Source organism: Aquarana catesbeiana, linkage group LG02 (genome assembly GCF_042186555.1).
Source record: "Aquarana catesbeiana isolate 2022-GZ linkage group LG02, ASM4218655v1, whole genome shotgun sequence".
Classification (NCBI taxonomy): Eukaryota; Metazoa; Chordata; class Amphibia; order Anura; family Ranidae; genus Aquarana; species Aquarana catesbeiana.
Window position 1 is genome coordinate 168,228,725 of NC_133325.1, and position 288,358 is coordinate 168,517,082.

Consider the following 288,358-nt stretch of genomic DNA (forward strand, 5'->3'; position numbering starts at 1 on the left):
CCTGGTCTGTGAGTTTTGGTGTGCGGCCGTCTCTTGGCAGGTTTGCTGTTGTGCCATGTTCTTTCCATTTGGTTATGATAGATTTGATGGTGCTCCTAGGGATCATCAAAGATTTGGATATTTTTTTATAACCTAACCCTGACTTGTACTTCTCAACAACATTGTCCCTTACTTGTTCGGAGAGTTCCTTGGTCTTCATGGCAGTGTTTGGTTAGTGGTGCCTCTTGCTTAGGTGTTGCAGCCTCTGGGGCCTTTCAGAAAGATGTGTATATGTAATGACAGATCATGTGACACTGAGATTGCACACAGGGGGACATCATTTCACTAATTATGTGACTTCTGAAGGTAATTGGTTGCACCAGAGCTTTTTATGGGCTTCATAACAAAGGGGGTGAATACATATGCACATGTCAATTATCAGTTTTTTATTTCTGAAACATTTTTTATGTATATATTTTTCTAATTTTACTTCATCAACTTAGACTATTGTGTTCTGATCCATCACATATAATTCAGATTTTAAAAAATGTAACTAAAGGCTGTAATGTAACAAAATAGGTAAAAAGCCAAGGGGGGGGGGGGTGAATACTTTTGCAAGGCACTGTATATGCAGGTTTTCTATTTATTTTTTCCTGTTGGTTGAAATAGATGGACTTTTGTCTTTTTTTTAACCAATTTGATATCTCAATACTACTAAAGAGACTTGACCTACGTTGCAATTTAGCTGCAAATCTATTTTCCAAAACCAATACATGACTGACAGCTCTAGCAATGCCCTCAGTGGCCTAAAAAATAATTCATGTATTCTACTTCAGTCTTCAAACAAGAATATTGTCCACTTCACTAATTGAAAGCAGATACTCTTGAGGACAGAATCATCTAGAGTTCCTTCAGGTCAACAATAGAAACCTTTTCACTTCGAATGTAGTAACATAGTGCCATTCTCAATTTCCACCATCCCATCAAAATATTGTTTAAGGACTAGCTTGTGGACTTTACAAAATCCAAAAAGCCATTGTTGTAGAAATCCCTCTGTACTTTACCTGTGTAATTCTGTCCCAGAAGTTGGTATTTATCATTATCAGATGATATATCAGTGTTTTGTCCTCCAGCATCATATTTTATGGTGTCATGGTCATCCCTTAAACCAACAGCAATTAGTGTTTTGCACACATAGTCCAAACCTGATAGCTCCGGTTTTACAAAGTGCATTTATATTTAAATGAATGTTATAAAACAATTTACAGTTGAAGTATCTTTATTGTAAATTAACCTAATTATTGTATAATCAAAAATAAAACAATATTTGTGTTTTTTTCCAAAATTTTTCATACTCTGCTTAACAAGATGGTTAAACTGTGCCTGACATCACACTCTCCAGAAGGGGAAGGGTTCATCAATAAAATATTTAAATATTCTTATTTAGCATAGCAATGTGCAAAGAGACATAAACCACAGCAGCCATTAGGAATTCATCCTCATTTAAATCAGCCGATTTAAATCTAATTGGCTGCCACTGGTTATGGCACTTTGTATATCGTTATTGCTACTTGTATTGTTTGGTCAAACAAATCTGTAATTGGCATTTGCAATGTTCACAGAAAAGTCCTATTTTCACATAGTACAGGAATCTCTTACAGAATGTAATGCCGTGTACACACGATCGGAAATTCGGTCAGCAAAAGAACGATGAGAGCTTTTGGTTGGAAAATACGACCGTGTGTATGCTCCATCGGACTTTTGCTGGCCGAATTCCAGCCAGCAAAAGATTGAGAGCATGTTCTCAATTTTTCCGTCGGAAAAAGTTCCTATCCGAAAATGCGATCGTCTGTAGCAATTCCGACAAGCAAAATTCCTACGCATGCTCGGAAACAATTCGACGCATGCTCGGAAGCATTGAACTTAATTTTCTTGGCTCGTTGTAGTGTTGTACATCACCAGGTTCTTGGCGGTCGAAAGTTCAGCAAACTTTTGTGTGACCATGTGTATGCAAGGCAAGCTTGAGGGGAATTCCGTCGGAAAAACCATCCAAGATTTTTTGCTGGAAAATCCGCTCGTGTGTACGCGGCATTAGGGAATGGAAATCATGGCAAAACGAGTTCTACTGCTCCTCTATGATAGTTTTTACAATGTGCCTTATTTTTCATTGCTGAAATAAGACCTAGGTCATTGTACCATAGCAACTAACTGGATTCTCTTAGGTCATTTTCCAGGGCAGGTTTGAATTTGATTGGTTCAGTACAGGCCATTCTTGTCTCAAAAACTGATAAATAAGGCCCATATTCTTTTACACTTTTGGGTCTAGAAAATCGTCCTTGGCATTCTGAATCCCTATATGGAGCATGGAGCATTTAAAAAAAAAAACACAGCTCTAAAAGGTTGACTTTATCGATGTTACAGAAGCTTAGATCCACAGAGCCTGTTCACACTATGACATTGCAGGAACGAGTATGTTACCACACACTTTACTGCAACACTCAGCAATGTGCGTTACATGCGTTGAATTCACACCAACGCACCTGCTAATGTGCGTGCTTTGGAGTGCAATTGTGGTGCAGTGCAATGCTAAAAAAGTGCAACTTTTTTGGCAGCACACCACAACACACACAACATGCAAGGCAAGGTGTGTTAGGGTGCCATTCAGAATGAAGATCACTGCATTGCACCAACACATTTAATGTGCATCACCATACATTGCAGTAAAGCAAGCATTAATGTGCATGTTACCACAACACGTAATGCTGTTTTTCCCATACTGACGTAAAAATAAAAAGACAATTCTGTACCCAGCAACTGTCAGGCATTCATGACAACTGTGCACTCTAATACAGGCTGACATATCTGAACAGGAAGTAGGTGAGTTCATGTACTTTTAATCATAAACAAAAACATGTCCATTTTGAGTAAAACTTTACCTTCCCAAATATACATTTAAACTTGTATACACCAAAGCCTGAGCACTGAAGACAGCATTACACTATTTTCATTGGCTCCTTTTATTCCACTCCTTGAGCATACATTACTAACCCCATGTTAATGACACAGTGTGAGATTTGACAGATATACAATAAGTTAATCTAGAGGGTTGAGTTTTAAACACAAGTGGGTACATGAGTGCATTGCAAAATTGCAAAGATATAGAATAAACATTAGCAGCTGTTAGTATACAGTACGTTAACAGAGCACGGTAGAAAGACACGGAGCAAGACAGTCATACAGGAAGGATAATGTTTGGCAGCAGAGGCCACAGGAAGCTAACTTGCAGCATGCTGGGAATAAGCTTCAGTTCCTTTGGAAACTAGAAGTGGAAAAATAGAAGAAGAAAAAAGAATGATTAATATTAACATTTGTTAGGACAAACAAGAGCAGAGTTGTGTATGCTGTCTGTAGTGTGCACTGGGGTCATAAGTTTAGACCAGTGGTCTCCAAACCGCGGCCCATAGTTCAGATGCAGCCCTTTGCTTGTCTTTATCCAACCCTTTGAGTGCTATTTCTCCCACAGAAATGAGGCACTATTCTTCACGCTGACACCATCAATGGAGCATAATTTCTCTCACGTACACTAACAATGGCATACTCTTACTCCCACTGTCACCAATGATAGGATACTCTTCCTCCCAATGTCACCAATGATAGGACACTTCCTCCCAATGTCACCAATGAAAGGGCATGCCTCCTCTCAATGTTACCAATGATAGGGCACTCTTCCTCCCACTGTCATCAATGATGGAGCACTATTCCTCCCACTAATACTAGCAATGGGGCCTTATTCCTCCAACTGATACTAACAATGGGGCACTATTCCTCCCACTGATACCAACAATGGGGCACTATTCCTCCCACCATCCAAGGATTAGTATTTTTTTGCTTCCACTGACGTCAGAGCATTTTCTACTCCCACTGGCCACAGTCAAACTTCCTCTTAATCTGAAGAACAATCAACAGATTTATTTATGTTTTTACATTGGAGAGCCCAGGTTTAAACTATTCCTCGTGCTATATAAACTATCAATTTATTTTACTAATTTATATAGAGTAAAGCCTCTGGCATAATCAGTAAAATTATACAAGCAATATCGTAAATCCTTGTCCCCAGGGAGCTTATGCTTCTATGTCCCTATTGCAGTCATACACTTATAAAGAAGGATAAAGTGAAACATAATAATATTTCCCATGGTGATGATACAAAAGAACCATAAAATGCAACGGTAAAGATAAAAATACATTTAAAAAAAAAAAATACATTTTTTTTTTTTTTTATCTTTACCGTTGCAATTTCTGGTTCTTTTGTATCATCACCTTGGGAAATATTATTATGTTTCGCTTTTATACTTATATATATATTTTTATACTTACCTCCATTTTTTGCCCCCATTGTTACTCCCATTTTTACTATTGTTAATATTATTGTCTCCATGTTTTCTACCATGCACTTTTCCCCATTCATATATATATGTTTCCATGCCACTCACTATTATATAACCTCTTTTTTTCTCTGTGTATATTATGTTACCTTGTAGTTCCCCTCCCGCCCACAGTTGGCGCTGTGCTTTCTTTTGACAGTCGCTGGGACCTGTTGTCCCACAGCACTGCCATATAAAAGCACATTGCAGACACCTCCCTATTAGGCCTATTGAAGGAGCAGTGGCTCCGAGCGCAGAGCCTTCTCTGAACCTCCCTGCAAGCCTTCCTCCCTGGACGATCCCTCCCCTGGATCCCGAACTCGGAAGCAGATGGACGACCTGTGACGTCACACGCGCTCCACGTGCGTTCCACGCCGACCCCTAGTCTCTTCCTGATGGCCACAGAAGGAGCTCCCAGCTGGTAATCCACCTTCTGCAGCCCAGCATCCCTGCAGCGTCATCACCACAGGATCAGAGGGAACACCGAGGACCACATACCTATACAGATGAGCCTTTTATATGTTTTTATCCTGTAAGTGTGTTTTTACCTGGTGTTATTAAACATCATTTGTTAATACTACACTCAGGTGGCGCTTCCTTCTCTACCCCTCTCTCATCTATCACAGAGCCAGCTCTCTGAGGTCAGCAGCCGCCTAGCCTACCAGCCTACTTTAACCATTACATTACCGGTTACCACTTAACCCTTGAACTTCCAGCCTGTCCCCTATGGACTAAGTTGCTCAGCCCTTTATATCTCCTTTTATATATGGACTTGTGTGTTTGCGCGTACAGTTACCAATACCCTGTATGCCACTTCTCAGCCAGGATTTAAGGAACACAACTGAAAGGTGAGATACTGTTATCACCACCCTAGAGTGAGCTCTCTAAATACTGCTATAGATAGCGATATATATATATATATATATATAATAGCTTTTTTTTTTTTTTTTTAATTGCATATAAAAGGTGTTTTTTTTCTTCCTTTAGTGCTCAAGTTGATTAGTGCACTTGCAACAGTATAGTTGAGTACTCTCTGTGATACTTTTTTTATTTGCATCAACAGTACTCAGTACTGCTTGGATCTTAGGAGAGTTTACACTGAAAGCTTATCCTGAAGATGTAACTGTTATGCCGTATACACACGGGCGGACTTTTCGACCAGACTAGTCCGACGGAACGAATCCATCGGATAATCCGACCGTGTGTGGGCTTCATCGGACCTTCAGCAGACTTTTTCTGTCGAAAATCAGACGGACTTAAGATTTGGAACATGTTTCAAATCTTTCCGACGGACTCGAGTCCGGTCCAAAAATCCGTTCGTCTGTATGCTAGTCCAACAGACAAAAAAGGATGCTAGGGCAGCTATTGGCTACTGGCTATGAAGTTCCTTATTCTAGTTCTTCGTACGTCATCACATTCATACCAACGGACTTTCGAACGGACTTGAGTCCGTTCGTGTGTGGGCAAGTCCGGTCGTCCGAAAGTCCGTCGAAAAGACCGTCGGACGTTTGATGCTGAAAAGTCCGCCCGTGTGTACACGGCATAAGTGTAAATAAAAAAAGTGCCATGGGCAGTAATCAACTGTGTTTTTTTGTTTGAAAGAAAATGTGGACTCCTGATATACTGTAAACCTCTGTAAGCTACACTAGTTGGTTTTGCTATATTCCCTTCTCACCACTTTGCCCAATTCACTACTAGTAGGATTTCACAAATTTTAACATTAAATCTGTGAAATCTGTGGACAGACTGTATTACAAGTATTGTACTCATGCTACCATTTTAGGACAAACGTCTCTTAAATGTTGTATTCCACTATGTGTTTGTTTTCTGGTGTATACATCCTCTGCGTCCTTTAACCGCTTGGCGACCAGCCGTCATCATTATACTGCGGCAGGTTGGCACAGCTGCATTAATCGCCGTAGGTGTACATCGGCCGCTTTAAGAGCTCTAGAGCTCTGATGCGCGTGGCCAGTGGCCGCGATGTCCGCCAGCGACCCACAATAGCTCCTCAGAGAGCCAGAACAGGGCTCTGTCAATGTAAACAGACAGATCCCCATTCTGTCAGGGAAGTAGAGAGAGATCTGCTTTCCTAGTGATCAGAAACAGCGATCTCTCTCCTCCTCCAGTCACTACACTCCCCCCACAGTTAGAAACACCTCCCTAGGGAACACTTAACCCCTTGATTGCTCCCTAGTGTTAACCCCTTCCCTGGCAGTGACATATACAATGACTAATACAGTAATCAGTGGCTATTTTTTAGCTCTGATCACTGTATAAATGTCACTGGTCACAAAAAAGTGTAAAAAATGTCCGATCTGTCTGCCGCAATGTCGCAGTCCCGCTAAAAATCGCTGAATACCGCCATTACTAATAAAAAAAAAAAATAATAATAAAAATGCTATAAATCTATCCCCTAATTTGTAGACGCTATAACTTTTGCGCAAACCAATATACGTTTATTGCGTTTTTTTTTTCCCAAAAATATGTAGAAGAATACATATTGGCCTAAACTGATGAAGAAATGTATTTTATTTATTTATTTTGGATATTTATTATAGCAAAAAGTAAAAAATATAGTTTTTTTTTTCAAACTTGACGCTCTTCTTTTGTTATAACGCAAAAAAAAAAAAAAAAAACGCAAAGGTGATCAAATTCCTCCATTTGTGGGAAAAAAGGACATAAATTTTGTTTGTGTACAATGTCATATGACCGCGCAATTGTCAGTTAAAGCAACGCAGTGCTTTCAAGAATGCATCATAGAATGCATCATAGAGCAGCCCAGGTCCTCCTTTTCTTGCGTCCCTCTTCTGTGCTCCTGGCCCCTCCCTCCTGTTCAGTGCCCCCACAGCAAGCAGCTTGCTATGAGGGCACCCAAGCTGAGTCACAGCTCCCTGTGTCTATTCAGGCATGGAGCCCTAACCCGACCCAGCCTCCTCTCTCCCCTGATTGGCTAACTGACTTGGATTGACAGCAGCGGAAGCCAATGGCACCGCTGCTGTGTCTCAGCCAATCAGGAAGGAGAATCTGGATGGCTGAGACATGCGTGGACATCGCTGGAAAGACAGGGACCTCAGGTAAGTGTCAGGGGGCTAAGGGGGGGCTGCTGGACACAGAAGGCTTTTTATCTTAATGCATAGAATGCATTAAGATAATAAAAACCTACTGCCTTTACAACCCCTTTAAATAGGTAAGGGGTGGGGCCAATTGGTGATGTCACCTGGTGGCCCCACCCCCTTGTGACATCACAGACCCAGCATGCAGCGGTCGGTGATGTCACATGGGGCAGGCTACCAGGTAGTCCCACTCCTTACCTATTTAAGAACTGTCAAACATTGAGGACATTGTGGTTTTGTTTTTTATTGACACTTTTTTTGGTGAATGAGTAGGGGTACAGTGTACCCCTACTCATTCACATAGAGAATCTGGGGGCCCACTTGTTAAAGGAGGCTTCCAGATTCCGAAAAGCCTCCTGCCTGCAGACCCCTACAACCACCACCAACCAATCCATTCACAAAAAAAACACTCTGGATATTTTTCATAAAACATGGCGATTCTGGCACATGTCCATATACTCAGAGAAAGGGAAACGTCTGTTAGCAGGAGTTTATTGAGAATGGTTTTCCTATATCAACAACAAAATAGCTGTTATTACTTCTCCTTTTTTATCAATAGCAGCTAACTTCTATTCCACTGAAAGGCCTACTAACCCTAACAAGAAGCTTCTCTCTCTATTACTATAGTTCTTTATCCTTCCCATTAGCTTCACCCCATTTTTCTTTCCCACTTCCTTTATAAATGTAGAAATTACCAGATCTGAGATTTTCCCTAGTTGGTCCCCCTTAGTTTATATACTTACATTCCGATTTATTTCACCTATACTTGTTTTGATGTAAGTTATTGAAAATTAGTTTCAATGCGTAAGTCATAGCAATATACAACTCTCTGATCAAAGTATACTGGATATATTTGGAAGGCACAACTTATATCTGCTGTGTTCTGTGATGGTAACGCTGACCTACATAAATTTATGGAGATCTGATATGATAAATGACCTCTATTATCATGGTTATTGTATACTCATATGACATTAACTATGCTAATTTCTACTGCTGTATTTGTAACCTTGTTGACTCTTATAAATAAAGAATAAAAAAAAAAAATAAAACAACTTTATGTCATGATCTTCCGATCCTGTACTTGCAATTTGAGATCTAAAAATTGCAAGCTATTTAAAAAAAAAAAAAAAGATGTAAATAAGGTAATTCTGTTTTTCTAAATCAGCATTTTCATGAGGAAGAAAAATACAAATTGTCCCAAACAAGAAGTACATCGTCAATGTACCAACCCAGAGTTTGAGCATGCCAGCCCATTTGTCCCTCAAATAAAAGATGGCTTAATTTCTGTGCAGGGTTGGGTATTTTATGTACATAGTTTTGAATAGTTTAGAAGATATTTTACTTTAGATTTGTTGGTTCTAAGTGCAATGCTTATTCTCTGTAATTTGAATAAAAAATTAAGTTGACCTAAAAAGTGAAGTTTCAACATGCTATAGAGAACATTTAGAAATGTAAAATTTTCTAAGTAGTAGAAAAATTTACTTTTTGTCTTGAATTCCATCTGAAAAAAAGCAGTGCACTTCCTGGTATGTGAGAGTATTTAGGCACTCCTGTACCTACAGCCCTATAGCTATATATCTTACAATGTGAGATCTATGGTACTGCTGCCTCTGTTAACCTAGTACACATGAGGTGAATGTTGGGTGGTATCAGCTGGTTCAATTGAAACCGAAAAAGGTCTGCCGAACAGCTCCCGGTCAGCGCTCTCAGCCAATGGCTGGGAGCGCTGACTGGAGTGCTCTGGGAAGGTTAGCCGTCCCTCTGTCAGAACACAATAGAACAGCAGGAGAGATCTCTGTACTAACGTTGGATAGTTAGTACAGCGGTTCCTCCAGAGCTGTCAGGTTTTTTTTGTTCAGCCTTGAGATTTGCTGATGTTACTACTGTGTTGCTCACTGTTTTCCTTGCTGGAGGCTTTCACATGAGAAAGGAAACCCTGCCTCCACCAAAATGGATACCTCCACACCACAACACAGTGCAGAACAAGGCATGGTTAGTCAGTAATGGCAGAAAGATCTGCTGCACAGAGACCACAGCAATACTAGAGACTAGTCCTTTCCCCTCTGCCTGCCTTTTTGGGCACAGCTTCCAGAGTTTAGTTCCTCTTTAAACATTAATATACAAGCAGGGCCGTAGATATTTTTTTGTTCTGGGGGGGGTTCAGCAGCAGGTACTAAGTAAAAGTCTTTTTAAATAAAATAAATTGTGGCAAAATTATAAAGACTGGAAAAAGGAAAAACGATATGTGTTGCCCCTAGTAAGCAATCACATCCTAAATGTATTTTATCAGGTTCTTTAGAAAATCCAACCTGATTTCAGTTTTTCCTTCTTCCTGTTTTTATGAACGCTGTTGGCTATTGTCCAGTCTTATGCCCCGTACACACGGTCGGATTTTCCGATGGAAAATCTCCGATCGGAGCGTGTTGTCGGAAATTCCGACTGTGTGTGGGCTCCATCGGACATTTTCCATCGGATTTTCCGACACACAAAGTTTGAGAGCAGGCTATAAAATTTTCCGACAACAAAATCCGTTGACGGAAATTCCGATCGTGTGTACACAAATCCGACGGACAAAGTGCCACGCATGCTCAGAATAAATAAAGAGATGAAAGCTATTGGCCACTGCCCCGTTTATAGTCCCGACGTACGTGTTTTACGTCACCGCGTTTAGAACAATCGGATTTTCCGACAACTTTGTGTGACCGTGTGTATGCAAGACAAGTTTGAGCCAACATCCGTCGGAAAAAATCCTAGGATTTTGTTGTCGGAATGTCCGATCAATGTCCGACCGTGTGTACGGGGCATAAGTGTCCAAACTGAATAGATGCAAAGTGAGTGAGCTGCCTACTTACAAGAAGATGGTGCCCTTTGCACCTCCTCAGTAAGGTTGGTTGTGCACCATGTTGTGTCAGACAGAGCACTCCCTGACTTTTTTAACTTTTACAGATTAAAAAAAGGGGGAATGCAGTCCCTACCACAAGATGGTGCACTGTAATAGCCAATCTTACTGGGCAGGTAAAAAGGGCACCATCTTGTGGAGCACATTCATTGTGTTCACATTAGCTTAATTTTTAATTAACCACAGAATTAAAAAAAAACAAAAAAACAATCAACTGAAAAATTACCAGCCTTGAATACACTGACTTTTCTTTAGGCTAGGTTCACATCTAAGCGGGTGCGAGAAGGTGTGTAATTGCACACCTTTCTGCACTGGCAGAGGAAAAGCACACTACTGTTTAGGAAATATGCAGAGGTACACTACAATGCGGGAAACTCTCAATCCACGCACGTTTCATGCACCTTATTCAAATCACACCCCCCCTTGCAATCTGCAGTGGGTGTCAGTGCTATCCTAAAGTGGTTGTAAACCTCCCCGAAAACACAAAAAAACCCCTGCAAGACAAAGACATAATGAGCTAGTATGCATGGCATACTAGCTCATTATGAATTACTTAGCTTAGATCGAAGCCCCCGCAGCGGTCCTTATACACCACTTCGGCCTGCGTCATCGCTCCTGGAGTTATTTCCGGGTATCGCGGGCTCCGGCGCTGTGACGGGCCAGAGCCACAATGACGTCACTCCCGCGCATGCGTAAAGTAGCCGCCAGTAAGGGCACACTAGCTGAAGCCACGGCATGGATGTGCTATTGCTTCAGTCCGCATGTGCCGATGACTTTGGCACATGCTGACACAGGGGATATCTCCTAAACCGTGCAGGTTTAGGAGATATCCGGGGTAGCTACAAGTAAGCCTTATTATAGGCTTACCTGTAGCAAAAAGTGGTTATAAAGGGTTTACAACCACTTTAACGACACCCCAAGCTAAGTTTGCAAAACAGTGTGCTTGCACCAGATTGCATCCACAAAATTACCATGCAAACCGGTTCCAGTGCGGTTCCAAAATTGGTGCATGCATGATTTTGGTGCGATTTGAGCCCATTCAAAATGAATGGGCCTTGATTGCACCGCAATCAGCATGGTAAGCCTGGTTTCACACTATAGTTTGCATGTAAATCGCACAGGAACTGAACCGCATTCCTGTGTAATTCACATGCGATTCTGTGTGGTGTGATTTGAGCCCATTTTGAATGGGCTGAATCACACCACATCGTACCAAAGAAGTGCAGGCACCTTTTTTTTTTAAAACCATGCGATCTGGTTCAGACAAACACTGCGTTTGTGACCTTCTTTTGGGGAGTTGTTAACTTTGAATTGACACCTGCAGCAGATCAAAAACACAGTATGATTGCAATGCAGTGTGGAAACGCACAGGGAGCACAGCGTTTCCTGTACCACATATGTTTGAACTAGGGGTAAAACAGGGCCAAGGCATGCCACTGAGGGAAGCAGAAAGTCCAGACTGGCTCTGGCATTGGCAGACAACTGCTGAATCAGTAGGCCGGTGAGCACCACAACAATCTTGCCAGTGTCAAGCTGGACTGTCAGTAACACAAGCAATAGAAAATTCAGCTTAGAGTCAGTCAACTGTCAGTAACACAAGCAATGCAAAATCTAGCCCAGCCAGCCTCAATCACATACTTTGTCAGTTGCAACACAGAATCACAGACAGTCTCTCACTGACTCACGATTACCTAATATGAACAGTAGAATGCCAGCAGCAGCACAGCAGTCTGAGCAGTGGTAAGTCTGAGGACACTCTCTGAGACTAGGCCAGAGAGAAAGAGGGGCATACCTGGACGGGACAGCAGCAGTTCATCCATGTGGGGGGCCGGTGGCTACACAGCACTTTACAAGCACTTTGCTCTCCAGGGCCCAGGCAAAGCTCCTTGCCCAAGGTGGGAGTGGCACTGCAAGCCAACGGGAATACATGGTGTGCAGTGGGCAGGACTACATGCATCACCGGCTCCCACTGTGCTGCCTGGTGATAGATCTGTCAGCCTTCAGCCCGAGCCCAATAGACCGGCCTGGCGGTGTACCACAACATGCGTGCGGGCATGCCTAATGATCTATTACACTTGCCACAGCGGCAATATTACACATGTGTGCCACTGACTGCAGTGCTGCCTGTCGCTGGTGCCATGTGCAGCTGCAGAGCAGGGACTCCATACATTTCATTTTGGCCCTGGGGGTTTGAACACCCCTGACCCCCTTCTCCGCATCCGATTCGCATGACATGTGAAGCAAGCCGGCTTTCTGTGGAGCCGGTTCTCATATCTGTGGGTCAGCTGCAGTGCGTTTTTCAAAAGAGTCCTGTACAATTTTAGGTCCGGTTCAGGTGCAATTTCAAGTGTGATATACTTAATGAATTCACACCTGAATCAGTGAACGAAACCGCACCGGACTCCTTTGAAAAACCCCAATGAAACTATGCCCAGACATATGTAAACCGAGCTTAAGCTGATGTTTTATGTCTGTTTTTCATGATACTGTATGTATAAAATCTTTGTCTTACAAATAAATATTTACTAATTAACAGAGGATTCCTAAAGCACTACGAGTTGGCTAAAGAGACATGCAGCTGGCTTTGTGTGGCTGAAATTTCAGATTGAACTGAGAAGTCTGCTGGTGAGTTATTTAGTTCTGTCTGTAAACTGCTCCTTGAACCAGTTCTGAAAAAACAGGCAAATGACAAAAATCTGCTAAGAAGTCTTTGGAAAATCAGACTAAATCTACACTTACTGTGTAAAAAATAGAAAAAAAAAATTATATACTTGATAATTACTTGACAAGAACAAAAAACAAAATGGAAAGCTATTTTTTTATTCCTGACCATAATAAAGGAAAATAATATGTATAAACCTTACATTGCCTTTTATTAGAAATGTGTGTGTGTAATTCCCGTGACATGTCTCACTTACTATCCTATACAGTACCTGGAAGTGCAGGAGAGAGGACTTAGGTGATCGCTGTTATTAGCTAGCTGCTGTCTCCTGATGAAGAGGGAATAACTGGGACTGATCATCCGCTTCGCAGCCACATGGCAAGTCACTTCTGTAAGAGATGAGGTGTACAATATATGATAGTGATGTTTAATAAGACAACAAAATAGTATCTTCTCTATAAAAAGTAACATTTTAAAATGGCCACCACGAAGGTAACACTGGTGCAAGAATACAGCAGTAGGTCATGGCACAGAGATAAAGAAATTAAATTTTGTGCACTTGTTTTATTGGAAGAGGAGCCCCTTTGTCTCCAAACAAGAGAGAAAAAAAGAGACACACACTTTAGCTATGTATAGTGGTTAAGGGAACAAGCTCTAAAAGGTGAACTTTGACATCCTAATGCCGCGTACACACGGGCGGACTTTTTGACGGACTAGGTCTGGCGGACTTTTCGACTGACTTTCCGACAGACTTTCCGAATGAACAGACTTGCCTACACAGGATTAACCAAAGTCCGACGGATTCGTACGTGATGACGTATGACCGGACTAAAACAAGGAAGTTCATAGCCAGTAGCCAATAGCTGCCCTAGCATCAGTTTTTGTCCGTCGGACTAGCATACAGACGAGCGGACTTTTCGACCGGACTCGAGTCAGTCGAAAAGATTTGAAACATGTTTCAATTCTAGGTCCGTCGAACTTTTGGGAAAAAAAAGTCAGCTGGAGCCGACACACGATCGAATTATCCGATGGACTCCGGTCCGCCGGACCAAGTCTGCCGTAAAGTCCGCTCGTGTGTACGCGGCATAGGAGTAACATCTACAAATCCTGGGGAGATATGGATGAGACAGTTTGTGGAATACACATATACCCACAGTTCCAGACTCCAGTACCCCATTGCATCAACCTCTGTATCTACAGCAAACCATTAACACATGAGAGATTTCTTATAACCAGATTCCACTAGTCACCTAGCCATTTGATCAACCTGTAATATGATCATAAAGTGGTTTTCCTGAGACAGCATAAAAGGTTTTAGAAAATAATGTTTCCATCTCGAGCAGCATTAAGAATTGCTCTGTCTGCGGTATCAGCATAAGGAAACCTAACACTTTCAAGAACCTAAACCAAATGGCTGTCAACCAACCACAGAAATAAATGCGATCCCCATTGTGTCCCACTTAATGCTGACCTCACTGCTGAATAGTTACTAGGATCATCTGATGAAGTCTTTTAAGACGAAATGCGTCGGGAGACTCCACTGCCTGCCATAATTTTACTTGAAGCGCTTTTTTTTACTACGGAAATGTAAGTTGTTTACTTATTTTAATAAATCTGTTTTTCCAAACGGTATTATGCTATGTGGCCCCCCTTCTTTATTCTTATATGGACTATCCATCTGAGATGATCTATGAGAAGGTTTGTCATCCATTCTAAAGTTCCGTCATGAGTCTGGATATGTTCTGAAGTTTTGCCGCCATCCAATCGTGAGGTTCTTCCTTTTGATTGCCCGTTGGGGTTACAAGCTTGATTGACTCATTGAACGTACGTTCCTATGAGTTCAATCCTTCTGGTAAGCCTTCACTTTTACTCTATGTGGAGGGTCCATCACATCTTTGCATGCGTTATCCACGTGGTGAATAAGGAACTATATACCTTTTTGGACTAACATCAGTCTTTTTCAGTCTAAAAAACACCCGAAGAACATCAGAGACTTTATTTGTTTATTTGTTAACCACTTGAGCCCCGGACCATTATGCTGCCTAAGGACCAGAGGTCTTTTTCCAATTTGGCACTGCGTCGCTTTAACTGCTAATTGCGCGGTTATGCAATGCTGTACCCAAACGAAATTTGCGTCCTTTTCTTCCCACAAATAGAGCTTTCTTTTGATGGTATTTGATCACTTCTGCAGTTTTTATTTTTTGCGCTATAAACGGAAAAAGACCGAAAATTTTGAAAAAAAATGATATTTTCTACTTTTTGTTATAAAAAAAATCCAATAAACTCAATTTTAGTCATACATTTAGGCCAAAATGTATTCGGCCACATGTCTTTGGTAAAAAAAATGTCAATAAGCGTATATTTATTGGTTTGCGCAAAAGTTATAGCGTCTACAAACTAGGGTACATTTTCTGGAATTTACACAGCTTTTAGTTTATGACTGCCTATGTCATTTCTTGAGGTGCTAAAATGGCAGGGCAGTACAAAACCCCCCCAAATGACCCCATTTTGGAAAGTAGACACCCCAAGGAAATTGCTGATAGGCATGTTGAACCCATTGAATATTTATTTTTTTTGTCCCAAGTGATTGAATAATGACAAAAAAAAAAAAAAAAAAAAAATATTTACAAAAAGTTGTCACTAAATGATATATTGCTCACACAGGCCATGGGCCTATGTGGAATTGCACCCCAAAATATATTCAGCTACTTCTCCTGAGTACGGGGATACCACATGTGTGGGACTTTTTGGGAGCCTAGCCGCGTATGGGACCCCGAAAACCAATCACCGCCTTCAGGATTTCTAAGGGTGTAACTTTTTGATTTCACTCTTCACTGCCTATCACAGTTTCGGAGGCCATGGAATGCCCAGGTGGCACAACCTCCCCCCAAATGACCCCATTTTGGAAAGTAGACACCCCAAGCTATTTGCTGAGAGGCATATTGAGTCCATGGAATATTTTATATTTTGACACAAGTTGCGGGAAAGTGACACTTTTTTTTTTTTTTTTTTTTTTTTTGCACAAAGTTGTCACTAAATGATATATTGCTCACACAGGCCATGGGCCTATGTGGAATTGCACCCCAAAATACATTTAGCTGCTTCTCCTGAGTATGGGGATACCACATGTGTGGGACTTTTTGGGAGCCTAGCCGCGTACGGGGCCCCGAAAACCAATCACCGCCTTCAGCGTTTTTAAGGGCGTGAATTTTTGATTTTACTCTTCACTGCCTAACACCGTTTCGGAGGCCATGGAATGCCCAGGTGGCACAAACCCCCCCCAAATGACCCCATTTTGGAAAGTAGACACCCCAAGCTATTTGCTGAGAGGCATGGTGAGTATTTTGCAGCTCTCATTTGTTTTTGAAAATGAAGAAAGACAAGAAAAAACTTTTTTTTTTTTTCTTTTTTCAAATTTCAAAACTTTGTGACAAAAAGTGAGGTCTGCAAAATACTCACTATACCTCTCAGCAAATAGCTTGGGGTGTCTACTTTCCAAAATGGGGTCATTTGGGGGGGTTTTGTGCCACCTGGGCATTCCATGGCCTCCGAAACTGTGATAGGCAGTGAAGAGTGAAATCAAAAATTCACGCCCCTTAGAAAGCCTGAAGGCGGTGCTTGGTTTTCGGGGTCCCGTACACGGCTAGGCTCCCAAAAAGTCTCACACATATGGTATCCCCGTACTCAGGAGAAGCAGCAGAATGTATTTTGGGGTGTAATTTCACATATTCCCATGGCATGTTTGAGCAATATATCATTTAGTGACAACTTTGTGCAAAAAAAAAAAAAAAAAAAAAAAAATTTGTCTCTTTCCCGCAACTTGTGTCGCAATATAAAATATTCCATGGACTCGACATGCCTCTCAGCAAATAGCTTGGGGTGTCTACTTTCCAAAATGGGGTCATTTGGGGGGGTTTTGAACTGTCCTGGCATTTTATGCACAACATTTAGAAGCTTATGTCACACATCACCCACTCTTCTAACCACTTGAAGACAAAGCCCTTTCTGACACTTATTTTTTACATGAAAAAGTTTTTTTTTTTTTGCAAGAAAATTACTTTGAACCCCCAAACATTATATATTTTTTTAAAGCAAATGCCCTACAGATTAAAATGGTGGGTGTTTCATTTTTTTTTTTCACACAGTATTTGCGCAGCGATTTTTCAAACGCATTTTTTGGGGAAAAAACACACTTTTTTAAATTTTAATGCACTAAAACACACTATATTGCCCAAATGTTTGATGAAATAAAAAAGATGATCTTAGACCGAGTACATGGATACCAAACATGACATGCTTTACAATTGCGCACAAACGTGCAGTGGCAACAAAATAAATACATTTTTAAAAGCCTTTAAAAGCCTTTACAGGTTACCACTTTAGATCTACAGAGGAGGTCTACTGCAAAAATTACTGCCCTCGATCTGACCTTCGCGGCGATACCTCACATGCATGGTGCAATTGCTGTTTACGTTTGACGACAGACCGCCGCTTGCGTTCGCCTTAGCGCAAGAGCAGGGGGCGACAGGGGTGCTTTTTTTTTTTTTTTTTTTTTTTCTTTATTATTTTTTTGCTTTTTTATCTTATTTTTAAACTGTTCCTTTCATTTTTTTTTTTTTTAAATCATTTTTATTGTTATCTCGGGGAATGTAAATATCCCCTATGATAGCAATAGGTAGTGACAGGTACTCTTTTTTGAAAAAATTGGGGTCTATTAGACCCTAGATCTCTCCTCTGCCCTCAAAGCATCTGACCACACCAAGATCGGTGTGATAAAATGCTTCCCCAATTTCCCAATGGCGCTATTTACATCCGGCGAAATCTAAGTCATAAAATGCTCGTAGCTTCCGGTTTCTTAGGCCATAGAGATGTTTGGAGCCACTCTTGTCTCTGATCAGCTCTATGGTCAGCTGGCTGAATCACCGGCTGCATTCTCAGGTTCCCTGTTGAGACAGGAGAGCCAGAGAAAAACACGGAAGACGGTGGGGGGGGGGGCATTCCCTCCCACGGCTTGTAAAGGCAGTCTAGAGGCTAATTAGCCGCTAGGATTGCTTTTACATGAAAGCCGACCGCTGGCTGAAAAGAATGATACCAAGATGATACCTAAACCTGCAGGCATCATTCTGGTATAACCACTCAAAGTTGTGAATGGCGTACCTGAAGACAAAAAAATGGTTAACAATAAAGCACAGTAAACAATAAAGTATAAATAATTACATACCTGAAAAACAAACATGATAAAACATAATAACAATAACAATAACAATAAAACACTGCAGAATAGAATACAGTAAAAAAAGAGCAGAACAATAGAGAGAGAGAATAGAGAGAGAGAACAATAAAACGACAACTATTTTTTTTTATTTTATATATATTTTTTTTTTTTTTACACTTTTTTTGTAACTAACTTTTATAACTGTAACCGGTTCCAGGTTCGGGTCTCTCAAAATGCGATGGCATCTTGGGAGACCCTGTGAAAGTGTGCCTAGTCTGTGCAATGCTGTACCCTACGCTAATACTCAACTAGTGTATGGTAGCGTTCAAAACATTCACCAATGCAAAGACCAGGATTGTCAGGACAGGAGGGACAATAATAGCGGGTGTCACGCCTATATCCGCGTTTGCTGCAGACACAACATCTTTTTGGGGGGGGTTCGTTGGGTAGGGGTACTCGGGAGCACATAAAAATGCCTCTCATGCAGCCGACTGCATTTCGTTGGGGGATGTGAATGGGGGAAGTACGGGCGCTGCAGAAGTGGTGGGTTCCCAATTAGGATTGGCGAATGCAGCAGGAAGGGCACTATGGGCACGACGGCCCTGTGTTTGTCTTTTTGGTGGCAGCGGGACACTACTTGTGCTTGTCACCTCACCAGCTTGAACTGCACTTATGGGACTCGCCACGTCACCAAGTGTTACTGCAGTGCTGGTTTGACTACGACCGGGGTGTACTAGGCCGCTGGTGCTTGCCAGTTCAATAAAAAGCTTCCAAAAAAACTGTTAGCGATCGCAGGGATCAGGCCTGACTCTGCGAACGCTGCAGTTATGCGTTTAGTGTTTTGTAAGTGACAGTGATCGATCGATACTGCACTTGGGTGGGCTGGACTGGGCCGGGCGGAGGGGCAAAACGCAGGTGCTAGCAGGTATCTGGGCTGATCCCGCTAACACTGCGTTTTTGGGAACCCTAAACTGCTGGGGACGCTAGTATAGATCTGATCTGATCGGATCAGATATTGATCCGTTCAGATACTATACCACTAAAGGAGGCGTATGCTGCGTGCGTGGGTGTTAGTGGTACTGGCGCTAACCTGACGCTGCCTGGGGCCGGTGCTTGCTAGTTCACCAAAATGCTACCAAAAAAACTGTTAGCGATCGCAGGGATCAGGCCTGACTCTGCGAACGCTGCAGTTATGCGTTTAGTGCCTTGTAAGTGTCAGTGATCGATCGATACTGCAGTTGGGTGGGCTGGGCTGGGCCGGGCGGAGGGGCACAACGCAGGTGCTAGCAGGTATCTGGGCTGATCCCACTAACACTGCGTTTTTGGGAACCCTAAACTGCTGGGGACGCTAGTATAGATCTGATCGGATCAGATATTGATCCGATCAGATACTATACCACTAAGGGAGGTGTACGGTGCGTGCGTGGGTGTTAGCGGTACTGGCGCTAACCTGACGCTGCCTGGTGCTTGCTTGCCAGTTCACCAAAATGCTACCAAAAAAACTGTTAGCGATCGCAGGGATCAGGCCTGACTCTGTGAACGCTGCAGTTATGCGTTTAGTGTTTTGTAAGTGACAGTGATCGATCGATACTGCACTTGGGTGGGCTGGGCGGAGGGGCAAAACGCAGGTGCTAGCGGGTATCTGGGCTGATCCCGCTAACACTGTGTTTTTGGGAACCCTAAACTGCTGGGGACGCTAGTATAGATCTGATCAGATCAGATATTGATCCGTTCAGATACTATACCACTAAGGGAGGCGCATGCTGCGTGCGTGGGTGTTAGCGGTACTGGCGCTAATCTGACGCTGCCTGGGGCGACGCATATCACCGCCGGGCGATCAGGGGGCTAAACCTTTATTAGGTAATAAACGGCGGGTGCCCTGACACTATAAAAAATAAACGAACTAACCTGCGTCACCCGTAACGGTTATACGGTGATCAGTGGTGAAAGGGTTAACTAGGGGGCAATCAAGGGGTTAAAACATTTATTAGGTAGTATATGGGGGTCCCTGTCACTATAAAACGCTGACGGCGAACCTAAATATTTACCTCACTAACTAGCGTCACCAGCGACACTAATACAGCGATCAGAAAAATGATCGCTTAGCAACACTGGTGACAGGGGGTGATCAAGGGGTTAAAACTTTATTAGGGGGGGTTAGGGGGGTACCCTAGACCTAAAGGGGGGTAATACTCACTGTCCCAACACTGTAACTGTCACAAACTGACACTATGCAGTAATCAGAAAAAAAAAAAAAAAAAAAAAAAAAAAACCTGCTGGTGTCAGTTTGTGACAGGGGGGGGGGGGTGATTGGGGGGGGATCGGGGGGCGATCGGGGGGGGGATCGGGGTGTTTTGTATGCCTGGCATGTTCTACTGTGTTGTGTAGTGTGTTTTCACTCACATTGATGTCTTCTCCCCTCGGCGCTGGAACGGAAAATACCGAGCCGAGGGGAGATGACATCATTTCCTTTGCTGCTGTTTAGCATACAGCAGCAAAGGAGTGTTCCCATTGGCCGGCGGCGATCGCGAGGGGGGGGCCACGAACGGATGGCCTCCCCCTCATCTCGGATCGCCGGGGAACAGAACGGGACCGCTTCGGGCACCGGGGGGGGGTCCGATCGGACCCCCCACCCGCGAGAGGCAAATCACGTACATGTACGTGATTTTGCCTGCCCGTGCCGCCTTGCCGACGTAAATCGGCGTTAGGCGGTCCTTAAGTGGTTAAGCTGTCATACTTTGCATTCATTTGCTGTTCGACATAGACGTTTTCTTTATTCTTATATCTATATAAGCTTTTTAAACCTACAGCGCTACACTTGTCTATGCACTGAAATCTTGACAAAATCCTTATTTGTTGTGTGAGCTGCTTCCCCGTAGGGTAAGCGCAGGGTTAAACTTTTTTCTTTTCGGTCTATTGATTAGTTATAGCAATGAATAGTATAATGATACTTTTTTGGTGGCAAATGCATATGTAGCTTTAGACTCTGGCAGATTTAAGGCCTCATGCACACTTTTTGACATTTTTACAGCAGCTGTTTTGGGCTGTAGACGTTTTTTCTACAGTCATTAAACTCTCCATCATGTTATCCTATGTGTCCATGCACACATAGGCTGTTATCAGCAGTTTTGGGCAGTGGCGTTTTTGAGCAGTAAAAAAACCCACAAAACTAGTGGGTTCTGAGAGACGTTTTTCAGCTGTAAAAACGCTCAAAAACATCGCTCACCAGCGTTTTTTAATGTTTTTGATGCTTAAAAAAATTCTTAAAAAAGAAATGCTAAAAAATGCTAATAAACGCTAAAAAACGCTATTGCAAAAACACACATGGAGCCTAAAACGCTAAAAAACGCTATTGCAAAAACACACATGGAGCCTAAAAAACACCACTTATACAGGTGTTGAGTTTTTTTTTTTTTTAAGCCAGTAAAAGCACCTCTATGTAAGCCTATGGAGTAGATTTACTAAAACTGGTGCACTCAGAATCTGGTGCAGCTGTGCATGGTAGACAATCACCTTTTAAAATCAGCTTGTTTACATAAGCTTTGGAAATGAAACCTGGAAGCTGATCAGATTTTAGTAAATAACCCCCATAGTGTCCATGCACATATATGCATTTACAGTTTACAGGTGTATTAGAAGAGGAGCATTTACAGGCAGAAAAAAAACACACCAAAGGTGCGTTCTTGAGAGGAGCATTGCAGCAGAAAAAAATGCGCAAAAAGCGCATAAACACTAGAAGCTTATAGAATTTGAGTGTTAATGCATTCCAATGGCCAATAGATTAATATTCTGGCCAGTAGAATGCATTTACGCTCAAACATTTAAGTGCATTCTTCGTGCCACATTTTCCTGCCAGCTGTTCTGGTGTTCAGAGCTTGTTTAGACGCTCCATGTGTATGAGGTCTTAAAGGGTTATATTTTACAGACTTCTGGGAACTAGCAAGCCTGCTTTTGTAAGACACATTAAAAATAAAGCACACTAATAATTTCCTTATGATTCATTGATGTATTCTGGAAAATGTGACCTGTCCTTAGGACTGGTTTGGGAAACACCATATTCATAAAAAATAGTGGTAGCACATGATATGAATCAGTTTGATGTGTATGTGAAGGACAAGCCATTGCTTACACTGCGCTGTGTACCCGTGACTCACCTGTTATCATTGATGTCTGTAGCGTTGCCTGTGTGTGCAGCATGGCGTGGAAAGAAAGCTAATTAAACGTTGTTTGACAAATAATACCATCTTTAGATTACATTTTTGTTTGGCCTGTTTCAAAATCATTTCACTAGATTGCTTCAAGACATATGACTACGATGGCACAGAACAACATGGAATCACATTTGTAAGGGTACCCATACACATAATGAGGACTCACTTGTCTTGCTGAATATTGTCAAACCAACAAACTACATGTTGGCACCCTGACCTCTGCAGATATCTACTTTGTGAGAAGATTTAAATCGGTCAGGTTCGGCTTAGCTATACATACGCAGATTAAGTAAAGCTTTTATTCTACTTCTTAGGAAAATTAACTGCTGAAAGATTGCAGAGACATTCTTGGAAAATCTCTGAATAACATTAAAGTCTATGTCTGAGGATAATAAAGAAGCATATGCAAGCGTCTTTGCTATACATGCACATTTCACCACCTTTTGTGCCTTTAATGTATAACCAAAGGCACATTTTGTTTTGGATAGAGTGGAGAACATCTTTCAGTTTTGTATCACTAATAAAAACAGAATCTGTTGCGCTTAATATGGCATAGAATAAAAGCTGTTGGCACAAAAAATTGCTGGATACAATTAAAGAAATATTAAGAAGAAGCTGCAGCGCTAGAAATTATGTGATAGTGTCTCAATATAGAAATATATAAAACCAAAGTCCTCTCCATCACGGGGAAATAGCAACCCTCTACTGAACGAGATCCATTGTGGAAGCAAACTCAAAAAGGAGATATAGACACCATCACCATCACCCAAACAAACTGACCCTTACCATCAGTGTATGGGTTATACACGTGTTGAAAACAGATACCAAATATTAAAAGGGGTTTCCCTAAGCATAGTCTATCTAAGCACTATGCTTTAAAACATGATTGTAATCCAAAGGGCACCATATTTCTGGGAAGTTTTCAGGACATTGGAGGGGAAGCAACATGACTAGAGGGGTCTCTCAGCTAGAGACTAAGTGGATTTACCAAGCCAGGACCTATTTTCCATATGGGATGAATGTGGAATGGGATTTGAATGCCTTTATTAGTAATAGCTAGGTTTCCCTTTCAAGGTCATCTCATTTCTTTTTATTCCCCTTTTTTCTTTCTCTATTTATTCTACCGATTATGTTCTTTCTGTAATTTTTTAAAATATTTTTTATGGGTATCATGTAGTATGGTCGATTTCTCTTCTTCATTATATAGTATCTATTGGTACATATCCTGCATTTATTATTCATACGGTAGTTTGTACTCTAACCACAAGATGCCGCCACGTCCTACAACCACCACTGCTCCGTCTCTACATTTTGATTAATAATCACCCTATTTTAATTATTTCTTATTATGACCTTTGTCAATGAGATTTTTTATCTTTATATTTTTGTCACTCGCTATTGGTTTTATGCCATTATTATTTAGTACACAAATTCTTTTGAGATGTGTTGGTTCCGGTTCAGAAGCTCATACTTCCGGTCCTTGGAACGCATCTGATTTCCGCCTGTCTAGTTTCCTTGTTCCTATAAGTACACCTCCGTCTGCGTCATAGCCACGCCCCTGAAGACGCATGTTGATGACGAAACGTTGGGCGATGTCAGAGACTGGCGACGCAGGACGCGGTTGGACGGTGACACGGCGGCCATCTTTGTGGTTAGAAGCGCTGGACGCTTCCCACTGCTATATTCCATGTTACTTAATGTGAGTTTGTTTTACTTTTTATACAATAAAATTTCCTTGGTGATGGAGTTTGTGCAATGAGCGTTCTCTTTTGATTTCCCATATACTACGATTCTTGAGGTGCACACGCCCACTGGAACATACTTGGTCCTGCTGCAAAGAGGAGACCTTAAGCTATCTATCTAGGTGATTGAATAAGTTTGTGCCATTCCACTAGAGCAACTGTTGCAAAACTACAAGTCCCATGAGGCATTGCAAGGCTGACAGTGACAAGCATGACACCCAGAAGCAGAGGCATGATGGGACTTGTAGTTTCACAACAGCTGGAGGGCTGCCAGTTTGAGACCCCTGCACTAGAGGATCGTCTGTATACTCCAAGAAGATTGCCTTTGCTATCTGTTTTCAACACATGTGTATAACCCATACACTGATGGTAAGGGTTAGTTTGTTTCGGTGATGGTGATGTCTATATCTCCTTTTTGAGTTTGCTTCCACAATGGATCTCGTTCAATAGAGGGTTGCTATTTCCCCCTGATGGAGAGGACTTTGTTTGGTTTTATATATTTCTATATTGGGACACTATCACATAATTTCTAGCGTTGCACCTTCTTCTTAAAGTTTTGTATCACTGTCTGTGCCCCTGTTAGGGAGATTCACTCTCTCTACTTGTCCTGGTGACCATATTCACTATAAGTGAAAGAAAATCCTAGATTTTCAGTTATCGCCAGTCAGGGCCGTAAATATTTTTTTTTTCCGTGGGGGGGTTCTGGTCTTTCAAACTTAAAGGCATCATTTACACTTTAATTTTGGGGGAGGTACAGTAAAAACATGTGACAGCAGAGTGGGGCCATGAGGCTTTGCAATGCACAGCAAAAATTATCCCCATTCAACTGAACTGAACGCAATGCACACAGTTGTGGTGCGGTAGTGTACTCATTAGTACAGCGAGCTCCTCCTAAGCTCCCTAATTTTTTTTTCATTCAGCCCACTTTCCAGACCTCAGATTCAGCACCGCACAGAAGTAGGAAAACTTCTGCACCCCCAGTCTCCCTTCAGCTGTGTCATATGATACTTTGAGGAGGAGTCTAGGAGTTCCCTCAACTGTGCACTGTCAATTGCCGGCATCTGAGACTTCGCAGTAATTGCATGCTTTTCAGAGGGACCCCTTATTAAACTGAGGGGGTGGGGGACAATAGAAGGGGGGCTGGCTGCTGCACTCCGAAACTCTGATTGCTTCTACTCTGCTGATGCTGAGGCTAAACAGCAGGGACACTGTCTGTGCATTTTGCCAGGATGCTCTTGGGGGGTTTGAACACCCCTGACCCCCCCCCCCCCCCCCTTATCTACTCCCCTGTCACCAGTAAAGGATTAGAGGGGGAAATTTCCAATTTTCCAATGGGGACACCAGTTCTGGTGATAACCGGGGATTTCCTCTCACTCCCTGTTTAGGCTATAAGACAGGAAATGAAAGGAGATAAAAACAGATCTCAGCATTTACAGCATGTGCAATATGGTGAGTCAGTTGGGGTACCTTAATAAATAAATATCATCACAATGCACAACACAGTGCCATACATTCCATACATTGGGGCAACAAATGAATGACAGCACAATGCTCTACACAGTGCAGTACATTACCATGCATTGCAGTAACATGCAGTAAGACTTGTAATTTACTGCACATTACTAAAACACCTGTACCTCCCTCATGGATACTTAGAAAGGCTGCCCAAAACTGGCATTTAATTATTTGATTTGGTCTTTTAGGTAAACCCCTTACCATTATCCACATTCATCTTTGTGTAAGGAAGCAGGCTGCTAGAGGAAGAATTGCTCCTTGTAGCGGAACAGGGGTTGGAGAAACTAAAATAAGAAAAAATCAAAAGGTTAGTGATTAGTATGAGACTTATTTTGTAGTTTTTGACACAAGGCCTCCAGTAGCGGAAACAAGGTAAAAATAAATCTAATTCAAATTTTTATCTTAACCCCATAATTCCAACCCCAAAACTTGACCTATCATTTAAAGCAGTATTAAAACCCAAACCAAAAATTGATTATTTTGCAGCTTACCAATTGTTAGATGTGGTGGCTGCATTTTTTAAGCTTTTTTCCCTTTATTGTTTACTTGATGATCCAGCCAGTAAATCTCTTATTTTTAAACTTCCTTTAATAGACCAAACTGTCCAGCAAAGGAGCAGTTAGAGGGTTAGAGACAAACCATTTAACAGTGACAAGGGTGCTAACAATGGTCAGCTTTTATTCATTGTAAAACCATTTTCCCAAAAGGAAAAACATGTTTCCTGTAATTGCTTACAGGCATACCCCACTTTTAAGTACGCAATGGGGTTTATTTACTAAAGCTAGAACATGCAAAATCAGGGTCACTTCTGCATAAAAAACCACTGAGCTTCTAACCTTGGCTTGTTCAATTAAGCTTTGGTAATAAAACCTGAAAGCTCATTGGTTTATGCAGAAGTGACCCTGATTTTGCACTTTCCAGCTTTAGGCCCCTTTCACACATGCGGACCGTATGTCCGTATTTCATCCATCCGTTTTCGGATGAAATACGGACATACATGCATCCCTATGGGATAGCGGGTGTCAGCGGATGTACATCCGCTAACACCCAATGTCGTCCGCCTCCGCTCTCGTCCGATTCTGCGGACGGAAGAAAATCCTATTTTTCTATCCGTCTGCAGAGCGGATCGGAGAAACACGGACAGACGGTCCGTGTTCCTCCGATCCCCCATAGGGAGAGGGGAGATCTGACAGGGCGGTCCCTGCACAGTGTGCGGGTCCCGCCCTGTCATCTGCCTGCTCAGCTGGGGAAAGCGGAGCGATCCCCGCTGAGCAGCGGATAAACACGGGGCGGATCAACACGGATCCGTCCCGTGTGAAAGGGGCCTTAGTAAATAAACCCCATTGTGTACTTAAAAGTGGGGTATGCCTGTATAAAGATGGAGTTCAGCTTCAGTTTGTTAGTCAAGTCACCAGCCTGGAATGATGCTGTCCAAAAGCTTCTGCTTTACCACTTCATCTAGAATGCAGACATCCTAAGATAGGAGGTATGTTACTTACTGGCTGGATCACCAGGTGAAATAAAGGAAAATGCCTAGAAAAGAAAATAATGCAGCCACCACATCTAAGGATTGGTAAGCTACAGTATATTACACTTTTGTTTTTGGGTTGAATACCGCTTTAAGGCTTATGACGATGGGCTATTGAGTGCACCGGATGCATTCCCATACAAATCCATGAGGGTCCAAAGCCTGTTTGAAGCAAGTCAAGTGCAGGTAAGAGGGAGGTCAGCTGCAGGTCAAATGCACCTGTCAGTTAATTCTGAATGATCTCTGAAGCAGATCAAACTGATGCCCTTGACACAAACCCTAAATTCATTGACACGTGTCCCTTGACCCCTATCTGTAATCTGAACCCATAATCACTGACCCTAATGTAACCCCTAGTGGATCATGATTATTTTAATTTGCACATGAAATACCAGCACCAAACCTAACACTGTAGCATCCAGATGTCACAGTGATAAAATACTGGCACTGCAAACACCAATGTGTCTTTTTTGTGGATTACATCATAGGTGTGCGCAGGGGGTGGGGGCTGGGCACACCCTAATCACTCTGTGTGGTGCCAATTCCCCCTACTGCCCAGGCTTCCCCTCGTGTTGTGCCCCCCCCCCTGCAGTGCTGTTGGCTTCCCACCTTTCCTCTCCTCTCCCTGCGGGGGATGTTTCAGGATGGAGAGTAGGGAAAAGGGCTAATCAATATGTTATTTACCAGCCCCTTCCTTTTCTCAATGAAGACAGTGAACACAGTCACTGTATTCAGTCATCTCGGAGGCATAGTAAACTTTGTTTACTATGCTTCAGCTTGTGAATGAACAGGAAGCTGCTCAGCACAGAGCACTTCCCATTTATTCACTGTCCAGTGCAGCTGAGGATGCAGAAAAAGGCATGTGTGCACACACACCTTAATGCAATGCGCTGCACACACCTATGGATTACATATTATTAAAGTGAAAAAAATGTGAAAAATTTTCTATTGGAGCCAGTCCCTAGAAAATGGAAAACATAATGTAGTATCTTAAAAAGGGTGTATTTTGTAATTTAAAGAAAAACTATGCTAAGAGACATACATAGACTATTATTGTTGCTCTCCTTTCAAAATTGCTGCCACCATGCGCAGAATGAGAATGCAACAAATGGAGTCAGAACCCCTGAACTGCATTAGTGAAGCCAGAAAATGATTGTGATAGCCAGGCATCTAGCATTTTCAGAAGAAGGTCAGACTACATAGTTTTCTTAGTACAAGTTTTAAACTTTACTTTAGCAATGGCAAAAATGTCTGAATGCGTAAAAACACTGTAGCTGCTGACTTTAAATAAGTACTTACCTGTCCTGGGTGCCCGCGATGTCGGCCGCCCGAGGTACACCCGTCCCTCGGCTCTCGGGTCAAGGCACCGCCATCCTCGGTAAGGGAGACAGGCAGTGGAGCCTTGCGGCTTCACTACCAGTTTCCTACTGCGCATGCGCGAGCGGCGCGGCGCTCTGTGAATGGCCCCGTGGTTCCCAGAAGACAACGGGGCCGCTCACCGAGGAGCAGAACACGACGCGGAAAAGGAAGAGGCAGATTAGGAAGACTGCCTAGCAACAAGGGTTTAGGTAAGTTTAAAAAAAATTTTTTTTTTCAAATTTTTTTTTTATTTTTTTAGAATTTTTGGTGAATTTTTTTTTTCAGGGTGGCCCTCCACTTTAAATACGCCATTGTGAGACAGATTTTTCCATAGTGGCAGCTTACTAAGCATTACTATCAATAATCATGCAGTTTATCTAGAAGAACAAGATCTGCACACATCATCATTAAATGCATGCTTCAACAGAAAGAGCTGGACAGTAATTTTTATTAGCAAAACAAGAGACACATTCCCTTCCGTACCAATATGATACCTTACGTCTGCTCAACAGAAGCTCAGCGATGCCTAAGGCCCCTTTCACACGAGGTGGACTCCGCTTCCATGGAGTCCGCCTCAGTCCGCCGGCTCAGTGGGAGATCTCTCCGTTGATCTCCGCTGAGCCGGCGGATGACAGGTCCCTCTCTGCTCACTGAGCGGGACGGGGCTTGTCAGGCACCGCTGCCGCCTATGGAGGGATCGGATGAAAACGGACAGCATGTCCGTTTTCATCAGATCTCCCCTGATCCGATCCGCCAGCGACGGACCTGGATGTAGGGCCATCCGTCTGCTTTTAGCGGATCGGACCAGGTCGGATGTCAGCGGACATGTCTCCGCTGACATCCGTCGCTCCATAGGCTAACATGGAGCGCCCGTTCAGGTCCGCCGTCAAAACTGACAGGCGGACCTGAACGGTCCGATCGTGTGAAAGGGGCCTAAAACTGACTGTTTTGTTAGGCTGGCCATACATTATACAAGTTTCTTGTATAATGTTTCTTTAGATTTACCAAAACCATATAATATGAGGTCAAACCTAAACAATTTCAATTTCTATGCAATTAGGGAGGCCCTTGGACTACACGGTTGAGTATAAATCTAAAGCGAATTGAATAAGAAAATGGTATAATGTATGGCCAGCATTAGATATTGTTGTAACATTTAAAGTAAGAACAGTAGGGGGGATTTAGTAAAAGTGGAGCACTCAGATTCTGCTGCAGCTGTGCATGGTAGACAATCAGCTTCTAACTGCAGCTTGTTCTTTTACAAAAGGCTTTATTGTACTTAAAACATACAGTATGTATGCGTATATTGGAAAAGCAAACATAACACTGATGTGAATTCGAACAAAGAAACTTCAGCTTGTTCAATTAAGCCTTGACAGTAAAACCTGGGAGCTGATTGGTTTCTATGCAGAGCTGCACCAGACTTTTGCACCTTCCAGTTTTAGTAAATGCCCCCCCCCCCCCCCCCCCCAGTGTTATACAGTGATATGCTTTTTTCCTGAAAATACATATTTACAACTTATGGGTGAAGGTAAACGGATACATTGTATTACATGCCATTAATACTTACAATGTGTCATTGGAGGAATTGGATGAATGCATGTACATGTTTTGGTATTGCTGGAAGATGTTGTTAGTGTAACTAAGGGAATCTGAACTGCGAACTCCATAGGGATTGGTTGGGGAAGATGCAGGGTAGTGTCCAGGTCTGATTGGCTTGGCTAAAACAAAAAGGTAAAACATAAAAATTTAAATTAATGAATTAAAGTATACAAGTTATATTTGATGTGTGTATTTCATATGCTTTACATCTTCTGAGTAAAATACAAAAGGGAGGTGAAGAAAAATGCTTTGCTCTCTATTAGGGATTGTGCTTACTAGCCTCTGTAAATGACCCCAGCTGACTGCTCCTACATTTAGCTAAACCAGGTACATGGTTTGGTTGTGTTCACTGTAATGACAATTGCTGTATATAGCAGATGTGATCACCAATACTCCCTGACACGCTGACATTCAATAGATGTTCCTCGTAGCTATATGTATTATTTTACCTGCATTCAGCAGTAAGCAGAATATGAATATGTACTGACACTTACACCCACCAGACAAATACTGTCTATATAGCAGACACATTTCTATAATGTGCTTGGAAGCACTTGACATTACAATACAAGAGACAGGACACTTAACAAGCTTTGTATATGAGATGCGCATTAGCCATGGTTTCTATAAGTATTTTACTCCCATTTCTTTTTTTTATATATCTTTTTATTGAATATGAGCAGATTAGATTGTCAGAAAAGACAGATATTTACCCTGCAATAAAGAAAATGCATCACGGTGTCCTTTGTCCTATATCTTTTAATACTACAAAGTGTAATTTAGGAGTGTACTTCCCATTTTAAGTAGAATACTCAATTAAAGTGTTCCACTATGAGCTTTTTTTTTAACTTCCTCTGGATCTACTGTGGGTACTGTTTATGGAGGTTTTCTGTGTATTTTTTTTTATTAGTTGACTAACTTTGTTACTAAATTTCTTCCCATTGTTACTTGTTTTTTTACGCTTTAACTTATTGATATAAGATATTTACAAATAGGTATAAAAATAAAGGGAAAGTGCACTTGGCAGAACCACACTCTACCCAACACATTTTCTGTAATTTAAGCTAAGGTAACAGCTGGGGTATACAGCAGAGGGATATGCCCTTGTAATGGCCATGCTAGGTGGATGGAGCTAAAACTCAGATGCAGATATCTTGCCAAAGAAGTTTCCAATAAGCTTTGCCTTTTAATATAAATAAATGTACCCTATAAACAATTAAGTTAAATTAAAGAGGCATTGTCACTGTGCCCATTTAGAGCAAATGTCTCTACAAATTGTCCAACTAATACTCACCTTGTCAGTGCTTCCCTGTTGCTCCTTCCTCTATTGTAACCAGCAGTATTATCTGCAGTGTCAGCAGGTGTCGGAAGCTACGAGGAGCAGTGATATTTTTCCATCTGTTATGTAACAGTGCTTGGGTCTAGTAATTGGCAACTAGACCCCAGCACTATAAAAAGGGATGATTTAAAATGCTCAATCATACCAAGAATAATATATTGCCACCAGCTGTGATGAAGAAAGAAGTGGTGGGGGAGCGCTGCCAAGGTGAGTTTTTATGAGGTTGGGTGGGCCCCTTTGTAAAGACTTTGTCACTGTGCCATAAATGGGCCAGGTGATAGTATTAATGTACACGCCTATTTTGGCATAATTTAGTTTCTATACGTTGTTTCAATATATTCCTTCTAAACCTAGAAAACTGAAATCACAATAAAATACATAAAAAAATGCACAAAAAAATTACACAGAAAAACAAGTGGATTGAGCTATAGTTGTTGTTTGCATTCTCAAAAGCCCAACTTACATTAAGACATTGTTAGTGAATAGTAATTCACTACAGGAAAGCAGAAGGGCAACTGTCTGCAGGGCATATGAATGACCCCAGCTAGACTGCTACTTTATAAACTTGTATGTACTTGGTGACTTTTGTATTGACCAAGAAAGCATTTCTTGTATAGTTCAATGAACTTTCTCTTATTTGCTGCTAAAAAATTTCATTAAAGCTGTACTCCAGGCATACATCTAAATACAAAGATTTAATACATGTATTTGAGCTGTTTTATCTGCCACATAGATTTGAATTTCTGTCCTTCCATCCAGTTGTGAGATACTGCTCCACCACACAATACAGCCCTTTCCAGCAGGGCAGGTGATCTAGTTGTTCTCTGCTGCAGCTAATTCAAACTTAGAGGTCTTCTCTCCTGAGCTGGACATTAAAGGAGAAGCAGCAGAGTGATAAACTCATCTGATCTCTCAACCAATCAGCAAATCACATGTTAGCACATAAGCATTGTAACACAGCTGATTGGCAGCTTGTGCTGCTTCTCTATCTTCCTTAAGCCTTGCAAAAGGCTGATGTCAGATCAGATTCAGGTACTTACACTGTTTGTCTTAAAAAATACATTTAATTATTTATTAATGAATATATAGCCACGGGTAGGTAATATTATGGGGCTAACCATGATGCAAATACCTATGTCACAGATCACGCATCTCCCTTACCAATCTGTGCAGTGTGAGTGCGCCTCACTGTATTCTTGTAGCGTACAGCTTCCTTAATGCGGTCCACCTCCTGCTGATACCTTCTCTTATCCTTCATAGCACCCTCCTTGGCCTCTTTCAGTGCACCCTCCAGGGCCTTAACTCTCTCAGCCGTAGCCCGAAGACGTTTTTCCAGTTTAGGAAGCTCACAACGAAGATCTGCATTGTCACGAACCAGCTGGATGAGACCATAAAAGAAGAGCAGAAAAATGAACTAGGCACAGAAAGTTGACCAACCATGACCAGAAAGCTTGAAAAAATGATTTATGAGCCAGTAAAATTATTTCTTTAACCTTAAAATTATTTGCATAACACTGATTTTTTTTTATATGCAAACTACAGACAATTTCATAGAAAACAGCTAACAAAAATGTACGTTTTTCATTCAGGATGTTTTGAGGAAATTCCCGCCCCGCTGAGGAAGTTCAATCGAAAGTAATGCGTACTGGGGAGGAGCCACATTCGTTTGACGTCACCCGCTGCCATTCAGATGATACGTGCATTTTGTTATACGAAGAGCCTGTTTTATACTTGTTAAATGTGAGTAGCCTGATTTGGGGCTTTTAATAAAATTATACCTGATTATTACTGCACAGTGAGCACTTAGATCCTTCCCTTCTCTCTTATATATCCTTATTGATGTGAAAACTTTGGAGGATTCGTTTTTTTGCATTTAACCAGCCACCTGCCTATGTGTGTGAGATCTGTTTGCATTGACTGCCTGTTAGTTCAGGAGTCCATGCTTTGAGGTGAGCTTAGACATACTACAAGAGGTGGAGGGTCTGTCACTATTTGCCTACTGCTGTTTATTTTTGCACCGGTGGAATTCTCTTTCTGAATCTTCTGGGACTTGTGGTCCAAGGGCTATTATTAAGGACTTCTACTCGACTTTATTTTATTAATATTTATTATTTTGTGATCATATTGTCTTTTTTTGCGCTGCGCTACCTTACAATATACATGTCTATTTTGTTTTTTTTGTCGAAAAACTTTTAGTGTTCAGCTTGCATTTTTTAAGGGGGGGTTGTTAATTTTTGCGCTGATTGCATTTTACTATTTTATTATTTTGAGGAAATTGTCTGCTTTAATTTGGGAAGTACAGATCAAAGTGACCTATTTTATCCTAACATCTGTCACCCTCTTCAGCCTACAGCACATATGAATGCTTAATTTTATTAAAACATTTGTTCATAAAACAAAATAGTGTTCATTAAATGCACAATGAGCCTGTGTGCATATTGCAGTACTTTGATGAAATCATTAAAATGGTCATAAACTGCTTCAAAGATGAAGACCTTGGACCTGAGTCAATCCCAAATTCAATGCCGCCAGCAAAAACTGTACTTTTATGCCTATTCACCGCCAATGAATGTCTTGTAAAAAGGTCTGACAGCAGCACCAAGAGATATTATATTTAAAGGATTATAAAATGAATGTTATTATATAGGCACAGTTAATTGATCTATGACAATATCAATGGCTAATTAAAATAAATACGTGATGAGTGATATTTCTTTGAACTCACTGTAATGTGGAACACATTTCTAAGCCTTAAAAAAGCAATTACAATCATTAGGAAAAATATACCAAATTATAAACATTATAAAAAATGATATTATGTTTTAAAATTCATGGTTGCCTACCCTTGTGTGCATGGAGGTTAGCTTGGGTTACAGTCTTGGAGATGTGTGCTCAACTTTAGCAAATGTGTATACACCTAATCCCAAACCCAAACCTAATCCTAGATCAGGAATATACATTAACTGGTTGTGTTCTATTTATAAATTCATTTTCCCCTTGCCTAGCATTGCCTAGGTTCCCTGGAAAAATACAAATGCCATCTCTGGCTGCTGTACTTTCTGAGTTACTGAGCTGGAAAAAGCAAACAAGCTAAAGCTCTAAGTCGCAACTGCTGATCTTATTACTTGTTCCAGATCAGTGACTCAAAGGTATTGAAGCCATTGGAAATGCATGAAAAGCATTTAGTGATTTGAAGGAAACCTATGCCAAATAAAATATGGAGGCTGCCATTTATTGACTTCCTTCTGAAAACACCAATTGCCTTGCAGCCATGCCTGATCCATGACTTCAGTACTTTCACTGACTGACTTGTCACTTACCTTGAACATTCATGCAACTGGTAAAATCAGAGCAAACACAGAGCTCCTTATTTGCATACTTTGATGGAGGTCAATGAATCAGGGGGATAGAGTTACTAAATCAGGAGAGTGCAAAATCTGGTGAAACTCTGCATAAATAGCAATCAGCTTCTAGGTTTCTTTTTATTTTATTTTTTTGTCAAAGCTTAACTGAACAAGCTGAAGTTAAAAGCTGACTTGCTACCATGCCAATCGTCAACCTCGGAATCTATTAAAGCCATTAGATTGCAATGGCAGACAGGTGATTTTCAGAAGGAAAGGTATGCAGTGGCAGCCCCCCTATTCAGCTGCACAGATTTCCTTTAAATCTGCATAAAACTATGATTGCCAATTACTTGACAACCTCACAGTAAAGTTGATGCCAAAGTTCTATCCTCTCTTCAGCCTTGCTGTATAAGTGACAGATTCAAGCCCTAAGGGATGATTTACCAAAGTAGAGGCTATACATTTAAGTAAGTGCATGCTGGAAAATAAGATAACCTGTGCTCACTCTTAATACCCTATTGCGTGCAAGTTTTGTATTGGTGATTATATTCTCTAATTGTGCCAGATCCTCATAATCTAGACTAAAATAAATACCCCTTCGGTGGACTTTCAAGGCACTAATTACATAACATGTTGGTTACAATCAGAGGCGGCTCTAGGCTTTGTGAGGCCTTAGACAAAAACTAGACATGAGGCCCCACTCACGCCCATAATAGGAAAAATAATTCAATGCATTAAAAAAAATTAAATGTATAAATTAAATATATTAAGAGCTTTAAAGTGCTGGTGTCAGCGCTCTCTAGCTCAGTGCTGGTGTCAGCGCTCTCTAGCTCAGTGCTGGTATCAGCGCTCTCTAGCTCAGTGCTGGTATCAGCGCTCTCTAGCTCAGTGCTGGTGTCAGCGCTCTCTAGCTTAGTGCTGGTGTCAGCGCTCTTTAGCTCAGTGCTGGTGTCAGCGTTCTCATTCTCAGTGCTGGTGTCAGCGCTCTCTAGCTTAGTGCTGGTGTCAGCGCTCTTTAGCTCAGTGCTGGTGTCAGCGTTCTCATTCTCAGTGCTGGTGTCAGCGCTCTCTATCTCGGTGCTGGTGTGAGCGCTCTCTAGCTCAGTGCTGGTGCCAGCACTCTCTAGCTCAGTGCTGGTGTCAGCGCTCTCTAGCTCAGTGCTGGTGTCAGCTAGTTCCCCCCCCCCCGCACTGATTGACAGCCCCAGAGATTGGTGGCCCGGACACCTCTTCTCTCCTACCTTCCCTTCCATCGGCTCCATACAGCGCTCGTGAAGCCTCCTCCGCAGTACCTTCCTCTTCCTCCTTCCCTCCTCACCACTGCATGCCAGATGCCTCTTCCGGGTGTGCAAGGACCACTCCGCTGAGCACTCCAGTGGTGGGGGGTGACAGCTGGGAGTGGGGTACACAATCTGTGTCCACGGAGCAGAGGGAATTGTGCTCCGGCTGCCGGAATCTCCTCCCCCGGACAACACAGAGCTGGCCCCACCTCCTCCCCAAGACAGCCACGCTCAGTCCCCTCTCTCTACACTGCCTGCCCATGGTGGAGCTCACAGGAAAGGTTAACTCTCTGCTGGCAGGAGCTTAACACCACAGAGGCATTGTTCTCAGCAGAGACGGCTCTTCAATTAGGCGGTCGTGAGACCCCTGTAAGTGCGAGGTCTTAGGTGACCGCCTTATTTGCCTAATTAGAGAGCAGCCTCTGGTTACAGTAAAAAGTATTTATGGAACAAATATATATAAAAGAACATATTGAACATGGAACAACTTTGTGTAAAAGGCTGATACACAGACCAGGATTGTGCCGCTTGTTGGTGTGGAACGACCTGGGAAGCCCTGACTGGAGCACACTCCGGAGTCTGATTGAACAGGGGGACAAGCCTAATGGAGGAAGAGGTGGCTTAGCACAGCTACCAAAGTGGAGATCCATTCACAGTCACCCACTCTATGCCTACTACCCCTGCAGGGGTAACTACGTCTGGTGAGTGGGGGGACCCACTGGGGGAGCACTACAGTCACACTACTAGCTGACCGAAGTCACTTGATTTACGCAATATTGGACATTTTGGGACTACTTACATTTTTTGTTTGTTTTTTCTTTTTATATGCATTTTTATTTTTGATTAGGGGTTATCATATTGGACACTTATCATTTTAACATATACTCACCTTCCAGATTTTGCTTATATACTATATTTATTCTCTTATATATTTTCTAGTTATGGATTGATATATTCTTCACATACCCACTTTTTCATATCACACTCCTATGTGGGAGTACGTTCACTTTTAATTTGGTGTAAGGAGTCTAGTTAATACTCCACACTACTTCTTAGCAACCACTTAGCACTTTATAGGGTAGCACCAATTACCCCATATTTTATATCTATATGAATATATTTTAATAGTTTCAAAGACTCACTCGTATTTCAATGGTGTCATAAATAGACATTCCATGTTGATTATTAAAATCAAAGAACATTTATAAAAAGGATGTGTCTCAGAGATTCCTGCTGCAAAGGCTCATCATAGTACCAATCTTATGGCTGCCTGATGTAATTAACTTGCTACCATTCAATTTTTTAGGTAAGGGCCTCCCAGTAGTCACCCCCCCCCCCCCCCCCCCCCAAGGGATTATGGACAGTAGAGAACACTGAGGTCAAATGGTGGACAGGGACCTGCAAACACAAATATTAATGGTTTTATTATCCTTTTTATTTTATAGATATATGATCTAACCCTACAAATACCCATGAAGAAGGAGATGCTTTTGCTCTGAAAATCGTCGGGTGAAGGAGGATCATAACAATTTGCTTCTATGTGGTGTAATTTTTACACAAAGTTGTTGTTGTTCCATGTTCAATATGTTCTTATATATATATTTGTTCAATAAATACTTTTTACTGTAACCAACATGTTATGTAATTAGTGCCTTAAAAGTCCACCCAAGGGGTATTCATTTTAGTCTATTGTGTGCAAGGGACATCTTTGAATTAGGGTTTTTGTTAACTAATGATTCAGTATTCAAAGTAAACCCCTTATTTACTAACCTTCATTTTGATTGCTAAGTGAGCAAAGCCCACAATAGCAATGCTCAAATTACAGCTGATCCCTGCTGAATTTGCAAACTTTGAGCCGTGGATGCCCCTGTTGACACCACCCAGCTCGACAAAAGTCCATTGATCAATCGACTTTCGTCAAAGGAGAGTTCAAAATTCTCGCTCATTAACTAACTGCAATCACTGTTCTGGTATAACAGCAGAGGCAGATTTGTCCATCTGCACTGTTAAGCATAGAGGGGTATGTTAGAGATCTTTCGTTCAGCCCCCAGGATGAATGAAAGAAATCTATGAGTGCAAAGCCACCTTTACCTTTACTCATTAAGTAAATCAACCCCATTTTTAAAAATAATTTAAATAGTTAAATAAATGTGATAAACTGTAAAATATCTTATCAATGTTGATAAGGGTTAAAAAAACAAAACATTGTTATTGTTCAGTATATAATTTATAAGTATATGCAGCCACAATACCATGTTCAGGCACCCCTGGTCATATTACATATATTACATGTTGTGTCAATTTTCAATTATAAATTTGATTGTAATTTCAAAATACAATTAATTTAAAATTTCTGTCAGGTTAATTCTTTGTTGATATCTGAACAAAAGAAAATAACCATTGCCATGTGCAATTGTACTACTTAAGCATACGGACAAGAAATGTTCTGGTGTCACAACAGCCTTCATTTTCCTAGTTTTAACTCAAATAAAAGAGCAGCGATCATAAAGGTGATCTAGGCTGCAAATACTGCTACAAGGTCTAGGTAGGTATCTATAGCAGGATGTCAAAAATTCCTGAAAGAAATAAAAAATATTTTACAAATACATAATAAATGTAGTGTATTTTAATGGTAAAAACTGTTAGTAGAATGTACTGTTTTTTTTTTTTACACTTACAACATTTATCCTTTACATGCTGCAGGTCAAACTGAAATACACTTTCTCTTTACATGTGAAGTGATTGATAGTGCAACAGCTATGACATCGCAAGGGAAGCAGAAGATTTAGTAAGAACGGGATGGGGCTCCACATAGTGAGACTCAGGTATCTTAATAAGATCTTGTTGCACTATTGCAGCCTGACATAAAAAGAGGATGGGGACACTGCCAGCTGCAGCCACATGGACTGTAAATTTGGTTAGAAGACCTGAAACTTTCAAGATACTAAGCTGTCTCTGGCTTCCAAAATTAGGACAACTTTAAATGCTACCATAACCTACTCACAGTCCCCCTTTCCGCTATCAGGGAATACTATGTAGGCTCTGTCCTTGCAAACTTTAAACAGCTGGGCTGTATGAAATACAAAAAATGTTATCATAGATTAAAGTATACACTATTCAAGTATACCAACCAGGGATAAATTACCATCACTGCAACATGTATACACACAACTTCTAGTGCCCAAAGCAACTCCCCTGCTAGGATTATCATTTTACCCAGAACATTTTCGTGTTTTGCTGGTCCTAACCTGGTTTAGCATATTGTGACAGTTGGGCTAATTTACTAACGGAGTAGAGCATGTTCACTTACAAAGTGAATTGACACTTATCTTAGAGAATAATGTAAAAATTAGCTTTGCAAATAATATCCGATCTGATCGGATATTTCCTTGCACGTGATTTGATGATTGAGGTCAGCTCAATTTCATCTCTATCATGAAGATAAGTGAATTTTCACTTTGTTTTACCTTATTTACTAGGACAAATGAAAATTCACTTCTTTTTGTAAATAAGGGTAATTGTCAGGGCTGTGCTGCCCATGAGGCCAGTTGAAGAGGCTGAATGAAGCAGCACTCATGGAGACACAATGGGGTCAACCTAAAAAGTTCACACTGGACACTCCAACCTCAGTGCAGATTAGTAAATCGGAGGTGGCAAAAATGGCCACCTTGGGCAGCATCCACCACTGACATGACCATAGTCATTGTGTAAATCGCATTCAATGAGCTGACTGTTATGGACAATAATTATAACTACCTAGGCTTGTACCTAATTATAAGTCAGGCCCTGATAACAGTGTACAAATTACATAAGATATGTGGTTTAAACACATGCATTCATTATACAAGTGTTCTTATTGCATGCAAGCACTGCAAAGGCTAAATGCAAACAATGGATAATGCTGGTGTATCTTATGATCCCTAGTCAGTGAATGAGAAGCAATGTGATAACAGAAGCTAAGCATACCAATTCATGCAGACCAGAAAATACTGCAAATACTAACAGTAGTATGCATGAGAGCAGTAACACCAATGAAAAAGAATACATAGGCAATGCCTTCACTTACATAATAGAAATTATTGGCTCTGTGGGTTAGAGGGCTGGCTTTTTTACTATAGAATAGTGTGGTCCAAATGATTGGGGTCCAAGTTTAGTTCAACAGAAATAGAGAAACAAATATAAAGCTAACAGCCGTAATGATCCAGTTGCATTATTTACCTGCAATATCATCACATCTGTACAAATATTCTCTCCTGAAAAAACTTGCAAAATGTTGTTTATGTATGCCAGGTAAATAACCACATCTATATTCGTTTTATATAGAGCAATCATTCACTGCTACATGGCCTTAGAATGTTCAGCTCTAAATGAGGCCCTCTTGGGCTTACTGATCTGAAATCTAGTTGTCAAAAGGAGAGTGGATCAATAGGACTTTCTTTCCTTTTTGGTTTCAAATGTCCAAAAATTGAAATTGAAAAACACCAATAAAAAGACTGCTTATAGGATGACCACATGGGCTTTGCAAATGGGTAACATATTTTGCACAATACTGTTCATGGCAACATGTGATAAAACAAATGTATAATAGTTAAAAATTAAAAACACAGACAAGTTACCTGTAATTATCATGATCTGGCAGTAATTTAGTAAGTTTAACGCACATTTTTTTTTAAGGGTCAGTCTACCCAAAATGAATAATTTAGTTACAGAGGTATGATCTTTTATGACAGCCACTAGCACATTGTATATGAAGGGTTTTTTGAAAAACAGAGCTTTCTTTCCCCTGGTTTCAAGCTCTGTTGGCTTCTGTTTGTGGCCTTGCTCCTCTTGTTACCACAGAGGCTTTGGAACTACAACCCACTTTTGCTGCATTTTTATAACGTAAATTAAAAATCCAACTGGAAAAGTGGGAACCACATGAAACTGCCAGCAAATGTGCAGACATAGGCACTCATATCAAATCTTACTATTTTGCCCTGTACACACGATAGGATTTTCCGATGGAAAATGTGTGATAGGACCTTGTTGTCAGAAATTCCGACCGTGTGTGGGCTCAATCACACATTTTCCACAGGAATTTCCGACACACAAAGTTTGAGAGCTTGCTATAAAATTTTCAGACAACAAAATCCGTTGTGGGAAATTCCGATCGTGTGTATACAAATCCGACACACAAAGTGCCACGCATGCTCAGAATAAATCAAGAGACGAAAGCTATTGGCTACTGCCCCGTTTATAGTCCCGACGTACGTGTTTTACATCACCGCGTTCAGAACGATCGGATTTTCCGATAACTTTGTGTGACCGTGTGTATGCAAGACAAGTTTAAGCCAACATCTGTCGGAAAAAATCCATGGATTTTGTTGTCGGAATGTCCGATCAATGTCCAACCGTGTGTACAGGGCATTAGAGTTCCCAGAAGTAAAAAAAAAAAAAAACTTTCAATCCTACAATATTTTCTCCACCACTGGCTTGATCACATTAATGGAATGCAGTGTGCATTCCAATATTTTGGGTTCTTCCAAATCTTTGACAAGGTGTGGTAAAAGTGGTTAAATGTACCTGCAATTCCATAACAAGCAGTGTTTATATTGTATTATAGCATGACTTGAGTATTCTCCCAGTGTAAGCCACTATGTCATTACCCAGCCAATATAACTGGACATGTCACATACAGTATCTCACAAAAGTGAGTACACCCCTCACATTTTTGTAAATATTTTATTATATCTTTTCATGTGACAACACTGAAGAAATGACACTTTGCTACAATGTAAAGTATTGAGTGTACAGCTTGTATAACAGTGTAAATTTGCTGTCCCCTCAAAATAACTCAACACACAGCCATTAATGTCTAAACTGTTGGCAACAAAAGTGAGTACACCCCATAAGTGAAAATCTCCAAATTGGGCCCAAAGTGTCAATATTTTGTGTGGCCACCATTATTTTCCAGCACTGCCTTAACCCTCTTGGGCATGGAGTTCACTAGAGCTTCACAGTCCTCTTCCACTCCTCCACAACGACATCACGGAGCTGGTGGATTTTAGAGACCTTGTGCTCCTCCACCTTCCGTTTGACGATACCCCAGTCCATCACCTTTACCCTCAGCTTCTTTAGCAAGGCAGTGGTCATCTTGGAGGTGTGTTTGGGGTTGTAATCATGTTGCAATACTGCCCTGTGGCCCAGTCTCCAAAGGGAAGGGATCGTGCTCTGCTTAAGTATGTCACAGTACATGTTGGCATTCATGGTTTCCTCAATGAACTGTAGCTCCCCAGTGCCAGCAGCACTCATGCAGCCCCAGACCATGACACTCCCACCACCATGCTTGACTGTAGGCAAGACACACTTGTCTTTGTACTTCTCACCTGGTTGCCTCCACACATGCTTGACACTATCTGAAACAAATAAGTTTATCTTGGTCTCATCAGACCACAGGACATGGTTTCAGTAATCCATGTCCTTAGTCTGCTTGTCTTCAGCAAACTGTTTGTGGGCTTTCTTGTGCATCATGTTTAGAAGAGGCTTCCTTCTGGGATGACAGCCATGCAGACCAATTTGATGCAGTGTGCGGCATATGGTCTGAGCAATAACAAGCTGACCCTCCACCCCTTCAACCTCTGCAGCAATGCTGGCAACACTCATATGTCTATTTCCCAAAGACAACCTCTGGATATGATGCTGAGCATGTGCATTCAACTTCTTTGGTCGACCATGGAGAGGCCTGTTCTGAGTGGATCCTGTCCTGTTAAACTGCTGTATGGTCTTGGCTACCGTGCTGCAGCACAGTTTCAGGGTCTTGGCAAACTTCTTATAGCCTAGACCATCTTTATGTAGAGCAACAATTCTTTTTTTCACATCCTCAGAGAGTTCTTTGCCATGAGGTGCCATGTTGAACTTTCAGTGAGACAGTGAGAGTGATAACACCAAATTTAACACACCTGCTCCCCATTCACATCTGAGACCCTGTAACACTAATGTGTCACATGACACCGGGGAGGAAAAATGGCTAATTAGACCCAATTTGGACATTTTCCCTTAGGGGTGTACTGACTTTTGTTGCCAGCGGTTTAGACATTTATGGCTGTCTGTTGAGTTATTTTGAGGGGACAGCAAATTTACACTGTTATACAAGCTGTACACTCACTACTTTACATTGTAGCAAAGTGTCATTTCTTCAGTGTTGTCACATGAAAAGATATAATAAAATATTTACAACAACGTGAGGGGTGTACTCACTTTTGTGAGATACTGTATATTAATGGATCTTGTATTTTCTACAATAATTCGTTTTTTTCAACAATATAGCCATAGCTATGCAATGGAGGTGAAGTACAATCAGAACAGAATTGATGCATTTTATGGCTTGCAAATAATAATGCAGAAATATAAGGAGCAGGGTGAGACTAAGTTTTGTGTACCATTTTATAATCAAATAAAACTGGAGTATAAAGTTTGGATTGTCATACATCAGATAGAGAATGCAAACAGGATGTGAACTAAATTTACATACTGCTTTAGCAATCCTGTTATCCATAAACCTATAACAATTTGCAAACTTCTAAGGCTTTTTGGGGAGAAAACATGGCAGAGGTCTTACAGCTGGATCACCCACAGGCGTGGGGTCTGTGACAGACAAGTCCATTGCCAAATTAGGATCAACTAACTGCAAGCCAAGCACACAACTGGGTAAATAAAGAAAACGGCAAAGCTGTTCTTGAGTTGCTCAAAGGCAAGAAAGAGCATCGCTATTGCCCGTCCTGTAGCTGCACCCTGTTGCACTCAAAGGTATGAAATTTAATCCCCTGATCAGCTATGTTTAGGCTTCAGTTTTAAGACCAACTTGATGACCAATGAAGCCTTAAAGTTGAGCAATCTAGAAATAAGGATGAACAAAAACATAGTTCACATGGAAGATTTGATGCAGAACCATGTCTAAATTTCCACTCCTTTTTTTCCAGGTTGTCAAACAAAGATGGAACACTGCTGTCAAGTTATCAATTGGCAGATGTTGCAATCTTTACTGCAGGTGAAAGCAACAATACAAAAAAAATCTTTCTTTTCAAGTGATCCATGTATAAGAGAGGCGTGCAGAGCAGCATGCCAAGTCTGCAAACAACATACCTCATTCACTAATGCCACATGTAACACCTAATGTCAGAGCTGCCACCCTGACTCCATGTTGCTGCATGTATTTAAATTCTTTCTGTTTTTGCTGTGATCATATTTTTGTACATTATAATGGACTATGAAACTTAAAGAGGAACTCCAGTCAAAGAAGCAAAGCAATTGTTGCATAGAATACAGCTCCCCTTTATGTTTTGTACAACCAGTCCTTGGTACTATATATTGCCTCTTATGATATTGGGCTGCTTTAACGTTTAACGTTAACATCAGTTCTAGAAGTAGATGAAGAGTCAAGGCATTAGTCTATGAATTCTTTTTAAATCCAGCAGGAGAGGAACAGATATCTGGTCATTCCAACACTTTTATTCGTGCTTTTCAGCCATTGCAGGCACTTTTCTTGAAGGCTGATTTGTCATTTTAGCTTGGGTTTAGATATTTATGAATATATAGGTATGTATAACACAGTTTTAAAATACAGGAATATAACCTGTAAAACAAAGCAAATATATATTATGTCCATAAAGTGACAGATTATCACTAATGTATACACTAATATATAGAAAAAGGTCCCACACTTGTACAAAGAGATTTTGGACAAACAATATTACTGGACAGGAAGTCAACTAAGTGTATGATAATTGTTACCCATTAAACCACTGTTGCTAAATATTTGCCTGACGTTCCTCTTTAAATTTAAGAACGCTCTGCTCATGTGACTAATATCACAGGAACCTCTGACATATAAGAGAACCAGATTACTGCTAAGTGCAGAAGTGGAGAAGTGGACACACATAGTGCTGAGTAAACAGACGCCAGCAGACCTGGAGTTAGGCAAACATCTCTGCATTAATATCTTTCAGTACCTTGGATACCCAGTCATCCAGCTAAATGGAAGGCAGCAAGGAGGGAATGGGGATACAAATGGGAGTCATTGAAAAGAGATTGCTTTTCTGCACAAATGCAATGTGCAAACCAAAAAAAAAAAAAGAACATGGAATAAATAGAAAAAATGGACACAGGGTGAAATGGCACTTAAAAATAAAGATTCGGAGGATGCTTGGTAGATAGGAACAATATAAATTCAATTATCCATTGAATTTCTATTGAGGTGAAAGATGGAAAAGGTTCATAAAAGCTATTAAGGAAGCAAGTACAATGATATTCCTTGGACTGTATAAGACATTTGATAAGAAAAGCTGCGCAAGCATATAAAAGCCTTTGACTCAGTAAAGGTGGAGCTGACATACTCCAAGCAAACTGCTGAGGTGTAGGGAAAGATTTTGTCGCTTGTAGGTTTGAACTGAGAGCCCTATGATCAAACATCATGTAAAATGACCATCAATATATGCAAAATAGTATAAATAGTACTATATATAAAGATAAAACAAGTCTACTAAAAAAGGAACAACTCTATTAAGTAAAGAGTCCCCATTAGCCTATGTAATTTTAGAATATGTATATTTTAACTTTTCCTTCAACAGCCACTTTAAGGATATATTTGTATATCAATTTGTGGATGGAAAATGATTATTTTTATTTTATTGTTAAAAGCACCTAGAAAGCACGTGGGGAACCCTTTCAGTCATTTCACCCAATCTAAATTATACTTGGCAATTCTGAGAACTAGTAGAATTCCGCTATGTATACCATTACATTTTATTAATACATAGCCAGACTATATTAAGATAAACAATTTGCTCTCTAAAATGTGCTACAGTAGTATTTATTAAATTAACTTAAAAGAAAAACTTCAGAATAATATGTGTTTGCTTCTAAAATCTTTATGTAATTGAATGTTGGCAAACATTACCTTTCCATTTCAGTTTGTAACCAGATGTAATTTTCTAAAACTGCCAAAAATGTATTCCTAATACAGTATTCAATTAGCAGATATGACTTTTTAGAGTCTTTACTCCCTGCGCCTGTATTTGGCTCACTGGCTTTCCCGGAAATGTGCACAGAGCGTGTAAGGAATGTTTAGAGGTTATATGTAGTCTTACTTATGGTGCATACCATCTTGTGTGCATACCAACTTTAACATGTTCTTTGGTTTGGCACGCGTCTCAAACCAAGTGTTTGCACCATAGAGATGGCTAGATGGTAGCTGGGTCTTAGGCTTCCATGCATATAAAATTATGTGATGTGATGGTGTATTTGTCTGGTCTGCTTTGGTTTCTGGTAAATGCACATCAATCACAACACAATTGGCTTAATTTACTGAAGTGTAAAGCTAGGTGAAGAGGCCCAGTTTTCACTTTAAACATCATTTGTTGAAGGATTTAAAATAAACCTGCCCTAACAGATGTATGGAGCCTGTCAATTCCCTTCTCCTTCTGAAATTACTAGTTACCTGTCTGTTATGCTGACCATCCGATGTCAATGCTTTTCAAATCATTAGCATATTAGAACAAATTTGTACTGTATACCAGGAAAGTCACATTTTTTGTGTTAGTTACTAAAAGTAATGAATTGTGAGGGACAGTATGACAGTCAGGCAATTAGCAGAATATCTTCAACAGTCTCTAGAATTCTCTAAGAAAACATGACCTCTGACCATCAGCTTTGACCTTTGGGTTGGATGGGTAACACTGTTATTGACACCATGTTGTCCTCCTATAAATACCATAAATACAAACTTTGGGGAATATGTACTAAAACAGAATCAGAATCTGGTACAGCTGTGTGTGGTAGCCAACCAGCTTCTAGCCTCAGCTTTTTTAAATAAAGGTTTGGCAATAACATCTGGAAGCTTATTGTTTTCTATGCAGAAGTGAGCCTGAATTTGCACTCTCCAGCTTTAGCAAGTAACTCCCTCTGTCCCAGCTCTACTCCTACATAGTGCATTCTGATATTATTTATATCCATAGTGCAAAATATGAAACTTGGTTTGGAAAAGTATAGATAGATTGCTTATATATACACTATGAAAATAGTAAGGAATAGTCCCGGGTTATCACTGAGATGAAAAGCGATGTGTGAAAACCAAAAAAAACCCCCAAAAAACTGAACTTCTGCAGACACCAATAGGTGAATCCGTGACCAATGTAGTGTTTGTATAATGAATGGTGCTGCGCTGTTATAAGACTGTAGTCCCCTGACGTAGAGCCCCTGATGAAGTCATGTGACCCGTGACGATACGCGTCTGGATTGTCTGACATGCACACTGGAAGTGACGCGGGAGACAAGCTCAGCGCTCATGAATGATACACTGTGTCTCATCTTGCTTAATGTGAGTTTCATTCTGTGTTGGTTTTATCAATAAATTTTACACTACGTACTACACTATTCTTCATAGTTTGCACGGTTAAGATTGGAGCACCACTTTTCACTCCTCACACCAGCATCCCAGGATTATTTTAGAGACATTATTTATTTATGGAGATGTTGATGAGCACTACTTGATTTATCATTATTTGTTATACAAGATTTTTATTCACCCTGGATATCGTTTTTCACAGTTGCATTTTGAAGGTTGTTCAAAATTAGCTTTTTGCATGTTTGGTTTCTACTGCCATCTTGTGCACAGTTTTAGTATCACTTTCTACTTTATAACCTGTGGCACATAGGTCACACTACAGTCCTATAACAGCGCAGCACCATTCATTATACACACACTATGTATACACTATATTACGAAAAGTATTGGGACACATGCCTTTACACACACATGAACTTTAATGGCATCCCAGTCTTAGTCCCTAGGGTTCAATATTGAGTTGGCCCACCCTTTGCAGCTATAACAGTTTCAACTCTTCTGGGAAAGCTGTCCACAAGGTTTAGGAGTATGTCTATGGGAATGTTTGACCATTCTTCCAGAAGCACATTTGTGAGGTCAGGCACTGATGTTAGATGAGAAGGCCTGGCTCGCAGTCTCTACTCTAATTCATTCCAAAGGTGTTCTATCAGGTTAAGGTCAGAACTCTCTGCATTCCAGTCAAGTTCCTCCACCCCAAACTCGCTCATCCATGTCTTTATGGACCTTGCTTTGTGCACTGGTACAAAAAATTTGGTGATGGGGAATTATGGTGAGGGGTTGTCTTTCAGGGGTTAGGCTTGGCCCCTTAGTTCTAGTGAAGGGAACTTCAAAGGTGTCAGCATACCAAGACGTTTTGGACAATTTCATGCTCCTAACTTTGTGGGAACAGTTTGGGGATGGCCCTTTCTTGTTCCAACATGACTGTGCACCAGTGCACAAAGCAAGGTCTATAAAGACATAATAGTAATGGTAATATAGTGTATGTAAAAGCTTCCTCACAACCATGACAATACAAAACAATATATACAGAACATCCCTAAAAAAATTAATTATCCGAATGTGAGGTTGTCTCTCAACTTTTTGCAGAAGGTAAAGGTCTGGCATCCACTGACCTTGGATGGGAAACTTGGTGAGAATCTTTTCAAGGTACCGCACATCTAGAGGGACACCAAGGTGCAGTAAATGTCCTCACTATGACAGATTATGTGATTAGAGCAGAGCCCCCCTAAGTAACAGCAATGGCCTTTGTCAATTTCTAAAGAACACAAGAACTTAGGCATCTGCAAAGAAACTATTTTTTTTTTTTTGCAGTGTTAGTATACAGTATAAGTGGCTCGTAAGTAATTAGAATATTTTGAGTAGCAATGCTCCATTCACAGAAGTACACTTAATTTACAACCTACAAATCTGTTGGTGAATAAAGAAATATTCACTATAAAACTATGAATAAACAAGTGTGAGCTGGCGTGTTCACAAAACTCCAAAAATCCTTGCATGCTGCTATGAATTAGCAAAAATTGAACTGCAATAGCCACAAATTATAGTAAAACCTTTCTTGTTCTAAGTTACCGACTTAGCAGAGAATTTGCGGCTGACTAAAGTACATTAACAGTTTGTATTTTTTCCTATTACACCTGGGTGCGAGTCAAATCTCAGACCATATTATAGAATCTTTGAAACATTAACTAAACAATTATGCATGCACCACGTCAAGAGACAGAGTAAATACTGCCATAGCTGTGCAAACATCTGTCTGACTCAAGGAGTAATCTACAGTGACAGGTTTTCCTAGATAATACGAAAAGCTCCCATCTGCTTTAGCACTGTTTCCTTTAACATAGGAAATAAGGAACATGCAGCAGAAAGTAACTTCATATCCTACCTGATACCCACATAGACAGTTACTGTTTATTGACTAGCAAAAGGGGACCTGTAGGTGCACAGTTTATATATATTTATTATTATATATATATATATATATATATATATATATATATATATATATAAAATATATGTATATTCTCATGCACCAGTTTTGCTGTTATTTGACACTTTTGGCTATATCAAAACATTTAAAGAGCTAGTCCACCTAAAAGTGATATGCTAGCTATAGGCCTTAGCTTGTTATATATCTTGGGTACACCAACAGCAAGATTTCCCTGCCATACATCCTGTTTTGTCCACCTGGGAGTTGTGGGTGTGTGAGTCCCAGCTCCTCCTATAACATTCTCCATACTTTAAAGTGTTACTAACCCCAGGGCCCTGCATTCACTATATCTGGTCTTTCACAGTACACAGAACATAGAAATGCAATTATTTTAGTAACTATAACTGCTAAATACCCTTTCTCATCAGCAGTATATAGCAGTCTTGTGACTTCTATCAGTGTCTGGTTAAAGCTTGTAGGAGGAGTTTTCATTCTACTCTGACTGTCCTATGAGGCTGCATGGCCCCTGACCCTCTGTCTTGACAGTGCTGATTGGCCCTGTGCTTATCACATGCACCCTCCCAAGAAAAAAGAAACTCTCTAGCAATACACACCAAACTGAGAATGTGCAGAGTGACTCCAAAGGCTCTGTCTTATCGGGAGATGGATTGTGAACAGTGAAAGAAGGGGAGGATCGGAGAAGACAGGATTAGACAGCCTTTTTGCACAATGCAGAGAATTAACCCTTTAGGTTCCACAGCGAGTATAACAAGCATGCTTTACTGCATATAAAGACTGATTTTACTGTTATGGGTTTAGTAATACTTTAGTATAAATTAAAATAGGGAGAATGCGACACCCTTGTATAAAAGACAAAACGTGTATGCACACAAGAAATTAAACTTTCTAGGAGGTATGTTAAACTCAGGTGGTTTAAAGTGGTTGTAAAGGCAGAAGGTTTTTTATCTTAATGTATTCTATGCATTAAGATAAAAAGCCTTCTGTGTGCAGCAGCCCCCCTAATACTTACCTGAGCCCCCTCTCAATTCAGTGATTTTGCACGAGAGACTCGGCTGTTCAGGACTCTCCCTCCTCATTGGCTGAGACAGCAGCAAAGCGCCATTGGCTCCCACTGCTGTCAATCAAAGTCGGTGAGCCAATGAGGAGAGAGATGGGGCAGGGCCAGGCCGTGGCTCTGTGTCTGAATGGAAACAGGGAGCTGTGGCTCGGCTCAGGTGCCCCCATAATAAGCTGTTTGCTGTGGGGGCACTCAACAGGAGGGAGGGACCAGGAGCGTTGAAGAAGGACCCAGGAAGAAGAGAATGTGGGCTGCTTTGTGCAAAACCACTGCACAGGGCAGGTAAGTATAACATGTTTGTTATTTTTATAGAAAAAAAAGAGACTTTAGTATCACTTTAACGCTCTACAATCTACCAAAACTGGTAAGACAATTTTGGGTTGCATGACCCTTTAAAATAACCAGTCCTACTTATGGACAGAGAAGGTGAGTCTACCCAGAAAAGTACACTCTTCCGCAAAAAGTGTTGTTAGCATCTCTATGCTGGTAAAGGCGGCTCTTCTTTCTCTTTTTAAACACAGAATTCTTTAAAGCCCATGTTACACAAGGTTTTCTCTAACAACTTGCCAGTGGCAGTCACTACCTTGCTACCCAGACCAGTAAGATGTCATTCACTTATTAGTAAGATCTGTCATGGTTTCGGGCCAGCATAGGAGAGATTCCATTAAGGTAAGTAAAAGCCTCTCCTTGATAATTCTGCTGTCTGCAATGTTCTGCCAGCAACAGAATTGCCCATGTGGCATGGCCCTAACACTGCCTGCTACACTTGTTTATTGCTAGGTGGTCTATCACTTAGGAAGAAGACGGAGACAGTAGGAAAAGCTTCTGACAAAATGACGCCAGTGACTGGTGAGGTGTAGCGCAGAGCGCCACTGACAGAAAAGGACAAGCCCAGAGTAAATTGACCATAATATGCAAGTACTGTATGCTAGGGATTCTTGCACATTGTTGCAAGTATTTTCCTACCCCCACTCTTGTTTTCTGGAATATGGGGTTCAAAACAGGAAAACCCCTAATTACCTTTCAGAAATAATTAGCATTGACATGACCTCTATGACTCTCATTAAATGTCTTCCAAAAAAAAAAAAGGGTACTATTTATACATTTGTGCTGCTACAGGACAAGATCTTCCTAAAATAAAGTTTCCAACTCAATAGCAACTGCATTATATAGCAACTACAATGAAAATGCAAAGCTAGCCATTAGTACAGCAACAGAAATTATTATAATTTCAAAGCAATGTTGAAAATTTTACAAAATGTAAATGTTAATGCAATTGTTTGGTGAATAAAAATAGGCTACAAAGCCTAAATATAGTTTGCCTTCCATAAAATACTGACTCGCACTTAAGCAAATACACAAGCGATTCTTGTGAATACTCATGTCAGTTTGCCCTCCAATGCCTATTAGATATACTATGCATAACATACAATATGAACATTAATCTAGTAATTTTTTTACGCTATAACAAGAACATAAAGAACATTCGGTATATATTAGACATTGGTTTAAACATTCATTCCTGAAGTATAATTTTTGGGACAAGCACACTTGCGATCTAACGCTATCAGCCTAAATCTCTAAAGGAAACGTGTAGTGAGAAACTATGGAGACTGCCATTGCTGACCTTGCCTTATGAAAATACTAGTTCCCTAGATGTCGTACTGATTTGGTGGCTTAATTCATGTTCACTGATTCAGAAAAGATTGTTTTAGTTCTGACTCAGAACATGATGTCTATGTAGATCAGAAAAATGAAAAAAGCCCTCACCTGTATTTGTATCCTTATGCTGGGTGTGTAAACCAGACTATTAAAAAATTAGAGTTAGCATGACAGAAAGGCAACTAACATTTTAGGGAGGAAAGGTCAGCAATGAAAACCTCATGTTTTTTTCTTGGTAGGTTTTTTTTCTTCTTTTTTTTTTTATAAAAGGAAGGGTTCTGTTCTTACTCTGTATGTCATCAGAGACAGCCAGGAAACTAATATTTTTTTTAAGGCTTTCGGTACATATTTCCTTTATATATTTATATAACAGACAATAGGATATATGTATGTGGGCAGATAAAACTTATAACTATGTCTTTATTGAATGTTAGTAGGAACATGCCAAGATATATGATAGGGCAAGTATGGGTTAGTACGTAAAGTGTAAGTAAACCCCCCTATCCTTTTCAGCCAAGGAAGCTACCATCTGTGCCTCTGTTTAATCTACAACTGCCATGATGCTGCACATGTGATGACACCAGCCAATGGATGGTTTGATAGTTTGGTTGAGAGCACAACCAATGGGAGTGTTACATTTCTGGCACGTGCCGGAAATGACTCTGTTTTACGGATGGGTTTACTTCCGCTTTAAACAGGACTTCTATTTAAGGATCATCTAGGGTCTACAGCAGATAACGATTATACTACAACAACCAACTGAAAAAGTAGCTATAATGATTTAAGATGATCTACCAAATTGTGATATATAGAATAAAATGAAGGCCTCTACAAGTATAGAGAGATCCATTTTCCATCCCAGTTTACAGACATGCACAGAGGACTAATGGTGAAGAATGAATTCAGACAATGGCAGATCAAGCATTTTTAAGAACCATCAGCTCTCCATGCTACACAATGAATGAGACACGGGCTCCTTTATTCAATGGAGTAAACATTAATGTGCAGAAAAGGGTATCTCATTGCAAGTAATCAGACATTCACAGAACTGACTTAAAGCGTATCTAAACCCATAAACAAACAATTAAATCCCAAGTCAGGGCTGTAAGATAAAAAACCCACCCAGTGGAGCCCTTCACACTGCAAAGGTTAAATACGCATTACTTCTAGGGAGGAGAGAAAAAGGCTGCTTTCTGGGCATTACTTCTGTATCATCACAAACAAAGCAGGGCTTTTACCCTTGCATAGTACATGAAGGAGGCAGGAGTATGACTGTGGCCTGGATTGCCTTATAGAGGAGGCTTTGCTGGACTGGACGCACCACTGGAGGGACCCTACTGAAGCAAGGAATAAGGTAAGTATTATACCTTATTCCTCTACACGTAAGCAAAAACACACATTCAACCCCTGTAATGTGTGTGTGGGGGGGAGTGGAGCCACTGCAAGGATAGTTTTTTCTTGAGTTGTAGTTACTAGCCCTAGCTAGTTGGCTGCATTATTCTTCTTTTTTCATAATATTTTTCCTTTATTTTCACCGTGTAATCCTGAGAATAACACAATCCCTGTCCCTTCATGTCTGTTTTTTTCCCTCCGTTGTATTTATGGGACAACCATGGTTGTCACACAGGCTAGACTTCTGATATGTTTGCCTCTGTTCATCTCCATTACATGGCAGACTAATGAGATGAGTAGTTTACACAATAAAGATAAGGTTCTTCATAGGATGTGGCAATGACACTGCATTAAAGTAAACACCACATTTTGCAAAATATTACATTTAAGTTTTTGTGTTCAGATATGCTTACGGTCACCTGAGATACTGTCACCTCATAAAAAAAGAAAACAAACATTGTTTTGTCTAAGACATGTAATCCTTCCTTTATCTACTCCATTGCAGCTGATCTTTGTTTTCTAAAGCTGCTTGTAAGAATCCATAGCACTTGACACTTCTGGGTGTGTGGGATGCTTGCGCCTCCGTGTTGCACACTGTGACTTCCACCCCACAGCTCCTACATCCCTAGAAGGTCCTTACCCAGCTGCAGGGCTGTGGCGAGGGGGCCGTGGGTGATACATGCATCTGACACAACCAGAGGTGACAGATGCTGAAGATTCTTACCCGCAGCTCTAGTTTTGCAAGTCAGAAAAGTTTGACTTCAACTGAGTTTAAACATGCAATATTAAAGCAACATTGTTTCTTTTTTAGGGCTCATTAATGTGTATGCAGAGACCTGTAAAGCATGCAGAAGAGCTGTGTCTATGCACCCTGGATGCACAGGCCCTGGCCTGCAACCTGTTAAAGATAAACAGCAGGCTGACAGATGCAGCACCTTTACAGATCTTCCCACACACCCAAGCATTTACCTCTGTACAGGGATGGACGCATATCCTTGGATGCAGTCTGTCTTATCAGGCTGCTGTCGGAACACCTTTTACTACTCGGCACATAAAAACATGCAATTCTGCATGCTGTACAGGCCTGTGAATGAGCCCTTATGAGGCAACAGGGTCTCTTAAAATATACTAAAAATGTATTTGTTTCCATGAGTTACTAGACTTTACACCTCACTTCACTACTTTATTGAATAAGCCCCCAAAAAGGTAAAGAAAATATTTGATCTCTTCTCTTGAAGTGTTTTACAATAATGTTCTGTCTTGATAATGGATGAAGCAGTGTATAGTAAGCTAGACTGTCGCAGCACAGGCAAGCTTCTTATGAGCTCTTCTCTAGCATGGTCAGATGCATAGTCATGTCTTACAAACAGATCACACTTACCTGTTTGTGAACCTTTGTAAGTTGCTCCAGGTTGTTCTCAAGAAAGGAAATCTTCTGTTTCTGGGAATGAATCCCCCCACTGTCCTCGGGTTCCATCTCAGCACTCTAAAAAAAAAAAAAGAAAAGATTATTTAGCAAAACAGCCCATTCACAAATGTCTGCTTTACTGACAAAATCTATTGTCACATGCAACAATGTCCTTTGGTTCTTAAGCCAATTTACAAACCTAAAGCATGAAAATTTGTGGAGAAAATGCAGCATATAAACTTATCTTTCCTTATCTAGGGAAAAAAACAAGGAATTGAGTTACTGTAGGCAGCAGCTCCAAATACAGTAAAAATTTCAAATAAACCCTACTAGGCTGGAAATGTCCATGATGGATTTGATGTTTTTGCCACTGTACAATGGGTTCTGTGAAAGTAAGGCTTCAAAGGCATGCATTGGAAATCATAACTTTCTTTATATGTCTTGTTTTAATTTAAACGATCCTGTTCCCAGATCTTTCATTGAAAAAAAATCCCACCCTCCTAAGGCCTGTATCAACTGGCTTTTGGCCTATGTTGATGACATCAGCTTGACATCAGTTTGAGATGCTCCTGAAATCACATTGGCAGGTGCTGATCTTCTTCTGACCTGCATTTGACCTGCTTAAAGTGGATTTTGCATTCCTATACAGGTCTATAGGTATACAAAACCCATTTGATGGGAGAATGTCAGGACCACAAAAAAAATAAAATAGAGAAGTGGCCCCATGGTATTGTTACCCCTAACTCCCATTTGTTTTATAAATTAATGTTACTCTTAATTGAGGGCTTTGGTGATTGTTAATTACATGTCTCTGTTGGTTCTTTCTGTTTGGTGTTTCAGGTGGCAAGCTGCCTGCTGTTGCTAAGAAGATTTATCTCAGCTGCAGAGTCAGCATTTATCTCAGGTCTGTCAGCTGGACTCACCTCTGGTCTCTCCTCAGCCTTCCTTTTGGATCTTTTGACCTGCTCTCCCACCCTTCCTCTCCTTTGTTATTTCCCGTCATCACGGTCCCTCTTTCTTTGGGTAATGTCGCCGACTTTGTGGGTGGACAGTGGTTGGTACGCTATTACTTGGTTGGTATAAGCTATTGCTACTTGAGTCTTAGTGGCTAAGCATGTTGGTCTGGTATTAGTTAACAACAGTTCTGTTTGATATTGAAGGTCCATCTTTCTGGGTAATGTCGCCCACTTTGTGGGTGGACAGTGGTTGGTAAACTGTTATTTGGCTGGTATAAGATAATCCTGCTTGAGTCTTAAGCTGCATTCACACCTGAGCATATCAATTTTCAGGCGTTTTTTGGGTGTTTTGTTAAGCTTTTATTGCAGCTTTTTTACAAGCTTTTTTAAAAGCGTTTTAGAAGGGTATTACAAGCGCTTTACAGCTTCTGGCATTTTTGTTTAGCCAATTTAAAGCACTAGGGGGAGGAGAGAGAGAGAGGAAATTGGGGGTGGAGAGATGCTTTTTGAGCATTTTTACTGGCGTTATATGAGTGTTTTTGATCGTTTTTCTGCTCAAGTCCAGCATTTCTATTGAAGTCTGTGGGGCCAAAAATGCTTGTAATCTGCCCAAAAAGAGGATCATGTACTTTTTTGTGCTTCAGGTGTTTTGCTTCAGGCGACAAAACGCTCATATGTGAACAGGTGCCATAGAAATGAATGAGATTTTGCTTGTTGGGCGTTTTGGAACTTTTGAGATGTGCTTTTTACGAGTGTTTTACGAGCTGAAAATGCTCAGGTGTGAATGCAGCCTTATTGACTAAGCATGTTGGTCTGTTAATGGGTAACAGCGGTTCTGTTTGGTATTAAAGGTTAAAGTTCATTTTATAATAAAATTATTTTAAACCCTATAAAGGGGCCACGACCTAAACTTTTCCACAATCCTTGTTGTATGTTTATTTTATATTTTAGGTATGTTCTTATGGTAAGCCTCAAGGGAATTATAGTTCCTTTGATGCAGTGACGTAGCTTTAGTGAGCACGCTCCAAAACCGGAAGTTGAGGAGAGAATCAAGAAAGGGAACGAGGAAGTGGAGAAATAGCATAATTATTTAACAGGTAACTAAATATTTTAAGCAGAAATAACAACTATATTCACTATGTATATAGCACAGAGAACACATATTGGCTAAAAACTTTTTACCTTTACAACCCCTTTAAGTCCTTTAGACTGTAATTTGATATACTACAAATTTGCTGGGATGCTGGTACCATTATACCTACAGTAAGATATTAGTCCTTCTACTTTACATATTATAAACTCTGTAATACTACTTCTTAAAAACACACTGTATAGTAGCTCATGGATATCATCCAACCACACAGTAATTCATAGGACTTCTATTTGAAATTCAAAAACACAATAAGAATCCTTATAAATATATTAAAAAAAATCAAATTATCTTTTATAAATCACCAGTCCCGGAAGTGCTAAGAGGTAACTTACTTTCTTGACTCGAGATGTGACGTCTTGAACAAAAAGCTTCCGAAGATTGTGGAGGGTCTGAAGTTCACGTGCCTTAAAAAATATTACAACATGACAGTAAATCCATACAGAAAGGAGCAACAACATTACAATAGCATAAATAAAAGATACTTACAACAGTCTCCTCGAGCCCTTTAAGATCCTGCTTGGACTGCTCGTGTTTCTCGTACAGAAATCTATCAGACATAAAACAAATATAATATATTGGATAAATGTTCTCACCATACCAAAAGAGAACGAACACTCTGCAGGTTTTGAAAAAAAACAGCAATGGTATCTTAGTGCAACTTGTCTTTCCTGTTGCTTGCATCTGTTAGCAGTTTTGTTATGTTATAGCATACTAGTCATAGTATCGCCATGTTTAGAAGCGTAAACAAAATGTAGGGAAATTTTTAATACACTTTCTATTTCTCCATTGGCAACTTTTCTGCACCTCATTTCCTGACTCTGTCCATCTGTCACAACTGCTACAACAGATCTTACTTTAGGTTTATGCAGGTGTTACATTTTTAACGCTTTTAACACGCATTCCAACATATTGCACAGGCATTTCCAACGCCCGGTGAGATTTTTTTTACTTTTTTATTTTTTACAATGCTAAAATAGGAAATGATTGCTTTTGACAATCTGCAACCGTGTTGCGTTTAAAATGCATTTACAGTTCACTTGCGATGCTTTTTAATAGAAGTGTTTACAAACAGTCAACTTCTGCCGTACTCCATGGGCAGCATTTTTTTTGCTTTGTTTTGATACGAGGCAATGCCAACACTGCCAAGTGTACATCTCCATTCATTCCCTGTTTTAACAATTGTGAGTAGCATTGATAGGTGATAGAAAAACTGGTTAAAAACGCAACCCAACTGCCTATTTTCAGGGTCTTACTACTAAATGTATTTTACATTGCAGAGAAAGTAGCATCAAGTATAAGACACAAAAAAATCAGGAACTCCAGTGGGAAAATATTGCTGTGTAGAGATATACCATAAGTTTCTAAGTCACAGTATGGAGCTAAAAATGAAATTTCAGTTTTGAATGAGCTCGTCCCTAATTTTGATTCAATATGATTTGTTAATAATTTACCTCTAACTGGTAAAAAGAAGAAAGAAGGAAAGACTCTAGCACTTGAAGGCAATGGGTTTATGACTGGAAGTTGTGTGCCAAAAATAGCTATGAATGCTTCAGAGACTTGACATCTTTCCTTTTCTTGTCATTATCTTTTAACATTTTACTTTTCTGGGCTCTGCAAAGAGATAATAACTGTGGGCTCTGTGGCCTCCATAGGTCAATGCCATGGTTCTTTTTTTTTAAATCACCTTCATTTGTGCCCTACACTATAAAAAGAACAAACAGAAGGTCTACAAGGTTAGGCTATGCTTGAAGAGTCACATTTGGTCCCTGGACTGTTGGTTGGGCATCATAAATCTCTAGATCCATAGATCTTCATAAGTACAAGATAATAATACTAGTGAAGCCTGGAATGATACTTACGTCAGCTCCTGCAGCTTGTTGCTCTTCTCGTGTTCCTCACTTTTCAGCTTCTCGTAGTCAGCCCTGAGCTTCTCCAATTCCAGCTGCAGCTTCTGGTTCAAACTGAGAAGAAAAGAGGCACATAAATTACATTTACCAGATTTTCTATTCCTCCTTCGTTAAATCACAAAACATTTTCCTGGTAGCTGTTATTGTTTAGTGCAGTTGTGACCAAAAATCCAAGTGAAATATTTCCAACGCACACGTTCCTGGAATTAATTGTTAGTTGTCAGTGGGTGCTGCAGTTACTAATGGCTGCAAACCATAGACATTCAAAGCTGAAGATACTGTATATCACCAGCACACCAAGGATTCTCTAAATGGATCCAAAGCTTTATTCAGTGGTCACAGCATATTAACAAAGGCAACGTTTCAGAGCCATGCAGGACCCCTTTATCAGGCAAGTCACTTGCCTGCACGGCTCGGAAACTTTGCCTTTGTTATTATGCTGTGAGCATTAAATAAAGCTTTGGATGCGTTTGGAGAATCCTTGGTGTGCTGGTGACATATCTTCAGCTTAAAAACCCAAATGATCATAAATCTGAAGGCATATAGCCATGATGTAAATAAAACACTGTTAAAAAAACAGAGCAACCTGAATCAATACATAACCTGAGAATGGTGTGAGCGTTCAAGACCATATTTACTAATGCAGTAAAGTACTTTCTAAATCTATACAGCAACAAAGTAGTAGTAAAGAAAACCTGCTAACATGGAAACATGGAGGCTGCCATACCTGATTTTCCTTTCTACAAATGTTAGTCACCTGACTGTAATTATGACCCTCTTCCATTTGTTAAGTTATTATTATAAAGTAAATATGCATACAAGGCTTTCTGACGTATTTCTTTCACAATTTGCAAACTTGTGCTAGATCAGTGACTATAAAGTACTAAAGGCAAGGGATCAGCATTATAGCCATTAGATTTCCAGAAGAAGGTCAGCAATGGCAGGCCTTGTGTCTCATGATTTATTTTAAATAGGTCCTTTACTGTAGTATTTTGTTCTGTAATTGCAAAGCTGCTTACTATTGGTATAAACTGCGAGCTCTACTTGTATAAACCATGTATGAAAAAAATATGATTGCCGTGGACTGAGTTACATGTCATTGCAACATAATATACATAAAATTCCAAAACTTCAAATTAGATCTTACTCTTTAAGCTCATCAATGATCTTCTGTTTCTCATTTATCTCATCACGGAGACGTGCCAGTTGTTTATGGTGGGCCTCACGGTGGCTTTCCATCTGCATCTCCAGAACCTTCTGAAGCAAAGAAATGTAGCTAAATGTGAATCTACATTTTTTTTTTTTTTCGTTGAACAAAGATTTTTATTTGGATACAGATGATGTACATATTAATGTCATAACGTTTACTTACATAAAGCACGTTAAGGTCCGTACAATGAGTAGTATATACAATACATGCATAGCAATCATTTTGGAATGGAATATTAAGATGTATGTCTTCATATGTTATTTCACTTGATACAACAGTAATGAAAACTAATGTGTAGACATCTGAATTTTTAACATTACTAGCCAGAATCGTAATTAACTGCAAGTTTCTGGCTCCTGTAGCCATCGATCCCATATCTTATTGTATTTGGTCTCGCATCCTCTATTGGTATATACGTATTTTTTATATGGTAAGGTTGTGTTGACCTCTATCTTCCACTCCATGAAACTAGGGGGAGAGGATCTCATCCACATTCTTGCAATTATTTTCCTAACAGAAAATAAAGTTTCATGGAGAAATGTTTTGGTGAATTTGTCTAATGTGTCTGGGAATATCCCTAAAAGACATAGCTTTGGTTCTAGCGCTACTGGAGAGCCCATGGTGTCATGCAAAAAGGTTACCACTTGTTTCCAAAATTGTTGAATTTTGATGCAGGTCCACATTAAATGGTAGAACGTGCCGGTTTCTTGTCCACATAGTGGGCAAAAGATGGACTGATGACGTTTGTATCTGGCTACACGAATAGGGGTGAGGTATGCCCTATGTGTTATGTAAATCTGAGATCATTTATCTGAAAGTCTCGGGGATAAGTCTCTAGCGCCTCCTCCCATTCCTCCTTTTCCATAGGGCCTACCTCTCTTTCTCAACGAGGCTTCAAGTCAAATGCTATTTTAGAAGAAGGGAGAACCAAAAGCATATTATAAAATGCAGATATCAATTTGTGTGAATCCGTGCTCTTAACTATGGCCATAATCGGATGAAGTGTGGGCTGGGGATGGGCATGTGGAAATTGTGTTTGGGCCGCGTGTCTTATTTGCAAAAACCTAAAGAACATGCAATTTTGGAGAGAAAATTCCTCTTTAAGCATGTCATAAGTTTTGAGGGTTCCATTTGAGAACAAATGATGCAGATAGTATACACCCCTCGTTTCCCACAACTCGGGATCAGGGATGTGAAGAAATTCTGTCAGGTCTCTGTTATGCCATATTGGCGTGTAGTCATTGTGTTGGGGTATCCCTAATTTGGTGGAGGCGAGGTCCCAGATGCGCCTATAGTGATACACCAGGGACTTCGTATCTCCTCTTGACTCAGTTCCCCTGGATCCCGCCGATATTGTATACAGCGAATCCCCAGTGAGCTGTGCTCCTTTTGAGCAGAGTAGGACTCGAAAGCGTGTGTTGTCTGTCTTGTCTATATGAAACAATTGTGACAGCTGAGACGCAATGTAGTAAAGATTAAAATCTGGCAGAGCCATGCCTCCCATATCTGTTGGGTTTTTAGGTACTTGCCAGACCAGTTTATGCCTGCCGGTCCCCCAGATAAAAGGTTTAAGGGCTTCAAGTGTTTTAAAGTGTTTTAATGGAAGGTAAATTGGGCAGTGCCATAATGCGTAGAGTATTTTGGGGAGAAGGATCATTTTTATCAAGTTTATACGGCCCCACACCCCTAAGGGCAAGTGGGCCCATACCCGTATTTTGGCTCTGGTGAATCGACATTTTACTATGCACTCACACCTAAACCAAGTACTAAGAGTTGTCAAAATGTACTGAAATCTCCAATTTAACTCAGTGCCATGAAATCTTCATCTGAACTGTATTAATGCAGCAGCACACATATGTGTTGCCTTAAAGAAAATGTGGGGATGCAATTAACTCTTAATGGCACCCCCACGTAGTGAAAAGCGTGATGCGGTTTCCTGCACGTGGAGTTACATGGTGCCAAAGCACTATGGGGTTTGCATGCAGCCATGTTTTAAAAAAGGTGCAGGAACCTTTTTCCTCCTGGAAAATGCATGGGCTTTTATGCTCAAACAAACGCGGCACGCACATTAGGAGCTCCACCCAAAGGGGGAAGTTCCGCTTTAAGCATTCCTCCCCCCTCCTATGCCACATTTGGCATGTCATTTTTTTGGGGGGAGAAGGTACCTAGTTTTGACAGGTACCTGCTCCCACTTCCACTCATGAAGTGGGAGCAGGTACCTCCCAGGTGACCCGAGCGGAAGTTCTCCTCTCCCCCCTCCCTGCAATCTTATGGGATTCGTCACAGGTCCCAGAAGATTCCCCGACCATTGAGTGCGCAAGCTGTCAAAGCTGGGTGCCCACACTTGTAATGCCGGCATCGGGGAGAGGCGAAAGAGAGAAGCCAGGGTTCGGGCGGCCGCATCGCTGGATCCTGGGACACGTGAGTGTGTGTTTATTAAAAGTCAGCAGCTACACTTTTTGTAGCTGCTGACTTTTAACAAACACAAAAACTACTGGAACCCCGCTTTAATGTAAACCTAGTCTAAGATTTGATGGCAGCATTTTCTTTCTTTTTCAGGTTAAGAGCATTTTGAGCAAGTATAGAAAATACATGTTGATCTTGCCAGAAAGGCAGTGTCCTTGTCTCTTCCTGTCCACTTAACTGATCTATCAAACAATGTTACATCCAGGCTATCTTCAGTAAGTTAGCAGCTTCCCCTTTTTTTGCACCTGGTGATCCTACTAGTAATACATATTCTGTCCTAGGGTGAGAATTGTCTCTTACAGTGCTGTATTTATAGGGGAACACCCTAGAATAGGTAGTGTTAAGACTAGAAAACACCTCCTCATTTCTTCAAGTCCATTACATAGGGAGGAGATGTTCTGTAGTTTAAAAAAAAATAGCTGAGAACACTGATAACATCGTCCAGTTCAGTGCACAGGAAGTTACAAGGACACTGTTTTTCTGGCAGGATCAACTGGTATTTTTCTGTACTTTCAGGAAAACAAATGTGGCCATTATATCTAAGGAGTGGTAAGCTGTTTTTTTTTTTTTTTTACCTCTTGGACAAAATGTATACTTTAACCAAATATGGGAGCAAGATATAGTTTAAATATCATTGGTGAGGGAGCAGGCTATTGCAATTGTTTTTGTAACCAAATAAGCAGATAACCATTAAAAAAGTCCCCTGGACATCCTCAATGGAGCTGGGGGCATGGTAGGCTTGTCGACTTGCAACCACTCTGCTACTGTACAAGATAATGCATTTAACAAAATACCTTAACAAATGGATGCTATATTTAAAATATAAAAGCTGGCAGATCGAAACCAAGCAAGTGACGACATTGTTAATTATAAAATATCAAATGTGTTTTGCAGTATCACTTTATCAACTAAAGCACAGTCTGTCCAGCAGCACAACTAAAGCACTATGGGCAAAATAAAACACAACATACAGTATATGATTTTGCCTGTCAATATCAATAAAAAAAACAGTTTTTGTTTTAAACTCCCTGTATGATAACATAGTTTTTACTTAAAAAGTATAACTTCTTTTTTGAAAAGTTATTACAAGGAAACAGAAAACACATTAGAGTACAATACAAAATCATATGAATAGTGACACACAATAAAAATTTAGGGGATATTAGTTTGCAATTATACAGAACAGGGGTGTCTAACCTTCTGACCTTCCTGGGCCACATTGTAAGAAGAGGAATTGTCTTGGGCCACACATAAAATACACTAACAATAAGGATAGCTGATGAACAGAAAAAGTCAGGCAGATCACATCTTAACGATCATTGATATGGATAATGTACCTATTTGAGCAATAAAACTTAATTTTTTAAATTTTTTTTAAATTGCTTTTGTTATTATTAAAGTAAAAGAGGGCAACATAAAACTGGTGCAATATTTGACACTGTTTTTGATAAACTAACGCATCAATATCTGGTTTGATGGATGTAGTAGCAATTCCTAATGAATTCTTATGGTGCTTATCAGATATTTTGGTTCTAATTTTGCCCTTTGTGTGTTTCCTCCTTAATAGGTGCTACCAAAAACTGATGACATGAATAGGGCATGATTGTGAAGAGTGGGATATTTTTCTTTGGGAGAATAAAACTTATAAAAGTCCAGTAAAGAGACACTGTAAAATTTTTCTTCTGCCACGTGTTTGTTAAGTGTAAACGCATTTTTACAAAAAATTTCCCCCCCAAAAATCGAAATTTTTAAGTAAGTTTACGATATTTTGTTGGGCCTCATTCATAGCTGTCTTGGGCCACATGTGGCCGGTGGGCTGCAGGTTGGACATCCCTGATCTAGAGCCTCACCCTATTTGTAATTATCTAGACCATCTACATCTACTTCCCAGGAGGTTTTGGGAGAATAGTCAATTTTAGAGGCTAAAGGCTAAGGCTAAGTAATATATTGTAAAATGGTGAAGTCAGTTTTTTGAGGTCACTGCCATTTATAACCTCCATTATGGGAACAGGTGTAGGTATTGGATACATGTTGGGGAATTGGGCTCGTAGGGCATGACACAGCTGAAGATAATGGAATAGCATAAAGTTCGGCAGTGTAAATTCACCCTTCAGCACTTGAAAGGTCTTTATACCTCTGGTGTAAACCACAAAATGGATATAGTATAGCCCTAAGAGACACACAAATCTGAATCTGGTATTGTTAGAAGTTCAGGTAAATGTTTGTTATGCAGAGGGGAAGGGGGGACTGTAGACCATAGGGGTATTTCATTTGATTATAGCCAGGTCCCAAATACACTTATGGTGGTAAAGAAGACTATTTTGATTATGAGCTGCAAAGGATCCCTGGATCCCTCTTAGCACAACGCACAGAGGGTGTGGTATGGCAAACGTGGATGATTTGCAAACTAGGGATAAATCGAATCTATCTGCTTGATATAAAGTAGACAGTTGAGCACCAAAATAATATAGGTTAAAGTCTTGAAGTGCTACACCCCCTAAGGTTGTCAGGTTCTATCAATTGTAGTTTATGTCTGCTATCTCCCAAGACAAAGGACTGAAATAAGGTGTCGATAATCCTAACGAATTTAAAGGGTATATATACAGGGGAATTCCAGAGAATACACAGAATTTTGGGCAGTAATATCCTCTTAATTAAACTGATTCTACCCATAACGCTTAAAGGAAGAATGACCCATGTTTCAGTTTTGGCTTTTATTAAGGTGAATAGGGGTTCAATGTTCAGTGATATATAGTCTGATGGGGATCTGGTGACAACATAGTTTTATTATCTGTTGATTCTGCAGAACATACTGCTGCGGTTACGTTGCAGAGAATTTAATACAACAAAGTCACTTTTGGCAGGTAGTACTGGCAGACCATTCTGCAACTGCATTCACTGCATGCAATTGCAAAGTAGTACTGCAGGTCCCCTCCTTCACCCAAAAAAAAGATGTGTCCAGGGGGCAGCATATTACCTCTGAGCTGCATGTAAAACCGGCTCTTAAAAGCAATTCCCCATGGATCCCTTTTCAGGGCTATCAAAAAACCTCAATATGACAATATTACTGTGCAATTTTAAGACAAAACAGTTGTGACCCAGTTAAAAGAAGCATAAAAGTAATAGATCTATTGGCAGGATCCATAGATAATAAAATGATATTTCAGGAGGACTAAAAAAACTTCTCTGTTAATGCTAGTTACAGACTGCAGCACATATGCCATTTTTGGACTGGATACTTGTTACCATGAAGGAAGATCTGTCTGTATTAAACATAGCAAGCATACTGTTCAACAAACCCTACCCCTTTCACCGCTCACAGGCCAGCCTGTATCCACCTTGAGGATCAATCAATCAGCCGGATGCCAAGGCCCTGGAGACCGCTCTTGTTCCACTGTAGTCCACCATCCAACTAAAGGGTTGCACATGGAAGAGTTTCAACTCCAGCCAAGGTTTATTGCAACAACAGCATGGTGATCCCCATGATTAAGCCCAGCTGTGGGTGAAACATGTTGGGGGCATGGCTTTGGGTGGGTGTGAGTGATGTGCTGTCATTGTAATAATCCCTGGATGGAGTTGAATATCTTTGGTGTGCAGCCAATTCTTTGGATGATGAACCACAGCAAGCAATTACATTCCTCTGTTTGTGCTTTAATTCATGAAATAGAAAAACTGACTGGTTGCTATGGGCAGCACAGACCGTTCTAGTTTTTAACACTTTCTTAAACAAGACCCAGTGTGGTGTTATCAATTCTTTACCACAGATTGTTCTGAATGTGTTTATAAATGTGATGATCAGAGTAATAGAAAATGAGAAAGTGTATGTTCTTTTCAGATTAGAGCTCAGTTCTAGAATATATGTGTGATATGTCATCAATATACTTTACTATATTTATGACACATTGCTTTGACTAGTGACACTAGAATGCTGACCTTAACCTCGTGGGCTTCCACCACATCCTGCTCCTTTTCCTTTGTCGCTACTTCAGTCACATTTTCTGTCAAGTGAAAGTGACAGTGCTGATTACACATCATTTTCAGTGAATTACAACATCTCTGACATGTATTATTTATTGTGACAAGATGAAAACATCACATAGAATACCCTGTAATAAACAGACATGACAAGCCCAGCAACTGCCATTATCATTTATTATAAGAGGATTTTACAGATTGGAATGTACTTGCACACACCCCCTGGTCCATTTATAGTGTGTAGAAAAGGATTGCAGTTTTACCTCTGCCTATTTGAGGCAACTGTGAGATAGCAAACTGCTGTAAAATACAGAGAAGTATGGGAATCCATTTTTTCCCCCAATCATACTTACCTAGGTGGATGTAGCATCGGTCTGATACTGCATCTGTCCCCCGCCAGCTCTAACACTTAGAACCAAACGATCTAACACCGCAGATCGCTCGTTTTTCACAGCTCTCTGCTCTGACCCCCCTCACTGGAGCGCTGGGCTGTGGAGGGGGCGGGAGCAGCTGGCTCAGGCTCTCAGCGGTTTGCTGAGAGGCTGAGCCTGGTGCCAGTCCAGGCATGTGAAGAGATCCAAACTTCATTGTCACAATCTTGCCCGAGCCTGGACCGTCTCTGTGATGACAGCAGACAGCGTATTCAGCGGACTTGGCTGTACTTCTGCTTTAAAATATATGTGAATCCGTATACAACCTGTTCAGTTTAAAATAGAAATGAAAGGCAAAACATTTGTGTATACAGTATAGATATAAAAACTGGCTATGCTGGGATGTGTTCTCATGCCTAGTGTGGTTAGTTTAAAATAGGAATTTCATCATCAGGGATTTCACAAAAATGAAGCAATACAAAGAGAACAGGATACTTTTTAACAAAATTACATGGTGCAACAGACACATGTCAGGAATATGAAATGTTGGGGTAACATATTTTTTAAGTATGGTAACGATGCTTGCTTGTATATGGCATCTTAACAATGCAGGACACATCAATAGGCAAGTATCCGCTGAGACAATGCACATTTTACCAGACATTCCCACAATGCCTGGTAACCCACAACACTTTGCCTGGTACAGTGCTTTGCACTGCCATTCATTTAGAATGGAACCTCAATGCAAAACTGCAGTAGCTGAAAACACAACCTTGCTGGAGCTAAATAAAACCACAAAAAAGAAGAAAATGAGTGCAAAATAAAAGCTGTCACATTCTTGCCCCCCTGCAAGAATTTCACTTTCATTTTTCCATAATTTGCAAGATGACACCTTATTAATTGCTATTAACATCATTGTCAATGCTCTGCTTTCTTTTCTTGGTTTAATGAAATGATTCTTTGGAAGGAATTTATTAAAACTTAAAGTAGTTCTAAAGTCTGTTGAGCGTTATTGTCACTTTAAGACATAGACTTTATTTATACTTTATTGTTGTTTTAAGACTCCATGCACACTGGACGTTAAAATAACGTTATAAAAATGCCAGTAGCTTTGCAGTGAGTCTTTCAACGTTTTTAAAGTTTTTGCAATAGCGTTTATTAGCGTTTTCCATGTTAGCGTTTTTTAGCGTTTTTTTTTTTTAAATTTATTTATTTCTTTTTTTTAATGGATCAAAAACTTTAAAAAACGCTGTTGAGCCACGTTCTTGAGCGTTTATCGATGTTTATCAGCGTTTATGAGCATTTGGTGTTTTTTGTGGTCAGAAAAACGACTCCTGAACACGATTTTATGGCGTTCAGAAAACAGCCCATAAACTCCACTGCTGATAAACATTAAAAACGTCCACGTGTGCATGGACACATAGGGTAACATAGAGGGGAGTTTATGGGCTGTTAAAAAAACGCCCAAACTCCCAAAAACGGCCGTTTATGAGCTTTAGTGTGCATGGAGCCTAAGACTCAAGCTGGCCATAGATGTTTAAAAAATGTAACAAAAGATCATTTGAAAATAGAAATGATTGTTGATTCACCCAATACTGTATCAAAGATTTTCCACCTATCATCTGCATATTTTAGTTTGTTTTCAGCATTAAAGAGTATCTCTGCTTTTGTTGAGAAAAAAATATTCCCCTCTGGGTGGCATTGTCAATGTGTCCATGTGGGAAAGTGAATCTAATGGAAGTGGTTTCATAATGTCAATCAGCTACTGCACCTGCAGGGCACTAATGAGGTAAGCTGCTGGGCCTGCATCCCTTTAGACCAGTGGTCTCCAAACTGCTGCACGGGGGCCAGATGCAGCCCTTTGCTTTCTTTTATCTGGCCCTTGGGGTACTATTTTCATCCACTGATACCAATAGGGCATAATTCCCCCCCACTGACACCAATGAAGGGGCAGAATTCCTCCCAATAAGACCAATGATGGGGTACAAATCCTCCCAATGACTCCAACAATGGGGCCCAATGACACCAATAGTGGTGCACAATTCCTCCTAATGATGGGACACTATTCCTCCCAGTGATACCAACAACAGGGCACTATTCCTCCTGCTGAAACCAAAGGTGGGGCATTGTTTATTTCCATTGATGCCGGGACCTTTTCTAATCCCAAAGGCCACAGTCTGGCCCCCTCCTAAGTCTGAGGACAGTAAACTGGCCCTTTGTTTAGAAAGTTTGGACACCCTTGCTTTAGACGTGATTTCCTATTGGGAGTATCTCACCAAAAATGACATTTTTGTTCCAGGGGATGCCTGAAATCTGACTTGTATCTTAGTGCAGACTTCTGGGAAAATCAGTGAGACAATCACACAAGGAAATTATGTTTCTGGGGGGCATTCTGTGCATATTCTGTGTACAGAACACCCCCAGGTAGCCATATTGCATTGCATGTTACAGAAAATTACAGAGCTGCAGATTGAAAAGGAAAGGTAATTTTTAATAACATTCAATTACAAAATGACTTGTATCGCAATTGTATATGCTATATTATTTTTTCTTTATTTTCAATTTTTTTTCCCACAAGAGTGGAGTTACCCTTTAAAGTATCACTTTTAGTTCAATCTGGGTTAAACTCTTGACAGGCTCATGCACATTATGCTTTTAATGTTTTTTTTTTTATTTTATGTTTTATTTTTATATTATTTATTTTTATAAATTTTACTATTGTCTGGATCAGTCATATTTCTATTGTCATATCATAAAACTTATATAAAAACGTATCATTTTTCCTCCCCCACGTGCCTCTTCCCCTGACCTCTCGGTCAAAATTGATGGTACAACTATCAGCCCATTCCCACATGCCAAGGTACTAGGAAAAGTCCTGGACTCTGAACTCTCCTTTAAGCCCCATGTCCAATCTCTGTCCAAATCTTGCCGCCTCAACCTCCAGAACATCTCCAAAATATGCCCCTTTCTAACCAATGACACAACAAAGCTCTTAATCCACTCCCTGGTCATCTCTCGCCTCGATTACTGCAACTCCCTCCTCAATGGCTTACCTCTGCATACTCTATCCCCCCTTCAGCCCATCATGAATGCTGCTGCCAGACTCATCCACCTTACCAATCGCTCTGTCTCTGGTACTCCTCTCTGTCAATCTCTCCAGTGGCTTCCGCTCACCCAACGAATTAATTCAAAATACTGACAACTACCTACAAAGCAATCCACAACTCTGCCCCCAGCTACATCACTGACCTAGTCTCAAAATACCAACCTATTCGTTCTCTTCGTTCTTCTCAAGACCTCCTGCTCTCTAGCTCTCTCATCACCTCCTCCCATGCTCGTCTCCAGGACTTTTCCAGAGCCTCTCCAAGCCTATGGAACTCCTTACCCCAATCAACTCGTCTATCTCCTACTCTATTAGCTTTTAGACGATCCCTGAAAACCCTCCTCTTCAGAGAAGCCTACCCTACCCACACTTAACAACTGTATTTTCATTTTGTCCATCTGATCATCCCGCACAGCTACTCCCCTTTGTTCCACTTGATCCTCCCTTTTAGATTGTAAGCTCTAACGAGCAGGGCCCTCTGATCCCTCCTGTATTGTAATTGTACTGTCTTCCCCGGTGTAAAGTGCTGCGCAAACTGTTGGCGCTATATAAATCCTGTATAATAATAATAATAATAATTTATCTAGTTCAGGCTGAAAAATAAGTAATAAGTAAGCAAGGGGTTGGCTGCTGTGGGCAAGACTTCCACTTTTCTTTTATAGAAACATATTGATCTATTTTACAATTCTCTTATCTCCTATTTCATCTGTCACAGTGTACTTAACACAGTGACTGATATCTACAGAGTACCTTGAGCTTGCATCTTGGCTATTTCTTCACTCAGAGCATCATAGGATTCCTCCAGCTGGCGTTTCTTCACCTCTACGCTGTGCATGTACTCTGTCAGAGACCTGATCTTAGCCTCGTGCTGTGAAACAAAAGAGAAGGCCAAGTTACATTCTGTGTTATGAACTCAATGGTAGTCTAAATCTGATGTCACTTAAAGCACTATAATACAATGGTACTATAGTAGTGTATAGGACAGAGAGACAAAGATTGCGATCTGCAAAATGTATGGAAAATTTCGAGCCAACTGCACTCTTGGACATTTGTTTGGCACTCTCATTGAATTATATGAATGTGGAAGGATAAGGATGTCAGCCCTGTAATCCCAGGACGAAGTTGCAATGACAAAATGCATCGGAACGTGGCTGTACGGCAACCGGAAGTGACGTATACGCATCACTGGAAGTGATGCTCCGTGTGGTTTGCGCGTTGGTTGGGTGTATTCCCAAAAAGTGTCAAAAGTGTCCGTTCTGTCCGCCACAATGTCGCAGTCCTGCTAAAAAAACGCAGATCACCGCCATTACTAGTAAAAAAAAAAATAATAAAAATGGCATAAATCTATCCCCTATTTTGTAGACGCTATAACTTTTGCGCAAACCAATCAATATACGCTTATTGCGTAGTGGCAAAAGACAAAAAAAAAAAATACGCTTATTGCGATTTTTTTTTACCAAAAAGATGTAAAAGAATATATATCGGCCTAAACGGAAATTTCTTTATTTTTATAGCAAATATTTATTATAGCAAATATTGTTTTTTTTTTCAAAATTGTCGCTCCTTTTTCGTTTATTGCGCAAAAAAAACAAAACTCAGAGGTGATCAAATACCACCAAACTAAAGCTCTATTTGTGGGGAAAAAAGGACGTCAATTTTGTTTGGTTACAAAGTCGCATGACTGCGCTATTGTCAGTTAAAGCGACGCAGTGCCGTTTCCCAAAAAATGGCCTGTCATTAAGGGGGAAAATTTTCCGTACTGTAAGTGGTTCACCTATCTCCGCCGTGACTAGATATCTCTGGCATCTGCACACCATACCAATGCAAGTTTTATTTTGCCTTCTTGTAAGTGCATTACCATTAGGCTGTGTGATTTTAATAAATTCATTTTTTTGACGTTATTACACTATTTGGAGTTTAATTTTCCTCCACATATTATATATAACTTTGGGTCTCTGGATACTTGGAACGTTTTTGATGGGATATTCATAACCCCGAGGGGTCTATTGCTTGATATGCCAAATACGAGAGTGCGAGGCAACTAATGCTGGTGAGTTTACATCCAACTGGGGAAGTGGAGACACAGGGGGTTATTTACTAAAGGAAAATCCACTTTGCACTGAAAGTGCACTTGGAAGTAAAGTCGCTGTAGATCCGAGGGAGACATGCAAGGAAAATAAAAAACAGCATTTTAGCTTGCACATGATTGGATGATAAAATCAGCAGAGCTTCCACTAATTTCAGATCTGCCCCTTAAATTTAGAGTGACTGCACTTCCAAGTGCACTTGCAGTGCAAAGTGGATTTGCCTTTTCGTAAATGACCCCCACAGTGTTGATCACGTGGTGCGGTGTCGGATCAGTCTATCAACTGAATATTTATCACGGAGATACCACACGGTATTATTATTATCATAGCATATGGACTATTTCTTTCTAGTGTTTGCATAGTACCACTCACTGGGTGTGTAATATTTATGTTTGTGTTATTGCATTACTTAGCACCACTATTTACCTTTTACTTATATTTTAGTAGACTTTGTTTTATTATACTTTTTGTTCTTAAAGTGGCTGCTCTATTCATATTGGGTTTCTCTTTGGCGCAGTGTTAAGATCTTAGGTAGCGGCTCATTGTAAGATCTGATTGTGTATTATACAGCCCTGGAACATGCTTGTTCAAAATCAGCAATGGTAGCTCATATATCACTGTACTACTGGTTCACAATTATGAATAACATTATTCATTTCATAATACAATAATAAAACTAATCATACTAATACTAAGGCATTATTTATACAAAGATTTGCATAGCTGTTTGTCCATTGAAACTGCAGGTAAATTTGTTCTGAGGGAGTGAGATAAATTCTCAGGCTATACAATATGCAGATCGAATGTGTTAATGGGAAAAATACCACACTGACCACTAGATGGAGCTGTTGAGCATATTTATTTTCTATGATAGCACCATCTGATGGCCATAATGCAGTATTTTCCTCATTCACACATTCAATCTGCAGCAAATATAGTCTGAGAACATTCTATTTTCCCCTCATTTGCACAGTACACATTTATTTTCAGTTTTAATAGACAAACTGCTATGCAAATTTTTTATGAATACACTCCTAAGTTTTGTTTTTCTTTTTTCATTCTACAATAGTGTTTTTCAGTTATCATGAACAGATCATGTTTTAAGGTTTCATTATATAAACTCACACTTGAGAAGAAAAATGTTGAAAACATTACCTCTTGGAGATACTTAAACGTTGTTCACCTAAACTTCAACTGGTCCCCAGCATCTCATAATCTTATTATTCTGTTATAATAGATCATCATGAGTTCTTAGAGCACAGCATAAAAATGCAATGCTAATTTTTTTAACTATTATAAAGAAGGGTTTATACAGAAATTCCCTAATAGGATGAAAAGGGAGTGTGTACAATCCAGTTAATTATAAGGGAGGTCGGCCATACCTGTGATATAAGCAGTTGGCACGAGGACAGTTCCCGTCCAGTAACTTCCATCTTGCGGTGACATTCAACTTGAAGATTTTCTAGCTGGCGACACCGTTTCACCACAGATTTCACTTCAGATTTAATCTTACTGATGTATAGACGAGCCACGGTAAACTCCTCCTCTATGGCGCCGCTGATTTCCACAGGCTACAATGTCAAAGAGTCATTTTTACAAAAAGGGATATATTTTACAAGCCTAAACCAACCATATAATACGCCTAAAGTCTAAAAGTGCCTACAGACCTCAGAGAACTTTCACCCAGCTGTGAAAGCTCAGAAAATGTTCATATCTTAGTAGGCTTCTCCAATGACCATGGCAGAATTCCCTTGGTCACTCCTACCTAGGTAAAAGTTGATCAGCTGGTGAGGATTATCCTTGCCAAATCTCTCTCCTCAATAGGCACAACTATGCAAGCTCACCACATGTAAACTTTCACATTTAGGGAAAGATCTTTTGGTAGAAGCATCATTGGTGTTGCCTGTGCTTTGTCCAAGCAGGGCAAAACAACACATTCATCTGAAATGCCACCCCACCACCAGCAAATACTCAGCTTGCATTCAATCCCTGATCATGCCATTAAAACGGAACTAAACCCTCCTATCCTTTTCAGCCAAGGAAGCCGCCATCTTAGCTTCCGTATGACCTGCAACTGTCATGGGACTGCACATGTGATCAGTTAGGACACCACACGTTTGATGGTTTGAAAGTTTGGTTGAGAGCCCCAACCAATGTGACAGTTACACTCCCAGCATTTGTCGAGAATGCAACTGTTTTTTGAAACTGGTAAATTGATGGGTTTAGTTCTGCTTTAAAGTGGAGTTCCACCCACTTTTACACCTCTTCAGCATCCCTCACTAAACTGTGCACTGTTAAGAATTGGATATTTTTTTTTTTTTCTCAGCACCTACTGTATATCTGCTGTATTCATTTTTCACTTCCTCCTCCCTGGCCGTGGTCCATCGCATCATTTCCTGCGTGCAATGCCTTCTGGGAAGGGGCGGCAACGTCCTCTGACACTGCCGCTGCTATGGAAACCTGACCTGAAACCTATTACACTGCTTGTGCTGCACTGAGCATGTGTGAGATCTGCAAGGATGAGATCCAGGAAGAAATACAGTCTGGCTTCAGATGCCCACACTTAAGATGGCCACGGCCTGCTGTAAGTTTATAAAATAACAAACTACTGCTATAAACTAACAAAACAGACCTTTTTGTACAAACTAACTTTACTAGAATACATTAAGCTTGTGTATTATAGGGGTATTTTTATTTAAAAAGTTTAATTTCGGCCTTTTTTTCAACTTGATTGAAATGTCATATGGTGGCATTTTATTCATTTCACAGCTCGGCCATAGTGCATAGAAATGCAGAGAGAAATGGAGCTGCAGGTGAGATGTGATGTCGCAGATTTCTGCACTGCACCACAGCTCACCTGAAGGTTGCATTCCAGTGTGAATGGGGCACATAGAAAACAATAATTTTCTGTGTAACCTTGAGGTGACCTACGGTTTGTAGTGCAGAAAATCACAGGTCTCCACACAAGTGTGAACAAGCTTGTTGGGTAAAAAGTGCAACACATTTGCTGGTTCACCTTGATTAAAAGAGAAGTTGGACTTTTTTTTTTCAAAAATCATACTTACCTAGATGGATGCAGCATCTGTCTCCAGCTGGCTTTAAGACTGAGAACCAAGTGATGAAAGACCACTGATCGCTCGGTTCTCAGAGCCCGGCTATCTGATGTGGAGGGGGGGGAGTGACTGGCTTAGGTCTCAGTGACTCGCTCAGAGGCTGAGCCGGGTGTCGGTCCGGGTATATGGGCGGATCCGGACTTTATTGTTGTGCTCTTACCTGAGCCTGAACCAGCTCTGTGATGTCAGCCGAAGGCAGGCTTCAGCCCGCTATCTGTAGAAAATGGGTCACAGGAGTGCAGAACAAACTGCACTCCTCTGATCCACAGGAGAAGTACAGCCAAGCAGCCTAGACTTCTCCTTCAAGGAGGAGTATAAAAATTGTTACACAGAAAAATGTCTTAAAGCAGAACTAAACCCTCCTATCCTTTACAGTCAAGGAGGCTGCCATCTATGTCTGATCTGCAGTTACCCTGGTGCTGCACATGTGGCCAATTATGACACCAGACAATTGATGGCGTGACAGTTCGGTTGAGAGCACAAGCAGCTGTGACAGTTATCATTCACTGCATGCTTTGTAAATAACTGCTTTGGGAAACAGTTAAGGCAATGGGTTCAGTTCCGCTTTAACACACTGTATGACCAAATAATTAAAATGAGATGGGTAGCTATATTATTCTGGATTTTAAACATTTCTTTTGCACATTAAAAAGCCAGGAGAATATTAATGTGGATGGTAGTTCAAGCTACCATGTATAAATAGTGGAATGTTATGGTGAACCAGGGACAAGTCTTCAGAACAAAGTGCTAATTTTGAAATCAGTGACACATTATGTTACAGTAACTTACCAGTTTAAATTCTCCATTGCCCACAATGACGCTGAACTCACTTAGGTCTTTCATGAGGCCATTGAGAACTTCAGCAATTCTCTTGCGTTGATGAGTGCTGAATTCCTGCAGGCGATGCAGGTCACTTTCCAGAGACAAAAGACTGGCCTGAAATGGAGCAAAATCTTTGTGTAATCACTTAAAATAATAATAAGCAGCTACTTCAAATATTATTAAATCTTGTGATATAATGGCAGCAAGCATTGTCCTGCTAATGCTTAAAGTGGGCCTCATAAATCATACCAGTATAAGTCGTTATCTCTTTTCTGGGGTAAAATTTTACAAATAAAAGCTAAAGTGGGTGCCGACTGATATAAACAGTAGGTTATACTTGTTTTTTTATCTCTGACTACAGAACATATGTTATGGCCCTGAACACATGTCCCCTGCAGATATAAAGCACTACGGAAGGCAAGGCAGTAGCTCTGCCCTCGAATCTCACATGGCCTCTATTCTGTGTGAGACTCATCATCTGCATGGTCAGCATGGTATTGCAGGAGTTGTATTGTGAACTCCTCTGAGGTCTGTAGCAAGGGAAGCATGTCTTTGTGTTTTATTTTGAAATCATGCTTCTGATCACATCTGGACCTAGCAATAGGTCCACTAGAGAAAAAAATCACTGCATTCATGTTACACTAGCAGCATACTACCACCATCTTGTGGTCAGAATATGAATTACAATAGTGTACTTACAACTTTCTGAGACAGCTCATCAGCGAGGATTTTGTTCTGTATAGTTTTCTCGTCAACTTCCTGAGACTTCTGATCATAGTTCACTGCAAGTTCTTCCAGGGCCTGTAGAACCTCCTTCACTTCTTCCTTGGCACAATCATTTTCTGACTGCAAGCGGCTCAGTTCCATCTGCACCTTGTCATTATCTCCCCGAGTGGATACTAATAGCTGTTTGCACAGAAGATGGTGTCAGATTTAAGTAATTTGTCTAGACATCCTTATTATGCTAGCAGCTGAGTAGTATGAAGGTACATAAGTAAACTCTAACTTATACAAAAAAAAACTATTTATCACAAAAGACCTCTATGCAGGCCCTTTGGCGGCCATTTTTTACATATACCAGTCTTTGGTAATGCCTTGTATGCATTTATTCCATTCTGAGTATCTTTCAATAAGCAATATGTAAGTTTCCACTTGAAGAATGAACAATTCAGGGAGTGGACAGGGATTAGGATTACAGTACAAAATTAGCAGTAACCCATAATGTGTGTTAAATATAGTATAGTATGTAAAATCATGATGCTGTAGCATCACAGTGACTTTCATGTGGGGAAAAATATGATACAGCTAGAGTTTTTGAAAAAAAATCTAAACAAACATTTTTGGTAAGGTATAGACACAATGTGGTGCCTGCAAAGACCTTGGATCTCAATCTCAGGATATATAAAGGGCCTTGACTTATTTCCAAATTAAAGACCATCTCCGCAATATTTCTTTTTAACCACAAGATGTCTTTAGTACTCCAGGTTGAATTATGTCCAGAGTCCCTAAATACTGAGGAGATACTGTGAGCTGGGGCATTGCCACTGCACCCTCCATTCACAGTATAAATATGCATCATCCAGGACCACCCATAGACAGTAGAATATTGGAAGAAAAAGGGGTCCTTGTGCATCACATAACTTTCCTGAAGACTTCAGAAAAAAGTTAGTATTAAAAAGAAAAAAAAAACTAAAAAAAAACCAATGGGCCTTCTGGGGGGAAAGGCACTAGGGGGCTAAGACCAGAGTAGGATTTTAAGTGGTACCAGAGCCTCTACTGGTACAAAGGGTCTATTATTATTATACAGTATTTATATAGCGCCAACAGTTTATGTAGCGCTTTACAACTTGAGGGTAGACAGTACAAATACAATACACTTTAATACAGTAGGAATCAGAAGGCCCTGATCCTTAGAGCTTACAATCTAATACCATTTGGCAGTTGAATGAAAAGGGCTGAAGAGTAGCAACAGAAGTATGTGAATTTACTATATATTGACTTTGAAATTGACTTTGAAAGAAGTCAAGTTCCTGAACTCAGCGTTGGTCTTGGGCCTAAGAGACTTTCCAGGCACAAACAAACTGATATGAAGAATATTGCTGGAACTAGCAGGCACCTCAAAGTTCTCATACCTGACAAAATATTTTAGTTTATACACTTTGCTAGACATGGCAGAATAACTTGAAGTGGCAAAATGGTTCTATAGATATCCAACAGCTAGAAGCTGCTTATTGCAGGCTTTAAAACCCAGCTGTTACTTGGAATATCAGCGTGACTGGACTTTAGAATATAACAAATGTTTGTTAAGTATGTTATTCTTCAGCAAACCTCTCACCCTCTGTATCGTATGTAATACTGTAAGCCATATCAAAATAGGTTCTCTGGTGTATTTTTATTTTCTATTCTAAAATAATACCACTGATCTCACTAAATTGAATTATTTAGAGTGCAAGGTCTGAGATCTCTTCATTAACTTGCTTTTACTACTAACAACCATGGCATAAAACTGTTATCAAATTTCTCATTGAAAAAGGTCTATGCAGATTTACACAAAACAACAGAAATCCAGAATTGTATCTTTTTGCCAGCTGCGTCCAATCTTTGAGCTACATCTCTTGTAATGCCTACAAACAAAAGCTGCTCTATTTCCTATTGAGGAAGTTATCCTACATGACAGCCCAGTACAGACACCCCAATGATATCTTATGGGCTGTTGTTTCCTGCTATTGGACTGAGAACTTTAAACTAAATTCACGAGTAGTATTTAAATACCTGCAGCATTTTTTTTATAAGTACATTGTGTGTTGAAAATATTACCTCTTCTTGATCCAACATCTGCTGTTTCAACTTTTCTACTAATTGACTGTGCTGGTTGATTTCATCATCCTGCAAAATAATAAATAGAAATTACTTTAAATGCATTTTTTTCCAAAGGGGATGGTTTTCTCAACTTCATAACAACCTACCTTGTCATCCATCTGTTTGTACATCTTACGGATCTCCTCCTCATACTTCCTTCTCTCCTCCTCTGAGATTCGGATCACAATGGAAGAGTTATTATCATTAACTGGGGTCTCATCACAAGTTTCCGGAATAATCTGTTCATTGTCACTCAGCTGCTCCGTTTCAGGTACATTCTCTCCTAAAGGAAAAAAAAAATGTTTTACAAAATATTTTTCTGAGTATAGATAGTGTGTATAACTGCCAGTAGTTAGCGATCTGCTAAGAACACTATTCCTAACACACCCAAACCTATTTTGCCTCCTTCAAAATCCCTACTTTAGGGCTGGTTCACACCAGATGATTTCCATTGCATTTTTAATCCTCACCCAGAATGCATGCACAGTGTTTGCCATGTATTGCAAAGGTCCAAGTTTACACTAGTGCAGTCGGGTCCAGTGCTTTCAACAAAAGTACAACAAAAGTACAACCTGTGCTTTCAACAAAAGTACAATCAAAACATGTGTAAACACATTGGAATGCACTGGAATGAACAGCTGATGAAAATAAAGATTTTTCAAGTGTCAAAATAAAAAACAAAGAGGAAAAAAAAAAGGACTGGAACATGTAAATATGGATCCAAAAATGCAGGTAACGCTATAATTGTGGTGTGGACAAGCCCTTAATGCAAGGAGAAAAAACCATGTTAGGACCGCCACTCGAGAACTAGCATGGGAAAGCTGTGAAAAAGGGATAGCCCCAGTTCAGATGGGCTTAACCCTCAATAAAACACTTCAGGTTCAACTATCAAAATACTTTCTAGCAGCTGACAATTCCATAATCCCTGAGACCCCAATACAGTCTCTGATTTACTATGCATCCACATTAAGATAATGTCAAAAGAGGGCAAAGACCCTAGCCTTTGCTCCAGCCACAGGCCCATTTCCTTATTAACCACTTCAATACCGGGCACTTTCCACCCTTCCTGCCCAGGCCAACTTTCAGCTTTCAGCGCTGTCACTTTTTAAATGACAACTGCGCAGTCATGCTACATTGATGGGCACTCATAGGGGCACTGGATTCTGATAGGTGACACTGATGGGCACTGAAAGGCTGCACTGATGGGTACTGTACTTATGGGTGGCACTGATAGGCGGCACTGATAGGTGGCACTGATGGACACTGATAGATGGCACTTATAGGCAGCCACTTGTGCCCATCATATGCAGCCACTTGTGCCAATCAAATGCAGCCACTTGTGCCCGTAATATGCAGCAACTTGTGCCCATCATATGCAATCATTTGTGCCCATCAAATGCAGCCACTTGTACCCGTCAAATGCAGCCATTTGTGCCCATCATATGCAGCCACTTGTGCCCAGTATATGCAGTCACTTGTGCCAATCAAATGCAGCCACTTGTGCCTATAGAATGCAGCCACTTCTGCCCATCAAATGCAGCCACTTGTGCCCAGTATATGCAGTCACTTGTGCCAATCAAATGCAGCCACTTGTGCCTATAGAATGCAGCCACTTCTGCCCATCAAATGCAGCCACTTGTGCCTATCAAATGAAGCCACCTGTGCCAATCAAATGCAGCCACTTGTGCCCATCATATGCAGCCATTTGTGGCCGTCAAATGCAGCCACTTGTGCCCATCAAATGCAGCCACTTACCCTGGCAATAAAAACATTTGAGAGAAAAAGCACTAAATGTCTTGCACAACCCCCCGCTCGGGGCTCGCAGCTGCTGGCACTTGCAAACCCCCCCTCTGGGCTCGCAGTTGGCACTTGCAACCCCCACGCGTCGCTCGCAACTCTAGACCCCCCCACCCCCGCAGGAGGTCCGCCACTTACCCGAAGAGCATCCTCTGTGTCTCCACTCTCCTCCTCTCCTCCACACTCGGGCAGCAGCAGCGGCGGAAGTGTCCGCTCCTCTCATGCTTTCTCCGCTTGCCAAAGTGCCACTAGGCATCCAACAGGTTTGCCTGGAGCTTTGGCCAATCAGGAAACAGGTCTCACTGACCTGCCCCCTGATTGGCGGGGAGGCACTCTAGTGTGAAGATAGCGAGAATTCATTCACTATGGTCACACAATTGGGTGGGATCAGGGCACGCTCTCTGCGCCCGAGCCCACCCTTTTTAGAAGCCGATTAGAGCCTCTGGCTCTAATCACGTGCTTAAAAAAAAAACAAACACCCCTCCCACCCCCGCCATAGGAATCCATGTGTCCAGTGTCCTGAAAGGGGACAGGAGCATGGATAGGGAAGGGGGGGCGGTGCCCATGCACCCTCAATGCACAGGCGGCCACTGCTTGGGACCTTTTTGCACCCCTTAACATTCTTTGATAAAGTATGCACAGAAACCAGTCCTTTCGGTACAATATACCTTGCCAACATCCCCATGATCATCAGACTTGGTCCCATATTTTTAGAAATGGGAAAAGGACCTAACGGTTACATCCATACATCCAAGTACAGACATACAAAACTATACACTTTGCCCATAGATTCTCTATCAGGTTATAAACTTCTTACATGATAGTAGAGGGTCCTCACCATCCTTTATGTCCTCCACTTCTATTCTAAATGATATTGGCCCATTGCTTCACTATTACTACTACCCCAAACTTTGAGGCTTTGAGACAGCAATCATCCAAAGGTCAACTGCCTCATGACACGTTTATTTTCCTACTTGACCACAATACCATGTCACGGAAAACCTATCTATGCTCATTAATAATTTACTTCATCATCATACTAGAGCCTGTGTCTCCTCTTGTTTCTAGAAATAGCTATAATAGCTTCCAAATGTCCACCCCCCTACCCTTTATCGTCCTATAAGTGTTGCAAAATCAAGTGCACTGGAGAAGGTGCAAGGTATGTATGGAATGACAGCACATATGGACGAACAGATTGCCATTGCTTTATTGTTGTACAGGATCACAAAAAAATGCATACATAGTGATATACTGTAATTTGTACTTTCCATGCAATCTTTTAATAATAATTTAAAAAAAAATTAAAATAAAGAGGCTATTCCTTACCATTCCTCCAGCGACTGAGTTCAGCCTCTAGCCGTTGAATGGTCTCTTTCATGGTCTTGTTCTTCTCCTTCTCCTTCTCAAACTTCTTCTTCCACTGCTCAGCTGTCAGCTCCAGGTTGACTGATGCAGTGTTCTTGATGGTCTTGGCTCTATGGAGAGTGTTATAATAAACATTTAAAAACAAATTATTATTTCAAACAAAAGGACACAATGGTATCAGAAGGCTTAGATTGAAAACACAAAATACCAAAACCAAACAATGATTACTAATTTGAACAGATTTAGCCCAAAGAAATAGACCACCATCTTACACCTCTATAGGTACAGGCAGTAATTTAAAGTGTATCTAAAGAAAGACCACAACGAATGAGCTCAGGACACCACTGTCGGAAGAATAAATACACTGACCAGGTTGGAAATTTCCAGCTCATAGCATTATTCTCTTGTGTCACTGAAGAGATACAAGTGAGGGAAAAAAGTATTTGATCCCCTCTGGATTTTGTACGTTTGCCCACTGACAAAGAAATGATCAGTCTATTATTTTTTATGGTAGGTTTATTTTAACAGTGAGAGACAAAATAACAACAAAAAATCCAGAATAACGCATTTCAAAAAAGTTATAAATTGATTTGCAATTTAGCGAGTGAAATAAGTATTTCACCACTTCACAAAACATGACTTAGTACTCGGTGGCAAAACCCTGGTTGGCAAGCACAGAGGTCAGACATTTCTTGTAGTTGGCCACCAGGTTCGCACACATCTCAGGAGGGATTTTCTCCCACTCCTCTTTGCAGATCCTCTCCAAGTCATTAAGGTTTCGAGGCTGACGTTTGGTAACTCGAACCTTCAGCTCCCCCCACATATTTTCTATGGGATTAAAGTCTGGAATCTGGCTAGGCCACTCCAGGACATTAATGTGCTTCTTCTTGAGCCACTCCTTTGTTGCCTTGGTCCTGTGTTTTTGGTCATTGTCATGCTAGAATACTCATTCATGACCCATTTTCAATGCCCCAGGCTGATGGAAGAAGGTTCTCACCCAAGATCTGACGGTAAATGGCCCCGTCCATCGTCCTTTTGATGTGGTGAAGTTGTCCTGTCCGCTTAGCAGAAAAACACCCCCAAAGCATAATGTTTCCACCTCCATGTTTGACGGTAGGGATGGTGTTCTTGGGGTTATAGGCAGCGTTCCTCCTCATCCAAACACGGCAAGTTGAGTTGATGCCAAAGAGCTCCATTTTGGTTTCATCTGACCACAACACTTTCACCCAGTTCTCCTCTGAATCATGTTCGTTAGCAAACTTCAGACTGGCCTGTACATGTGCTTTCTTGAGCAGGGGGACCTTGCCGGTGCTGCAGGATTTCAGTCCTTCACGGCGTAGTGTGTTATCAATTGTTTTCTCTGTGACTATGGTCCCAGCTGCCTTGAGATCATTGACAAGATTCTCCCATGTAGTTCTGGGCTGATTCCTTACCGTTTTCATGATCACTGAAACTCCACGAGGTGAGCCCCAGACTGAGGGAGATTGACAGTTATTTTGTGTTTCTTCCATTTGTGAATAATCGCACCAACTGTTGTCACCCTCTCACCAAGCTGCTTGACGATGGTCTTGTAGCCCATTCCAGGCTTGTGTAGGTCTACAATCTTGTCCCTGACATCCTTGGACAGCTCTTTGGTCTTGGCCATGGTGCAGAGATTGGAATCTGATTGATTGATTGCTTCTGTGGACAGGTTTCTTTTATACAGGTAGAGAGTGCTTCTAATCTCAGCTCGTTACCTGTATATAAAACACCTGGGATCCAGAAATTTTGCTGATTGATAAGGGATCAAATATTTATTTCACTCAATAAAATGCAAATCAATTTATAACTTTTTTTAAATGCTTTTTATTTATTTATGTTTTTTTTATCTTTGTGGTTATTCTGTCTCTCACTGTTAAAATAAACCTACCATTAAAATTATAGACTGATCATTTATGTTGTCAGTGGGCAAATGTAAAAAATCAGCAGGGGATCAAATACTTTTTTCCTCACTGTAGGTAAAACATAAGGAATGGATTAAAAAGTGGGAAAATCTAGAAGAAAAATGTGTGCATAATTTTGCTTTCAACAATAAGTATTAGCTATCATTTTGGGCTGCAATACTCCCTTGCAAATTGTACTGATAATATTGACGTAGATGACAGTGCAAGATTTAGCATAGTGGATATCTTAAACAGTTAGGCCCCTTTCACACTGGGGCGGTGGGGGCGTCGGCGGTACAACAGCACTATTTTTAGCGCTGCTATACCGTCGTTCTTGCAGTGGTATTCAGCCGCTAGCGGTGCGGTTTTAACCCCCGATGGCGGCCGAAAAAGGGTTAAAATCCCTCATACAACGCGGCTATAGCCGTGGTATTGCCGCGGTATAGCCGCGCTGTCCCACTGATTTCAATGGGCAGGAGCGGTTTAGGAGCGGTGAATACACTGCTCCTTCACCGCTCCAAAGAAGCGGTTTGCAGGACTTTTTTCACCGTCCTGCCAGCGCACCGCTTCAGTGTGAAAGCACAAACAGCGGAGGCTGTTAAGGGGCGGTTTGCAGGCGGTATTTTTAGCGCAATACCGCCTGCAAACCGCCTCAGTGTGAAAGGGGCCTTAATGATTCGTCCTTTGAAAACTGCAGATGCTTCAGAATTATTAGTGGTAGTAGATAAATACTGGTCATATTGTAAATGAAATACATTTATCACTGTTTGTATCTGGTGGCAAAAGAAAAGAAGGTGAGGTTAAAGTATAACTAAAGGTATACTTTTCACTCTTCACTATTCATTGAAAACCAAAACATCACTGGCTGCTGTTTGGCTTTAATGAATGTAGTCAGACAGATAGCCCTGATATCACACAACACAGTTTATTTTGGCATTCCGTTACCTTTGACCAAACATAAGTGTTGACTTTGTTTCTGCATCATTGTAGCTGGATGGAGAACAGCAGATAAACATGGTTGTCCTGCAATTTCCGCCCAAGGAGTCTTGGAGGATTCGGGTCATCTTACTATCTCTGTAGGGAACATATCCTTTCTAAAACACAATAAGAAGAGAAATGTTTTAAATTTGATGTTCATATTACATTGTACCGCTTTCAATATGTAATAGATACTGATAGGAATTTTTCACCCCGTCAAATATAATTTTCACACCCTGTCCTTTGTCTCCCATATTGTCACATAAGTACAACGTATGCTGTGCACATCCACATGTGTATCAGGCAATTTGCAGGTAAACCTGAAGATTGCATAAGGCAAACCACTGACACAGTTGGCCAGTTTGTATATTTATTGCACCATAGGCGAACAAAGAATCCTTGTTTTATGCAAAGTTTGCCACGGTATATTAGTGTATAGATGATTAATGGAGAATATGAATTATCTCCAATCCTGATCATATTCATACTGGAACTCCAGGTTGACAAACTATTTAACAATGAAAATATATCTAATTATATTATTATTTATGTAGAATTTTAATTTCTTTATATACAGATGCCACTCTAGCCATATATATTAAATATTTTTATAGCAATAACTTCCAGGTGTAACAGGTTTTATACTCTTCTAACAGGGAAGCATTAGCCACTTTCCACACTTCTCACATAAATGTAAATATCATCTTTTTTTTCTAGAAAATTACTTAGAACCCCCAAACATTATAAGATTATAAGATCTAAGAGACTAGAGCTAGAGAATAAAATTGTGGGTATTGCAATTTTTTATGACACACGGTATTTGCACAGCAGTTTTTCAAATGCTCTTTTTTGGGGGAAAAAAATACACCATCATAAATTTTATTGCACAAAAACACAATATTATGATACAAAATTATTTGGCAAAATATAAAAGAGTGCAGTGACGGGTCCTCTTTATGGAGAGATCTGGGGTCTATTAGACCCCAAATCTCTTCTCTGCCCTTCAAAGCATCAGATCAAACCCAGATTACAGTAGGACAGGAGAGCCCTGGGAGGCGTCAGAAGGAGGTGGGGGGGTGTCCCTTATCTGCCGCCTGTAAAAATAATATAGCGACTAATTAGCTGCTCAGATTACTTTTAATTTATTCAGCATCGCTGGCTGAAAACAGAGATACTGGGGTCATGGCTGCAACTGCCCTGGTTTAACCACTCAAACCCAAGGACATACAGGGACATCCTTCTTATAATATTAGATTTCTGGCTGCTTGCTTACTTTCTCTCTCGCTCTCTTATACACTTTCTCAATGCCTGTTAACAAGTATGTAGACCAAGAAAATCACTAAAAATTCTTTTTCTATATTGTTGTGGGTCAATAACTCAAAGAATTGCAGAATTGCAGGAAGAGGTTCAACAAGACAACCATGCAAGTAGCCTCCATGTTTCTCTTGTGACAGATTTACTTAAAGTGGATGTAAACCCTCACATATACCCAGGGAAGTGAGCAGCCTCAGATGATACACAGAGATGAAACAAATCCTCCTACATAAGTTTTACATGTATATCTTCTCTCTTCATCTTTATATACTGTTTAGAAAGTGCAGATGGTGTTAGAATTTTCATTTCCCCATTCTGCACTGTGAGAGAAGTCTTGGATTACACTGGGAGACAGCTGATTGGAGGAAAGGCACACACCCCCCTCCAGATAGGCAGAAACTATCAGAGCTGTCCTGTGAATAAAGCAGCTTTCTGCTAATCTAGTTATAGCACCCTCCCTGACACAAAAATCAGGCTGGTTTTATCATATGTGTCGGAGAATTTGTCAGAAGTTATCAGGCTGATAACAGAAGAATGGGAGCGGGAGAAAGCCACGGGACTTAGTGCTTTGAAGAGAAACAAGAAAACACTGTAGATATATGTGCACAGCTCAAATTCCATAAATTAGGTTTACATCCACTTTAACTATAAGAAACTATAGCATTGACTATTTGAAGAATAACTGCTTTTGGAGAATTGTATATTTTCCTGAATTGGATAGTTGTGGTTTGCAGTGATTTTTAGAGGCTAAAATCTTCTTGGATTTGGCAATGCCTGCACAGTCCAACTCTACAGACTTTTATGGGTCCATCTCCCAACAGGAGATATTCAGCAGATGGCCCCAGAGATTTCTAAGGGGATAAACTGTGCATATGTGGAAAGCATATAGTTGAGGTATGCAGCCATCCAATTCAGTTAAATATACAAGTGCAGGACAAGAAAGCATTCCTTAAGCTCAGGAGGGTAGGTGCCGCACACCAGTTGTTATGATCAGAAACATTTCTGATCATGGACAGACTGCTCAAACTCTTTTAAACCCTAAACCTATGAGTATCAGTTTCTGACTTCCCCAGACTCACACGAGTATTCTGACTCTGGCAGCTGGCTTGTCCCTCTTTCACTAGAAAATACTGAGATGAAAACCTACAACAATATATTCCCCTGATGATCTCTGGTAAAGATGGATTCAACTTCTGTTTCTACATAGGCTATATTATACCCTACTTAGACATGTAATAGATGTCGTTCAGATTTAGGCTCCTTTATTGTATGGACTTGTCCCTGTATATAAATCTTCTGGATGGATGTAGTAGACATCATAAACATGGTTATTGACTTCATAATTGGTAAAGTCCCTCTGTTCTCCTTTTGGGCATGCTAGATGATGTAATATCCACAACCACATAACAATTAGTTTCTTATGCAGAATACTTACTGCACCAAGAGGGAAATATCCCTTTACCATAGGTAGCTGGAAATCAGTTATAATCAAACTCTGCCTTTATATCAGCTAACATAGGTATATGGAATGAACTCTCTGTGATGTCTTGTGTTATTTCATATAAATGTTAATATCCAGTTATATTTTGTGCGTTTTGAAATACATTCAGCTCCTTTTTAAACAATCTACTGGGGTGACCAGAACTAGTTCTTGAGGGAGTCTATTCCACATTTTTACATCTCTTACTGTGAAGAAGCCTTATTGTATATGGAGGCTAAATATTTGTTCTAGGCGTAAAGAGTGCCCCCTTGTCCTTTATAAGGACTTAAAGGTGAATAACTTTACACCGAGTTCACTTGTTGTACAGGGTGAAAATATACTCCCTTAATCGCCTTTTCTCATGAGAGAATAAATTCATTTGAGCTAATCTTTCCTCATAGCTGAGCTCTTCCATGCCTCTTATCGGTTTGGTTTCCCTTCTCTGCATCTTCTTCGGTTCACAGATATCATTTATGTGAATTGGTGCCCAAAACTGAACTGCACATTCCAGGTGAGATCTTACTAATGATTTGTACAGAGGTAAAATTATGTCCCTCTCTCTGTGTCCATACCTATTTTAATAAAGCAGCTTGGCATTACAAAACTCTTCTGTGTGCGTGTTTTTTTTTTTTAATATCAAACTTTCAAATTTCTTTCTCACTAGCCAGTCATTAAAGAGTCTCTGAAAATTAGAAACTATAGCTTTGAAATAGCAGAACTCAACTCTTTGAGGACACATGGGTGTATGTCATCTGGTTCAGGTGTTTCATTTACCTAAATGTTTTTGGACCATATCAGTTTTTAGCCATTGTGATTATTCTGGGGATATGTCAATACTACCCCCATTATGAACGCCCCATTTTCCTTTGTATACGCAGAGCTTAAAAAAGGTATTTAATAGTTTGCCTTCTTATTGTCCCCAGACACCAACTGTGAATTATCTTGTAAAGGGCAAGCATGCAAATTTTTTCTTCTTTACTAATAATACATTTGAATAATTTTTTGGTGTTTGTAGCTTTCTCTTTTGCAACCTGACAATGGTTTTGATTTTTTGCGGCCTTGATTTCCGTTTTATATATTTTGTTACATTCTGTGAAACTCTCAAATGACAATAGTGTTTTTCATTTTACTATTTTTTAAATGCCTTTTTCCTATTCATAAGTTTTTTACTTTTAGTCTTTTAGGCTGGGTTCACATCTGAGCGGGTGGCAATTTCAGAGAAAACATGCTGCTGCTTAGAAGATGCATGGGAGGTACCATTAATACTAATGGCATCTCCACGCACTGGAAACCGCATCATGGTTTCCTGTACTGGGAACCTCACAGCACTATGTGGTTTCCCTGCATCCAGGTTTTGGGAAATTGTGCATGGACCTTTTCCCAGAGTTTTTTTAGGGGGCACAGCAGCCTGTTCAAATGAATGGGCTGCTGTTCCTGAGCAAACCCAGCCACCGGAAAACAAATAGATGTGAACCAGGGGTTAAAATTATTGCCCATGAGAATCTTTTATATTTTTAGTTGATACTGCTATACATAGAAAAATGAGAGGTGTACTTATGAACTTATGAACCTCCTTTGAATTGTAAGCATAATTATTCCCTTTTCTTTCCTGTTTTTTTTTTTCTCTGTATTGTTGTTGTACAATGCCATTCTTTTCAATAAAAATATATTAAACAGAATTGTTTACACCAGACACAGCTATGTCTAAGCACTTACTGTCAAATACTACTCAATGTATTATTTGGTTGCATACATATGTAATTATGTTCTTTTTATAAACTTTCAAAAATCGTAGCTGGTAAAAAATATGTTTCCATATTATGCAGTGATAGCCTCTTTCACTGGTTATGCTGTTTATGCAGTGTATTTGACACTTACCGATCCTTCTGCCAAGGATGAAATGACATTTCCCAGAGCAGATAAAGACTTGTTGATGTTCTTGGCCTCATCCAAAACAGCACCTTCAGCTCCAGTTTTGCTAACCTAATCAAGCAAAGTAAATTTCCATAAATAAATGACACATACGTATGTTATTAACACTGTATTTTAAGGAAAAAGTTATAAGTTATTTGAATACAACTGCAAGGGAACTGAGGAGTGTATACCAGGCCAGACCATGTTAAACAGGTGATTGTTTTTGTATTTTTAATCATTACAACAAAACGTTCATGGAATACACAACTAAGGTTCTATGGGCTGGTGACAAAATTCCTGCCAAATTTATGATTTTATGTATATATAAAGTTGACCTTTCAGTGTCTTTACAAGCATGCATGGATTAATTCCCAACATGCCAAAACATACAGCAGTAGTAATGTTTGTCCAAAAAAAGTTCTACCTTTTATCATTCGTATACACCAGACTCACCCTTACCCTCTACTCACCCTCCCTTGTTTCCCTCCCCTTGCCTTTCAACTTGTCAATGGTATCCTTATTCCCCATGTTTGTGCATGTCCCCATCTCCCCATCCCATAATAGCGATCTTCTACAATGATAGGTTCTCCATGCTTTGTCATGTGGGCATTCTGTAACAGCTCAAGGTACCATCCTGGGTATTGACTATTCTATGTGACATTCTACAGAATTTTTGCCTCTCTTATTCAGTTGCATTTTTCATTGGTGTCTGTTGTGGTCACTATGGGGCTGATTTACTAAAACTCGGTGGTGGGTCACCCGCACCCCCCCCACCCCTGGTTGTTTGGACGGTTATGAGCCTGGCACTTACCCCATCTATGGTGCAGGCAGCGATTGCCTCCAGGCGACGGCTTCCCCTGCATCTCTCCCTCTGCATCACGACGGGTTCCGCCGTGCGTCTCCTCCCTCCTCCTCCTAGGCCAATTGGAACACTTTTCCTTTCGGCAAATCGGGAAACTGGTCTCAGACCAGCTTCCTGATTGGACGGGAGGAAAATCACTGTGACAATAGTGTGACATTCGCTATTGTCATACACCTGGGTGGGCTCAGGGTGCAGTGCTTTGCGCCCCGAGCCTGCCCTTTTTTTAAGCCCATTAGAGCCTCTGGCTCTAATCATGTGCTTCAAAAAAAACAAAACACGTTTGGAATCCGTGCGTTGGGTGCCCCGCATGTAGATTAGGGGACTGGATGCATAGATGGGGGGGCGGCGCCTGTGTGCCCTGCATCACAGGCCGCCACTGCTAAAACTGTACAGTGCAAAATCTGGTGCAGCTCTGCATAGAAACCAATCAGCTTCCAGTTTTTTGTCAAAGCTTAATCGGACAAGCTGAAGTTAGAAGCTGATTAGCTACCCTGCACAGCTGCACCAGATTTGGCACTCTCTGGTTTTAATAAATCACCCCCTGTGTTCTTTGTACCCGCATATTGCCTTACATAGATATTGTATATATTAATAATACTAAAAACTTTAAATCCAAGTGACTTTGCCTTGGCTGGTCTTTAGTATTCTGCATGCAAGAGGAATCATTTTCTCAGTCTCCTCTCCACCAGTGACCAGACAGAAACACTGTAACTTTTTAGTAAATCAGAAGGTGGAAGGCTGGATTAGGGGTGGATCTTGCTTAGACATTTGTGAACAAGAACTACGCAGGCACTAGGATTTGCATGATTGTATCATCTCTGATGCAGCATCTCATTTCAGAAATTAAAAGCTGTCCCTGATCCCCCGCACCTTTCACTGGTTCTTCCTGCTGACTTCCATGTCACTATGGGACTCAGTAGTGAAGTGGAGGTCAGCAGGAGGAACTAGTGGGAATACTTCCAGCACTCTTGGTTTCCCATCTAACTTTGGGGGAGCATATCTCAGGAGTGGACTGGTGTGCGGCAGCATTGGTAGCAGAGCAGGAACGGTAAGTATTTACACAATTTTTTTTTTTTTTTTTACAGCTATGCCTTTCTTGGGAAACATTTGTATAGAGACAGTATATCTTTAAAGCGGAATTCCACTCACTTTTGAGAGGTGGTATTAAATGAAAGAACACCTCTCCACTCCTTGTTTTTGGATATTTAAGACTTTTTTTTCTTCTTCTATAGTACCTTTTTTGTAAGTACTGAGTGTACTTCCAATCCAGCCGGGCCCCGGCCGAGGACGTCACGTCCTCTTCTGCGGCGAGCCCCCCCCCCATTGTCTTCTGGGACCTGTGTATGTCCCAGAAGACAAGCTGGCCATTCACAAAGTGCCTGCAAAGTCGGAAACCGGCAGTGAAGCCGCAAGGCTGGAACACCACTTTAAGTTTACAGAATCCACAATTTAAAAAGAGCCTTATGAGTATGTGCTGTAGCGAAAACAAGGCCTCTTTTGCTGCTGTAAATTGTTGCTGAACAAAGAAAACAAGTTCTTTGATCTTTTGATCTGGAAACGCTGTAACCAACGTGCATTCCACCGCAACCAGAAGTGACGTTGTTTGGACTCCGGATCGGAAATTATTGTCAACCTCAAGATCAAAACTTGTTTTCTACATGCCTGTCTTTTACTGATGTCCTGAAGTACACTGAAGTACAATTTTTATGTGCGATAAACCTTCCAGTGTTTGCAATACTTCACTATTGGTCCCCTTTCTTGTTCTGTTTTTGGTAAACATCTTGAGTCCTGTTGAAAAAAAATTAAGGGGAGATCCCTACCAGACTGTGTCATCTATTGCCCACCACCAGATTAAAGCCTATTTGACCCCTAGACTGAAAAGCTGGGAGTCCTTGATCTCTGGTGAGTAGGGACGCAAGAGGGGTGTGTGCCACATCACAGAGTGAAGTTTTTGAGCACTTCAGCACTTTAATGAAGATTGGAGCACAAGAGCACTTTATTTGGGACTTCATTTGTGATTTCATTATTAGTATTTCACAATTTTGCATCACCTTATTTGTTCAATTTCTTGCAAGCGCTGTAATTATATTTTACTGTTTTTTGGGTGATTAGCACTTTGTATAGCAGCTGAAATTCACATTTCTTTTGTCATTATATTACATATCCTAGCAAGTTATTTATCTTTGTTCAATATATAAAAACTTTATCCCAAATGTAAAAAAAATGTTTGCTGTAACTCTCAATCTTTATCAGTGCACACATGAAATCCAAAGGGATCCACACAGCAGCTGGAAATATGCAGTGAGTATAAAATATATGAATCAAGACCAGCACTTTAAATGTCTTTAAACAGTATCCCAGTATTTGCAAGCTATTCTTATGTCTTCAAGATGGTTAAACTCTCACCATATGTGATGACCCTCAATAAATATGGGTCAAATAAAGCTCAATTTCATAAACCATTAGTGGGTCTTCTCTTCATTCCATCACATTCAACTCTTCCTCCATATCGTTATATCACCACACAAACAAAAACAAGAAACAAAAAGACAAAACAAAATATGGTGTAGTATGTTCAAATATCTAAAATTCTGTAAAAACAATTATTGTGTTTACGTCTATAAATGGGTATGTGTTATGCAACACCCAGTGATTTTTGCGCTCTCCATTCCCGATGCCTCATCTACTCTTACCAAATACAACTGTTCAACTTTAATATATCATGAGTTCCCATTTTCCACCATCCGCAGACATTTTCATCTTTGAAATCCTCCAAAGTTTTTTTGTTGTAGCAAAAAGCAAAAACAGAAACAAAACAACAAAGTTTTATATAAATCCCAAGTACTCCACAATAATTGTGCTCACACTCATTTGTGACTTTAAGTGTGAAAACCTTAAACCCCCCTGTGGTCACACTCCATAATTCCCCAAATGCCAGTGTACCTCACCAAAAGAAATGCCCACATGTCACCGGGCTAAATACACTTTTAGTTAATTCCTCTCTATACACTGCCCTTCCAAGTTCTGTACTTTTAGCAATTATAACAGATGGTTTCCATACAAAAATAAGAAAAAAAGACCATAGCGAAGAATCCACTTTTAAAATCATTTTTTCACTACTAAATGTGCTTACATATGCCGAGAGATCACATAAACCAGATTCCAAGGTAGCCAACCGGACACTTCCAGTTCCGGCATAATCTGACATCATTCTCTGATGTGTTTCATTGGTTAACTTTTTCAAAGGCTAGATGTGAGCACAATAATTGATTGTTAATACAGAATTTTAGATATTTTAACATACTACGCCATTTTTGTTTGTTTCTTGTTTTTCTTTGTGTGGTGATATAACAATTTGGAGGAAGAGTTGAATAACATGAAGAGAAGACGCACTAAAGGTTTTTGAAATCAAGCTTTATTTGACACATATCCATTGAAGGTCCTCTCATTTTGTGAGAGTTTAAACATCTTGAAGATATAAGAATAGCTTGCAAATATTGGGATAAAGTTTAAAGACATTTAGGCTGGGTTCACACTAGTGCGAATTGGATGCGGATTTCTCTCTATGGAGCCAGTTTGCACATCTCCACAGCGGCTCCAGTGCGAAATGCACAGGAATCCTGTGCGTCTTTTGATCTGTTTCAGGTCCAAATTTAGCCCAAAACTTGTGCTGAAATTGGACCTGAAACTGTGAATGGAAATGCACCGGACTCCAACTGTGAGCCAGAACGTGCTACGGTATGAACCCAACCTCAAAGTGCTGGTCTTGATTCATATATGTTTGCTGTAACTGTTAGCTGAAGTTTAACTTTAATTTGTTAGTCAAGTCCATCTAAATTTGCCAAGTCTAACACTAGCCTTCCACAGACTGACAATGCTGCCATCCGAAGCCGTCTGTTTTACTACTTTATCCAGAATGCACACACCCTAAGACAGGAAGTATGTTGCTGGCAGGATCACCAGGTGAAATAAAAGGAAAAAAAAAGCCTAAGGCTGGGTTTACACCTATGCGATGGCAGACACTTCATGTGATTTGCACCGCATTGCTGTGCAGATCACATGCAATGTCTGTGTGATGCGAATTCAGCCATACAGTTTGTGGTGCAGGACCCTTTTTTTGGTCTGCACTGGAATCGGATCACATGAGTGTTCACACCTATGCGATCCGATTCTTGTCCAATTTCACAGTTCGGACTGTGATTTGCGAACTGATTTGGGGGTGTTATTAACTTTCTATTGACACCCGCAGCAGTTCGCAGAGTGCAGTGTGAACTGCCTGCTAGTTAGATGCGATGCGGGGAACCCACACAGGAATGGTGCTGGTTCCCGCATCGCATATGTGTGAACCCAGCCTTATAAGGAAGACGAATGCAGCCACCACATCTAAAGATGGGTAAGCTGTAATATATTACATTTTCAGTTTTGGGGGCTAATACTGCTTTAAGTGTCCATGCATTTCCCTTGATGCATTAGCATTGTAGAACAGTGACTGAGTAACTAGTGAAACAAAAATGAGGCTTGCAGTTCAAGAAGCATTAAAATAAGTCAGCAACATCAACTGTCAAAGTTCTATACTGACCACTTCTTTTTAATTAAAGTGTTTGTTAACCCAAAAAAAAAATAATTCCGATTCTGGTCCCTTAAAGCAGATTACACAGCACAGCGCTTGTGCTGTGTAATCTGCTCCCCTCTAAACTGTAAAGAAGAACTCCCTGAATCTACCACTTCCTGTATGCCCTCTCTATACTGACCACGATAACCAGGGCTACTCAGCCCTGACCACAGTGATCAAAGTACATCCCTCCATCAGACGTAGCTGTCCTCTCTGCTCTCCTCTCTACCCCCTCACCCCCTCCTTCCTGCATGTCAGTGTCCTCTCTGTGTCTCTGTCTCAGCCTCGCCCTCCCCCCCGCCACTACTATTTAAAATAAAAACTCTAAAATTGTCACTGCCAGCCCCTCTATTAGAGGCTGGCTTACCACACTATCCAAGTGCTTTGTAAAAACGAGTGCTCTAGATACCTCTTTAGACCTGTCCTCAGGTCGGTCACGTGACTCGTGGCCGCTTTACAGCTCCGAGACATTGCTTCTGCGGGAGGTCACGTGATCTCCACGGCCCCTCCCGCAGAAGCAATGTCTCGGAGCTGTAAAGCGACCACGAGTCACGTGACCGGCCTGAGGACAGGTCTAAAGAGGTATCTAGAGCACCCGTTTTTACAAAGGACTTGGATAGTGTGGTATGCCAGCCTCTAATAGAGGGGCTGGCAGTGCATAATATTTTAGAGTTAACAAACGCTTTAACATGAGACACAAAAAAAACAGATAGAGGAATATTTGCCACTAGCATAGTCATATGAGGAAAGTATTTGGAGAGTGGCTTAATTTCGTTAATTTAAGTTCTTTTCTGTACCACTGAAGCAAAATAATACAATCATTTGGCAGCAATCTATTTCAGAAATGTGTCCATTGTTCATTTCCCTTTTTGCAGAATTCTGCAGTCTGAGACAATACAGACAGTCTATGAAATGAGTACAGAGCAGAAATCAATATGTCTTGTTCAGCCTGAGCTCACATCGATTTCACAGTATTCCATGCAACTATATTTCATAGCTTCTATCCTGATGATTGTGCATAATTATCAGTAATGTATTTCTTTATGCGGCATCTATTATATGTACCATGACTCCTGAGTACTAAATGCTCCTTGTGAAATGAACAGTCAACAAAATCAGAAATGTAGGAAAGAAAAACAGAAAATAGCAAGTTTTAGCAGCTCATCTTGTAGAGCTATAAGGAAGAATCAGCTTCCAGTTTTTTGTCAAAGCTTAATTGAACAACCTAAAGTTAGAAGCTGATTGGCTACCATGCACAGCGGCACCAGAATTTGCACTCTCCAGGTTAACCACTTAAGGACCGCCTCACACCGATTTACGTCGGCAGAATGGCACGGGCAGGCAGAATCACGTACATTTACGTGATCTGCCTCCCGCGGGCGGGGGGGCGATCGGACCCCCCCCCCCCCCCGGTGCCCGAGGCGGTGCGCTTCTGACCAGCGGCGATCAGAGATGAGGGGGAGACCATCCGTTCGTGGCCCCCCCTTGCGATCGCTGCCGGCCAATCAAATCATTCCTTTGCTGCTGTATGCTAAACAGCAGCAAAGGAAATGATGTCATCTCTCCTCGGCTCGGTATTTTCCGTTCCGGCGCAGAGGAGAGAAGACTTCAATGTGAGTGCACAACACATACAGTAGAACATGCCAGGCACACAAAACACCCCCCTTTACCCCCCGATCCCCCCCCCCGATCACCCCCTAATCACCCCTCCCCCCCCCTGTCACACTGACACCAAGCAGTTTTTTTTTTTTTTCTGATTGCTGCATGGTGTCAGTTTGTGACAGTTACTGTGTTAGGGCAGTTACTGTTATCCCCTTTAGGTCTAGGATACCCCCCTAACCCCTCCTAATAAAGTTTTAACCCCTTGATCACCCCCCGTCACCAGTGTCGCTAAGCGATCATTTTTCTGATCGCTGTATTAGTGTCACTGGTGACGCTAGTTAGGGACGTAAATATTTAGGTTCGCCGTCAGCGTTTTATAGCGACAGGGACCCCCATATACTACCTAATAAATGTTTTAACCCCTTGATTGCCCCCTAGTTAACCCTTTCACCATTGATCACCGTATAACCGTTACAGGTGACGCTGGTTAGTTCGTTTATTTTTTATAGTGTCAGGGCACCCGCCGTTTATTACCGAATAAAGGTTTAGCCCCTTGACCACCCGGCGGTGATATGCGTCGCCCCAGGCAGCGTCAGATTAGCGCCAGTACCGCTAACACCCACGCACGCAGCATACGCCTCCCTTAGTGGTATAGTATCTGAACGGATCAATATCTGATTTGATCAGATCTATACTAGCGTCCCCAGCAGTTTAGGGTTCCCAAAAACGTAGTGTTAGCGGGATCAGCCCAGATACCTGCTAGCACCTGCGTTTTGCCCCTCCGCCCGGCCCAGCCCAGCCCACTCAAGTGCAGTATTGATCGATCACTGTCACTTACAAAATACTAAATGCATAACTGCAGCGTTCGCAGAGTCAGGCCTGATCCCTGCGATCGCTAACAGTTTTTTTTGGTAGCATTTTGGTGAACTGACAAGCACCAGCCCCAGGCAGCGTCAGGTTAGCGCCAGTACCGCTAACACCCACGCATGCACCGTACACCTCCCTTAGTGGTATAGTATCTGATCGGATCAATATCTGATCCGATCAGATCTATACTAACATCCCCAGCAGTTTAGGATTCCCAAAAACGCAGTGTTAGTGGGATCAGCCCAGATACCTGCTAGCACCTGCGTTTTGCCCCTCCGCCCAGCCCACCCAAGTGCAGTATCGATCGATCACTGTCACTTACAAAACACTAAACGCATAACTGCAGCGTTCACAGAGTGAGGCCTGATCCCTGCGATCGCTAACAGTTTTTTTGGTAGCATTTTGGTGAACTGGCAAGCACCAGTGGCCTAGTACACCCCGGTCGTAGTCAAACCAGCACTGCAGTAACACTTGGTGACGTGGCGAGTCCCATAAGTGCAGTTCAAGCTGGTGAGGTTGCAAGCACAAGTAGTGTCCCGCTGCCACCAAGAAGACGAACACAGGCCCGTCGTGCCCATAATGCCCTTCCTGCTGCATTCGCCAATCCTAATTGGGAACCCAACACTTCTGCAGCGCCCGTACTTCCCCCATTCACATCCCCAACCAAATGCAGTCGGCTGCATGAGAGGCATTTTCTTTATGTCCTCCCGAGTACCCATACCCAACGAACCCCCCAAAAAAGATGTCGTGTCTGCAGCAAGCGCAGATATAGGCGTGACACCCGCTATTATTGTCCCTCCTGTCCTGACAATCCTGGACTTTGCATTGGTGAATGTTTTGAACGCTACCATTCACTAGTTGAGTATTAGTGTAGGGTACAGCACTGCACAGACTAGGCACACTTTCACAGGGTCTCCCAAGATGCCATCGCATTTTGAGAGACCCGAACCTGGAACCGGTTACAGTTATAAAAGTTAGTTACAAAAAAAAAGTGTAAAAAAAATATATATATATATATATATATATATAAAATAAAAAAAAAATAGTTGTCGTTTTATTGTTCTCTCTCTCTCTATTCTCTCTCTATTGTTCTGCTCTTTTTTACTGTATTCTATTCTGCAATGTTTTATTATTATTATGTTTTATCAAGTTTGCTTTTCAGGTATGCAATTTTTTATACTTTACCGTTCACTGTGTTTTATTGTTAACCATTTTTTTGTCTTCAGGTACACCATTCACGACTTTGAGTGGTTATACCAGAATGATGCCTGCAGGTTTAGGTATCATCTTGGTATCATTCTTTTCAGCCAGCAGTCGGCTTTCATGTAAAAGCAATCCTAGCGGCTAATTAGCCTCTAGACTGCTTTTACAAGCCGTGGGAGGGAATGCCCCCCCCCCCCCACCATCTTCCGTGTTTTTCTCTGGCTCTCCTGTCTCAACAGGGAACCTGAGAATGCAGCCGGTGATTCAGCCAGCTGACCATAGAGCTGATCAGAGACCAGAGTGGCTCCAAACATCTCTATGGCCTAAGAAACCGGAAGCTACGAGCATTTCATGACTTAGATTTCGACGGATGTAAACAGCGCCATTGGGAAATTGGGAAAGCATTTTATCACACCAATCTTGGTGTGGTCAGATGCTTTGAGGGCAGAGGAGAGATCTAGGGTCTAATAGACCCCATTTTTTTTTAAAAAAGAGTACCTGTCACTGCCTATTGCTATCATAGGGGATATTTACATTCCCTGAGATAATAATAAAAATGATTAAAAAAAAAAAATGAAAGGAACAGTTTAAAAATAAGATAAAAAAGCAAAAAAATAATAAAGAAAAAAAAAAGCACCCCTGTCGCCCCCTGCTCTTGCGCTAAGGCGAACGCAAGCGGCGGTCTGTCGCCAAACGTAAACAGCAATTGCACCATGCATGTGAGGTATCACCGCGAAGGTCAGATCGAGGGCAGTAATTTTAGCAGTAGACCTCCTCTGTAAATGCCCAGGTGGCACAAAACCCCCTCAAATGACCCCATTTTGGAAAGTAGACACCCCAAGCTATTTGCTGAGAGGTATAGTGAGTATTTTGCAGACCTCACTTTTTGTCACAAAGTTTTGAAAATTGAAAAAAGAAAAAAAAAAGTTTTTTCTTGTCTTTCTTCATTTTCAAAAACAAATGAGAGCTGCAAAATACTCACCATGCCTCTCAGCAAATAGCTTGTCTGCTTTCCAAAATTGGGTCATTTGTGGGGGTTTTGTGCCACCTGGGCATTCCATGGCCTCTGAAACTGTGATAGGCAGTGAAGAGTGAAATCAAAAATTTACACCCTTAGAAATCCTGAAGGCGGTGATTGGTTTTCGGCGCCCCGTAGGCAGCTAGGCTCCCAAAAAGTCCCACACATGTGGTATCCCAATACTCAGGAGAAGCAGCTAAATGTGGGACAAAAAAAAATAAATATTCAATGGGTTCAACATGCCTCTCAGCAATTTCCTTGGGGTGTCTACTTTCCAAAATGGGGTCATTTGGGGGGGGGGGGGTTGTACTGCCCTGCCATTTTAGCACCTCAAGAAATGACATAGGCAGTCATAAACTAAAAGCTGTGTAAATTCCAGAAAATGTACCCTAGTTTGTAGACGCTATAACTTTTGCGCAAACCAATAAATAAATGCTTATTGACATTTTTTGTACCAAAGACATGTGGCCGAATACATTTTGGCCTAAATGTATGACTAAAATTGAGTTTATTGGATTTTTTTTATAACAAAAAGTAGAAAATATCATTTTTTTTCCAAATTTTCGGTCTTTTTCCGTTTATAGCGCAAAAAATAAAAACGGCAGAGGTGATCAAATACCATCAAAAGAGAGCTCTATTTGTGGGAAGAAAAGGACCGTGCAATTAGCAGTTAAAGCGACGCAGTGCCAAATTGGAAAAAGTCCTCTGGTCCTTATGCAGCATAATGCTCCGGGGCTAAAGTGGTTAAGTAAATCTCCCCCATTGTGTGTTCCTCTTCTCCTCAACAAAATCAGCACATTACACCAGGCATACCAAAGGGAATTCCTGCAAGCATGCTGGTCACGAGTAATAATACCAGCTAGTGTGGCCTTTAGCATGCCACAAATGGTTCAGGAGGGAGGCCTAAAAAAAGATGGGGCTAAAGGGGGGTGGGGTGGTGGAAGTGAGCAGGTAGGAAGGCAAATCTCTGGCCATTTTTAACATTAATAGGCAAGCTACTTTCAAAAAAGGGCATAAGAAGCTAGGCACTGCCACGAGGGACATTTAACAAAGCAATCATTTTGTGTTTAGCAACAAAATGTAGGCACTGTTTAGCAGTGTTTTGGGAGGTTTTTTTTGCTTTATTTATTTTTTATTTTCTGTTAGGTTAAAAAAATGATTTAGTGTTGGGCTTTAGTGTTTCAGGGTTTATTTGAGGGCTGTATACGTTGTTTATTTTTTGTTGGTGCACAGTGTACACTTTAAGGCTGGGTTCACACCTATGCAAATTGGATTTGGATTTTTCCCGCTTCCAATTCGCATGGTAGGAGTTTGTGGCCGGCACTCTATGGAGCCGGTTCACATATCTCCGCTGCGGCTCCGGTACGAATTTGCACAGGGGTCCTGTGTGTCTTTTGGTTCGTTTAAGGTCTGAATTCATCCCAAAAATTCAGGCTGAAATTGGACCTGAAATGGTGAACGGGGACGCACTGGATCCATGCTGTGAGCTGCATGCGGCAACAGTGTGAACCCAGCCTGACACAAGCAAAGCTGCCCTGTTTGTAGCATGTCACCACATACTTATGCAGAAAGGTAGCGTGCACCGAAACACCACATATTTATCCTCTTTATTTCCCAATTGTTCCATTAAAGTGTTACTAAACCCAGCACCCTTCATTTACTATATCTGGTCTCCCACAGTACACAGAACAGGTAAATGCAATTATTTTAGTAAAAGTAAACTGCTAAACACCTTTTCTCATAGGCAGTATATAGCAGTCTTGTGACTTCTATCAGTGTCCAGACAAGCACTGGTTAAAGCTTTAGGAGGAGTTTTCATTCTCCTCTGACTGTCCTATGAGGCTGCATGACCCCTGACGCTCTGTCTGGACATTGCTGATTGGCTCTGTGCCGATCACATGCACCCTCCCAAAAATGAAATAAAAAACTCTCTAGCAATACACACCAAACTGAGAATGTGCAGAGTGCCCCCAAGGCCCTGTACTATTAGGGGATGGATTGGGGACTGTGGAAGAAGGAGAGGATCAGAGAAGTCAAGATCAAGCAGCCTTTTTACACAATGTGCTGCATTAATCCCTTAGGTTCCACAGCGAGTATAACAAGCATGCTTTACTGCATATACAGACTGATTTTACTGTTATGGGTTTAGTAACACTTTAAATTTAAACAGTAACATTTAATAAAAGAAAAGTATCAGGAAGAACTAAGGTGAGATGCAGGGGTTTTGGTTTGGGCCACACCATCTAAAGGCAGGACACGTTTGTCTTTTCTATCTCAGAGTAGTAGACAGCCACCGTATGTGCGGGAGGTAGTGAAGTGGCTGACAAAACCTTTCTCTTTTTCCTCCTCCCAGGTGCAGAGCAACCAGTTGGCAGTAAGTGCTGCTAATGTACCCTTTCCCCCCCTCTCCTCTGCCACTCCGACCATAGCCCTGCACACGGGGGAATTGCTGGAGGTCGGGGGAATTTCATATATTGAGCATTAAGAAAATTGTGCCATGACCATAGAGGGAATGGAGGGTTCAGCAACACAGGACATGGCTGGGGGTTGCAGTGAATCTGAGGTGAGGGTATGTGTTGCTTTGGGTCCAAAACGTTCTTACATTTTTTCCAGAAGATGCAGTGAGGTGCTACAAAAAAACAGCTCTTAGATGGGCTGTCAAGAACAAGTGCCCAATGCGTTCTAAACACCTAAAGGCATATTCCAGTGTTGTTACCATGATGGCATGTGAAAAAACACATGCAGCATACCGGCTGACCTAAGTTCATAGGAAAGGCGGTCCAAAATGGTTACAAAGAATTAAGTCTGGGAAATTCCTGCAATTTTTTACAATGACCACAAACCTCAAACAATTAGTAAGAAAGTAAGCAAATGCACACTCAAATCACCACATCAGGGTTAATTACATAAATAAGGTGCTGAAACCAGATTAGGTTTCCTCAAGAAAGACACAGAAATAATATATTCTAAATAAATAATAGGCACCACACCACTAATTTTTCACTTTTAATATATCTATGAAAGGAAGCATCATATAAAGACTTAACAGTAAACTGTAGTACATGCCCAAGATCTCCCCACGGTTCCTCTGTCTAGACAAAGGCAAACTCTAAGCTACAAGCATCATAAACTTTTTTCATTAGAACAGGGAGGAGATCAGGGTTAAGGCCGGGTTCACACTGGAGCAACACGACAGCCGTCCTACTTTGGATCCGACTTTGCCCTGCGACTAGAAGCCGACATATGTCTGACTTTCAATGAACGGGGATCCGACTTGGATCCCCGCCAATATCAGGCACTGTGTTTGGTATGAATCTTGAGGGGGAACGCCGCACCAAATTTTAAATGAAAAACCGGCATGGGTTCCCCCTCCAAGAGCATACCAGGCCCTTGGGTCTGGTATGGATTTTAAGGGGAACCCCCTACGCCGGAAAAACGGCACGGGGTCCCCCCCAAATCAATACCAGACCCTTCTTGGAGCACACAGCATGGCCGGGCAGGAATGGGGGTGGGGACGAGCGAGCGCCCCCCCTCCTGAACCGTACCAGGCCGCTTGCCCTCAACATGGGTGGGTGGGTGCTTTGGGGCAGAGGGGCGCCCTGCGCCCCCCACCCCAAAGCACCTTGTCCCCATGTTGATGAGGACAAGGGCCTCTTCCCGACAACCCTGGCCGTTGGTTGTCGGGGTCTGGGGGCCCCCTTTAATAAGGGGGCCCCCAGATCCCAGCCCCCCACCCCATGTGAATGAGTATGGGGTACATCGTACCCCTACCCATTCACCTAGGGAAAAAAAAAGTGTCAATAAAAAAACACGACAGGTTTAAAGTAATGTATTAGGCAGCCGCTGGGGGTCTTCTTCCGACTTCGGTGGTCTCTTCGTTCTTCTCCGCGTTCTCTTCCTTCTTCTCCGCGCTCTCCGGTATCTTCTGCCGGGCTCCTCCGATATCTTCTGTTTTTTTTCCAGCTCTTTTGCTAGCGGTGGCCCGGTCTTTGCCGTCTTCTTCCCTCTTCTCTTCTTCCGATGGTGACACGACGCTCTCTCCCACTGTAATGCCGTATGCGCGGTTCGCAATGACTTATATAGGGATTGGGCATGCTCACAGGGTGATGTCACCCGGTGACCCCGCCCCTTATTACGTCACAGTCCCATCATGCCCCAGGACTGTGATGTAATAAGGGGGCGGGGTCACGGGTAACATCACCCCGTGACCACACCCCATCCCTATATAAGTCGCTGCAGACCGCGCACACGGCATTACAGTGGGAGAGAGCATCGTGTCAACATCGGAAGAAGTGAAGAGGGTTGAAGAGGGCGGAGAAGACCGGGCCACCGCTAGCAAAAGAGCCGGCAACAGAGCAGAAGATAGCGGAGGAGCTCGGCAGAAGATACCGGAGAGCAGGAGAGGAACCGGAGAGCGCGGAGAAGAAGCCGGAGACCGCGGGGGAGAAGGAAGAGACCGCAGAGAAGAAGGAAGAGACCCCAGGAGCCTGAAGAAGACCCCCGGAGCTGCCTAATAAATTACTTTAAAAACCTGTCTAGTGTGTTTTTTTTTTTGACACTTTTTTCCTAGGTGAATGGGTAGGGGTACGATGTACCCCATACTCATTCACATAGGGTGGGGGGCCAGGATCTGGGGGCCCCCTTATTAAAGGGGGCTCCCGGATTCCGATAAGCCCTCCGCCCGCAGACCCCAACAACCAACGGCCAGGGTTGTCGGAAAGAGGCCCTTGTCCTCATCAACATGGGGACAAGGTGCTTTGGGGTGGGGGGGCCGCAGGGCGCCCCCCTGCCCCAAAGCACCCACCCCCCATGTTGAGGGCATGTGGCCTGGTACCGTTCAGGGGGGGGCGCTCGCTCATCCCCACCCCCTTTCCTGACCGGCCTGGCTGCGTGCTCGGATAAGGGTCTGGTATGGATTTGGGGGGACCCCCACGCCATTTTTTCGGCGTAGAGGGGTTCCCCTTAAAATCCATACCATACCCAAGGGCCTGGTATGCTCTTGGAGGGGGAACCCATGACCTTGGCTTTAAGCCGGAAACGGCTTTGTTCCAGTCTTCTTTCTGTAAATGCGGAAGCGATGTCACAACGTCACTTCCTGTTTACTCGGCTGCCAATGACGCTGTTTAAAAAAAAAATGACAAAGAATACTTTGAAGTGCCAAGGAGGGATTTGGGGTCTTTTAGACCCCCGATCCCTCCATAAAAAGTACCTGTCACCACCTATTAATGTCAGAAGGTATGTTTACATTCCTTGTGACAGCAATAAAAGTGATACTTTTTTTTTTTAAGTAACAATGTAAAAAAAATAATAAATAAATAAATAAATAAATATATATATATTTTTTTTTAAAGCGCCCTCAACCCCATGAGCTCGTGCAGCAAAGAAAACGCACACATAAGTCGCGCCCGCATATGTAAACGGTGTTCAAATCCTCTGTAACTCTAACATGGTAACCGTTATTTTTTTTAAAGCGTCGCCTATGGAGATTTTTAGGTACCGTAGTTTGCCGCCATTCCAAATCTCTATGGAGATTTTTAGGTACCGTAGTTTGCCGCCATTCCACAAAGCATGACATGTTGGGTATCTATTTACTCTGCGTAACATTATCTTTCACATTATACAAAAAATGGGGTTAACTTTACTGTTTTCTTTTTTTATAATTCATGAAAGTGTCTTTTTTTTTTTTTTTAAATAGCATTTGAAAGACCGCTGCGCAAATACAGCGTGACATAAAATATTGCAACGATCGCCATTTTCTTCTCTAGAGTCTCTGCTAAAAAATATATATATATAATGTTTGGGGGTTCTATGTAATTTTCTAGCAAAATATACGGATTTTAACTTGCAAGCAACAAATCTCAGAAATAGGCTTAGTCATGAAAGGGTTAAGCTTGGTACACACTAGTAGTTTTTCTTCATTCAACCCAGCAGGGCTGAATGAAAAAGAAACTGACAGCTCAAGAGGAGCCGCTGTACTAACTTTCCGATGTTTGTACAGCAATCTCCTCTGCTGTGCTATTGTGTTCTGACAGGGGGACGACCCCCCCCGCCAGAACACTCTGGTCAGCTCTCTCAGCCATTAGCTGAGAGCGCTGGTTGGGAGCCGTTCGGCAGAATTTTTTCGGTCACGCCCCATCGGCTGCAGTACACACAGGCCGAATGTCGCCAGTTCAATGCCGCCCAACATTCGGCCCGTGTGTATTAGGCTTAAGCCTGGAGCTCCTCACCATTGTAATGAAAATGTATATGATGCTTGCAGCTGAGAGTTTGCCTTTGTCTAGATATAGGAACTGTGGGGAAATCTTGCATGTACTACAGTTTGCAGTTATGTCTTTATACGATGCTTCCTTTCAAAAAATATATGAAACTTGGAAAGCTATCTATTTGGAGTGCTGCCTATTATTTATTTAGACCATGAACGTCAAACCAATGGTGGCAGCGAACCCATACCTCGTCCTCACCGATGTTTATTTTTCCTCACTAACCTCTTGAAACACCTGCAAAGAGCATATGGGTTGGTACTGACACAGCAGGGGGCCTGCATGCTCATCTACTGTTGGAATACAAGCCTGTATCTACCATGTTAGTATACTTTGAAGGGGGGCTATGCATTTTGTTTTTAACTTCTCAATAAATTACACAGAAACACAAAAAAAGAGGGGGGAGTGCAATCATAACCACTTCATTCCTTCAGTCATGTAATACATTATGGTTTTCCAGTTGAAAGTCAGTGCTGATCTACTTTGAAGAAAAGTGTTACAAACCAAGAGCAATTAAACAAAGCATTTAATTTAGAAATGCATAAGCACAGGCTATATTCATTGTAAACCACATGTGAAAAATATGTAGATCCAGAGACATAGGCAGTGAAAGACATATGTGAACCTTAACTTTTTCTGTAAGTCAAATGTCCTATTTCTTCTAATGCTTAGTTTGAATTCCCTGGGTTGGTGCATACTTATATTACATCAGCATTTCCTTCCATAGAAGTCTATTTTCCACAGGAAAGTGGTATGGTTTCTCGTGCCACTCAAACCTAAGTCTCACAAAGCTTTACCACATTTTCAAGTCATCGATGAATCGTGACTAGAGAAACCATGATAGGAGCTCTCCAGCACCCCAAGAACATCAAGAAAAAAATTTGCTTGCAATAAGTGTAAATCCTGCCAACAACTAGAAATTTCTGTGTACTATTATTTCACATAAATGATCTCTAGTGTGTTCCTTTTCATGACGTTACATTTTGACTTTATATACTATATGTTTGTGCCAACTTGGAGCTCATTTAATAAGGCCTTCAAAGAGTATTGATATTTAGAGTAGCCTTCAGAAATCCATCAATATCTCAGTTTATAAACAGAATAAGATCAAAAGAGGCTAAAAGAGGGTAGCTTTTAACCTCTTTTATTCTAATTACTAATGCTTTGACGACTGCCATTACAACACTTTGTTCTTTATTTGAACATTGCTGGAAATATTCAGCCAGTGCAATCATTGATGAAACAAGGCTCAGTATACATACCTTTTCACTACCAGCCAGGTCAACCAGATATAACTTTCCACTTAGTTTCTGTTCAGTCTCCACATTCTCCTGTTTGATATTAATAAGGAAGATGCTGTGACTTCGGGAGCTGTGTTCATTCATGTCTGGAAAAAACAACAGCGCGTTAAGAGTAATGGACGGAGGCATAGAAAGAAACGGATAAGCAATGATAAGCGCCAGTGAATGGCAAACAGAATAAGTTGAAAAAATTTAATAAAACATCACACAACCAAACTTGTTTATCATTTGTCTACAGCAGAGGTCTGTCCTGGTGTCAGTGGGATTAAACAATGCCACATCTTTAGTGGGTTGAATAGTGCCCCATTGTTGGTATTAGTGGGAGGAATAGTGCCCCATCGTGGTGTCAGTTGGAGGACTAGTGCCCCATTGTTGTGTCAGTGGGAAAAACAGTGCCCCATCATTGTTGTCAGTGGGAGAGATAGTACCCCATCATTGGTGTCAGTGGGTGGAAGGGTGCCCATCATTATTATCAATGGAAGGAATAGTCCTCCATTGTTGGTGTCAGTGGAAAGAATTATGCTCCTGTTGCTGGTGTCAATAGGAGGAATAGTGCTCCAAGGGCCGGATAAAGGCAAGAAAAGGGCCGCATCCGGCCTTTCGGGTCACAGAATGGAGACCACTGGTCTTGAGCAATAAGTGTTCAGTACTGCCATCAGTTAGACTCACACCTTCACCAGACAATGACGACTGAAATAAGAAAAGGTTAGAACCTCTGTCAGTTATTTGTAAACCTTCAGTAAAAATTCAGTGAGAAATTTGCTAGAAATGGGCAAGCAAAATGTTCATGCAGGAACACAATTGAAGTGTACACTACAACGTTCCCCCATGAACGTTTTGCTTACCCATTTCTAGCAAAGTTCTCACTGAATTAAGTTTTCAATTACAAGGTATTAGCAAGTCCAGTTTCTGTACTCATTACATGATAACCAATGCTTAAGCGTAGCAAAACCAAAAAACAAAAATGTAATATATTGCAGCTTGCAACTGGTCCTTAAAGTGACACTAAAGGTAATTTTTATTTATTTTTTAAATAACAAACATGTTATACTTACCTCCACTGTGCAGCTTGTTTTGCACACAGTGGCCCCGATCCTGCTCTTCTGGGGTCCCTCTGCGGCTGTCTCGGCTCCTCCCCGCATCCGATAACCCCCTGGGAGAAGCGCTCTCCCGGGGGGTTACCTTTGCGGGCGCGCTCCCGAGTCCAGCATTCAGCGTCCATAGACGCCAAATGTAGGACTCAGCCCCGCCCCGGCGGCGTCATTGGATTTGATTGACAGCAACGGGAGCCAATGGCTGCGCTGCTATCAATCTATCCAATCAACAGCCGAGAACCCCCTAGCAGAGAGAAGGCTCGTCCCCGTGTGACAAGTTCGAAAGTTCAGGTAAGTAAAAGGGGGGGGGGGGCTGGGGGGCCGGTCACTGACAGGTGTTTTTTCACCTTAATGCATAGGAAGCATTAAGGTGGAAAAACACTTACCTTTACAACCCCTTTAAGTATGGTTGCTGCATTCATTTCTTTTTTAGGCTTTTTTTTACCTGGTAATCCTATGAATAACACAATGGGGTTGATTTACTAAAACTAGAGAGTGAAAAATCTGCTGCAGATCTGCATAGAAACCAACCAGCTTCCAGGCTCTATTGTCAAAGCTTTTGCATTCTCCAGTTTCAGTAAATCAACCCCACTATCTGTCCCTGGATGCCTATGCTCACCAGGGATGAGCAAATTTGCCTGAGTTCAATTTACAAGGGGTTCATTGAATCTTGCTTGAAGTTCACAGAATCCCATTGATGCCTGTGGGGTGTGAATATAAATATACATTTTAGGTTAAGCATTGTCCAAAAAAGACATGGGAAGATGGGCACCACCACAAGAGATATTTAACTAAGAAATTAGGGCAGGTTGATTGGATAGATTGATAGCAGCGCAGACATTGGCTCCCGCTGCTGTCAATCAAATCCAATGACGAGGCCGCCGGGGGCAGGGCCAAGTCCTGCATTCGGCGTCTATGGACACCGAATGCTGGACTCGGGAGCGCATCTGTAAGGTAACCCTCCGGGAGAGCGCTTCTCCCAGGGGGTTATCTGATGCAGGGAGGAGCCGAGAGAGCCGCCGAGGGACCCCAGAAGAGCAGGATCAGGGCCACTGTGTGCAAAACGAGCTGCACAGTGGGGGTAAGTATGACATGTTTGTTATTTGACCTTTAGTGTCACTTCAACATTGCACTAACATTTCTGCCAGGAGTAGAAAACCCCAAGTCCTTGGTGTCACTGAGAACAACACTGTCTACCAATCTCACCCTACCCACTTACAACTACTGTAGTTTAAGAGGGGTGGCATGTCCACCTTGATGCCTGTTCCATTTCCCCCTCCTCCTCACAGCCAGCACCCAAAACCCCTCTTCCACCTAATTTTCTTTCCCTGCCTCCTGCAGAATCTGCACCAGAACAGTGGTGATGGTAGGCAAATAATCCTGTTATCCCTGAGACAGCAGCAAGTTCTTCTCTTCTTCCTGCTGCTATGCCTTCAGTGCCTGGTCTATCGGGCCATGGACTGTGTGCTTCAGGTGGAACAGGAGAGGGATTGTGTCTGTAAACCCTGTCCAATGATCTGCTCACAATTTTGGTTGCCCCTTAAAATGGTACCAAAATGCTGCATGCATCCTAAATGTACTGATGCAATGAAAATAACCCGTTTCCCAGAACCTGTCCTCATCCCATCTGAACCAAATATAGAAAAAGTACAGGATTTTCCTTGTGCCATCCATAACCAGCAACACAAAATATAAAAAAAAAAAATTATTACAGATATTGTTAAAATGTTGTATCATTATAGTGTACACCAACATAGTTACATCAAAAAGGAATGACCCATAGCATATCGTAGAAGCCTCTGATGATTTGTACTTCTAAATTCTTAATTTGTCATGTCATACATAATTTGCTTCTCAACTCAACTTTTTCATACAAGCTTGAATATGGCCCAATGGAAGAAGTGAACAGAAGGAATGGACTTTATAGGCATATTTAAAAGCTTGCGGATTACAATCTTTCTTATACCCAAAATTTAGATGAAAAAAATACATACAAATATAAAAAGGTATATACCACAATGGTGAACCTTAAAAGGTATTGTTCAATAACTATTTTCATTGAACTAAATAAAAACCAAACTATAAAGAGCTAAGGCACCCCTAAGGTAAGTAGGTTACCCCAATGTAAGAATCAATGTACTACATAACCCAAAAAGAGGAGGTACTGTCCTGATGGTTGTACAAGGGGGTCCAGCGGGCACATTTGGGGTGGATCAGCTTGGTTCAGCATTGGTTTGGTATGTGCTCAACTAGTTTTGCGCCATGTCCCGCTTCTTCAGGAGATATTCATATCTATATATATCTTATTCGAATTCAATTCAATTCTTGTTCTTAAGCTTACATATCTTTATGAAAAGAAAAATAGGGCATCTCACTTGTGACAGCCACGTGGCGATTGGATTTTCCCTCATCGATGACATCCAGGATCTCTTCTGGGCTGGATACAAAACGCTCGGTACAGCCCTGAAAACATATACAACATATCAAAGGATTCAGCTATACAGGGCAAATGTGAGTTAAAGTCAAGTGATAATGTGCGCTGTACACTGACTTTTTTTTTTTAATTAAAGTTTTTTGTTTATCAATATGTCTTAATACACTAATGGAACTGTGGTAGAAATTAAAAGGCATGCCATAATAGAAAAGTAATACAGAACATTGCATGTTATACCAGATGGAGTTTTCAGAATAACAAGTACATTTCATGTCAATGTGCCACTGGAAAGAATTGCATATCCGGAGAGATATCATACATAGGAATGTAAAAAGATATAGTGATATTCCAATAGTGTGGCACAAAAAATGTAAGTTTTTTGTCTGTAACTTGAACAGCATCCAGATATCAGCTGTGATCATCAGGATCTTGGCTCTTCTCTGTTTGATAAACATACAACTCTGTTTTTCAAACTTGTGTTTCCCACCAGAACGTGGTTGTCTGGGAAAGCAGTGTTCCATGCATGTTTCCTGCACTGAATTCAAAATGCACTGCCTTTGCGATCTGCCAACGGCACCTCAAATGCCCCCTAAATTCAGCTCACAAACACTGATTTGCTAAAACTGGAGAGTGCAAAATCTGGTACAACTCTGCATAGAAACCAATCAGCTTCCGCCTGGGTTCACACTGTGGCGATGCGGGAAGCAGCGCGATTCCCTCGCCAGTTCCTGCATCGCATCTCCCTCGCAGGCAGTTTACACTGCCCTCTGCGAACCGCTGTCAATACAATGTTAATGACACCCCCAGATAGGTTCACAGATTGCAGTGCGAACTGTGGATTTGGACAGGAATCAGATCGAATGGGTGAGAACACCCATACGATCCGATTCCAGTGCAGGAAAAAAAAAGTTCCTGCACCTCTTTTGTGCGAATCCATACAGTTGTATGGCTCAACTCGCATTGCACAGACAACGCATGCGATCATCACAGCAGTGCGGGTGCGAATCACATGCGATGTCTGTGTTCGCTATAGTGTGAACCTGGGCTCCAGGTTTTATTTTCAAAGCTTAATTGAACAAGCTGGGAGCACAGCTGCACCAGATTTTGCACTTCAGATTTAGTAAATACCCCCCAGTGTGTTTGCGGGGACCAGATGACACGGTATTACTATACCATGTAATTTGGTGCTGCGTGTTTTTCAAAAGTAGTGTATACATTCATTTTTGTGCATTCTGGAAACATTTACAGCCGAGTCCAATGAATAGGCTATAAAATTGCACTGCAGAGCAAAGCGCAGGAATCACAAAGGAACATGGACTACCTTGCTGTGCTGCAATTCTGGTGCCCTCAGTTATAATCACCTCACTCGTTTTAAGTTGTAAAAACTTCTGAATGACACCCACGCTCAATTCCTGAAAGTATGGGAGCCATGGACCACACATAACGCTGGTGTGCACCTGGACCACTATTTACTCCCTTGACCTGATGATGCTTACGTAGATCTCAGCTGTTGCTATGTGGGGGTTTCCCATGACCCCCCCCCACACACACACACACACACACACACTCCCTCCCTTCCTCTTCTAATCCCTCTCTTTCTCCCCCTCTCTCTCCTTCTCTTTATTCTCTGCACTTTTAGTTTTGGGCCTTTATGGTCTTTTTGCCCATAAGCTCCCTCAAACTGTGGGTACCGCGTCCTCCCTTGGGTTGTAGGTTGCCCCTATCAATCACGAGGTGCAGACCCCACAAGGTCCAACGCTCCTATACACAACTGTGCACCTGTATCTTAATTGCTTTGATTTCATTGATTGTTGCTGTACCAACATCTATCTCATTTTACACTGCCTTCTTTGTCATTGGCCTATGTTATTTTCTCATTATAATCCAATTTGTTATCTTTTGTGTTGTCACCTCGCGCTGTATGTAAGTAAACTTGTGTTGCATTGTGCCTAGGCACTTTGTAGCTGCAAAAAACTGAATAACATACCGTACTTATTCACAAAAGCATTAAAATTTTACAGTTGTATTCATTTAGGGATAACTGGAAACTATATTCATTGACACGGATCATCATTATTAAAATAATATTAAATTCTTAAGCACAGTATAACCTTTGATTGAAACTGATTGCAAAACGGTTACTTAAATCAGAAGAGCCAACTGAAAACTCAGCTGCCTTTCACCACTCATTGTCAAGGGCACAATATGAGCTATAAAAACAGCTTGAATATCATTCAGTTCCTGAGAACACAGAGACGTGATGAAATGATACCATGTATTTTATATTGTGATTTGGTTTAAGCAAAGCAGCATGAGATCGATATTTTGTAATCCTGACTTCCAAGCAAAATCTCACAAACCTATGTTCTGTACCTGCCCACCTAAAACTGTCAAAGAAAAGGCTATTGTTTTTGTAATGGCCTTTAGGATCATAGTGATTTCTGGTAACATGGAACAACTGCTTCTTTATGATGGTGCAGCCTATACTGATGTGTGACTTCTGTGTATTAAATGCAGAAAATATATTTGTGACAACTTATAGATCCACAGTTAATAAGGAATTGGAACGACTCATGCCAGTGGATAGAGTGGGACAAAACCTTCTACCGCAGTATAGTGGTACAAGGCTGGGCTTGACATCTAAGGCCCCGTTTACACCGGTGCAATTTTTTCTGCCCATTTCTGTGCTCCTTCTCCTTTCACTGTCCAGTCGCGGAATGGGGTTGGTCTAGGAAAACCTGGGCTCAAACGAAGGGAGATAAATGATGCTGGCTGAGGACATCTAGTGGCACAAAAAAGTACTGCAGGGGAAATCTGTATTGTATTGAATTCTATTGAAGGTGAATATGTCAGCTAAAACCGGTTGTGTAAATTGTATCCTTTAATGAGCTATTTATTTTCACCTAGTTGTTTTAGCTGGAGTTCTGCTTCAAGTTTTTAAATCAAATGAAAGAACATTTCCAGCTAACCCTGCCTTGTTTTTTTTCTCCACACACAGGATGTTCTTAGCACAAAGATTAAACTTTAATATACTTAGTGTGATTGCATTTTTGGCCAGAAAACAAAACCACTGAGATGTCCTCTCTCACCTTGACAAATGGAACGCGGTTCTTGTCTTCATGTACCGAAAGGTTTGTTTTAGAGACTGCAAAAGCAAGGAAGAGAATTGATTTGTAAGCATTTAAATATTAGTAAACACTAACAATGCATCCAAATTATTTTTCATGAAATTTATAAATTAATTAATTGTGTTTTGTGTAGGACAGTAATTAGTAATATATTAGCAACATTAGCAAGTTAAACAGAACCTGTGAGCTGCAGTACAATTAATATGCAAACTGCCTTCTATACCATGTGATTAGGTAAAAACCTGGAAGTTCTTTAACATTCCCCCTGCTACAATGGGAATGCATCCTATCTGTGCTGGATGAAGTAAGCACACAGTAGAAACGGCTATAAATTCTAGGACCTTGTGACTTTGTGTTGGATTGGATTAGTCTAGCATTAAGCAAGATCTTTGGTTTAAGTCTTAGAATTAAGGGGTTAAGTGTTAAGGATTTCAGGGTATGGTTTTTATGTAGGATATGGTGTTTAGATAGGGGAGGGTTAAAGTGTATGTAAAGGCAAAACCATTTTATTTCGTTTTGGATAGAATACGGAAGTGTTAGAACCCTTGTTAAATTTTAATTGCTGTCTTTGTTCCCACTGGGGAGATTCACCCGTACTATAGGTCCTGGTGACCGTGGCCAAGTATTAGGGTTAAGGTTATAGTTACGTATTAAGGGCTGCCTTTACAGGTTTATTGTTGTTGGTGGTTAAGGGTTCAGGTAAGGGAGGGGTTCTTCATTGCAAGGGATAAAACACTGTCCAGATATACTATTTGCAGTGGTCCCTAAGCACCATGTACCCTACACCTAAAACTGCTGCAGGCTTCTAATCTTAAATAATTATTAAACCCCAAATCAAAAATGTAATATATTGCAGTTTAACAATGATTAGATGTGGAGGCTGCATTTGTTTTCTCGTTTTAGCCCTTTTCCCTCTCTGTTTTCACCCAGTGATCTGGCCAGTAACACCTTTCCTGTATTAGAGTGCCCTCACTATGGATGACGGAGCAACAGAGACACCTTTGGAGAGCAGCATTGTCGGTCTGGGGGAAGGATAGTATTAGATGTACTAGCAGATTTAGATACACTAAACAAATCAAGCCAAACTCCAGCTCACACCTTTTAAGGAGTTACACTGGTACAGCAAACCGTTTTTTTTCCTTTTGGGATAAATGCTTTACATAAATAAATAAAAGCTGATCATTGTAAACACCCCTACCAGTGTTAAATGGTTAGTCCCAACCTTCTAACTGCTATATCTGCAGGACAGCTTGTTGAAAAAAAAGGTTAGATCACCAGGTGAAAACTAACGTAGTCATCCCATCTAAGGACTGATAATCTGCAATATAATTAATGTTTGCTTTTGGGTTTTATACTGCATTAAGAGCAAAATGTATTGTTTAGAGCAGCCACACTATATAACATATTAACTTGTATCAGAACACCTAATACAATCAGCTTTCCTGCATATTATGCCTTCACTTTAAACTGAGCATATGAAATATTTATTTCAGCTCTGCATTAGAGTCTCCACACCCACGAACATTATTTCTAAGATCCCTTTTGAATTGAAGGATCATTAGGAAGCCACAATATTTTGCCTGTTTACACAGAACACTAAGCTTCATATATACAGCTACTGTTGTTGAGTCCTTTAAAGGAAAAACCTTTACAGCGCACATTGGAGTTGGATGCACTGACATTAGCAAGAATGCATTTGCCCTCTGGGAGAGGAAGCAGCTTCTGGTATCCCATGATTCTCAGTGATCGCTTTACTTTCTGCTGAACCACAAAAAAATGGTTCCTTCTTTGTCTAATTCATAATTCATTAACCTCCCTGGCGGTATGATTATTTCGGATTTTAGGTGCTGAAAGCAGTACAATTATTTTGCATGGAAATTTGGCGTTTTATATTGTAGGTCTGTAAATCTTAACAATAACACACTTAAATCTGTCCAAACCAGAGTCTAGTAGATATCCCGGGTATGATAAAGTTTGAAACACAAAAACATAAATTATAATATAATAAATAAAAATAAATAATTAAAAAAAATTTTAAAAAATAGTAATAAAATAAATTTCCCCACAATTCACTATCGCTCAATTCTGCAAGTGTTCTAATTTACTATCGCTGTTTTCTAGCTGGTCTAAGGCCACTTTTGACGTAAAGGGACACTTTTTGGTTGCTATGGACAATCTCCAGTTTCCAGGCAGAAAGAACAGTATATATCATATAAAACTGCATGCAGGGCATGGGCCAGAGCACTGGGGACAAAAGGGATGTGAAATCATTTCATACAGTACTGTAATCAGTACTGTGACAGTTTTTTGAATTTGCCGCCAGGCTCCGCCCCCGTGCGTCGCACCGCTCGCAGGGAACGGAGCCTGGCACGGAGAGGCTTCGGAGGAGGACGGAGCCCTCGGACACTGCGGGGGACATCGCAGGATCCCGGGGACAAGGTAAGTAACGCCGCCCCAGGATCCTGCAATGCGACCCCGAGTGTGGCTCGGGGTTACCGCTAATGGTACTGAATTTTAACCCCGAGCCACACTCGGGAAAACCGCCAGGGAGGCTACATCATAGAAAATAGCATCCATCCATTTTTTTCTGCTAAATATGTTCAGCGCTGTGTAAGTAGGCAATAAAACATTACCCCAAAGCTAGATTTTTTGTAAGGATTACGCAATTAAAATGGAACTATACTTGTTCATGTTAAAGAGGAACTTCACTGCATCTGAGCATCAAAATCCAAAAACACTATTTAATTCATTTTTAATACTTAAGCAAACTCCCTGATCCATCCATGTCTCTATGCTTTATTTTGTTGGGAAATCACTTTGAAAAAACACCCTCCAGCAATTCTGGCCATGGCCATCTTGAGTAAGGGCAGATGATTCTTTCTGGAATCCATCTGTCCTTAGCTCAGACATGCAGACAGGAGGGTGTGCTTATCTTAGGACACCCCCCCCCCCCAACCCTCCTCCTGAAGACTCCTGGGATGTATGACATCATTTGTCTAGGTCTGGAAACCAGGCAGTAACTGAAGAAATGTAAAAAAGAAAGTTTAAAACAAGTAAATATGATATACTTTAAAATAGTCAATGTTGACTGAGAGAGTGAAGTTCCTTATTAACATGAAGCTGTTAAACAGTCCTGCTGGGATGGATAAATAAAGGTTAACAGAAAAGGGTGGATTTACTAAAGGTAAATAGACTATGCACTTTGCAGGTGCAGTTGTTCCAGAGCTTAGTAAATGAGGTGAAGCTTCACTTTGCAAAGAATACCCAATCACACGCTAGGGAAATATACAAACTTGCACATGATTGGATGATGGAAGTCAGCAGAGCTCCTCATTTACTAAGCTCTGGAGCAACTGCACTTACCAAGGGTGGCTTGGGCTGCCTCCAGGCTCACCTGCCCCACATCTATCGATTCCATGCATGTGCTTCCACTGTGGAGACACTTATAAATATGTAGTGTTAGGACTGCAAGCATACACAGGGTGCCGTGACAAGGCCTTGCAGCTTTCACATGCGTTTGCAAATGTGTGCTAACTAAACCCCTGCTTTTAACAGACGGTTAGACAGGTTAATTTGGTTGGTCAGTAGACTGGTTGGTGAGTTGAGCTATGGAATTGTTCTTGTCTTACACTTACAAAGTGCACAGTCTGTTTGCTTTTAGTAAATCCACCCGAAGGCCAAAATATTTAGCAAAGATCACATGACCAAATGCCAAGCCTTCTGGGCTACTAAGGACTTCTAAATTAGGTCTAAGTAATGTGAACCCACTGATTTAGGAGTAGCAAACTCTGTAAGTTTATTCAATACCCACTTTATGGCCTGCAACAGCACACATAGAGGGAGATTTACTAAAACAGATGTAACACAGAATCTGGTACAGCCGTGCATAGTAGCCGATCAGCTTCTAACTTCAGCTTCTTTAATTAAGCTTTGGCAATAAGCCCAAGTTAACACTGAACGCGGGTTTGAAATCGCGCAAGTTCAGCTGAACACGCACAATTTCAAACCCACATTGCAGTGCAACTTCAGGGCGATTTGAAAGACATCTGTGCAGGTTCATGCACAGATGTCTATTGAAATCGCCCCCCGAAGTCGCCAAAAGTAGTGCAGGAACTACTTTTGAAAACCTGTGCAAATTCGCCACCGCATCGATTGGGACAGTGCCATTGCCGACAATAGGCTGCAAATTGCATGTCAAATCACGCCGATGTGAACGGGGGCTAAAACTTAGAAGCTGATTTGTTATTATGGCAGCTGCACCAGATTCTGTGTGCACCAGCCTTAGTAAATCTCCCCCTTATTGTCCTAGTGTTTATAGTTATTCCTCCCAACAACCACTTTGCAGAATTTTTAAAATGTTGTTTATTCTTACAATGGCTTTTCAATTTATTCATCTGCAACCAACACCAACAGGTTTATGAAGAACATGTTATATAATGTATTTCTAAGTTGCTAGCTGTCTTGCAATATGTATTTATTCAAACCACTGGCGATGATCATTTATACTTTTCAGTCACTGTACCTCATTTAATATATTGTAACAGAGACCAGTTAAAATGATCTTCTGCTGGCTCACAGATTCATGGTGGGGCTTCACAGCTAAATGCGACATACAGAGGCCCATTTATAAGAAAGCGAAGTTTCTACTCCACTCAGACCCAGCAGAACATCACTGGAAATAATTTATACTGCTCCTCTAATGTACATTATATTTATTACATTCAGGAAATTATTTGCAAAGAATACCTGTGGATAGGAGGAGAGCACTGACGCATGCCTTGAACAGGTCATGTGAAAGATTTTCTCCTCCTTCTGGCACAATTGTTTCCCCTATTCACTGAAATAAAATTGGTCTTTGCTTGCTTCAGAATCTCAAAGCAAATGAACCACAGACCTCCTTTATGAAGCAGACAGCTTTATAAATGTGCTAGAGGAGCTCAATATAGAATAGCAGCAGCGGGGCCGCTATCCTAGACCAATACCATATAACCTATTTGCAAATACTATTTATGTATATATTTAAAAAAAAAATACAGAATCCCTTTAACAGCAAATCTTAACAGCTTTAAGCAGGTGACACATTATTATCTGTAATAAAAGCTCTAATTTCATCAGTGTAACGGTTCAGAGATTAGCAGATTTCAGTGAATGTATAATAAGCTAATTGATCATTTACATAGACTTTACCATGTCGCATAATACATATCAGCACCATGATTATGCAGTTAGGTCATTTGCTAGCAGCTGTCTTTTTGTGTACCAGCCTACACACATAATTATATTTTGACTAATACTCAGGGCAGGAGAATAGATCCAGACATCCAACAACCTGCGTCAATAAGATCAAACGTTTGTAAAGTGTTACTAAACCCAGGACCCTATATTCACTATATCTGGTCTCCCACAGTACACACAACATGGAAATGCAATTATTTTAGTAAATATAAACTGCTAAATACATTTTCTCATCAGCAGTATACAGCAGTCTTGTGATTTCTATCAGTTCCTGGAGAAGCTTGTAGGAGGAGTTTTCATTCTGCACTGAGCTGTCCTGTGAGGCTGCATGGCTCCTGACCCTTGTTGTGGACAGTGCTGATTGGCCCTGTGCTGATCACATGCACTCTCCCAATAAGAAAAAAAACCTCTCTAGCAATACACACCAAACTGAGCATGTGCAGCCTGACTCCAAGAGCTCTGTCTTTTGGACTTGTCCAGTGGGGCAATGCAGGGAGGGGAGGATCTGTGCATACAAGATCAAGCAGCCTTTTTACACAATGCAGAGGATTAACCCCTTAGGTTTCACAATGAGTATAACAAGCATGCTTTACTGCATATACAGACTGATTTTACTGTTGTGGGTTTAGTAACACTTTAACAGCAGTCATATGTGGGTGCAGGTGACCTCCAAAGGCTACAGAATACAACGCCATTGCATACCTAAAACATGTTAATCGAGTATAACTTGTAGGAATAAAATCAAATCAAACGTGCATAGTTTTATTAAAGGAATTTACAAAAAACATATTTATAAAGGACCTCAGTGAACCATACAGACAGGAGTTTTACACTGCTCATGTGCACAAAGGAGGTCCAAGATTTTATATGCTGGTATTTGCAATGATAAATACGAAATACCTGTACATTTGCTGCCTTTTTTCCTATGACAGCATAGTGTACAAGGTTTATTTTTACATGTAGATTTGGATGTCATTGCTTAGTAAGCCAGTCATTGTAATGTTGTTTTTGTTAGAAAAATGTTGACAGGTAAAGTGTACCTTATCAGAACAGAAGGCACATAAGCAGCATTATTTGGATGTTTGACAAGCACAGAAAACTAGGAAAGACAATTTACATTAATTATCAGTGTACATCCGATCATTTATATAGGTTTGTGGATTACTATGGCTATTTGCACAGATACAGGGGCGCACAATGCAAGAACACCACAATAATTCATATCTGCTCTTGTTCATTTGCTTTAGTAAATCACCACCAGTATGTTTCTCTTCTTTACATTTCGGCTAATATAAAATCCAGTCTTGCACAGAGAACTCAAATCAAAAGTTCTTGATAATGTTGTCCTATTCTGCACTATTCCTGTGTCCCATCTATTTCCCGTTTAATTGTCAGAAATTTGAAAGCAGACAGACAGATCAAAAGATGTCTATGTGTGCTCATAGCCTTTAGCTGACAAGAGACAAAAAGGGAGATGTGTTTCATAAAAGCACTGATATCATCTGCAATCCTCACCCAATGCTGATCGTGATGCATGTGCTGTACTTCTTGTTCAGAGAAGTAAGACCAAAGCTCTCTTGGCCATACTTCTCCTGTGAGTCACAGGACTGCACTTAGTTCTGCACTCCTGTGACCCAGATTCAACCAACAGAGGGCTAAAGCATTCTGATGGCTGACAGCTGACGTCACAGATGTCTGACTGCACCACTGAGAGCCTTAGCCAGCCACTACCGCCCCCTCCCCAGCCCAGCAATCCAGTGAGCAGGGGCACAGCAGAGAGACAGTGACTGACAATCATCGCCTCTCTACTCACTTAAGACTGAGAACTGAGCGATCAGAGGTCTTTGATCATTCAATTCTCTGTGTAGAGGTGACGGGGGACAGATGCAGCATCAGATCGATGCTGCATCTACATAGGTAAGTATGAATGTTTTTTTTGTGAGAATCCCGCACTTCTTCCTCTTTTAACTCTTCTTCACAGAAGAATAAGAAATATTAGAGCTCCTTTACAAGGAAATCTTCCAAAAGGTTGTAAAAAATCTCCCTAAGCAATAATGAAATCCTCTGACTTCCAAAGGCTCCCATTATTACCAATTCTATTATATTACTGCTTGCTTTTTTTAAGTCATTTATATCTAGATGGGTGCTCTAATTATGGATAGTACATCCTGTAAAATGAAGCCTCAGATTTAATGACATATTTATTCTTAATCATTTAAATAATATTAACAAATTCGATTTAAAATCCACAGATAATATTAGCACAAAAAAACCTTTAACAATTTATCAACATTCCAGTAATGTGTTTTCCCTTTTTTTCTTCTGTGCAAAATACGTTTGTGTTATTTTATACTGTATATATTTTCACACATGATTCTCACAGCTTTCGCCCAGAATTTAAACGTTTTTCAATCAAATCTAATTAGAAAAATGTGTGAATGTAGGGTGAGAGCTGCGTGGATCTTTAGTGCAAACAATTATAAATAGACCCCTAAGTTTAAAGGCCAATTCCAAGAACAAGCCCCCAAAATGACCCATATAAACACCATGCCCCTTACCCATAAAGCTAGTCTTATATTTTATTGTACCATATCCTCTTATTGATCAGGGCCATCATTTTAGCGACTCTTATGCCACGTACAGACGACCGGACATTCCGACAACAAGATCCTGGATTTTTTCAGACGGATGTTGGCTCAAACTTGTCTTGCATACACATGGTTACACAATGTTGTTGGAAATGCCGAACGTCAAGAATGTGGTGACGTACAACATGTACGATGAGCCGAGAAAAATTAAGTTCAATAGCCAGTGCGGCTCTTCTGCTTGATTCTGAGCATGCGTGGAATTTTGTGCTTCGGAATTCTGTACACACGATCGGAATTTACTACAACAGATTTTGTTGTCGGAAAATTTGAGAACCAGCTCTAAAATTGTGTTTGATGGAAATTCCGACAAAAAATATCCAATGGAGCCTACACACGGTCGGAATTTCCGACAACAAGCTCACATCGAATATTTGTTGTCGGAAATTCTAACCGTGTGTACGCGGCATTACTGTACTGCCAGCGAGCCAGTCACCTAACGGCTTTTTATTTCTGCTTGCAAACTTTCCAGGTATGAACTACTTACCATCTAGCAAATCTCTAATTTTATCCAGGTAGATCTCAAAATAAGAAACCTGGAAAAACAAGACAATAAAAAAAAAAAGGAAATTACTTGGTCTGATGGTCCCATAAACTGCCTATTTAAAACCTTTAAATCATATAACCTTAAAGACCTAGATTACTCAAAAATTACATAAATCAAGTCAATCAGTTAAATAAAGGAAGTAATCAATGAAGTGCTAATGCTAAACAGAAAATGCAACAGTTTATCAAGACTCTACTACCTTGAAAAAGTGTGCCATCATGCCATGAAGTATAAAATCTGTGAGTTTGTTATACTTACACCAATAAAAGGACCAGCATAGTGAGCATGAGTTCACATAGTGAACACTGCAATTGTGCGAAAATCAGAACGTTCGTCTAATTCACCTTCTGATTTATTTGTAATCCATCAAACTGTGTAGTGTGTAGGTTTACAGGAGGATCTGGTTTTCTAAGTTCCCCTTACGAAGAGGAGAGCTCAGAAAGGCAAAGACATGAGCAAGCACTTTGAAAGCAATTGGGATTCCAGAACATGTAACCATTAAAGTTTATCTGTATTTTTCTTCTTTTTTTATTGATTATCATTAAAATTAATAACATTAAAAAACATCTACAAACACATGTAACATTTCTACATCACCAACTACATAGAACATATAACATTCCTAGAGTAGACATACCACAAAGATTTTTAAAATGTCCCTTAAAGCGTTGTTCCACACGCAATATTTTTTTTTTTCTTTTTAAGTCAGCAGCTACAAACACTGTAGCTGCTGTCTTTTAATAAGGACACTTACCTGTCCAGGGAGCTTGCGATGTCGGCCCCCCCGAGGCCGATCTGTCCATTGGATCGGGTGCAGGCGCCGCCATTCTAACTAAGGGAAACCATTAGTGGAGCCTTGCGGCTTCACTGCTCGTTTCCTACTGCGCATGCGTGAGTCGTACAACGCTTTGTGAATGGCCAGCTGTCTTCTGGGACACACACAGGTCCCAGAAGGCAGCGGGGCGGGGGGGTCGCCGCACAAGAGGATATGACGTCCTGCGTGGCGGACCGGATGGATCGGAAGTACAGGCTGTAGTTCAAAAAAAGCTACTATAGAATAATAAAAAAAATAATAATATCCAAGAATGAGGGGTGGAGAGGTGGTCTTTCATTTAAGACCACCTCTCAAAAGTGGGTGGAACTCCGCTTTAATATATAATTATTCCTTAATCTAATCTATTAAAAAACAATTTTTCTCCTTTTTTTCTCCTTTTTTCTTCCCTCGTTTTCCCCCTTATTAAGCCCCCTTTTCTATCTTCCCTTTCCTTTCTTCCCCACCCTCCCCCTTCCTTCCTCAAATCTTTCTTCCCATATATATATATATATATATATATATATATATATATATATATATATATATATATATATATATATAAAAATCATTTTAATTTGATTACATACAAAGTGACAACTAAGGTAACTACCAATAAATCTGTATTTTTCTTAATGTAAACTAACAGGCTGTTACCCACAGTACAATCTGAGTGTACAATACAGACATGGGTGGGCTGATATATGATCCAATGTATTAATTAAAATTTGTTAACCTACCTTCAGATTAGTAGAAGTTTATTCTACTTTTGGTTTAAAATCCATCACAAAATTATATCTATTCACACTGTGGAGAGAAAATCTAGCCATAGAAATTAGCCAAGCTCAGCAGGGTCTGAATTTCGATCAGTGTGTAGCAGTCCCCGCTCAACAGACAGCAATCATTTGATCCACTTCTGTTGAAGGAACAGGTTGGAGAACATTGCTCGATTAGTGACTGCAGCTACTGATGAGTGCATTCTGACAGCAGTGGGTCCCGCTGTCAGAATACAATGTGTCAGTGGGGACATTCCTCTAGGAGAAAAAGAACTAACAGTGTATGGCCAGCTACTGTAATAAAATAATACTTTTTCTTACATGTTGATTTAAGGTATTAGTATTTTTGTGCTGATCAATATAAGCTTGGTGTACTGTACAACAAGAATGTAACATGTATAGCCAGATTTACTCTCAGTGTTTGCAATAAACAAGTCCTGCTTGCTTTGTGAAAGGACTCCTCAGTAGGGACACAAACAGCAATAAGAACCTGACAGAGGTGCTAACAATTATGAATTTTTCCAAAACTAACAAAAAAGGTTAAAGTGCAAGGCGGGCATTGCATTTTAATGTCAAATTTTCCAGTTGTATTGGAATTCAATGCATGTTTATGTACCTTTGTGTACTAACATTGAAACAATTTTTACCTCTTCCTAAAGATCAATCCAGTAATGTACTGTTTTGTTTGGATATATGTAGACACAAGTCAGCACAATGCCTGCTAATAAATGCTAACACACAAACTTCAGTTACATGTATTGGATCACCTCTTATAAAAAAAATGTTTTATTTTCCTTACTTGAATAGAATTTTTTGACAATATGTATGTGGGGGCCCTCTCTTTAACTGGAGTGCCCCTAACTAAATTTAGTGTTTGCAGTCTGAGCTTTGTTTATGATTTCTATGTTTGTTGGGTTTCTAATAAGCTCAGGACAGTGATTATGCCTGCTGATATGTTGAGTTGTCTCCAGTAGTTAGTGTAAGAAGCAATATTGTATTGAATTATGTGTTTTTGCCTTTCTTGGTAAATCACTAAAGGTCTTATTCCAGTGATGTGGGCTAAGAGAAATATTTGGAGAAACCTATTAGAAGGGTAAGTGTGAAGAAGGGTTCTCTTTTCTTGGGGACCTAAAGAATCTAAAGTGGCCTGTGCCAGAAGTCTAAAGAGCCAAAGAGAGATGTCCTGTGGCATAGGGCTAAAGAATTTAAATGAACTAAACTGATCCTTGGCAGAGACTTAGGAAACAGGAAGAAAGCTGCCCATCTGAAGCATCTTCAGGAGAGTCTGCTGTGCAGAGGTATGTCCACAACAACTTGGAGGAAGCTGCTGTTGGTTGGATATTGCATGAAGATCTCAATAATCAACTATTTAGGATACCTTTGACCACCATCATAGGGATAGAAGAATAATTCCTATTGGGAGACACTATTGCAGAACCTAGGGTCACTAAAAGACTGCTACTAGATGAACAAGAACCACAATCAACTTTGCTGTTTACAGAAGACTGCCCTTAAAGGGCTAATATAAGTGGAAGGCTTAGGATAATTTTATGTATTTGGTTATCCTGTACCCCTATCCTCTCTCCACATGTAAATCGAGCAATTAAAGAAAAAGAAGCCTGCTTGTTGTCCCTTATGAGAGCCTGTTAAATTTCAACAGCCCCTTTGGGGTGAGTACTAAATTTAAATAGGCTGATATGAGATTAATATATTTCTATTGATGCTGAAGAAAATGTGTGATCAAACTATACTGCAAAAATCTGTCTCTTTGTCTCTGCTGGCCCTAGGTGGAATAAAGTGCATGAAAAAATAATATGCAATAACACGATGCAAACTGGCAACTTACCTTGATATGAAATTCCAGGTTTTCGTCCATGGAGTATATGTGATTGAAGATATCTCTGGCAATTCTTGGTATTATTCCCATCATCTGGGGATCATGAAGCTTACCCTGAGGAAAAGTTACTTCAGGTTTAAAAGAGAACTTAATGTCTTTTTCGTTTCCAATCATTTTATTGGAAAAATGTAAAGGTTACAGCCATTACAGTTCTAAACAGGTAAAAAAAGCCATGATCAAACATAAGCAGCTATCATGAACATTCGAAGATGTTAAAGGCACATAGAAAAGTATTAATACCACCCCTCCAGGGAATAACAGTCCCTGATTGGTCAGATTCCAAATCAGCAATTTGGGGGTTACAAAACAGCACTTTCAGAAGAGATAGAAAATGAAAGAAATGAAGAAAAGGATTGTATAGTGTAGTCTCCAGGGCTCCCAAATCTTTTCAGATTATCCATTATCCAGGAAAGTTTGGTCTTAATCATGTCAAATAATCATAAGGATAATGGGAGACTTCCACGACCTAGCTATTGCAATATGAGCTGCCAATAGCACAAAATAGATCAGCCTTCTCACATACCGTGGAGCAGATGGGTCAGCCCAAGGGAGCCTGATGCAGATTCTTTTTAAGATTAGCACCTGTCAAAGAGTACATGAAAATACATACACAAATCCAGAATCTGCACACTTTTGGGCATTCCCACCAGGTATGTAGAAACGAGTCCTCCTGCCCACATGCTCTAAAACAGTGTGGTGTAAAAGGCCAGCCTCGTTGGGACACTTACTGTCTTTTTCAAACAGCACATATTAAAGTAATGTAAAATATATGGAGCTATGTCACAAAGCCTTACTTACCCTGGAAAATAGGCAACAAGTTTCTTCATGCTGACTCTGATTCAGTATAGAGCACCTGTGCACCTCAAACCCAGGCTGCTCAATAATGCACAGCTTCCATGGTAGTTACACAAGTCCCCTCACATGTGCTACTACTAGCCCATCACTGTAAGGGAAAGGATGTCGTGGGAACAGAGCTAGATACCATGAATACAGGCAAAGCATAAACAAATGGCCCAGGTTTGGGATGCCCAGGAACTCTACAGAGGAATGGAGTCTGCAGGCAGTTGAAAGTGCTTACTATACAAGGTGGATAAAGATTTTTAACTTTTTTACCCTATTTGTTGACTTTAAAGTAATTTTTGATTTAGCATTTACATTTCTATATGCACGTTACTGTATTACTATATTATATATTCAGAACTGCAGATTCTTCAGTTTTTTACTATTTGTATTCCACTAAAATCTTCCGTGATTTACAACAACATTAGGGAGCCCACTAAGGATGTGTGCACTAATATCGTATTTTACATATTCATTAAAAAAATGGTCTAAACTAGCAGTGTCTTGCTCTTTGCCTAATATATCACTCTACATTGCTTATTGTCATATGGTCATATAGTCAATCTGGCTCCCTTTGCCTCAGACTTGGAACCCTGCTGTACAAAGCGATGGTCAAACATCTATTTAGCCTTCTAATGCACTTTGTGGCCTCAATTTATGGCCATTCTGCTAATGACCATCCCCTTCTCCAATGAGACTGCTCTATATGGCAACTGAGGAACATTGGACAATTGAATGCCAGTTGAGAAGGCTTAGCCATGAAATCTTGGAAAGTCATGCCCCAATTACAAAGTGATAATTAATCAGAGGGGAGCAAAGAAAGGGCTTTTCTGGCTAATAAAGACAATTGCATCTTGTGCTACTACATTTAGACAAGACAGTTTAAAGTTTAAAATGGACTACAGGTCACTTTTAACAAGTCAGTGTACCACAGAGTGAGAATTTGGCATAGAAGTCCGTCAGGGTAAAATTCCACCTGACAAGTTCACTTTAACTGGGGTTGAGGACTGAATATCAAAGGTGTCCGCAGTACTACCTGCAGGTGAAGTGTGATATTTTTTGTATTGTTTTCTGACCATTTACATAGAAGATAATATAAAGACAATTTTTAGTTTAACCTTAAAACCCTTTTCAATAAACTCTGAAATGTTATATTTCCTCTTACTGCTTTGTATACATCCTATGCTTACCTCCATGGTGTGGGTCTTCCCAGAGGCAGTCTGCCCATAGGCAAAGATGGTCCCATTATAACCAGCCAGCACATCTGCAAGGAAGGAGAAGGCAGATCGCTGAAGTATATCACTATCATAAGCAGAAATAGTGACATGTTTTACATGAGCAATTTATATGCAGACAGAACTTTAAGACTTTACAAAAATAGAATTAAAAAGCATTTGCATCTTTATAGAAGCAATAAATGAATATCATCTGTACAATAATATATAGATAACATTTTCAATTTTTTATTCATATTTTGTAGAGTAATTAGCCCCAGATCTGCATTATTTTGTTCACCTTCAAGCATAATACTGGACGCACATGATATTTGGATATTTATGTAATAAAAAGATATACAATTGTGTAAAACGTGGCATGTGTGTGAGCAACAGAAAGGCAGCATGAAATTTCAATTGGATCAGGTGATTGTCACATTGTGACACCATTAGGTATACATCGTCACATTTGGCCAACAAATTCTGGGGAAAATAATGCTCTGACAGGTTAACAAATGTTCATTCATGACAATTCCCAACCCCTCCCCCCCAATAAGCCTGAGCTACTGGTAAATCTATGTGCTGCTACCTACCCTTCCTATTGATATAAACCTGAGTGCTCAACAAAGGAAAGTGTTCATGTTTATAGAAAAACCTGGCTGTACTGTACAAGCCTAACTCAATGAGCTTTGTGTCTTAAATGCTAACAGTGACTTCCACTAGTTTAGACGTTAAAGGTATCATCTAAGAACTACTTTCATTTTTTATACATGCAAAAGTACCACATTCATGCTTTCTTCCTTTAAAGAGCCATAAAATTAAGGCTTAGCTTAAAGCACAACTTTAATCCCTTCCCACCTGCCCCTGCATCCCTTTAAATAGTTTGGAACACCTGGAGGGGTGGGATAGATCAACGATCATGTGACCACTGTCACAGTAGTCACATGATTGGAACCGGTCCCGCCTGGAGCCTGAACTAAGACATATCTGCAACAGCTCAGTCTATGTACTGAAAATACACAGTGAGCAAGTTCTCAGCACATAAACAATAACTGCCCAATTATGCATATGTTACACATAGTTAATCTGACTGAAAAAAGACACAAGTCCACCTAGTTCAACCAACAGGAAAAAAAAAAACACACACACACATAAACACAAATAGAAAACCTCTATATACACAATCCTAGAAAAAGCCAGAAAAAGGCACCCCCCCCCCCCCATAAAGGTATGATTTAATTTGCTTCAGCGGAGCGAAAAAGTTCCTTCAACTACCCCTTGTGTTAACACCTATAAATATGGGTATCCAGCTATATTTTTTGCATTTAGGACATAATCCAGGCCTTTTTTAAACAATCTACTGAGCTGGCCATAACTAGTTCTTGAGGGAGTCTGTTTCACATTTTCACAACTCTTACTATGAAGAAGCCTTTCTGTACGTTAAGGTTAAATCTCTTTAAAAAACCTTGTCCTTTGTGATGGCCTTAAAGTAAATATCTCTACAACAAGTTCACTATATGAACCACCTACATATTTGTACATGGTGATCATATTACCTCATAATTGCCTCTTCTCCAGAGAGAATAAATTCAGCTCAGCTAAACCTTCCTCATAGCTGAGCTCCTCCATGCCTCTTATCAGTATCGTTGCTCTTCTCTGCACTTTCTCCAGTTCCCTGATATCCTTTTTTAGAACTGGTGCCCAAAACTGAACTGCATATTCCAGATGAGGTCTTACTGATAATTTGTACAGAGGCAAAACTACGTCTCTCTCTCTCTTTAGAGTCTATACCTTTTTTAATACAAGAAACTATTTTGCTTGCTTTAGAAACTGCAGCTTGGCTTGAATGCTATTATATATCCAAGATTACAGCGTAAAAGCAGAGGAAGGAAGAAAATCTTTGGGCTGAAAAGAGGACAACGCTGGACTCCATAGACTAGTAGATATATTTTTTTTCTTTTTATTTACATACAGGAACAATTCAAGGGACAGAAATGAAGTTTTAGGTAGCTCGGGTGAAGTTCGTCTTTAATTTCGCCTTATAAATAATGACATAAATTACTTAATGATAAGAGGTTGAAACAATTACCTTTAACAATTTGCATGGCGCAGGCATGGTAGACTTGCTCCTGAGTCGTATTTGGAGGAAACACTCGGTCAAAAACATATGGTTTTCCCTAAGACAGATAAAACAAACACAAAAATAAGTAAGCAATGCTGTTTTGAAGGCAAAGGGTGGTGACACCAAATAATGATTTGATTTGGATCTCCCTTCTGTTCATTAACTTTTCATTTTGTTCATTGATAAACTATTAATTTTTTCACACTTGTCTTAAACTTTTGAACTTTTGCACAGTAGCGTCTATATATAAATATATATAAATATATATATATATATATATAAAAAATTTAGTAAACCTTTAAAGCCAAACTACACTGAAGGGTTACTGCCCTTGTCATGTCATCATGTTGTGACTGCGGATTGAGCCTTCTTGTACTGGTGAAACCCATTTCCTTTTTTTTTTCTGATGTCAAAGACATAAAAAGGGACTGTTTCTCCAGTGGAGTCACAGACGGTAATAAAAACTGATAGGAGTTCAAGCCTTCCTCTACTAATTCAAAACTAAAATGGAAAATTTTAAACTGGGGGTGAGCTAACCAACCGTCCCAGCCAATTCAATCTACAGAGCCAACGCAGGCTGTCAACAAACAGTTATAATATATTGTTGTATGTATTAGCTCTCCTTTTTAAAAACTCCTCACATTTGCACTGATATACATTAACATGCATTTTGAAATAAAGTTGATGTGTATTTGTAACGTGCATTAAAACTACTATATTCTGTCACCACGTAAAGTGACTCTCCAAAGATACAATAGCAGTATTTTAAGTGCAAAAACCCGTGCAACATGCTTTATAAACTGACATTTACAGACTAAGTCCCTAAAAGTGTAATAACATAATTAATGTGCAGTAAACGATCAAGTTACAGTATATTTAAAACCTGTTGCCCAAGGTTCAGTAAAAGTTCTCTACGCAGAAAGCCCTCAAAATTGGTTGAACTCATTTGCTGGTGTAGTATCTGGTGTTTAGAACCGCAATATGGAGATGTTAATGCTAATGCAGTATCTTTGGTGGTCTTTTATAAAGATTTGCCTCCTCCCTTGGCCTGATAGCTTTTGTGCAGTGTGGGCCCACAGGGGCTATTTGGGCCTTTCTCTTGCTGATCCTTTCCTTTGTCCCCACTCTTGTCTCCTGGCCTGGCATGTGTGAGGTGGACTGGTGAGAAATTAGAAGGATTGCTATACATATTTTGAGACCAGAGGAAGGGGATATTACCCATGAAACACATAGACCTTGGATCTCTTTTTATAGGAACATTGTATTATTCTTGCGGTCTTATATATGCACATTATAATGATGAATATTTGACATGATGTTTTTTATCTCCACCTAGGGGTGTTTTTTATCACCAATTTTAAATAAAAAAAATATTTTATGTATCCTTATGTGATATTATATTTGTGAGTTACCATCGGAGGTATATCCAAAGTCCTCTTTATTTTTGGCTGGAGTAGTGCATGCATGGTACTAATTAGTACTAATGCTAATGCTAGTACTAACTAATACCTATACCAACATTCTACCTCGATTTTTGGTTTTGGCACTGACCAAGGCTTCACCCTGCCCCCTATAAAAAAATAGCTTTAACCCCAAAACAATTATTTGAATTCACACTGTATCAATATGCTTTATTTACAGAAATCCTTTTTTATAAGCAGAATAAGGAATGGCTTGTTTTATAAGATTGGCTGAAATGAATGCCTTGTGCTGCATGATGTACTAATGGCAAAATCAATTACATTATTAAGTGTTCTTGCATAGCAAGACCACTTACTGTTATCTCACATATATATTATTCTTATTATTATAGCCAAATTTACCACCCTAACTCCTCCAACAGTTTTTACACTACATAGACAAGTAATATACCGAAACGTGCGGATTGTTCCCGAATGGTGTGCTATTACTTTGTGGAACGTTTCGCCGAATGGTTCACGAAATATCGTCGTTTTTGCGGCGAAATTGGTCCCATAGGAATGAATGGGGAAACTAGAGTGGGAGATGACAAAAGCTGGAAAATCAGAACATGATTTCTAAACTGCCGCCACTCCCTCATTTTCAAGCCCACCTACACAAATCTTATATCAAAACGTTCAGCTATCCCTGCTGCCACTAAACATGTCCACGGCTAAGCCATAGTCCTGATAGTTTTCACAATATGACCATTTGTTTGCAACTCATGCCGTCCATTGACATTCATTGAAACTACACTCTAGCCCCCTCCAAATTTGAAGGGCAATTTCTAAACTGCGACCGTGCCTTCATTTTTAATATTTCAGAGACATACTATACATCAAAATCTAGGTCTGGGTCTTGTGATTCTCACAATATAAAGATCTTCGCTGTAGGATGTATAGTTTTTAAAATACGGCCATTTGTTTAGAGGTCATTTCAGGAAATTTTAGCCATTAATCAGAGTGTACTGTTAGTGTTTGTTTTGTTGCCATGGTTACCAAAGCTTCTGTTATACACAGGGGGGAAGGTGGCTGGAGCATCTCAGCTGATTACAGAGCCCGGGGGAGGGGACAGACACACCATGTACTGATTTATAATAGAGGAATATGATGGGGCAGTTTTGATGGGGTAATTCTGATGGGGCAGTTTTGATGAAGCAGTATTTGGGAAGCATAAACAGGGCATGAGCGTTGCTAGGAAACAGTGGTTGTAAACACAAGATGCTGAGACACCCCAAATGCATGTGACTTCATCTGCTAGACTTGATAATGCTTGTAGACTCCTCCCACAGTTTTTACACTACAGAGACAAGTAATATACCGAAACGAGCGGATTGTTCCCGATTGGTGTGTTATTACTTTGTGGAATGTTTTGCTGAATGGTCCACGAAATGACGTTTTTGCGGCGAAATTGGTCCCATAGGAATGAATGGCGAAATGTTCAAAACTAGAGTGGGAAGTGACAAAAGCTGACAACCCCATGATCAGCCAAAACATTATGACCGCCCCATGTAAAAAAAAAAATATTTTTGAAAAAAAAAAATAATTTTTGAAAAAAGTAAAAAAATAATTTTTGAAAAAAAAAAAATATATATTTTTGAAAAAAAAAAATATTTTTGAAAAAAAAATTACTTTTAAAAAAAAAATATATTTGAAAAAAAAATATTTTTGAAAAAAAAAATTATTTTTGAAAAAAAAAATTATTTTTGAAAAAAAAATTACTTTAAAAAAATAATAATTTCGAAAAAAAAATTATTTTTGAAATAAAAAAATTCATTTTTGAAAAAAAAAATTACCTTTGAAAAAAAAAATTACTTTTGAAAAAAAAAATCATTTTTGAAGAAAAAAAAATCATTTTTGATTAAAAAAAATTCATTTTTGAAAAAAAAAATTACTTTTTGAAAAAAATGTTCAGCTCTTTCAGCGAATGATGGAACTTTTTTACTACTATTTATACTTTTTAAAATATTAAGCTTTTTAACACTTTTCACAGTTACTCAAGCCACTCCACCCCACCCAGTTACTCCGCCCACTCCAGTTGTAGAGGCAAGAACACTTTCACAATTTCCCCAGAAATTGTACCTTTTCTAGTTTTAAAATGCTTTCCCTTACAGCTAAAGGTAGCCACCACAATGACTACTGAAGAATGGTAATGGAATGTTCTGATCCATGGAATTAATCTGACTGCCAATTTATGGGATCAAGAAGGGCTTTTTTCACCTATAAGGTAACACTTCAATTTTATTGGGGAGAGGCTATTATGTTCTGAACCAAGGATGCATTATCTATTTAATATTCTATTTATATATTTGTTCTTGTCTGAAGGACAAATTCAAGGTTACCATATTGTGTGAGATGTGTGTCTATTAATTACAAGTTTGAACGATTACTCAGAGGATGTGACTAGAGGATCTCCAATGATTCAAAAATCTAAGAAATAGTAAATTACTCGTTTTGAAGTTCCTAAATATTATGCAAATTAATTTGTTTTGGTTGTCACAGTTCTCTGTGTGCCAAACACACTGGTCTCAGTCCTAGCTACATGCATCAAACCATAATGGTTTTGGGCTACGTTTTTTTTTTTAACTTTTTAAAGTAATACATTTTTAAACTGATGTTTTCCATAACTTTTCATTATACTGTATATACAAAATGATTATGGATGTATCGCCCCTCCTTTGTTAGGTTAAATTTCGTTTTTTGATTGCACTGTAGTCAGTGGAGTAAAGATCTGTTTTTTTGGTCAGGTCAGGTTTTCCTAGGCTTAGTGATTAATTGCTCTTGACTGTTTCTCAAGGGAGCTTCCAGACGATAAAGCAGGGAAGGTCAATCACTCAGTCGTGAATAATTATCAGACCTCATCCAATCCCTGGGAGGGGGCCCCCAAAAGGTGGCTGAGAGAGGTGATAAATATTTAGGAGTCCACTCCAGAGTGTTATTTCCTCAACAAGGAGGGGTCCAGTTCTCCTGGGGTTACTACCCCTAGGAGGTAGCTAGTGTGAGACAAGAGTTGCAGTTTGGGACCTCTCAGACTGTCCCACCTAATTGAAACTCAAAGGTACTCAAAGAGGTAAAAAAAATAGGGAGGTAGAGGAATAGGTTGCTTATTTATTCCACTATGAGTGCAATCCGAACATCAGCTTTTATGTTCTGTAAATACCTGGCTTTTTCAGCAAAGCAATTAGGGTATACATGGCAAAAGAAGCCTAGAGCTCGACTTGCTGACTGGAAATAGTAAACATAAAAAATTCTCATAATATATTTCATATTTACCTGGTTAAATAAAAAAACTACTGTAATTTGTAGCTTTGAAGATAATAAAGAAAATATATGCAAACAAATTAAATATTCCTTTATTGATTCACAAGGACACTACCCACATATCGATATCAAATCAGACAGCTTGATAACAATTAAGGTTCTTTAACAGAAGAACATACATTCCACATTAATATTTATGCTACCAAAATTAGTGTGTGCTGTAAATTGCCTCCAGCATTGCTCCTGTTTCTTTGGTGGAGGCGGCCATTTTGGTGAAGCCCGGAGAAGTCACTTCCTTATTGGAAACTCTCTCCCTCTCTTTGGTCTCAAAAACTATATGTCACTTTCTTCAATTAAAATATGTACATTTCCAGCCTTGACTGTATGTCTTGGCTCCAATAAAGAGGAACTCTGACAGAAGTTTTAAAGTCCTGAAGTTCACAGATCTGCAGATGAGGGAGAAAGGACAGAAGATCAAATAAATAAGATACTATCCTTGTAAGTTTAACTCTTTTTTTGTCTCCTGGGCAGCAGCGTTTGTCCTTTCACCTCTCTTGCTTTTTTTTCTTCTCTCTCCTTAATCTGTGTTCTCTCAGCACAGTCTGTGTCATTCCTTTTGCTTTCTTCCCCCTTCAGCAACAGTAAATCTTAAAGCTGTTAGCAGATCAGCCTCTACTGGCTCTGATTTTAAGCACAGTGCGGAGAATAGAGAGCAACTGAGCACATGCAGAGCAGGATGAGACAGTGCCTCATTGTATTGTAAACAGTATAGGCACTTATTTTTAATGTTTTACATTTTTACATAGCTATACATGCAAAAGGGGCCAGCCTGAAGTGATCTACCAGGCCTTAATTTTCTGACTAAAGTTCCACTTTAAGGTGATTGTAGTTGTATTAGTGGAAATGCACAGATGAGTACTGTCTGCATACGTTTTTGTCCTGAAAAAGTAACTAAGTGCAAATACAAAAGTATCACGGACAGTACTCAGTTCAGACTTTGGAATACTACAAAAGTGTAAAATAGTAGAACTGTTGTCCATAGCAAACAATGTTAGCAAAAAAAAATAACAGTTGAGTCTGATTGGTTGAATAGGTTTTTATTCGCATATATTCCTCTAATATTAGGGTGTTTTCTTTTTATAGGATCAGTTCATTCAAACTACAGAGAGAATGATATTGCCAAAGGAGCAAACTTGAATGTGATATAAAAACACTTAAAATGTGCAAAACATACCTATTACTAAAGGGTTTATTAACACCATTATGAAGTAGGATCTAAAGTGTGGGAAATTAGTCTGTATGGTCATAGGTCTGCAAAAAAGATAGAATCGTATTCAAATCAGAGGATCATAATATAGATTATCTCTAGCTAAGTCCATATACTTTACCAAAAGCTAAAAAGACATTACTCCAACAGCTAATATTCACTAAATTATTCATCTATCCTTCTGGCTTAACACACAATTACAGCCAACAGTTCAGTCTTGGATGCTCCAGGCCATTATGAATCAAGGTGCCACAAAGAAACACTTTCCATAATTGGCTAACTTGAGATCATCTGCGGAACTCTGACTTTGCTCCAGAGTTTAGTATAATGCTAGGTCTGTTTAAATTGAATTGCAGTCATGTAGAAAATGTTATATAATAGAGTTGTACTAACATTTTTGTCTGAAAATGCAATTCCCATATTAACCACTTTCTCTCTTGAGGATTTTTATTTTGTCACACATCTGCATTTTTGGCTATAAAATTACTTTAATCCCCTACATCAGTGGTCTACAAACTGTGGCCCTGGGGCCACATGAGGCTCTTTGCTTGCCTTTATCTGGCCCTTGGAGCACTATTCCTCTTGCTGATACGAGACACTATTCTGACAACTGACACCAACGATGGGGCACCAGTTCTCCCACTGACATCAATAATGAGGCACTATTCCTTCTAATGATGCCAACGATGGGGTAATATTCCTGCACCTAATACCTAATGGGGTAATGTGATGTTTACTTCCACTGATGCCAGGAAAATTTCCACTGCTGCTGGCCAAACTCTGGCTCCCCTAAAGTCTGAAGGACCACAAACTGGCCCCTTGTTTAACAAGTTTGGACACCCCTGCCCTAGACCATAATATATTTTCTGAAAGCAGTGGCCTTGTAAAATAAAAAGATTTTTGCAATTTTTTATGTTATACAATATTTGCTCAACTGTTTTATCAAATGCATATTTTCAGGAAAAAATAAACTAATGAATTTTAGTGCAAAGAAACACAATAAAATACTCATGTTTTTTAAAAATCTAAAAGAAAGGTTGTATCGAGCAAACAGATACAAAACATGCCAAGTCAAGAAAAATTGCATGCCCCTTGATATCAAGAAAAACAATGGTACCTAAAATTCTCCTTAGGCAACGCTTTTAAACCTTTACAGCACATCAGTTTAGAGTTGACCATAAATTATGGTCCTAAAATTATTGTGATACCTCACATGTGTGTACAATCACAGTCTATATACAAATGCACACCCTGAGTATTTGCATTTGTGGGTACAGTGCCTTTAAAGAGTATTCATACCCCTTAAAAATTTTCACATTTTGTCATGTTACAACCAAAAATGTAAATGTATTTTATTTGGATTTTATGTGATAGACCAACACAAAGTGGAACATAATTGTGACGTGGAAGGAAAATCATAAATGGTTTTAACATTTTTTACAAATAAATATCTGAAAAGTGTGCCGTGCCTTTGTATTCAGTCCCCCTGAGTCAATATTTTGTAGAACCACCTTTTGCTGCAATTACAGCTGCAAGTCTTTTTGGGTATGTCTCTACCAGATTTGCACATCTAGAGAGTGACATGTTTGCCCATTCTTCTTTGCAAAATAGCTCAAGCTCTGTCAGATTGGATGGAGAGTGTCTGTGAACAGCAATTTTCAAGTTTTGCCACAGATTCTCAATTGGATTTAGGTCTGGACTTTGACTGGGCCATTCTAACACATGACATGAATATGCTTTGATCTAAACCATTCCATTGTAGCTCTAACAAAACGTCCAAGGGCTTCACAGAACAGCTGTATTTATACTGAGATTAAATTACACACAGATGGACTCTATTTACTAATTAGGTGACTTCTGAAGGCAATTGGTTCCACTAGATTTTAGTTAGGGGTATCAGAGTAAAGGGAGCTGAATACAAATGCACGCCACACTTTTCAGATATTTGTAAAAAAATTTGTAAATGTTATAATTTTCCTTCCACTTCACAATTATGTGCCACTTTTTGTTGTAACATGACAAAATGTGGAAAATTTCAAGGGTTATGAATACTTTTCCAAGGCACTGTATGTGCAGGGTGACAGGGTCATGTTTAATTTTTTAAACATTTTTTCTTTCTAATTTTTTTTTTTCATTTTACTTTATTGCTTTCACAAGGTAGCTGTGATAGCATTGGGCAAACAGGAACGCAGGAGATGCTTCTTGTGATGTTGACCAAGGCGAAGGCAGAGACCCTCTGGACTGGACGGCTTAAGTAGGCAGGACTGACGAGCAGGATATGAACAACAGCTGAGTAACTGTGGAGAGAGATGGAGCTGGCAATTATCCGACAGCTGAGCGGCCAGCTCAGAGAAGGAAGGACTGTGCCCAGTCCTGACAGATGTACAGTACTCTGAGCTCATAGGGAACCCCAGGTATGTCTCAAGGAGAAAGAGATCCAATTCACACAGGGGTTCACCCAGTAATTCCCAACATGTTTCGGAAATACATAATAGATTCCCTCATCAGGGTTGGATGGAGACAAAGTACAATCGTAATGTATGGTTGCTTAGCAAAACAAAATGGCAATATGTCCCGTAAGGAATGCACCCTCTCACAGCGGCGGCCGACCATGGACTACCCAAGACAACAAGTGGGAAATGGTGGTGTGGTTCCCAAGGGTCGGTGAAAAGGATAAGATGGCTGCCTGATAGGCACTATCCAGGCCATGAAGGCAGTCGCTCACAAGGATTGCATGTAGGCAGAATCGCCTGTTGTATACAGCTCTATGTACATACCAGCATCTGAAGTCCCGTGAGTGCAGCTTGCCCTTCTATTGTAGAATCCTTTGTTAGGATCTTACACACACTGTAAATCATATTTTGTAGACTTTTTTTACTAATGAATACAAGGAAAGGTTCCCTCTATTGTTTTCTCTGTTCCATATGGCAGGCTTTTTTTCTGTCTCATACAGATTTCCAAGGGACTAATTTAGCTGAAGGTCTTGCTTGGTTTCTCAGTGCAGTGTGAAATAAACACAGCTGCCATTCCGCTTGGCATCATAAACTATGGCCAATCATAGTGCCACTCACTGCCTTTTCTGCTGTTCCCAGCCTGCACTGGTATTCTATGTTTTGTAGTAGGTAGCTTTTACCTGCCTGAGGGCCCATCTGCCTTTCTGATCTCCAGGGCTAAAATGAAAATTAAATTTTGTTTCACAAATGTTAAAACACAGTTTATATATAAGGAGAACTCTCAGCTGCACTAAGTGACAGAGGAAACTGCTGTATATTGCACAGAAGAACACAGTGGTCTGCTTGGGGAGTGTCATTTGCATATCGCTGATTACACATCCTCAGGGTGAGGTTGCTATATTTCTTTGCCTTGCTTACATCAATGGAGCTGATGAAATTCTCTATTCCTGAAGGCTGTAGCTGGCTGTGCTGGAAATCAGCACCCGGAGCTGTCCAAGTCCTGAAATCTCTTTTCACTTTCCGCAGGGACTCAACTACCCTGACACTCTATTAGGGTCAACAATAACCAGCTGGCTGGGAGCACACTTGCTGCAATTTATGTACAAAGTGAAAACGGGAAGGCTAAAATTAGCATATACACAGGAGAGAGCATTTTATAGTTGACTAAAGTCAATATAAAAGTCACGCTTGAGGCAACAATGCTTTTTATCTGTCTTGTGTACATACAGTTATCTGTCTTCTCTGTCAGTAACTATTTTCTAACTCAAATTAATTTAACAAGCTTTGTTCTCAGTGACCCAGTATATATATAAAAAAAATCTAACTAAATATCTTTGTAATAACAAGATTAGCAAGATAATGAACGTGTATGAAATCAATATGAAGGCCTCCAGTACATCTTCATATTTTAGCAAGATCTGTGCTTATTATATATTTTTTGATTTACAGGGGTACCAGTTCTGCATGTTACAAATGACTGCCGTTGTATTGTCTGCAAATAAAGTGAGTGTATGTTTGGAGCTGGGGTGGTGGTAATAGAGTGGAAAGGTCACGTTTGCATATAACTGCATTAAGTACAATGGCTGGTGTCCAGAACCCAAAGAAGCAGGACGGTATGTGAAACAGATCCAATTTCCTGCAACAGCCCAAAAGTGACAAAATTATTTATATCTTTCAAATGATACAACCAAAAAAAACATGTCCAGCCAGAACAAATCAGTGCAAAACCATTTTAGTTGGTTGCATATTTTTATTAAGTGTTCTTGCATAGCAAGACCACTTACTGTTATCTCACATATATATTATTCTTATTATTATAGCCAAATTTACCACCCTAACTCCTCCCACAGTTTTTACACTACATAGACAAGTAATATACCGAAACGTGCGGATTGTTCCCGAATGGTGTGCTATTACTTTGTGGAACGTTTCGCCGAATGGTTCACGAAATATCGTCGTTTTTGCGGCGAAATTGGTCCCATAGGAATGAATGGGGAAACTAGAGTGGGAGATGACAAAAGCTGGAAAATCAGAACATGATTTCTAAACTGCCGCCGCTCCCTCATTTTCAAGCCCACCTACACAAATCTTATATCAAAACGTTCAGCTATCCCTGCTGCCACTAAACATGTCCACGGCTAAGCCATAGTCCTGATAGTTTTCACAATATGACCATTTGTTTGCAACTCACGCCGTCCATTGACATTCATTGAAACTACACTCTAGCCCCCTCCAAATTTGAAGGGCAATTTCTAAACTGCGACTGTGCCTTCATTTTTAATATTTCAGAGACATACTATACATCAAAATCTAGGTCTGGGTCTTGTGATTCTCACAATATAAAGATCTTCGCTGTAGGATGTATAGTTTTTAAAATACGGCCATTTGTTTAGAGGTCATTTCAGGAAATTTTAGCCATTAATCAGAGTGTACTGTTAGTGTTTGTTTTGTTGCCATGGTTACCAAAGCTTCTGTTATACACAGGGGGGAAGGTGGCTGGAGCATCTCAGCTCTGATTACAGAGCCCGGGGGAGGGGACAGACACACCATGTACTGATTTATAATAGAGGAATATGATGGGGCAGTTTTGATGGGGTAATTCTGATGGGGCAGTTTTGATGAAGCAGTATTTGGGAAGCATAAACAGGGCATGAGCGTTGCTAGGAAACAGTGGTTGTAAACACAAGATGCTGAGACACTCCAAATGCATGTGACTTCATCTGCTAGACTTGATAATGCTTGTAGACTCCTCCCACAGTTTTCACACTACAGAGACAAATAATATACCGAAACGAGCGGATTGTTCCCGATTGGTGTGTTATTACTTTGTGGAATGTTTTGCCGAATGGTCCACGAAATGACGTTTTTGCGGCAAAATTGGTCCCATAGGAATGAATGGCGAAATGTTCAAAACTAGAGTGGGAAGTGACAAAAGCTGACAACCCCATGATCAGCCAAAACATTATGACCACCCCATGATCAGCCAAAACATTATGACCGCCCCATGTAAAAAAAAAAATATTTTTGAAAAAAAAAAAAAAATTTTGAAAAAAGTAAAAAAATAATTTTTGAAAAAAAAAATCATTTTTGAAAAAAAAATATATTTGAAAAAAAAAATATTTTTGAAAAAAAAAAATTATTTTTGAAAAAAAAATTACTTTAAAAAAAAATTATAATTTCGAAAAAAAAATTATTTTTGAAATAAAAAAATTCATTTTTGAAAAAAAAAATTACCTTTGAAAAAAAAAATTACTTTTGAAAAAAAAAATCATTTTTGATTAAAAAAAATTCATTTTTGAAAAGAAAAAATTACTTTTGAAAAAAATGTTCAGCTCTTTCAGCGAATGATGGAACTTTTTTACTACTATTTATACTTTTTAAAATATTAAGCTTTTTAACACTTTTCACAGTTACTCAAGCCACTCCACCCCACCCAGTTACTCCGCCCACTCCAGTTGTAGAGGCAAGAACACTTTCACAATTTCCCCAGAAATTGTAGCTTTTCTAGTTGCTATTATTATTATTTTTAATATGCATACAAACAGATATATATACAGCGGGTAAAATAAGTATTGAACACGTCACCATTTTTATAGGTAAGTAAGTTTCTAAAGATGCTATCGATATGAAATTTTTACCACATGTTGGTAACGACCCATGCAATCCAAACATACAAAGAAACCAAAACCAATAAGTTTAGAAATTAAGTTATGTGTAATATAATGGAATGACACAGGGAAAAAAGTATTGAACCCGCCAACTAAAATGTATGTAATTCTTCATACAAAACCCTTTGTTGGTAATGACAGCTTCAAGACGCCTGCTGTATGGAGAAATCAGTCGCATGCATTGCTCAGGTGTGATTTTGGCCCATTCTTCCACACAAAGAGCCTTAAAATCTTCAAGGTTCCATGGGCCTCTTCTATAAACTCTGATCTTTAGTTCTTTCCATAGATTTTCTATTGGATTTAAATCAGGTGATTGGCTGGGCCCAGTGGGGGCCCATTCTTTAGGAGCGCATGGGCACCAACCCCCCATCCAGGCATCCAGCCCCCTAATGTACATGCAGGGTGCCGTATTCATGGATTCCAATGGGGGTTTTTTTTTTTTTTTTAAGCTCGTGATTAGAGCCGGAGGCTCTAATAGGCTTTAAAAAAAAGGGTGGGTTAGGGACGCAGAGCACTGCGCTCCGAGTCCACCCAGTTGTGTGACAATAGCAAATGAGAAGGGGTGCCTCTGACTGACTGGGGGCCCCCCAAAAGAAAAACCCCACCAGCCGCCACTGGCTGGGTCATTCTAGCAGCTTTATTTTATTTCTTTGAAACCAATTGAGAGTTTCCTTGGACTTTCCTTGGGATCATAGTCTTGCTGAAATGTCCACCCTCATTTCATCTTCATCATCCTGGTAGATGCAGCAGATTTTCATCAAGAATGTCTTGGTACATTTTTCCATTCATCCTTCCTTCAATGACAGAAGTTTGCCAGTACTGTATGCTGAAAAACAGCCCCACATCATGATGTTCTCACCTCGAAACTTCACTGTTGGTATGGTGTTTTTGGGATGATGTGCAGTGCCATTTGACCTCCAAACATCGTGTGTATTATGGCATCCAAAGACTGACCAGACTATATTCTCCCAGTATTTCACAGGCTTGTCTAAATGTTGTGCAGCAAACTTTAAACGAGCTTCAAAAAGCTTTTTCTTCAGCAATGAAGTTTTGCGTGGTGAGCATGCATACAGGCTATGGCGGTTGAGTACATTACTTATTGTTTTTTTTTTAATCAATTGTACCTGCTAATTCCAGTTCTTTCTGAAGCCCTCCACAAGTGGTCCTTGGCTCTTGGACAACTCTTCTGATAATTATTTTCATTCCTCTGTTGGAAATCTTGCGAGGAGCACCTGGTCGTGGCCGGTGTATGGTGAAATGATGTTCTATCCTCTTTCAGGTTATGGCCCCAACAGTGCTCACTGGAATATTCAGAAGTTTAAAAATCCTTCTGTATCTAATGCCATCAGTATGTTCTGCAGCAAAAAGGTTGCAAAGGTCTTGTGAGAGCTCTTTGCTTCTACCCATCATGAGATGTTTCTTGTGTAACACCTTGGTAATGAGACACCTTTTTATAAGCCATCAGTTGAGACCAAACCAGCTGATATTCATTTGCACTGACAAGGGGCAGGATTGCCTTTTTGTACCTCCCTTTCTTCATGTGTTCAATACTTTTTCCCAGTGTCATTCCATTTTATAACACATAACTTCATTTCTGAAATTATTTATTTTGGTTTCTTTGTATGTCTGGATTGCATGGGTTGTTACTGACATGTAGTGAAAATTTCATGTCAATAGCACCTTTAGAAATCTTTTTACCTATAAAAATAGTGATGTGTTCAATACTTATTTTACCTGCTGTATGCATATATCAAATGGTGGGCCACGTGCATTACAGTTGTATCCAATGGGCTCCCAAACACTGCTACTCATATAAATTAAAAATGAGAAAGAATGGAGCACATATCTGGTTGCTTTTTTCTTTATTTAATCTTTCATATCACAAGCAACATAGAACAACCATTTCGGGTGTTCCTTGTGAACTTAAAAAAGTGTGGAGATGACCAAAATAGTTATTTTAAGCCAGGGATGTCCAACCTTTTGACCTTCCTGGGCCACATTGGAAGAAGAGGAATTGTCTTGGGCCACATATAAAATACACTAAAAATAAGGAGAGCTGGTGAGCAGAAAAAGTCGGGAAGATACAATTTAACAATCACTGATATAGAAAATGTACCTTTCTGAATAATAAAATTTGATATTTATTATAAAAGTAAAAGTGGGTAACATAAAAGTAGTGCAATATTTGTTTTTGATAAATTAACACATCAATATCTGGTTCGATGGATGTAGTAGCAATTCTCAATGAATTCTCAAGCTGCTCATTAGATATTTTGATACTAATTTTGCCCTTCATGTGCTTTATCCTTGAAAATAGTTGCATAAATATAAGTGCTGCTGAAAACTGATAATATGAATTATGTGTGATTGCGAAGAGTGAGATATTTTTCTTTGGGTTCGCTCAGTGTAAACGCATTTTTCCAACCCCCCCCCCCCTAAATTTTTAACCCTTTCATGACTAAGCCTATTTTTGAAATTTGGTGTTTACAAGTTAAATTTTTTTTTTTTTTTGCTAGAAAATTACTTAGAACCCCCAAACATTATATATATATATTTTTTAGCAGAGAATCTAGAGAATAAAATGGCGATTGATGCAATATTTTATATCACACGGTATTTTTGCAGCAATGTTTCAAACGCAATTTTTTGGGAAAAAGGACACTTTCATGAATTTTAAAAAATCCAAACAGTAAAGTTACCCCAATTTTTTTGTATAATGTGAAAGATGATGTTACGCTGAGTAAATAGATACCAAACATGTCACGCTTTATAATTGCACGCACTCGTGGAATGGCGACAAACTACAGTACCTAAGAATTTCCATAGGCGACACTTTACATTTTTTTTACGGTTACCAGGTTAGAGTTACAGAGGTCTAGTGCTAGAATTATTGCTCTCGCTCTGACAATCGCGGCGATACTCACATGTGTGATTTGAACACCGTTTACATATGGGGGCGTGACTTCCGTATGCGTTTTCTTTGCTGCGCGAGCTCGAAGGGATGGGGGCGCTTTAAAACATTTTTTTTCTTATTTATTTTTATAAATTGTGTTTTAAAAAAAAAAAATTTTTGATCACTTTTATTGCTGTCACAAGGAATGTAAACATCCCTTGTGACAGTAATAGGTGATGACAAGTACTCTTTATGGAGGGATCGGGGATCTAAAAGACCCGATTGGTCACCGGGCCTCCCGATGGCATGGGAGGCCCGGTAAGAGCGGCGGGAGGCAGCGGGGGGGACGTTCCCTCCCGCTGCTCCGATATAACAGCCGAGCTGCGGGGATCATCCCGGTTAACCCCAGAAAGCCGAGTACGCACATCTGCGTACGCTTGGTGGGAAGGGGTTAAGTGAGTTTATGACTATGTGTTGGGCTTCCTTCATAGCCATCTTGGGCTGCAGGTTGGATACCCCGGTTTTAAGCTCTAATGAAAGAATAAAGTACATATCTAGAAGATCTGAAGATATGCACTGTATGTTTTCCAATTATGGTTTTATACATATATAAATATATATAATATATATATAATATATGTGTGTGTGTGTTTGTGTATATATGCCAAATTACCAAGAATAGTGTAAAATCTTGTAAAATGTAATAAGAGCAAGTGCTTAATTAATACACATGATGCATAATTGGTCATTATTAGGTTTCACTTACTTCACATATTTTGAATTCACATTTATTTCTGATTTCTGTGTTTCCATCAAAATCTTTCTTCAAAGGGAAATCATATTTTTTATGTATTTTATTTTTACATTTTTTTTAAAGTTTTCTTACTTATATGCTAATGTCTTCATTTTATAGTAAGCAATTATTGTGGGTTGGAGCCAAGAAGCTAACTTTGCATACCATGCTGGGCTCTCTAGTAAAAAAGCAAAGCATTGTTTTAATGCTTGGAATCATCCTGCATATAGGTGACTAAGCCAAATGGTTCCATTTCAACTAGAAGATACTAATGTCGTCCCCAAGACAACATCAGATTGTGACAAAACACGCGTAGGGAGGTTGACGTGCTGACATCATCGCGCTATACTCAGTGGACGGGTGTTCGCTAGCTCACCGGCTGTGTTTTATGATTGTTTTTATCTTCATTTCTGTAAGTGCAAATTTTTAAACCTATTAAATTCTTTTGGTACACTATGAAGCATTTTTTTACATTTCTGGGCAACGCCTGACCTCTTCCCTTGGTGGTCGGTGCTGGAGTCTCCCTGGCTGTCTGGTGCTTAGTCCAAGTTCCTTACCCATCATTATCTGTGGATAATCAACACCTCTATGGATAAAGGCTCTGGCTGGGTTTTTTAGCCGCAGGCTCTTAAGAGTTTGCCCTCTGGTAAGCACGCATTTTATGTGGTGGAGGTGCACTGTTTTCACGAGGTGTCATATCACAAGAATCTACATTTATGTGCAATTTATGGACTGTTCATTTATTGTTATCACTCGTGTTATTTGTGTGTTTTAGTTTGCACACATTCACTGTTTTGGACTATTCAGTTTTAACTTTATGTTTTTTATAGTGCTGCTACATTTTATTGTGTCAGCTAGAAGATAGGGAGGGGTTCTGTCCTTCCTGTGTGACTCATTCTGCAGTGCGTGTAACCTGATCTCACTTCTATTTTGATCCATTTTACAAAACATATATAGAATAAGCTGGGCACAGATGTTCTTTGGAGCTCATTAGGGGCTGGCTGCAACTTGAAAACATGATATATTTGTAGTAGTATAGTGTAGTATTTCATCTTTACTAATTAAAAAGTACTGAGTAGAAGGTACTCAATAAAACACACTGTATAACTCTTTAAATTCCCCTATTAAAGCAGGATAAAAGCCGTGCAAGACTTTGGGTCAACTCCGAATACACCATTACATTGCATGAAATTCTTTTTTTTATTTCTCTTTTTTTTTTTTTAACAAAAAATTTTATTAAACAAATCAGCATTACATTACAGAATGATTTAGAACATTCAAAGTATAAAGGAGAATGACAGTATAATCAACCTTCAACCTGTAGTCTTTGTTTATCAGATATTCCAGTTGTGCAGATATCAGAAATATCACTTAACAGTACACCTTATTGCATTATAGTGTCATATCATCGTAGATAAATTTACATAAGTATCCATTTTCAATCCAGCCTGATAAGGAGGGGGAAAGGGGGTGAAGGGGGAGGAGGGGGGGGGGGGGAAGAGGAGGGAGGAGGGGGAAGGGGAGCGAAGGAAAGGTAAGGGGGGGGCAAGAAGGAACGGGCCCAGGGAGAATAGTCAAAGAGACATAGGAGGTCCTCCAATGAGTTTCATAACATAATACTTATGGAGTAGGGGGTTCCGGGACCCCAGAGGCGTCTACCCAAGAGGACCAGATCTTATCGAATTTACCTGGACATTGCCTACTTTCATATGTCAATCTATACAGGGGAAGTACCATGTTCACCAACCTTTTCCATGACACCAAAGTAGGAGGCTCTGCCTTTTTCCATACCATTAAGATTTCACACCTAGCATAATATAATGCAAAGGTAAGACATAGTTTACTATATCTGTCTCCCTCAAGATCCTCCAAATGGCTAAGCAATATCTGAGGATCGACCGGTACATTTAAACCTGTGACATTGCTCAGTGTGGAGGCTACTGCTGACCAAAAGGGTTTAAGTTTGGGACAGGACCAGACCATGTGCCAAAAGGTGCCCACCTCCTGCCTGCATCTCTGACAATTGGGGTCTCTTTGATCGTAAATGCGCGCCAGTCTCTGTGGGGTGAAGTACGCTCTGTGTAGGAACTTAAATTGTATGAACCTATCTTTCGCCGCGATCATGGAAGGGATGTAAGAGAGTAAGCACTCCTTCCATTCCTCTTCATCTAGGGAAGGGATATCAGCCCTCCATTTTTCCCATGTCTTAGTTAGTTTGGTGTCATACTCTACTGTGAGGTATAGATATAATGTTGAACGTGGCTTCCCCATCACACTAGAAATCAGGAGTCGTTCAATGGAATCTGGTTCCAAAATAAGGGGGGCAGGGAACTAAGCTTCAAAAGCGTGCTTTAGCTGCCAGTATCTAAATTGGAAGGATGATGGGATAGCAAATGATTGCCTCAGGACCTGGAAAGTCTTAAGCCTACCGTCCTGAACTATATGTTTTAGTGTGAGAATACCCTTTTTTGCCCAGATAGAGGGGTCTGGTATACTGTGAAGGTGAGGGAGCATGGGGTTGCCCCATAGGGGCATATGAGGTGAGATATGATTAGGTTTCCCATATATCTTCCTAGCCTCCTGCCAGACCCTTACGGTGGTTCGCATCGGAGTTGTCATGGACGGACTAGCCCGAAGTCCACGGAACGGAAGGTTGCTCAGGGCTGCAAAAGAACCCAAAATGGCTGCTTCGAGAATGCTCATTTTTTTTTTTTACTATTTATTTCTTCACTTACATTTTTGTTTTTCATGCAGACCTACTGTCCCGTCACTGCAATGGGGGCACTTGATGTAAGGGGGCACTGTGAGAGGGACACACGATGTAGGGGGGCACTCTGATGGGGACATCTGATGTAAGGGGGCACTTTGATGCGAACACCTGATGTAAGGGGGCACTGTCATGGGAACACCTGATGCAAGGGACACTCTAATGGGGACATCTGATGTAAGGAGGCACTCTGATGGAAACACTTGATGAGGGGGCACGAAAATTGAAAATTGATAATAAATGTTATTGAAATGCTGTTTAAATTGTACATTGCTTATGCTATGATAGACATAAAATGACTACATACATACTAGGATCTCAATTATAGCACAATTTGGGACCTCTGCTTTCCTTGTATTTTAATTCAACGGCGTGGTATAAACTAACATCACTCGGAAAGCACAGGAACCTGGGCAGAACTCTGGATCCTAGGACAACCTCTACCTCTCTTCAAGAAAAGTTTAAGCCCAACCTTTCTAAGTGCTAAGCATATATGAAGCTGTCAATCGTCAGGGCCTGTATTTGTCCCAGAGGCTCTTTAATATTTTAGCTAAATGACTGTAGGTGAAGCTTAGCACTCTTTAGGGGAGAGGGGTATTCATCCTGACTTGGAGAAATGCAGAGGCCCTGTATGCAGACCCCAGGATCTAGGGTCTTGGCCTGTGAAGCAATAGGTGGAACCACAAGGTGCCTGTCTTTTGCCAGTAATGTTAAGGTGTTTACTTTGGGAAGTAGGACAGGTTCAATTCATGCTTTATTTTTAAAACTCTGGCCTTAATTTTTTGTGTAAAACATCTGGATCACAGAGGCAAATATACAACATTTGCAACTACGTCATAAATACTGTTCCTGAATACATGTATTACAGAAAGCTCTTTGCATCTAAATGGATCTGTAATCAATACAGAAGCCTCAAGCCTCAATTCAACATGGAATGAAAAACAATTGTTAAAAGCACTTCTGATCAATACTTAAGCAAATTACAACACACGGAATGCATAGCTGCCATCTGATTTAAGTGGATTTCCATGACATGTTAGCATGCCTCAGCTCCCAGTCTTCTCTTCTAACAATTGCACAGCACCCATGAAACATTTCATGATTCTCCCAGAACTCATAAAGTACATTTGTGGTTGGCACAGATTTAGAGTGACCTTAAAAGTGTGTTTTTTCTTTTATTTTAACGTAAATGGAAAAGCTTCATGTAACAAATTGGCCAATGGAATCCCTAGCATTACTTTATCAATCTCTTGAGTTAATATATAGAAAATTCGTCCATCTTCTCCAGGTGGTTGGTGTAGACTTTTGCTGCTGAGTTAATAGCAGGAAGAGACCTACTATAAAAACAGCAGTGGAAGCACCGACCTGCCATGTCATAATCTATTAATTAAGGACAGTAGCACAGCGGGGGGCCAAAAGATACAGGTGGCCAGGAATTTTAATGGTTGGCAGACAGTGCTGTCAGTCCCCAACCGAAAATCTAAAGTACTAAAAACCGCTAGGGTTAAAAAGTAATTACAAAGGGACATAAAACATTACATAATAGCTTTCCATTTAGATAAGGTTGGCAACCAGGTGAGGGTGAATAAAATTTCTCTTTATTTTGTGCAAGGAGTACACATGTTCCAAACAGAGCTGACACATGGTTGCCGACTTTATCTACATGGAAAGACTCTTGTGATGCAGGGTGGAGACCGCAAGTCAGGCACGGTGAGTTTAAACAGAGCTCTTGCCCTGATTGCACGATTGGGTTGCAGTGCCATTATCTTGCATGTATGATTGCATAATATTTGCCTTTATTAGAGGTTATATGCTATGCACATACAAATTTTTGTTTGGGTTTGAAAAACACTTTAAACAAAGTTGAAGGAGGTAGTTTAGCTTGTACATATAAAGGAAACAAGGCATGTAAAATAGTAACATTTCTATAGAAAGAAATGTGGCAATATAATCAAACCAAAGGCTACCATTCAGTTTGTTGCCATACACCTAGGAATACATGGAGTTTTAGCAACTGAAAACCTGAACATAAAGAGGATAGCATAAAAGAGAGAGGGTTGTTAGCCTGTGGAATGTGTACTGTGAGCCCATGGAGGGTACACTGTGTTCCTGTAGGAGATTCTGTGGGATCAATAATATGTGACTCTGGAAGGGGTCATTTTGAGCCATTGAGAGCTGCAGTGTGTACCTCTGGAATGGGCCACTGTGTGTCTGCAGAGGGTGCATTGTGTTCAAGTGGGAGGACTGCTGTGTGCCTGTGGAGGAGGCATTGGGGTTGATTTACTAAAGACAAATAGACTGTACAACAGTTGCACTTTTTTATAGTAAATGTAAATGTGGTGAACCTTCACTTGGTAAAGAATACCCAATCAGGGACAAGAAAATTAGTGCAATTGCAAATTGCACTGACTATTTGCCTTTAGTAAATAAACCCTGTGTGATCTTGTGGAAGGGCATCTGTGTGCCTGTAGAGGGCATATAGTGTGCTTGCAGAATGTGAACTGTGTACCTATGGTCAGTACATTGTCTGCCTCTGGGTATGGCACTGGGAGACAATGAGATCCATACTGTCTGCTTGTGGCCAATGCCAGTGATGAAAGCCATACCGAATGCCTGTGGAAGGTGCAATAGAAATTATTCACTAAAGGCAAATAGGATGTTCACTTTGCAAGGGAATTCCTTTAGCTTAGTAAATGAGGTGGAAATTCACATTGCAAAGAATACCCATTCACGTGCAAGAAAAATAAAAAAAAGACAGTATTTTTTCTTGCGTAATTGAATGACAGAAGTCAACAGAGCTTCACCTCATTCACTAAGCTAATTCCCTTGCAAAATGATCAGCCTGTTTGTCTTTAGTAAATCAAGCACACCGTGTTCCCAGAATAAGTTGAATTGTGACATTTATTTTAGTACTTTTTTATTCATAGTACAAAGTCCCTTTTAAGTTAAAGGGGCTCGTTTGTTAAAACAGGAACGGAAAGTTGGGAATTAGCTACCTTCTAGCGTAGACTATGTAAAAAGCGCTGGAATCTGTCTGGTACTTATAATTAACACAGACATTTTTCCATCAATTTTCTATAATCCTGTCTCAGTGGAGCTGACACATTATTCAGAAAAGGAGATTAGCAGGAGAACCCCATAGCATCAGCATTTCACAGGAAGACCCTCTTTTAAATAAATTCAGGAGCACCACATTACTCATTAACACTAAAAATGTTTTACTGTTTCATATTTCTGCCCTTGAGCACTGAAGCCAAGTCTTTGATGCCAATTCGTTTGGCGGTTTCATACTTTCCCTTCGTTTTTCGTGTGCTTCCCCAGAGTGCTGAAAATGACTCCCATAGATGAGACAAAACAAGGGGGTTTATCCAATCTTCAGCAAAATTGTTCCATGTGCGTCTTTGATAAGGAAAGGAGAATGCAAGTCACTGGGGCAAGAAAAGACTGCATGACTAACCAGTGGGACAATAATATCAACTATGTCATGCAATCCCTTCAGAATTAGAAAGCTTTACGCTTGCTGCTTCTTTATGAATGCTTCAAAAATGACTGATCAAAATGTTGCAGCTGATAATTTTTTTTTGAAAAAAATCTGCCTATGCTGCATATTAAAACTAATGCCATGTTAAGCAGTATATTATGTTTAATACTGTAAGGTTACTTTTGGAACATGTTTGCTGTGCAGAGGGGCAGGTAGATTCAACTGACTCTTCTCCTGTAAATATATAACTCATTAGTTGCTAGTTCATGACCATCATTTGTCGTCATGGAAACGGCATCCCAACGGAGAAGGTTATTAGGCTAATGCAACCAGAGTCTGAAACTGACGGCTTACCAGTCTCCGTCCTATCAGCTCTGTTCAAGATGGAATTTTATATAATACTCATCTGCTTTGTCTAACAGATTTGTTGCTCTACAAGATTTGAGAGTTACATCCAACATTATAAATAGATTTCTTGGCATTATGCTGACATCTTAATGGAATCCGGCATAAAACAGTTATATGGATAGGGTTTTTTGCTAGAACTGTATTGTAAATCAAGAGACAAAAGAAATTCTGAAATTCATAAGAAAACACAAATTTTGGTTGTAATTGGTTACCTCTCTTAACCATTATTCCAAGCTATTATGAAGTGGAACTGTGTTTTAACAAAGTCACTTATCGATATAATTGTCCCTACTGAGAACTGCTCACATGCCAGTGGACAGAAAATCATGGCCAAGAAAAAGGATAAAATTGTCTGCCAAATAATAATTGATCCACACAGCAGGATATTAATGTTAGCTAAAATTCCTGACTTCTCAATTATGTTAGCCTTATACTTATGAAATGAACTTTCCACTTTATTTCACTGCTGATGTGTTCATCATCTGGGATGATCTAAAGATTCTGCAGTGCTGACTTAAAAAAAAAAAAACTGAAGGCGAAGTTGTGTTTAAGATTACGACAAGACAAAGCAATAAAATATTTTCAACTGCTAATCATCATCTGTCCCGTTTTATTAAGGCTACACCCGAGAACAAGCAGGCAGCTTGTTAGATTTTAGGGGAATAGTTGATAGGTTATGTTGTGCCATATGGTCATGCTTGTTTATTCTCCTATCTGTTCTGAAAAGGGTTATTTAGTAGCAGCTAAATCACATCTAGACATCTTTTGTCTTGGTTGATTTCATCTAATTCAGAAGGACAAAAAAATCCCCAAATCCAGCTCACAATCTAGTTGTTGGTGTTCTTTATTGATAAGCCATTATTCAATGCAACTCATACTTGATTAACTGAAAGGGTCAGTCAACCCAAAAGTAATATATTAGTTGTAGTTGGGCTAGGTCAGCTGCTGCATTTTATGGGGTTGATTTACTAAAGTCAAATAGACTATGCGCTTTGTAAAGTGCAGTTGCACGCTGTAAATGCTGTTGCTCCAGAGCTCAGTAAATGAGATAAGGATTCACTTTGCAAAGAATACCCAATTACGTGCAAAGGAAAATGAAAAAAAAAACAGCATTTTTGCTTGTACATGACTGGATGATAGATGTCAGAAGTGCTCTACTTCATTTACTAAGCTCTAGAGCAACTGCACTTTGAAAAGTGCACAATCTATTTGCCTTTAGTAAATCAACCCCTATATGTCTTGGATACATCAGCTCTCCTTGTCTTATGGGTTTAGTCCACCTTTTCACAAAACATGAAAAGGTGAACTAATGTACAACACCCTCCCTACACCCCTGGCATCCACTGCACCTACATCTTTGTATGACTATATTATTATACTATACGATACTGCCCACGCTAGCTGATTTAGAGGACGGGCATTGGAAAAGTGAGCTTCTCTGCACCCTTCTTTCTTCCAGGACAGTTCAGAGCAATTCTCATTGGTCAGAGCATCATGTGCCAGTGCTTACTAATGCCCACTCACCACCAAGATGCAATACAGCCTCCGGGCTGTGTACTGCATTCTTTGAATGCTTGGACTGCTACACTGACTGCGTGGGCAGCAGAAGATAATCAAGGAGATAAGTGCAGCGGGGACCAGTGGTATAGGGAGGGTATAGTGAGTTAGTTTGGCTTTTTATTTTTTGTGAAAAGGTGAATTTACCCTTTAATTTCGGTCCACCTGGGAGTTTTTGGTGTTCCTGACCATCTCTACATATCATAAAATAAATAAAGCAATGGGGACAACACTTTACAATGACCACATCAGGAGTGCAGACTCAGGAACTTAGGTACAGTATAGAGATCTAACATATAGAATCTTCAAGAGATGTTAGAAATAGGTCATACAAATGTCAAGCATCTCCCAAAAACTGGTGTATTTGTTTGGTGGTTCGATACTTTAGGCTGATGAATAAAAAAGGTACAAATAAATGGTGGAGGTATTTCCTGCAGCAATTACTTAAAATAAAGATGTGATGCAGAAAAAAATAACAGCAGGCAATAATTCTGCCTTTACTTTTCTCCACTTCTGTCCTGAGATCCAAGTTACTGTATGGATGTTTTATGCTGCATATGAAAGGGATGATCATTATCAGATCTTTTCTTCTCTTGGCTCAAAACAAGACTAACTGAAGCTGAAAAAAAAGAGGACACAGCAGACAGTACTGACAGCTTAGGGCACAAGTGACTTAAATAATTACCTGCAAGCAGCCAGATCCAAGCTCATTTTTAAGAGAACGATATCAATTTTTTGACAAGTTGGACTACTAAAATGAATTATAATATTTATAGGAGTTAAATTATACTGTAATTTGTTTTAATCACCTAAGCACCAGGATATCATAGCGTGATATCTCTGTGATTAGTGAAGATGTATCTCAGTCTTTATCTCCACATTCTGCAGCAGAATAAGAGGGACAGAGTACATCTGTAGAGAAAAGCCGACATTTGTACTAAAGGGACCATGGTAACTCAGAAAACTGCCATATACTTCAATATTTCCATTCTCTCTGCAATGGATTTCCCTTGGTGTTCAATTAGAAAACTAGCTCTCCTCTCTAGGCTATGTTACTGATATGAAGAAGATCTATTTTTTTGTAAAACATATTTAAGCTAAAGAGGAAAAAGTGAAAGCAATGGAAAAAGTTAAATAAATAATACCCATAGTAATGATGAATCTACTGCGCTTAGCAACCTAGATACTCACATTTTCAAGTAGTTCACCTGATAACGGTCTAATCTCATCAGTAAAGGCTGTAAAATTACTTTATTTTCTGTGGTTTGAATTTAGGATTTAAAGAGACTGTTAAGAAGCAAAACATCTGTGTAATAAGGCACTGATTGGGGGGTTATTTATTAAAACTGCATGTTGCAGCTCTGCATAGAAGCTTAAAGCTTAATTGAACACGCTGACGTTAGAAGCTGATTGGCTACCACGCACAGCTGCACAAGATTCTGAGTGGAGGTGGGAGCCAACAAAGCCATCCATGTCCTATATTTTAGATGGTTCCTCATTTTCATATTGTATGGCCAGCTTAAAGTGTCACTAAACCCACATCACAAAAAAACTATCAATAAATGGTGTTTTACATGCTGTTCATACTCACTCCGTCACTAAGGGATTCATTTTCTGTATTCTGCAAAAAAACCTGATTGATTATGTTATTCTCTATCCCCCCCTTCTGTCCATCTGTAGTTGGGGATTTTTCAGAACAGTGTTGGCAGCTATTGCACATGCTATGTTTTCACCGTATTTCCTACCCTGGGCAATTTCTCCCACATCTGAGCAGCCCATGTGACTATAGAGCCACACATGTAGGTGTATACACAGTGGTAAATGACAGCTCACTCCCTCCATCCTCTATGCCCACTAACCAGCTAAACACAATGGGGGCAGAATATAACATGTAGATTAATAGAGGCTTCACCTCCCTTGTATTCTAAAACACAGGCTGGAGGTGCGTGACATCAACTGTGACTGGCAGAAATCCACCCACACCATCATTTTTAATATATATTTGTATGACAATATAAAACAGTTTATTAATATTGATTATATTATATTCTTTTATTTTTACTTTTGTATCCCAAAGGACATGTTTGAACATGTGACCAGCTCCTCTTGCCACTGTTTCCATGCGGACAGGCTGAGAGATAGCTGGTTAATTAAAATAATTACAGTGCCATGATCCATATACAGAAAGAGAAATGATAATGTAAATTACACAGTGTGTGTTTAGTAGAACTTTAAGTCACTACTGAAGTCAGAGAGAGCCAGGCAACTAGTATTTTCATAGAAAGGTCTGCAATGGCAGCCCACAACTTCTCTATATACAGGATTTGTTTAAAGAACACATTTTGTGAAAAAAAAAACCTTAAAAACAAATTATTGCAAATAGGTATTATGCTGTACTTACCTGTCCTGTCACCCATGATTCTGATCTTCTTGCTTCTTCTGATCTTGCTTCCTTAAGCGTTTGCCGACCAGCTGCCACAGTTGTACTGTGGCAGGTTGGCTCGGCTGTGCATATTGCCGTCATTGTACGTCGGGCGCATACACGGCGATCTGTGGGCACACGTGCGTGCCCATTTTTCCAGGAGCCAACCAGTGGGTCCGGCAGACTCTAGTTCTTTGTGAAGGGACTCCCATTCAATTCCCTCAACCCTATTCCGGTTACTCCAAAAATAAAAACAACAAAAAGTACACCCCTAGACAAATGGGCAAAGAGTGACTGTAGTCATGTGCCTGGCTGTGGGGAAATTTACTGGGAAAAGAACCTGGGCAATTCCCAGTGGCTCCTTTGGGGGTAGTGCTACATAAGCATGTTTTTATTTTTTCTTCTTGCCCTGTAACACTTTACAAGATTTTTCATGCATAAAAATGCTCACTATAAATAAAATGTACCGAAAAACATTATTTTTACTACATTATAGCTTTTACTTTACTAAATACCCCAGATGACCCAGAGGGTAGGGTCTGTTGAGCATAAACACAGTCCACCCTATGCTCCAGCAGTGTGACTTCTCACAGTAATATAGAGGTGAGAGGGGCTTTCCGGGGAGGCCTACAACTGCTATGTGCGGGCATCATTAACAGTACTGCACATCATGCAGCCATTCCCTATGCTACTGCCAACATCAAAACCAACCCAATGTGCAGATTTACTGAATACTGAATGCAAAGCATCAGCAGTAGTGCTCAGTTTCCTGGATCCTGTCAGACAGCCTGTGGGACATGGACACTGCGGGACAGAGTTTAGTACATCAACCCCAATGAATCAACATAGAAGCCAGGCAACTGACACTTTCAGAAGAAAAAGTCAGTCACTGCCAGAACTGCTAATCTGCATACTTGTTCTAGATCAGTGACTCAAGTAGTGAAGCTGTGAAGTGTTTGCGGTATAGACTGTTGCCATTGAGATTTTACTTTCTGTCCTTGTCATGGATTTTTCTTCACTCCCTATCTGGTAAAACCGTTGGCAGAAATTGAGGAAAATATCTCCTTATGGAGCTCCAGATACTAATAAAAAAACAGGTTCTAATCCTTCCCCACTCTTGGCCTACACTTCAAGATAGCTGATACATTGGTAGATACCAAATGATTAACCATTTTAACTCAGCTAACGCTCTAATAATGGCTATAAACCTAACCCTATTTATATACCTAGAATCTGATTAAATAAAACCCATTTATAGCAGGAACAATGTTATTTATTAATTGACACACACTGAGAAGACTGCGTGCAATTGGTTTATAAATGTTATACATATACCTGATGCACATTGAAAGACTATAGTTCTTCTTTAATAGAAAGATTGTGCACTGAATGTTAATATTTTTTTAAGTTATAGCACAAGAAGAGATGTGTTCAGTAATATCAGAAACCCAGAAACAATTCTGTGTTACGAACCCAAAAGCCATCAACATAATCTGTTTTATGTGCATCAGATACAACAAATAATTCTTTTACTTTTCTACAAATCGGGTTTGCAGCTTTGAGGACATTCACAGAGAGCAAAGTTATGAAATATTTATGCAGACAATGAAATTCGGAATTTCCAAGCACTGCCTCTCATCATGTCATAAAATTCACCCTGTGAAGTTCTGTTACCAAAGCCAGTGCTCGGAATTAGCAGCCCTCATGATGTACACTTGCTGCAGGTCTGCCTAAGGACCATGTCACGCTACCCACTTGGTAGCAGAAAATTAAAGCAGCTACAGAAATGCTTTGTTTAGCATTTTTTGTTGTTGCTAGGAACAGATATACTGCAGGCAATGAAAGGTCTGTGTCACAGAAATTCACAGCTATTTTTGCAGTGTTTGGATCTAGTTAAATAAGTACCAGCTTCAGACCGTGGTACACTGGAAAAATATGGGTGCCTAAATAAGCATTATAGCCAGCTACAGCAGCAAATCTGTAGTTAAAGTGATTGTAAAGGCACGTTTTTTGTTTTTTTTTTTTAAATAAAAAACATGTTATAGTTAGCTCCTCTGTGCAGTTGGTTTTGCACAGAGAAGGAGCCTGGATCCTCCTCTTCTTTGGTCCCTCTTTGCTGCTCCTAGCCCCTCCCTCCTTTGAGTGCACTTCAGCCAGCAGCTTGTTACAGGGGCACCCAAGCCAAAGCTCTGTGTATCTATTCAGACACGGAGCCCCGACCTGGCCCTGCCCCCTCTCTCCCCTGATTGGCTGACTGACTTTGACAGCCGTGGGAGCCAATGGCGCCGCTGCTCTGTCTCAGCCAATCAGGAGGAGTGTACTGGATGGCTGAGGGGATCGTGGACATCGCTGGAGAGAGAAGCAGCTCAAGTAGGTAATTAGGGGCTGCTGGGGGGAGCTGATACACAAAGAAGGTTTTTTATCGTAAAGCATAGAATGCAATAAGATAAAAAAACCTTCTGCCTTTACAACTCCTTTAACAAAAATTGCCCAAAAAATATGCAGAGATATTTGCAACTGCTAAAAACCACTGCTACAAAGTTGTAACCATGATATGGCCCAGAAATACCTGTGATGAACAAACAGAGCAGTGGATCTTGAGTTTAAGTCCTATTAGCAGCATGATCCAAAAATTAAACCAAAAATTGAGTAGATAGACCATTCATTCAAATTTCAGTCAACAGTCGATTACTGGTTCAAGAATGAAAATGAAAGAACAAACTTGTTAATGTGTTTTTTTTTCAAACAATTTCTTAATCATTTGTAGGTCAGTTGTTAAAAAAATAAACATTTAAGTGAAATACTCATAGCAGTAGGAAAAGTGGTAAAAAACAATTGGAAAAAAAAATGTAATGTTGAGAATGATTGGAAAAATTTTGAAATTTGCTGGAAAATTTCCGATACAATGATTGGGCATCAAAAGGTTACATCAAAAGAAAATTTTGATTTTCGTTCGAATTTTCATTTGTTTTTCTACTTATCGTTGGGACGCTTAAGCCTATTTTCACACATTCACATGGTAGTCAGTGTATGCTCGGAGGCCGCTGCAAGATCATTAGATTCGCACACTTCTCACTAATCCTGAGTTTAGGGAAAGGCAGTCATTCAGATCCTCTTCCTCTAAGGGCTCATTTAGGGCTAGTTTACACTTGCTTCAAAACATGGCTTCGGACAGGCTTTGTTAATGCTCTCTGAACACCAGTCAAAGCTCCTGTCACTAAATAAAATGGTTAGCTTACAGTTCTGTTTACACCTTGCTTTTGCTTTGCTTCGACTTCACTTGAAAAATTATACCCCATGTAGCTTCAGTTGTGCTTCAAAGCGTCTTCAAAACCTCCATAGAAGTCTATGGCAAAGCTTGCTTGAAGCCCCACTGAAGCCTCACCGAAGCAGCACCGAAGCCTGACCGAAGCCTCATCGAAGCACCAAGCAAAAGCAAGTGTAAACAGGACTGTAAGGTAACCATTTTATTTAGTGACAAGAGCTTTGACTGGCATTCAGAGAGCTTTAACAAAGCGTGTCGGAAGTCTTGTTTTGAAGCAAGTGTAAACTAGCCCTAACAGATGTGATCCATTGTTGTGGCAAATAGTGGGACTTTGTGGGACTTCATTTTAGAAAAGATAAAGGTGTCTGGGGAACTTGAGTACCAATGATCCTAAAGTAAATTTTAGATTTTAGAACTGATTTAATAAAATAATTGTATTTATTTGTTTTGAACATTTAAGAGACCCAATATTCCCCTATTTTCACTTAGTTCTGAATAGGTGCTCCCCATAGAGAAAGAATTTTCAGTGATTTGCTTCGTTTCCCAGAATCTAACAGGTCTCGCCATTGTGTAACTGACAAAATAGTAAAATGTGTTATGCTTGCTTGTTAAAGCAATCCTTCTAATGATGACACTTTATTGTATTTAGTATTTTATCTGAATAACAAGACAATGCCCCATGAGTCTTCAGGAGGGGAGGGTGAGTTTTCTCACCTAAGCACAGCCTCCTGCCTTAATGCCTGAGCTAATGGCTGATGATTTTCAGGAACTAAATGCTACATGAATCATCTGCCCTTACTCAACATGGCTATGGCCAGAAATGCTGAGCATGGAGACATGGATGGATAGTGTAGTTCCTCTTGGAGGACATGTATTGAACCATATTTAGGTTTTGTAATAGAAAGATGCTAAAATGGATGAGAACCAAAAGATAGATAGATAGATAGATAGATAGATAGATAGATAGATAGATAGATAGATAGATAGATAGATAGATAGATAGATAGATAGATAGAACGATAGATAGAACGATAGATAGAACGATAGATAGATAGATAGATAGATAGATAGATAGATAGATAGATAGATAGATAGATAGATAGATAGATAGATAGATAGATAGATAGATAGATAGATAGATAGATTTAGTTTTTCATACATGGCGAGTGACTTTGTATTAGATGAACATTCTGGAGTTGATTTACTATAGGCGAAAAGTCTGTTTACTTTGCAAGGGAAGTTGAACTTTACAAGGGAATTTGCCCCAGTGCTTAGTAGTCACTTTGCAAATAATAACCAATCACATACAAGGAAAACAAACAAAACAGCATTTTTGCTTGCACATGATTGGATGATGGAAGTCAGCAAAGCTGCACCTCATTCACTAAGCTCTGGGGCAATTCCCATGAAAAATGAACAGGCCTATTTATTTTTAGTAACTCAACCCCACTGGGTTTGCCTGAGATGCAAAGCAATGAATCTCTAAGTAATGGCATTTTCAAGGGCAAACTGACAGGAGCAAGATGTCGCTATATAAATGTAAAGAGATTGTTTTATTGCTATAAAATGCTGTCACACTGTGCAAACTTGCCAGCCTAGATGAGAACACATAAGAAACCCCAGGGAAGAAAGAGAAACACTTTATACAATCCTAAGTTAAATCAATCTTTTTTTTTTTTGCATGTGGGACAACTACAAAGCATAAAGGACTTGAAATAACCAGGTCTGTATCTTCCGCTGAGGATACTGTGACCAAATAAGTTCTATCTAAGGGTGACCGGGGTAATCACACTGAAATCTAGTGAATAAAGTAAAAACAAAATATGGTGTCAGATGTCTTTATTTACAACCTTGTATACACCGGAGTTGCTTTGATAAAAGCAAACAGACTGTGCACCTTGCACGTGCAGTTGCTCCAGAGCTTAGTAAATGAGGAGAAACTTCACTTTGCAATGAATACCCAATCACATGCAAGGAAAAAAAATACCACCAAAAGCTCTGTCTGTCACAAAAAAATGATAAAAATTTCATATGTCATTCAAAGTGTGACAGCGCTGAAAGCTGAAAAATGGCCTTGGAAAGCAGGGGGTAAAAGTGCCCAGTATTAAAGTAGGCTTATACTTCCTGCCTAGTATCCTGACCTAAAATAACCCACTTTTCCCCCACCCCAGATGCTTGCTTACCTAAATCCAAAAGTTGTGGCCTTCCACAAAGTTGACCTCCTACAGTTAAAATCTTCCTGCTGCTGACTGCAATCTCCGTATGGTTCTAGGGCAGTGGTCATCAACCCTGACCTCAGGGCCCACTAACAGGCCAGGTTTGCAAGATAACTGAAATACATCACAGGTGATATAATTTGCTGCTCAGTGATTGCAGTATTCTAGTCTGCATCTCCCCAAGGTAATACATAAAACCTGGCCTGTTAGTGGGCCCTGAGGACAGGGTTGATGACCACTGCTCTAGGGGACAGTCAGCTGAGGCTGATGACACCCTGGAAACGTTCCCTTTAAACGACAAATAATGAAATAAAGAGTATTCCACAAGACACTTCTGAACTTGCATTTGAATGCGGACCATTTGGGGTCTCCTTCTTTGTAACCCCCACTAATCAGGTATTTATAAAAGCAGCTGTGAAGCAAAACAAATATCTGGAGTTTAGTCCTTTTTAGCCAAAAGCAGCTCTAATTGGAAACCCATTTCTATTTTACAATCTCCTCATTATTACCAGAAACAAACAGAAAATGTAATGAAAAATTCCCACTGACCTATTTACTTGTGATTTAGAAGCCAATTTCCTAATTCAACCATTTGGTCACCATTCAAGGATAGTTTAGAACAGATGCCTGCAGCATGTCACAATATACTATATGTCTACTTAAAGCTACTGTTATATTTAAAAAAAATTATTGAATGTTGGAGTTGGGCATTAATTAATAAACTTAAGAAATGCGGACTTTGTGTATATTTGTTATAACAATATGTTCTAGTTTCTATCTTTCTCTAATGTATTGCAATGTCAACTGCTCAGGCAAATATTGCATTAGCAGATAAGATACTGTGCAAGAATGCAGATTTTAATTAATTCAGACCATGCATTATGTATCTGCCATCTAATTCTAAAGATAACATTTTATCTTCATAATCCTTCTCTGACATCCCAGAACACACAAAGTGCTAGTAGCAAGAAAGATGAGGGAAATGGAACAAACAACATAAACACAGCTCTGCAGTTTACTGCAGTACAGAGCATACCACTGTGTATTAAGCCTGTAAAAAAGAATAACTATTACTACGGTATAAATGCAAAGTATACGAAGGAAACTGCAGTGATTTCTCTATTCTAGAAAATTTCAGCTGCTTATTCAAAAGAAATGATTTCACTTCTGACTAATTAGTTTATTGTGCGTAATATTTTGTAGCATGAAGTGGGTTTATGATAGCAGTTTGGGATATATATATATAGATATATGTTGTAATATTTTTGAGAGTTCACCAACCAGGCACATTGGTAAGAGCAAAGTCTTTATTTTCCAAAAGGTAAAATTCAACTGTTTGACTTGAGCGTAAAATAAACAAAATAGTCCACACTTCTCTTACACAAATTTGGAGTTTGGCTCACCGCCAACATCAGCTTGACCCACCACAGGGTTGTTAGGTTGCTTTCACACTGAGGCGCTTTACAGGCGCTACAGTGCTAAAAATAGTGCCTGCATAGCGCCTGTAAAGAGCCTCTCCTTTCACTTCAGTGTGAAAGCCCGAGTGCTTTCACACTGGGGTGGTGCGCTTGCAGGACAGTAAAAAAAGTCCTGCAAGCAGCATCTTTGCAGCGCTGTAGGAGCTCCTAAAGCGCCCCTGCCCATTGAAATCAATGGGCAGCACCATCGAAAAGCCGAAAAACGGTAAAATTAGCAACGCTTTACCGTCGACACCCCCTACACTACAGTGTGAAAGCACACTTAAAGTTCCTATTTGTTTCAGGTGTACAGGAAATGGCACAACAGCTCAGGAGCAGAGTCCCAGTCCACAGCAACACACAACTGTATCCTGATCTATTCAACACATCACAGACACCTGTTGACTACACTCTGCCCATTTTAACCTTCTCTTGCAGGTGGTTAACTCTTTCAGGACCAAAGTACCTATAATCAGGGTTGAAGGCTCTTTCCAAGCCAACATCTCTCCAAGCCTCCAAATTCCAGGTCTCATATAAGGACTTAACAATCCTGGGACAACTACAAGTCAATTTTCCCCCTTTCTGGATCACCCTGGAACCTCTCACCCTGAATAGGCAAGAATCCCTAACTATTCCCAAACTTACTTATGTCATCCCCCCAAAGGGCCCTGAATTTAAACAGCAGTGGTATATACTTGTTTTCCAGGACCTATTCCCGCTGTCCTGCAAATTACGGTATATATATATATATGCTGAAGTAGATATACATATAGATACTGTATATATATATATATATATATATATACACAGTGTATATATATTAGGGCTGTTACTGATTAAAATTTTCGTGTTCGATTAATCGATTTTTTTCAATCGATGAATCGACTATGTTCGGTTAATTATAACGCACATACAGATCCAACTACTTTTAGCTGATCTCCTTGCATTGAAACGCTGCATTAGTCAGTGGTAAATGTGGTATACACTATTCACAATCACCCGACACTAGTTCGTTTTTTTGGGTAGTTGTGTTTTATTGAACTTCAATCAACTTCAATACAGTTCTGCTACTGTAACTGGAATCTAAGTGTTTACTGACGCTGCACTGCCCCACAAGTATTGAACCCAGTTTTCATGTTAATGATGCCATGCTATTTTTTCCATCCATCACTGATAAACCTAAAAAAGTTTCTTTCTCCTTTTTTAAAAGTATTTAGCCATCTTTTTCTTTGTTGATTTCCCCACCAGGAGGATCCAACTATTTGGCCTTTAGATACACTTTAAGATGACCATGGGATTATTGAAGGGTCAAATTTTCAAATTTTGCTGCATTAGGATAAATGTAGATGGATAAGATCCCTGAATCATTTTCAGCACCGTACAATGTTAGACCTTGCTCACCTCTCCTCCACCTCCTGGACTTGGACCTTCACCCCCTTGTCCACACTCCACCGGAGCTCTAGATCGCTCTCCCTGCAGAATGTAGAGCCACGGCTCGTGACTTCGACTGTTTCTCCAGGTAGGACACCTGCCTCAGGTCCTGAAAAACCAGCTCTGGTTTGTCAGGCCTTCGTTAGCAGACAGAGGCACTCGGGGAAGGGGGGAGGAGTCCGGTGATGTTGATGTCTGTGACGTCACCGGATCTCCGACGGAACTCCCTGAAGACCCGGAAGCTGGCGGAGAGGTGAGTACTGATCAAAAGAATTTTGGTCGATCAAAAAAATTAACGATTAATCAAGGAATTATTCGGTAATTTCTGCAGCCCTAATATATATATATATATATATATATATATATATATATATATATATATATATATATATATATATATATATATATATATATATATATATATATATATATATATATATATATATATATATATATATATATATATATATATACACACACCCCTAGGACCTGGAAAGTAAGAGTTAAGAAGGGCCCATAAAACCAAAAAAAGCATCAGAGGGATCTCATTGTTAAAATGTATCAGTCAGGAGAAGGGTACAAAATCATTTCCAAGGCATTAGATATGCCATGGAATACAGTGAAGACAGTCATCATCAAGTGGAGAAAATATGGCACAGCAGTGACATTACCAAGAACTGGACATCCCTCCAAAATTGATTAAAAGACAAGAAGAAAACTGGTCAGGGAGCCTGCCAAGAGGCCTACAGCAACATTAAAGGAGCTGCAGGAATATCTGGTAAGTACTGGCTGTGTGGCACATGTGGCAACAATCTCCCATATTCTTCATATGTCTGGGCTATGAGGTAGAATGGCAAGATGTAAGCCTTTTCTTACAAAGAAAAACAACCAAGCCTGGCTAAATTTTGTAAAAACACATCTGAAGTCTCCCAAAAGCATGTGGGAAAATGTGTTATGGTCTGATGAAACCAAGGTTGAACTTTTTGGCTATAATTTCAAAAGATATGTTTGGCGCAAAAAAACAACACTGCACATCAACAAAAGACCACCATACCCACATGGAAGCATGGTGGTGGCAGCATCATGCTTTGGGGCTGTTTTTCTTCAGTTGGAACAGGGGTCTTAGTAAAGGTAGAGGGAGTTATGAACAGTTCCAAATAGCAGTCAATTTTGGCACAAAACCTTCAAGCTTCTGCTAGAAAGCTGAACATTACGAGGAACTTCATCTTTTAGCATGACAACAACCCAAAGCATACATTCAAATCAACAAAGGAATGGCTACACCAGAAGAAGATTAAAGTTTTTGAATGGCCCAGCCAGAGCCCAATCCTGAATCCAATTGAAAATCTGTGGGGTGATCTGAAGAGGGCCGTGCACAGGAGATGCCCTAGAAATCTGACAGATTTGGAGTGTTTTTGCAAAGAAGAATGGGCAAATATTGGCAAGTCAAGATGTGCCATGCTGACTCATACCCCAAAAGACTGAGTGTTGTAATAAAATCAAAAGGTGCTTCAACAAAGTATTAGTTTAAGGGAGTGCACACTTAGGCCACCATATTATTTTATTTTTTTTATTTTTACTTCCCTCCACCTAAAAGATTTCAGTTTATTATTCAACTGAGTTGTTCAGTTTATAGGTCAAATTAAATGTGGACAAAGTTCTGAAATGATTTATCTTTGTCTCATTTTTTTACATCACAGAAACCTGACATTTTAACAGGAGTGTGCAGACTTTTTATATCCACTGCATATACATTTTTTGCCAATAAAACTAAAGATATGCAGTTCCAAGGTATAGACATAGCAATATGCCTTATAAAATCAAGTTGAAAAAACAATAGAAAAAAGCAAACAGTGTGAAGCATTATTAACAGTGCATCTGCACAGCTCCCTTCACAATTCACACCAACTGATGCAGTAGGTCTACAGTTTTTTTCTTTACAAAGCAGCCACAACCTGAATAGACAAAGGCTGTCAACTGAAAGCATCCTAAATGAAGCTGTGGCCTCTCTGCCACGATAGTCAAAATTGTGAAAATATGAAATTGTGAAAATTTGAAATTGTGAAAATATGTTTAATTAGCCTATTCTTACAGGAGATAAGTTTATCCATGTATGTGTCTTCAAGATGACCAGTCATCTGACACTGACTCGATTTCTGGAGTCTTTAGTGTTATTCACTCTTATTGGAAGTCAAGTCTTTTTACAGAGCAGTCTACATAATTAGCAGTGGAGGGGGCCACTTGGCCGCAATGTAAGTTCCTCTGCAACCCACTGATAAATTTCTTGGCACATTGGAATTTTCTCCCTATTGTTTTATTGATTTTTAAAAATGTTATCCTATTTGCAAGCAATTAAAAGATGCGATTAACTTAAAACCATGAATGTTGTACAAAACAGTTAAAACATCTGATTCAGGAAGTCAAGAAGAAATATATTTTTTGCACAGCCAAAGAGAAAATGACTGTAACCTTATATTAACTCTGTTCTGACACCTTTCTCCTTTTTCCCCTTTTATTTTTTTGAAATTGAAGATAAATAATTCATCAGCCCTGTCTCTTCCCATTAGTCAAAAAAATGAAGGCCATGAATGTGGCATGATTTTTTTTATGCAGACAGAAACACCAGGCTGTAAATGAGACGTTTGTTAAAAATGTCGAAATAATCCTTTTTTACTTTACGGATATAAAATAATTCTGTGACAAACTTGGGCAATACAGTCTGAGCATATGATGAACAAAATCCATAAGCAGAAGTGTTGCCTTCATTTAAAACCACATATCAAAACAGCCATGAAATCCATAGATTCAGACAGGTGAAGATATGTACGTGTAAAATGATAGTCCGAGGACCCAGCTAAACCCAAACCTACCTAGAGCTGCTATGCTAGTGAGACAATCCTCAGCTAATTAATATATAATAAAACATGTGTAAGCAAGGGGTAGGCGGTGGGTGGCAGACCTTCCTCCATGTTCCCCATTACCTCATTGCGCGCCAAGTGTGGGTCACATGAGATGACAACCCCAGAGAAGGGTTCTTTGGGCTACGCCAGGCGATTAACAGGGTCATTCATCCCTTGGCCTCTTTCCTTTATATAACACAGGAGGGAGGCTGGAACCAGGTGGAAAACCCGTAAACACACAAGAAAAGGCAACACAAGCTTAAACCCTTTTCCCTCCCAAGCTGGGCAGCTGGGTACTAACTAAATACACACAATAGGCAACCTGCCTACAAGCACACTGCGCTCACGAATAAATATATAAAATTGTACTCCTGATGAAGGTATTTGTGAAAAAACGCATTGAATGGGCTGAGACACTCTGACGTTATCACACAACCCAGAAGTCCCGCAGCTAGGGAGGCCAGGCAATGAATGGGGTTGCAGGAGCATTTACTTAGCACTCTGAAAGCACTTTATATTGTGAGTTTAATCTATATGCTTTTAATAATGAAACGTATACAGTTTTATGCTATTAGAGTTATGTTTTATCTGCGTTATTGCCAAAACTGAGTAGGAGAAACACTGTCAATTGATATTACTGAGTGTATGTGACCATTAGCATTATTAGTCCACTCCATTTGATGAGTTTATTTCAGAAGGCGCACTTTGTTGATCTTCACTGTGACAGTGTGTTGAAGCACTTTTTAAGAGACCAAGCATATTGCACTTTATTTAGGACTGTGCACAAAGAACACTATTGGAATTAACATTTTTGACTATTTACACATTTTAATATATTGATTGCATTATATTCTTTATTGCTTTATTGAGTCTATACTATATATTTTAATGAAGATATACTGCATACACATTTTGGCTTATCCTGTTTAAAGCGAAGTATTGGGTATTGGTGCCAGCTGTGATGGAAGAAGAAGCAGCGAAGGAACACTGGAAAGCAGAGTATAATTCCAGGGACAAATGGACAGCACGATGGCATAGGTTAATCCAGTCCTATGCAGGAGCTCTCCTGATGAAGTCAGAATGACAGAACATGTAGGGTTGGATTAACCCCTGTAGCTCCAGTCCACAGCTCTACTCTGCTTTGCAGCATAGACCATGCTACTACTGCCACTGCCACCCCCACACGTCCTATAAATCCGCAAATGAACCCAGGTCAGCTGTGTGAAGGAAAAAGCAAGAGGACACAGATGCTGGAGGGATACATGCAGCCAGAGGAAAGCCCTGCCCACCACCCGGGAAAACAAAGGAAGCAGTAATGGTCTTGCTGTGCAGCATAGAAAAGGACAAAGCTTGCTTTGAGGAGCAAGGACTTGTGAAAGATGTCTCATGCAGTGACACTGCCAGGTCTGTGGAAACAGCATTGCCGAGTATGGTGTTACTTCCAGGTCTGTCAACAGAGTTGTGTTAGAGCTGATGTTGCTAAGCCCAGACGGAGAGAGGGAGAAGGCAAGTCATCAACTTAAGTGGTGGTGAAAGGCCACTAGCCACAACCTTCTGCCCATTATTTAAGGGAACAGTATTACCTGGTTGGGACAAAGTTTTGGTACCTACACCCAGGTTTGTAGAGTATGAGTAAGCACCAGTAGTTACGGTGTGAAACATGTTAGCTGTTGATTCCATCTCTTGCCACGTGGTTTTTAACCAATAAAAAATATTATTGTCGGAGTGCGGCCATCCGGTTTGAATTTCTCCCTACACCCAGGTTTGTAGGATTTCAACACTGGATTTGGCCCCCATCATACACCAATGCACTGGCCAGTGGAAGGGGGTAGGATAAAGACTAAGGACTGATTCTTGCATTAGGACCCCCCTTAGTAAAGGGTTTAGTGGCAAAAATATTGGACCAGTATTATTTTCAGAGTTACACATTATTTTGCAACTGTTTTTGTATACTTGTTAGTGTATCTACTGTTGCTTTTCTGTTTTTTTTTTATTGTTTTACTATTTGTTGCAACAATAATTATTCACCTTCAGCCGTGGTGTGTCAGGGAGTGTGGTGTTGCCTAGATAGTCTCCTTTGGGGGCTAAGCATTACACCTTCATCATCATGCTGTTTATCTCTGGAGCCAAGGCAATCTGATACCTAGACATGTGCAGAACGAAAAAATGGGTTTTGTTTCGTTTCGTTATTTACATAAATTTGTTTAGTTACATTTGTTTAAGCTGTTTAATTCATTTTCGGAAATTTATTTAATTTATTTGTATTCAGATCGATTCGAATTTTCCAAATTTGAATAGTTTTAGAATTCGAAACGTTTTCAAATTCAAATAGTTTTCGAATTGGAATAGTTTTCTATTTGTTTTCCAATTTCCAAAGAGAATAAAATAGAAAATAAAATAAAAAAAAATAACAGAAAATAAAAGACTAGAATATAATAGAAGTAAAAGTGAAATGCAGCGCTAAAAATGATAACCAATGGTAAAATGCACATCAGCCATGGTGACCATTACCAATATATACATAGCTGAAGCACATGAAGCATAATACCAAAAATTGAATATTAGACGGGATATAGTAAAGTCCCAATGTATGGCTATGAATCTGATACAAGAGAGTCCCAAACATAGGCTAAATATGAATGTTGGACTGATGTAGAAATCTTCTCTTGTATATCATGAGTTGTACGATCATGGGAAGTGAATAGATGGAATACGCTTACCAGCAGGAGTGGATTCGGATGCCGGTGACACCGAATCAAACAGGCTCTGAGATCCTTAATGGACGATGGTTGGACGATGGTTGGTCCTGGAAATCCCGGATCTCAAGGGGGATCTATCCTCTATGGTCCACGTCACGACTGTCCGTACAGAAGCCCGAGAGGGAATTCTCCGCCACAAACAAGTCTCCAGAGCATGGATGGTTCCCAAAAAGATAGATAGGACGCCAATAGTGCAGATCAAATGACGTATTTTATTGGATATAACCAATAATCAACAAACGATATAAAAACGTGATCACGTGTAAAACAATAAAATCAAGTGTAGGAAAGAGTAAGGCTCACCCTGGGTCCGGGATTTCCAGGACCAACCATCGTCCAACCATCGTCCATTAAGGATCTCAGAGCCTGTTTGATTCGGTGTCACCGGCATCCGAATCCACTCCTGCTGGTAAGCGTATTCCATCTATTCACTTCCCATGATCGTACAACTCATGATATACAAGAGAAGATTTCTACATCAGTGTGGTATATGAGTATACAGTATGTCTCAATTTGCTTGATGTTAGTGCTGCACGTACACACTTATGCCCCGTACACACGGTCGGACTTTGTTCGGACATTCCGACAACAAAATCCTAGGATTTTTTCCGACGGATGTTGGCTCAAACTTGTCTTGCATACACACGGTCACACAAAGTTGTCGGAAAATCCGATCGTTCTAAACGCGGTGACGTAAAACACGTACGTCGGGACTATAAACGGGGCAGTGGCCAATAGCGTTCATCTCTTTATTTATTCTGAGCATGCGTGGCACTTTGTCCGTCGGATTTGTGTACACACAATCGGAATTTCCGACAACGGATTTTGTTGTCGGAAAATTTTATCTCCTGCTCTCCAACTTTGTGTGTCGGAAAATCCGATGGAAAATGTCCGATGGAGCCCACACACGGTCGGAATTTCTGAAAACACGCTCCGATCGGACATTTTCCATCGGAAAATCCGACCGTGTGTACGGGGCATTAGAATGTGAGTGTTTTATGGATCACTGTTTTTAAACTTTTACATTTAAAAAATGTAATTACGCTACAAAGCGCTTTTTTTTATGACCTTTGAGGATGTATGATCTCTAGTGAATTGCCCTTTAAGCCATGTTATATTGGAAGATGTAATAAATCTGATGTGAGATGACCTACCCATAATCTGAAGGTCAATTTATTCTGGTGAATGCTTTTCCCACAAGTGGAGGGTTTCATCACTGTGCAGAGTGCATAGTTTGGATAAAGTTGATACAGGGAAGATTTGGAAGATGTCATCAAAGTGGTAGGTTTATGGACATCTGTTTTGAAATATCGCAATTGTAGTTAAGTGCGGCCTTTTGTCAGTTCACATTATTTAATCATTTTTAAGTTAAGCTCTATAAATGCTCTATAGACACTTGGTTGTTGGTGTTGCAGATGGGTGAGTTGCACAGTGTTTGGGTTATTATTATGTAGTTTCCATTGGAGATATCCTCTGCTAATGTATTTTTTCATCATATGTTCAATATATATCACTCAGGTTTGTGATAGACTCATTTTTATTATAACCAATTTAGATTATTTAAGAGATTATAAGAATATAACTATAAGGAATATAGGAGCTGCGGACCAGTGCGGACCCAGGGATGGGCGGCAGGCAGGCGAGTGGCGATGAGCAGTAGATAAGAGCATGGGGAGCAGCCATCATTCTGGTTCGTGGTGGCCTCTCCATCTCACTGCCAGAGCCCTACAGCCATCCAGTCACACAGCGACACCCCCTGTTTGCCTTAGACACTTAACTTGCTTCAAGTTCCGCTCACAAGAAGTGACGATACCATGTTCCTGACATAATCAAAATTTTTTTCTGTACTTGCAGTACATGTTTTTAACTTGAAAACTAGTGTGGCCACAAAATCTAAGGACTTGTTAGCTGTAATTACATTTTTTTTTTTTGGGGGGGGGTTAGTTATTCTTTAGGAAGGCTCTAATGTGATTTGCACTAGTACAGTGGAGGGCAAAGCTGTAAGCAATTTGGACTAACTGGCTCTATAATATAAGGCTCGGTTCACACTAATGCATGTTTTTTTTTATGCTTTTTGCATTTTGCAGAAATGCAGGGAATTTTTTTAACATGGTTTCCTATGGAACACGTTCACATCAATGCATTTTTGTGGCTCTATGTTTTTGGAAAGGGTTGGGGACTTTATTTTGCATGAAATAGACTTCAATGGACCCGCATCCAAAACACAAGTACTATATTTTTACCGCGATTTTGACGCAATTTGCGATTTGAGTTTTTTTTCTACAATCGCTGTATAAAGCTGGTTGCTAAGGAGCGGGCCGGGAAGCCAGCTGCCTCTGCCTTAAAAAACGATGAGTCATCAGCTGAATGTAAAAAAAAATTTGCCAGCTAAATAAAAAATTCACAAAAAAATGGCGTGGAGCACCCCCCCAAAGACCATACCAGACCCTTCGTGTTGATGGGGACAGTGAAACGGCACCGACAGCACCCTCACCGGGTTGCACGGCATTGAAAGTACAAATCCCCCAGCGGCGCGGCACTGACAGCATGGCCCCCCTCCGCGGGCGGTCCGGCACTTGAACAGAACTATTGCCTATTTATACTTCAGCACTGCAGCAATGCTTGTGATTTTGATCATGTTGTGGTGTTGCTGCAAAGTCCTGGCTGTGCTATCTGGCAGGGATGCATTGGTCACAAGCCTGTCTGTACAAGATTTTAGCAGGTAAGGCAGTTCCTGTATATTTCAAATATTTCCGAATGTTCAGCTTTAACCACTTAAGCCCCGGACCATTTGGCTGTCCAAAGACCAGAGTACTTTTTGCGATTCGGCACTGCGTCACTTTAACTGACAATTGCGCGGTTGTGCGACGTGGCTCCCAAACAAAATTGATGTCCTTCTTTCCCCACAAATAGAGCTTTCTTTTGGTGGTATTTGATCACCTCTGCGGTTTTTATTCTTTGCGCTATAAACAAAAAAATAGCAACAATTTTGAAAAAAACGCATTATATTTTATTTTTTGCTATAATAAATATCCCCAAAAAATATATAAACAAAACATTTTTTTTCCTGATTAGGCCGATATGTATTCTTCTACATATTTTTGGTAAAAAAAAAATCGCAATCAGCGTATATTGATTGGTTTGCGCAAAAGTTATAGTGTCTACAAAATAGGGGATAGTTTTATGGCATTTTTATTAATAATTTTTTTTTTTACTAGTAATGGCGGCAATCAGTGATTTTTATCATGACTGTGACATTATTGTGGACAGATCGGACACTTTTGGCGTGATTTTGGGACCATTCACATTTATACAGCGATCAGTGCAATTAAAAATACATTGATTACTGTGTAAATGTGACTGGCAGTGAAGGGGTTAACCACTAGGGGGCAGTGAAGGGGTTAAGCATGTCCTAGGGCATAATTCTAACTGTGGGGGGGGGGGGGGCGTGGCTATGATCACTGCTCCCGATCACAGGGAGCTGTGATCAGTGTCCTGTCACTAGGTAGAATAGGAAAATGCTTGTTTACATCAGCATTTCCCCGTTCTTCCTCTCCGTGAGATGATTGCGGGTATCCCCGTGGACATCGAGTCCGCGGGACCCGCGATCACACTCACGGAGGCCGCACGCGCCCGCAAACTGCTTCTTAAAGGGCAACGTACAGGTACGTTAATCTGCCTGCATGTGCCCTTCTGCCAACGTATATCGGCGTGAGCCAGTTGGCAAGGAGTTAAAAAAGACTTGTTCGTAATTATACATATATATTTTTGTAAAAAAAAAAAATTATTTATATCACAGCTACTGTTCAATTCTACTCCTCTATACTCTATAGCAGTGATGGCGAACCTTGGCACCCCAGATGTTTTGCAACTCCTTTCCCATGGTGCTCATGCACTCTTCAGTGTAGTCGAACATCATGGGAAATGTAATTCAAAAACATCTGGGGTGCCAAGGTTCACCATCACTGCTCTATAGGTTTTTGCAGTGCACTTAAGCCCTTAAGCACAAATTAAACATCAGATGAAAATTTCACATGCATTAAAAAAAAAAATCATCAAAGATATGGAGCACTACGCATGTAAAAAGTGAAAGCCAGATCTAATTCAGGTAAGTGCTGAAAAATTAGCAATCACAAAATAACCATATTTCTCTTTTTATATCTAATCTGCCTTTAAAGGAAACCAGCTATCAGAGAAACACAGGGGCTATCAACGCTAACCATTCCTTCTGAAATTGCCAGCTTCAACGCTTTCTGAGTCACTGACCTAGAACAATTATAGAGATAAGGAATTCTGACACTTTTCCAGCACTCATTTAAAGAATGAATGTTCCAGATCTGTCACTCACCACTAAGGACACAGACAGACAGACTCAAAACATTTTTTAGGAGGCCAACAATGGCCAACCCTATACTGGGGTGCTGGGGTTTGAATTCCATCTAGGCCTCTATCTGCGTGGGTTGTGCATTTTCTTCTACCCTCTAAGATGTACTGGTAGGTGAATTATTTCCTGTCTAAATTGGCCCTAGTATGTAGGGACCTTAGGCCAGCCATTGACAATTCAAATCTTGGCCGGTTTCGAACCGTGTGTGGGCAGGCTGAATGTACCAAGTTGATTAATCAATCTCCTTGAGTACAACCAGCCTGCCAGATTCAGGTGTGATTATTGCTAGAGGCTGCTATAGCTGCTAGCAATAATCACATTCTTCTCTCAGTGGGGGCGACTTCCCCTGTCCGCCACCCACTTGGAGCAGACAATTGCTTGGCAGGAGATATTCCCTGTCAGCACTGTTTGTTTTGATGGGGGAATCGTGCAAATTTCTTTCCTGCAACCACATTTGCACTGTGTGCCTTAGACTGTAAGCTCCTTGAGGGTAGGGACTGATGTGAATGAATGGTAGGTAAAGCTGTGTGTAAATTGTTGGCGCTATATAGATGCCTTAAATATGTGGTTTTATGGCTTGCTGATAAAGAGGACCGTATGCAGTATAAGAGTTCCTGAGATATCACCTTCTAATATCTCAGTTGTTAGCATCCTCATAGAACTACTGTGACCAAGAAGGCTCTCAATTGCCTTCTGTTTGATGTTCTGATTCTCTACCAAGAAACTTGGGGTGCTGCAACCTGAGCTACATCCACCCATCTAAGTGTGAAAAGTCTGCCCTGAACTCTTCATGTGTTTATATGACAGTGGCTTTTACTATGTTTCCCTTGCATCTGGTCCAAGAAACCACAATTATCAATAACAAATTCTAGCAAGTTTCAAATTTGCACTTCATCACCTGCACAGATTTACATTATTTATTTATTATTTATTTATTTCAGGTACTTATATAGCGCCGTAAATTTACGCAGCGCTTTACATATATACTGCAACTGTACTAAACGCAAAGTCATGTTATACCATTACGGTCAGCAAGCCTTATTAATACTTCTAGGTGCCACTGCAATTTCTTGTCACATGATTCTTTATTGTGCATCCTCCCTCTTTAAAACTAGAGGGCAGTGCTTGGATCTTCCTGAAACCACCAGTATTAAGGTTAGGTTCACATGAGCCCATTCTTTGAAAAACGATCTACACTATATTACTGAAAGTATTGGGACACCTGACTTTACACGCACATGAACTTTAATGGCATCCCAGTCTTAGTCCGTAGGGTTCAATGATGAGTTGGCCCACCCTTTACAGTTATAGTAGATTTAACTCTACTGGGAAGGCTGTCCACAAGGTTTAGGAGCGTGTCTATGGGAATGTTTAACCATTCTTCCAGAAGTGCATTTGTGAGGTCAGGCACTGATGTGGACGAGAAGGTCTGGCTTGCAGTCTCCACTCTAATTTATCCTAAAGGTGTTTAATCGGGTTGGGGTCAGTCTTAGTCCGTAGGGTTCAATAATGAGTTGGCCCACACTTTGCAGTTATATTAGCTTCAACTTTTCTGGGAAGGCTGTCCACAAGGTTTAGGAGTGTGTCTATGGGAATGTTTGACCATTCTTCCAGAAGAGCATTTGTGAGGTCAGGCACTGATGTGGACGAGAAGGTCTGGCTCGCAGTCTCTGCTCTAATTCATCCTAAAGGTGTTTTATCGGGTTGAGGTCAAATCTCTGTGCAGGTCAGTCAAGTTCCTCCACCCCAAACTTGCTTATCCATGTCTTTATGGACCTTGCTGTCAAACTTGGCCATTCAAGTTAGGCAATCAGAAGGCAACAGGATTGCCTCCTGGATGCCTGACAGCGGCTGCTTAGCCGCACTCTTAAAGATAGATTGCTTTTCAGAAAATGGCCAAGAGTAAACCTAGCCTTTGACATGTGCACCTGTCAACTTGACAGGGAGCATTAAAGGTCTCAAGGTTTTTCTATGCATTAAGGTGAAAAACCTTCTGTGTTGCAGCTGCCCCCCAGAGCCCCCCTTTTTCATACCTGAATCTGATCGTTCAAGCAGCTCCAGCCACTGTCTCGGGTCCTCATTGGACAGATTGAAAGCAGCGGAAGCCATTGGCTCCCGCAGCTTTCAATCAAATCCAGTGACACAGGAGCCAGGGGCGGGGCCGAGTCCTGCTGTCTGTGTCAATGGACACAGCAGCAGGACTCGGGAGCACGCCTGCATGAGTCCCCCCATGGAATGCAGCTCTCTGTGGGGGAACTCGATGGGAAGGAGGAACCAGGAGTGCCCCTGGGGGACCCCAGAAAAGGAGGATCGGGGTCACTCTGTGCAAAACCCTTGCACAGAGCAGGAAAGTATGACATGTTTGTTATTTTTTAATTTTTTAAATGAACCTTTGCAATCACTTCTATGCATGTAAATAGCCCCCTCTCACTGCATTGTGGACTTTAGGTGGGCAATGAGCGATAACTAGCTGCACCAGATGAATGGTAGTAGGAATGTTACAGAAACTCAGCATTCTGTGTTCCATGAGTGAATTTAAATAAAAAATTTTCATGTTTGCTCAAAGTGTTCTCACAGCCACACAAATGGAATGAAGTTACACAAATAATAGCGATAACAGTTTAGTGAGTCGCATTTTACTGAAAATGTTTAGTCTCATTATGTGCATGCATATTTGTCTGATCCTTAAAGTGGGGTTCCACCCAAAAAAACAAAAATACATTAAAAATCCTAAAAAGAAAAACAAAAAAACATTTGGATATTTTTTTTTTTTTTAACTTACCTCTAAATGCCTGTTGCTAGGGGGTCCCTCGTAGTCTGCCCCTTCCAGTGCCTGGGCTGGTGACATCACTTCCCCCTCGGCACAGGAAGGGCTCCGCTCTGCTCCCTCGCCGCTGTCAATCATCTGGGACCCATTACAGGTCCCAGGTGACTGAGCGGCCAATCACGGCTTCGATCCCCCGCATCGCTGGACCCAGGGACAGGTAAGTGTCCAATTAAAAGTCAGCAGCTACAGTATTTGTAGCTGCTGACTTTTAATTTTTTTTTTTTTACCCGACCCACTGGGTGGAACTCCTCTTTAAGGCTGGGTTCACACCATTGCCCGCATCCAATTCGCACAGCAGGAGATTTTAACTAGCTCTCTATGGAGCCGGTTCACATATCTCTGCTGCGGCTCCTGTGCGAATTTGCACAGGAGCCCTGTGCATTTTTTGGTCTGTTTCAGGTCCTAATTAAGCCAAAAATTCGGGCTGAAATCGGACCTGAAAGGGTGAACGGGGACGCACCGGACCCCTGCAGGGAGCCACATCAGTATTAGATGTGAACACAGTCTAAAGAAATATGCAATTCATGAAATCAGGCCATTAGGATTTGAAAATGACACAATCAGCTAGATTTTTTCATATTCGAATAAACATCAAATTTTGTGATTCCCATAGAAACCAGATTCACTCTACTAGCCAGATCCTAAAATGATTTTGCTCATCTATTAATAATAAAGCACAAAGACAGAGAAGCAGCCTAGCAACACAAAGGGGAAAAGTCTTCATACAATAATGCTGTATTCAGCAGCTGTTACTCGTGTATCGCTGAGATATCCAGCAGGAGGCCCATAATGTGTTCTCTTCATGTGTATTTATTAGCAGAAAGATGGAGTAAAAATAGGAATAATTAAATAAAAGATTAATTAGATTGAAAACTGCAAATGTGCACTTGTAAGTAAGATGACTCAAATCCCAAGACTGAATTATTCACAGATTAATGTGCTGAATGAGATATATTTTTTAAGCAGACACATGTACTATACTGTAATGGGAAAAAAATACATATACCGTATATACTCTATATGTTGTAAAGTACTGCATAAACTGTTGGCGCTATACAAATCCTGTATAATAATACCATATACAGTATATACTATATATACAGTAAATATATATAGATATATCTATCTATCTATCTATCTATCTATCTATCTATCTATCTATCTATCTATCTATAGAGAGAGAGAAATGTAAAGAAAAATGCTGTGGACATTTTTTAAAAGAGAATTATTATTATTGTTTCATAATTCTTCTCTTGTAGGTCACTCACAGACGTACACTTACTTGCTCCCCTTTGACGCAGAATCAGTCAACAGCGGGCTAAAGCCCATTCTCAGGTGACATCACAGAGCTGCTCCAGGCTCTGGAGGGATCCTGAACATATTGTCAGGATCCACCCAGCTGGTGATTGACAGCTGACACCAGCTCTAAGTGTGCAGCTGAGAGCCATCTGCGCCCGCTCCTTCTCTAGACCTGTTGCTGGAATGGCAGATAGAAACCAGTGACTGATAGTCACCACTCTCCACTCCAAGAAGGCCGAGAGTTGAGCGGTCAGAGGTCACGTGATTGCTCAGCTCTCGGTCTTACAGCCGACATGGGATAGCTGTAGCATCACACTGATACTGAAGCACTGAGTATGTATGTTTGTTTGTTTTTTTATTAACCCCATACATCTCCTTTAATTCTATGAAGAATAATTAATAGAACTCTGTATATTGTTAAAACTGGACTCCAGTCTGGTATAAAAGACACAAAACAGCTCTGTATTTATTAATACATCATTAATATAGTTTTTAAATGCAAGTTGTGTTAATACCTGAATTTGACCTGGTAACAGCCTCTTACAGTTCCTGTACAGCAGAGCTCAGAGTGGAGGGGGAAAGCAGCACAAGGGGGCAATCAGGTGTGTTGCAATGCAAGCCACATGCTAACAGGAGGAGAGAGTATAGTGATAGGTGGATAAGCATATCACTGTTCTGCTTCTACCTTCCCTGTCCTTATATGTAAGTGAAAGTGGAACTGCAGCAGAGAAAGATCAGGTCTCGCCCTGTTAGGCAGCACTGTGCTATGTGGCAGAGTGATCTAAATATCCCAACTAGATGGACAGAAATCCATTTGGAAGGTAAAACAGCACCCTTATAATTATTTTATTAATGTATTTAGCTGTTTGCCTTGAATTCAGCTTTGAGTCAACTTTTAAGCCAAGTACATACAGGTGTCTTAAAGTGATTGTAAACCTCAGACATGAAATATGAACAAAGCATATTCCTCTAAACTGTGTACTTGTCACAATTAAGAGCAATGTCATTTCTGTCTGCTGCCTACCTCCTCTGCTATCAGCATAAATCACTTCTGACAATTTTTCCTGACACCAAGAGAAAAAAAGTGACAGGGGAGGGACCTCCATCTGATTGACAGCCTTGGCTCTGTTCCTGTGTGCTGTGTGAAAGAGTGTGTGTTCCATAGGCCCCTTTCACACTGGGGTGGGGGCGGCATCGGCGGTAAAGCACAGCTATTGTTAGATGCTGCTAGCAGGACTTTTTTCCCCGCAGAAGATAATGGAGGAGCTCAGCAGAAGACACCAGAGAGCGGGAGAAGAGGCCAGAGAGAGCGGAGAAGTCGGAAGGGACCCCCCAAGTCTGAAGAAGACCCCCGGAGCTGCCTAATAAATTACTTTAAAAACTGGTCTAGTGTGTTTTTTTATTGACACTTTTTTTCCCCCAGGTGAATGGGTAGGGGTACGATGTACCCCATACTCATTCACATAGGGTGGGGGGCCGGGATCTGGGGGCCCCCTTATTAAAGGGGGCTCCCGGATTCCGATAAGTCCTCCGCCCGCAGACCCCGACAACCAACGGCCAGGGTTGTCAGGAAGAGGCCCTTGTCCTCATCAACATGGGGACAAGGTGCTTTGGGGTGGGGGGGCCGCAGGGCGCCGCCCTGCCCCAAAACACCCACCCCCCCATGTTGAGGGCATGCGGCCTGGCATGGTTCAGGAGGGGGGGTGCCCGCTTGTCCCCACCCCTTTTCCTGACCGGCCGGGCTGCATGCTCGTATAAGGGTCTGGTATGGATTTTGGGGGGACCCCCACGCCGTTTTTTCGGCACAGGGGGTTCCCCTTAAAATCCATACCAGACCGAAGGGCCTGGTATGCTCTTAGAGGGGGGACCCATGCCGGTTTTTATTTCAAATTTGGCGTGGAGTTCCCCCTCAAGATCATCAGAGCACAAGTCGCATGCCGACGTCAGATCATGCAAGACGGCGATCCGACTTTGATCTGACTTCAATGATATTCAATGGGCTGAAGTAGGATCAAAGTCGGACCAAAGTAGTACAGGGAGCATTTTCAAAGTCGGACCGACTTGTGTTGGACCAGTTAGGACGGCTCCCATAGGGAAACATTGATTTTTACACGTCATGCGACATGAGCTCCTGATGTCGGAGCGTTTGTCGCACCAGTGTGAACTTGGCCTCAAGAATCAATAGCTGCTATAGCCACAGGTTCCTAAAGTGGTGGTAATTAGCATTTGCTGAATTTGGTGCACGTTTTGGTCACCGAAAATGGTACAAATGCACGCCTGAGTTAGGTGCAGACATTTCCAAAGGAAATTACCACCAGAAAATAGTTGTAGATGCTTTACAGAATTCCCTTCAATGTGTTTAACACAGTCGAATGTTATTTTATTAATTTTATTTCACGTTGCCTGGTTAAATTTAAGATTGACTCATCTGATACGATAAGAGCCATTGTTGATGAGTCAATCACTTGTGTTTGTAAATTTCAGTTTGAGCTATTAAAGCAATAATAGAACCAAAACCAAAAATGTAATATATTGCACCCTATTAGTCATTAGATGTGATGGCTGCATCAGTTTTCTTTTTTACTTTTTTCCCCCCTGTTTTCACCTGGTGATCTGGCCATTAAGACACCTCCTGTGTTAGTGAGACACAACTCTGGATGAATGAGAACAGGAGGCACAGCAAGCAGCAGCATCATCAGTCTTCGAGGAGGGTAGTGTGAAATGTATTAGCAAATTTAAATACACTAACAAACTGAAGCCAAACTCAATCTTACACTTTATAATCAGTTACAGCAAATGTTTTATTTTTCCTTTTGGCATAAAGGTTTTTTCATGAATAAAGAAAAAAGTTTCATGATAATCACCCCTGCCAGTGTTAAATGGTTTGTCTCGTCCATGCAAACTGATACATTTTGCTGGAGAGCTTGTATTTTTCAAAAACTACAGACTTGCTGGCTGGATCACCAGATGAAAATAGAAGAAAGAAGGCCTAAAAAAGAAAATAAATGCACCCAGTAGGGGGCCCCATCAGGGTTGCCAACCTCAGTAAATTCAGGGACAGCTATAGCAGATTTTTACCTCCATCTCTGAAAAGTCAGTTACTGTCATCCATTGTCTGTAACAATCCTGAGGCTATAGCTGCTCCGCCTCTGCACTGCCTCTTCAGCCAATGGGAACACAGTGTACCCACCCCCTTCCCTAACACAGCTTATTTGACTTTAGAAGAGGAGATGCCGATTGTTGGAGGACAGGAGAGGGAGGAGTGTACAGCCTGCAGTGTGGGAGGGAGTGCAACCTGCTAGGTGAGCTGAGCTAAATGTAATTTTGTCAGAGGCTTACCTTTGTAAACAGGGGGGAGGGGGAGGCTGTGTTTCATCTAGCAGGGCTTCTCTTGTCTTTGAGGATCGAATTCTCTATGTGAGAAGAACTGCACTGCATTGTCTACCCCAATATCTGCTACACCTCCCTACTCATTACCTGCTCACCAGTACACAGGCACAGTCTCTTCCTCCTCTCCTGCATTATCACTTCACGATTATGTGAGATGTTGGGGCACTACAAGTCCCAGCATGCCAGGAGATGGGGCAGCAGCGGTGATCAGGCTAATTTTTAGATGAAAGGTGCTGGTGTGTGTATATGTATACTGTGTGTGTATCTCTGTGTATGTGTGCATTTGTATGTCTGTGTGTATGTGTGCATGTGTATGTGCGTGTGTATGTGTGTGTGTGTATGTGTGTGTGTGTGTCTGTGCGTTAGTGTGCATGTGTGTGTATGCCTGTGTGCGTGTGTGTGTGTATATCTCTGTATGTATGTGCGTGAGTGTGTGTGTGTGTATGTATGTGTGTGCATGTCTGTGTATGTGTGTGTGCATGTGTGTGTATGTTTGTGTATGTGTGCATGTGTACGTCTGTGTGTATGTGTGTGCATGTGTATGTGTGCATGTGCATGTATGTGTATGTCTGTGTGTATGTGTGTGTGCATGTGTATGTGTGCGTGTGTATGTTTGTGTGTATGTCTGTGTGTAAGTGTGCATGTGTGTGTATGCGTGTGTATGTGTGCGTGTGTATATGTGCATGTGTGTGTGTATGTTCTGTTGCACAGACATATTGGAAAAAAGCTGCTCAATCAGCTGCTGTGTTGCCAACCATCCACAGAGAGGAGAAAAATGCCTGTAAAAATCCAATTGTTACCTTTCGGAGCCAACTGACTGGTTAATTGCCAAGTTCGGCCTCAGATCAGGCAGCAGGACAGGTCTGGGTGTGTGCTGTGCAGTGACATCAAAGAACAAATCAAACACAACTTTTATTCACATACCCCACTGTAAGATGGCACTCTGGGGGCTCTGCTGTAAGGTGGCACTCTGGGGGCTTTGCTGTAAGGTTGGACTCTGGGGGCTCTGCTGTAAGGTGGAACTCTGGGGACTCTGCTGTAAGGTGGCACTCTGGGGGCTCTGCTGTAAGGTGGCACTCTGGGGGCTCTGCTGTAAGGTGGCACTCTGGGGGCTCTGCTGTAAGGTGGCACTCTGGGGGCTCTGCTGTAAGGTGGCACTCTGGGGGCTCTGCTGTAAGGTGGCACTCTGGGGGCTCTGCTGTAAGGTGGCACTCTGGGGGCTCTGATGTAAGGTGGCACTCTGGGGGCTCTGATGTAAGGTGGCACTCTGGGGGCTCTGATGTAAGGTGGCACTCTGGGGGCTCTGATGTAAGGTGGCACTCTGGTGGCTCTGCTGTAAGGTGGCACTCTGGGGGCTCTGCTGTAAGGTGGCACTCTGGGGGCTCTGCTGTAAGGTGGCACTCTGGGGGCTCTGCTGTAAGGTGGCACTCTGGGGGCTCTGCTGTAAGGTGGCACTCTGGGGGCTCTGCTGTAAGGTGGAACTCTGGGGGCTCTGCTGTAAGGTGGAACTCTGGGGGCTCTGATGTAAGGTGGAACTCTGGGGGCTCTGATGTAAGGTGGAACTCTGGGGGCTCTGATGTAAGGTGGAACTCTGGGGGCTCTGCTGTAAGGTGGAACTCTGGGGGCTCTGCTGTAAGGTGGAACTCTGGGGGCTCTGATGTAAGGTGGCACTCTGGGGGCTCTGATGTAAGGTGGCACTCTGGGGGCTCTGATGTAAGGTGGCACTCTGGGGGCTCTGATGTAAGGTGGCACTCTGGGGGCTCTGATGTAAGGTGGCACTCTGGGGGCTCTGATGTAAGGTGGCACTCTGGGGACTCTGCTGTAAGGTGGCACTCTGGGGGCTCTGCTGTAAGGTGGCACTCTGGGGGCTCTGCTGTAAGGTGGCACTCTGGGGGCTCTGCTGTAAGGTGGCACTCTGGGGGCTCTGCTGTAAGGTGGCACTCTGGGGGCTCTGCTGTAAGGTGGCACTCTGGGGGCTCTGCTATAAGGTGGAACTCTGGGGGCTCTGCTGTAAGGTGGAACTCTGGGGGCTTTGCTGTAAGGTGGAACTCTGGGGGCTCTGCTGTAAGGTGGAACTCTGGGGACTCTGCTGTAAGGTGGAACTCTGGGGACTCTGTCTCTAGCAACTTTCCACATGTAGACTTTGCAATATTTACCCACTCTTCTTTGCAGAACTGCTCAAGTTGGGGTTTAAAGCGGTAGTAAACCGCTGGGTGTTTTTTTTTGCCATCGGATATTAGCACATTATGTTAAACTTACCTGAAAACAAAACATTCCAGTCACCGCTGCAGGTGCTCACATCTTCATGGCCGGGTGACCGTTCCTTCAGAGCGCATGCGCCAGTGATGTCACCGGCTGCATGTACAGTAAATATCTCCTAAATGGTGCATGTTTAGGAGGTATTTACTGTACCTATAGGTAAAAGTCAGAGATGGGAGTTTACTCCTACTTTAAGTCTGGGCTCTGACCATAACACTTTTTTCCATGTGGCCTCAGAATCTTCAGGGTGCATTTAAGGTGGTCAGATACTAAACTACACTAAAAATGAATTATTTGGCCTCAACACCAAATGATATGTCTAGCGGAAATCCAACACAGCTCACCATCCAAATACCACTATTCCTACAGTAAAACATGGAGGTGGTAATATCCTTTTATGTGGCTGTTTCTCTGCAGCAAGGACTGGAGCACTTGTCAGGATTGAAGAATAATGGATGGGGCAAAATACCATCAAATTCTTGAGAAAAATCTGCTGCCCTCTGCCAGAAAGTTGTCAATGAGAAGAAGGTTTACCTTCCAACATAAAAATGACCCAAAGCACATGGCAAAAATAATCACACAGTGGTTGAAGGAATAAAATGTGAATGCCCTTGCATGGCCTAGTCAGAGTCCAGACTTAAACCCCATTGAAAATCTGTGAAATGACTTAAAGACTGCAGTCCACAACGGTCACCATCAAATTTAAAGGCTGGAATTAAAGCAAAAGGTGGTTCAACAAAATACTGACATAAAGGGGTGATCCTTTTTCCAACTCAGTGATTGTGTTTTTTGATTTTTTTTAATTTTTTTTTTTCTAACATGTTGGTGTTATATCTTTCCCTTCAATGTTATGAGTTGCACTAGTAAATACAGCTAGATAAAACAAAAACAGTGTCTGCCTTCATTTCAGGCTGCAAAGCAAAAAAATTTGATCATTTTAAAGGGGGATGATTCTTTTTCATACCCACTGTATACTGTACATAGGCCTGACCAAGGTGTTCATTGTTTCAGCAGTTGCTGGTTTTAATTAAGTTTTTCTGCAAATTCAATAAGAAAAAAATATCCTTTTTTTTTTTGCATAAAAACATATGTAATGGAAACATTTCTTTTAAAAACAAATGATCTATTGTGATGTAAATGATTTATTTGTGTCTGTGAGACTGAAATGAGAGAAATTAGAGTTTTAGGCCTCATGCAAACTGGACTTTTTTGGACGGTTTTACAGCAGCTGTTTTTGGCTTCAGAAGTTTTTTTTTTCTACAGTCATTAAACTCCCCACAATATTATCCTATGTGTCCATGCACACATAGGTTGTTATCAGCAGTTTTTGGCTGGGGCGTTTTTTGCCTTTAAAAAAACAAAACAAAACTAGTGGCTTCTGAGGAGTTTTTCAGCTGTTTTCAGCTGTAAAAACGCTCTAATGTCAAAAAACGCTGATAAACGCTGATAAATGCTCAAAAAACGCCACTCACCAGTGTTTTTTTAACATTTTTGATCCATTGGAAAAAAAATACTAAAAAACGCTAATGCGGAAAAACGCTAAAAAGCGCTATTGCAAAAACGTTAAACGTTGAAAAAATCAGTGCAAAGCTACTGGCATTTTTATAATGTTATTTTAATGTTCAGTGTGCATGAGGCCTTATGGGTACAAGGCCTGTGGTATATCTTTGCATAGTATACAGCAAATGCAGATTCGGTTCAATCCGCCTTTAAGACTTGCCCACTGGCCATGCCCATTCTTCACCATGGTGCGCTATGTGCAGTGCAGGTCACCATCTCCCTGATAGGGACCCAGTGCATTATTTTGCCCAGGGGCCCATGATTATTATTATACAGGATTTATATAGTGCCAACAGTTTGAGCAGCGCTTTACAGCGTTAGAGCAGACCGTACAGTTACAATACAATTCAATACAGGAGGAATCAGAGGGCCCTGCTCTTTAAATGCTGTTAGGTGGCACTGCCCATGAGAGGCTCCTGGCGCCTTTACAGGGTCACCTGCCACTCTGCATGTTGCCAAGCTCGTTGCCCCTCCACTTGGGCCTGCCCACATTAATGTTGCGTCATAAAGATGGCTGCCACGTGACGGCCACCATCTCTAAGCCTGGGGGCCCCATAAGCTTCTATTGCCCGGGGGACCCATGAATTGTCAGTCCGCCCCTGCCCATTAAATCTAAGAATTGCTAAGTTGCAATATAATAAATGTTTGCTTTTGGGTTTAATACTGTTGGGTAAACAGTTGTCTTTACAGCTAAATGAGAGACTGGAAAACATGAAAAGAAGTGTGCAGATCGAACTACTGGCTCAAAAGAATGCAAAATATAAATATGCAATGTTTCATATTTACAGGACTGCAATTTTTTAAATTGCTTATTTTAATTTCTAAATATCTACCAAAAAAAAAAAAAATATATAAAACTACACATTCTCTTTGACAAGAGTTCTGACTGTAGGGGCCATGTCACGATGAGGATTGTGTATGAAATACTGAATTTTTCTCTCTTCTGCATTTTTATGGCAAGGAAAAAAAATTATTGCCTTCAATGAAAGGTCCCAGATTACTAAACCACGGAGCAACTGACTTTGTGCAGCATTTAGCACTAGTAATAGAATCACCTGCATTAGAAGCTAATTATGTTATCCAGTGCAAGTGTTGATGGTCGTGGCACTCCAGTGATTTGTAGATGCATAGACCAGCATTGCAGCCACCTACAGCTCAATAACTAGCTACAACTAGACAGAGAAAAGGAAGAGAGATTTGCAGCTTCTATATATTTCTGCTATAACAATGCTAGCGTAATGTGGTCCTAAATTTAACAAGCATTTAACAGACTTCAGCTGGCAGTTACACACACAATGAGGTGCTCAATGTCTTGCTTATAAAAAATAATCTTCAGAAGAAAAATGACAACTGGTGTTGCTGACCTTTACTCCTAATAAATGTTAGTTGACTATCTCTCATGCTGACCCTCTTGTTTCAGTACTTTAAAGCAGGGGCATTGCTAGATCTACAAAAGATCTGGAGCTAGAGCCCATAGCAGCGAAGTAAAGAAAGTCATACACTTGGGCGGGCATACACATGTATATAATATGTGTGTGTGTATGTATCAGGGCCTCGGAGAGCCCCTACTTACATCAGGGTTCCCAGAGAGCCCCTTCCTTACATCAGGGTTTCCAGAGAGCCCCTTCCATACATCGGGGTCCCCAGAGAGCCTCCCTTATATCAGGGTCCCCAGAGAGCTTCCCCCTTACATCAGGGTCCCCAGAGAGTCCCCCCCCTTACATCCGGGTTCCTAGAGAGCCTTCCCCTTACATCGGGGTCCCCAGAGAGCCTTCCCCTTACATCGGGGTCCCCAGAGAGCCTTCCCCTTACATCGGGGTCCCCAGAGAGCCTCCCTTACATCAGGGTCCCCAGAGAGCTTCCCCCTTACATCAGGGTCCCCAGAGAGAGCCCCCTTACATCAGGGTTCCTAGAGAGCCCCTTCCATACATCAGGGTCCCCAGAGAGCCCCCCCTTACATCAGAGTTCCCAGAGAGCCTTCCCCTTACATCAAGTTCCTCAGAGAGCCCCCCCTTACATCAGGGTCCTCAAAGAGCCCCCCTTTACACCAGGGTCCACAGAGAGCCCCTATTACATCAGGGTCCCAAGAGAGAGGATGGGCAGCAGAGAGATGATGTAATCTCTCTCATGCTGCCGCTCGCTCTCCCGTTCTCCCATGTGTCCTGCCGGCTGGCTTTTTCATGCTGACGCCTGCTCTCCGCTCCCCTGTGCTCTGTCAAGCAGCCCGGTGATTGGGGACCCCCCAGCTTTGGGGCTATAGCCCCAGAAGCCACCACCTAGCGACGCCACTGCTTTAAAGTATATCTATATCTAGAGCAGGGATCTCCAAACTACGGCCCTCCAGCTGTTGTGGAACTACACATCCCATGAGGCATTGTAAAACTCTGACATTCACAGACATGACTAGGGATGATGGGAATTGTAGTTCCTGAACAACTGGAGGACCATTGTTTGGAGATCCCTGATCTAGAGCATTAACTTGGTTTTACTCATTTTGGGTAGAGTAGGGAATAGTAAATCACCTGTCAGTTTTCCTTTTTTTTTTCTATTCGTATCCCATATGGTAGAATTCACCTCCTGTCCTGTATACAAAACAGGAAGCAAGAAGAAATCTCTTCAAAGTTTGGGACATCAATGCAACAGGGGCAGTTGTCACCAAAACAAATGTCCTAATTGAAAGAATTCTACTCTGTGGTTCCCTGACTGCTACTTCTGTCCCGTGGTAATTTGCTTTGACTCTTTCCCTTATTCTCTGGCTGTCACTTTCTTCCTTCTCCTCCCAACCTTTCCTCAATCTCTCCTCTTCTCACATCCTCACCTGCCATTTCCATTCTCCTTTTCTGGACCTACTTTTTCAACCATTGTCCACTTATCCGCAACTACTGCCTCTGAAAGAGCCATTATTTTTATGTAGGTCCTGAATGTTTACCAATGTAAGTGTTTGTTCATCTTTACCCTGACTGACTGTTATTCCTTTTAGATGTTTTAGTCCCTGTGTGGGGGTTACTGCTGTTATTCCCCCTTAATACCCCTAAAATGATTGTAATAGAAAGTGTTCTCCTCCATTCCTGTTCCAATGACCCAACATTTTAGATTTTCCTCAGCAACAGTGGTCACCAGGACAAATAAGGAGTATATTTCCTAATGTGTCCAAACGCAAAATTCCCCCCCCCCCGCACACATTTCTGAAAATGGCTATTCGGTATTGCTGGGTGCTGTAATGACCATAGGCTGGAAACCTTAGACAATCCAAGTGAAGAAATGTCAGCAGCACACCAAGTATTCCTCAAAATGAGTCCAAAGTTCTATTTACGTGGTCACATGGTAAACACAAGGCAACATTATTTTTTGCCTGACGAAGGTTCCATGGGTGGCTTTGAAACGTTGCTTTGTGTTTACGATGTGACCATGAGAATAAAGCTTTTGACCCATTTTGAGAAATCCTTGATGTGCTGGTGACATTTATTCACTTGTATTTCCTAATGTGGACAGCAATAAAATCCTGCCAGGGGTTATAACCCCTCGCCAGTCCATCCCCCCAAAAAAATGGCTTTAGGTAAACACTGATTCACATAACAGGATTTCCGATTATCCTGCTCTGCATACTTGTCCCAGGACAGTGCCCGACAAAGTATTGAAAACAGACACAGGAAGGTTGGTAATCCACTAGTATTTTCAGAAGCAGCAACCACTCTATTTATCATTTATTTTCAGATTTTCTTGCCCTTTTTTTAATAAAATCATAGTGCTCAGTCAGTGATCTACAATCTGTAGTCTCTAGGTACCAAAACATGAAAGCTGCCATTACTTGTGTGAGATCTTATCTTAAAATAAAAATATTTCCGAACACCTTGAATATTATATATAAATATACTGTAAATATGCAATTGCTTGTCATAGCTCAGCGATTCCGCGAATAGTAGTAAAGAAACAAAAGGATTACAGCCCTCCCAAGCAGTGGTAGCCACTCCTTATGGGACGCAGGGGCACTGCCCCCCCTAATCCGTGCACCCAGCCCCTAATCTACATGCAGTGTGCCAGACGCTTGGATTCCAATAGTTTTTTTTTTTTTAAGCACGTGATTAGAGCCTGAGGCTCTAGTCGGCTTTAAAAAAAGGGTGGGCTCTCTGCGCCCCTCCCGGAGCGATCTCTCTGCTCTGCATCACCGCCCAACCACGTGAGAACCACCCACTGGGAGGGTTGGGTTGTCTATTTGCCGCCCGAGGGGGATTAGGGGGGTCGGGTGGTTTGTTTGCGCCTCCCCCCTGGCTGGAGCACCAGCTGCCACTCCTCCCAAAACCTCTTGCTCTCCAGTTCCCTTGTCATCTTCTCCAATGCTCACCTCCAGGACTTCTCCTCTCCCATCCTTTGGAATTCCCTACCCCAATCTGTCTGACTATCTTATACTCTATCCACTTTAAGGGGATCCCTGAAAACTTTTCTCTTTAGAGAAGCATATCCTGCCTCTATATGACAACTGTACTTTTTTTTCTCCATCAGCTCATCCCCCACAGTTATTACCTTTTGTATCACTTGACCCTCCCTTTTAGATTGTAAGCTTTAATGACCAGTGCCCTCTAAATCTTCCTGTATTGAATTGTATTGTACTGTGCCTTGAAAAAGTATTCGCCCCCCTTGGCTTTTTACCTATTTTGTTACATTACAGCCTTTAGTTCAATGTTTTTTTTAATCTGAATTATATGTGATGGATCAGAACACAATAGTCTAAGTTGGTGAAGTTGGTGAAGTAATTAGAAAAATATATACATAAAACTATTTTTCAGAAATGATAAACTGATAATTGGCATGTGCATATGTATTCACCCCCTTTGTTATGAAGCCCATCAAAAGCTCTGGTGCAGCCAATTACCTTCATAAGTCACATAATTAGTGAAATGATGTCCACCTGTGTGCAATATAAGTGTCACATGATCTGTCATTACATATACACATCTTTTTGAAAGGCCCCAGAGGTTGCAACACCTAAGCAAGAGACGCCACTAACCAAAGACTGCCATGAAGACCAAGGAACTCTCCAAACAAGTAAGGGACAATGTTGTTGAGAAGTATAAGTCGGGGTTAGGTTACAAAAAATATCCAAATCTTTGATGATCCCTAGGAGCACCATCAAATCTATCATAACCAAATGGAAAGAACATGGCACAACAGCAAACCTGTCAAGAGACGGCCGCACACCAAAACTCACGGACCGGGCAAGGAGGGCATTAATCAGAGAGGCAGGATGGAGACCTAAGGTAACACTGGAGGAGCTGCAGAGTTCCACAGCAGAGACTGGAGTATCTGTACAGAGGACGTCAATAAGCTGTACGCTCCATAGAATTGGGCTTTATGACAAAGTGGCCAGAAGAAAGCCATTACTTTCAGCAAAAAACAAAATGGCACGTTTTGAGTTTGCGAAAAGGCATGTGGGAGACTTCCAAAATGCATGGAGGAAGATACTCTGGTCTGATGAGACTAAAATTTAACTTTTTGGCGATCAAAGAAAACGCTATGTCTGGTGCAAAGCCAACACATCACATCACCCAAAGAACACCATCCCCACAGTGAAACATGGTGGTGGCAGCATCATGCTGTGGGGATGTTTTTCAGCAGTCGGGATTGGGATACTGGTCAGAGTTGAGGGAAAGATGGCTGCTGCTAAATACAGGGATATTCTTGAGCAAAACCTGTACCACTCTGTGTGTGATTTGAGGCTAGGACAGAGGTTCACCTTCCAGCAGGACAATGACCCCAAACACACTGCTAAAGCAACACTTGAGTGGTTTAAGGGGAAACATGTAAATGTGTTGGAATGGCCTAGTCAAAGCCCAGACCTCAATACAATAGAAAATCTGTGGTCATGCCAAGGGGGGTGAATACTTTTGCAAGGCACTGTAACTGTACTGCCTGACCTAACTGTTGGAGCTATATAAATCCTGTATAATAATAATAATAACTACTTGGAAAAGCTAGACAAAATTTTCACAATTTTGAAAGGGGTTTTGTTGGTATAGCTACATTTAGCAAGATTCAGTAGTCATTCAGAATGCTTTAGGGGACAACTTGGTTGGTTATATATGTGTACATTACACGTCAGGTATAAGTTGCCTATAAAATGATAATTATGTATGCATTTTCTGTCAGTGTAAATACAGAATTATGGCAAATATAATACCCAAAATAAATTTTACATGGTTTTTGCTATTGTTTTTCTATATTTCGCAGTCCAGTAGATACCAATGCTAAATAATTGCTTCCCGACAATCAATTACAGGCTAAACCATCTGAAGAGTGTAGTGTCTTCAATGTATGTTGTACAGGCTTAGCTTAAAAGGCTTTGCTTAAGCCAGTCAGAGATAGATCGAAATTCGGCCGGTTTAGCAGGACTGGCCAAATTTTGATACATCTATGGGTAGGCTGGATGTACAGAATTCCATCTCTTGAAACAAATTTTGCTCGATCAGTGCCGTTGGCTATAGCTTGGTAGTGCTGAAGTCTCCTCACTGTCAGAATACAAAACCTTCATGGGAGGGATTCCCCCATCCACATTGAATGTACTGTATGGGTGGGGTAATCAATTCATTTTTTAAATAAAATTAATCCTACATAGCCCGCCTTAGTGATTTTCAACGACAATTGTAATCCACTGACTAAACTGTCTATTGAATTGCACATAGGTGGAAGGATTAACTCAAAATCATTTGCTATCCTACTGGAAATGAAACACTTCTGTAAAAAGCAAACTTAACTGCTCTTTCCAAAGTATTAATGAACATTGTAAAAGGAAACTCACCTACCTAATGCCAGAAACTTAAACAAGCATCTAGATATACACAATTGAAATACTCATATTAAATCTGTTTACCCGCTAAAGAATTTCTAACTCTGTGCAGCCAGTTTTTCATCCAGGCACTTTTGCTAAACAGTGCAGCCGCATCGTACACATGAACTAAAGCTTTAATATAGCCTAGTCAAGAACTCAACGACAGCTATGGAAATCCCTCTATTCACTGCCCTTCTCTGTTGTCAGCATGAGGCTGGTATTAATACAAATTTCACTAGTACACTAAGTATAAAAATACATTTGAATTAATGAGTGTTTCTTTCTCTCTACCTTGAGGTAACTTTTTGAAAACCTTTCATGCCAATATAATTTGTGACACTGAATTTTTTTGGGACCTACAAATTAAACCTCAGGAGTGATTCTAAATCAATGCTTATACTGTGAACAATAAAATACTCTGGGCTCAAACAGACATGTCATTTGTATGTTTGACAGTTACTAAGAAACCAAAACAATGTCATTTCTACTCCTGGCATAGGTTCCTCAGCTTCTATTGTTTACTCTTTGGTGGTGGTGTCCCTTGTGATAAATATCAAAACACATTCAAGAAATTTTTATTGCAGTTGGATGTCCAGTCCCATAAAAAGATCAAGAATCCTATGGGTCACCATACATCTTTTGGTCATAGTTCCCACACAAGACATTCCTAAAATATCCCTCCCATTGCTGATTTTTTTTTTTTTGGTATGAGAATGCAGTTGACAACGAGGGTGGTTGCAATATTTGGCCTAGATAATGATACAAGAATAACTGTATTCTTTTGGATAATAAAGTTTAAGATTGAATTGTCGGTACTGGGTCTAGCAGTTGTATGGATGGCGGTCAGTATGTTGTCTAGCAATCAGAGAAATAGGGGATGGCCTTGGCCAACAAAATATAAAATATTGTTTAGATGTAAGGTAAAAGATCAATTAGAATGTCTATCAGGCCAAAAAGTGCAAATTCTGGGGTTGGGACAAATAGTTTACTAGGTGTGTCCTAGCATAATGCACTTGCTATTTTTTGTTTTTTTTAATTGATGGCTATTTTGTTGATCTTCTGGCCTAATTATGTAGTTACTGATCCCAAATAAAGATGCAAGTCAGAATCAGGCTACATGTTTGTTTTGGGTCAGAGAGCCAATAGGTACTGAAACCATAGCTATTAATTGCACAGGTTTGTAACAGGTTCAGGCCTAGAAACGAAAAAATTGAGGCTATTGCCATTTCATAAATGAGAGAATTTTCATTAGACTGGCAACATTATTTAACATTACAACATTTTTTAGTACAAAATCCCTTTATAAAATTTGATCAGTGGAGTTGAATCCCACTGGCTTTGGTACGCCAACCAGCAATAGATTATAGTGACATTTTCCCAACAGTGAATAACAAGGGATGCAGGGAAAAACAAATCTTATGGGGAAAGATAATTAACGTGAGCCTCTGCAGCTGAATATTTGAATATTTCTTGGAACATGACAGACTCTGAGTGCTCATCTATCTAAACGGTGACTACAGCGAGAGAGAAAAACATTTTCCATTTAATAACTTGGATGTTAAAGATATAAAATAATTAACTTTGCTTCATCAGCAGTTTTAGATACAGCAAGGACACAGAAGCCCAAATACAAACAGAAACAAATACGCCATGATCAAGAAATTCACAGGATCTTAAGGACGCCTCTTGTGTGTATCCTTCCAGTAGCTTCTATGTATAAATTTAATTCCCGTGTTATTAAATTGTAAGAACCCTAAAACCTGTGCTCTGAGTACATACAGAAATATGGCAAAATTCCCAGTGAAAACTGGAAGCTTTGATAATAATAGGATTAGTATTTAATATAATACAAGCTAAAGGCTTTAAAGTATGGGTCTCAAACTGGCGGCCCTCCAGCTGCTATGAAACTACAATTCCCATCATGCCTCTGCCTGTGGAAGTCATGCTTGTAACTGTCAGCCTTGCATTGCCTCATGGGACTTGTAGTTTCGTAACAGCTGGAGGGCCGCCAGTTTGAGGCCCCATTTAAGCGAAGAACAAAGGAACAATACATGCAATTGTACTTGCTTCTAACTAAAACCGTTCTTCTGTACAAACAAATGGATCACAATACACTTTAAAAAAAACACTGAATAAAAAAAAAAAACACAGGTCAGTTTCATAAATGTGTGAACAGGGAAAGTCAAAAAGTCAATGTCATCTATAGAGGCTTCCTGCTATGAAGATATTTAAATCTGTGATGCAAGGACAACACTTATGGCACTGGTAAGCGTCCCTAGAGCTAGCGGAAATAGCCATGAAATAATTCGTTTCAGTTCCACATTATCTCTCAGTTCCTACATTTTCCAAAATAATCAATTTATCATTGACTGGCAGGGCACATTGTTTCACATATTAAAGAGGAATGTAATTATGTTTACAATGGTTTATGTAGCTATAAAAATATAAATTTGCTACATAGACCATCTACTAGATGTAGCAAATTTATATTTTTATGTAAATAAAAGCCAAAAAAAAAAAACTAGAATTAGCATGCATAAAATGGTAACATATCAGAAACACTATACACGTTTCTGTGAAAAAAAGCTGTTTATGGTGACTACATGCCTATGCGATAAACATGTAAGTCCCAGGAACATATTTATTAAAGCAGGTGAATCTTGGCCATTTGCAAATACTACATTTGCCTGTGTTCACCAACCATTTGCCCAGAAGATTTATGTTATTTAAAACATAAAACTGCGGTAGAAGTAGAGGTCAAACATAAATGAGGATTTCAGGCTTAAAATCCTCATCTGCAGCAGAACTGTGACAATCTAATTTCCTAATTTTTTTAGAAAGGAAAAGAAATGTTACTTGCCCATATATGGCTAGATATTTGCGGTGTTATCACGAGTGAAGTAAATCTGTTTCATACTTTATGAGGGTTCAAGAAAGTTTTGCAAATTAGTTGCTCCCACATTAAAGGAAACTAGCCAAAAAATATAATAATTTGCTTATGATATCAGAATCTCATTTAAAAAAAAATCAGGCCAGAGTTCTTAAAAACTAAAATTTTAAATACCCCAAAGCCTTTTTATTCAGATTCAAGGCTACCCATACTCTTCAAATTATCTAATACCATCATCAAGCGCTCTTAAGATTGACACTTGAAAATAGTAATTTAGTTAAAATGCAATTATGTTAAGATCTTAAGTGTAAAACATTTAATTCATAATAATGGTAATGGGTTTCATTAAAATATCATTAAAATTCCAACATTCAAAGCATATCTAAGTAGAAAATAATTATATATTCTGAAGATGACTCAGGTCAAATGCCAAAGGACAAATATGCTTGCATTTAACCTGCTGTATATAATGTAAATAGCATTAGTATTGAAAGTCTCTTTGTCTGTCCGTCTCTTTTAAACAATAATGTACAATACATGAAAAAATTACATTTATAGCGAATTTGATCTGGAACATGTTCAGATAGTAATTGCTGCATTGTGTTAAACCTTATTCATCATTGTCACATTTGAGTGATTATCCTGCTTATCAAAACTAGACAATGCTGAAATAGTGCTGGAATACAGTATATACCAGTCAATTTGTATCTAATTTAATAAAAAAGGAACTATGTTTATATAATGACACTATCACCACACAGTACCGGAGACTCCGTTTTTATGATTGTAGGTCGCAGTGCATTTTCCTGAAGATTACATAAGTGGCCAAAAAAAACACACACCAAGGCATAATTATTTGCAATAACCGTAGCCTTTGACTGTGATTATACTATCCCCCTCTAGGCAGTAGTGGAAAATTTAGGGACATATTTCTGCATTTAAGAAGACTTCATCTGACCCTGTTTGAAGTGGCTGAATTCAACATTTCCGCACGTTGGTGCTTCCATGCCATAAACATGATGACTGCATCCTGACACATTATACTCATAATGATATCAACTTTGCATACAGGGCAGCTTTCTGAAGTTTGGCTATGAGTGCATCTGCCTATCATCAATTCCGAATTTTTCATATTTTGCTGAAATTGTTTGAGTTCTGCTCTATAGGGGTAATAAGCGCTCAAATAAAAGGCATGGGAATCTGGATACTGCCATAGGGGTCATGCACAGATGCCAAAACAACATAAATTAAAAACATTATATTTCCCTACACAAAATTGTCGTTTCCCCCAACACCTCCAACACACAATGGCAATATGGCTGCTGTGAGCAAACAACTTTACAGAATTGGGCTGGGTTATCCATTACTTCAGATGAATGCCTCTTGTGACTCAGTTGACCTGTGGGAAATGCTATGCATTGCATTATGGTTAGCTCCTTATCCCTGGCTGCGAACTTGCAACATTTTCAGGCAAACGTGCTACTTGAATCCCGGGAACTCGTCACAAGTATATGATAGTGGCAAACCCAAATATGATCTCTACTGATTTTACACTTTTCATTAGAAGGGACTGTTGTATAAAGCAACATAACTTTGTGGTAACAGTGGTCATTTCCTTGTTCCTTAAAGCGGAGCTTCACCCAAAAGGGGAAGCTCCACTTGTTTGCCTCCTTCCCCTTCCTCTGCCACATGTGGCAACTTTTGGGGGGAGTGGTACCCCCATTTCCGGCTGACTTCACCGCGGCAAACTCAGTCAGAAGTTCGGCCCCTCTCCTTCCTCCCCCCACTGCCAGACCATTCACAAAGCGCAGAGCGCTTCGCGCATGCACAGTAGGGGAGCCAGCTGTTAAGCCTCAAGACTTCACTTCCGGTTTCTCTTAGCCAATATGGCGACGGCAGCACCTCAGGAGCCGATTGAAAAATCAGCTTGGGTGAAGACACAGCTGGATTCGTGGACCGGTAAGTGTCCTAATGTTAAAAGTCAGCAGCTACACTATTTGTAGGTGCTGACTTTAAATTTAATCAATTTAATTCAATCATTCATTATAAAAGTATAGTTAGTCCCCATTAAAAGAGGAGCATGGCCATAGCTTTTGGCAATATTTTTCTTGTGGGTCACAGGAGTGCAATTACTTTTACTCTCTTGTGACCCAGAGTCAGTCAATAGTGGGCTCTTGCTCCAAGCTCTGGAAGGATCCCGACCATATTGTCGGGATTTACCCAGCTACCTGATCGACAACTGGCTTGGCCTGAAGCAAGCTGCACTTGCCCCCCTCTCCAACCCAGCGCTCCAGTGAGTGCTGGAGGAACAGACTGGAGAGAGATGACTGACAGACACCTCTCACTGCTCAGAGCGGACTGAGAACTAAGCAGTCAGGGTTCATGTAATCGCTCAGTTCTAGGTCTTGGGGCCAACATGGGACAGCTACAGGATCATAATGATGCTACAGCATTGGGGTGAGTATGAAAATGTGTTTATTATAAACCCCAAACTTCTCCTTTAATTATATTTTAATTTGTGCAGATGAAGGTAAGGATGAGGACAGTACAGGAAGCAAAGGGACGCTTCCCTTTTATTGGTTGAACTAGATGTGTCTTTTTTCTTTTTTTTTGTAAATATAATTTTTATTTAACAACAATAAAGGGTGAGACCCCATTATTAAAACAATGATATGAAGTACTTGAAATTGTAAACATGTAGTTCAGTTCGTAATAAATCAATGAACATATTGCATTATCATTTTACTCATTGGTACACAATAATGCCCGTACACACGGTCGGATTTTCCAACGTAAAATGTTCGATTGGAGCTTGTTGTTGTGTAGGCTCCATCGGACATTTTCTATCGGAATTTCTGTCACACAAAATTTGAAACCTGTATCTCAAATTTTCCGACAACAAAATCCGTTGTCAATAATTTCATGTGTACACAATTCCGACACACAAAGTTCCATGCATGCTTGGAATCAAGCAGAAGAGCCGCACTGGCTATTGAACTTCATTTTTCTCAGCTGGTTGTACGTGACGTACGTCACCACATTCTTGACGTTCGGAATTCCCGTCAAGATTTGTGTGACCGTGTGTATGCAAGACAAATTTGAGCCAACATCCGTCGGAAAAAATCCATGGATTTTGGTGTCGGAATGTCCGATCGTGTGTACGGGGCATAAGAGATTGCAATTAGCTTGCTCAGTGGTAACTAGCGTAACATAACTATCGTGTAAGTGCAAAGGGGTAATAGGTTCTCCCCAATTTCCTTTTCCTATTTTCTTAAATAGTAAAAGGAAATAAGATATAGGCAGAGATAGAGTAGAGAGAGCAGAGTAGGGGGGGAAGAAAGTGGGAGGGGGAAGAGGAAGGGAAGGGAAGTAGGTAAGGAGACAACTGTGGCTCAGGACCATAGCAGTAGCTCATAAGTGATCTATAATTAAGGAAAAGAAAGAGAAAGGGGTGATGGCGCTACCATAAAAAACCCTAGTGATTAAGAGGAAATAATGTATATAAAACTAAACTACTACCCTTACCATAAAAAAATATATAAAAATCACTAAAACGTGTTCACAACTAAGTGAAGTGAAACTGGATGTGTAAAAAATATAAATAAATATATATAAACAAAAAGGGGAAAATAAATGTATGTATACCCTAATAGGTAAAAAAGTGTATACAGTGTGTCTAATTAAGACTAATAAACAACATAAATAAGAGGTTAATGAGATGCGTGTCCCCCTCAACCAGCCAACCCAAAGACCATTATAAACATATTCAATAAACCATAAATAATGAGTGATTAAATATGCAAATACTCCACAGTATAGTATGTGCAGAAAACTAAATTAATATAAACACACCCTAAAAAATGTGCAGGCAATCCAAAGTTAATATTTAATAATGGTGAGTGTCCAATAAAAAGTCCAAAAAACACTGGCCATGAGTAACTATAAAAATGTGCAAAAATGTCATTCTATCAATAAATTGAAAAAAGAAGGACAAAAATATGATCCCAAATGTCCAAGAACCAGGTGACTTCAATGCGACACAAATATGGTGAGTGTAGTGCTCCCCCAATGGGTCCCCACTCACCGAAAGTAGTTACCCCTGCAGGGGTAGTAGGCAAAATAGTGGGCAGCTCCAGTTGGATCTTCACCTTGGTAGGCCGTGCTGTGTTTTCTATACCTCCATATCCCTTTACACCTGTATAGTGAGACTTCAGGTAATACTCCGATCAGGGCTTCCCAGGTCCTTCCACAACAGTAGGTGGCACGATCCTGTCAGTAGGTGGTCGGGCTGTCAGTGTTGTTCTCCTCTCTCCTGTACTGTAAGGAGACAACTGTGGCTCAGGACCATAGCAGTAGCTCATAAGTGATCTATGATCCAAGGAAGGTTTTCCCCTCATCGGAGAGAATAAAAATGTTCCAAAGGCTCCAGGTCTTTGTGTATTTCTCACGGTTATGTTGCGCAGTAAGAACCAAATCCTCCATCCTGTTTATATCCTCCACTTTCCGCAGCCAACTCACGGTTGTCGGTGGCCATTGCTGTTTCCAGTAAAGAGGTATACAGGACTTAGCAGCATTTAACAAGTGCCGTACAATAGATTTTTTTGTAGGTATTAGCAGGGGTTTTTGAAAGATGCAGTAGGAAAAATGCTGCATCGTCTGGTATCTTGTATTCTGTGAATTTCTGCATAATGCGAAGGACATCTCCCCAGAAATTCTCCAATCTAGGGCAAGACCAGAAGATGTGCAGCAGCGACCCCTCGTCTCCCCCACAACACCAGCAACGGTCCGAAGTGGCAGGAAAACACCTGTGTAGTCTCGAGGGCGTGAGGTACCATCTGGTCAATATTTTGAAATTAGTTTCTTGTATTTTGGTACATAGGGGTAATAAGGACAAATCTGATTATGTGTATATGAAATGTGGGATGGGGGAAAGGAGGGGAAACAATGCAAATACAGTATTAGTTAACGATCAGTACAGTAGCTGATCATGGTCTGACCAACCACCGAGTTTGGTGTTATTGCTTTAACTGGAGAAAGCGGTACTATAATTCGAGAGGCAGGGAAGGGGGGAATGGGGGACGGGGATACTCGTTATAAAGAATAACGAGGGAAAAAAGTAGTTATTACAGCAATAGTTGGTCAAGAGTGGTGGTATCAAAAAGTATCAGTTTATTGAATATAAAATCAATGAAACATACTGAGGCTATCAATAGGAACATGCATCTTGTTAATACAGTTTCGTGAATACAAAGACTTAAGACAGGACAACATAAAGACAAAAGACACACAAACCAGCACCGACACAGTCCGGACTTAATATGACGGTCAGCAGCAATATGATTCAATCAAATCTCTGCAATGACACAATGGTGTTGCAGACAAGTGGATGAAAATCCATGCGTGTCAATTTAAATGGGTATGCTGCTGAGCATCATATGACTAGGGAACATGGGGGGCAGAGGGGCATGGGTGGAGAGGGGGGGATGGCCGGGAGTAAACACCAGGCAGGCCGTGGGTTATATGCTAACCATGGAGATAAGGTATGGGATTACAAAGGTCCGCAGCAATGAAGTTAGGAGTGCTTCCAAAGTGAGTCATAAAGTGCAGGTGTCACAGTTCGGTCAGATTTACTTCATTATTATAAGTGGATACGGTAGCAATCCCTTGTGTGTAGTGTCATCCACTAATGCTATTCATTTAGTGCAATGAAGTGTCACATACCATGATTCAATCCGTTAGTAACAGTAGTGGAAGCACTGTACCTCAATATGCTGCTAGTAAAGGCATCATTTCAAGACTGCTTGGGATGTTCATACATTACCATCCGTTGATAGTAGGGAGCGCTGATCAAGGATCAATGGCCAGGTGATGATGATGAAGTCAGAGTGACTTGGGTGTCGGTAGGATTCCTCCCGCTGGAAGTAGCCGACACACGGAAATGGCAGTCCTCATCCAGTGTGGAAATGCTTTCCAAGGGTACCTTTCAGGCAAAAAGTAGTCTGGACACTCATGTGTTAGAAATGCCTTCCGTTTCTCGAGGTCTTGGACGGACTTGTAGCCGTGTTGGTGTGGGTGCCGGCAGTTCAGTTATGCCGTGCAACCATTCGTCCCTCTCTGCTCCTCCAGCTCCGTGGACTGCGGCAATGCCGTTGATGACATCAACGCGTTTCGCTTGAGCTTATTGGCGTAGCTTCTTCATGGACGAGAAACGGAAGGCATCGCTAACACATGAGTTTCCAGACTACTTTTTGCCTGAAAGGTACCCTTGGAAAGCATTTCCACACTGGATGAGGACTGCCATTTCCGTGTGTGGGCTACTTCCAGTGGGAGGAATCCTACCGACACCCAAGTCACTCTGACTTCATCATCATGCCCCTCTGCCCCCCCATGTTCCCTAGTCATATGATGCTCAGCAGCATACCCATTTAAATTGACACGCATGCATTTTCATCCACTCGTCTGCAACACCATTGTGTCATTGCAGAGATTTGATTGAATCATATTGCTGCTGACCGTCATATTAAGTCCGGACTGTGTCGGTGCTGGTTTGTGTGTCTTTTGTCTTTATGTTGTCCTGTCTTAAGTCTTTGTATTCATGAAACTGTATTAACAAGATGCATGTTCCTATTGACAGCCTCAGTATGTTTCATTGATTTTATATTCAATAAACTGATACTTTTTGATACCACCACTCTTGACCAACTATTGCTGTAATAGCTACTTTTTTCCCTCGTTACTCTTTATAACGAGTATCCCCGTCCCCCATTCCCCCCTTCCTTGCCTCTCGAATTATAGTACCAAATCTGATTATGCACTGTTTTTGTGTTGCAGAGAATTTACGTCTGAGATCCATCTCCCATCTCTCCAGACAGGGTAGATGTGGTTGTTCTGAGGGTGTGTTCAAAAGGGAATACATTTTAGAGAGAACTTGGGGTAAAGGTTCAGTCCCATCACAATACTCTTCAAAGGTCGTCAGTTGAGGGTCGGAGATAGAATGTAGGAAGTGGTACAACTGCGCGACTTTCCAAAATGAAAGTTGGTAGGGGCCCGTAGGGTTGGTTAACTCTGGAATTGAGTGTCACTGCCCCGCAGTGACAAACTTAGAGGCATGGTCACAGAAAATGTTGGAAGTCCGAGAAGAGATAGTGGTGATTGTTTTGTCATGAGAGAGGCTTGCAGGCGTGGTCCCTATCAGTGGGTGAGATTTCATCTCTTGAGGGAGAGAATCATAGCACCATAGAGCATAGAGGGTATTTTGGTTTGAGTTTGTTCTATTTGTACCCAAAGTTTGAAAACCGCATGGCGCCGCCAATCCAGCACTCTGCCCAGATGAATAGCCTGGTAATACTTCCGGACATCTGGCAATGCCAGCCCCCCGTTTTGTTTTGGTAGAGATATTTGGGTCCGAGGAAGGCGTGTTTTTTTGTGAGCACAAAGCGGGTGAAGAGGGCTTGTACTCGCTTAAAAAATGAAAGTGGTATTTGTCTGGGCAAAGCCTGAAACATATAGAGGAACTTCGGTAGGATGCACATTTTTATTAGGTTGCATCTGCCGAACCAGGAGTGTAGTCCTTTATGCCAGCTCTCTAGAAGAATACGGGTTTTAATTAATAGAGGTGGGAAGTTGAGATCGTATGTACGTGAAAGGTCAGGCAGATGTATAGATGTGTCTTTTTTCAACCTGACTAGGTAACTTCCTGAATAGGAGGATAGATTTTGTAGATGCTCACATAGACCAGGAGCATTGCTCAAATACATGAATTAAATTTCAAATGCAGCAAAGACTGAATTGAACTTGCAAAACAATCTCAAGAGGACCTGCTGTTTCCAAGGATATACATCAAAAAACAGCTGCACAAATATCACAGTTACATTTTTAATCACCACCATATATCTCTATATCTCGTCTGAAAAGCTGAACCAACATTTCTTTTGGTCAAACACACCTTTGGCTATGCCTCCCAGCAGCATTTGATGGCCCAGCCTTACCAATGAGCAAGATAGCTGATGGATATATGTGGTGGTGGTTAAAAGCGCGGCCATTACGCTTGTGCAAGGACTATTTATTGAGTCTAGGTGCGGGCTATATATAGCCTTTGCTGGCTGGGTTGTTTTACAAGTACTGTCTTTTAAATCATTCTTTGAAAAAGCAAAGCTGGTAAAACATGGCCACTGAATGGCTATTACCGCTATACCATTAAAGTAAATAATGATAAGCAGACTTGCATTTCACATGTGCTTCAACCGCACATCAAATGCAGGAAAACACTCTTTAACTTGAACACTAAATCAGACAGAGGTTCTAACTGTACCTAAAATTAAAAAAAATAATTACATGGTAAAGAGAAATTACCAGAGTGAGGTCACAAATAGATTTGACGCTGTTCTGAATTTAATGAAGGTTAATTTCAGGTTGATTGCCAAGAGGTTACTGCCCTTTACAAAGCACTGCTATTGATTATATGAAAATAATGTGAAACAAACTTTTATCTGCTATGTGTAAAAAAAGGTTTTATAACAATATCTAACTAGTCTACAGCAGTAAGCAAGCAGCATTATATCTTATGAAATGAAGCTTTATTTAGAGGCTACATTCAGTGCCTTATTCTCTAGGGGTGGCTAAAAATAAGCATTTGTTCAAGGTCAAATGCACATTTGAAGCCAGTAACCCCTGGCCACTGTGGTCTCACATCTCCTGGTAATGTTCAGTGTCATCTGAAGATTACACATTAATCAGTTAGAAATGAGTAAAACTCAAAACAAATTCTTGCTTGACTGAATTACATCAAAATTGTCAGCACAGTCGCCAGTGTACTTCTGCATAGTAAATAGAAATAATGGCAAGTGCAGCAAATCCTATTGTATACGGTAATCCTCTGCACAATTTTCCTTCACTATGCTTTGGGTTTGAAAATAAATGTAAACGCTTACATTTCATTAATGTTATGTTTCTGAATACTTTTACAATATATATTTTAAATTTTATCGATACGTCCATACAAAAATCATAATAATGACTTCAAACACTTTACCATATCCAATGAATAGACACACTGATGTAATTAGTTGAGATGCTGCCCCAGGCTCCCCAACTGAGCTCTACATTAATATGCATGTATATTTAATACTCATTTTCCTCCTGCAATGGCCTCCTCCTGTATTATTATTATTATGGACTGTCTAAATGCAATGTGCATTAAACATACCGCAATGAACCACCGTGGTGTAGTTGGGTCCTAATCTACGGCTGAGAGAATATTTGCATTTAAAGCACTGTACAAAGTTTTATTTCCTCTAATGTTTTTATGCATGCTATAATGTACATGTGCACATGTACATAAGCAAGCAGTGATCCATATTCAGAAAATACACTTTGATCCACAAACATAATTATGTATTATTTTATGTATGAGGTTGTACATAGTGTACAGGAGATGGCATGTGCCCAACCCGGCTGTTTTACACACAAATGGGGCTTTAGGCAAAGTAGTAGCTTTGACCCACTTATCCCATCCATTGACAAGAAAAATAATTGCAATAGGTAATGAGAAGCCATCCTATTTGCACTGTTTGTCCCTTTCCATCAGACTGCAGCTACCATCAAATATATATCTCCTTGTGAAGTGTTAGGTGAACAGCTTTGTTCTATTGCACTCCTTGATTTACCACAAGGAACACAAAGGTTGTAGATGGTCCACTTGGATATCCACCGGGTCCTGGGCTGCCACCTAGGTTACCTTGTAGATGATTCTGCTTCAATCAAGAGTCTATGGGGTACCTACAATCCCCAATAGATGAGGCATATTGGGGAACTTGCTGGAACTGACTCAGCAATTCTGGAACTTTGAACTAGTTCCTGGGTCATTACCCAAATCCAGCATTTCTCAAGGGATGGTCTGCAATAATTGTAAAGATGTAGAGTGTGATGTAATTTTCCTGCACTCTGTACTCACTGGCTGCCTGGAAAGGAGGAAGGAGGGGAGGGGTGCTGTGCGGTAGCAGACATGGACCAGGGAGTGGGGGATGAGCTGCACCCTCCTCATCACCATAGCAGCAGATATGCCTCTGAATTGCAGGCCTTGCTAGCAGCTGGTGAACGTAAGGGGAGCTGAGGTATCTGGAGAAGGAAAATGCAAGCCAAGCTTGGTTTACTCCTGTCTGGTGGGTGTGCGCAGAATGCCTTACAGCAGTGTGAGTTAGTGTACACAGGCTGGGACATATAGCTTCACCCTGTACTGGAGCTAGTAGCTTCACAAAGGAGTGGCAGCAGCAGGGCTGCAGAATGGAACATGCCATTCTGATTGTCACTACTGTCACTGTTATTGTCACTATTGTCTCAATTGTGCTATTCCCATGATTGCCAGGTTGTTGCTTGTGTATTGTCACTATTGCCTCCAGGCTTATCCTTTAAGCCCCTCCCATCTCTTTAAAGTTTAGGTATAGCAGTTTTTACATAGTTACATTGGTCCACCTTGGACCAATGTAAGTATGTATGTGCCATACCTGTGGTATCTCCATAGAAGCTGGAAATCACTAGTAGATACTGCTACTCTAGTGATCTCCAATAGCTTCCAAATCCCCTGCTGAGTGGCTGTCATGCTGTTTACTGAACTCAAGAGGTTTCCCACTCAGTGGGGGCGCCATTTAGAGAACACTTTGCAATTTCTCAAAGTCACTACCCCACCTCTCTACCTTGTCCAATCAGAGAACATTCTGCATTGATCGCTGTAGTAGCGGTGTCTACTAAAGTGATTTCCAGATTCCACAGATAACCCAAAGGTATGATACATACATATTTACATTGATCCAAGATGGACTAACATAGCTGTGTAAAAATTGTCATTCCTAATCCTCAGCCTTAAAGCAGAGCTGAAGGCAAAAAGTTAGAAATTGTGAACAGGCAGGCTTTTATTGCAGAAAAGACATGAAATTATTTTGCACTTACCTGCCTGTTTGCAATCCCCTCTAAAATGTACACAGAGGTGTGAATGGACAGCTCAGTTTATATTCCAGCACACTCTATCTGTGCCAGTATGCCTGCACATGCAAGAGAGGGACATCATCCTGCACTGGCCAAGCAAGATGACGAAGGCCAGCACCTGGAAGAAGCCAGGGAGAAGATGCTGATGCTGGCAAGGGACCTCATAGATGTCAGACTGTTGGAGCAGTCTAGAGGTGTCAGACTGTTGTGTCAGAGGTGTCAGGCTGTTAGAGCATAGGTACTTGGGCCTTTTGTACCACTTTAAGTGCAGTTTGGCCCTGCCCACACCTCCCCTTTACACCGCTCCCATTCTCAGCAGTTACAATTTGTATGCATTTTTTTTTTTAAAAGCCAGTGGCGTGTAAAACACACCCAAAAATTCCACCCGGTGCCAAAAAAGTACACACACATAGAGAGTGAAACACAAAAACGTGCAACGGGTGTTACACTGTCCTCCACTAGGGAAGGACCTTATCCTGATCCCTCAAGGCTCCAGACGGGGACTAAGGTACTTCACATGGGTCCATCTGGCCGAAACCAGACGGACCCCCGTTCTCTGGAGGGTCTGCCGAAACAGACCCACCCAAGTACTAGTTGGGACTCCCCCAAAGGGAGACCCCATGAGAGAGGGCGAACCAAGCCAGAAGGCCTATGTCCATCCCCTCCCAAGACTTTTAGAGTAGGCCCGAGGACCCACACCCTACTCATCTCACTGTGACAAACGTGACAACACCAACCAAAAAAAACAAAAAAAGTGACGCTCACGGGGATAAATAAAAAGAAAGTGGGGAGAAGGAAGATGGGAGAAGTGAAAGTGGCCAATGTGCAATACAATGACCAGCCCTTCGGCCAGGAATAAAAATTTCCCCTGGTCCTAGCCAAAAGGCTCGGCCCTAGAGGCAGGTGCGATAAACGTGTTTTGTGGTGAAGTGACCTTAGTGCCATAAATCAAGTGCCTAAAGACTGTGACTGTACGGCACCCATGAAATGCCACTTCAGGGGCACATTCACCACTGGCTTTTCGTGCAACCCTGACCAACAGCCCAGACCAGCAGAGCCCCCACTCCACACAGGAAGGACTGAAGTTCTGGGAGCTCAGGGAGAGCCCTTTACCATCAGGCTCAACCTTCACCCCCATCCCTCCCTCCTAATTACACTCAGGAGATACTAACCACCCCCCCAAGGAGAAACCGGTGTTCTCTCCCAAGAAACTGTACGGAGCTAGGACTGCTCCAATCCAGGCCAGAAGGCCAGGGACCCGACCCTCTGGATCAGACCCAGTGGTTCACCATCCCCATTAGAAGTCTTCCCTTTCGGCTAAAAACCGCTCAAGGTCACCTTTACACCAGCAGGTTTTGCATAGCCACCACCGCCCCTGATACCACCTCGCTGTAGATCAGGGACGGAAGAAAGCGCCACCTCCTGGCAACTGATAAGAACAGATACTACACTTGATCTTAGCCAAAAGGCTGAGCATGCATGTTGGAGAAAGTAGTGACTGGGCAGGTGGATATATATGGCTGATTATTTTTGTTTTCCCTTGATAAAATGGCACTGGGAGGTGTCTGCACACACCACCCCTTTTCCCCTTTTAAGATTTGCAAAAAGGAAATAGCCCAGGGATTTTGGGGGCATGTGATGTGGCATGGACTCCCCAGGCCTAGTTTTTATCTGAGGTTTCTCTTAAATTATTTTTTCTTCTCCCCTGCTAAGGGTAAACACAAACAGCTGTCTATACCAAGCATTCGTGTTTAGTAGCCAGCCAGCAGATTCAGCTCTGTTCGGTGAAGACACAGATCATGTGTTTGTACCAACAGCAGGTCAGTAACAACATGTAATGGTGCCCCATAGCAAAAACCATTAATGAGCCCCTCAGTTTCTCTTATCTACACCTCTAAGGCAGTTTTTCCTGCAATTCGGAATACTCATTTCTTTCATAGCAATCATACATAGGTTTCCAAATGATATACATACATTTTATCGAAAATGTATTGGCCAAATGCTATTGCCATTTGTATATTTTACCGTGTAGCTAGACAGCCATGGATGGCATGGACTATAATGGAACTGGTAGGCCAGTGTCCTAGGAAAGATGGGGCAGCGCCAAGCCTCACAATGTACAAGATGTGATTGCTTTATGTTATTTTCTTTCCCACTTTTGGACCTCTGGATAGTTTTGGCTTAATGAAGCAGAAGTCTAGGGGCAAGGGGCGAAGGCAATAATGGTGAGACAAGTCAGAAGACTTTATAGTTCAGGAGATATTAAGCCATTTCTCCTTTCTCTTGTATAATGTATAATTAAGACAGCATGTGGCCTTCAATAATGTATCATAGCAGTAGATTTTACTAAAATATTCACCTAATACAAGTGGCAGAGAGTCATAATTTTTGTGTGCCTAGGGTAGCATGATGTCTGATTACAGGCATGCAGACAATCCCTATGTTTCTGGGCCCCATAGAAGTTGTGTGGTCTGCTATAGCTGCAACTTTGGACTACAAAATGTTCCTGTGACAAACAGATCTCCTAACCATCTGACACCCTGTGCAACCACAGACTGCATAAAAGAAATTTGCTCAATTCCCCCATCAACCAGACAGTGTTAATGTGGGAATCCCTTCTGCCAGACCATTGTCTTCTCCCAGCGGGGGGGGGGGGGGGGGGGATCAGGGAAGTTGTCCCCGGCAAGAGAAGACAGTGATTATTGTTAGAGCAGCTTCTAGCGATAATCACAGGTAAAACCCGGCATGCAGGTTGTACCCAAGTTGATTGATCGATAAACTTGGCACATTCAGCTTGCCCATACATGGTTTGAATCTCGGCTGGTTCTTGCTGAACTGGACTAAGCAAAATTTAAACAGGAGCCAGTTTATCAAGGGAAAACAAAAGTAATCAGCCATAAATTGTCAACCTGCCCAATCACTACTTTCCCCAGAAAGCATGCCTGGGAAACTACAGGCATGTTTTTGCAGTGTGGGAGAAAGCCATGCAAGCCATTGTTGGGACTAAAACCAAGGATCCAAGTGCTAACCACTAAGCCTCAGAATAGTAATATGCTAGCTGTTGGCTTTTTTCATTATCTTGCTCTTTTTTCTTATCTAGTAAATCATTGACCCCAAATAAGTATGACTTCACTGGCTACACACTTGTTTTAGGATGATGACTCAATAAGTAGTAAACTATGGATAAAGGTAATAACCATAGAGCCAGTACATGCAAAAAACAAATCAGCACTGGCTCATATTTCCTTTCTGACAGATTGCCTTTAATTGTGATCACCTTGTGTGCCAGGCAATGACATCAACCCAGGCTACACACTGATGTCATCTTAGCCAATTAATGACATTTACCTTCCTCGCAGCCTATGATGCAATGTTAAATATCAATGCTTTGGTTTCAATAAAGGTAGAAAAAGGTGCAGTTTCATTTTTGAATACATTTTTATATCATAAACATTTAGATGGGAAATATCCGATATCTCACATCATTGCATAATGAGCAGGAAGTACAATATAGAGCAGATTTAGAAAGACTGATGAGATCTATAAATTATTAGTTCTAGTAAACAGAATAAGATGTTGGGCCTTCCTAATCCTAAGAAGATACTCTAACAATATGTTACTAACATACTACATTTTGTAAACTTTTTACTACAGGTTCTACAAGACTTCATGTACAGTGCAAACATATGTATATAATATATAGTATACAGTATATATATCTCCAGTTTATATCTTTCTATATACAGTATTTCTATATTCGATATTGATTATTCTTGGCACTGTTTTTCCCCAGGTCTCCAAAATGTTATCAAGGTCTTCATGTTATAACATAGTACTTGTAACGTTTCAATGTCATGTCACTGTGACCTTGGCTTAGTCCTGTTATCTCTATGTTTGTATATGTTTTGTAGATCATAAGGAGAGAAATACATAGCATGTTTGTATAATATCATATGTGCACATCCACAGTCATAGAATGATTGTAAGTGCTTCTGCTGTTGCCATAGAACAGTAAGTAGGAGAATGACCTACATTTGTGGAGTATAGCTGGTAAATAGTGATGCTGCAATTACATAAATACTCTGGAGGCAGGCAGGGTGTGACATCACTACCAGAGAGATACATAGTGGGCCATTAATGGCCTCCGTCTAGTTCGGGGAAGTGACAAAAAGTGAAGGAGAAGACAAAAGAGGTGGAAAGTGGCCAGGAAAAAAAGATTGGGGGGATTGGTGGAGGATGAAAGGAAATTCCAGCGAGAGTGGATTAAATCCATGTATAGAAGAGCAATGACAGGTGGAAAATGTCTGATGGGTGACTGCAGTACACAGCCAGAACAACTGGGATAAAAATCAAAGCACAGACAGACTTATCAATATAAATAAAAATAGATGATAGATAGACAGACAGACAGACAGACAGACAGATAGATAGATAGATAGATAGATAGATAGATAGATAGAATTTATTGATACTTTGTATAGAGATAGATAGATAGATAGATAGATAGATAGATAGATAGATAGATAGATAGATAGATAGATAATATCAATACTTTGGATATATAAAGAGATATGATAGATTGGTAAATAGATTAGATTAAAGTGCTGCGCAAACTGTGGGCGCTATGTAAAATAATAAAAATAATGATAGATAGATAGATAGATAGATAGATAGATAGATAGATAGATAGATAGATAGATAATATCAATACTTTGGATATATAAAGAGATATGATAGATTAGGGACAATTCTATTAAATGATATATATACTTCTTTAAAACCTAGCCAGTGGAGTATCAGTCCCCCACACAGTAACCTAAACATTGTGTAAGTGAAGAGTAAGGCTCCTTCCATGCTGTAGCGCAATGCAGCCCCAGTGATGGCAGTAGGGAGGGGGACAGGTTGGCAGGCCATCTGTGTATATGGTGGTATGTTGTATACAGCACCTACCATAGGGCAGATGTATGGAGAGGACCACACCCAGCATAGAATGGACATCCAGGGAGGGGCCACCTTTATTACACTGCATGGCTTTCCCTGCTTTAATAATACCAATGATGATAATCAATAATAATAATAATACAGATTGCTGCATATTCCAAGCCCACACATCCTCTAGAATAGATGAATAAAACAAGGAATCCTCCCAGCACTGCACCCCTTTATAATAGAAAGGACAGAGGTAGGTGGCCACTCACCCCAACAACCACACAGTCGTCCCCCTGAAATAAGGGCAGATACTTGTCCCCTCTTTGGACCTCCGACTGACTTAAAGGGCGGAATCTGCACAGGACCTTGATGCTGCACTCGGTGGTTTCAGCCATGATGGGGAGGTGAGGAGTTTTCTTCCAGCCGGTCGGGGTGATGGATGGCTCGGAGTAGGATCTGGAAGGTGGGGTGTTGCTGTGTAGTGGATCCCAGGGGGTGGATCAGGCGATCACTAGATCCAGACTAGATCCAGCTGTCTGAGCCTTGGATGGTGAGGAAGGATGCTCAGGGGATGCTCAGGGAATACACAGGCTGTGGGTGGAGGAGGGTGACAGAGGTATCCAGCCGGCTGACAGCTCTCATCTACATGCGGTGGGCTGTGCTGAGAGCTCCGTGTTGTTGGTCCGGCCAGTGGGCTGATCAATGGACATGGATACACAATGGAAGGTGACTGCTGCAGAGAGGAAGCCACCAGTGCGCACCGCAGCCTCTGTACACTGACTAATCATTCCCTATACCGCACGGCTCTGCGGATTTAAGGTGGAGCAGCCCTTTAAGGGGGGGAGCAAACCACTGCAACTGACACTGCTTCCTTAAGGGCGCTTTGCTTTATGGGTTGTCTTGGGTTGGATGACTTGATAGTACATACTAGTAGATTGCAGTAATAATTATCATCAATTTCTCCATAAGAATAAGGGTGCTTCTGTGTATGGGTTGTCCTGGTTTGCATGACTTGTTAGTACATAGTGGTAGATCGCAATCATAAATACCACCCATTTCTCCATAATTAAAGTCAATAAAGGTTCTTCAGTTTATGGGTTGTCCTGGTTTGGATGACTTGTTAGTACATACTAGTAGATTACAGTAATAAACATCACAGCTTTCTCCATAATATGAATGGAGAAGGTTGCTTCTGTTTATGAGTTGTCCTAATTTGGATGACTTAGTACTCACAGGGCTGGTGCAAGGATTTTTGACACCCTAGGTGAAACCTCATTTTGCCGCCTCCCTTGGCTCCACCCCCTTTGCCCTGCCTATGTATACCCCACCTTTCTAATGAAGCGCCCATCAAATGCAGCCTCACCAGCACCCATCAAATGCAGCCTCACCAGCACCCATTAAATGCAGCCTCACCAGCGCCCATCAAATGCAGCCTCACCAGCACCCATCAAATGCAGCCTCACCAGCACCCATCAAATGCAGCCTCACCAGCGCCCATCAAATGCAGCCTCACCAGCGCCCATCAAATGCAGCCTCACCAGCGCCCATCAAATGCAGCCTCACCAGCGCCCATCAAATGCAGCCTCACCAGCGCCCATCAAATGCAGCCTCACCAGCGCCCATCAAATGCAGCCTCACCAGCACCCATCAAATGCAGCCTCACCAGCACCCATCAAATGCAGCCTCACCAGCACCCATCAAATGCAGCCTCATCAGCGCCCATCAAATTCAGCCTCACCAGCGCCCATCAAATGCAGCCTCACCAGCGCCCATCAAATGCAGCCTCACCAGCGCCCATCAAATGCAGCCTTACCAGCGCCCATCAAATGCAGCCTCACCAGCGCCCATCAAATTCAGCCTCACCAGCACCCATCAAATACAGCCTCACCAGCGCCCATCAATGCAGCCTCACCAGCGCCCATCAAATGCAGCCTCACCAGCGCCCATCAAATTCAGCCTCACCAGCGCCCATCAAATACAGCCTCACCAGCGCCCATCAAATTCAGCCTCACCAGCGCCCATCAAATACAGCCTCACCAGCGCCCATCAATGCAGCCTCACCAGCGCCCATCAAATGCAGCCTCACCAGCGCCCATCAAATTCAGCCTCACCAGCGCCCATCAAATACAGCCTCACCAGCGCCCATCAATGCAGCCTCACCAGCGCCCATCAAATGCAGCCTCACCAGCGCCCATCAAATTCAGCCTCACCAGCGCCCATCAAATACAGCCTCACCAGCGCCCATCAATGCAGCCTCACCAGCGCCCATCAAATGCAGCCTCACCAGCGCCCATCAAATTCAGCCTCACCAGCGCCCATCAAATACAGCCTCACCAGCGCCCATCAATGCAGCCTCACCAGCGCCCATCAAATGCAGCCTCACCAGCGCCCATCAAATTCAGCCTCACCAGCGCCCATCAAATACAGCCTCACCAGCACCGATCAATGCAGCCTCACCAGCGCCCATCAAATGCAGCCTCACCAGCACCCATCAAATTCAGCCTCACCAGCACCCATCAAATTCAGCCTCACCAGCGCCCATTAAATACAGCCTCACCAGCGCCTATCAATGCAGCCTCACCAGCGCCCATCAAATGCAGCCTCACCAGCGCCCATCAATGCAGCCTCACCAGCGCCCATCAAATGCAGCCTCACCAGCGCCCATCAAATTCAGCCTCACCAGCGCCCATCAAATACAGCCTCACCAGCGCCCATCAATGCAGCCTCACCAGCGCCCATCAAATGCAGCCTCACCAGCGCCCATCAAATTCAGCCTCACCAGCGCCCATCAAATACAGCCTCACCAGCACCGATCAATGCAGCCTCACCAGCGCCCATCAAATGCAGCCTCACCAGCACCCATCAAATTCAGCCTCACCAGCACCCATCAAATTCAGCCTCACCAGCGCCCATTAAATACAGCCTCACCAGCGCCTATCAATGCAGCCTCACCAGCGCCCATCAAATGCAGCCTCACCAGCGCCCATCAATGCAACCTACCAGCACCCATCAAATGCAGCCTCACCAGCGCCCATCAAATGCAGCCTCACCAGCGCCCATCAATGCAGCCTCACCAGCAGCCCATCAAATGCAGCCCACCAGCGCCCATCAAATGCAGCCCACCAGCGCCCATCAAATACAGCCTCACCAGCACCCATCAATGCAGCCTCACCAGCGCCCATCAATGCAACCTACCAGCGCCCATCAAATGCAGCCTCACCAGCGCCCATCAATGCAACCTACCAGCGCTCATCAATGCAGCCTCACCAGCGCCCATCAAATGCAGCTCACCAGCACCCATCAAATGCAGCCCACCAGTGCCCATCAAATGTAGCCTCACCAGCGCCCATCAATGCAGCCTCACTAGCAGCCCATCAAATGCAGCCCACCAGCGCCCATCAAATGCAGCCCACCAGCGCCCATCAAATGCAGCCCACCAGCGCCCATCAAATACAGCCTCACCAGCGCCCATCAATGCAGCCTCACCAGCGCCCATCAAATGCAGCCTCACCAGCGCCCATCAAATGCAGCCCACCAGCGCCCATCAAATGCAGCCCACCAGCGCCCATCAAATACAGCCTCACCAGCGCCAATCAATGCAGTCTCACCAGCGCCCATCAAATGCAGCCTCACCAGCACCCATCAAATGCAGCCTCACCAGCGCCCATCAATGCAACCTACTAGCGCCAATCAAATGCAGCCTCACCAGCGCCCATCAATGCAACCTACCAGCGCCCATCAATGCAGCCTCACCAGCAGCCCATCAAATTCAGGCCACCAGCGCCCATTAAATGTAGCCTCACCAGCGCCCATCAAATGCAGCCCACCAGCGCCCATCAAATGCAGCCTCACCAGCGCCCATCAAATGCAGCCTCACCAGCACCCATCAAATGCAGCCTCACCAGCGCCCATCAAATGCAGCCTCACCAGCACCCATCAAATGCAGCCTCACCAGCACCCATCAAATGCAGCCTCACCAGCGCCCATCAAATGCAGCCTCACCAGCGCCCATCAAATGCAGCCTCACCAGTGCCCATCAAATTCAGCCTCACCAGCGCCCATCAAATACAGCCTCACCAGCGCCCATCAATGCAGCCTCACCAGCGCCCATCAAATGCAGCCTCACCAGCGCCCATCAAATTCAGCCTCACCAGCGCCCATCAAATACAGCCTCACCAGCGCCCATCAAATTCAGCCTCACCAGCGCCCATCAAATACAGCCTCACCAGCGCCCATCAATGCAGCCTCACCAGCGCCCATCAAATGCAGCCTCACCAGCGCCCATCAAATTCAGCCTCACCAGCGCCCATCAAATACAGCCTCACCAGCGCCCATCAATGCAGCCTCACCAGCGCCCATCAAATGCAGCCTCACCAGCGCCCATCAAATTCAGCCTCACCAGCGCCCATCAAATACAGCCTCACCAGCGCCCATCAATGCAGCCTCACCAGCGCCCATCAAATGCAGCCTCACCAGCGCCCATCAAATTCAGCCTCACCAGCGCCCATCAAATGCAGCCTCACCAGCACCCATCAAATGCAGCCTCACCAGCACCCATCAAATGCAGCCTCACCAGCGCCCATCAAATGCAGCCTCACCAGCGCCCATCAAATGCAGCCTCACCAGCGCCCATCAAATTCAGCCTCACCAGCGCCCATCAAATACAGCCTCACCAGCGCCCATCAATGCAGCCTCACCAGCGCCCATCAAATGCAGCCTCACCAGCGCCCATCAAATTCAGCCTCACCAGCACCCATCAAATTCAGCCTCACCAGCGCCCATTAAATACAGCCTCACCAGCGCCTATCAATGCAGCCTCACCAGCGCCCATCAAATGCAGCCTCACCAGCGCCCATCAATGCAACCTACCAGCACCCATCAAATGCAGCCTCACCAGCGCCCATCAAATGCAGCCTCACCAGCGCCCATCAATGCAGCCTCACCAGCATCCCATCAAATGCAGCCCACCAGCGCCCATCAAATGCAGCCCACCAGCGCCCATCAAATACAGCCTCACCAGCACCCATCAATGCAGCCTCACCAGCGCCCATCAATGCAACCTACCAGCGCCCATCAAATGCAGCCTCACCAGCGCCCATCAATGCAACCTACCAGCGCTCATCAATGCAGCCTCACCAGCGCCCATCAAATGCAGCTCACCAGCACCCATCAAATGCAGCCCACCAGTGCCCATCAAATGTAGCCTCACCAGCGCCCATCAATGCAGCCTCACCAGCAGCCCATCAAATGCAGCCCACCAGCACCCATCAAATGCAGCCCACCAGCGCCCATCAAATGCAGCCCACCAGCGCCCATCAAATACAGCCTCACCAGCGCCCATCAATGCAGCCTCACCAGCGCCCATCAAATGCAGCCTCACCAGCGCCCATCAAATGCAGCCCACCAGCGCCCATCAAATGCAGCCCACCAGCGCCCATCAAATACAGCCTCACCAGCGCCAATCAATGCAGTCTCACCAGCGCCCATCAAATGCAGCCTCACCAGCATCCATCAAATGCAGCCTCACCAGCGCCCATCAATGCAACCTACTAGCGCCAATCAAATGCAGCCTCACCAGCGCCCATCAATGCAACCTACCAGCGCCCATCAATGCAGCCTCACCAGCAGCCCATCAAATTCAGGCCACCAGCGCCCATTAAATGTAGCCTCACCAGCGCCCGTCAAATGCAGCCCACCAGCGCCCATCAAATGCAGCCTCACCAGCGCCCATCAATGCAGCCTCAACAGCACCCATCGTAATGCAGCCCACCAGCGCCCATCAAATGCAGCCCACCAGCGCCCATCAAATGCAGCCTCACCAGCACCCATCAAATGCAGACTGCCAGTGCCCATCAATAAATGTTTGCTTGCTTCAGGGCACCGGCCCTGAGTACTCACTAGTAGGTTGCAGTAATAAATATCACCCATTTCTCCTAACATGATATAAAATATGCTACAAATTGACAGTTCATTTTGAAGCAGTGATCTTGTTTGCATAAAACAGAACATGTATTGGGATAGTTACAAAGTTGGTAAACCTTGTATCATTTTTATTATACAGCCATAGGCACCTTACTGTTCATTTCGCTTCAAATTATAATGAACTCCAATAATTCTTTTTTTTTTAAAAAACGAAATAAGTGGAGAGGATACATTCAATCAACTATAAGACTGTACATGTGATTATATCTTATGTTCTGATCGTGTAAAAAGATACACAAGTAATATAAAATAATGGATATACATAACACTTTCAAGTTTATTAATATTTTTAGATTCTTTGTAAGGACATTTTAAGGCGACCTTCACTAGAAAACAAAAGTAATCATGATCTGCCCCCCTGCCTGTTACATAATTATATACATTCCCTGAAAATAAGACCTAGCGTGATTGTCAGTGATGGCTGCAATATAAGCCCTACCCCCCAAATAAGCCCTACCCTGTTTCCCCGAAAATAAGCCCTACTCTGAAAATAAGACCTGCAAGGACTTTAACTAGGGCTTATTTGGGGGGTAGGGCTTATATTGCAGCCATCACCGACAATCACGCTAGGTCTTATTTTTGGGGAAACAGGGTATATATATATATATATATATATATATATATATATATATATATATATATATATATATACTCTCACCGGCCACTTTATTAGGTACACCTTGCTAGCACCAGGCTGGACCCCTTTTGCCTTCAGAACTGCCTTAAAGCGGACCTTCAGTCATTTTTTCACCTTTCTATCTATTAAATCTTCTGCCCTTCTTGTTTTAACTTTGGATAGTAAAACATTTATTTCTTCTAGTAAATACCTTATACAGCCCACTTCCTGTTTCTTGTCTGGTCATTAGCCTAGGCCTATGACATCATGCACAGCTCTCTCACACTCTCATGAGCATTTGCCAGGAAGGGAGGTGGGTGAGTCATAAGAGGGCCAATGAGAGCTGCAGAGCTGGAGGTGTGCTTCTCTGTGTGTCTGTGTAAATCCAGGAAGTGAACTGGCAGCCGCTTCAGCTGCTCACAGTTATAATGGATGCAGCCAGACTCGGTGGAGGGAGATTTCTGCAGCATATTTGGCAAGTATAATATCACAGTATATATAAAATAATATGCAAAGTGGTTGGAGGGAAGCTTCAGAATGGCAAATATGTTTTCATTACAAATTATGTGAGAAGACTGCAGTTCCTCTTCAATCCTTTGTGGCATAGATTCAACAATATGTTGGAAATGTTCCTCAGAGATTTTGGTCCATATTGACATGATAGCATCATACAGTTGCTGCAGATTTTGTCGGCTGCACATCCATGACGTGAATCTCCCGTTCCACCACATCCCAAAGGTGCTCTATTGGATTGAGATCTGGTGACTGTGGAGGTCATAGGAGTACAGTGATCTCATTGTCATGTTCAAGAAACCAGTGGTGAGATGATTGGAGCTTTGTGTACATTATCCTGCTGGAAGGAGCCATCAGAAGATGAGTACACTGTAGTCATAAAGGGATGGACATGGTCAGCAACAATACTCAGGTAGGCCGTGGTGTTTAAATGATACTCAATTGGTACTAAGGGGCCCAAAGTGTGCCAAGAAAACATCCCCCACACCATTACACCACCACCAGCCTGAACAATTGATACAAGGCAGGATGGATTCATGCTTTCATGTTGTTTATGCCAAATTCTGACCCTACCATCTGAATGTCACAACTGAAATCAAGACTCATCAGACCAGGCAATGTTTTTCCAATCTTCTATTGTTCAATTATGGTGAGTCTGTGATAATTGTAGCCTCAGTTTCCTGTTCTTAGCTGACAGGAGTGGCACCCAGTGTGGTCTTCTGCTGCTGTAGCCCATCTACTTCAAGGTTCCATGTGTTGTGCGTTCAGAGATGGTATTCTCCTCTGACCTCTGACATCAACAAAGCATTTCCCTCCACACAACTGCCGCTCACTGGATATTTTCTCTTTTTCTGACCAATCTCTGTAAACCCTGGAGATGGTTGTGCATAAAAATCCCAGTAGATCAGCAGTTTTTGAAATACTCAGATCACCCCATCTGGCACCAACAACTAAGCCAGGTTCAAAGTCACTTAAATCCCCTTTCTTCCCCATTCTGATGCTCGGTTTGAACTTCAGAAAGTCCTCTTCACCACGTCTAGATGCCTAAATGAATTAAGTTGCTGCCATGTGATTGGCTGATTAGCAATTTCTGTTACCAAGCAATTGAACAGGTATACCTAATAAAGTGGCGGGTGAGTAGATGTATTACCAAAAGTATTGGGACGCCTGCCTTTACAGGCATATGAATTTTAATGGCATCCCAGTCTTAGTCCGTAGGGGTCAATATTGAGTTGGCCCACCCTTTGCATCTATAACAGCTTCAACTCTTCTGGGAAGGCCGTCCACAAGGTTTAGGAGTGTGTCTATGGGAATGTTTGACCATTCATCTAGAAGCACATTTGTGAGGTCAGGAAACATTCCCATAGACACACTCCTAAACCTTGTGGACAGCTTTCCCAGAAGAGTCAAAGCTGTTGTAGCTGCAAAGGGTGGGCCAACTCAATACTGAACCCTACAGACTAAGACTGGAATGCCATTAAAGTTCATGTGCGTGTAAAGGCAGGCGTCCCAATACTGCTGGTAATATAGTGTATATCTATATAGTTATATATATTATATAGATCGATAGATAGATAGATAGATAGATAGATAGACAGACAGACAGACAGACAGACAGACAGACAGACAGACAGATAGATAGATAGATAGATAGATAGATAGATAGATCTACATATCTACATATATACACTATATTACCAAAAGTATTGGGGCGCCTGCCTTTACATGAACTTTAATGACATCCCAGTTTTTGTGCGTAGTGTTCAATATTGAGTTGGCCCATCCTTTGCAGCTATAACAGCTTCAGCAAGGCTGTCCACAAGGTATGGGAATGTTTGACCATTCTTCTAGAACAGCATTTGTGAGACCAGGCACTGATGTTGGACAAGAAGGCCTGGCTCGCAGTCTGTGCTCTAATTCATCCCAAAGGTGTTCTATCTGGGTTGAACTGATTCCTGCTTGCATTTTGCGAGTGGATTTTGAGGGCTGGCGAGCTATGGCTGCCTGGGAGAGGGGGGGGGGGAGCACTGCAGGCAGGCGGGATGTATGGAAGCCGTTCTCCCAGCGATCGGAGGGGAAGAGAGAGGAGAGCCACCACCCGGATGGATCAGAGCACCGGGAACATAACAGCTTTCATTTCAATGGCTGTGTGTTCTCCCACCCCCCCCCCCCACACCCGCCATCACATATCCATCTATCAATCTATCAAAGTTCCCCAGACAAGGGGGAGGGGCTGTATTTGACAGTAGGTGGCAGGGAACACACAGCCATTGAAATGAAAGCTGTTATGTTCCCTGTGCTCTGATCATCCGGGTGGCAGCTCTTCTCTCTATTCCCCTGCACAGGTAGGCTGCATTTGTGACACAGGCTGCATTGGGGACACAGGCTGCACTGGCGGGCACAGGCTGCATTGGTGGCACAGGCTGCATTGGCGAACGCAGTCTGCATTGGTGGACACGGGCAGGCTGCATTGTTGGGCAAGGGTAATATTGTTGGTAATATTTATTTTTATAACTTAATTCTGCATAAAACATTCAAGTGTCATTTTATGAGGTGATTTATGAGGGCATGTTTAGGGGTGGAATTAGGGTCGGAGCAGGGTAGGAGTTGGGCGGGGCAACCCTTGAGGCCTGGCTAGTAGCTCAGGACTTGACATTTTGAGCCCTGTATATATTTATTTTTATTTTATTTTTGTGTGTGTGTGTGTGTGGGGGGGGGGGGGGGGGTGAGTACCCTTTTTTAGTGGTCCTCATTTCCACTTCCTAAATCCTCACCTAGGCCAGAATGACATCCGCTTGGCACAAATCCCCCCCTCCTTTATACCTACCTAAGCCTGATTTCTTCTTTACAGGGTTAAATAGGTTAGTGTTAGATTGTGGATGTCTGTAGATGCAGGGATTTTAGTGTTAGGCTGGCTTTCTACTTTAATGCATTCTTTGCATTAGGGTAAAAAACCTTCTGTAAGCCGATATCCCACTCCCCAGCCCCCCCACCTGGGGAGAGGAGCCAGGAGTGCCAAAGGGGTGACCCAGGAAAAAGAGGAACTGAGCTGCTTTGTGCAAAACCACTGCACAGAGCAGGTAAGTATGACATATTATTTTAAAAAATAAATAATTTGCCTATAGAATCACTTTAAAGTGATACTAAAGTCTTTTTTTGTTTGTTTGTTTAAAAATAACAAACATGTTATACTTACCAGCTGTGTGCAGTGGTTTTTCGCAGAGCAGCCCAGATCCTCCAGGTTCCTCTTTGGCACTGCTGGCCCCTCCCTTCTGCTGAGTACCCCCACAGCAAGCAGCTTGCTATGTGGACTGCTGCGCTGTGTCCATTCAGACACAGAGCCGCGACTCGGCCCCGACCCCTCTTTCTCCTTATTGGCTCACTGACTTGATTGACAGCAGCCGCAGCCAATGGCACCCACTGTGTGTCTCAGCCAATTAGGAGGGAGAATCCCTGACAGCTGAGTCTCTCGTGCAACATTGCTGGATCGAGATGGGGCTCAGGGGGGCTGCTGCACACAGAAGGTTGTGCCTTTAGAACCACTTTAAGTCTTGTTATAGGCTGACAACACATGGTAATTTGGGGAATGAGTGTTGTCAGCCCTACCCAGATGTCTTTTGCTAATTACATAGTTACATAGTAGGCGAGGTTGAAAAAAGACACGAGCCATCAAGTCCAACCTATGCTCGCAACCTTTCCTCATAACTAATATCCTCCAGACCCTTTATTAGCTTTGTAACCCTTCTCTGGATTCTCTCCAGTTCTAGCACATCCTTCCTGAGGACTGAAGCCCAGAACTTGACGGCATACTCCAGGTGTGGATGGACCAGAGTCTTGTAGAGCGGGAGAATTATCATTTTATCTCTGGAGTTAATCCCCCTTTTAATGCATGCCAATATTCTGTTTGCTTTGCTTGCAGCTACTTGGCATTGCATGCCATTGCTGAGTCTGTAATCCACTAGGACCCCAGGTCCTTCTCAATCTTAGATTCCCCCAGAGGTTCTCCACCCAGGGAGTAGATTCATATTCATGCATTCATATTTTTGCATGCATTATTTTACATTTTTCTACATTGAACCTCATTTGCCATGTAGTTGCCTACCCCATTACTTTGTTCAGATCTTCTTGCAAGGTTTCCACATCCTGCAGAGAAGTTATTGCCCTACTTAGCATAGTATCGTCTGCAAATACAGAGATTGAACTGTTTATCCCATCCTCCAGGTCGTTTATGAATAAATTAAATAGGATTCGTCCAGGCCAGATCCCTGGGGGATCCCACTTTCCACCCCATTTCGAGTACTCTCCATTTATCACTACCCTCTGAACTCGCCCCTGTAGCCAGTTTTCAATCAATGTACTCACCCTATGGTCCATGCCAATGGACTTTACTTTGTACAGTAAACATTTATGGGGAACTGTATAAAATGCGTTTGCAAAATCCAGATACACCACGTCTGTAGGTCTATGATTCTTGCTAATAATACAGTTGTCATTGCTAAAATCTTGCATATAGTCCCTTATCACCCCCTCCAAGAGCTTGCATACAATTGATGTTAGGCTAACTGGTCTGTAATTCCAAGGGATGTATCTTGGCCCTTTTTTAAATATTGGTGCTACATTGGTTTTTCTCCAATCAGCTGGTACCATTCCAGTCAGTAGACTGTTCGTAAAAATTAGGAACAATGTTCTGGCAATTACTTGACTGAGTTCCTTAAGGACCCTCGGGTGCAAGCCAGCTGGTGCCGGTGACTTATTAATGTTACGTTTTTCCAGTCTATTTTTAATTCTGTCCTCTGTTAGCCATGAGGGTGCTTCCTGTGACGTGACATGAGGATACACATTTCAGTTTTGGTTACTGAAGCCAGGGCCGGATTAACATAGGGGCTATTGGAGCTGCAGCTCCAGGCCCCTTACCTTAAGATAGGCCCATTTGCCAAAAAAAAAGAAATCACAAAAAAAAGCAATCAACTTCAAGGGTCGTGGCCTTGTGACCAGGGGTCACATGGGTAGCTGAAGACCTACCCCACCACTGGTCAAAATTTGGGGCTCCTATCATCTATGGTTCTCGAGATACGGGGCTCCTTGCGTAGCCTGTCAGAAGCTACATACAGAGAGGCCAGTTTAAATACAAGCTGGCACACTCTATTTGCAGCAGACTGAGAGGCTGAGCTCACAGAGCCTCTGCTCACTTCTTGTCAGAGGCACTGAGCTCAATGGACAACTTGGAGCCTGCAGAGTTTGACAGGCAGCACCGCCTGTCAAACTCGCCTATTGATTTCAATGGGACCACTCTGCAACTGCAGGCCAAACTCACTTGCAGTAGCAGCATAGTCTAACAATGTAAAACTACCATTCAGCAATGTAAAAAAAAAAAAACAAGGAGTGGCAGTAGCACCTCATGAATGCCTGTCAGCTGCTGCTATACCACTCATTGAAAAGCAATCCACCACAGATCACTTTTCAGAGGGCAGTAAGCAAATGTGAAAGAAACTTGAAACACGTCATCCATTTCACACTCCCCACCAACCAGGTCACTCCCCAGCCACTTCCCATGTTAGCCAAGTCCCAGTTACTCCCCCCACCCACTAATTGATATCCCTCCATGACCACCTCACACCCCCCTGCTGACAGACCTCTCTCCCTAGTCTGACCCCACACACCCTCTCACCTGCTGACCCGTGGATAGGGGAATCACTCCCGCAGTGTTATTGTGTTCCTCCAGTGGGGAGCCTTCTCTACCCACAGAATACAATGATCAGTGTTTGCTAACTATAGCTGGCAGCACTGATTGTTTTGGGAAAAACCTGACAGGCTGGTTGTACTCAAGTCGATTAATAGATTGACTTGTGTACAACCAGCTAGCCCATACATGGCTGGTCTCTGCTTAATTGGCTTAAAGTGGATGTAAACCCAATGTCATCCTTTCTAAACTACTGCCATAGGGGTTATCTATAAGGATATACACGCCTCCTGCATGTATCTTTACCTGTCAAATGTCTCCCCTCTGTCTGTCTGTTATTAGACCCGAAAAACTGCAGATTCTGTGGGTGGGTCTGTTGTTTGGAGCTCGGTGGATGGAGTCGTGATGTCAGACTCCCCGCCCACCTCTACACTCCCCTTGTCAATATGCATTTTCTCCTGTGTATTTCTAACACTGAACTTCTGTTATGATCTCTAACATCCAGTGAAAAGACAGGAAAGTAACCACATGACTTCAGCATGCCAAATCATGCTGAGGTGTGGAACAGCCAATCCTTGCAGAGCTGCTGAAGAAAGGAGTGGGGGAGGGAATTAAAAAATAATGCATGCCTCTTAGGCTAGTGCACGTGATGTAAATCACCTGTCACTCACAGCAAGGGGGAGAATTTGACAAAGTTTTTCTCAGTTTGTCAAGATTTATCTCACTGAACAATAAAAGACGATTGCTCAGAGCTGGATTAATGCCGGCCATACACGGTTCGAATTTCGTAAGATATTTTTCTTTCGAAAATCGTATGAAAGAATTTTCGTACGAATTTCGCACCATTAGTGGGCTGCAACAACAGCCGATTTTCATGCGGCAATCAAATTTGAGGAATCGGACATGTTGAAAATTTTTGGAAAAACGAACGATTTTCTAATCAATGATGGGAGAATTGTGCGAGAAATGTAATAAGAAAAGAAAATATACGGAGAGAAAAGAAGATTCCCGCAACATGAGGTGAAATTGAAGGCTTGATCGGCCGATTTTTCCAAAATCAATGGTGGCATCATCGGACCACAAAAAAAAGAACTTTCTGATTTTGAAAAGAAAATTTGTTCGAAATTCGACCATGTATGGCCTGCTTTACTCTGTGTGGCAAGACTGGGCTCAAATGATAGGAAATCTTATACTCTACAGTATGATAAAAAAAAAAAAATTTTCGGGTTTACATCCACTTTAATTTCAATCCATGTATGGCCCGCTTAACCACTACGCAGTCCCTAAACATCCTTCCACAACCCTTTAAATTTTCCCTTCCCAGATTCCTTCATCCTCCTCACCTGTACATAGTGCCCGCTATCATACCCTCCACACTCCTCTCCTGTACATACTGTCCACTGTCATACCCTCCACACTCCTTTCCTATACATAGTGCCCCTTGTTATACCCCCCACAATCCTCTCCTGTACATACTGCCCACTGTCATACACTTCTCTCCTGTACATAGTGCCCGCTGTCATACCCTCCACACTCCTCTCCTGTACATACTGCCCACTGTCATACACTTCTCTCCTGTACATAGTGCCCACTGTCATACCCTCCACACTCCTCTCCTGTACATACTGCTCACTGTCATACCCTCCACACTCCTCTCCTATACATAGTGCCCCTTGTCATACCCCCCACAATCCTCTCCTGTACATACTGCCCACTGTCATACACTTCTCTCCTGTACATAGTGCCCGCTGTCATACCCTCCACACTCCTCTCCTGTACATACTGCTCACTGTCATACCCTCCACACTCCTCTCCTATACATAGTGCCCAGTGTTATACCCCCCCACAATCTTCTCCTGTACATCGTGCCCCCTGTCATACCCCCCACAACCCTCTCCTGTACATACTGCCCACTGTCATACACTTCTCTCCTGTACATACTGCCCCCATAATACCTTCCACACTCCTCTCCTGTACATACTGCCAACTGTCATACCCTCCACACTCCTCTCCTGTACATACTGCCAACTGTCTTTCTCTCCACATTCCTCTCCTGTACATACTGCCCCCATAATACCCTCCACACTCCTCTCCTGTACATACTGCCCCAATCATACCCTCCACACTCCTCCTGTACATACTGCCAACTGGCATACCCTCCAAACTCCTCTCCTGTACATATTGCCCACTGTAATACCCCCCACACTTCTCTTCTGTACATAGTGCCCACTGCCATACTCTCCACACTCCTCTCCTGTACATACTGCCCACTGGCATACCCTTCACATCCCTCAGCTGCGCATACTGCCCAGTGTCATAACCTGAACACTCATCTCCTGTACATTCTGCCCACTGTTATACCATCCATACTCCTCCCCTATGCCTCTTACCCACAAAAACAGTTCTTTAAAATTATATCAAATATCCTCAATGTTACCAGCTCTAGAATGGGCACACTTTTGTTAGTTCAACTAAAGGAAATCTTCTTAGTCCTCATATTTTTTCTGCCCATTATTAGTACTCATTTAATTTTGTGATTACTACTGTGATGTATCAAGGAACATATGGGATTTCAGCTACTCTAAATATGCCACTGGTAAAAAAAAGTGTCCCTGAAAATATTTTTGAAATGTTGGCAACTATGCACCTGGTCACTGCCCAAGGGGCACCGGGTCAGTAGGGGGCTCCATGAGAGGCTCCTGGGATCCTGTGATGTTAAAGCGGTAGTAACATTACTACTTTTTAGAGGCCCTGAGGTAGGTTATGCCATAATGTACTAGTATGCACAGCATATTAGCACATTACGGTACACTTACCTGTCAGACTGAGCCCTCCAGCACTGCGATGTGATCAATCCGACGGGTCCCGGTCGCTTCCATCTTCACCCAGTCTTCTTTCCAGGTTCCGTGCCTTCGGTCACTTGCCTTGGCCGGGCTGCGTTGCTGTCACTCCCACGCATGCTCATGCGCATCCTCTCTCTCATCCCCCCTGCTTTACCCCTCACCCCTCTCTCTCATCCTCCCTCTCTCTATTTTTTTTTTTCTTTGGCGGTATCCAAAGCAACGATAACCCTGGACCCCGGGTTGTCATGCATTGCCTGTAAATTTATGAACAATCTACGGAGATTAAAGGATGTGTTCCGCCCTGGCATGAAGCCAGCTTGGTCTTCGTGTACTAGAGAGAGGATAACTGTATTGAGACGTTTGGCAAGAACTTTTGCAAGTATCTTTACATCTACCTGGAGTAGAGAGATGGGACGGTAGGACTCTGGAAGCTGCGGATCCTTACCAGGTTTGGGGATTAACACTATTGTAGCTTCCCTTATGGATGCTGGGAGTTCAGATTCATCAAATATGGAGTTATACAATTTCAATAATCTGGGGATCAATAGTTCTGAATAAGTGGAGTAAAACTCTACGGGAAGTCCATCTGACCCCGGAGATTTGGATCTGGGGAATTCCGCTATGGCTTTGAGGATTTCGTCTGCTGTTAGTGGGGCTTCTAGATCCGTCATTTGGGCCTCAGTTAGTTGGGGAATAGAAAGATCATCTAAAAATGTTTCCATTGAGGTATTATCGCTTGGGGCTTTGGAGGTGTATAATACGGTGAAAAAGTCTCGGAACATTGCTGTCACTTGAGTAGGTTCTGTCACCAAGGCACCGTCAGGAGAGCGGAGTGAAATCACCACCGGGGGTCTCTCCTCACAATGTACAAGGTAAGCTAACAATTTCCCAGCTCTCTCCCCATGTTCAAATGATTTTTGCCGATGGAAAAAAAGTTTACGCTTAGATTTTTTATACAAGAGTTGATCTGTGGCTCTAGAGCATAGTTTGAGATTATCTGCCCTTTCTGGAGTGGGATCCTCTATAAATGCCTTTTCGGCTGAGAGCAGACGCTCAGCAGCAGCATCCATAGCTACCTCGGATGTGCGATTCAACCTATTTATGCTGTGAGTGCCATGCGGGCATGTTTCTTAAATATTTCCCAGACTATTTGTGGTGATGCGGAGCCTTCATTAATTTCAAAGAATTGTGTCCAGTCTGAGGTAAGGTCATCCTCTTCTGGAAACAGGGTTAACCAGAATGGGTTTAATCGCCACGTAGCTGGAGTCCTGTTATGATGTAAGGAGAGTTTAACCCAGTATGGGCAATGGTCAGAAAGTGATCTAGGGGAGAAACCTGCATCAACTAGTCTAGGCAGAAGTGATTTAGAAAGTAATATAAGGTCTATGCGAGACATAGAGTGATGGGACGTGGAAAAGCAGGAGTAAGCCCGGGCTGTGGGATTTCTATACCGCCATGTGTCAACTAGATTGAAATCTGAGAGTAGTCTCGCAAATTTCGTTGGATGGTGAGATGTGCTAGGTGGAGAGGAGCTAGTCATTCTGTCCAGTGTCGGATCTAGGACATTATTGAAATCTCCTAACCATACTGCTGGTACATTAGGGTGTAAAGCCATAAAGTTAAACCCATCTGACAAAATAGAGAATTGAAACGGTGGAGGCACATAAAATGCCAATAATAGTATCATCTCACCATGCACTTTTGCTTTCAAAAAGACATATCTACCTTGGGGATCTGATATGGAGTCCCGGAGTTCAAAGTGTGTGGTCTTGGCAACAAATATTGAAACTCCTCTAGAGTGAGTGGTACACCCACCCCAGCCAAGGACACTTAAGTGCTCTTTGTATCGAACCTTCTGCATGCGTTTCCACCACAACTACTACATCTGCTCTCTGTTGTTTAAGTAGAGCAAAAACAGCCAACCTTTTAATTGGGTCCCTCACCCCACGCACATTCCACGTAAGAAATTTCAATGTGGCCATGGAATATAAATTTAGAGTGTGAAACTCCAGGACTCCAACCAACCCCAGTATTTATTATAGGAGTAAACAAGCTCATGTATAAGATTATTTGTAGCAGTACATCGATAGCACCATAGTACCAAGAAAAAAATAATAAAATTAAGCAGACTGAAAAATTCCGTCTCACAACAGTATGAACCTTGCATCCCCCCTCCCTGCCCTGCACTGTCCCCAACTGGTGCGGGCTTTTTCCCATAACTGCCAATGTGGCATAAACATTACCCAACCTGCAAGATAAATGTGTAGGACAAAAAATAAAAATAAAAAATATTCTCAGCAATGCCATCCCAGATAGAGTAAACCACATCTCAATGGCAGCATTAGATATATTCTGCATCGCAGCGGTTGATAAAATCCATCTTGAGGTGGGTATTGCTGATAGTGGGGCGAAACTTCGCTGCATAACGTAGCATATTGCAGGACTCAGCTCACTTTCTTCAGTGAGCCTACTAACCAGTCACTGTCCTCCGCCGGAAAAGGATAAGGGGATTAATTGGGAGAGCAAATAGTACGTCTAGTCAGGCCCGATGGGGGTCATAGGTATGAAAAAAAAATCTTCCCCCAACTAAGACACCAAGGAGAGTAATCAACAAGAGAAACTTAGCTTCTTCGGTTGTCACGGTCGCCTTTCGAAGGGCTCTGCACATGTGAATACAAATATCCATGCCATGTGTTCTTGTAATGAGAAAGCAATGGTTTGCAGCTTAGGGGCCAGTATAACAGAGAGCAATGTTTATATGCAGTTCGTAGCCCCAACCCCTTGCGGAGAGCTATTCAGAAGTATCGGCATAACGGGGATCAACAGAGGATAAAATAAAAAAATGAAAAAATTAAAAAGTTTTTAAAGTAAGGTCACTTATCTGTGTGCTTCTCTTTGTTCAAGCCACGCAATGACCGCTTCTGGATCATCGAAGAAATGCGCTCAATCATCACCTTCCACTCGTAGGCAAGCTGGGAAGAGCATTGCATATTTGATATTTAACACGCAAACGTCGCTTTGCTTCCAGGAAGGTTTTACGTTTTTGTTGCACCTCTGCAGAAAAATCCGGAAACACGGCAACCATTTTGTTACCAAAGGGGATATTTCCTTTTTCCGGGCTGATACGGAGTATGGCATCCCTGTCTCTATAATTGAGAAATTTGGCAATGAATGTACGGGGAGTTGCACCCACAGGTGGAGGTCTGCCTGACTGTGTGCACGCTCCACAGTAAATGTAGGAGAGAACGCCTGTCTACCATAAGTGTCACATAGCAGAGTTTCAAGAAATGCAGGGGGGTCTCTTCCTTCTACTCCCTCAGGGCGACCTATAAATCTGAGATTACACCTCTGAATTCTATTTTCCAAATCATCTTGCTTTTGTAGGGGCTGGTTCACCTGTAATTGCATGGCCTCGGTAGAATGTTGGATAGGGGGGAGGGAGTCTTCCACCATGCTAATTCTGGTTTCAGTTTCAGTGACTCTCTCTCTCAGCTTTTGAAAATCTTGCCTCACTAACAAAATGTCTACTTTTACTTCTTCTATTCTAGCTGTAAGGGTGGACTGACATGCTGCAATAGCCTCTTGGCAAGAAGTAATTGCTTCTAGTACCTAAGCTGTGTCTGTAGTCACGGCCGCTTCCTCCCCCCTCGTGGCGCCGCCATCTTTGTCTGGAGAATCCTTCTCTTGTCGGCGATGCTGATCCAGTTTTGAGGTCGTGCCAGCGGGTTTTTTCGGCGGCGACATGCTCCCGGTGATTGTCCGGTGTGATGCGGGTCTTTTGGAGTGTCTAGCGGCGGGTGCACTTATAGGATATGCTCATAAGGATATGTCTCCGGCGGAGCTCAGCTTCTCAGCGTCCTATCCCATGCCGCTCCAGGCCACGCCCCCTCCCTCTCTCTATTTAATTTAATTTGTTATAACAAAAAAATTTTGCATATTTATTTATTCTTTATAAAAAGCCCTACCAAAATCCTCAGCACCAGGCCAATGATGTTCTTAATCTGGCCCTGACTGAAGCCCCCTGATTCCCTCATAAAGACTGAGGAGAAGAATAAATTCAATACCTTCGCCATCTCTCCATCCTTAGTAACCAGATTCCCTTCATCATTCTTTATGGGACCAATATGATCTGACCACCCTTTCTTACTATTTATGTACTTTCTTTGGATTTTTCTTACTCTCCTCCGCTATGTGCCTATCGTGTTCTATCTTAGCGGCCCTGATTGCACTCTTACATTTCTTGTTGTATTCTTTGTAAAGTTGGAATGCTGATGATGATCCCTCAGCCTTGGATTTTTTTGAAGGCCTTCTACTTTGCTTTTATATGCATTTTTATGTTGGAGTTAAGCCACCCTTGTTCTTTGTTCCTAAGATTTTATCCCAATTTGTATCTTCTAGCAAGGCTCGTAGTTTAGGGAAGTTGGCCCTTTTGAAATTCAGTGTCTTTGTATTCCCCTTATGTCTCTTATTAGTTTGATTTATACTGAAACTAATTGACCTGTGATCGCTGTTTTCTAAATTGCTCCGTATTTCCACATCCGTGATCAGGTCTGTATTGCTGGCAATCAGTAGGTCTAGTAATGCTTTGTTTCTAGTTGGTGCGTTTACCATCTGACCCATGAAATTGTCCTGCAAGACATTTTGGAACCCAGCAGAAACATGGTTCTTTTTTTCATGTCCGCATAAGCAATTATGTTATTGGTCTGTAGTTCTAGATAAGAACTTGGAGGGCTAACCCGTGTTCTTGAGATAATACAGGAAGTGTGGACAGAACACAGGACAGCTCTGAATTTCTGACTAGAGCAATAGATATTTTTTTTTGTTGCACTTATTGCATTATATGATATCAATGGTATTTTTAAAAGAACAAAAGGGAGCAAATAAGAGAAGTTTCATACACTTTGATCTATCTTCAAAATTATGGCACTCAGACATCTGTCTTTTCTGCCATGTCTGGAAGTACCAAATGGTCACTTCAGGTGACCATTCACGCGTTAAAGGGACCCAGTAACCTTAGTGAAAGGCTTAGTGTAAGGCCAGCTGTGGACCTATATATACTTCCCTTTACAATGCTGCCCCTTCCACTTGCACTCCTGGTACAAAATATTCAGTGCTTCTTCGGAATATCTTCTTTTCAATGCATAGAGTTTTGGGGCATAGCAACCAATCTCTGGGGCTAAACACTGTTACAGGGAGGTGGGGCTGCCATCATTACTCCCTGTAATTTCTGACACCTGGTATTTGTCAGAGCTATCACAGCAATAGGGAAAGTAGTTGTGAACATATAATGGTATAGACATTTTATAATACAGTTATACCTATGCAGGTACCATACCTGCTTGGTACAGGAGAAGAAATTTCACTAGTGTGCATAGGGCCCAAATTTTGAAGTGTGTTCTCGCATGTTAATGTGCAGTATTTTTTGTATTAACATACATTGCGTTAAAAGAGCTTTTGTCCCAAGACATACTTCCATTCCATGTGATGCAAGCTGCTCATAAGACCCACTGATTGTCATAGATCACAGCTGCTTAGTCCTCTGTGGTGTAAACAACTTCTAAAGAACCCGTTTGATTTGGGTGAAAAAGAGTTAACTGCAGAACCGACCCTATAACTGGGCACACTGAATTTTGTGACCCAGGAAATTCTCTGTAGTATGCAGTATAGTGAGCTATACTGCAAATACTTTTCTTTCTCAATATTTTTAATAAAGTGTTACTAAACCCAGGAGTCTGGTCTCTCACAGTACACAAAACATGGAAATGCAATAATTTAGTAATTATAAACTGAGAAAATGCCTTTTTTCATCAGCAGTATATAGCAGTAGTGTGACTTCTATCAGTGTCCGGCCGAGCACTGGTTAAAGCTTGTAGGAGGAGTTTTCATTCTGCTCTGACTGTTATATGAGGCTACATGAGCCCTGTCTTCCTGTCTGGACAGTGCTGATTGGTCCTGCACCGATGATCACATGCACCCTCCCAAAAAAACAAGAACAAAAAAAAAACCTCTCTAGCAAAGCCACCAAACTGAGCATGTGCAGAGTGATTCCAAGGCTCTGTACTATCAGCAGATGGATTGGGGACAGTAAAAGAAGGAGAGGATCAGGGAAGACAGGATCAAACAGCTTTTTTACACAATGCAGAGATTTAACCCCTTAGGTTCCATAGTGAGCATCCCAAGCATGCTTTACTGCATATAGAGACTGACTTTACTGTTGTGGGTTTAGTGACACTTTAAGTTTTGACAATACAGAGAGGAAGGGTAAAACATAACGGTAATATTTAGGGGAAAAAGTATATATAACTATATAAATATTATATAATATTGTGGAAAGGAAAAAAAAATATATATATATAAATATATATATATATATATATATTTTTTTTTTTTTTAAAGGGCAACTCCATTTTCATGGGGAAAAAAATAGCAAATAAAGAAAAAATAATATAGAACATATAATTGTGACACTAATCATTTGTAATTGAATCTTATTAAAAATTACCTCTCCTTTTCAATCTGCAGCCATTGTAATTTTCTGAGAATGTATTGCAAAATGGCTACATGGAGTTGTTCTGTACACAGAGTGTCTACTGACCACTTCCCAGAAACATAATTTCCTGTTTGTGTGATTGGCTCACCAATTTTGCCAGAAGTCAGATTTCAGGCATCCCCCTGCAACAAAAATTACATTTTTGGAAAGGTACTTTCAGTAGGGGCCCATCTAAAGGGATGCAGGCCCAGCAGATTTCCTCACTAGTGCCCTGCAGCTGCACACATGACTAAGGTGTTAATTATGAAACCACTCCCATTAGACCCACTCAGTACAGAGGCAAAGACAAACACACATGGATTACTTAAGAATAAAAAAAAAGGTAGGAATCTGCAACAAAGGTTGTTATAATCCTTGCAATGTACATAGATCACCCAGAGGGGAATGTTTTTTCTCAACAAAAGTAGAGTTACGCTTTAGGAGAAGAAAAGGGAGAAGAAAGGATGACAAAAAGGAAAAGAAGGAAATCCACCCCTTTGAGAACCAGGTATGTGGATGCACTATTGTGTATGATGCAATCTTGTAAAGTTAACAGAGATCTGTAAAAGTTAGCAGGGAAAACGGAAGTTACCCAAGGAATTTAGGTATTCTCAATTTTCCAAACTTCATCGATTAATGTAGCTGACATTTTTTCATGGATCAAGTGCCGGGACATTTTACATTTTATTTGATTCACTGTTGGGATAGAGGACCACTGTTTCTTTAACTTCTTTAGTTTGTTTAGCTTCTGTAAATAGAAATGTCAGTAAACTGAATTAGTTATTTGTACAACTGGGAGGTTTAGGGTTCAAAAGAGCCACCTTTGGTGATTTATGTACATGTTTGACTAACAAGGTGGAAGTTATTTGAAACACTTCCATCCAAAAAGGTTTAATTTTGGGGCATTCCAACCAAATGTAGGACCACATTGAAGGGGTAAATTAAGACAAACTCTGAGGAACCATGTACTGATGCACAAGTAATTTATAATTAGATTCAATAGCTGCAGTATAAATAGAACAGCGAGCTGTGGTTTTCCAGATCTGGGTCCAGTCCTCTCTCTCAATGGCTCTCCCAAATTATTTTTCCATTTAGTCACATATTTGTGGGGACAAAGCAGTTGTCTGATTAATAAAGATACATATACAGTATAGTGGATATAGAGCCTTTTACTGAGGGGTCAAGTAGACAGATATGTACAAAAGGGGTAAGCGTGAAAAGTGAGGATGTGGTTCCAATCATTTCAGAAATACATTTTTTAATACGGAGGTAACAAAAGATTTCTCGCAATGGTATTTTATGTGGATTGCAAAGAGATTGTGAAGTTAGAACTCCAGACAAGGATATTAAGTTATAGATTCTAGTTACATTTTTTAAACCCGTTTAAATTAGTGAGGGTCCTCAAATCTGGGCAGGAACATCGGGTTACGAATGATTGTAAGTGATGAAGAATATGAAGACATACATCAGTTTCCCAAAATATTTAACCGAATCCCAGACTTGGGAATGTTTAATAATTGAATTAGTAATATGTTTTCAATATTTCTGAGTAATCTATAACAAATTTGAGATTGATATTGGATCTACTTCCATTGCCTCTATGGATACCCATAGGGGAGGATCGATGGAGTTATGATCAGCAGTTAGCTGGGCAATCTGTGCTGCAGAATAATAGGAAGGGTTTTATGGTTCTGCAATACCTCCTCTACTTTTATGTTAAAAAAGAGTGGTTTGATTGATTTGGGGGTCATTTTTTTTCCATATAAATGAGGTTCTGAAGTGTGCGTAAGATGCGAGGAGGGTTCTGAACTGGGGTTTTTTCAAAAAGGTAGAGGAGTTTAGGGAGGTAAGTAATTTTTACCACTGCTATATGACCTATCCACGAGATCTGATACTTGTAGAGAGAATTATAGGAAGATGTGATAGAAACACTCAAATACGGAAAGTAGAGGGGAAAGTAAATTCCTAGGGAATAGAAAGGACGATTGTAGAGTTGTAGAGTTGAAAGATCTTCTGGCGAATTAATGTTAAGGACTTTGGATTTAGCATTATCAATATGTAGCTCAGGAGCGTTCTGGAAGCATTCTAATTCATGCCTTAAATTAGGTAAAGATACAACAGGGTTGGAAATAATCATTAAGACATCATCTGCGAAGAGGTGTAGTTTATGATTATAGCATGCCAATTCTAAACCTTTAATATTATTTCGAAGGCCTTCTGATATTATCACTCGCTTGCCTTATTGGTATTAAACCTACTTGGTCTTTGCCCGCTATTTTAACAATTTCTGTGTTTAAGCGAGATGCTAATATTTTCACAAATAGTTTAGCGTCAAATTTAAACAAAGAAATGGGATGAAAGTTGGACCATGTGGTGGTATCACAATGAGGATTAGGGAACATACATATTGAAGCAAGAAGCATATCGCTTTGGATACCACCAGATATCATATAATATCATTATAGTATAAAACCAGTTGAGACGGTAGTATATCAATATACTTTTTATAATATTGTGAGGCTAAACCATCTAGCTCAGGTTTTAAATTGGGTTTTAATTATTTAGTAGCAAGTGTAACTTCAGATAAGATGGTGAAAAAGGGATGGGGAAAGAGGTATAGATGAGAGATATCCCAAAGCATTAGATATATTAAAATCACATGGGTTTGATACAGTATAAGGTTGACATATGTTTGTGGAACATTTTAAGATTTTTGACTGGATTAATGGTATAGTCTGTATGAATAACTTTAAGGTGAATTTGTTTGATTGTGGGATTGGATTTCCGTAGCCTATTAGCAAGAAGAGTATGTAGTTTATCGTTAAATAGGTAAAATATATTTTTCCTCCAATGAAGATTTTTATCCGCCTAAGTAGTTAAGCAAAGATCTAATTGTGTCTGGACGTCAGTTAGATCTTTTAAAAGGGAAGAGGAGGGGGTGGATTTATATTGAGTATGAAAAGTTGTATAAGTTTTTAAGCTCTCTGTTTTTTTAATTGAGCAATAAATTGAATCAATGTATCATGTATTAGGGCTACACCACAGCGAAGCTGGGAATATGTCTGGGGTTAAATTCAAGGCAAAGTATTCTAATAAAGAATCTGATATTTTTTGTTGAATTATGGGGTCAATTAATTGAGAGTCATTCATGAACCCTCTCCTGTTCCCGAGGTCTGTTATATAAAGAGGTAAATACGATAAAGACAACATCGTGATCAAACCATGGGATGCTGAGAATGTCACAGGAAACACTTAGCGTAAGGGAAGGAGTAGGTACAAATATATGATCTATTCGTGAATGTGCTTGATGTGGATGGGTAAAATGCATATAATCTCTTTAGGTCAGATGTATTTCTCTCCAAACATTCCGATAAGGAATGTCTATAAAGAGGAGTGAGCATAGCACGAGAGGAGGCTTGTGAGCCAAGAGCATGGGATATTGTTAGGGGTAATTTTTGTAAGCAGGGGGTTAAAGTTACATTTGAGTCCCCAGTGATAATTAGTGCTCCCAAGACGTAAGTTTGTATAACGTTTAAAAAAATAGGAAAAAAGGTATCTGCTTTGTATTGGTAATTGTCACTTGAGCATCATTTAATTTACCTCATAATACGTATCTACCCTCAGATCTAAAATTTTCTTGCTGGAAACACAGCATTTTAATGACTCTCGTGTACTGTTCACATTTCACTAAAGCTGTGTATCAGGGTTTGGATCTGAACCTGGGACCTTTGCGGTGTTTGGATGTAAGTCTTCTTGCTGTGCCACCTGAGAAGCTAGACAGTTCTCAAAGCCACAAGGAGTCACAGCCGGCTTCCCACACTAAAGATGCCGATGCAGGGAACCTGAAGATCGGTGAAGAACTAACTCGGATGAGGACGGCGCTGGATCACTGGGCAGGTGAGGGTCCTTTTATCAAAAGTCAGCAGCTACAGTATTTGTAACTTTTGTTCTTTTGTTCCTAGGGTAAAGAACCACTTTAACCTATTGTACAATTACATTTTTATATACTGTACAAGGAAAATGTATCATAATAAGGACAGAACACAACCAAGAAGGTATTGTTAGGCAGAGGGATTGTCAGGATACAGACAATGGTCAGTTAACTGGCAGGCGGCACAGTAAAAACACAGAAAAAGAAGTCCAACATATGGGCCAGGGACAAAATAGGCAGGCAAAGATGCAGAGACAGGTCAAAGGCAAGCCAGGTCATACACCGGAGGGCAGAAGTAGTACATCAGGTTGCAGATAAACCAGGAACAAGCTGAAAATCTCTGCCAAACTCTAGCTTATATAGTCTTTTTGGTTCCAGTACCAGCGCTCTGCATACACTTCATTACCGTACAGGGTAAAGCATGCACACATGTGCACTAATACACATTTGAAACTGAGCTTATGTACAGAAACATTACCCTGCATGGATCTTCTTGTGCTGGAACAAACTGGACCTTCTGCACAGCAGGAGTCAGAAGTAAAACACACAACAAAGGTGTTGGGGCAGGAGTATAACATAAAATATAGTGTATACAGTGCAAGGGATAGGAGTATAATGTACAAGATATTGAATGCAATGTAGGGGTAAGGAGTATATCATACAACATAATGTATGCAGCGCAAGGTTTGGGAGTATAATCTATAACATAGCTTATACAGTGCAGGGGTCAGGTGTGTAATGTACAACATAGTATATACCAGTGTTTCTCAACCTTTTTCATTCAAGGCACCCTTTAAAAATACTGGACAGTCTCGAGGCACCCCATTCTAAAATGTAAAAACTATTCTAATAGTTTTACATAATGCAGCAATATCCAAAAGTCCAAGTAGGACACCCAGCATTAGAGGCGATTTCTTCTTCCAAAGCAAATACACTTTTGCAAACCAATTAGTATTCCAATGTTTCCCCATCAGCATAGGCGTGCGCAGCCTATTGCATATATATATATTCAGTATATATATATATATATATATATATATATATATATATATATATATATATATATATATATATATACAGTATCTCACAAAAGTGAGTACACCCCTCAGATTTTTGTAAATATTTTCTTCTAACTTTTCATGTGACAACACTGAAGAAATGACACTTTGCTACAATGTAAAGTAGTGAGTGTACAGCTTGTATAACAGTGTAAATTTGCAAATTTGCTGTCCCCTCAAAATAACTCAACACACAGCCATTAATGTCTAAACCACTGGCAACAAAAGTGAGTACACCCCTAAGTGAAAATGTCCAAATTGGGCCCAAATTGTCAATATTTTGTGTGGCCTCCATTATTTTCCAGCACTGCCTTAACCCTCTTGGGCATGGAGTTCACCAGAGCTTCACAGGTTGCCACTGGAGTCCTCTTCCACTCCTCCATGACGACATCACAGAACTGGTGGATGTTAGAGACTTTGCGCTCCTCCACCTTACGTTTTGAGGATGCCCCACAGATGCTCAATGGGGTTTAGGTCTGGAGACATGCTTGGCCACTTCATCACTTTTACCCTCAGCTTCTTTAGCAAGGTTGTCTTGGAGGTGTGTTTAGTTTCGTTATCATGTTGGAATACTGCCCTGCGGCCCAGTCTCCGAAGGGGGGGGGTGATGCTCGGCTTCAGTATGTCACAGTACATGTTGGCATTCACGGTTTCCTCAATGAACTGTAGCTCCGCAGTGCTGGCAGCACTCATGCAACCCACCACCATGCTTGACTGTAGGCAAGACACACTTGTCTTTGTATTCTTCGCCTGGATACCGCCACACATGCTTGAAACCATCTAAAACAAATAAGTTTATCTTGGTCTCATCAGACCACAGGACATGATTCCAGTAATCCATGTCCTTAGTCTGCTTGTCTTCAGCAAACTGTTTGTGGGCTTTCTTCTGCATCATCTTTAGAAGAGGTTTCCTTCTGGGATGACAGCCATGCAGACCAATTTGATGCAGTGTGTGGCGTATGGTCTGAGCACTGACAGGCTGACCTGTCAGTGCTCAGACCATATATATATGCACTATATATATATATATATATATATATATATATATATATATATATACACACATTATATTGTAAAAAGTATTGGGATGCCTGCCTTTACACGCACTTTGATGGCATCCCAGTCTTAGTCCATAGGGTTCAATATTGAGTTGGCCCACCCTTTGCAGCTATAACAGTTTCAACTCTACTGGGAAGGCTGTCCACAAGGTTTAGGAGTGTGTCTATGGGAATGTTTGACCATTTTTCCAGAAGCGCATTTGTGAGGTCAGACACTGATGTTGGACGAGAAGGCCTGGCTCACAGTCTCCGCTCTAATTCATCCCAAAGGTGTTCTATCGGGTTGAGGTCAGGACTCTGTGCAGGCCAGTCAAGTTCCTCCACCCCAAAATCGCTCATCTAAGTCTTTATGCACCTTGCTATGTGCACTGGCCCAAATCATTTGTTGGAGGGGGGATTATGGTGTGGGGTTGTTTTTCAGGGGTTGGGCTTGGCCCCTTAGTTCCAGTGAAGGGAACTCCTAAGGTGTCAGCAAACCAAGACATTTTGGACGAATTTCCAAACTTTGTGGGAACAGTTCGGGGATGGCCCCTTTCTGTTCCAACATGACTGCACACAAGTGCACAAAGCAAGGTCCATAAAGACATGTACTTATCAGGGGTGGTATAATTCACATTATAATCATAACTAAATCATATAAAATTAAGTGTAATAATCTAAAAAATAAAAATTCCAAAGTGCTATAATGGTGTCAACCTCCTAACTAAAAAGTTGTTGCACTTGAAGGTAATTTGTATTGCAATTATTTGTAGAGGGTTTCCACCATCCCTGCTGAGTTTTATTTGTTATGTCTTGTTTTCAGTGTGATGTGTATTATATGTGAAGTTGCGTATCACAGAGACCTGTATTGTGGCAAAATTGAAGTTTATTGAGATTTCCATACATTAGAGGGTTTCACCATTATTAAGTTATTGATTAGTAAGTTAGCGCTGCACATTTTTTTTTTTTTTGTGGTGTGGGAAGACATAACAGTGCTTAGCGGCAGACCTTTTACTGACACTTTTTTATTTTACCTTCAGTAGTTTATTGTAAATAGTAGTATTGGCATGTTGCATTAATAAACATCAACAGATTTCAGTTGTTCCCCACCCCCATGGACAATGTGCCTGGCTGCAGAGTTCATCTCCCCATCCCTGCACTCAGTTCACTGATGGGTACTGATTAGCAGCACTGATGGGCACTGATTAGCAGCACTGATGGGCACTGATAAGCAGCACTGATGTGCACTGATTGGCAGCACTGATGGGCACTGTTTGGCACTGATTGGCAGCAACGATGGGCACTAATAGCTGCCCCTGATTGACACTGATAGGTGGCACTGATTGGAAGCACCAATGGGCACTGATTGGCAGCACTAATGTCCACTGATAGGCAGCACAGATTGTTAGCACTGATTGGCACTGATAGACAGCACTGATAGGCACTGATTGTGGCACTGTTACGCAGCAATTATTGCCACTGATTGGCCACACTGATTGGCACTGATAGGCAGCACCGATGGTCACTGATTGGCAGGACTGATAGACCGCACTGTTGGGCACTGATGGGTTCTGATTGGCATTGATAGGTGGCACTGATTGGCAGCTCTGATTGGCACTGCTAGGCAGCACTGATGGGCACTGATAGGCAGCACTGACTGGCAGTACTGATTGGCACTGATAGGTGGCACTGATGGGTGGCACTGATGGGAAGTGATTGTGAGCACTGATTGGCACTGATAGGCGGCACTGATGGCCACTGATATGAAGAACTGATGGGCTCTGATTGGCAGCACTTATGGGCACTGATAGGCAGCACTGATGAGCTCTGATTGGCAGCACTTATGGGCACTGATGGGCACTGATTGGAAGCACTGATGGACACTGATTAGCACTGATAGGCAGCAAAGATGGGCACTGACTGGCAGCACTGATTGGCACTGATAGGCGGCACTGATATGCAGCACTGATGGGCTCTGATTGGCAGCACTTATGGGCACTGATAGGCTCTGATTGGCAGCACTGATGGGCACTGATAGGCAGCACTGATGGGCACTGATTGGCAGCATGCAGCCCAATCATTGGCTGGTGTTGATAGCGTTTGGTCCCGACTCCCGCCCACCTCCAACATCGCGGCTGAGTTGTGACTCACAACTCAGCTGTGATGTTGGGGGTGGGCGGGACCAAGTGCTATCAACACCAGCCAATGATTGAGCTGCTTCAGAGAGGGGAAGAGCCACATAAATGTAGCAGCCCGCCCATACCCCATCCCATTGGCTGGTGTTTGATAGCTGTTCAGTCCCGCCCACCCCCGGCATCACTGCTGACTTTTGACTCTCTCCCTGCAAGCAGTGACATTATGTGACAGTTTGATACACTGAGTGGCTCTGGCAAGTCTCATGATCTGCTGCCTGTGAAACTGTTTCACAGGCAGCGTGGGTTACATACACTCTTGGATGCAGCATTTCGGAGTAGATCTCTGGAGACAGCATGGGGTGATTAGGGTGTGCCCAGGCACACCGTGCACACCTCGTGCGCACACCTATGCCTATCAGTCAGCTAATGTGAACCACCGCTGATGGAGAGTGGCATGGGAGGGTCAAACAAGGATGCTATGCAGGTGGCTGACATTCTCCTTATCAACCGATGACACCATTGGATGTTAGGGTGCCGGCAGCTAGAAGGTTGTAATTGTGCACAATGAAAACCTGTGACTTAGTGTAACTAAAAGGCAACCTTCATCCACACGCTGGCTTTTATACAATTCTTGGGCAATTTTTAGGCATTTTGCCAAGGCACCCCTGAAGAAACCTCAAGGCACCCCAGGGTGCCTGGCCTCCCTGCTTGAAAAAGGCTGGTATATACAGTGCAGGGGTCAGGAGTATGTAAGATAAGTACTGAAAGAGTACATTGGTCATTAATATTGTGCCCCTTACTACTGGTCAGTGAGAGAAAATATACCCCAAAGTTAGAAAGTGGATTAATAGTTCCCCTTTACCACCATCCTACAATGGCTAGCTCCTCTTTCCCTTCCTTTACAGAGGACCCCCAATGCTTGGGTGTCTGTGAGAGTGCACAGTGTGGATAGATTGTGGACAGCATCCCAGCTGTCGCCCATTCATCAGCTCTTTCTTTTCAATAGTTTTTATTGATATATCAAATAGAAAAGAAAAAAGTGCAAATTTCCATCGTATAAACACAAGAGAGTCAAAAATAAAACATTAGTGTGGTAGAATTATGGAGAGAAAGAACCATCTAACCACAAATATTTGAAATACAAAGTGTAACTAAATGATGTTGCAAGGATCCTGTACTAAAAGAAAAGCTATCCCTAAGAGAGACATCTCTAACATAAACAAAAGGAATGAAGAAAATTTCAATAAAGAAAGAAAAGAAAACAACAGAAAATAGAGAGTGCTGAAAAAGGAGTACACATTAGGGAAGCAGTATAAAACCGATTAATAGTATATTATAAACAAGCTCTGTGACGGCTTTTTCTTCTCAGCACTGCTCCTGTGCCATACCAGCACCCAGCTTTGCCCCCTAAGAAGGCACTGTCACACTCCACCACTCCCAATTATAGCAAGAGCTCCCGTGGGACCCCAAAATGTGTGTGTTGATTTAACTCTATATTAAAGCAGGTCTAAACTTTATTACTAATCAAGTCTTCACATTAGCCTACTGAGAAGAAATCACCCACTTACACTCTCCTGACAGCGGCCCAGTTGGTTCCAGTAAAAAAGTTACAAGTGGCACTTTACTGTGGCAGCTGGACAATAATTGTGTATGGCAGTAATAATGATTGTCTGAGCAGCCAGTAATTTCTACACTCAGATCCTGGCCTACAGGGAGCCCAGAAGCACTATGAGATACAGTATATGTGATAGGAGGTGATTTCTGCCAACTAGTAGTAGCTGCAAAATATTAAAAGACAAAACGATCAAAGACTAGAATATTAAAGTCAGCACCTCTGGCAACATTGATTCTGCTCATACCTCTCACTATCATAGTGTCATGGCAAGTTTTAGATATGGGAGTCAGGAAAGCAGTTGAAATCTCTGATGAAGTAATTTTTTCCTGATCACCACATGGCATATTCATTTTTATGTGTTATGTGTGCAAGCAAAGGGTAAGCGATGGCTGTCCAGGCTTATATCTCAGAAATTAAGCTCTCATACATTACATCAGATGTGGTTTCTCACTCTGATGTGAGTGGAATAGTAGACAAAAGTATCCCAGATAGCGAGCAATTGTGCTGCAAGTTTTCAAATGACTTGCTAAGGTATTGTTAGACTTGCCATGCATCACAAGTTTGTTGCACAGTTGCAGCAAGTCTGCACTGCATGACTCCAGATCAATTTTCTTTGCAAACATTCTGCAAGTCTGCCACAAGTTCTAGTTCAGTTATGTTGTGTAATAGTCATTCCGCCACAGGGGTCACTGTGGCTGAATTTTCATGCTGTAGACTTGCAGAGCTCTTGCTGTAGACTCATCACTGCAACTTTGCTCTTGCTAGAGACTTGCACGCAAATATGCTACAAATTGAAAAAGTGTCAACTGGACCTTGTACTTCAAGTGCTCTGCAAGTGTACAACTTGCCTGTTAAAATGTTAACAGTCTTGCAATTCAACACTGCCACAGATTTGTAGCAAGTTATCCTTGCTATCTGAGATGGCTTGTGCTTGGGCTGCTGATTTAAAGGACAAGTTTACTTTTTAACAAAAATAATAAAATGTGCATTTATTTTTTTTTGGTTTCTGGGGCCTCTAAATCGGGTGCCATGCAGATCTCCTGCAGACCTGTCAGTGTACCTGTGTGCCTGTACATTGTATGGGCAAGCAGATACAATCTGACAGGAAGACTCAATGAACTACCACAGCCTTACACAGTGCCGAGATAGTTCATCGAAAACTACAAGCAGACAGCAGCAAAGGATGTCAGGACTTGTAGTTTTCCATTTACAGAGGACTGTGAATGAGTGATACAACCGGGGAGGCTGCGCCCCGCTCAGCCACATTTTTTTTTATTGTGAAAGTTAGCGGGGGAAGAAGACCCCTGCTAGCTATCACAGCAGGGAACGGGGAGTGGGGGCCAGTCTGTTCATAAGATGTTACACCCTGAATATGGTAGTCAGACCTGCAGCCTATAGAACTCAGAGCAGCCCAAAGCAATTAATTCTGTTCTGCTGATTACAGGAGAGCCAAAAACTAAATTTGCATCAACAAAGAAAACCTAGCAGCCTAGAAGGAGGGTGCTACCAGTAGAAGTCCACCTCTTTCTTCTACTTGTCATCCATCCAATTCCATTTCAAAATAATTATTTCTCTCTTATTCAGCGGTGGCAAACCAGATGGGAATGATAGTAGATAAGTGTGACGGAAACATCCAGCACCCAACATGGGTGCCTCCATCAAGATATAGCTTCCTCCAGTCTGAAAAGGTGGAATTAATTTATATTCATAGATTTCTTGAGGGATATTTTTGATAAATATTTATGTCCCAAGTGAAGGAGCCTCTCCAACCTAGTCTGCAGGAGGGCCACCATATTTCCTCTGACCATTAACCTGTAGAAGATTATTATTTCACATTTCCATCCAATCCAGAAGGGATGCTTTTTGTCCTTAGAGAATTCATCCAAACCTCGCTCTCAGCATTCAGCACGTTGTTGTCCATCATCAGAGAATGATCTGCTCTTTCAAAAGCCTGGGCCCATAGTCAGACTCAGTAGGCAAGAGGCCACCCTGCAGTCACCTCCAAAAGCCCCTGTCCTGGTTGGATCTGTCACAATAAGATATGTTGAAGTACAGCTGTTTACCTGCTGTTTACCTGCTAGATACAGTTACCTACACTTCCAGCTGGTGCAAAGTGCTCTCATTTTCTTCTCCCTGCATTCACCATGAGGAGTGTTTCTTAGAGGTAACAGAATAGGCCCTCAATAATCTCATCCTTCTAAAACTAAGTTGTTAGCTGATAATATGGTGGTAGCACAATCATTGGAAGGAAAGGGAGTGAATCACATGCTTCGCCTTAACCAATAATATTTTTCTTCCTGCCTTGTGGTCAAACAGAAAAGAAGGGAAGGTATGTGGTCCTGGTGGGGTGGCCCTTAAGATAAACCTGTTGTTTTGTCCTGCATTGACAAAGTATAGTTTTTCTCTAAAGTGACTGTGGCTAAAATAAAAATAGTAGAAAATGTGGCCACTGCAAAGAATGCCATTACTGTGTCCTCTACTGATGTAGGGGCTGGGGAAGGTACCACAGGACACACCAGGGAACCAGAAATCCAGCATTCTGGGAAGTGTCTTACATTACTATTATAAAATATCTTCTTTGCACACGGCAAATTTTTTACTATGTTCACACTGGAGGAATGTGTTTTACCCGCCCTGTATTGTTTTTAAGAAAATTACAATAAATTTTCTTGTTAAAAAAAAAAGAAAATTACAATAAAGGATTTTGTTTTATATTCTGGCTGTGCTGATCAGCTTGTCATTTCAAACTTGACAATTGCACATGGATCATGCACTCCAGATCTATCTCTAATTTTTTTATTATGTCATTTTGAATACATAGAGTAACATCAGGGGACACTTCTCATCTTCCACAAATTAATTTGCACTGATAATTCACCAAGATGATAGGAATTTATAACACTGGCACCAATAAGCAGCTCAGGCGCTGAAATCCGGCATTTTAATTTTTTTTTTTGACCCGGAAATGGGGGCGGGCTGTCTTTCAGGACACAGCAGTGTTCACTGCTATTGGAAGATAAGGATTTGACCTGGAAATGCTTTAGCTCATAACATGGGAGGAATGGTGGCTGCCTATCAGTAAGTTATCAGTGTATTCAGCTTGCTTGTGCCCTATTAGATTTGTAGCCACTCCTGATTCTCTACTACTTAGTAGTTAAGTCCATTCACCTGTGTATTATTGGAGAGTGGGCGGGGTTTCCAGTATCGTCATGAATTGTATGTGGAACCAGGATTAGATATAAGAGCTGACACACGGGCCCCCAATCAGATTCGCTGAGGAAGTCCACACGGACGATACGCGTGCGAGGGGCTCTGTGATGTCAGTACAGCCACCCATCTGGTTCATTTTATGCTGTATACTCCTGCACTGGGAAACAGTGCTTGCTTTGTGAGTAATATTTTTCTTATTTAATAAATTTTATACCTTTTCGTATGGAGAGCACTATGTCCTGTTATTTTTGTTTTCAACATGATATATATCAACCGATGAGACTGAATTTGGGATACTGCCTGTGGACCCCTATCTGCATAATCTACCCTGTGGAAGGGAATGCATGAGAGACCTCGCTGTTAACGCAGAAGGTCCACTCAATAAGGTGAGCAGCCTAGACCCTTGGTGGAGGTTCACATTGGTGGTGATACAATGAATACAATCTTATCCTATCACTGCACCCTTTCCTTGCCAACTGAGGGATCCCCCTTCTGCAAGTGGGCAGCTTTTGATCTCCTCGGACTAAGATATACTTTTTGGGACTTTGCCTCATGTGTTTTATTTATGTACGTTTAATATGTACATTTTATGTGTATACATCTGACCTGTATTGAGCGCTGCACTGCTATATTTTGGTCATTTTTACTTTGCCTGCTTTTCAGGATGCAGTTCAATATACAGATTAACCAGGCATATTTCAGATGGACAGATTTTTTTTTTAATTGTGAGCAGGCTGAGAGCTCTGATCTCAGTTTAAACACTGCTAATGAAGTCAGGTGTAGAAATGCAGCATGGGCAGGCCTCCGAGCTCAGGAAATATCCAGCAAATGTCAAAAGTGAACATGCAGATCCAGCAGATCTAAACCCTTCCTTTGTACTCTGGTGAAAGGAGAAATAACTAGGTGCCCACTAGCTAGCTGCTATGAACACCGTGCAGCCATGGGCATATTGTTGCAAATTGTTGGTGATGAATAAGCATTGTGTAATGGCTAATAAGCCCTTCTTCTAGTGCATTCATGGCAAGCACACATTGAATCAAACAGTAGGTCTAAATGAAATAACCAAATCTTCAAGGGGCTGAATAATGCCTACTGTGAGCCTACTAAATTCCAGAAAAAGGATTACGGCACTTTGGAACTTAGCATTGTAGCAAAAACATCAACTTAAATATCTTTATTCAGGAGAAAGGTGTCATAAAACATTGCAGCAAAATTATTTAAAGTAGAGCTCCACCCAAAAGGGGAAGTTCCACTTTAAACACTCCTCCCCTCCTCCTATGCCACATTTGGCATGTCATTTTTTTTTTGGGGGGGGGGGGGGGGGGGTACCTAGTTTTGACAGGTACCCGCTCCCACTTCCACTCAGACCCCCTAGGCAATCCGAGTGGAAGTTCTCTCCCCCTCCCTCCCTGCAATCTTCTAGGACACGTCACAGGTCCTAGAAGATTGCCCAACCATTCAGGAGGTACAGCGAGAGTAGCGCATGCGCAGTGCATACCTGGCTGTGAAGTAGCAAGCTGTCACAGCCTGGTGCCCACGGTTGTAATGCCTGTGCCTGAGAGAGGAGAGGGAGAGAGTCGATAGTTCAGGCAGCCACATTGCTGGATCCTGGGACAGGTGAGTGTGTGTTTATTAAAAGTCAGCAGGTACACTTTTTCTAGCTGCTGACTTTTAATAAACACAAAAATGACTGGAAACTCCCCTTTAAGGAGTTGTAACTTATAAACTGGAGAACAGCTGGGCACACATTCCTTGATGACTCCAAACTGTGGTTTAAAATAATAATTTCAAGAATGTGTTCTTATTGTGCTACTAAAAGTAACCTTTTTTTAAATTAAAATAATAAACATGTTATACTCACCTGCTCTGTGCAACGGTATTGCACAGGGTGGCACTGAACTTCCTCTTCTGTGGTCCTCCACCAGTCTTGGCTCCTCCTCTTCTTCGTGTGACCCCCATAGGAAGCAGCTTGCTAAGGGGGTACACAGTGTGTGCTCACTCCCGAGCTGTGTGTCTATGGAGCTTTGCTGATAGCTTGTAAGAACCTTTTTGGGCACCGCCACCAGTGGCCAAAGCCCAATTTTTCTGCCCCTGTTTAACAGGGGCATGTAATTACAATTTTTGATGCAATACTTTGCAGCAGGGCTCATTCCTGCGCTCCAACTATAGTATCTGTGAGGGGTTGCAGTGTTGTGGCACCAGCACCAGTGCCCAAGGCCCAATTTTTCAGCCCCTGTTCAACAGGGGTGTATAATTACAATTTTTGATGCAATACTTTGCAGCAGGGCTCATTCCTGAGCTCCAACTAGAGTATCTGTGAGAGGTTGCAGTTGTGGCACCAGCACCGGTCACCAAGGCCCAAATTTTCAGCCCCTGTTTAACAGGGGCGTATAATTACAATTTTGATGCAATACTTTGCAGCAGGGCTCATTCCTGCGCTCCAACTATAGCATCTGTGAGGGGTTGCAGTGTTGTGGCACCAGCACCAGTGCCCAAAGACCAATTTTTCTGCCCCTGTTTAACAGGGACATGTAATTACAATTCTTAATCTAATATTTCACAGCAGGGCCCATTCCTGCGCCCACCAAGAGTAACTGTGTGGGCTTACAGTGTTGTGGCAACACCACCACCACCAAAGGCCCAATTTTTCTGCCCCTGTTCAACAGGTGCATGTAATTACAATTCTTGATATAATATTTCACAGCAGGGCTCATTCCAGCGCCCACCAAGAGTAACTGTGAGGACTTAAAGTGTTGTGGCAACAGCACCACCACCAAAGGCCCAATTTGTCTACCACTGTTCAACAATGGCATGTAATTACAATTCTTGATCTAATATTTCACAGCATGGCCTGTTACTGTGCCCACCAAGAGTAACTGTGAGGGCTTACAGTGTTGTGGCAACACCAACACCTAAGGCCCCAATTTCTGCAGAATATATAGGGCAAGCCCCTACTTTCAAACATCCAACTTACAAACGACTCCTACTTGCAAACGGAAGGAGACAACAGGAAGTGAGATGAAATCTACCCCTAGGAAGGCAAATTCTCTCCTGTAAGAGTTAATATGGGAAAAACGTGTCTCCTCTTCACTGATGCTTTATTACCAATCCTTGTTTCACTAAAAACCCCAAATTTTCAAAAATAAATTGTCATTGGGACAGAAAGTGATGTGAAATCTTCTGAAGAGGTGCACAGACAGCAAAACAAATGTTACAGGGGTGATAACCCTTCCCTATGTTTTCCAAAAAGCTTAAAAATAAATTTTTTGGCTGGAGCTACACTTTAAAAATGTACCAGTTCAAAATTACAAACAGGTTCTACTTAACAACAAACCTACAGTCCCTGGTCAGAGTATATAGGGCCTCGGGGCCCCACGCCTTTCCTTTTTTAAATTTGGGTGCGGGGTTCCCCTTAATATCCATACAAGACCCAAAGGGCCTGGTAATGGACTGGGGGGTGGGGGGTACCCATGCCGTTTGTCTCACTGATTTTCATCCATATTGCCGGGACCCCACATTACATTAAAGCTGCAAGCAGTTTTAAATGACTTTTATTCCTTTAAAAATGTCATTTTGTGCAAGGACTGTTCTAAGCACGGGAAACACGCGCCACTTTACAGGCATACTATAGACACCCCCCAGGTATGATATTTAAAGGAATATTTCACTTTTTTTTCACTTTAAGCATCATTAAAATCACTGCTCCCGAAAAAACGGCCTTTTTTAAAACTTTTTTTTGCATTGATACATGTCCCCTGGTGCAGGACCCGGGTCCCTAAACCCTTTTTTAGGACAATAACTTGCATATTAGCCTTTAAAATTAGCACTTTTGATTTCGAACATTCGAGTCCCATAGACTTTAATGGGGGTTCTAAAGTTCGCGCAAACTTTTGATCCGTTCGCAGGTTCTGGTGCGAACCAAACCGGGGGTGTTCGGCTCATCCCTAATGTGCAGTAACCTCGAACAACCAATTAGTGAGTGGTAAGGATGTCCAGTACCCTCTAGCAATCAATCAGTGAGCAATATTGATATACAATAATCTCTAGCAACCAATCAACAAGCAGAAGTCATGTAGTGTAACCTCGTTTGGGGTTATTATTGTGTCCACTAACTCCAAAGTAGGGGGTTATTATTGCATTTCCTGATACCCATAGGCGTGCGCAGCCTATTGCATTAGGGTGTGCACCCAGAAGCTCAAACACACATGTTTGTGTGTATATATATATATATATATATATATATATATATATATATATATATATATACTATATTGTCAAAAGTATTGGGACGCCTGCCTTTACACGCACATGAACTTTAATGACATCCCAGTCTTTTTTTTTTTTTTAACAGAAAAAGCTTATTCAAGTTTCAATGTAAACAAAGGTATGCAGTGGTACATTCTCAGCAATCAAACATTAAAGTTCTGGAAGTGTTACAGTACAATCCAATCCAGTAAAATACGTTGTTGGCAGAAGGGCAATAGGGAAAAATCGTTCAGTAGGGATACATCAGAGTAGATTTATGGGCACATTAGACAGGGGATAAAAGAATTCCTTAAGTTGAAGTAAGATGGACAGGAGGAGAGAAAGAGGAGGTAGGGGGTCAGACGAGGGGGAAGAAGATTCAGAAGGATAACGGTAGTATCCTCCAACAGTGCAACCCAACCCACCCATACCCGTGTACCATTGCTTCCCATACCAATCTGGCTGCATGCTGCTGTCCGAGTCCTAATCCAGAGGTAATCTCCGCTCACGCACCCACCCTGCCCAGATTTTGTCAAACTTCTTGGGGCAATTTTGTCCCATATATGTCAGTTTGTGTAGTGGCAGCGCCAGGTCTATCAGGGTTTGTGCCATTGTTGTACCGTGGGCGGAATAGACTTGTTCCAATACAGCGCGATCGCTTTCCTTGCGTAGAAGGCTGCATAAAATACAAAGAGTTTTTTGGACTGAGGGGCTTCTAGCGTGTCACAGACCCCTAGCAGTAACGGTAATGGATCACAGGGGACGCTCAGTTTGCCTACGGATTTTATGACCCCAACTCCCGTCCAGAAGAGCCTAATTTGCGGCCACATCCACACCACATGAAAAAAGGACCTAGCCTCAGTTTTGCATCTGTGGCATGCCGACTCTCTACCCGGGTAGATTCTAGCGAGCCTATCTGAGGAGTAGTAGACCCGATGTAGGAACTTCAGCTGTATTAATCTGATGAACTGTTGGATAGCCTCCTCCCAGTCATCATCAGCCATCTTCGGGATGTCCGTTTGCCATACCGAAAACAGCTGGGACACCCTAGAGGTGTCCAGGCCCGCCAAGATAGAGTACAGAGTGGAAAGAGTGCTGCCTCCACCCAGGGCTCTCAGCGAGGCCTCAACTGCATGCATCTCCAAATTAATAACTTGTGGGAATTGAGCTTGGTAGGCATGACGCAGTTGCAAGTATCTAAAGAACATACGGTTGGGCAAGGTCCAAAGTCTTTTAAGGTCATCGAAGCTGATCACCCTCCCGTCAGACACAATGTCACCTAGGGTTTTAATTTTTCATACCGTGCCCAAATCACTGGGTCAGGGATAGTATTGAAATGAGACAGCCTAGGGTTATCCCATAGTGGAGTGTGCGGGGACCAGGTGTCGGGTTTCTCCACCCTGGAGCGCACAGCATCCCATACTTTCAGCGTAGTACCCATAGGGACAGTGATGCGAGGGTTGGACCGCTGTCCCCGGTGTACCAGGTTCCTCAGCTCGGTGTAGGAGCCCAAGAGAGCCACCTCAAGGGTTGGCCGGTTCCTCAGAGAGCCACCAGTGGACCGTAACCAGGACCGCAGCCCAATAGTATTTAATAAAGCATGGTAAGGCCAGGCCCCCCAAGGACATCGGGAGCTGCAGGGTCGTTTTTGCTATTCTTGGGGTACTACCTTGCCAGAGAAATGACATGATTATGCTGTCTAGTTTTTTAAAAAAGGCCAACGGTATTGGGACTGGGGTCTGCCTAAAAAGGTAAAGACATTTTGGGAGGATCGTCATTTTAATTAAATTAACCCTACCCACTAATGTAAGGGGTAGCGTTTTCCATTCATTGCATCTCCTGGACAAGTAGGAGGTCACCGGTGTCAGGTTAAGAAGAATATACTGTGACAAATCTTGTTGGATGTTGATCCCTAGGTATTTGAACTGGAAGACTATATGTGATGGTGTGTTAGTCAGTATATTTATGTCTGTGGGGGATAGTGGGAACAGAACAGACTTCCCCCAGTTGATACATATCCCCGAGAATCTGCCAAATGTGTCTATTATGGATAGGGCCTCACCCAGGGAGTCTCTGTCATTTCTCAAGTGTAGGAGAGTGTTGTCGGGATATAGGGAGATTTTTTCTTGTATCGGGCCCATTGGGATTCCCTCCACTGTCTCAGAGGAGCGTAGGAGGATCACCATTGGCTCAATGGCCAGCGCAAAGAGGACCGGAGACAGGGGACAACCCTGCCTCGTGCCTCTGCGGAGCTGGAAGGGTGATGATAAGGTGGACCCGGTTCTCACTCTGGCCCTCGGAGAACCGTACAGGGCCCTAATCCACGAAATGAAGTTGGGCCCAAAGCCAAATCTGCACAGCACCTCCCACAGATAATCCCACTCCACCGAATCAAATGCCTTTTCAGCATCTAGGGAGATCACTGCATCCGATGGAGTGAGAGAACCCGCCAAGGCCAGAACCGCATACAACCTCCTAAGGTTAATATCAGTCCCTTTACCGGGCATGAACCCTGATTGGTCCTCATGTACCAGAGTGAGAATAACCTCATTCATCCTACCGGCCAGAACCTTAGCAAGTACCTTAATGTCGACATTAAGCAAGGATATGGGCCGGTAGGATGTGCACAGTTCCGGGTCTTTGTCAGGCTTAGGGATTACCACAATAATGGCCTCAGCCATAGATTCCGGGAGAACTCCATCCTCCAAGGCCCGAGAGATCATGTCATATAACTTGGGTAACAATTGTTCACCGTACTGGCGATAGAATTCAGTTGGTAACCCGTCAATCCCGGGGGTTTTTCCCGCCTGTAGGGTCCCCAAAGCCTGTTGGATCTCCTTGAGTGAAATCGGTCTGTCCAGTCTGTCTCTGTCAACGTCAGTGAGTTTGGGGAAGGTAATTCGGTCCAAGTAGAAACTTAATTCCTCAGAAGTGTATGTCGCCCTAGAGGCGTATAAGAATTTATAGTATGAGGCAAAGCGAGCATTAATGGCCTGGGGGTCCGTCACCACCACCCCCCCATCTTTGATACTAGCTATACTGGTAACCTGCTGTTGTTCCCTAGCCAGCCAAGCTAGGAGCCTGCCAGTCTTTTCTCCCTGTTCAAAGATGCGATGAGTTTGCGTCAAATGGCGTTTTTTGGCCTTATTAACCCTCAGCAAAACCACTTCTCGATAGGCAGCCTGCATGTCCAGACAGGTGATCGGATTTTTGGTAAGGACATATTGGAACTCAAGAGAGCGAGCTTTAGATTCAGCCTCTTCTATAGGTATGGCTGCGTCCTGCTGCTCTCTCGAGATGGAACTCTGGGAGCATCCACGTACGTGTGCCTTAAATGCGTCCCAGACACCCTCAGGAGAGGCCGTGCGGTCATTTAGCAGCCAGAACTCAGATATATTCTTGGCCATTTCAAATTCTATAGTGGGGTCTGAGATCCAATAGCGGGGGAGCCACACCCTCTCAGACACTGGAGTTTGCGTTCGGAGGCAACAGAGCAGGGGGGGCGTGATCGGATATGCCTCTCGGAAGCATTTCCACCTTGCACACCCTCGATAGCATCCCTGGGCTGGCGTAGATCAGATCTATCCTCGAGAGGGTCCGGTGTATGGCTGAGTGACAAGTGAAAGCACGCTCCTCCGGGTGCTTCCACCGCCAGACATCCACCAAATCATACAAGGAGGCCCAGCTGGACAAGGGGGCATTGCCCGCCGCCAATTTGTCTAGAGAAGGACTCGGAAGCATGTTAAAATCCCCAGCAACCAGGATATTATCAGTTGTATAGTTAGACATAATGGGGATCAGCATTTTCAACAGTGAGGTGGTAGCAGACGGAGGTATGTACACTCCTATAATAAGCATGTCAAGCGTATCAATTATGGCATGTATTAACACATTCCTGCCCCCTGGGTCCAGTTTCACATCTAATAATTCAAAGGTCAAGGACTTATGCACCAGTATTCTAACCCCTCTGGCATAACTGGAGTAGGTAGCGTGGTAATAATGTCCGACCCATGGTTTTTTGAGGCTCATGACCCTGCTGCCTACCAGATGGGTCTCCTGCAGGATGCATATTTGCAGGTTGTGTTGTTTAAGGAAGGCCAGGACAAGGGAACGTTTAATCCTATCACTGAGGCCCCTAACGTTCCAGGAGACTATCCTTATGGGAGCCATGGACCGAGTCTGTACATTTTAGCTGCAGGATATATATGTGTTCAAAGATCCGGGGGGAAGGTCCACCTCCACCCCAACCACCACCACATGTTCCCCAACCTCCCACCCACCAACCAACCAAATTCCAGGCACATCATGTAACCTCTTACAGGAGAGACCACTGCACTTACCATTCAAAACCAGCAACAGAACCAATAAAGAAAAACAGAAAAGAAAAAGAAAAAGGCATGAAACCAACCCTCCACCCCCACCCCGCACCACCATGATAAAGGAAAAAAAAATGGAGTGCTTAATCCCCACAACCCCTCTAACACAACCACTAAACCCTTCTCAGTGTAGGAAGTTCTCCTATGGGAACAGTGAGATGAGCTGTCAACAGAGCAATCAGTTCTTTATAGCTGTGTGAACCAAGAGTCCGCAGCCTAGGTAGCCTGCGTGTACATTATGCCTGTGTTGAGATTGCACATTAAGTGAAGCAGAAGTCATCATTTTCATAACCGGCACCGGAAGAACAGAATAGTAAGAGAAAAAAAAAAAAAAGGAAACCCAGAAAATGATTTCCTTTTCGTTAGCGGACTAATCTCCGGCCGTGCCCCATAGGTATATGCTGGAGAACATGAAGTGCCATCGGCCATAAAAGGGAGGTGAGGACGACCCCTCCTGTCTACCCTATATATGAAGCCATATTTTAATGAAGGACATAAAGATGGCTGCTTCCATGTATTCCCTCCCAGGGCGAACCACAACCGTGCAAATGTATAAGGAGGCAACAGGTCCTCCCTGCTGCCACATTGACAATGGGGTTTCTAATGAGTTCAGTCCCGATTGTTGGGAGAGTAATCCCACTGTAAGACTCAGCAGAGTAAGGGCAGCCGCTATGTGTGTTAGGGGCTCCTCTCAGGATATATAGCGGGCCTTCGAAACAGGGTAAGGAATAGGGACAGGAGGCACCCACAGAGTGCGCTTAGTCATTTGGCCGATATAGCGTATCAAGCATGCTTCTCAGAGCCCACCATTATAAAGTCAGATCCCAGACATGGGCACAACTGGGGCATTGCTGCAAACAGGGTATATAGCATGGAATGTAAAGGAGGGGAGACAGTTACCTCGCTCTGGGTAGGTTATCAAGCCATTGCGTGACATCCTCCGGGGAAGTGAAGTACTTAGTAGATTCGCCATCAATGAGGTGTGCGGGAAACAGCATGCTGTATTTCATCCCTTTCATGCGCAGCATAGATTTAACATGGTCAAAGGTACGCCGAAGCCTCTGCGTTTCTATGGAAAAGTCCAGGAACACCATTAATTTGGTATTCTCAAACCGGAGCTCATCAATTTTTCGTGCCTCGCGGAAAACCAGATCCCTGTCATGGAAGTTCAGGAGCCAGAATATAAAGGTGCGTGGAGGGGAGCCCTGTGGGCCGTGAACAACTGGCATTCTGTGGGCCCTCTCCACCACAAATTGTGGGGAGAACTGCGCTCTAGGTAGCAGGGTGTGCAGGAGCTGTTCCGTGAAGGAAGTAGGATCATTTCCTTCCGCTCCCTCCGGTAGTTCAACCACTCTAAGGTTGTTCCTCCTGCTCCGGTTCTCGCTGACTTCGGCTCGGGACTCCAGCACTTTCACTTTAACCTGCAGGGTGCGGATAGACTCGCGGTGATCTTGTGTGCTGTCTTCCACCTCCCCCACCTGGCGTTCTGCCTCACCAAGTCGGTTACGGAAGCGGTCCATATCCCTCCTCATTAGCCCCACATCAGTCTGAAAGAGATCAATCTTCTCTGTGATAGTAGTCTTGCAGCTATTAATGGCCTGCATAAGAGCTGTAAAACAATCTTCCTCTAGGGTGGATGGGTCTGCCGGCGCCATTTGTGTCACCATGTTGAGGCTGCACGTGGGGGCCTGCTTCTGAAGCTTCGGAGAGGATTTAGGAGCGCCGGCGCCTCTTCTCCCTGTTCCAGTCTTCCCCTTTCTCATACCCCGAGGTCCCCCTGGGTATGTGGTACACTGCGGGCTTCACAGGTACGTGCAATCTCCTGTTAGTTGGATAAAAGTAGCAGGTATTTACGGAGCTCAGGTCACGCGTCTGTTCAGGTCTCCAGCTTAGCCACGCCCCCCCGGCATCCCAATCTTAGTCCGTAGGGTTCAATATTGAGTTGGCCCAACCTTTGCAGCTATAATAGCTTCGACTCTTCTAGGAAGGCTGTCCACAAGGTTTAGGAGTTTGTTTATGGGAATGTTTGACCTTTCTTCCAGAAGCACATTTGTGAGGTCAGGAACTGATGTTGGATGAGAAGGCCTGACTCGCAGTCTACACTCTTATTCATCCCAAAGGTATTCTATTGGGTTGAGGGCAGGCCAGTGTAGTTCCTCCACCCCAAATTCGCTCATCCATGTCTTCATGGACCTTGCTTTGTGCACAGGTCCAAATCATTTGGTGGAAGGGGGATTATAGTGTGGGGTTGTTATTCAGGGCTTAGGATGGGCTCCTTTAGTTCCAGTGAAGGGAACTCTTAAGGCATCAGCATACCAGGACATTTTGGACAATTTCATGCTCCCAACTTTGTGGGAGCAGTGTGGGGATGGCCCCTTCCTGTTCCAACATGACTGCGCACCAGTGCACAAAGCAAGGTCCATAAAGACATGGACTTAGCAAGGGTAGTGGAAATGTACTTCAAGTGCAAAAATTCACATTATAATATTAATTAAAACATATAAAATTAAGTGTAACAATCTAAAAAATAAAAATTCCAAAGTGCTATAATGGTGTGAACCTCCCAACTAAAAAGTTGTTGCACTTGAGGTTAATCTGCATAGCCAATATCTATAGGAGGGGTTTACACCATCCCTGCTAAGTTTCATTTTCTACAGTATGTCTTATTTTGTCTTATTTTCAGTTTGATTTGTATTATATGTGAAGTTGCGTATCAGAGACCGGTATTGTAATATTGAAGCCTATTGAGATTTCCATACTTTGGAGTATTCCACCATTATAGTTATTTATTAGTAAGTTAGCGCTGCACTTTTTTTTTTTGTGTGGTGTGGGAACACATAACAGTGCTTAGTGGCAGGCCTTTTACTGACACTTTTTTATTTTACCTCCATTACCTATTCTACTAAAGATTGGCATGTGGAATTAATAAACATCAACCGATTTCAGTTGTGTTCCACCAGGACACCCCCCCCCCCCCCCCATGGACAATGTGCCTGGCTGCTGAGTTTATCGCCCCATCCCTGCACTCAGTGCACTGATTGGCAGCACTGACAGACTGCACTAATAGAAAGCACTGATTGACAGCACTGATAGGTGGCACTGATTGGCAGCACTAATGGCATTGATAGGCTGCATTGATTGGCACTAATAGGCAGCACTGATTGGCACTGATAGATAGCACTGATTGGCAGCATTTAGTGGCACTTATTGGCAGCACTGATGGGCACTAATTGGGAGCACTGATGAGCACTGATAGGCAGCACTGATAGTCAGCACTGATGGGCGCTGATAGGTGGCACTCATGGGCATTGATTTGCAGCACTGATGGGCACTGATAGGCGGCACTGATAGGTGGCACTGATGGGCACTGATTGGAAGCACTGGCACTGATTGGCGGAAGTGATTGGCACTGATTGGCACTGGTAGGTGGCACTGATTGGAAGCACTGATTGGCAATGATAGGTGGCATTGGTTGGCCCTGATATTAGGGGGCACTGATTGGCACTGACAGGTGGCACTGATTGGAAGCACTGATTGGCACTGACAGGTGGCAATGATTGGAAACACTAATTAGCACTTACTGGCACTGACAGTTGGCACTGATTGGCACTGACAGATGGCATTGATTGGAAACACTGATTGGCACTGACAGTTGGCACTGATTGTAAGCACTGATTGGTACTGACAGGTGGCATTAATTGACACTGACAAGTGGTACTGATTGGCACTGGCAGGTGGCACTGATGGGCACAGGCAGGTGGCACTGATTGGCACAGGCAGGTGGCACTGATTGGTACTGACGGGTGGCACTGATTTGTACTGACGGATGGCACTGATTGGCACTGACAGAGGAGAGGGAATTTCACACTAAGCCAATATTGACGCTTAGTGAAGCTGTGTGTGAAACTGACACAGGGACCCAGGGTGGGCGGGACCAAGCAGCTATCAGGGTGGGCGGGACCCAGCAGCTATCAAACACCAACCAATGATTGGGCTGCTTAAGAAAGAGGGCAGGGCCACATACACGTAGCAGCCCGCCCAGACCCCATCCCATTGGCTGGTGTTTGATAGCTGGTGTTTGATAGCTGCTGGGTCCCGCCCACCCCCGACATCAATGCTCAATTTTGACAGCTGGTCTCTCTCTGCATTCAGTTACATTACATGTCAGTTTCACACACTCAGTGGCTCTGGCAAGCATCAATATCAGCTCAGTGTGAAACTGTCTCATAGGCAGCAGGGGCTGCACACTCATTGGATGCAGCCTTTCACAGCAGTCCCACAGGCAGATCTCGGGAGACAGCAAGCAGGGGGGATTAGGGTTTTCCCAGGCACACTCGGCACACCACGTGCAAACGCCTATGGGTACGGGTACCTCTTAAAATGCCGCCTAGGACCATGGGTCCACTGGGTCCCATGGTAGGGCCGGCCCTGACAGCTACCATAGTCTGTAAAAGCTACAGTAAATTAGGTGGATTCTCCCAACTGGGGTCACAGACAGAAATTTAAATTTGACAGAAGTATTTACCTTTTTCAAGTATAAAAAAAGTTTGGGCTTTAATGTTATGTTACTTTAGCTTATATGACCTTAGATTTCAGAAACAGGGACATTCTCATCACCTGCTTCAAGGGGTTCTGCAAAAATGTTAATTGTCAATATTTTAGTTTGGGAGTTGGAAGACATTGATTCAGTGGCTTGTATTATGTTTCCTGTAAAGCGAAATTTGGTAAGAACATCATATAAATTATTTCAGTAGGCTTTTTAGCATCCAGAGAGATCAATGTTCCTTTCTTTTTTGGCAGAATGGATAGCTGTTATCTGCCTCGTGGGTTCAGTTGCTTGCTGTTTTTATTGTTTTTAGCAGCAGTTTAAATAAAATGTGTAAAGCCCAGCTCATAGCTGCTGTTAATTGTACCCAGTGCAGTTGGTTTCCACCCCACCCCACAGTGCAAGGGTTAAATGTTCGTTTGAAAAGGGGAAAAAAAAAAAGAATAAGTAGAAGTACAAACACTTATCTCATCCTGCTGCTCTGACAGCTGGCACTTCCCTTCACATTCTCCTCCGCTGTTTGATGTTTTGGAATATGGGTGGGCCCTCGCAGTCCTCCCATACAATGCAGGACAGCAGATCCTGCATTGTGCATGATGACATCAGAGAATGAGGATTAGGGTAAGAATTTGTACTTCCTCCTTTCCCTCCTAGCCAAACAAGCATTTACCCATGCAGTAAGGGAAGGGGGGGACACCCAACTGCACAGGTAACGTTAAAAGTAGTCTTGAGGTGGGCTTTCATGCTTAATCACCATCAGCAGTCCATTCTCCAGTGAGTCTGTTACAATCTATGTTCCCTACTGGTCTAATACATATGAGGTCTAATACATATGAAGGGCGCTCAAGTCAAATCGGGACTTTTAATTTTACAGGCATAAAAAGCTTTCTGCTTTTGATCGGCACAGAAGAGTGTCTGTGGGAAAAAATGGCCTGGTATATTCACTAAGGGTGTCCTGTTTCTCCAAGACAACACACAAGCTCATACTGCTCACCGCACTACGTGCCATGCACAATACAGCAACTCGGCTGGGAGGTATTGCCATATCCCCCTTACAGCCTGGACCTCGCTTTGAAGTGATTTCCACCTGTTTGGATCCCTAAAAGAGTTCATCAGAGGTCAGCATTTCAGCACTGATGACAAAGTGAAGCAGGCTGTCCTAGGATGGTACAGGAAGTGAAGCAGGCTGTCCTAGGATCGTTCTATGCTGAAGCTTTCCAGGCATTAGTTAAACACTGGGATAAGGGTATAAATGTAGCAGGGAAGTATTTTGAAAAATAAATGCAGTTTCCACGCCTTGAATTTTGTTATTTTATTATATCAACTCAAAAGTCCCGGTTTGACTTGAACGCCCCTAATACATACAAACACATGGGACAGCTGTCCTCAGAAACCAATATCCTACTAATCATGCACCAGTTAAACGAAGCAAGCAGCATGCTTTTGAAGATTACTTGCCATTCAGTGGCCATGTATTATATGCCATGCAAACATGCTTCTTTATCAGCTGGGATTAGTTAAAGTGGAGGGCCACCCTGAAAAAAAAAATTCACCAAAAAATCCTAAAAAGAATTAAAAAAAACATTTCAAAAAATGTTTTTTTAAACTTACCTAAACCCTTGTTGCTAGGCAGTCTTCCTAATCTGCCTCTTCCTTTTCCACGGCGTGTTCTTCTCCTCGGTGAGCGGCCCCGTTGTCTTCTGGGAACTGTGTGTGTTCCCAGAACACCACGGGGCCATTCACAGAGCGCTGCGCCGCTCGCGCGTGTGCAGTAGGAAACTGGCAAACTGGCAGTGAAGCCGCAAGGCTCCACTGCCTGTTTCCCTTACCTAGGATGGCGGGACCCGAGAGCTGAGGGATGGGTCAGCCTCGGGCGGCCGACATCGCGGGCACCCAGGACAGGTAAGTACTTATTTAAAGTCAGCAGCTACAGTGTTTGTAGCTGCTGACTTTTACTTTTTTTTTTTTAAGGCCGGAATCCTGCTTTAAGTGATGAGCAACGTTCAATTCATAGATATGTTAAGTAAGCATGTACAAAAAAAAAATCACAAACTGCAAACTTTAATGCAACTGAAGTCAATGGGAGGCAAATCTTGTAGATCAATTCTCTCCATTTAAAAGACTCATAGTCGTGAGATTATCAAACAAAGGGAATAGGGATCTGGGCACCACCCTGGGGGATATGTACCAACAAAAATGTTAAAACAGCATTCAGCAGGAAGCAACTCTTTTAATGAGACTTAAAGTGAAAAATTAAAAAAGTACAATACCTTTAAATAACATGCTTGGGGGATGCCCTAAACCTGCCTGTGAAGTGGTACATCTGTAGGATTTACTAAAGCAAAAGTGACATTTAGAAGAAAAAAAAATCACCTTCTGCCATTAAATTCCCAATTCTGTTGGTACACAAAGCCATTTTCAAAGCTAAAGAGTAAAGGATTGTCATGGGCAGCTGGGCACTGCCCAAAGGAATATGTACCAATGCAAAAAAAGATTGAAAAAAAATGCTGTTCAGTAGGGAACAGCTAATTTAATAGGTCTGCAAGGGCAACATTAAAAATATGCAGTTTCTTTAAATAATATGCTTGAGGATGGCTTAAATCTGAAGTGGCACACCTGTATGATGTACTATAGCAAAAGTGACATTCACAAAGAAAAATATAAACACTATTTAAATTGCTGGCCACTAGATGACGCATCCTGGCTGATCCGTTTTGTTTGTAAACAAAGCAGGCGAGGATTCCCTTCATCTATACCAGACCCTTATCCTTGATAAGGGTCCAGGTATGCATTTGTAGCGCTACCACTGAAGGAACCACTGGAAATTGCCTTGATTCCTTTTTCACCAGTAATTGCCCAGCATCCAGGCACACGATCACAGTCACTCTTGGGCTCAATGACAAGTCAAGTGTTCTTTTTGTTGTTTTTATTTTTGGGGTAACGTGGATAGAGTTGGGGAATTTAAGTGGGATACTCCAAAAAGAACTATGTACAAGATGAGAACAGCAAACTTCCTTCTGTAGAACTGAAGCAAAAGTCCTTCCAAAAACAAACTGTGGACTTGGCTTTGTAGTAAAAGCATTTAAAGCACAAAAGCTTTTGTCTTTGAGCAATCAGAGCAGAGTCCCTTCATAAAGAACTAGATAGACTGAGCTCTTCAGGACACCAGCCAATGTCCCCTTTACACACACAGCTGACTCTCTAGCACCAGATGGGTGGCTGCAGCCCAAAAGTCTCTCAGTGTCTATACTCACAAATGTCCCTGGAAAGTTGGTTGCCTCCTTCCAACATCCATGCAATCTTTCTCCTGTGATACCAGACTAGATCTTCGGATGACAGCCCCTCAGTCAGCATTCTGTAGCTTCAGCATCCAGGCCCCTCAGCTATCCCAGCTGAGGCCTCACAAACAGCAAACACATGGAAGGGCTGCCCAGTGGGCAGCAAGCCCTCTAGGCTGGACTTCCCCAATGCAGGATAAGACCCAGAAGCTCTGTGTCTCAGAGTATTTATACAGACACCCAGCAGCCTTCAGAGCCAACCTCCCTGGAATTGGCCAGGGCTGTATAAACATTCATGCTGCTATTTTCTCCACACCTATGTTCCAGAGAGTTCTACAGTTCTCTGGAAAGCAGAGGAAACAATCAAACCAGCAGCAGCTGAAACACTGAACAGACCTAACTAATCACATGCAGCTGCACTGGTTACAGTGAGCTAGAACTAATTTTGCCACAACAATTGCAGCCACACTGATTACAGTGAGACAAGTTAAATGTACCTAACTACAAAAATACAGCTCAACTGAACAAAGCGAGCCAGATCTTTATCTGCCTAATCTTAGCACCTATCTAGGAGGGTGCTATACATTGTAAGAGGGACCCTATGAAAAAATAATGCGGGGTTCCCAATAAAAATAACATACCAGACTGTTATCCTTCATTAGGGTCTTGTATAGATTTTAATGGGGAATGCCACAAAAAAAGACATGTGGTCTCCACCAGAGTCCAGTTTCATTGGGCATTATACAGATTTAAAAGGGGGGGTACCCTATAGCTTTACAATTTTTAAATATTTTTAATGAAAAAAATAAAGAAAAACAGTGCAAGAGACATTTACAGAAAATGTATCACAAAACATACATTAGCAACAGTAAAAATAAAAAGATTTGAAAGTAAAAAGTATTTAAGTAAAGTCCACTTGTCCTTTGGCACAGTGCAAAGTTTAGATCACTTGAAAATGAAGACCAATCTGATGTTGCATGAGTCCTTATTGCAAAAAAAAAAAGAATCATTGCCCTGGTAGATCAAACTGCTGGCAAAAAACAGATGGAATTGCAAATAACATGTGCAAAGTTAAAAATGAAAAGTTTCACTATTAGCTTCAAATGATAGTGAGATGCCATGATTGTTGGAATTCAGATCGCTCATGAAGCGCTTTGATTCATGGTCACTGCTCCAAAGGAGGAGGATGTTGTCTATGTACCTAGCCCAAAGCAAAAGTTCAGGCCTGTAATATGCATAGATGACATCCTCCTCCCACTTGGCCATAAAAAGATTGACCAAGCTGGGGGCAAATCTTGAATGTAATATTGGTGATTAAACCAAAAATAGTTGTGTGTTGTGGCAAATGGCAGGGGAAAAGCCCTGATCTACAAATAGACACAAATGGTAAAAGAAAAATAATACCCTCCAAAAATCATAAGAAAGACTGAAGCATATTACCTCTCTAGGTTGGGCCAAAGCATGATATCAATAAGTTCCCTGGATGAATAGAAATGTACCTGTGTGCAGCTGTGTGGACATCATGGCTCCCAGAGACTCCAGCAGCTTCTCCAGTGCCACATGGAGCTATTTGTACTCCTCCCAAATGCGCATGACGTCACATCGCCCAGACGCAAAACGGACATTGTCGGATGATGCCACGGGTGTGGGAGGCAGCTGTAGATTAGATCACTTTGGCCATCTCAGTGCTCCATCCTGCCTAAGATTTCTGAACATACGTACTTGAGAAACATATACAGGCATATACAGGAAAGTAATTTTTCTTCTATCTAGGCTGGGTCAGCACAAAAAAATCCCCACTTGCTTTTATAAATTATGTGTGGAATACTCTTCATATCCTTGCAGGACATTTGGTGTGGATTTCTTAACCTGGATGTAGTCATACAGTCACAGCTGTGTTTTGGTTGGACACCTAGGCTCCCAGCCTGTTCATTTAACAGTAATCCTTTATGTAAGCCTAATTCTTTACATCGATTAATGACATGTTTAAACTTAGTTATTAAGTTCATTCAATGACAAGTATTGTCATTGACATAATATATATTATTATGTCTTTTATGTCTATCATTTATAGGTATTTAATAATTTATAACGGTACTTTAGTCAATCAACGATACCCCTCTCAGTGGGTTATCAAGCATAGGTCGGTTTTTTTTCCCACGAGGATTTTGGTGCCCAATGGTTCGCCTTGATACCACCCAGTGTAGATTGATCTCTGAATCTCCCAAACATTGGAGTCAGAATCCACCGATCGAGATTTTAGTCATACTCCCTGGATGCACCTATGTATGTATATATGCACTTTGTTCAAACTATTTTTTGTATCTTTTTGAATTTGAGATTTGTATAAATAATATACCCATTTATTTCTATTTAAAGAAAAATGTCCACACATGTTCATAAGGAAGCCACATGGCGAAACATGTTGAACTCATATGTGGAAAATTGAACAGACACTTGGATACACTGTATAGAATAAGTGACGTCTGTTCTTTTTAGTGTGACCACTGTCTTTGTCTCTCTTTTCATGTAGTTGTAAAAAAATTATTTATTTTTTCATACTTTGTTGTCATATATCAATTTTATTAAGTATCCCACAATGTCCCAAATTTGGCTTTTTTCCTGCTCTTTTCATAAAGGGACGATGGTGCCAAATTATATATCTGTGTTTTGATCACTCTAATCCATCATTCGTTGTGGCAAATGTTAACAAGTCCATAATAATTTTTTGGGGGATATGGGGAATGTCTATTTCTTTTGATAAATAATAATGAACAGCTTTAACACCTAAACAGTTGGATATACATGTGTAAAGGGATGCGACGTCCGCTGTCACCAGCAGACCCTTGTCATCCCAAACAAACCCATTCAGAAGTTTTATGGTGTCCTTAGTGTCTTTTAAATATGACCTTTTGACACATTTGATTTGTTTCATATTTTTATATTGTATAATATTGTATATTGTCACATTAAATTTTTATTGATTGTTAGGATGGCAAACCTAATAATCTTTATTAGTTGGGTCATTTTACCCTTGGTAAAACAAGAGCTTACAGTTTTCCATGCAGTTATATTTTTTGTCCTCAGGGCAGGGAGGTACAGAGCTTCTGCACCCAATCAAGGTTTGAGGGTATGTTGTAGGTGTCTTGATGTTTTTTTAAAATACCCATTGAAAACACTTTTAAAGCTATTTTATCCTGGGTACATCTATATTTCCACAGGAAAAGGCTTCACAATTCATAAACCAGCATATGATATACAATTATCATTTGTTGGATATCAAATATGCTATGTATTCAATGTGTAGCTTTCTAATGTGTCTAACTAGCCCTCTGGACCTTGTAATACTGTATAGTCATATTTGATGTTTGTGTAGGATCTTCTTCTACATTGATGTAAACATGTTTAATGACATGTTTTATAACTCCATTACAGAAGAAATGATGGAATATGTATGAAAGTTGGCTTTGGGATATCAACTATAGACCAGCATCTTAGCCTCACAGATATATATGCCTAAACTGCACACCAAGTCATTTACAATGGGACCCCTTACAACAGGGCCTCAGCAGAAGTCCTTTGAAGATCCTGAACTAAGTTTTCTAATGATTCTGCATGCTTTGACTTTTTTAGTGTACTAAATTCGGTTGTAAACCGCTGGACGTTTTGTTATTTTTTTTTTACCTGCAAGGTAAAGGCATAACGTGCTAGTATGTATCACATACTAGCACATTATGTTAAACTTACCTTAAAACAAGGCTCTTCAAGCGCTGAGATGTCAGCGATGCAGGCGCTCTCATCTTCACCCATCTTGCCTCTGGAAATTGCGTACCCTGGCTCTGTGACTGGCTGGAGCCGCAATGACAACTGTTCATGGCACAGGGTGGCCGTTCCTTTGTCACTGGCTGCATGTACACTAAAAGCCTTATTATAGGCTTACCTATAAGTAAAAGCAAGAGATGGAAGTTTACTTCCACATTAATCTGACTGTTGTGTTACTGCATTTTGAATTTTTGCACAAATAGGGGTGGCATTGTGTTCTGCTTCACTTCCACATAGTCCCTGGATACCCTTCATTCACCTATTTTTTCTATGTGTATGAACTATCCCTCATTACAGGAATATTGAAGCCAGAGATCATGCAGGCATTACAGTGCAATATATGTTTACCTACTATGATATTGGCGGCCCCTTATTTTTACCTAGCAATGTTTTTTCATCAGTGTTATTACCTATTCTATCAGCCTTGCCTTATGATATTAGAATTTTGTATGTTAACCACTGTATATCAGTGCTACTACTTATTCTAATTGTCTTGCCAAGTGTTGATAGAAATGTGTATGTTACTACTGTATGTGACTTATTAAACAGTTTATTAACCCACCAATTATTGTTTTGCAAACCATGCGCTTCATTTAAAGTCCCAACCCAACCCCCCCCCCCCCCCTTCTTTCTCCCTAGCTTCTTGCTTGCTCGCTTGTTTATAGTTATAGTCCCCACATAGTTTGGGGTTTGTCAGACCTCAGTATCATCACACATGCACATCATTTTTATTTGTGATTAGAAACTAATAGATACTGTAAATCTGTGTGCATCTGATTTAACAGCAGAATGACGACCAAACACTGCACAGGTGAATCATGTTTTCATTTGACCCATCCTCCATGGATTGCATGAATCATGACTCCTGTTGATTAAGAGACTCATGAGTTATGATTTCTCTACCCAGTTTTAAAACTGAATTACCATTTAACCAACAGACCTCCTGTTGGATGGTTTATCTCTGTTTTTGATGCAGTCATCTTCATTTGATCAGATTTCATCTGATTTTCATATTGACAAAAATAATAATCCTTGGAAATGTTCAACACCTCAGATTGCAAGCTCCTGTACTTAAAACCTGTTTATTTTACTGTGTAGGTGTTTAAAGTGTATGTGCATTTCCATCTGATTGATTTATGTGATTTGTGTGATTGTCAAGTTGATCTGTAATTGTAAAATCTGGACAACTTCTTTTTACATTATTTCTTCTTGCTGCTTTGGCGTTCCACATCATAAACAAAACATCTGTATTTTAGCAGAAAATATCAAGCATTATAGATATATTCTGGTAAGATATTCCAGGAAGGTATGAAAGATACAAATTAATGCAGCTCTGTTGTCATTAACTTATCATTAAATGTATTTCTTACTGCAAGCCTCAGTCCTGTTTGCAACTTCAGAACACCCAATAAGGAGACAGTATGCGACCGGTCTAAACTACGTGGCATGTTCACCAATGTCAGGAGTCTGGCGGACAAGATGGGAGAACTAGAGCTACTGTTGTATGAGGAGGATTTAGATTTTGTAGGAATTTCAGAGACTTGGTTCAACAGCTCTCACGATTGGCTGGCAACCATTCAAGGCTATATCGCAGGGATAAATAGGGTAAAAAAGGGTGTGGGTATGCCTGTATATGAAAAATTATGTACAAGTGAATGTGAGAGATGACATCACTAAGGGATCAAGGGAGGGGGTGGAATTCTTATGGGTAGAGCTGCAAAGGGATGAAACTAAGGGGAAAGTAATACTGGGAGTATGCTATAGGCCCCCTAACCAGAGGGTGGAGGTGATCCTTCTATCACACTTTGGATTAGCGGCATAAATGGGAAGTGTCATCATATTGGGGGATTTTAAATATCCAGACATAGACTGGGTGGAAGGAACCGCACATTCATCTAAGGCTCGCCAGTTCCAAAATGTCTTGCAGGTCAAATTCATGGGTCAGATGGTAAACGCACCAACTAAAAACAAAACGTTACTAGACCTACTGATTACCAACAATACAGACCTGATCATGGATGTGGAAATACGGGGCAATTTAGGAAACAGCGATCATAGGTCAATTAGTTTCAGTATAAATCACACGAATAGGAAACATAAGGGGAATATGAAGACACTGAATTTCAAAAGAGACAACTTTCTAAACTACGAGCCTTGCTAGAAGATACTAATTGGGATAAAATCTTAGGAACAAAGAACACGAAGGAAAAATGGGTATGCTTTAAGAGCATAATAAATAAAGGCATTAGCCAGTGCATCCCAATGGGAAATACATTTAAAAGAGCTAATAAAAGTTCTGGGTGGCTTAACTCCAACATAAAAATGCATATAAAAGCAAAGGAGAAGGCCTTCAAAAAATACAAGGCTGAGGGATCATCATGAGCATTCCAACATTACAAAGAATGCAACAAGAAATGTAAGGGTGCAATCAGAGCAGCTAAGATAGAACACGAAAGGCTCATAGCGGAGGAATATAAGAAAAATCCCAAGAAATTCTTTAAGTACATAAATAGTAAGAAAGGGAGGTCAGATCATATTGGTCCCATAAAGAATGATGAAGAGAATCTAGTTACTAAGGATGTAGAGATGGTGAAGGTATTGAATTTATTCTTCTCCTCAATCTTCACAAGGGAATCGGGGGGCTTCAGTAACCAAAACTGCAATGTGTATTCTCATGTCATGTTACAGGAAGCACCCCCATGGCTAACAGAGGACAGAATTAGAAATAGACTTGAAAAACTTAACATTAATAAGTCACTGGGACCAGATGGCTTGCACCCGAGGGTCCTTAACCGGTTCCCGACCAGCTCACGCGGATATACTGCGGCAGAATGGCTCCCCTGGGCGAAATCCAGTACGGGTACGTCCTAACCTTTTTCTGACACCAGAGGGAAATCTTTCCAATAGTTTGTAGATACTATAACTTTTGCGCAAACCAATCAATATATACTTATTGCAATTTTTTTTACCAAAAATATGTAGAAAAATATATATTGGCCTAAACTGATGAAGAATTTTGTTTTTAAAAAACAAATTTGGGGGATATTTATTATAGCAAAAAGTAAAAAATATTGTTTTTTTTCAAAATTGTCGCTCTTTTTTCATTTATAACGCAAAAAATAAAAGCCGCAGAGGTGATCAAATACCACCAAAAGAAAGCTCTATTTGTGGGGAAAAAAAGATTTTGGGTACAGCGTCGAACGACCGTACAATTGTCAGTTAAGGCGACGCAGTTCCAAATTGTAAAAAGTGCTCTGGTCAGGAAAGGGGTAAAGTCTTCCGGGGCTGAAGTGGTTAAGGAACTCAGTCAAGTAATTGACAGACCATTGTTTCTAATTTTTACGAACAGACTACTGACTGGAATGATACCAGCTGATTGGAGAAAAGACAATGTAGCACCAATATTTAAAAAATGGCCAAGATACATCCCTGGGAATTACAGATCAGTTAGCCTAACATCAGTAGTATGCAAGCTCTTGGAGGGGGTGATAAGGGACTATATACAAGATTTTAGCAATGACAACTGTATCATTACAGGACTTCTCCAGAGCCTCTCCCATCCTCTGGAACTCCCTGCCCCGGTATATCCGATCAGCCCCTAATCTGTCCACCTTTAGGAGATCCGTGAAAACTCATTTATTCAGGGAAGCCTATCCAACACCCACCTAATAACTGTCCCCGAGCCACCCCATCAAATCATCCTCTGCAGCTATTACCTTTTGTACCACCACCCCCTCCCTTTAGAATGTAAGCTCTACGAGCAGGGCCCTCCGTTACCTTTTGTATTGAACTGTACTGTAATTGTGTTGTCCCCCTATACATTGTAAAGCGCTGCGTAAAATGTTGGCGCTATATAAATCGTGAATAATAATAATAATAATAAAGAATCATTCTTGCCAAACCAATCTATTAACCTTCTCTGAGGAGATGAGCTGCCATTTGGATAAAGGAAGGCCCGTAGACGTGGTGTATCTGTATTTCGCAAAAGCATTTCATACAGTTCCCCATTAACGTTTACTGTACAAAGTAAGATCCGTTGGCATGGACCATATGGTGAGTACATGGATTGAAAACTGGCTACAGGGGCGAGTTCAGAGGGTAGTGATAAATGGAGAGTACTCGGAATGGTCAGGGGTGAGTAGTGGGGTCCCCCAGGGTTCTGTCCTGGGACTAATCCTATTTAATTTGATCATAAACGAACTGGAGGATGGGATAAACAGCTCAATCTCTGTATTTGCGGATGATACAAAGCTAAGCAGGGCAATAACTTCTCCGAAGGATGTGGAAACCTTGCAAGAAGATCTGAACACATTAATGGGGTGGGCAACTACATAGCAAATGAGGTTTTATGTGGAAAAATGTAAAATAATGCATTTGGGTGGCAAAAATATGAATGCAATCTACTCACTGGGGGGAGAACCTCTGGGGGAATCTAGGATGGAAAAGGACCTGGGGGTCCTAGTAGATGACAGGCTCAGCAATGGCATGCAATGCCAAGCTGGTGCAAACAAAGCAAACAGAATATTGGCATGCATTAAAAAGGGGATCAACTCCAGAGATAAAACGATAATTCTCCCACTCTACAAAACTCTGGTGTGGCCGTACCTGGAGTATGCTGTCCAGTTCTGGGCACAAGTCCTCAGGAAGGAGGTGCTGGAACTGGAGAGAGTCCAGGGAAGGGCAACAAAACTAATAAACGGACTGGAGGATATTAGTTATGAGGAAAGGTTACGAGCACTGAACTTGTTCTCTCTAGAAAAGAGATGCTTGAGAGGGGATATGATTTCAATGTACAAATACCTTACTGGTGACCCCACAATAGGGATAAAACATTTCCGTGTAAGGGAATTTAATAAGACATGGCCATTCACTAAAATTAGAAGAAAAGCGGTTTAACTTTGAACTGCGTAGAGGGTTCTTTACTATTAGAGCGGTAAGGATGTGGAATTCCTTTCCACAGGCAGTGGTTTTAGCGGGGATAATCGATCATTTCAAAAAACTATTAGATAAGCACCTGAACAACCACAACATACAGGGATATACAATGTAATAATGACATAAAATCACACACATAGGTTAGACTTGATGGACTTGTGTCTTTTTTTTAACCTCGCCCACTATGTAACTATGTAAGTACTTGAATTGAACTTGGTTTCAACTGATTGCTGACCCTATACAGCAAACCCTAGACTGGGAGAAGCAGGATAAGTAACCAATCAGTGTTGCTGCAGTGCTAATGGGCTAACAGGGTGCAAGCTGATAGAATGAGGGCAGAGTGGCAAGGAGATGAGCCCATTAGTCTGCTGCTTCTTATTTCACTGACTAGTCACAAGCTATGGAGGAATACAAACTGTAAATGCTACCTAACTACATAGTTGCCAACAGTCACGATTTTCCCGGGACAATCCCAATTTTGGGACCCTCGTCCCGATCGGAGGCTGTCCCAAATTGGGATTTCCATCAGGAAAATCGGGAATGTTGGTTTTTTCATTTTTGGAGCAGCTGGCTCCAGCAAAATGGCTGTCGGTGCCGCCGCTAGATCTTCCCCCTAGTGTTCAGTGGAGAGAGGAAGGGGGCTTGATCCGTGCAGCCAATGAATCGGCTTCTTTAGCTGCACGGATCAGCCCCTCCCCTCTCTACTGAACACACGGCGCCGGTGTCTTGCCGAGAAAGTTCCCCAGCTATTCAGCTTTGTTCGGCTATTTCCGCCGGCTCGTACTGCGCAAGCGCTGCGCCTGCGCAGTACAGGGGAGTCCTTACTTTCTCGGCAGAACACCGGCCGCTCCTGGAGTTCCTGGACGTGTGGTGGGGGGCGTTATGGGAGGGGAGGGTCTGCACTGGCACTGATGGAGGGGGTGGTCTGCACTGAGGGGGGCCTGCACTAATAGAGGGTGGGCTGCACTGAGGAGGTTCTGCACTAATAGAGGGGGGTCTGCACTGATAGAGGGGGGTCTGCACTAATAGAGGGGGGCTGCACTGAGGGGGGTCTGCACTAATAGAGGGGGGGGTCTGCACTGAGGGGGGCTTGCACTAATAGAGGGGGGTCTGCACTGAGGGGGTTCTGCACTAATAGAGGGGGTGTCTGCACTGATGGAGGGGGGTCTGCACTGATGGAGGGGGGTCTGCACTGAGGGGGTCTATACTGATAGATGGGGGGACCGTACTGAGGGGGGGTCTGTATTAAGGGAGAGGGGTCTGTACTGAGGGGGGTCTAAACTCATGGAGGGGGTCTGTACTTAGTGGGGGGGTCTGTACTGAGGGAGGAGGATCTATAATGCTGGAGGGGCGGTCTGTACTTAGTGGGGGGGTCTTTACTGAGGGAGAGGGGCTGTACTGAAGGGGGACCATAGTTGGTGGAGGGGGGGTGACACCAATTTTTTTCCGCACCGGGTGATACCAGCTGTAGTGACACCACTGGCTCTTGTCTCTGCAGCAATTTAACTTTAATGTACAGGAGGGGGGTTAACTATATACAGGAGGGGGAGGGTTAACTATATACAGGAGGGGGGTTAACTATATACAGGAGGGGGGAGGGTTAACTATGTACAGGAGAGGGGAGGGTTAACTATATACAGGAGTGGGGGTTAACTATTTACAGGAGGGGGTTAACTATTTACAGGAGGGGGTTAACTATTTACAGGAGGGGGTTAACTATGTACAGGAGGGGGTTAACTATGTACAGGAGGGGTTACTATGTACAGTGGGGGTAACTATGTACAGGGAGGATACTATGTACAGGGGGGTAACTATTTACAGGGGGGTAACTAGGGGGAGAGGGGAAACTATGTACATGGGGAGGGGGTAACTATGTACAGGGGGAGGTAACTATGGCTCTGCCTGGGACACTGATTTAAGGACTGAGGCTGGGAACACTGGTGTAAAGACTGACTCTGCTGGTGGCACCTGATGCAAGGAGGGACTCTGCTGGGGGCACCTGATGCAAGGAGGGACTCTGCTGGGGGCACCTGATGCAAGGAGGGACTCTGCTGGGGGCACCTGATGCAAGGAGAGACTCTGCCGGGGGCACCTGATGCAAGGACAGACTCTGCTGGGGACACCCGATGCAAGGACGGACTCTGCTGGGGACACCCGATGCAAGGACGGACTCTGCTGGGGACACCCGATGCAAGGACGGACTCTGCTGGGGACACCTGATGCAAGGACAGACTCTGCTGGGGGCACCTGATGCAAGGAAGAACTCTGCTGGTGGCAGGCGACGTGGCTAGTGACACGCTCAGGGATCCCACTGATTCGGCTATGGTGAGTTGAATGATTTCATTTTATTTTACAGTGTAATAATAGAAATAATGCACTTCAATCATCCCGACACTATAACAATCATGGTGCCGGGATGATTGAAGCGCTAACACCAGGTGTTTGGAGTATCTTTATCTGCTGATTGTTAAACTTTCTAGAATACACATATTTCTATTGTTGTGTAGGATCTGGGCCTGCTGTTCCTCCATTCCTCTCTCCCCCTTTCCCTCTCCAGCCCTCATTCATCTCAGACTCTGACCACACCCCCTTTGAGCCATGCCCATTTAAGCCACGCCCACTATTTCACGAAGCCCACGCCCATTTTTTGCCGCGGCGCACTTCGTGCACCGCAGTTTCCTTTTTTATTGCTATGCCATGCCTACAAACGCATGCCCTGCCCCCTAATTATTATACAGTTCTGCCTACAGCTAAAAAAGTGTCCCACAATTTTTTTTTGCAATGTTGGCAACTATGTAACTACAGCAGAGAAAAATCAGATTTCCTCTCCTGCCAGACAGGGCTGTGCTGTGTGGCAGAGCTGTGTAATCTCACAACTGAATGGACAGATATGTAAAATCCTTTCGCTGGTAAAACAGTTACCTTATATAGTATGTATCATACACTATATTGTCAAAAGTATTGGGATGCCTGCCTTTACATGCACATGAACTTTAATGGCATCCCAGTCATAGTTCGTAGGGTTCAATACTGAGTTGGACTACCCTTTGTAGTTAAAACAACTTCAACTCTTCTGGGAAGGCTGTCCACAAAGTTTAGGAGTGTGTCCATTCTTGCAGAAGTGTATTTGTGAGGTCAGGCACTGATGTTGGGCGAGAAGGCCTGGCTCGCAGTCTCCGTTCTAATTCATCCCAAATGTGTTCTATTGGGTTGAAGTCAGGACTCTGTGCAGGCCAGTCAAGTTCCTCCACCCCAAACTCACTCATCCATACTATATTGCCAAAAGTATTGGGAACCACCCCTCCAAATCATTTAGTGGGGGGGGGGGATTATGATGCTGGGTTGCTTTTCAGGGGTTGGGCTAGGCCCCTTAGTTCCAGTGAAGGGAACTCTTAAGGTGTAAGAATATCAAGATATTTTGGGCAATTTCATGCTCACAACTTTGTGGGAACAGTTTGGGGATGGTCCCTTCCTGTTCCAACATGACTGTGCACCAGTGCACAAAGCAAGGTCCATAAAGACATGGATAACATTTGGGGTGGAGGAACTTGATAGGCCTGCACAGAATCCTGACCTCAACCCAATAGAAATCTTTGGAATGAATTGGAGCAGAGGCTGCGAGCCAGGTCTTTTTCATCCACATCAGTGCCTGACCTCACAAAAGCGCCTCACACTCCTAAACCTTGTGGACAGCCTTCCCAGAAGAGTTGAAGCTGTTATAGCTGCATAGGGTGGACCAACTCAATATTGAACCCTACAGACTAAGACTGGGATGGAATTAAAGTTCATCGTGTAAAGGCAGGCGTAGTGTTGACAATGTGGTGTATGTGTATTTAGCCGTTTACCCCTTCCCGCCCGTCCTATAGAAAAATGACGGCTGAGCGCTGCTATCCTGGGTGGATGTCATATGACACAGTGGATGATAGATCAGTGTACCAGGCCACTGCCGTTACTATGTGATCGCTGTAACCAATCACAGCAGATCATATGGCAATTGTACACAATAAATGGCTTCAATTCAGAGCCATTCGTTGTGCACTATTGTGTTGATCTCTGTGATTGGTCACAGTGATCACATGGTACAGAAAGGGCCAATGACAGTCCAACTGTACCATGTGATTGGCTGTGGCCAATCACAGCTAATTACAATAGTACACACTGATCGGATGCCATTCATAAACAAATGGATGTTTATAACAATGATTATCACTGTTATAAGCAATCATAGTGTGTGTAAACAGATCACCTGCCCAGAGTAGTACAATGTTACTATGGTAATAATATTGCTCTGGTCACAGTATGTAAAATAATCATTAAAAAAAATTGTAATAAAAAAAAGAAGTTTTAAAAAATTGAAAAAAAAATGACTACTTTTTTTTCTTTACATACTGTCACCAATCAGTGTTCCTGATCACCGCCACACTAGTTATAAGATGATGCTGTACTTCACTGATGACAGTATGTAAAAAAAAAAAAAAGTAAACATATATATATATATATATATATATATATATATATATATATATATATATATATATATATATATATAATATTTTTTTTTTTTTTTTTTTTCTAATATTCCAAAAACTTGTGACAAAAAACTACAACTTCAAAAAACTCGCCATGCCTCTCACTAAATACCTCCACCCACTGACTCACTCACTGCCCAGGAGATCGCTAATCACTTCAAAAACAAGATTGATACAATCCGTGATGAAATCTCCAATCTACAGGTATCTCCCCCAGTTAAGACCCCATGTCAACAGGTACAACTGACACTCTCCCTATTCAAATCTGCTACTACCGACGAAGTTGCTAAACTCCTTTCTATCGCCCACCTAACCACCTGTCCCCTGGACCCTATTCCCTCTCATATGCTACAGTCGCCCTCTGACTCCATCCTACACTCTCTAACCCACATCTTCAATCTCTCCCTCACCTCTGGCATCTTCCCCAATGCTCTAAAACATGCACTGGTCACCCCCATACTTAAAAAGCCGTCCTTGGACCCTACCAATCTTAACAACCTATGCCCTATCTCCTTGCTCCCCTTTTCCTCTAAACTCCTTGAAGGCCTGGTTTACAACCAACTGAGTGACCACCTCATTAAAAACAACCTTCTTGATCCCCTTCAATCTGGATTTCGCCCTCAACACTCCACATAAACTGCTCTTTTAAAACTCACAAATGACCTACTAACTGCAAAAACCAACAGACACTATTCTGTACTCCTACTTCTGGATCTTTCAGCTGCCTTTGACACGGTTGACCACTCCCTCCTCTTCAAAAAACTTTACTTCCTCGGTCTCCGTGACTGTGCTCTTCAGTGGCTCTCATCCTACCTATCCCAACGCACCTTCAGTGTCACTTACAATTCTACTTCCTCCACTCCTCTTCCCTTCTCTGTCGGGGTCCCCCAAGGTTCTGTTCTTGGACCTCTTTTATTTTCAATCTACACCTTTTCCCTGGGTCAGCTGATAGCCTCTCATGGCTTTCAATATCATTTCTACGCTGATGACACACAAATCTATCTCTCCAACCCTCAACTCACTCCATCAGTCTCCTCACGCATCACTAACTTACTAACTGACATATCTGTATGGATGTCACACCACTTCCTCAAACTCAACTTATCCAAAACCGAGCTTATAATATTTCCTCCCCCACGTGCCTCTTCCCCTGACTTGTCTGTCAAGAGCAATGGCACAACCATCCACCTGTCCCCACATGTCAGGGTACTAGGTGTTATCCTGGATTCTGAACTCTCCTTTTGGCCCCACATCCAATCACTTTCCAAAGCTTGCCGCCTCAACCTCCGCAACATCTCTAAGCTATGTCCCTTTCTAACCAATGAAACCATAAAGCTCCTGATTCACTCCCTGGTTATCTCTCGCCTCGACTACTGCAACTCCCTCCTCATTGGCTTACCTTTAAAGACTACCCCCCTTCAGTCCATCACGAATGCTGCTACCAGACTCATCCACCTTACAAACCGCTCAGTGTCTGCTTCCCCTCTCTGCCAATCCCTCCATTGGCTGCCACTCGCCCAACGAATTAAATTCAAAATACTAACAATAAGTTACAAAGCCATCCACAACTCCTCCCATATCTACCTCCAGGACTTCTCCCGAGCCTTGCCCATCCTCTGGAATTCCCTACCCCAATCTGTCAGACTGTCTCCAAATTGTCTCCAAATTGATCCACTTTTAGGCGATCCCTGAAAACTTTCCTCTTCAGAGAAGCCTATCCTGCCTCCATCTAACAACTGCACTATTTTCTCCATTAGCTCATCCCCCACAGCTATTACCCTTTTGTATAACTTGACCCTCCCTCCTAGATTGTAAGCTCTAACGAGCAGGGCCCTCTGATTCCTCCTGTATTGAATTGTATTGTACTTGTACTGTCCTCCCTAATGTTGTAAAGCGCTGCGTAAACTGTTGGCGCTATATAAATCCTGTATAATAATAATAATAATAATAATAAAATACCTTGGACTGTCTACGTTCCAAAAAGGGTCATTTGGGGGATATATTTATACTGTCCCGGTATTTTCAGACCTCAAGAAATGAGATAGGCTGTCAGTACAATAGGACCTATTGATTTTCAAATATAAATACCGTAGTTTGTGGACTCTATAACTTTCCTACAGACTAAATTATCATTATTATTATATAGCGCCAACAGTTTGCAGACAGTCCAGTTACAATAAAATGTAATGCAGGAGGAATCAGAGGGCCCTGCTCGTCAGAGAGCTTACAATCTAAGAGGGAGATTCAAGTGATATAAAAGGTAATAGCTGCGGGGGATGAGCTGAAAAAAAAAAAACGATACAGTTGTTGGGGGGGGGGCAGAATAGGCTTCTTTGAAGAGAAGGGTTTTCAGGAATCATCTAAAAGCAAACAGAGATAGCAGAGTTCCATAGATTGTGCGTCTCAGGAAAAGTCCAGGAGGTGGGCATGGGAGGAGGTGACGAGGGAGCTAGAGACCAGGAGGTCTTGGAAGGAACAATAGAACGTTTTGGTTGGTATTTTTAAACTAGGTTAGTGATGTAGCTGGGGGCTGAGTTGTGGATGGCTTTTTAAGTTGTTATTATTTGTAATGGAAATTTGTAAGTTCTGTATATAATTTTATTGTATTTTGTATGTATTGCACACTGCCCTCACTGTGCAACAGCACTAATAATGTTTTCAGTAAATGTTTACATTCTTTCGAGTCCTGATTAGAATAAGCCTGCCTATGTAACGCCCCTTGTTACCATAAACGTACAATTGTAATATTAATGTGATACCTACGTAATCATGTGCATAAAAACCTTCAATTGCATCATAATAAAGCAGAACAGTAATTTGGAAAGATGCTGAGCGTATCTTTTGTGTCTGTTCCCTACTGCAGTAGTTATTATTAATTTGGAACCACTAATCAATATGAGGATAGGAGTTGCCTATCATCAATTTAACCGAGTCAGCATGGCGAGCTTTGCCTTAGGAGGGGATTCCAGGTGACCCTGAGTATCCGAAACGAGGAGCTTGAGACGATCCGGGAATTTCTGATAATCAGCCGGCTGAGGTAAGCCTTTTGCTTACATTTGAGTTATCAGACTTCCTTGATCGGTAAGGCATTTTCGGGACAAAGGGTACCTATTTTACTCCCCTTAATCGAACTGTATTGATTGGTGGTTATATGTTATGTTGTCCCTGTCTATTGTCCATTGGAGTGTTATAGATAAGAAAGGGAAGAATAGCGCTGTTCACAGGTATATGTAGTACATCTGCTAGATAAAGTAGTTTAGAGGCAAGAGGGTATAGGCACACATAGAGAAGAGAGAAGACTGGCCAGTCATTATGGGCATTGAATTAAGTAAGGGAATGAAGGGTAAGAGACCCTCAAAAATGCCCAGCGCAAGAGGAGCGCTACATATGAACCAAAGGTGCGGTTCCGCCTATACTGAGCCCCTAGATTAATGGTTAGAGTGGACATGGATCCACAATGGGTAACTGGGTTACCAAGGTCCACAGGGACTAAGAACCATGCAGAGTAAACAGCTAGAGAAACAGCTATCTATGTGAGCAGGATGGATCAAGGGTGACATTAACACTAGACCGAAAGGGACATTTTCATGTTAAGTTGTGGGATGAATTTGGGGTCAGGCACTACAACTAGTAAAAGTCAGAAACAGAGAAATGAGAGGTAAAACAGAATACTTTATATGTTGTCAGAGAGGGAAGATGGGATGAGCACTCTGGCTGCCCATCTGATCATAGAAGCTAGATATAAAAGATATCTGAACAAAATAAAGAAAGTAGAATTTAGACAGGAAAATATTAATGAGAGTTAAAAGAAAGTGAGAGAATGATATGCATGTGTTGTGCACAAATGGGAAAAATGTAAGCGATTTTAGAGACATATTGGTGTATGTGTGTGCGAATGCTGGGACCTTTAGTTCTATTGCTTGTGTGTGTCATGTACGCAGATGTGACCCCCTCCTTTGCGCTCTCATGAAAGAAATGTGGCTGGGATGAGAGGTTAGTGATAAGCTGGAAGAACACCATGCCAATTCCAGTTTTTTAGACAAAACATGTGCCGGGTTAACGAATCTAATGGTAAACAATGTGATCACAATTATTTTGAATCTGTTTTCCAAACATGGTAAAATGAAGGTTACATTTAACCATGTATTACACAAATTGAATATCCTTTGATAGTGGAAACAGTGCATTTAAAAAAGGGAAATTAAGTAAAATTAAGTAATAATGAGTATTAATTTCTAATATGAGTTTAACAATTTTATTATTATAGATATATTGAAACTGGTTTAGACAACCTTTGATTGGAAATGAAATTCAGGTTAATGGGGAAATTTGTAATAAATGAGATTAGTTTAGATTAAGATAACAATTTTGTAATTTTACATTTATACAATAAGCCCTTATTGAGAGAAAAAAAAGATTAAGATGAGGTTGTTATTTTGAATAAAGCTGCCATAATATTTAACAAAGCCAAGATGGATGGGATACATAAGAAGTTCTTCTACAAAAATGAAATTTTAAGGTTTTTGATAATAACTTGATGTGCGGTCCATGATGTGAGAGTAATATTAAATAAAATTTAAATATAACAGACCCATCACATCAAGTCCACACACCCTGTTAGGATAGATGCCACCTGCAGCCAGTTGTTTTATAGTTTTTGATGCTTTCTGGTCCATCATACAGATTGTTGATCCTTTTGTTTTATTTATTTTTATTTTTGAAATCCAAAGCAGAATGTGTGGATTGTGAAATGATGTGCCCCTTTTTCTTGTAAGTACTGTGGTATAAGCAGAAGAATATTTTGGATTTATGGGCATCTCTGCATGACCGCAGGGTATTGTTATCATTTATTATAATATTGCCAGGAAGAAGTTGTCTTTTGAAACATGAAACTGGAGTTCTTACACAAATAGCGTGATAGAACACAAGCCATTGTAATATATTTATGCAAGCTGGACCTAGTAATTAAGGGTTCATCCCGATATATCAGAGCTGTAGCTTTTATGCAAAGGTGCTATTAGACAAAGTTAGATATTGTTTTGGTCAAACATTTAATTTTTAATGGTCCGACATTCTGTGCAGCAAATATACAGATAACTAAATGTTTGTCTAATGAAAGGTTTAAAATATGAGTTTGTTTATGTACAAATCTAACAATGAGAAATGCGTACATTTGAATCCAGCCACCTTATTGCCTCTATTGGAGGAGGCCGGAGACAAAGGAAGACACATGTGTTAAATTGATGGTGTAGGAATCAGCTGCTGTGAGCCCCGTGCAGGACACACTCCCTGAAGACCCAGATATTACATTTTTTGTAGATTTGAGTATGCAGTTTATCACCCAGAAGGATACTCTGTATTCAAAGTCATTGGATCCTTTTTGCCCAGCTCAAGAAGCAGAGCTCCATGTTTTAGCAAAGCCTGTGAGCTATAAAAAGAGTGTATATTTATATAGATAGTCGAGATATAGAGAGCTTTTGGTTCCATTTAAAGGGCCAGAAGTTTGTTTTTACTTCGGCAGGTAAACCAACCAAGCATGCCAAGTTAATTTGATCGACTGTTTTCAGCCTTCCAGGTTCTTGCTGAGGTAGCCATATTAACTTTCACTCATGGAAGCAGACCAGGATGCACTAAGGATGCTGCATTTACAGCCCCGGACACTTGATGGGTCTGTGCAACTCACAGATTCCACCCTAGTTCTGGCCCAGTATAGCTGGGATTAATAATTCAACTTTAAGGACCCCAGAACGAGAAGAACAAGTGGTCCACAGGGGGCAACTTCTTATGAAACAGGACTTTGGAAAAGGTGATCATTTATGTCTGCCAGCCACTCTTTTCCCTCCAGCTTGACACATGGACTGTGTCATCAGTCACAAGCAGTTATGGCTGCCTTAGTAAATGAGCATGGGATAGAGCCAGGGTTCACCACAGTTGTTTTTATAACATACCACTTCTTGTTTTACCTGTTACCAAAGGTGTTACCAAAAGCTGAACATCCCTCCCAGAGATTACAAAAAAGATAAATCCAGATGCCCAAGTTAGGATCTTACGAGTATGCATTTTGTCTGTATGGACATGTTTTTTGTATGTCCAGTGGCAAATGCTACTGCAAAGGCCACAGTAAAAAGTGTTATCAGAAGTAGTTTGTAAGTACAGAGTGCCAGAAAGTACAGAGAGTAACAGAGGAAATCATTTTTTATAGGAGAGTCCTTAATAGAAGTTTTGAGGTTTTATTTTTACACCCCTTACTGTCTACAATGTAGCAGACAAAGTAGAGTAAGAAACTAGAAAACTTTTGCCTGAATGTTTTCTTATATTTTATGTAGCCTCTAAGGGGGATGTTGGACTCTCTCCCTATGGGATTTGGTTTGGGAGTGTGTTACTCACTTGCTTATATTTTGTCTCAGCAGCTGAAGTCCTCCATTCGGATCTCACAGAGAATGTTGCTGATCTTTTAAGGTTTTTTACAAACTCATTTATGTGTTTTCTCCCCAATTCCAGATCCTAAAAGTTTGGAAGGATCTAAAACTAAAGCCAGGTGACTTGTGGATTGTTAAGAGACATTTATATATAAGGAAATGTTTGGAGACTCAATACAGCATCTATTTCATGTACAGTTTTTGCAAAACGTGAAGAAAAAGTCACCTGGATCCACACCAGACACTGCAAAAATGACTTAATTAAAGAAATCTCTGTGTTTGATTTGTTTCCCTCTTGTGATCACAGTCTAGGGTATTTTTTGATTCAATTACTTTAATTGTACGGGATATATATATATATTTGAAAAGTAGTTCAGCCATGTGTGAAGTCATATTTGTCTTTTGTACGTCTTCCATTTTATGTAGAATTGTCTGTGTTTACATATGCTGATAAGTCAGCATGCCAACAATTCAGCTAGAAGGCCATTCTGGCCACAGGAGTGTACAGCCAGTACTCTGTAAATATGTCTTATCAATCAGTTGTTTTTCACAATGAAAAGTCATTTTGTAATGAAAAAGTTGCTCAGCTATTATTTTCTCCACAATGGAGTTTTTGCCTCTTTGGCCAGGACTACCTCCACCTAAGCGCGTGGAGGTTCCAGGTTAAAGGTGATAGTAGGTATGGTTAGTGATCAAAATATTGATCAAAAGAGGGGAGACTGTAATGGAAATTTGTAAGTTCTGTATATAATTTTATTGTATTTTGTATGTATTGCACATTGCCTTCACTGTGCAACAGCACTAATAATGTTTTCAGTAAATGTTTACATTCTTTCGAGTCCTGATTAGAATAAGCCTGCCTATGTAACGCCCCTTGTTACCATAAACGTACAATTGTAATATTAATGTGATACCTACATAATCAAGTGCATAAAAACCTTCAATTGCGTCATAATAAAGCAGAACAGTAATTTGGAAAGATGCTGAGCGTATCTTTTGTGTCTGTTCCCTACTGCAGTAGTTATTATTAATTTGGAACCACTAATCAATATGAGGATAGGAGTTGCCTATCATCAATTTAACCGAGTCATATTTTAAATTGAATTTGTAGGGTGAGCAGAAGCCAGTGGAGGGATTGACAGAGAGGAGTAGCAGACACTGAACGGTTGGTAAGGTGGATAAGTCTGGCAGCAGCATTCGTAATGGACTGAAGGGGAGATAGCTTATGTAAGGGTAATCCAGTGAGAAGGGAGATGCAGTTGTCGAGATGACCGGGAAGTGAATAAGAAGTGTAGCAAGGGCCCCGACCCCTAGAGGCCTAATGATGACCTCTAGAGTCGGGGAGAGCTGACATCCTTCTGTATATGGTGGGTTGTGAGGCATGGGTAGCAAGCAAGGTAGATTCATTGTGTACCAGACACTTCTTGAATGCAAAAGAGATTTTATTTCTCTTAACAGAACTTTGGGAAAGAGGGTTAGAGCCAGGACACCCTTAGATAGTTGCAAGATTATTTGGCAGACTCCAAGACTTCAACAGGAGGACACAGCCATGTAGGGAAAGGCATCCTGCAAGACGCCACATCTGCATGTGTAGGAATGCTGTATCCTATGGCAACAGTCTTTAACAGTTCCTAACACAAAATGTAACAGTTCCTTCACTTCCACTACAACCACTTCTTGTAGTTCTTCAGCCCACTGAGCTCCCAATCTTTCACTAGACTAGATGATTAACTGCCACTGAATCCCTTGAGCTCCTCCAATCTTCACGGTAGTATCTTCCTCAAGCGTCACCCCCACCTCTCTGCTGAGTCCCTAGCTTGGCACTCAAGATACTTCTCAAGCTTCACCCCACTGGCCTGCTTGGTCCCTGGTTTGACACACAGGGCTGCTCTGCAAGCGTCACCTCCGCTGGCTGGGTCCCTGGCTTGATACCCACTGAAGTATCCCAATTCTTCAACCATCCCAGGCTGGTGAGAATACTGCTCCGGTACTTGCTTCAGCTACTCACTGTGGTCCCTGGTAATAAGGTGGTTGGTCCCTTAGTGGCAACAGCTTCCCCTCTACCTCCAACTAAGACAGGTTCTCCGGCCGGCAGAACCATCATATCTGGTTGGACTGCAAGCCGCATTCCCAACCCTGCGCTGCTCTCTTGCTTCTGGATAGGCCCTCAGACAGCCTAGCAGCCAGATGTGCCCGGGATAGGCCAAAACTCTGGCCTAGCAGCCCAGGCAATACAACAAAAGTCCACCCAGACAGTCGTCCAGGTGGCACAGAACCCTGATTACCTGACTCCACCCAAATATATAGGTTTTCCCAGCAGGCCAAGGGATTTAAGAAAACCCCTGCCCATTGGCTGGGATACCCCATATACCCATAATCTGACCTTGCAGTGCCCTTCTCATATCTAATGCCACCAGGTACCGGGCTACCTAGTGGCAAAAGAGAGAAGTGCAGCAATTACAGACTTAGGATCAATTGATTTCACTCACAACAATTAGCCAAGGTAGCTATACCTGGTAGATAAATTTAGGAGCAACCCTGCCTAAATACCAGGGTGCTACATCCTCCCCCTGTCTACAAAACCATGTCTCAGAGTTTGCAAAAAAAAAAATTTAAGCTTTCAAGCCTGAGAGCGAATGTACTGGCAAAAACTGGGATGGGTGGGGAAACAAGGAAAGAATAACAATATAGCGGTAATATATAGTATCAGACACATGACATGGTAGATCACACATGACATTGAAATATCAAAAATATTTATGTACAATTAGCCAAGGAAGACGTAAAGATACAGCAACACCTGAAAGAGAAAGATCAACAGCAACGCAAATGCATCCTATCCTATTGTAACATGGTGAAATATATACATACGTGATTGAATGGTTTTCAATTGTCCTCAGCCGAAGACAGAATAGCAGTGTAAATACACCCTATTAAATATCTGCATTATTTACATAGTGAAAGCAGGCCCCATCCTCAATGAAGGATGCCACCCCCTTTCCATTAATCTGAAGAAAAAAAACGTTCACTTAGCACATTCTATCAAATGCTCATAATGTGAATAAAGTTCATGCCACCTGGTGACCAACACTAGAAAAAGTTCTGATGCATGAGTTAGTCCATTATTCACATGAATGGTAAGAATTTGTCCCTTTATCACAGCCTATTCTAACTAACTACACACCCAGTGTCCATGACATGTCACAGTCCATCAATTTCACTCAGGATGGACAATACTTCCCAGCAGTTTCCCTTCTTCTCCAGGGACAACTCAGGGAACAAAGAAGCACAGCTGTATTTCAGGCAACAAGCAGCCAGGCCATGGTACAAGGGACCGCACTTTGGGACATAGGTCCCCTTGCAATTGTGTCCTCAATCTGTCCACATGAGAGCCGGGGACAAAGAAGATTTTCTTCATCGCTTGAGACACAACAACCTGCTGAAGATCACAGGTCGCCCTTCAGGGTGGATCACCCCAACAACTTTACACTTTGGCCAACATGGCTCAGGTGGGCACTCCCTGTATCTGCTGGCAGCATTTAGTCCAGCACAATCCTGGCAGCACAGATCTCTGGAATGTTCTCCACTAGCAACATCTTGAATGTGAGTGAGAAGTGGCTGTCAGCATAGCGTCCTTGACATCACACAACACATTTGTAATCCATGGTAAGGGTAGAAGCAGCATCTTGATGGTATTTGCCAGTAGTACCCAGGGTCGGGCAGAATTTCAGACTCTCCCTTTGCATGTACCGTAGTGACAAAACGTTTGATGTCCTTTTTGTCTGGTCTGCGGATGACTACGCTGTCTAAATGCATTTTCTGGCCGTAGCCCCAGGTGTTTAATACTGACAGGTATTTTCCAGCCATCTTGGGTGACAATCTCAGGAAGTCTGTGTTGAAAGGAATTTGGAGGAAACTGCGCAGTTTCATCCACCCATTGAATTTCCTTCTCCGAGATTTCCTCTTCCAAATGAATGGGTATGTAGGAGTATAGGTACCCATATTCTTTTGCCACTTTCTTTATTATTATCCGCTGTACCTTTGACTGCCGAGGCAGGTCTTGGGATCTCCATATCCGGGTAGAACCCGGCTTATGATCGGGCTTGATTACAGGTATGGGTGCGATAGGGCGAACTTTGGGAACCCATTGAGCTGACCGATCCTCCTCAAAGGATCTAGTGATACTTATCAGCGGAGCTGCATTGGCAGACAGTTTAATTTTTACACTGGCGGCAACAACAGAGGGAACTTCACCTTCTTGCACATCACTGATCTGTTTCTCATCACTGTCACTCCACTTCCCGGTGCAAGACAAAGTATCCAAAAAGAGTTCAGATAGACTGTCAGATGGAATGTCTGAATCTGTACTGGTAGAACAATCTTCGGCCAGATAATAGTTGCGCTTGGTGCTTGCTTAAGCTGGCACATCTACATTATCTCCTTTAATGACCACCAGCATCACCTCTCCCACAGGCACACTGCTTGCACGCCTCACTGGCTTACCCAGTTCCAGTACTCTTTTTCCAGGTGGTTCGGGCATTAGGGCGAGCAGTTGGGCTCAACCGCGGCCTCGAGGAGCTACTGGTGTGCTGGGTCCTGGGGTGGTCGTTGATGCAAGGGTAGCAGCTTCCTGCACGACTCTGGTGATGGAAGGTGGGCTCTGAATATCACTCCCAGCTGGGATAGCGACATTCTTGTCCCACCAACTTGTAGTATCTGCGGAGGTTGAGCTGGGGAGATAACCTCAAACAGGTGCTCTCCGCAACGTCCACAGACGATCCAAGGCCTCAACTGCGTGGTCAGGCCGGAACATCTCTCACAGATCAGTCCCAAAGCCTCATAGCCTCCATCCATATACAGGGCAAGCCTACCCATCGGTGTATACCGCATTATGGTATCAGTCAGGACAGATTTCACATCACTTGGACTGAAAAGCTTACT

At 41.6% G+C, this 288,358-nt stretch overlaps 1 protein-coding gene across 3 annotated transcripts; it reads right to left on the reverse strand.

Moving 5' to 3' along the window:
* Positions 1–1,240: 1,240 nt before the first annotated feature.
* Positions 1,241–212,947, reverse strand: KIF5A (kinesin family member 5A). 3 transcript variants are annotated; one of them, XM_073613783.1, is made up of 30 exons: positions 212,388–212,947; positions 130,290–130,377; positions 128,177–128,250; positions 126,096–126,200; positions 122,603–122,651; positions 114,197–114,252; positions 111,049–111,136; positions 107,541–107,665; positions 89,819–89,923; positions 85,114–85,262; positions 82,208–82,356; positions 79,192–79,367; positions 79,043–79,111; positions 76,925–77,131; positions 76,193–76,339; positions 73,673–73,861; positions 70,954–71,071; positions 66,688–66,752; positions 60,226–60,332; positions 59,031–59,132; positions 57,658–57,718; positions 57,504–57,575; positions 55,036–55,140; positions 45,203–45,223; positions 32,753–32,969; positions 30,221–30,371; positions 25,965–26,047; positions 22,450–22,477; positions 13,352–13,469; positions 1,241–3,298 (listed from the first exon to the last, which is right to left on the reverse strand). In XM_073613783.1, exons 1-29 carry the CDS (start codon positions 212,511–212,513, stop codon positions 13,391–13,393), a joined length of 3,111 nt encoding a protein of 1,036 aa, XP_073469884.1. In that variant the 5' UTR covers positions 212,514–212,947; the 3' UTR covers positions 1,241–3,298; positions 13,352–13,390. The 3 variants fall into 3 exon arrangements, with proteins under 3 accessions (XP_073469884.1, XP_073469883.1, XP_073469885.1); XM_073613782.1 differs by having other exon boundaries at positions 60,226–60,335; XM_073613784.1 differs by lacking the exon at positions 45,203–45,223 and having other exon boundaries at positions 60,226–60,335; positions 212,388–212,946.
* Between the last annotated feature and the right edge of the window lie 75,411 nt (positions 212,948–288,358).

What these genes read in the sequence shown, in the direction of transcription:
- KIF5A (XM_073613782.1), bottom strand. Translation starts at nt 212,513, where the DNA reads ATGGCTGAAACCACCGAGTGCAGCATCAAGGTCCTGTGCAGATTCCGC. An exon ending in ACACTTATGTTTGGTCAAAG is followed by an intron (nt 82,357 to 85,113) that starts GTAACGGAATGC and finishes CACTCTCCATAG; the next exon opens with AGCCAAGACCATCAAGAACA. An exon ending in GCCAACTGCTTATATCACAG is followed by an intron (nt 71,072 to 73,672) that starts GTATGGCCGACC and finishes TTTGTTTCACAG; the next exon opens with CACGAGGCTAAGATCAGGTC.